The following is a 279,573-nucleotide window of genomic DNA, read 5'->3' as shown; positions in this document are numbered from 1 at the left end:
TGACTGCTCCTCCCCAGTGGGGGCGGTGGGGGTGCACTTTGGAGGATTTGGGATCCAGCAGTGGGGTTTTAGGGAGGTGGTTGGCGGTGGAGGGTCAGAGAATGATCTGGAAAGAGCCCTGAGGAGTGAGGAGCTCCCCCTCCGGGCTCAGTGGTGCGAGGGCTGCAGGATGCCTGGGGGAGCTCAGGGCAGCTAGCCCTCGAGGGAAGCAGAAAGAAGGGACTGGTAGGGCCTGGGGCCCAGGCCCCCGCTGCAGGCCGGTCCTGCTGTGTGACCTTGGCCGAGCCTCACCCCAGGAAGAGGTGCTTCTTCCCCCACATTCTCAGAGCCCCAGTGCCACAGACACCCCCTTCTCTTCCACCCCTCCCCCCACCATGTGTCTCACCTGGAGTAGCTACCGGAGGAGGGGTCAGACCTGCGGGGTTGTGGTCCCTGGTACAAGGGGAGGCCATGTCAGCAGTCTGGGGTCAAGCTTGTTTACCTGGCTGCCCAGGAGACTGAGGGAGGGGCCTCTCAGGGGAGAAAAGAACCTTGTGTTTAAAGGGGCCCCACCGGGAAGTGGGCTGGGGCTGGGCGGTGGGGGATTATGGAGGGTCCGCAGGCACAGTGGCCCCTCCCTGCACCCCTGCAGCTCACCTGACCCTTTTCTGGATCTGTCTCAACCCCACCCTGGCACTCAGAGACCTCTGCCCACCCCACCAATCCCCACGACCCTTCTTTCCCTTTGCTCAGGTCACTCTAGTGTCCACGGCCCCCATCCTGTAAGCGCTCACAGGGCGGGGCGGCCGTGGCCCAGTAGAGGCTGGCCACCCTTCCTGACCACAGCCTTCCCGTCCACGGGCACTCCAGGGTCCAGGGCCATCAGCAGCCCAATCTGAACAACTCTACAGCCCCCGTATGGGTGGGAGCCCATATCTTACCAGCAGAGCCCAGGTGGTAGGGCAGAAATACCCCCCAAAAAATGAACTGCATGACATCGTTGTGAGGGAGAGCCTTGCTTCAGGCCCACACAGAAGGGTGAACAGAACGGAACTGGGCGGTCCTAACTCGCACCAGCTCCTCCTCTTCTGTCTGCATCAGAACTCCAGGGCTGAGGGTTGGGGGCGGGGTGCAGGCCTGGTGGGGGCCTCAGCAAAGACAGGCAGGGCGGGCTCCAGCAGACAAAGATTGCGCTGTGGACGGAGCAGGGTGCAGGGGCAGGACCAGGACTCACCCCAGGGGCCAGGGACCACAGGGGCCTGTCAGGATGGTGCCCCCACTGCCCCCCCACAGGAGGCCCAGAGAGAAGAGTGACTCCCTGAGCCCGGAAGGCCTGGAGGGGGACTGGAGCTGGAGCAGGCTGCGAAGTTCTAGAGGGAGGAGTCAGAGGGGACAGCAGGGGGAGGCTGGGCTGCTGGGCCCTGAGTCAGGCCCATTCTCTTTGGGGCAGCAATAGCAGCGTCTTGTATGGTCTCCAGCTGCAGCTGGAGCCGGAGGGAACCCAGGAAGGGGAATGGACTGTGAAAGGCATGGAAGTGGGAGCAAGCTGGGGCTCTCCCATGGCTGCCGCCTCGCAGTGTCTGCACCCCCAGGGCCAGCCCTGGGCGGTGGGATGTCAGAGTCCCCTCCCCCCACACACCCTGACCTGCCGTTCTGGGCTCAGGTGGGCTGTGGTGTGGGGGAGAGCATGTCACTAAACCCCTCCTCCATCCTGCCAAAGCATCCCTGCTGGAAGTCCTGCCTGGGCCCATGGCGCCATCTGCTGGCATTGAGGGGAAGCGCTGGCGGGCACACCTGGCCCCCTGGGCTCATACCCTGGGGGCAGGGAGGCACCCTGGGGAGGAGCTGGCACTCTGGGGGTCAAATGTGAGGTAGTCCTTGGACCTCATCTTTACCCTTGACTGGTACTGGAGAGCATGAGTTTGAAACTGGCTCCACCACTGACTGCTTGCTGTGTGACCTCTGGCCAGTTCCTGACCCTCTCTGAGTGCCAAGGTTCAGAGTGGTGAGCACACCAGGCTCCCAGGCTGCTGTGAGAAGCGGCCACTAGGCTGGGAGCCCATATCCAGCACAGGTTGAACCCCTTCGTGCTGACAGTGCTTCCTAATTCCCGAGAAGTTGATGGGGAGATATGCCCGGGACCTGGGCCCTGTCACCAGACCATTTTCAAACGCAGTGAGGGGTAGGACGATGTGCACAGGGTCAGATCCCATGTGTCAGCAGGCCAAGGTGGGTTTGCCTGACAACCCCTGACAGAGAAGGGTCATCCGCTCCCAGCCACCTGATGTGAGGCTCAAATCCCCTGACATCCAGCCTCCCCCGGCCCCCGCCTCCAGAGCAGCCTGTTCGTTTGGCCGGCCAGGACTTGGGGAAAGAGGTTACAGAAAACCTGCCTCATCATAATTGAGGTATGAAGTATGTAGGATATTCCAGGAACCCACAAAGCCTAAGGAGGCCTGGAAAGTCTGGGCCAGGACCTCTGAAACCCCCAGGGCTCGTCCCCCTCAGGCCTCAGCTTCTCTGTACTCCTTCCTCTCTCACTTCCCTTCTACCTGGAGTCCTAAGGAGGGGACCCCACTCCCTACCCCGAGGCCTCACTCTTGGCCCCAATTCCAGATTTCCAAGGGAGGAGACCTGGTTGGTCCCCCTTGCCCAATCAGCCTGGCAAACATTTAGCGAGAAGCTCTCCAAAAGAAAAGGCCCTGACTCGTAGCGTTGCCTATTTCCATGGTGTAATCTCCCACCAGCGCTGATTTCCTGCTGCCGCTGTGACGGCCCCGCACGCAGAGGCCAGCAGACATGTGCAGTAGCTCACCACATATATGTATATGCCTCGTTATAAATAACCTCTAGGGCCAAGGTAACAGGAAATACAAAGAATCGCGGAGCTGTGAGTGAGTGTGCGGCATTTATTCCCTGTTTTTAACATAATCCATTTAAATAACCAGCTCTCAAAATTGCTGCAAACCTAAGGACGGGTCATGAAGCCTGTTGGGTGACGCCAGCACACCGCCGGCCGAAGCCACCAGGCAAAACGACTGGCCCGAGGGTGGGGGGGGGGGATGTTCTCAGGGGAGGGGCGCTCTCCAAACGCCTGTTCTGGCAGCTTTGCAGGCTCAGGCCTCCCAGGGACCCTCCCTCGTGAATGGATTTATGGACCCAGTTTTTGTCCAGTCCCCTCTGTGGTGAAGGGAAGATGGAAGAACTCGAGGTGGGGGTGTTCCAGGCAAACCGGATCATGTGCAGACCCTTCCATTCCAGAGTGACGAGCCTTCTGGACCCAGCTCCACTCTGCAGCCGTGCAGCTGGGCCGTGGCCAGTGTGACGGGGAGTCACACACAATCCTGACTCTGCCACCTTTCCCTGACGTGGAACATGTAGTAGTTCTCTATTACTGAGGAACACAGGACCCCAACCTTAGTGCTTAAAGCAACAGTCATTTACTATCTCACAGTTTCTTGGGTCAGGAGTCCCAGCTTAGCTGGGTCTGCTGTCCCAGGGCTTCACAGGCAGAAGTCAAGGTGGTAGGGCTGGGTTCCTGGGTCTTACGGGGACAGCTGAGAACCAGAGCTGGAAGGGGACACAAGTATGCGCATACACACTCACACACACTCACACACACGTATCACGCTGTGCCGGAAACAGTGTCTGCTTCCACAACACTGTCCTGGAAAGGTGCCATGGACACTAGAACCATTGTGACCTCAGGGGTGAGGTCAGGGCGGGGCAGGGCACGCCTAGAGACAGGGCTGCCCCATCGGGCATGAGGACAGAGTAGCGGCTGGTGCCTGTGGGTTCTCCAATCCACATCCCCACATGGACGGACAGCATTCCGAAAAGCCACGCAGCCACACCCCGGCTGATAGGGCGTCATCAGCCATGTCCCAGAACTCCAGGTCAGCCCAGTGCCAGACCAGGATGTGTGGGAACGCAGGAGGGGACCCTGAAGCCCTGCTTCTCATGGGTGCCTGGCCTCTCCCTCTTTCTGTGGGGAGCAAGGACTGACAGCCAGGCCCTGAGCCAAGGAGGGAGTGGTCCTACAGCCAGGAGCATCTGGGCGGGTGGGGGTGGGCCCCCGCCTGCAGTCCTTGGTGTGGCGGAGGGGCAGCCGGGAGGGGGGAACTTGAATTCAAAGGAAGGCTTTGCCATTGCACGGCCGGGTGGCTGCCCACTGCCTGTGAGAACCAGCGGTGTCACTAGCCACATCCACACTCGCCTGGTGTGTAAATGAGTGGACAGACCATCTGCCTGCTTCCCTGAGCCTCAGCTGCTTCTTCAAGGAAGGCTCCTCCAGGGCCTTCGGGCCCCAGTGTCCCCCGCATCCTGAGTGGGCACTAGGGGCGGCTTCACCCTCCCGGCTGGCAGGCTCTCTCCCCTGCCTCCTCGTACTGCCAGGCTGGGGGTGCCCTCCGTCGGGGCACCGAGAGGCCCGGCTCCCAGGCCGTCCCTGGGCAGTTCCAGAGCTGACCGGGTTGTGATCCCCTGCCTGCGGGCCGTTCCAGGAAACAACTTTGTGCCTGCCTGTGAATTCTGTTACTTCGGTCTACAGGCCGTTGTTTCCGTGTGTGTATCAGACCTCACTCGTCCTCGGCCATGTCTTGGATGGCTTCTAGGACAGCCCCCAGTCTGCAGCTGCTTGCCTAACTGTCCCTATCGTTTTTATGTATTTCAAAATACATTCAATTTTGGTCATGGCCGGGCTGGGACGCGGGTTGGGGGTGAGATAAGGGGTCTCAGTCATGCCTGTAGCCAACGCCGACTGGCCCAAGGCCCCTCCTGAGCACAGAGAGGGGCCAGGCTCCAACCCGCGTGAGATGCCCACAGAGGTGGCACCACCCAGGCTTCATGTGAAAAGTCAAGCTCCCCAGGATGCAGCTTCGGGGTCGGGGCCCAGGTCTGACCCAGCACCGTCCTGCAGAGGTTGTGCGACCCGGGACAGGTCAGGGGGCCTCTCTGTGTCCTGCCACCTCGTGAGGTTGGTGTGCGGACTGTGGGTGGGATCAGTCACCCAACACGTGGCCGTCCTCACTGGTGGCCGGGGACGTGAGGTGACAGGAAGGGAGGCGCCCATTGCTCTCCAGCAGGACGTTGTGCTCACCTCAGGGGAGCTGCCCTAGTCCCAGAAAGCCTTCATTCATTCATCGCGCCTTCTTTTCTTCAGTCGTCCACCACACACACCGGGCGCGTCCTCTCCACGCCTCCCTGAAGCAGGACATTCAGAATTGACCCCACAGCTGATCCACTCCTTGTCCCGCTTCATTTTCCTCCATGTCACTGTCCCCAGCTGACACGAGTACACAGCTTGTCTGTCCATCGTGTCTGTCCCCCAAGAATGTGAGCGCCACAGGGGAAGGGGTTTCTATGTGTTCTGTTCACTGACGAAGCCCGAGGGCCAGGAGCAGTGCCTGGCACACAGTAGGCATTTTATAAACACCCACTGAATGAATGACAGCAGGAAGGAATGATTCTGCCCTGGGCACTGCGTAGCTTTGGGGATCTGGTTTCTCTCACCTAGCATAACGCGTTGACGAATCACCTGTGTGGTTGCATTTACAGAAATTCATTTCTTGTCACCGAGCAGTGTTTCTATGGCTGTACCACAGCTGATGCGCTCACCAGTTGAAGGACATTTGGATGTGTTCCATTTGGGGCTATTACAAATAGAGCTGCTATAAACATTCGTGTACAGATTGCTGTGTGAACATAAGTTGTCACTGCAGTTGCGTACACGCCTAGGCATGGAAAACCAAGCTACCTTCCACTTGGGCTGTCCCAGGTTGCATTCCTACCAGCAACGTATGAGACATCCAGCTACCCTGCAACCTCAGCAGTACCTGGCGTTTTCCAGCTTCCTGATTCCCTCCTAGTCCGTGCGTAATGATGTCTCAACTGTGGCTTTAATTTGCATCCCTCATGCGGAACGATGTCAAGCACTTTTTCTGTGCTTATTTGCCATCTGTTGACCTCCTTTGGTGGAATGTCTGTTCAAATCTCTCATATTTTGTTAGGTTGTTTGTGGTTTTCCTTCATTTTGTCCTGTGTTCTTTACACGAGTATATCCTGCACATAATCCTCCATCAGATACGTGATTTGCAAGTATTTCCTCCAAGTCTGCAGCTTATCTTTTCATTTTTTACAGACGTCTTTCAAAAGCAGAAGTTCTTAACTCTGATGAAACCGAAGTTATCACTTTTTCTTTTATGAGTAGTGTTTTTGGTGTCACAGCTAAGAAAACTTTGTCTAACCCAAGGTCACCAAGATTTTCTCCTACCTTTTCTTCTAGAAGTTTTAGAATTTTAGGTTTTACTTTTAGGTCTAAGGTCTATTTTGAGTTAATTTTTGTGCATAGTTCAAGACATAAATTGGGGGGTTTTTGCACCTGTATATCCAATAATTGCGGCACCGTTAGTTGATCCTTTCTTAATTGAATTGCTTTTGCACTTTCATCAAATATCGGTTGGCCTTATATGCGTGGGTCTTTTTCTGGACTCCATGTTTTGTTCCATTACTTTATATGTCTATGCTTTCGTCAAACCACATTGTGTCGATGACTACAGCTTCATAAGAAATCTTTAAAAAGTAGTGTCACTCCTCCACCTCTGTTCTGCTTCGAAATTGTTTGGCTATCTTCGTTCCTTTACTTTTCCATATAAATTGGAAACCATTTGTTGGTTACTGCAAAAAAAAATTCTGCTGGGATTTTTATTGGAATTGTACGAAATACTTAGATAAATTTAGAGAAAAGTGGTATCTTAAGACTATTGAGTATTCCAATCCATGAACATGGTATATGTCTCCTTAATTCCGTTCATCATTATTTTGTACTTTATAGTACATACTGTGTTTCCCTGAAAATAAGACCTAGGCAGACCATCAGCTCTAATGCGTCTTTTGGAGCAAAAATTAATATAAGACCCAGTCTTATTTTAATATAAGACCGAGTCTTTAATATAATATAACATAACATAATAAATATAATATAATATAATATAATATAATATAATATAATATAATATAATATAATAAAATACTGGGTCTTATATTAATTTTTGCTCCAAAAAACGTATTAGAGCTGATCGTCTTGCTAGGTCTTATTTTGGGGGACACACTGTAGATCTTGCAATTATTTTTTAGATTTATATGTAAATATGTCATGATTTTTAGTGCTATTGTATGGGGTAACTTTTTATTTCATCTCCCATTTCTTCATTGCTAGTATCTAGAAATATGACTGGTTTTTGCATACTGACTTTATATTTGCAAATTTGCTGAACTCGCTCTTTAGTTCTAGTAGCCTTTTTTTGTGTGGGGAACCTCAAGAGGATTTTGAGTGACGTGATCTGACACATTTCGTACACGGCGGAACAGATAAATGGATAAAATATTGAGATGAACCTCCTGCTAGTATGACACACAACGTGCCTATCAGATTTGCTGTTTGTTTTTCATCTTGCTCACTGTTCTATCCCCAGAGCCTAGAGAGAGCATATCTCGCCCGTGGCAGGTAGTTGGGAAGTGGGAACTGAGTGTGAACAAGCAATGAGGTCGTGAAGCAGGTGGAGAAAAAACCCACTGCTGCCACGGAGGCTCCGCTGAAGGGAGCTGTGGGAGAGCCTGGCTTGGGCAGGACCCTGAAAATGAAGGATGCCTTCTTTTTTGGCCCATTGTGGCAATGAACACAGTCAGAGAGAATCCTGTCCCCACATTAGCAGAAGAGGAAGGCAAGAGGAAATAGGAAGGAAGGAGAGGAGGAGAGGGCACACACCAGCTTTAAGGCGCACCATAGCCCTCCTTGCTCTCGTCACCCATTTCTCCTCAATGTCTCTCACAAACAGGCATCCTGAAGCATGAGGATGGTGGGGCCTGGGGCACAGGTGGGACTGGTACAGCACACCCAGCTTCCTGGCTGCTGCCCCACCCTCTCCTGAGGCTCTCTGACCTCCCTCCAACACCCCACCAGTGATGTGTGGGTAGCCAGGGCAGTCTCGTGGGGTCTGGAAAAGACTGGCCCCTCCTCCAAGTTAGCACGAGGGCTGGAACTGGGGATGCTGTACCCTGAAACCTCCGGGCCGTACCAGCCATGCCTGTCCCACCAACACTTGCTGGGAAGTCCCACGGGCAATGCTGCCAACTCAGGAGTGTCCCTGAGGCCATGACACCCCTTTCCTCCTGCCAGGGCTCAGCCAGTCTACTGAACATAAGGGTGGGCGAAGGGAAAGATGTGGCCACACCTGACCCAGACCACGGCAGCCCCCAGCGTCTGTGGTACTTGCAGCCATGAATGCACACAAGGCGCCCAGGTGCAAACACCCAACACCCTTTTTCCATTTCAGAATCTCCTCCCACACCTCTGAATCCGTGAAGGACCTGTCTTGCAGTAAGATACCTCAGGACTCTGCCCACAGGGACAGGCTGGCACACCCCACCGCCATCCTGCTGAGCAAGTCGCATAGCAGCCAGGCTGCCCTCAGGCCCCAGGAGCACAGCATGTTCTTGAAGGAAGCCTACAACACAGGTGACCCCCCACCCTGGACCCAGGCTCCAGTACATGATGGCCCTGCATGCAAGGAAGCGCTGGGGATGAGGGCGGGGGTGTCCACCTTCCGGGACCGGGCGTGGCAGGGGTGTGGACACAGTACCGCTTGCAGCAGAGCCTCTTTATGCCTCCGAGGTGCCATCCAAAGCCCGAAAATGCCCTCTCTCACACCTCACTCTCCCCCCACACATTTCACACCTTAGAGCCTCAGCTTAGGCCTGGCCCGCTCACTGGAAGGCTTTTCCCCTTTCCAAGGGTGACTTGCCCTCATCCTTCCGGGCAAGTTTCCACCCCCTCTGAGAAGCCAGTCCCTACTGTTTCTTCGCCTTAGTCAGGATTTACTGCCCCTGCCCTCTCTGTGTGCCCAGGGCCTTTTACACAACTACCCCACAGAACCAAAGTCCACTGATACTGGGCTGGGCTGGAGGCACCGTCAGAACAGAGCTGGGCCCTGACTCCTCTTTGAGCCCCTACTCACAGCCCCAGGACCCCTCAGAGTGAACCTCATCGAACGTTGGATGACTGGAGGGAGGGTGAGGGGATGAAGGAACGAATAGATGGAGAGATAGAGGGATGTATGATCAATCCCTGACTGGACGCAGACATGGATGAACTCAGAACTAGATGAATAGTGGGTAGGCGGGTGGATAGATACATTTATGGATGAATGGGCGAGTGGATGGATGGATCTGTGAGTGTGTGGGTGGATACATTTATTAACGGCTGGGTTGGCGGGTGAGAGGAAGGATAGACAGACAAGTGGATGGATAGATGGACTGATGAACAGACATAGGTATGAATGTGCAGGTGGATGGACAGATCCATCAGTGCATAGGTGGGTGACACGTGAACGGATAAACGGATGGGTGAAAGGGCAGTTGAATCAATGATGGGTGGAAATATGCCTGGGTGAATAAAGGTGTGCAGACCTGCGTGCATTCTTGCTGCTTCTCCTTCCGTGAAGCCCAGAAGGACAGACTGGACAGTCGGGAGGCTTTCCCACTGCGCTCGGTTCTCCAGGACTCGTGTCCCTGAGCCCCACCCCTTCCTGGCCCACCAGCCTGCGGCACGAGGAGGCCTCCCCATGCCCACCCACCCTCACACCTTGCCATCTGCTTTAGCCATCTGCTTCAAGGCGCTCCGAGACCTGAATGGTTTAGACCCCCACCGCCTGAAGCACGTCATCAACAAGATCAAGGACATGGCTCATGGGGCCCCCAACCCGGTGCTGGAAACCACTTATCACTACTTTACAGACAACCCAGAGGTGGGAGCTGCTCGGGCCCTTCAGGGGAGGCATGGGGAGCAGAGCGAGGCCTGACATGGTGGCTTCTCCATACAGCAGCTACAGGACTCGGGACACGGCAAACTCCTTATACGTCCACTGAGTTGTGGGGGGGTCGGAGGAGGGCAAAGTGGACCAACGTGTACTGACCAACCTCAGAACAGTCTCACGATACAGATATTATGAGCCCCATAGGCGCAGAAACGGAGGCTTAAGGAATGGCAGTGATTTGCCCAAAATCACAGAGCCGTTAAGTGGCAGAGACGGACGGGTGGACGGGTGGATGACGGGTGGACGATTGGGGGAGATCTGTCTGAGTTTTAATGGATGAGTGAATAAGGCAATGAGTCAATGAACTGGCCTTACAGATGCAATGCTGTTCCCACAGCAGTTCCCACAGCAGTTCCATACTCATCTGTCTGCAGAACCTGGTTCAGGGCCTGCGTATAGCAGGTGTCCACTAAATGGTTATCAGAGGAGTGGCCAAACGCAGCCCCTGGGATCTTTCCCCTCGGGCCTCCTCCCCTCTCCTCACCGATGCTCCCACGGACCTCCCCAGATGACCAGGCCCTACGTGTCCCTGAGCCTCTGTCCACTTGCCACCCTCAGATCTCCAACCGCCACAAGCTCCGGCTGCTCCAAGTCCTGGAGACCGTCATTGGAGCCAGTGAGTCCCTGGAGGAGAGATGGACGGAAATCTTCATGAAGCTGGCCCTGGAGAACATGACCAAGTCCACGGTGGGCTTCCCCTCCCCCCAGGGCTCCCAGAAAGGCAGGCAGCTGCCCCAGGATCCACACATGCTGGGATTGCCCGGCCTGTGGTTAACCAAGCGATTTCTGTCCATTTTCTCATTGTCTTACCACCAGCCCCTTCAGAGAGGTTGACAACCTCATGCACCTATTTTGCAGATGAGAAAGGTGAGGCTCAGGGAGTTCATTGTTGTCTAAGACCTCAGGGCCTGTGAGCAGGTTCCCCGCAGGTCTCTGCCCTGTGGTGGGCTCAGGAATCTCCTCTCTCCACCACTTTCCTTACCATTCCCACTGCTGCTCGCCATACCCCAGCCTCTGGAAGTCTCTGCCAGTCTCACTCGTTCCCAGGCGGTAACTCAGCCCCCGGCGGCCCACCGGCAGGGCCTGCCTCACCGACAATTACAGTTCAGACCTGAACTGCCCTCCCCACCCCCCACCCTGTCCCCTCCACAGGCTGCAGTCCAGGGGCTGCCCCGAGTTGGCCAACTGTCTCGGTTGATTATGCCTCCAAGGGCATGGGGGCGCATGGGTTTTATTCAGAGCACCAGCCTAGGGCAGCCCCACAGGGAACTAGTCGGTAAACACTCGACGAGTCATGTCAGAGAGCGGGGCTGATCCACAGGCCCACCGCGGCAGGTCCACGCCGCGGCACTCCGAAGCCAGAAGGGGCATACTTGCACACCCCGACGGTGCTTGCGACCCCGTTTCCAGAAGGTGGGCCCAACCAAGGGGCCGTGTTTAGGGGCCGCGGCTGCAGTCATGGCCCAGCTGGGACACGGCAGAGTCCCACTCTCCCCGCAAAGACGTCCGTGAGTGATTCTAGTGTGATTAGCAGAGGAAAACGGAACACGGTCCACACCCTCTACATTCTTTTCTTTTTAAAAGTCTTTTTTTTTCAGTTTTTTTAAAAAATGTAGCTCATCATCGTGAAGTGTATCAGTGTATTTTAAATGTGCATCTGTGTATAGTTACATAACAAGAAAGAGCTATGGTGGAGGATGGTGTGACCCAGGGGGACGAGACTGTAGGATGGGCGGGCTCACCAGTGTCTGGGTGGTGGCCCGGCTTCAGCCCCCGAGGGTGGACAAGAGCCCTTCTGGGTCAGCCTGAGGCAGGGCCGGGCCAGGGCAGAGGGCCGTCTCCAGCGTGGGTTGGGGCAGGTATGTGTGTGGGTGCCACGAGCTGGTCCAGGACTCGCGGGGAAAGTAGGCACGTCCTCACCCAGGTCCAGACGGGTCGAGCACACCTTCCTGCGTCTCAGTGTCCAAGCCCAGGCTGGGACTCCCATTGCTCACCCCTGTCTCCTGTACCCCAAGCCTTCCACTTTTCCCATTTACTCTCTCTCTTCCTGAGAAAGTGTGCTTGGGAAGTACAACTTGGAGACCACGCTTTTCTGGAAATATCTGTTCTATTCGTTGTGGACCAAGCATGAGAGATGATAATCCCCTTGCCTTCCTGCCCACCCCCGTGCAGTTGCACAGACTCCAGAGCCATTCTGAACATGGGTCCTTTATCCACAGCCTGCCTTTCCGCTGGCAGGCTTCTGGAACCTTCTCTTTGTCCTGCACGCTCTGTGGTTCCACAGTGGTGTGCCTCGCTCTGGGTCTGTTTTTAGCCACAAGGCTTTGCAATGATGTGTCCTTGAAGTCTGGTTGCTTAGCTCCTTTCTTTCTGGAAAATGGCTTCCGTTAACTCGCTGTTGATATCCCTGTGTGACTGTTCTGGGCTCCAGGAACGCCCAACCCCCAGACGCAGCTCGTCCCACGAATCCTTACATTCTTACCTTGTCTCTCCTTCTCCATGTCTCGGCCCTTTGTTCTGCTCTTTGAAGATGAGCTGTTATCTTCTGAACCTTCTAATTCAGCTTCCCACCTGTGTCCTCGCGTCTTTAACTTTCAGGAGATCTTGATTCTGTTCTCGGAATCTTCCTCTCTTGTATCATGCCGTTCATACACTCACGGATGCAATATCTTCTCTTATCTCTCAGAGGATATTAAAGAGGGTTTTGCTTGACGTTTCCATCTCCGTCCAGCCTCTGTTTCCTCCGAGCTGCTTGGCTCTGCATTTCATCAGGTTTGCGGCTGTGGGTTTTCTTCTGTCCCACGGCCCAGGCCTTCTCCAGCATGGCTGTCTGCAGTGCTTAGGCGTTGATGGGGTGGGGTTGAGAGAATTTGGGGTCCGTTGTGGAATAATGAGGTGAGCCCACTGCCCCCTGCCTACCCTCCATGCCAGCACCTCTACGTCTTTCCTCCTGGGTCCCCTGGTTTCCGTCCAGGTTTCCCAGAGAAGACCCTGGTCTAGCGTCCGGCCTGGAGGCAGAGGCCCTGGGCAGCACTGTGGAGGGCCTGGCCTGCCCGCTGCCCTCTCCGGATATCACACCTCCAGACCGTGCTGGACGCTCCAGGTGTGCGGAGAGCGGAGGGCATCCAAGCAAATGACCACTTCTTAAGCGCTTCACTCCCATCCCCACCATCCCAGTTGCAGGGGTCTGGGAGACGCAACCCTTCTGGTTTTCCACCAAACAACGGGGAGCTTGTGTAGTGGGCGGGGCTGGTTCTCAGCTTGTCCCGCTGCTGGCCCAGCACTCAGCCCAGGGACCTCTCATCCATCTGCTTTCCAGCTTCCAGAAGTGGTGGCTGCTGTCCTTTATAAATATCTCCTCTTATACTCCACTGTCCTTTTAAAAGTTCTCCTAATGTAGTTTAGTTGGAGTCTCTTTTTGAAAGAGAGATATCAGATTCTGTCCACCATCTTAAGGAGAAACCCTGATCTCCACACTGTCGATAAATTACAAAGGACATGATGACTTCATGTGATGACTCAAACGTCACGGGGCACACAGACGCCGTCACTTTGAGATGCCACCAACTGCAGGGCAGACCCCCGGCCTTCGCCCAGCGATATTCCTGTGACACCTCCCTCATGCTAACAGCCCCAGAAATCACCCGGTGTCTCCCACCAAGAAATGGAGAAGAGAGGAACCCAAACTGGAGCAAAATCAAAAGAAATTCTGACACACTTGTTGAGAAAAGTACGGCTGTGGCGACACAGAGCCAGGGTCCAGGACACAGGCTGTTCCCTTCTGCCTGAGGTTGCCCCCTCCATGAGACAGGGGTGGGCCTGGCCAGGGTCACAGGCGGGCCAGGGGACCGGCTAGCTGGGCTTCTGTCCCGAGCAGCTGGCCCTCAGCTGACTCCTCAGGCCAGAGAACTCCGGAGAGGAGCATAGGCTGGTTCTGCATTCGTGGTGATGAAGAGCCAGAGGACGTGACATTGTCCTGAGCTGCCAGGAGCTCGGGAGGAGACGTGATGGTGGCTAGAGCCTTCAGGACGTGTCTCCTGAGTGTGGGCCATGGAGTGAGCTTTAGAAATGGACCGGGAGTTGTACAGACAGGGTGAGTGGGAACAGTGTCACAGGCAGGGGCGCAGCATGAGCCAAGCCTCCGCGGCAGGAAGAACGACGAGGGTTTCTGGAACTGTGAAAGGAGCGGGGATGTTGAGGCACATGAAGCTGTGAGCCCTGGGGCTAAGCCTGAGCTTCACCAGCCCGCTGTGCTCTTGGCTTGTTGGCCTCAGTTTTCTATCCAATGAATGGGTTGTCAATAGCTGCCCGCCCTACCGAAGCAGACCACGTGTGTGAGGAGCCAGAGCTCTGGACAAGCGCCCACTCCCATTGTTTCCCTCCCCTCCCCACAAAGGAGCTGGAAGAGGTATACCAGGACACGGCCAGCAACATGCTGGTGGCCGTCTGCAGGCACTCGTGGCACAGGGTGACCCAACACCTGGAGACCGAGGTCCTGACGGGCGTCTTCCCACACCGAAGCCTCCTCTACGTGATGGGCATCCTGACCTCTGACCGTACGTCCTGCCCTTGGGTCCCGAGGCACCCCCAGGCCACCCTCTGCCTCCAGACCAGCATGGCGGGGGTGGAGAGAGATCCAGCACGTTCATGGCAGAGGCCAACCACTGCCCACCTCCCCTCGGCCAGCCCGGGCTGTGTCGGGACCACTGTGAAAGGGTGACACTGTCCTGCTGGGCTGCCCCATTCCGACTGTAAGTTGGCGTCCTGCCAGGATGAGGGCTGAGCTAATGCAAGACAGCAAATGCTGACTAAGCCCCTGCCATGTGCCAGGCTCCCTGCCATCAGGACCTTCCCGGGAGGCATGCACCAACTCTCGTTTAGTCACCCATTCGTTCCTTCACAAGCACGAGCAGCTCACTGCTGCCCAGCTGGGGAGGTACTGGGCTGCCCTGGTGGTCGTCGGGGAAGGCTTCCCAGAGCAGGCAGCCAAGTCTCAGCTGTGTCTTGAGGGATGAGTAGGAGTTTGAGGACGGAATGGTGTGTATGCCTCAGGGCCTCAGGGAGGAATTGGTCAGCAGCGTCAGCGAGGGGTTGGGGGCAGTGGGAGGACACAAGTGTGGCAGCTTCTGCCATCTACGGGGTGGCCCACCTGGGCCGGGGAGGCCTCTAGGCCAATGGAGGAGGCCGTGTTTGGGACTTTAAACACTAAGTCCTCAGAGGAGGCCGGCCCCAGCTTGCCTAGGCTTTGCACCCCTGCCCTGGGACTGGCAGGCTGGGTGGAGACCCCTCTGTGCCTGGGGTGACCTCTGAGACCCCCGGGGCCATCTTCAAAGCAGTCCCTCCCTCTGAGGTTGGGCTTCCCATCTCACAGTGCCCTCCCTCTGACCCTTATTTTCCCATCTTGAGGGGACCCCAGCATATCCTAAAGGGCCATGCCAGAGGGAGCCCTCCGTTCCCCATTGGTGAGCCTTACATGGCCACCTGAGGTCACACAGCAAAGCCAGCAGGGCCACAACTCCAGCCCAGGTCTGGACGCCGAGCTCAAGCATGGTTCATAGTCCCCTGAGCTCACTTCCAGCCTGGAGCTGGGACAGGCAGAGGCAGGACAGGGATGCCTAGGGATGGGGAAGATGGAGCCTGAGATCCAGCCCCAGCTGTGGACATCAGCCTGGCCTCCAGTGACCGTTCTCTCCCACAGAGAAACTCTTCAACCAGGAAGAGAAGGCGTGTTGGGAAGAGCAGCTGACCCAGGTAGGGAGGGAACCCGGCCTTCTGGGCCTTTTGTGGGGACAACAGGATGGGGGAGCAGGCAGCAAACCAACATGGATGGGCACCTGCTCAGCCCTAGGAGGAGAACCCCACCTTACAGATGAGCAAACAGGCCTACAGAGGGGAGAGGACTTGACACGGTCCTGGGGCTGGTATCTGGGGGAGCTGGGATTTGAACCTTGGCCCCTAGAAGCCTGGCACAGGGCAGGTGTTCAGAACATACAAGGCCCTTTCCACCCATCCTGGGTTCATGACAGAGGAGGCCACAGAGGATCTGAAAACAGGGCAGGCAGGAAGCAGGGCGGGGTGGACTGAAACTGCCACAGCCGAGTCGTGGTGTCACGCACGTCCATCTCTGACCACCCACCATGTGAGGGTCGATGTGGCTGGGAGAAGGGACGCAGGACCCTGGCAGACCTGGGTTCAAGTCCAAATTTAACCAACCACAGCCATGTGACCTGGATGACCTACTTTGGCTCTCCATGCCTTAGTTTCCTCATCTGTCAAATGGCGATGGGAGTCCCTAGCTCAAATGTGTGCTATGACGATTATAAGAAATAATCCATATAAAGGGTTTGGTGCCGTGTGATACACGGAAGTCCTCATTAAATGATATTATCCTCATATAGCAGCAGCAGAATAGTCGTAATGAAATGATATATAGTAGAAATAAGACCAGCAGCAGCAGCAGCAATACAAGTAATTAATAGAAAAATTAGACAGAAAATCACTCAGGGTATAGACAACTTGAACAACCTAATTAACCAAATTGATCCAATCGACATTCCTTTCAAACGTAAACAGGACATTCACCAAGACACATCATTGCTGAGCCATGTGTGAAGTTTCAATAAATTTAAAAGGACTGAAATCAAACAGAGTACATTCTCTGACCAGAACATAAATTAAAAATCAATAGCAAAAATGTCTCTGGAAAAATTCCAAATATTTGGAAACTAGCACACTTCTAAGTAATCCATGGGTCAAAAAAGAAATCGCAAGGGGACTGAAGAAATATTTTTAACTGATTGAGGAGGAGAACACAGCATATGGATATGGGTGGGGTTCAACAAAAAGCAATGCGTAGAAATTTATATTTTTAAATGCCTATATTAAAAAAAAGGATAAAACCTATTATCTAAACCTTCATTTTAAGAAGCTCTCAAAAAAGAGCAAATTAAACCCAAAGTAAGTGGAAGGAAGGAAATAATAAAAACTAGAGTAGAAGTCAAAGAAAGTTTGTAAAGGGACAAACTATAGAGAAAGAATAAAATCCAAAGTGGGTTATTCAAAAAAAGATTGCCAAAGTGATACACTCCTTGATCAAGAAAATAAAAGCACCAGTATCAGAAAAGAGGAAGGAATATCACTACATATCCTTGACACACGAAATGGTAATAGTGAAATGAGATGCCAGTAAATTAGGCAATTTAGATGGAACGGACAAAAATTCCCTAAAAATGCAAATTACCAAACTGACACAAGAAGAAACAGAAAATCTGAGTAGTCCTGTGTCAAAGAAATGGGAATCATAATCCTATACCTTCCCACAAAGAAAACTCCAGGTTCAGATACTTCACTGGTTAATTCTAGCACACGGTTAGGGAAGAAAGAAACCAATTCTTACAAATTCTCAGAGGCGGGAAGGGGGCAAGAGACCAAGGCAGTCAGGGCTCTGAGTGGTAGGCCAGGGTTGCAGGGCTGGTGGAGGCCCCAGTGTCCTGGGAGAGTCCAGCCCTACCCACGCCAACCCTGCCCATCCCTTCTACTCTCAGATAGCGGTCAAGTCCGTCCAGTTCCTGAACACAGACGTATGGTCAAAGGAGCTGCTGTGGGCACTCAACAAGCCTGACCAGACACATTATGAGCAGCCCCCCGAGAAGGTGGGCCACACCCTGCCTCCCCAAAGCAGCTCCTACTGCCCGTCCCTAGGATGCACACCTGAAGCGAGGCCTGGGGCCCTAGAAAGAAACTGATGCACCTGAAAGAAACAGGGGCGGGGCCAGGGCAGCAGGATGAAAGCCGCACCCTTACAGCTCCACCACCAGGCACGAGGTTGATGGTCCCTGGGGTTGAGGTGGTGAGGGCAGCTGCAGGAGCCCTGGGGGGCCAAGGGAGCCCGGTCAGGGGAAGCGGCAGGCCATCCAGGTGGACAGGGGTGACAGAGGTGGGTCAGGCTTAGGACAGGAAGCTGAACCCTCCCCCAGGCCTTCCTGTTCCTCTACTATGGGCTGATCCTTCAAGCTGAGGAGAACAGCACCATGGTCCGGACACACCTGCGAACCCTCCTGGAGACGTCCCACCAGTGGTCCAAGCAGAGGGAGGTGAGGACTCAGCCCTGCCCATCCCAAAGCTGATTGACCCTGACCTGATCCCTGGTCACAGGCTGAGCCCCGACCCTGGTCACACACTGATCCTGGTCACACTCTGAGCCTTGCCCCGTCACAGATTGAGCCCATTCACAGCTTGCGTCCTCTTTTTTGTCACACACCTATTTTCTGAACCCTGTTCCTACCTCTGGCACAGGCCTGCTCAGAGCTGGCGAGTGGAGGGGATACCAGGCCTCTAGGGAATAGCCTCTCCCTCCTGCGCCCCCTCCTCCAGACCCTACAAGAGAAAGTCCACGGGGTTGGGCTCGGGGTTGCATGTCCTAAAGAGTGTGGGGGTGGGAGGCAGATGTCTGTGACCTCAGACAAGTCCCCTCCCTTTCTGGCCTCAGCGTCCACACCCCAGTGAGGGGCCAGGCCTGGTCCTGGGACCCCATGTGGCGACCCTGCTCCCTCACCCCTAGGGCATTGCTCTCACCGTGGGGCTGGCCGCAGCCCGCCACTTGGACCACGTGTGGGCCGTCCTGGAGCAGTTTGGCCGGAGCGCACCCATTAAGCGGAGCCTCCACAACTTCTCCCCAAAGGTAACTTGCTCTGGGGTCCTTGGGGCCTCAGGACGGGGCTGGGATATCGGGACCCCCGCCCTCCAGGCAGGTTGGAGCCTCCCAGCCGGGTCTCCTGGGGTGAGTTAGGGGCATAGGCTTTGGATCACGTGTTCTGGCCTCCAGTCCGGTCCCACCTCTGCACCCACCTGCAGAGTGACCCCCCCTGTGCCTCAATCTCCTCCTCTTGAATAAATTCTTCCTCCCTCCCCAACTGTTGGGGCAAGAATGAGCGGTGCTGGGAAGTGCTCTGCGACAGGTCCAGGTGTGGCTGTGGTGGCGCCTGCAGGTTTAGTAATAGACCTTTGACCGTGTGCGTCCTCTGAAACATGAGACAAGGGCCAGAGGTCAACTTGTGTCCCTGCACATGGACAAAGCAGCCACCCTGAGTAACTCCCGCGGGCAGAACCATTTTCCCTAGTTTCCGACGGAGGTACGTGGACGCCTGCCACCCCTCAGAACAGCCTGCCTCGAGTCTCCTGCTAGGACCTGGGGCCCCTCCCGTCTCCAGTCCCCCGGGGCTGGGGTCCGGCAGGACCCTGATGCTCCCCGCCTGCCCCTCCCGGTCAGACTTCAGAGGACCTGCAGTGGAAGTGGGCCACGAGCACCATCCTCCTCGCCTACGGTCAGATGGCGGTCAAGGCCAAAGCCCACATCCTCCCGTGGGTGGACAACATCTTGTCACGCATGATCTTCTATTTCCACGGCAGCACCTGGGTATGTCCGCCACCCGGAGCCGGGCCACCCCTGTCCCTCTCAGCAGCAGCCCTGCTGCGTGTGTGACCCAGGCTGTCGCTCTCTCCCGTCCCCTCCCGGGCCCTCACCGCTCGGCCTGACCTCACGGCAGGACGACACCCTGAAGCAGAGCTTCCTCACCGCCATCCTCATGCTGGTGGGGGCCGTGAGCCGCAACGAGGGCGCCCACAGCTACGAGTTCTCCCAGCTCCCCCAGCTCCTCGAGAGTCTGATGGTGAGCACAAGGTTCTGGGGCACAGGAAGGGGTGGGGGCGCCCCCCCCGGGACCAGCAGCGCTCACGAGAGGCCCCCGCTGGGAAGGGTGGGCCGCTGGATTTCTAGAGCACTCCAGGCTTTCACACCTGGAACCACATCCACGTACTGCACTTCACTGGAGCTGCCCAGGTACGTGGCTGAGGCCCCGAAAGGCCAAGACCGCCCATTCTGCTTATACGGACCTAGCTCAGACCACCAGTTACTAGAGATTCTGGCCCACAGAACCCACAGGTGATGGAGGAAACACGAGTGATGGACAATTACTAAAGGAATAGTAATAATAATAGCAGTTCCCACGTACTGCGCTCCTGCTGTGACTCAGACACTGTGCTTTACATGCCTTGCTTCATGCAAAACACGTGTGTGACACCATGGCGTTTGTGCATAAACGAAGCTCAGAGCACTCGGGGACTTGCCCAAGTCATGCAGCTGGTATGTGCATAACCAGGATTCAGACATGACCTGTCTGGTGCTATCGTCCACGCTCTAGTTCTCTAAGAGGGGGCCAGGTCACAGAGCCCCCCCACCCCTGGGCAGGTGAGGAGCTAGAGCGTCATGCTGGGGTCACGTGGGTGCCAGGCACTGAGGCAGAGACGAGACGTGGTGTCAGGAGTGGGACAGGCCCAGCATGCGTGACTCGGCCTTCACCCGCGCACGTGCAGGCTTTGATGGAAGAGGAGCCCCAGGACACGCTGTGCACGTCGACCCGCGAGCAGACCATCCACATCGTCTCCAGCCTCTGGTAGGCTCCCCGGCCCCACACAGGGCCTTCCTCAGCATCAGACAGCAGATTCGAAGGTCAGGAGTGGTGGTGCCAGCAAGACAGCAAGGCAGGGAGAGGCCAGAAAGCAGGGCGAAGGTGGCCATGGCGGCTGCGGGATGGGCAGCTCATAGAGGCCAGAGCATTTGGTCTGGGGGCACAGCCACTCCCCAGACTGACCTGACCCCCCTCTTACCCCCCCCCAGACACTCAAGGTCAGAGTGGCCACTCAGGGCACTCTGATCCCAGCCACAGGAGGAGTCCAGAGCAGGCTCCAGCAGTTGGGCGAGGAAGCGCAAAGGGAAACGGAGTCTGGACTCCAGCCAAATCCCATGGAAGGGAGGGGGCTGGAATCCAAAGGGCTGGGGGGGGGCCCAGTGCAGGCAGCAGGTCCTGAGTTAGCCGTCCACCTATAGGCGGGGTGAGGGGATACCTGGCCTTCCTATGTTGGCCAGGACAGGTGCTGCTGACTAGGAAGTAGAGCCCCAGGGAGTTCAGAGCTGCCTGCTCTCCGACTGCAGAGGGACCGTGCAGGCAGCAGCCATGAATCCTGTGGCCCAGCACTGCACTGGGCAAGTGGCAGGTGGCAGGTGGCAGGTGGCCGGTGGAGCTGGCCAGGCCTTCCCCAGAGCAGGCGGACCACGTTCAAATCCCAAGGTGTAACCAGGGCTGGGGCGAGAGCAGTCTGCCCAGCAAAGGGGAGCCTGGAGTGCAGGGCTTCGCGAGCCCCTGCCCCCAGCCAGGCCGGTGAGTCCCTTACAAATCCCTGTGGAAGGTGCCTGCACAGGAGGCCTGCCACAGGTCACGGAGGGGAAAGGCTGGGGAGGCAGAAACGTATATGCGAGTGTCTGGTCAAAGCAAGAAGGTGAGAGGGGAGGTGATGCCTGCGTCCCAGGAGAGACCTCTGCTCAGGGCTTGCCTGCTCTTGTCTATTCTGACATGTGGTCTCTTCTTACCCCCAGCCCCTGCGCCCCTCCCTCACTGCCCTGTGTTCCCCAAACAGTAAGCTGAGACCACCCCTGGACTCGGAGAAGAAATCACGGCTCCTGTCCATCTGCCTCCACAGCGTGCTGGCCCTGCCACTGCTGGATGTCCTGGAGAAACACACCTGCCTCTTTCTGGAGCCACCCAACGTCCAGGTGCAAGACGGGTGCCTGCACCCCTTCTCCGAGAGGGGCCCTCAGGCAGGGTATCCAGCTCTGCCTGCTGCCCGTGGCTTGAGAGGGAGCTGGTGTTCACGCAGCACCTGCTCCGTGCCCGGCCCTATATATGCGTTAGCTCACCTGCCCAGCAGCAATGTGTCCTGAGTCAGCGCAAAGAAACAAAGGGTCTGGTGGGAGAGTCAGGGCTGAACCCCAGCCCTTGCCCCCTCTTCATGCCGCACCCTAAGGCTGGGTTCAGGCTGAAACTGGAAAAATAAGCACTTTGAGTGCGGGTGAGCACACGAGGGCTCCCCTGGACCCAGGGCAACACCCCAGCAGCCAGAAGGGCGGCGTCTTCCTATACCCCAATCCCAGAGGAGTCCAGAGAGCCCCCATTAGCAGGTAACTATAGCACAAGTGCCCCGTCCAGAGAGCGTGACCCGGGGACAGGCACTGGGCTGGGGACTGCTCATTGCCGTCCAGTGTCCACCTCCACGCCAAGTTCTCAGGTGCAGCAGTGGGCTCAGAGAGGTGCAGCGAGCTCCCAGGACACCCAGGAAGATGATGGCCAGTGGCCCAGGTCTCTGCTCCAATGGGCTCTGATGGGAGGTGGGCTGGGTCCTCTCTGTGGCCCCTCCGTCCCGGAGCACACCCAGTGAGCCGAGCAGTGAAGACTGGGGGCCTTGTGTGTGAGACCCAACAATGGGAACCGCTGCATAGTTTGCCAGGACCAATGCACAATGAAATATGGGGCTCTTGTTTAAAACCTACTAAGAAGTTCAAGATGGGACAGCAGAGCCTCAGATGGAGCACAGGGCCTTTCTGACACCAGGTGCTGCGCAGGTTGCACACCCATGACCAGCCCTGCTAGAAACGAACTTGCTCGGCCACTGAGAAACCTGTTCCCTCAGGCAGGCCCAGACGGCCCTCCTGCCCAGTCTCCCCATCTGCCAAATGGGGATCTTGACAAGGCCCTTCCTGGGCACTGTGAGCTCTGCAGGAAGTGGGCACCAGCAGCACTGAGGCCAATGCACTCCGCCTGCGCAGCTCTCAGCCCTGTCCCACCCACCAGCGCTGTGGGCCCTGATCGGTGGGTTCCCCGTCCCCACACAGACCCTCTACAGCAAGACCTCGAAGGCACTGGATGAGATGCTGCAGACCTTCATCACGCAGAACCCCACGGCGGACGAGCTGCACTTCCTGCTGTCGGTGAGGGCAGGGGGGCAGCGCAGGGTGGGGCTGGTGACAACGGAGCCCAGACAGTGACAACGGAGGATCTCCCAGATGAGGCAGGGCCTGAAGTGGGGGCAGGGAGTGGCCCAGGAGGCTTGAGGGCTGACCTTCTTAGGGATCACAGTGATTTGGGACAACTGGGGGCAAAGAGAGGCCCAGGCGGCAGGTGCAGCCTGCTGGTACGTGGGCCTCAAATGCCACGCAAAAGGGAGCTGGTGACAAAACAGGCCGTGGCCCTGGCTGGGATCTGCCCTCTCACCCACCAGAGAACTTCCCCTGCAGCAGTGTCCCCAGCTGTGAGGGGGTCTCATGAGCCTGCCACCCCCACTCTCGCCTGCCCTCCAGGGGCTCTCCCTTGACAAGAAGGAGACCAGTCACCAGGTAGTGACAGCATGCAGGAGAAGGGGAGGGCCCAGACGGGAGCTGGCTGTGCTGGAAGGCTCGAAAGGAGGGCAGGGCTTCACCAAATGAAGATGAAGGAGGTCGTTGGGTAGAGAAGGGAAAGGAGGCACACAGGGGCAAAGTGAGGCAGAATGGAGAGCGGTTATGCATGGCCAGGCTCGGAGGGGGGGGCAGGGGTACCGGGTGAGGTCAGGTCAGCAGGGGCGAGACCTTGGCAGGCTGGAGATTCCTGGAGGTGAAGGGAGATGCTGAAGCAGGGAGTCCTGAGCCAGGGGCCACAGATGGAAGTCGGGGTGTGTGAGCACAGCTAGGAAGAAATGTCATCTGCACCTTCACTCACCTTGAGCTACAAAGTAGCACGTTCCTCCTCTGGGAAGGTTGGTGACAAACCACAGCAGTGCCACAGTAGCTGTCTGCCACTAACGGAAGTCACAGATGTCACAGGACATCACTGGGTCACAGAATCTCCAAATACCCTTTACCCTCCTCAGACTTCAGAATCAGTACTCTAGTCATATATCGCCATAACAAAGAGACTCCAATGTGATTGAAAACTGTCCACCCTACCTGTCTCCTGTGCCTTGGTGTTCCTTTGTCATTCTGTGCGTTTATGTTGTGCACGGAAAAGCATTGTACTGGAAGGGGCTGCGTCGTCGCATGAGACAGGTTAAGAACCAGGAGCCTCAAAGGCTTTGAGCAGCAAGGGAGGGCCAGCTACAAAGGAGAAAAAGATTCCTGTAGTGGCGGGGCTTCCGGGGTCAGAGGGATTCCCAAAGGTGCGAAGGGCCTAGAAAGGCTAACCCAGGAATAGTGGAGGTTGAGGGGGCGGAGCCTGAGCCAAGGGTGGGGCGGGGCCTGGGGCTGGGCGGAGCCGGGCCGGAGCTGGGGTCCACCCCACAGCACCTCTCCCTGCCACCGCAGCACCTGTACATCTGGCTAGTGTCCGAGAAGGCGCACGAACGGCAGCGGGCTGTGCACACCTGCACCGCCCTCCTCAAATTCCTGAGCCACAACCACTACCTGGACGTGAGTACCTGGCTCGCCGGCCCCACGCCTTATAATCCTCTGCTGTCCCAGCCCAGCCCCCCTGCTCTCAGAGCCTGCCAGGGTTCACAAGGCTCAGGCCCCTGGGCCTGCCACCAGGACAGGATGCACCCCTGAGTGCCCTGCGCCCAGCCAGGTGATCCCCTCTCTACACAGGAGGAAGCAGCCCAGGGCGCGGGATTAAGGACCTTTCAAATCCTTCCAGCTGGGCTCTCTGACCCCTGACTTAGGAGGCTGGGCTCTTGTCAACACCCTGAAGCCCCACCCTGAGCCTCAGTTTCTCACCCATGAAATGGGAAGAAATGATTCCCCTCAGAGGGTACAGTGAGGACCAGACTGGGGCTGTGAAGGGCTCGTAACATGGACGGCCCTGCCCCAGACTAGGCGAAGCCGTTCCTGCGGGGGCTCCCACCTCCCCCCCCCCCGGCCCTCGGTCCGTGCCCACCGCCCTCTGTCCACCACCACCCCGGTGGGTTCATGGTTCCCAGCTTAACCTCCGTCTGTCGCTGTCACCATGGGTTGAATGGACACCAGCACGTGTTCAGGGAGCGAGCGGTTCTGCGTTTCACAGCCAAAATCAGCCTTCAGTCCTTAGGGAGCCTCACTGATTCCATGGGGAGGTGAGGAAATTAGTTCCTCAGCCTGATGCCCCGCGAACCTGCCTTTCTAATGAAGGGGAGAGGCCGCGATATTGGGGCCAAGGGACTGCTGTGCAAGGGAAAGCTCACTGCACAGACTCCAGCTTTCCTATGACGAGGGGAACCCCTCTGGAGGGCTTCCAAGTGGCTCTCGTGGCCCCGCACAGAAGTAGGACCCGGGGCCCCCGCCTTGGGCGCAACATTTATGGGGGGGCCAAAACACTGCGCAAAAGATCAAGGAAATTTAATGTGGTGTTTTCAACAACCACCTCAGCAAGCTATGGCCCATGGCTGGCGGCCTGTTGTAAGTAAAGCTTGATTGGAACCAGGTCTGGGATAAGGGAGACGCAAGGTCATGGAAACATCGGGTGGGATGCTGTCTTTGTTTACAAGTTTGAGACTTTGTTCACCATGATTTTTTGCCATTCATTTTCTAAGTATTACATGAAAATATTATTTCTCTTGATTTCTGCATGGTTTGGCCCCCCTTAAGTTTTGCCCAAACCCGAGTCCCAGCACTCCCACACAATTTGAGGGGATCCATTGATGCTGGTCCTGCGGGGCTGGGGGCTCCGTGGGTCAGTCCTACCATCAGCGGTCCCCCCTCTTCTCTTGCCACAGCCAAAAGAGGACTTCAAACAGATGGGGCAGCTCATGGGCATGCTGGGGATTCTGTGCCAGGACCCCGACAGGGCCACCCAGCTCTGTAGCCTGCAAGGCTTGGGCCACCTCTACCAGCTCCTGCTGCGCCACAGAGGTGAGGCTCTGCGGGCCACCAGGCGGACTCACTCCTACCCCAACCACAGCCCTCGCTGAACCCACACCAGCACTCCTGGACTCAACTCCGCCCCAGTCAGCTCCCAAGCCCACCTCTAACCTCAACCGTAGCCTGCGATGGCCTCACCTGGATGCCAGAACCACTATGAGTCCCATCCCCAAACTTGGGCACCGGGCTAATCCTGATTACCAGTGACCCGTCCCGACGTAGACCCAAGCCTGTGTTTGCGCCACCCTCACCCCTGCCCAATGCCACCCCTGGCCAGCAGAAGCTTCGAAGGTGGAAGCACTGTCCCCCGAGCAGCTTTCCCAGGCTAGCAAGGATGAAGCCCCACTCTGGAGCAGCGGAGACCAGAAAGCCACTCTCCCCTCCCCCCAGAAGGTGGCGCTCTCAAAGGACAGCATCTTCCAGCGTGGCAGCTCCCAAGTCATTAAGGTCAAAGCCTTTCGATGCGTGGGCAGGTCTGGGTGGGGGAATGTGGCCATGCTCTACTCTGACCCCCACCACCGCCCCCTCTGACAGGATTCCGGCTGCTGATGTGGCCTCACTGAACCCAGGTGGTCAGCGCCACACTGAGTATTAAAACCAAGACAGATCTTGCCTGCATCTTTGGTGATTAACTGAGCGTATTTGGAGAAGCCCCTGGCGTGGGACAGGGGTGCTGGGGGAGAGGAAATTGGAGGAAAGGGCTGGGGTCAGATTCTGGGGTCAGCAGCCCAAACTGGAGTCCCTACTCTGTCCCTCACTGCTGTGTGACCTTGGAAGGCCCCTTCTCTCTGAGCCTCAGTCTTCCTCTGTAAAATGCGCAGTGATACTGCCATGAGCACACAACAAATGGCGCTCTCAGGGTGGCTGTCATGGTAGGCGTTCTCAGAGGTACCAGAGGACATCCTTCCTTTTGAGTCTGATTTTTGCAGGAGGACCACTCTGCAGAAATATCCCCACCCTCCCCATTTTCCCAGGGGCCTCTCTTAATCCTCTGAAAGCCAAACCTCCTCCTCTGAAGGCGTAGCATGACTCCCCCCTCTCCTGCTGTCATCTGGTCTACCTTGCCCAGCTCCTCAGTCAATGGCTTGGGGGAGTCCAGCGGTTCCCCAATGTTCCTTTCACTACCACAGAAATCCCGTATCTGTGACATTTAATACCTGATTTGGATTGTTTCCTTCTGAAGATGGGCGAGGCTGAGCACAGGGTGTAGGCTGGATGCCGACACATACTGGACAGGCAGTGTTGCCTGGAGCCTCCTGTTCTGAGTGGTCAGTTCTCGATGTCTCCGACATAGTGACTTCAGCTTGCCCGTTCTTGGTGTTGGACCTAAGGCGAATTCAGACCCTATACTTAGCGTGCTTGTCAGTCTCCGTTAGACCCTGAGTACTCCGGGCCACAAACTGGGTCCCTCCAGGACCCAGCACAGGGCCTGGTGGGAGAGCCAGCCTTCAGTTAACACCCATTAAGTTGAACCAAATTGAACCAAATGATGATGAATTGGCGGCATACAGCTAATAAGGGCCCAGGGGCTCTGAATCTGGTCCTGGTTGACTCCAGAAGCCGTGCTCTCTGCAGCTGCAGCAAACTGTCAGTGCTGAGGCCAATCAGACATTGAGTACAGAACATCTAAAGCCCTGAAGCCAGCATATCAATTGTCCGGGCGCACACGGGAAAACCTGGCTTGGCTTCAGTTTATGCCAAAGAACCGGGACTGGGGGCAGGGGCAGAGGCAGGGCAGGAAGAGAGGGTTCCACTGGCCACCAGCTCAGTGGGGACCAGTGGTGAAGGGACCCCAGAGCATGCAGGCCCTCAGGGGAGCTGAGTGACTGGGAGCACAGTGTCTGGGAAACGGGTCTGCCCCACCCTCTGCTGGCCCTCAACACAGAGAGTGGGTGTTCAGCACTGGCCCTCCTTGGCCAAGAGACAGTGACAGACGAGAGCACAGGGAGGGGAGAGGAAGGAAGGGTATGCTAATCAATGGATGGATCTAGGAAGGTTTGGGATGGAGAACAGACCTGGGTTCTGTTCCTAAGTTTGTCCTTCATTCCTCATGTGGTCTGGATACACTACACCTTCATCACCACTGTCCTCATCATCACCACCATAACCACCACCACCACCACCACCACCACCACCATCACCACCACCACCATCACCACCACCACCATCACCACCATCACCACCACCACCATCACCACCACCATCACCACCATCACCACCATCACCACCACCACCATCACCACCATCACCACCATCACCATCACCATCACCACCACCATCACAACCATCACCACCACACATTCTACCATCACTGCCACCTCTATCTTATATTTATTCATGCCCTGGGTTAAAGTAAGACATCTCAAAATTATTTACTAATCTTGAGATTGTAGCATTCTAGGATTCTGAGAATCTACCATTTCAAGTTGAATTTCTTCAGAAACATTCTAAATACCAGAACTTTAACCAAAATTTAACATTTTAGAAAACAATTTTAAATTTGATCTAATGAGTGTTCTAACCAGATTTGTAATAGCCTAAATTCTTTTTTACAAGTTATTATAAACTACAAATATTCCATTGAAATTATTTTAACTTTCTAACTAACAACCAACAACCTAACATTTTCACAAAAATGTTACCAAAATTTTAGAGTAAGATTCTAATAAATATTCTAACATCCATTATTTAGCACTTATTTTTATATCTAATATACGTACAAACATCCTAACAGACTTGCAAACATTTCAACAAATATGTTAACGTTTTATGATCTTGAATATCCTTGCAGACATAATTTTCTATCAGGCTTCCTAACTGTCATTCCATCACCAGCATTCTATCTTCCTCTTATTATCAGATGCTCTGCGTCATAGCCTTCCAATAGAACTTTCTGGGAGGATGGAAGTGTCTATAGCTGCACCATCCAAGGCAGCCACTGGCCACTTGTGGCTATGAGCACTTGAAATACGGCAAGTCAACTGAGGAACTAAATTTTAAATTGTACTTAATTAAGTTTAAATAGCTACGTGTAGCTAATGGCTGCCATATTGGGCAATGATGCTCGAAGCCTTTCCCGAAGGTCCTACCTGGTGGCCCCATGCTGCCCAGCCTTCCCTCTCAGACACTGTGGTCTGCGACTGTGGAGCAGGCATTCCACACATCATTTTGCATTTCCCTGAGAGCCTCTTCATTACCCCGAGTAGCTCATGGTCTGGGGTTGAAGGTGACAGCCACCTCCCTGAACCGTTAGAGCTGCTCCTGGGAGAATGTGGACAGAGAGCAGAGTCCGGCTCCTGGGGAGGCCCGACCGCGGGACAGGAGCCCTGGGTTCCAGACTCAGCCTAGCCCCTCCCAGCGCCACCCGACATGTGAGGGTGGCTCATACACCTTCAGGTCTTGGGGTTGGTCCAGGTGACCTTGAAGATCCTTCTCAGTGCTCAAGTTCAATTGCTCTTGATTAAAACGCTGTAAGGTGGGGGACTGGGGCCTGGCGTGGGGAGCACCCAGCTGGGCTCAGGCTAGAAGACGAGGAAGCCCGTGAGGTGAGGGCAGGGCAGAGGAGGGGAGGAGAGGAGGCTGGCCAGGCCAGGAGGGTCCTGGGACAAGCACTGGGGTCTGAACGAGGAAGGGAGCTGTGTCCCTTCCTTCCTGGCCCCTTGGCTTTGGTAGTCTCCGAGAAATGTGCAGGTGATTAACCTGCAAAACAGGGTATACATGGTGGGGGACCCGGAGGAGTGAGGTTCAGAAGTGAGGAAATGCTCAGAGACTGGGGCGTCTGGAGCAAAGGAGTAAGAGCAAAGGTGTGGGAGGTGGGGCCGGGGCACAGGTATCCCGAGGTGATGCCGCCTCCACTCCCGCTGCTGCAGGAGGCCATGAAGCGTCTCACGTTGGCAGAGCTGAGCCACCTCATCTGGACGACCATCGAAGGGCTGGGCTCCACGAGCACCTTCCGCGCGCAGGCAGCCGCCAACATGCTGCTCACTGTCATCCGGGAGCACGGGGCCAAGCTGGAGACCGTAAGGGGTTGGGGACCTCTGAGGGTGGCCCGGATGGGGCAAGGGTCAGAGGGGTGGTCCAGCAGGCAGCACCCAGGGCCAAGGCCATGTCCCTGAACTTGAGCCTGAGGGAGACACAGACCCCACCCGGCTGGGTTCCAGTGAATGAAGGAACGAATGAGGGGACGGCCACGCAGGGCCGTGGGGCAAACATACTGATTGAAATGGGGAAGGTGCGCTATAGCCCTGACCCTCCGGGAGCTCTCAGTCTACCAGAGGTGACAGACACCAGGCAGGTAAGGACGGGACAGCAGAGGAAACGCAGAGGCAAAGGACGATGCCCAGTGGGGCGGGTGCCCCCAGAAAGGGGGTAACTAGTACCAAGCCTGTAGACAAGGAGGCTCAGGTGGGTGACACTGGATCAGCATGAATGGATGAGTGAGAGAGACCCATGAGTGGGTGAGTGAGAGAGACCAAAAAGTGGACCAGCAGGGGCATTCCAGGCTCAGGGGACAACATGTGCCAAACGGGTGTGTGCAGGAGATGATGAGGTGGGTGTGTCTAACCCTTCCAATGACGGAAACATTTGGACAGAGTTGGAAGACCTCAAAGGCCATGTGAAAAGTAGTGGGGCTGCCTCCCTCTCAGACTGGGACTTCTGACCAGGGGTCCAGGACGGGGCTGTGTCTCCTCCCTCACACTTCCCTGGGCAGACCCGTGTCTCCCCCTTCACACGTTCCCCTCAGGAGGACCATAGCTGAAGGGGCTCCACACTCACCAGGGAAGGACCCCTCTCCCTTAAGCTCACAGAATAGGGCCTGGTCCCCCTCCTCAGACCAATCCTCTGCCCTGCACTCTTCCTGCCTCCATAGGTTGCCAAGCTAGGCCAGGCCATCCACCTGCAGCTCTGCTCTATTCGCCTCCCCCAAGCCAAGAAAATTGCCCTGCATGCCATCACCCTGCTGGCCCGGAACCACACCCCCGAGCTGGTGGCCACCTTCCTGGACTTCTCCATACCCCTGGACAGGTACCCAGCCCCACCTTCCCTCATTGCCCCCTGTCTACCCTCCATCCTCCCCCAGGCAGGGGGCAGGGCCTCCACCCTCAGCTGTGGCCTCCTGCCAGTCCCCTCCCAGCCCCCTGGGACCCCCACAGGCCTGGGTGCAGGGAGGGGGCCCACGGACCTGCTCTTTTATTGCATATGTCCTGGTTGGGCCCGGGGGAGGCACTGCTCCCCTTTCATTCTATTGTGTTCCACATAAAACACGCCTGCCCAGCCTCAACCACGTGTCACCTGATGGAGAGAGGGCCCGGGACCCTGAGCACTAATGCCACCATCTCGTCATCCTGCTCCCCAAGGAACCCCTCCACCTCCCACCTGCCCCCCAGTGGCTACCACAGCCCTCTTGGGGGCGGCTGGCTTTCTCCCACAGCCCTCACACCTGAGTTGAGAGGCAGGCTAGAGTCGTCTTCCTCCCTAAAATCTCAGCTCTGAATCCAGGTCCTCAGTCTGTACCACCTGCGACCCCGCCACTGTGCTCCTGCCCTGGGTCACCCCTCGGTCCTTCAAGATGTAGCTCCTGGTCACAGACACCCTCTCTCTTACGTCCCATTTTGATCTTGGGGATTTCACCATTTCCCTCACCCGGACATCTCGATACCTGGATCTCCTCTTCCCTGTGATCCTGTCCGCCATCCTCCCTCAGCCACCCACGCCCGCAGTCATCCCCTCAGCTCGGTCATCTCCAGTTTCAAGCATCTCTCACACTTTCAAATACCTCCCACCTTTACAGCTCACTCCCTCTGGCACCCCAACAAGCCTCTGTCCCCCAGGACCCCCAGTCCACTGCCCCACCCGTCTTCTCTCCGTCCCTTACCTGTCCTCATCCCTTACCTGTCCTTACCAGCGTAGATTCCATCTTCCAAAGTTACGGTCACTCCCTAAACACATGCCAAGTCCCTTGTTCCCTCTGTCATACTCAGCTGGCAAAACCGAGCTCTGGTACAGCCTGGCTTCACTGACTTCACACCTGCATCTGTGCAGCCTTACACAGGGAAAAGCACATCACGGTTTAAATTTCCAACCACGTACCTCCACGCCCCTCAGGGCTGCTGGCATCCAGCTGCATTTCCCCAGGCCCCCCTTCTCCCAACACCTCCGCCCACTCCCCACACTTAGCTGCCTGTCTGCTTCCATTCCACTGAAAAATGAGAGCCACGAAAAGAGACCTCCCTCAAGCCCCCCAAACCCCACCCGAGACTTGTTTCCAGAAAGACTGCTAACTTCCAAGTGGAAGGTCTCTTTTGTTTTTGTTAGTAATTTCTAGTTTTATTGAATTGTGTTCAAAGAATGTCATCTGTAACATTTCTGCTTTATGAAGTGGATTGATCTTTTAAACAATTTTTGTGAATCTTCGTTCTGTGGGCTTTGAGAAGAAGGTGTATTTTCTGTTATCAGATGTAGAGTTTTATGTATATCCACAAGAGTTACTTTATTGATCGTATTTAGGTTTTCTACATCCTTCCTTAGTTTATGTCCACTTTGATCTGTCTTGTACTGAGAGTGGTGTGTTAAAGTCTCTTATTGTTAATGTGTTTCTGTCAATGTCTCCTTCCATCTCCTGTAGTTTTTACTTCATAAAGGTGGTTGCCACGTTATTTGGTGCATAGATATTTGTAAGTGTTACACCTTCTGTATGAATTGTGACTCTTAGCATTAAAAAGTGCCCTGTCTTGTCACATTCAATGCTTTGAGGGCTGGAACTCCACTTTGTCTGTTATCAGGATCACTACCTCTGCTTTCTTCTTTTCCCCCCATTTTTACAGTATGCATTTACCCATCCTTTTATTTTAACATTGCAAAATCCATTTGTTTTAGGTGTCATCTTATATACACCATATAGTTTGGTCTTGATTTGTGATCCAAATTAAAAATCTTTTTTTTAACAGGTGAGTTAAGTCCATCCACGTTTATTAATATGACTGATATGTTGAGTCTCAGCTCTGTCATAATATTTTGCAATTGTGTGTATTTTTGCTATGTTTCTTTTTCTATGAGATGTGTAATCTATGATCTTTAGGGTTTTTTTTAATTTAGAAAAGGTTCTATTTTTGTTCTGGTTGTTACCTTTGTACTGCTCTCCTATTTGAATGCCCCAGTCGCTTGTTTTATTATTTAACGTTTTAACATCTGTTTTCTTCTACTGTTGTTGTTATTCTTTAACTCCTCCCATCACTGCCCATATAACCGTCAGTGCGATTATCTTCCTTTCTCTCTTCTCCTCCCATTTTTTCAGTTGCAAACTTCTACTTTGTAAAAGTAGTCATCCATGCTCTTCCCCACATTTGGTTTTCGTGTGTGCACACACACACTCACCCTCAGTCCCTTTGCTGAAATTATCTAGTCATCTCTGAGCCTGATGAAACTCAGCCTCCCGTTGATTCCTCAAGAAGGGCTCATGGCTTCAGAACCCCCCGCCCCCACCCAGGTTCTTTATGTTGCAAGTTGTTTACTTGGAGGACAGCTTGGCTAGATATAAAATCTTTGGTTCACATTTTCTTTAATTAAGTGTTTTTTAAATGCTACTCAATTGTAGTTTTGTTTTGACTTTGAAAAGTCTAATAACAATCATTTTTCTGCCTTTGCAAATTGTGTGATCCTTTTGCCTAAAGACCTTGGAGATTTTTTTCCTTTATCTTTGAAGTTTAACAGTTTTACTGAGAAATGTCTCAGAGTTGATCATTTATTTTCCCAGGTACCTGGTGGGTTCTCTGACTATGTACATTTAAGTATTCTGTTGTTCTTCTTTGTGTTGTTTCTGAAAAGTTCTCTTGGTTATTGTTTTAAATATTATTAGCTCTGTTCCATTGTTGTTTTTCTTCTTCAGAGACTCAAATGCTATTATTACCTGTCTTTTATTTCCACTACTTTCTCCCTGATCCTTTTTACTTCTTTCTTAAATTCACTTCCATTCTCTTGATTGTTTTACTGCTTTTCCTCAATGCCCCTTATTAAATTTTCACTTGAGTCTTATCTCTCTTGGGCACCTTGTGTTGTTTTTTTTCTGAGATAATTTTGTCATTTCTTCCATCTCTTTCCTGAATTCAATCATCTCTTTTTTTCTTTCTTATTAGAAGATTTGTGTGTATGTGTCCTTTTTGAATTTATAATTCAAGGTGGATTTTCATGTCTTTACACACTTGCTTGAGTGTATTTGACTGAATCTGGAGTTTCATCTTGCACTTTTTCTGCATCATGGTTGTTTTTCAGGGGAGAGTTCCTTCACTGATGTGTGTTGATTTTGTTGTCTAATTTTTTTGAAATTATTCTAGGGATCTGTTAATTTTGCTCCTGTTCATGTAAAACATTCTCGGAGTGTTTTATAGGATTTCAAGTTCAATGGCACCCTCTTCTGTCAGTATAGCAAAGTCTAGATAACTTAATAGATTTTTGGGTTTAGTGGTAGGTGAAAGGGTCACCACATGTTTTCCAGTGTTTTGGATTCTCTTTTCTCTTTCAGGCCCTTAAATTTTTCCCTTTTGCATCTTTCCCTTTCACCACTTAATTTCCAAAAGGACACTTCTTTTTTTCTCTTTTCTCTCCCCAAAGCTGTGCATCTTAAAGGCTGTCCCTCCCACTGGACAAGCTTTTCAGTCCCTTTCCTGCCATTATCTGCCACCACCTCATGCTGGAGCAGAGATGGGTGGAGTATAAGCGATGGCGTGCTGGGATTGGCATTTTTCTGCTTGTAGTAACGTTGAAATTTGGGTATTCTGTGAAGTCAGCTTTTTGTGTCGTTTTACTCTTCCCTTCTTCTTCCTCTATGTTGCTTTTCAAGGAAATTTGGGGAGGTGGGGACCCAGACAGCCACCGTGGTCCTCAGCTGCTTAGGAGCCTATCATTCACTTTCATCTGCATCGGAATTTACATCTGATGTCCTCCGGTCTGAGAAGCACATTTTTCACATTCCAACATCTATGAAGTGGGAGTACATGTGACATTAATGGGGGCACTAGCAGCCTGAGAACATTTCCAATTTGAACTTTCTGCTCGATGTTTCCTTGGGTCACACTGGTGGTGTGAATCAGACCCCAGAACAGATTTTGTTTCCACTTCTCAGAAGAACCATTCTCCTTCCAGCCACTGTGCTGGTTGAGGCATGCAGGTTTTCTTACTGTTTCTTTCTGCACAGCAAGCATTTTCTTTTATTTAGTTTTATCACATTTGCAATGTACAAGCAGCCCTTGGGGTCCCAGCTTTAGGATGGGGTTACACTCCCATCTTGGATAAGTAGAAGTACATGACATAACGGTGTGTGTCCTAAATAATGTGGTATAAACAGCATTGTGTAGTTTGTACCCTTCCAATATTCTTTTATTTTCTGACTTTTATTTTTCTCCACATTATGTCTTTAGCATGCACGCTAACATGTTACATACGTATAGTTGGGGGAAGGCTCTCCCCCACCCCTGGGCTGCATGGCTGTCCCCCAACAGCCTCAGGTCTGTGCCCATGCCCCTTCTTACTGAACGCTTCCCCGACGGCCTTACTTACAATTGACGACTCCCCGATTCGCCCTCTCGCTGTCCCGTCCCCCCAGCCCCCCGCTTTATATACTCAGCATCCCACACACCCTTGTGTGCTGCCCATATCAAACTCTGGGCGTCATTCCCACCTCGTCACCAGTTCTGTCACTGCTAGGTCCTCTGGAAGGTTGCCTGCGTATGACAGTGTTCAGCACACACATGCTGAGTGAGTGACAGATGCCCACGGGAGCAAAATAAAACCTTGGGCCCTCTGGGCACCTCACTCCTGGAGAATCATCTCCCTTAATCCTCTCAAGGCAGGCTTTGCCCCAGAGAGGGAAAGTGACTTGCTCAAGGGCACACAGCCAGCGCGAGGCAGAGCAGGGATTTGAGCCCAGAGCCTCTGACTCCAAAGGCCCCACTCTTTCCCGGTGGGCAGTGACCGCATTTGGGTATTTCCCACAGTCCTCTGAGCTCTTGTCCCACCCAGCCCCTGGGCAGATGGCAGTGGGGTGGCTTCCCCAGGGCTCAAGGGCGGTCTCCCTTGGGTCCATCTTAAACCTGGGGTAGGGGCTCATCCAGGCCCCCCTGTGGCCCTCCCAGCCCCCACCCAACATTCCAGAGTCCCTCCTGTCCTTCCAGCTCCTTCCGCCAGCACTCAGGCCCAAAGGCCGTCTAGCCCAGAAAACAGAGCCATCCAATGCCCCCTGCCTCCCCCAGGTGTCCCAGGGCCATAGGACCAGGCAGGCCTGGGCTCCAGTCCCAGCTCCCCAGTTACAAGGCAGAGAGAGCCCTGACAGAGCATATTCACCCTCTCTCTCTTTCCTTCTCTCTCTCCCCAGTCTTCAGTTTCCCCATCTGCAAAATGGGCACAAGGATACTACAAAGTTCTGCATGCACCAGTGATGGGCCCTAACCTGACTCAGTTTGGGCCTCGGAGAGCTGGACCCCAGCACACCCAGGAGAAAGTAGTCAGGGCAGGCTTCTAGGAGGAAGAGACTTTATGCCAGCCATAAAGGCTTACTGGAACTAGCCCAGTGAGGAGGCGTGCTCCAAACACAGTGAATAATAGTATGTGTGGAGGCCCAGAGGCAGGACAGGAGGGAGGACAGATAGGGACTAAAGGGCAGAGGTCAGAAGGTGACAGCTTTGACTGCCAGCTGGACATGTCCTGCCACTACTTGGGAGCCACTGAAGGTCAGAGTCAGAGTCTGCAGTTGAAGTGAGAGGGGCCTGAAGGAGAGACCGTGAAAGTCAGGAGACCCTGGGGCAGGGACCAGGGTCAGCTGGCCCCACCCCCTGCGTCCCCCCAGCCACACACACCTGTGCCGCTCTCACCCCCTGTGCCCCCACCTGGAGACGCCCTGATCCACCCCTAGGCCTCCCACTCTGCCAGGTGTGGCTCAGAACCCAGCCTGGCCCCCACTCCAGGCACTCGAGGCCCCGGTCATGGTGGCACACAGGCATGGCGGAGCCCTCACGGCCCCTCTCTGCCCACAGCCATGCCTTCCAGCTGTGGAAGGCCCTGGGGGCCGAGCAGCCCGTGAGCCGCTGGGTGCTGGCGGTGCTACTGGCCTTGCTACGGGAACGGCCCCTGCCAATTGAGGCTAGTGACAGCAGCCCCCAGCCCAAGGAGAAGACCTACCTGCGCTCGCTGGCTGTGAGTCTCTGCCACCACCCCCACTGCCACTGGGCTAAAGGGACTTCACATGGGCATTCAGTCAGATATCAGCGGTGTCTGGGTGCCCACGGTGTGCCAGGCCCTGGAGAGAGGGGAAGTCTATCCCTGCCCAGCCTAGCCTGGAGGAGGGGGCCTCCAAGACCACCCCGCTAGGGGCTGACCACAGAGGCCCTGGGTCCAGGCCCATCTCCCACTTCTTGGCCGAGGGTTCTGGACCACTCCAGAGCCCGTCTCCCCTCCGTGAAGTGGGACAGTGGTGATCCTGCAGAACTAGGGAGATCATTAAGGCATACAGTGTGGATCCAGGACTCGGATTGCTATGTGGACGGCCTCAGAGAGAAGGACTTGGGACAGGTTCAGGCAGAGAGGAAGGGTATGGAGACAGTACCCATATTGGGTTCTGGGGGTTGTGGATTCTGGAGGAAGCTTACATGCTGCGTCCTGTAGCCCCCACCCTCCTGGAGGATCCTACCCTGCCCCAGCTTTCCCCACAAGCTCAGGCCCTGCTTGCACAGCCCCAGAAGCCGGGAGCTCACTACCTAACACAGCCACATCTGACCTCTTTAGCTGAATGCTCACCAGGCAGCAGCTATGACCCTAGTTTTTTCCAGTCTGAGAGCCCCCTACACACACTGCTGCCTACAGCACGGGTGTGTGACAGCCAAACATGGTGGCAGACGGGAAGCCCCACGCTCTCCTCACAACTGGCCCTCAGTCCGCTCTTCTCCCTGACACCCCCCAGCCCCAGGCTGAAGCCAGCCTCCCTGTGGGAGACCACATAACAGCGTGGAGTCAGCAGATGGCCTTCCCTGCGTCCCGCCATGCCCCAAACCCCTGCCCTCCCCTTGTCATCCCTGCTCAGAATTGTCCACCCTGAGAACATTCTGAACCAAATGCCGCTACAGGCATGGAGGCACTTAGTGGTGTGAGCAGACAGAGCCAGGCGCGAGGGAGGGGGAGGGAGGGATGGAGAGAGGGAAGGAGGGAAGGAGGGAAGGGTCTTGGCCCTGGTCTGGGAGGCTGTCAGCAAGGAGCAGGAGGTGTGGCCCACATGGGGCTTGCTGGGCGGTGGGTCGGTCAGCAGGCCTGGCCCCCAGGCCGCAGGGCTTGGAGCTTCAGCATCCCCTCCTGCCCGGACAGGCCATGAACACACTGCATGAGCTACAGATCACGCGAGAGTTCAAGAAGGCCGTGCAGGAGGCCTACCCGCAGCTGCTCCTGGCCCTTCTCACCCAGATACACTACGTCCTGGAGCTGAGCCTGCCCACAGGTCCCCAGCCCGGCCAGCAGGCCCCAGAGGCAGCCGTGCCCAGTCCCCAGAGGTAAGGCCGCCCACAGGAAAGGTTTCCCAGGGCTGAGAAACAGCACCACAATTGGGCAGCTTAAAGCAACGGGCATTTATTCTCTCACAGTTCAAGACTAAAAGTCCAAACACAAGGTGTCCACAGGGCCGTGTCCTCTGAAACCTGTAGGAAACGACCCTACCTGCCCTACCGGCGTCTGGGGGCTCCCAGCCACCCTTGGTGTGCCTTGGCTTTGCCTCTGTCGCCACGTGGCCTCCCTGTGTCTCTCTGTCTCAACATCCTGCTTCTTATAATGACATCAGTAATGGTGGATCAGGGCCACCTAATGACTCATCCTAACTACATTCCATCTGCAAACACCCAATTTCCAAATGAGGTCACAATCCCAGGCGCTGGGGTTAGGACTTCAACAGAGCTTTTTGGGGGACATGACCCAACCACCCAAACCACATCTGTGGTCAGCACAGCACTCAGAGGCCTGTGTGTGTCCCAAGGGGGCTCGGCAGCACTTGTCACGGGGCAGCACTTGTCACGGGACAGCACTTGTCACAGACGCCACATCCTCCCTGAGTGTGGTCCTTGCAGGGACTCTCAGGCGAATGTCTTTCCCATTTTGCAGATGAGGAAAGTGAGGCTCAGAGAGGGTCGGAGGCTCCCCTGAGCCCCACAGACTGTCCCGCGTGGCTGAGCTAGAGCCCATAAGACAGCAGGGACAACTGCCTGGCCACCGCCAGCCCCTGGAGGCAGACGGCCTTGCAGTCCCCATGCACATTTCACTGGACACCGGTACATTTTTGTGCTGACCTCGTGGACGGTCGCTGGCCTCCAGCCCCTATCTGACAGCATGGACGAGACCTGTGTGGGAGGGTCCCATCCCCTGCACGCGGCAGTGGTTCAGGCTGGTGGCCCCCTCTTCCTTCTGTGCCAGGTTGTGTCTTGAGAAATCCAATACGCTAGTCTTTAAAACCGCAGGGGCCCAGCTCTTTTCATTTGTTTGTATTATGATGTGCTTCACGCAATTTGTCAGTTTTAACAGCTCTCCCCAAGGCGCGGCACTGAAAAAAAAATGTCACTTCTCATATTGCTTCTGAATTCGAATGTGCATAAAGTTCCGTTTTTATTCAGATCAACCGTGCAAAATGCATGAATCTTCCCTAATAAGCTAATAAAACGTCCTCCTCCCAGAACGCAGGAGAGAAGGAGAAAGCTGCCATGTGTGGCCTCAGTCCCTGTGCTTCCCCAGCCCCCATGCTCTGCCTGCCCCCACCCGCCCCTCCCAGCACGCTCACAGCACTCACCGAGTCCACAGGAGTCCCGAGAATGCCCAAGCCGCCTGACTCCTCTTTCCTGAAGCCCTGGTGTGGCTGCAGGGACAGGCAGGTGACTGTGAAACCAAGGCTTCCAAGAGTCATCACGGAGGGGACAACATGCCGCTCCGCCCCACAGTCCCCTTGTCCTCAAACCATCATCATCTGTGGCTGAGACCAGTGACCTGGAAAACGCCGCCTTAGTGGCACTGCTTGGGGCCAGATGACAAACCAGCTGGCATTTGGGTTGGTGTCATAGGAGAGGATCACAGAGCTGCGTTTTCATCCTTTAACACTTGGTTTTGCAAATGTGCGCAGAACGTGCCTGGTCCGAGATGACAGCCTCATTGAGGGGCGGGGTGCACTCGGGGTGGGGTGCACTCAGGACAGGCCACAGAGTAAGGCTGCCCTGCTTTCCGTGGGCCTGCGTCCCGGGCCCCCCACCTGTGTCCTCCTGCAGGGTCTGGGGCAGCCCTGAGCCCGTGGCCACCACATTAAAGGGCGGGTTTGGAGCCAGGGGTCTGGTTCGACTCCACTTCTGCTGCCCCTGGCCGGGCTGTGTGACCAGGACAGGGCATCAGTTCTCTGGGTTGCTTCCTCCTTCTGAGTGTGTGGCAGTAGAAAGTCACCTGAGCCGGTGCATGGGAGGCGCCTGGAGTGACGCCTGGTCCAGAGGCCAATGCCTCACGGCTGGCATTCTTTCTGTTACACACTGGCGTTCAGGGCTTCTCCTGCCTTTTCTGAGACCTCAAACAGCAAAGGAGTGTCAGGAGCTGGAGTTGCAAGTGGAGCCTTCTCTGGGCTTCCATGACGCCACCCACACGCCCTGCTCTCCTCTTCCCTCCCTGTACTCAGCCCCACACACTGTCCCCCGAGGCTCGGTGAGGACTCTCTACCCTGTGACTCGGGAAACCTGACCATTTCTGTTAACAAGGGCAGGAATTACCTGGGCAGCTGGGCACGCTCCCCGAGGCAGGACTGGCCCCTAAGCCCCTCTGCTCCCCGCAGGACATCGCTGGAGGCACTGAAGAGCCTGCTGTCCAGCACGGGGCACTGGCAGGACTTCGCCCACCTGGAGCTGCAGGGCACCTGGGAGCTCTTCAGCACCATCCCCACCTACCCGAAGGGCGTCAGCCTCCTGGCCAGGTAGCGGCGGGGTCGGGCCACCTGTCCAGAGGCTGGGGGTATGGGCTGCAGTGATCCCCGTGGCCACCCTGTGAGCACAGCCCCACGGACTCACGCGTGTCCGCACACGGCCCTCAGGCATGGAAGGTGCACGCCTCCCGCACCTGGTCACACATACACACCGGGGGCCTGTGGGTGTAGGCATCTCCCTCGGGCCACACCTGGGCCCGAGGCCTCCCGGGGGACAAGGGCCACGCCTGCTCCTCTGTCTCCCCCAGGCTTGGCACCCAGTGGGTGCAGAGGGGGCGGGAGCTCTCTCTGAGAGGTGGTACCCACCCACACTCAGTGACATCTCCAGCCACCTGGTCCCAGCTGGATGGGGTGGTGGCAGGAGGGGGGGCCCAGGACCTTCCTGTGAGCCCAGGCCCTGCCCGCCCTCCGCCCCGCCCCAGGGCCATGGTGCTGAACCGCTGCAGGCAGATCAAGGTGGTGCTCAGCCAGCTGCTGCCCACCCTGCAGAGCCAGGAGGAGCGGGAGAGGAAGGTGGCCATCCTCATCCTCACTGAGGTAGGGCCTGGCCGGGCGGGGGCCCCTCAGAGACCATCTGAACCCCTTCTCCTGCTGCCTCAGTGCCCAGTCAGGACCCACACCAGGACCACAACCTGACTTGGGGAAGGCCCGCCCAGACAGACCCCTCACATCCCCCCTCCCCACTCTGGGGCTCCTGGCCGGGTCCCCCACCTCTCGGGGTCCCCACAGCCCCGCCCTCCCTGGCCTGAGGCCTGCAGGGCCCTGAGTGCAGGTCAGCCTTTCCTCCCTCCCACCGCTGGGACTGTGAAGCTACAAGGGGATGGGTAGGTAGAAGCGCACAGGTGCTGCGCGTGACAAACTTGGCAGCTGTGAGCCAGGGGCAGGGTGGGGGACGTGTCATTTCCATCATGCATGTCAGTAGGGAAAACCCAAATCAAAGCCTGGTGCTGCCCCCCCTCCACCCCACCCCACTCTCAGGAATGTCTGGGCCACCTGCCACGGGGCTCTGTCCCAGGGGGGCTCATGAGCCGGCTATTGATGGACACTGGCCCCAGCCTTGCTGTGTGGACTCTGGCAAGGCCCTTTGCCCCCTGAGCCTCAGTTTCTCCAGCTATACATTGAAGGGTGGAACCAGCTTGGAGATGGGTTTCCAATACTCGTTAACCACGATACCCAGAGGGTGCTGGTCAACACCTCCCCCAGCCCAGAACCCCCACCAGACCCTGGTCCTGGGCTCCTGCGAGAGGGTGCCTTGCCTGACCTGCCTGCCCTTGGGGTCACCCAGTTCCTCTACAGCCCCGCCCTCCTGGAGGTGCTCTCCAAACAGGATGTCCTGAATGTGCTGGCCCAAAGCCTCAGGGACCCAAACCCCGAGGTCCGAGTGCTGAGCCTGCAGGGCCTAGGGAACGTCCTCTTCCACCCAGAGAAGGTAAGGCCGAGGACGCTGTGGCTGGCGCACACCCTTGACCTCCAGGGCAGCCGGGACACAAGTGTGGACAAGGGCCAATGCACTGGAGTCCTGGCTCTGTCCCAGCCATGTGATAGGGGACACATGACCTCCTCTCTGGGCCTCAGTTTCCTCATCTGTAGAATGGGGCTACGGGTGGCCTCTTGGCAGGGTTGTGGGAGAAGGGATGATCTCCACCCGTGTATCCTCCATTCATCGAGAAGACGAACGCTATCGCAGACCACAGGCGACTAGGTGACACCCCAAATCTGGCCCACAGAGGAGACACCTCCCCTGAGAATCATATGGATAGGTCCCCCCAGTCCCTTGTTGCTTCATCCTCTCCATTCCCTTCCAACTCCATCCTGTCACTATAACAACCCACATCCCATAGTGAGCAGCTAGAGGCATCATTGGAGGCAGGAGAGGAGGCCCCTCCAGCAGCCCCTAATTCAGGCCCAAGAATTCCTGACATCACCCCTGCTGTGGGTTTCTGGGGTCCGTGCACAGGTGCTGTACCTGTAAGCCAATCCTCACTCCAGCACTTTCCAGCTCTCTGGGCCTCAACAGCCATATCTGGCAAATGGGCATGGGGACAGTGCCTGCCTCACATGCTAGCCTGGGGAAGGAAGATGGCATCCAGTGGGGGGTGGGCTGGGAAAACAGGCAGAGCCAGCCAGGGAGGGCTGCCGCCGTGGGCACAGGACAGGCAGAACCGGAAGGCATGTAGCAGGACACGGAGCTGAGGAAGGGTCCACAGTCACTGTCCCAGACACCAGAGAGGCACCCTCTGCTGGCACCCAGGAAAACACGGCCCCCAGGACTGTTCCCCTCACTGACTGGTGCACAGCTTCAAAGCCACTTCTGTCCACCGTCAAACACACCGCACAAACTGGGTCACGCTGCGTGTATTAGGAGGCCAGAGTGCAGCTACAGGCAGAAGACCCAAACCGACCTGGGTTCAAACAAGACAGAAGTAGCTCCTCTCCCAGCTGCATGGCCGCCCTGCCCAGTGGTCTCGGGCAACGGCTCCACCTCCTTTGTTGCCCCCACCCAGCGTGCTGCCCTCACCTTCAGGGTCCACTAGCAGTCCACTCCAGCCTTCAAGGGCACCCCCACAACTTGTCCTCACTTCAGCTCCAGTGCCATTGGCCAAGGGTCCCCGGAGATGCATGGAGGCTGAGAGACCCATCTCTTTCTGGGCACCCCTGTGCCCGCTGCAGCAGGCATCGTCTTAGAAGGAACAAGGGGCAGCTGTGCACGGGCCCAACGGTGCCCAGTGTGGTCCTGCCACTCTCCTCAAGAGAAGGGGTCTGCACACCTAGTCCAAAGTCTTGGTTTCCCATTGTCATGTGAAAATCACATTGAAATTCTGGACACGATTTTCAAGAATGGCCTTGTCATACGGGAACTCAGCTCCCATTCCCCGCACCAGAACGCAGGATATGGGGAGGCCAAAAAGGAACACCAACGGAGCCATGGATGGGGGAGTCATACCACAATAGTCTCCCTGACAGCTGGGTTGGAGACACAAAAGCAAATATCCGCCAGTACCCCAACAAGGGGTCTCCCTGCACCTCAGTCTTGCTGGCAGCCGGGCAAGACACAGGAAGTAGGAGCCACATGATCCGCAATCCACCATCCACTCTTGCTAACCCCACTTGCTAGCCACAATCCGCCCTCCGCTTCTCTGCCAACCAACCAACCCCACTTGCTAACTGCAATCCGCGCTTGCTAGCTCAGCCACGGCAGTTATATCAGTGGCTACTGGCTAACAGCTGAGGGCCACCTACTACCCGAGCCAGCACCTTCCCACGTGAGGCGGAGAGCCTGGAAACTGCTCTCTGGGACTTTGTCCCCACACGCCACCCCTACAGGGTCTCGCCTCACAATCTACGTGACAAGCGTCTTCCACAAGTGGTCCTGTGTCAGGAACCCAGCTCACGAGAAAAAGTTTCAGTCCAGTTCAAGTAATGTCCCAGAAGGTGTCCCTCAATGTCCACCTACTTTCTGGGCACAGCCAGACTTCCTGGGCACAGCCAGGGTTTTCACATATTCTCGACAGCGGCCGGTCAAGACACAGGAAGCAAACATCCGCCAGTTCCACTACATGGTGGTACGTTCCCAAGCAAACAGTCAAGCGGTCCATCAAATCAGGGATGGAAGGCAATTCCCCATAGTCCACAGTCATTCGCCAGGGCTGTGCACCGGCCCCACAATGTGTGCCCTCTCTGCTGGGCAAGAGCTCCAAGTCCTCCCCAACCTGGGGGTGAGGGACGACCTTGACCTCACCCGCATCTCCCACGGAGGACTCAGCAAGCGTTTCCTCCTGGGACTACAAGTCCTGCACCTGGGCTGCCTCAGCAAGCACTTCCCAGCCCACACGGCCGCAACGACCTTCGCTTTCTCCGGCCTCTGCTGGTTGGAGAACCATCCATGTCCTCCCACGCCTCCATGGGGGTCCAACTCCCAAGAACCGCGGCCACCGAGCACCACAAACTGTGTGGGGGCCACATGTCCTCCTACCCAGAGTCAGACATCATTCCTACCTGGTCGGAATCGGTTGCCACGCCAGGTGTCCGAGTGGGTGGAGGCCTCGGTGTCAGATGTCCACAACTCTAGGAGCCCACGGCAGCAGCAGACCACCAAATGGAAGACGACACTTGCTTTGGCCAACAGGGTGGCGTGCCATCCGGAGGCTCGAGAGGACCACCAGTTCAGCACGAGGTCACCTTTCTCCCAGACAGATCGCGTCTCCTGCTCCGGGCGCCGCTCCTCGGCTCCTCACGGGCTTCCCGAGACTGAGTGTTCACACACACAACCGCTCCAGCGCCCTTCGGAGAGCTTTGGCCGGCACCGTACCCTGCTCGCTGCGCCATGGGTCATGTGGGGTGTCATGTGGGGTCACTGGTCCTGTTCCCTGCATAAGAATGCAGGATATGGTGAGGCCGAAAAGGAACACCAACAGAGCCATAGATGGGGGAGTCATACCGCTATATTCTCACTGGTGGTGGGTTTGGAGACACAGGAAGCAGGAGCCACACGATCCGCAATCCACCATCCACACTTGCTAACCCCACTTGCTAGCCACAATCTGCTTCTCTGCCAAGCAACCAAGCCCACTTGCTAACTGCAGTCTGCCCTTGCTAGCTCTGCCACGGCAGTTACCAGTGGCTAATGGCTAACAGGTTACAGCTGACGGCCAACCAGTCACAGCTGACGGCCATCTACTACGTGAGCCAGCACCTTTCCACGTGAGGCCGAGAGCCTGGAAACTGCTTTCTGGGACTCCGTCCCCGCAGGCCTCCCAGCCCTTTTTGTCCTTGCTGGAAATTGTGGGGTTTTTTTCTTGACAATGCTATCAGCGTAAGGCGTGTGTATGAATGAAATATTGAGTGGAAAATGGAGCAAATGGAGCTATCAAGTGAGGCACCCAGCCTCCCGTGAGCAGCCTCCCCCCTGCCACCGACCTGAAACCACTCTTGTCCAGCTCACCTGTGACCTCCCCCAGTGGTCACTCTGCTCATCTTACCAGACCGCCCAGCACAGGTGGCTGGGTGACCTTTCCGTCCACTTGGCCTCAGGACACCTCACCACTTGAAGGTGAGCGCCTTCTCGCCGGCACAGGTGTCCCTTCCTGTTGCTGGCCTCTGGGGCTCCATCTCCCCCTGGGCCGCTTCCCCATTGCTCTTCCCCTTGGTGGTCTCCTCCAAGCTTCAAGTGCCATCTATTGCCCGATTGCTCCCAAATCTGTATCCCCGCCCTGGTCCTGAACTCCAGCCTCGATTACCTAACTGCTGGGATCTTTGCCACATCTCAAACTGAACTCTTTGTGCCCTCAAACAGGCTTCTCCTGCAGCCCCCATCTCTGTTGATGCGACTCCCCCTCCAGCTGCTTCAGCCCCATACATGGGGTTGTCCGGTCAATCAACAAATCCCACAGGACACCCAGCACCTGACCCCTTCTCCCACTTCACGGCTGCCCCCACTGAAGACACCAGAATCTGCCCCCACCCGACCATTGCAACCCCCTCCCTGGTTCCTTTCTCCTCCTCAGTGATTCTCCCCCCACCGGAGCCAGTGGGCACCTGTGACGAGTGATCAGCCTCCTGTGCCCACAAACAGGGCAGGTGTGCTACTCCCCAGGTGTTTGTCCGCGCGGCTCCCGCTGCTGCAATGCTCTTCCAGCACCTCTTTGCAAGAGCTCGCTCAACTGTCACCTTCTCAGTGACATCTTTTCTGATCTTAAAGTTTTATAACAGCCACCCCTGCCACCTCTGCGCTCGCCTGTCCCACCCCCACCGCCCCTCCTGCTTTATCTCCCCTCTTGTCACTTGTCACCCTGGGACACACACCATGCTGTGCGTGTTTAGTTTAGTTTCTGGCCCTTCCCATTAGAATTCCATCCTGTGGCCCTGTCCACTGCTGGCTGCACCCAGTAGGTGCTCAGAAAGTGTTTGTTGTTGCTACATGATTCACTTGCTGAAAATGAATTTAACGTAAAACCAATCAGAGCTTAGGAAGCCGACAAACCTGCCTAAAACTTGTTTAAAAGTTGTAAAAAGTCACCCTGATTTGCACACCAGTCACTGAGAAGCGTCCGGACGGCAGGAACCATCCACTGGCCGACACACTGATTTCCCACAGTTCATCTAAACAATTCAGGAACGCACTGCAAGCAAGTGGAACAGACAGAATTGGCCAAAATCAATTCCGTTGTTTTTCAAGTGGGATAAAAATGGAAAATGGTCACTGCAACCCAGCAGGCCTGAAGCTACCACTGGTGCCCCCACCTCCCTGTGATGTGAGAAACCGTTGAGTTCAGCATGTGACGGCTGACCGCTCTTGTCTCATCCAGGCCCCCAGGTCCCCTCTGAGCCATGGGGGCGCCAGGAATGGGGGCAAAGGCAGGGTGGGGTGGAGGAACGGAGGGGTGGTTCCAGGCTTGTGACGGGTCCTCTGGCCACCATGGGGACAGAAGGAAGGACTCGGGAGCCAACTAGCATGGGGTTAAAACTGCCTCGACCCCCGAGGACCCAATGGGCTGTGAGGAGAGCCCTGTCCAGGGCACACAGCTCCTGGCATGCAGACCAGGGCTAGAGGCACAGGTCCCACTGTGGGGACCCCAGCGGGGTGGGGGGACAGTGCTGGGCAGGTATTCGGGGGCAGTGCAGGTGCCCAGGCCAGGACAGGGCTCTGGAGAGGGACAGTGCAGGGAGAGCCTTAGATTGTTCTTGGTCCAACAAGCAGGGTGGGAGCGAGGTCCTGGAGCCCTCGTCCCACCGCCCCTGCCACCCCCAGGGAAGCCTGCTCCACGGACAGCTGCCGCCCTTCCTCCACGGCTTCTTCCAGAACAGCGAGCCGGTGGTGGAGCGCGTCATGGGCACCGTGTCCGACGTGCTGCACCGCCTGGGCGCCTGCGGGGTGGGCGTCCAGGGCCTCAGCATCGCCATCAACGCCCGCTCCTTCTTCGATGACGTGAGTGTGCCCTGGGCCGGGCAGGGCACGCCCTACTTGTGCCCGTCCTGGGGCCCCCTTCCTCAAAGGCAGGGAGGACCCCAGCCACCCTTGTGCTAGGGTGGGAGATGGAGGTCCAGGGCGCTACCGGCGTGTGTGCCCGCGCAGGTGGACCGGGGCAGACGCGTGGACCCCAGGTGGCACTCAGCCGTTCTCCACGGGGCTGAGTCTGCACCAGCATTCAGTCTCCAGCCCTTCCTGGTGGCCTGAGTGCTTACAAGCACTGTTCTCCCTTCCCTGGAAAATCAGGGGATAAGTCCCACCCCCAACTGCACCTGTGACACTTGAGTTGTCGGGCGTGATTTTGAGTGTGAGGGAGTGATGAGTTTAGGTCCTTGAGGATGGCCTGGGACCCAGCCTGGGAGCCCTGTCTCAGGAGGGAGGCACCACGCTCCCCTGGGAGCCCTGAGCCTGGGTGGAAGGGTCCTGCTGAGGAACTGAGCCCCACCCCCACAAAGGGGCGCGGGTTCCCAAATTAGGTAGAGGTGGGGACCCCCAGGAAGGTTTGTCTGCGGTTCTGAGCCCCTGTCTTGCAGGAGCGTGACAGGATACGGGCAGCGGCCATGGCACTGTTTGGGGACCTGTTAGCAGCGATGGCAGGCAGGGAGCCAAGTAGCCTGCGAACCCAGGTGTACCAGAGCATGGTACCCCTGCTCCTGCACCTGAAGGACCACTGTCCAGCCGTCGTCACGGTCAGTGCCTGCGGATGGGCCTTTGCCTTCGTGGGGTCCCACAGGTGGCGGGGACGTCAGGAGGCTGGGGGTCTGCCGATGGCAGTAGGGCTGCCTCAGGGTGATGGGTGCCCCTAGGGCAGCGGGTTTGGCTCCTGCATTGGTTTCCCTCTCCACAGTCTGCCTCGCCATGTGCGTGTACACACACAAACACAAGCACACAATCATCTGCCCTCCCCATGCACACGCACACACACACACACACATGCACACATGCAGCTGTGCCATCTGTGCAGGCAGAACCTAGTCTGTTCTGCTCACTGCTATGGCCCCAGCACTGGCACATGGGTCTCAGGTTGTTCATTAAACCCGATGAAGTGTGGATCAAGTCCTACTGTGTGCCAGCCCTACTATGTGCCAACCCGTGAGCCATTCCCAGACCACTAAGACACAGCTCAGCCTTCCCAGGGCTCTGGCCATCGGGGAGATGGACATGAAGCGGCCAGTTCTAAAACAAATCGGAGAGTTGCCTTCAGTTCAGCCAGGGGCCCCAGTGCTGCAGCCCAGGGGCGAGGCTTCCCCAGGGGCCAATAAGTAGGAGCCGAGGGTGGGTAAGATAGAGAGCAACAGGGGAGGAGAGTCAGGCAAAAGGCGGGCAGTCCGCAGTGGGAAGGAGCTGGGTTGCCGCACCAGCCCCACGGGTGGTCCTCGGGCTCAGAGACCCCTCCCCTGCCGCCCTGCAGCAGGCCAAGTTCACCTTCTACCGCTGCGCGGTGCTGCTCCACTGGCCGCTGAGGCACACCATCTTCTGCTCGCTGGCCTGGGAGAGGGGCCTCAGTGCCCGCCACTTCCTCTGGACCTGCCTGGTGAGGGGCCTGGGGGCGTGGCCGGGACACTGGGCTGCAGCTGGGCAGGGAGGCAGGGCGGGGAGCTGGTGTGCCAGCCCCAGTGACGAGTGAGCGACGGGCGCACTATCCCCCCCCGCCCCCCCCGGCCAGATGGCCCACAGCCAGGAGAAGTTCAGCATCCACTTGGCACAGGCTCTCAGCTACCTGCAGAGCCCCCATCGCCACATCAAGACCTGGGCAGCGCTCTTCATAGGTGACCGGGGCTGGGGGGGCTCGGGGGGCCCCAGGGCTGCCCCGCCTGAGCCCCTTCCCCTCCCGGGCTCAGGCCCACCCACCTATGCCTGCCACAAGTCTGCATCTGGAGCGAAGGGCCCACTAGCAAGAGAAGGGAGGTGGGGGGAGGGGGCCTTGGAGGGGCACAGTGGGTCTGAGCCCCTCAAAGAAGACACGGCCCCATCCACAGGCCAGCGTGCTTCTCCATCCATCTGTGCCTCCTTCTGCGCAGGTTACACCATCTGCTACCACCCCCAGGCCGTGTCCCAGACAGTGAATGACGCGGACACAAAGCTGCTGTTGTGCAGTAAGCAGCCCCGCCCCCGGCCCCCCATACACACCCTCCCACCCCACTTCGGGCACCTGTGAGGGGCGCTCCCCACTCCACTTGAGGCCCTAATAAAGCCGTGAGTGGGCTGCCAAGCGTGAGGGGCCATGAGGGGGTGGGGCTGGGGCCAGGAAGCCTCCCCCACGGCCTGGAAGGGGGAGGAGGTAGGGCCTCAGCTGTCCTGCCACCCCCACCCCACCCCAGGCTGGAATGAAGGGGCTGCTCCCAGGGAGCATGCCCCCCTCTTCTGCCTGGGTTGGGCTGTGGGGTCACCTCTGACTGACTGGTCCCTCCTCTCCTGAAGCTTTCGAAGATCTCAAAAAAGACCAGGAAGCTGGCATCCGGGAATTCGCCACCAAGCAGTTCTCCTTCCTTCAGGAGGTGGCAGCCAGACCCCAGTGACCCCCAGCATCCTCTCTCACCCTCTGCTTCCCCTGTGCCCACCGCTTGGTCAGTCCTGCCCTGTCTGCATACAGCTTGATTGCATAACATTTTTCCATTTGAAAGAAAGATCTAGATTCAACAAAGAATCATCATAACTGTCGCCTCCCTGCCCACCCTCCCATGGGCCCCCAGGGAACTGAAGTCAGCCTAGGAGACACTGGTGGGACTAGGGCACAGGGCCAGGCCTGGGATATGGGACAAGTAAAATCTGTCCGAGGCCCTGCAAATGACAAACCGTCCACTCACGGAGGTCAGGTGGACTGTACTGACTGGAACCCAAGTCACCTCCTGCCACTGTCCTGGGCGCTGAGAGGGCACAGCAGGGGGGCAGCGTTTGCCCTGGAGCTCACGGTTGAATGGAGCTATTCGCCAAGGCACTCCCCCCAGTCTCCAGCTCAGAGGTCTGTAGTCGCTGAGCAGCTGACAACGAGGAAGGAATCCCTTGGCTGGTCTCCCTCAACCTGGGGTCCCCAATGTCTCCCTCCACTCTCACCTCTATCCTCCTGAGCCCAGTCAGGGCTGGCACCTGGGTTGGCAGCAGAACCAACCTGGGCCCAGAGTCAGACCTTCCCAGTGGGGCCTGGCCCACCTGGATGAGCTGTGTGGCCTCAGCTGTTCCATCTGTAAAATGGGTAGTAAGACCTTCCTCCCAAGGACTCTGAGGGCTGAGCCCAGAGTACGTCCCTTCCTGGCAGGATCCCCAATTCCCTAGCAGTCACCTGAAGACACACCTGACCTTTAGCCGGTCCTTCCTCCTCTCACCCTCAGTTTTCCCATATGTGAAATGGGCCCTTCCCTGGCCTCATCCTCAGGCTGTCTGTCTCGGGACCAGACCAGCTGGCTGCCCCTCCAACAGCGTGCTCCAGCTCAGCCTGCTCACCTGTCTTTTCTCTCCAGTGCCCACACTGACACCACCACACTTCAATCAAGCCATTCCTCCCCCTGGAGCATCTCTCCACCCTCACCCACCTCAGGACCTCCACACCACCCCATTCTTCGAGGACCAGCCTACATGTCACCCGCCCTCAGCCCCTCCTAAGGCTGGGCGTCCCCCCTTACACTAGACAAACTCTTAACCTGTCACCCCACCCCATAGACTGTGAGCCCCTCGGGGCAGGGACGCACGGGGCTGGCAGCGGGGAGCCCCACACCGGGATGGTGGGTTGAACAATACAGCGAGCTCCGTGGACCATGCACACTTACTTGCATCCTCAGACATGTTTGGGGGACGGAGGAAGTAACCACTTGGGAGAGCTGGCAGCCCCTTCTCCACCCAGGAGCCCAGAGGAGGAGGAAGTGACTGTGCCTCTTTATGGGTCCCCATCTTGTCCCCTGACCTCCATGGGCACCCACTGATCCTCTCCTCTAACCCCTGGCTGGGGGTGTGTGCTCCTTTGGGACCAAGGGGCTGGGGGGGAGGGTCCCTGTGGTCCAGCCTAGTGGGTGTGGTCTGGGTAGGAGCCATCTCCCCTTAAAGGGGGGCTTCCCTGGTCTTACCCGTCAGCTGCCCTCTGGGCAGGGGGTGGGCAGGCCACCTCCTTGTTGCCCTCCAGTCCATTCTCCCTCCAGAAAGTCTGGTTCAGTCAAAGCTTGGAGCTGGGTAGGCCTGGACCCGATGGGTTCCTGGAGCCAACAGTGACTGGACAAGACCCTCAGGGAAACTGAGACTCAGAGAAGCTGAGTCTGCCAGTGTGTTGGGGAGGGGGTAATTCCTACCTAGCAGGGTGGCTGGGTCCAGAGCCAGGCACACGGGAGCTGTCCCATTAAGGGTACCAGTGGTGACAGTTCACTGCAGGCCAGCCACAGAGAGCCAGGGACAGAGACACAGCCTGTCCCTAGTGGCCACCTACCCAGGGCCATTAGCAAGGCACAGCCCACCCAAGCCACCCAGGGCCCATCAAGTACTAGCAGAACGAGCCCAGGAGGGGGACAGCTGCCCCAGGGGACATGAGCCTCAGCAAATGCCTTAATTGTGCCTCAGGCATGAGGTTCACCCTTCTTGGACCCACCACCTCCCCTGGGAAAAGGAGGTGGGTGAGCCCCTATCCCAGAGTGGGTGTGGGTGGGTGTGAGGTGACTGGAAGGAGGGGCAGCGGCAGGCAGTGCAGGGGGGCGATGGCCTGGACACTGGGAGACGGGTCAGTAAAGGCCTCTGGGCAGTGTCCAAAGGTGAGTGCCAGGGCCTGGGAGGCGGGCCCTGGGGCAGACCCCCAGCCTCTCCACTCCCATCTGCCAGCCCAGCCCTGGAGCCCTCCTCCCAGCTGTGCCGCCACCCTCCAGGCAGCTTTTCCTCTGTCCAGGGAGGGCCAGCCCCCAGCTCTGCGAGAGCCACACACAGGAGTACTGAGTGTGGCAGTCCATGCCCTCAGGTAGGCCGGGGCTGCCTCATACACACTCAGACCTGCTCACCCTCTGGTCCCCGGAGTTACCTTCTGCCCCTCTGGCCTCCCATCCCTGCCCTGGGCTGACGGGATGGCATGTCCCAACCCAAGCTGTCAGCCAGCATCACCTGCTCCCTTCTCTGGTTCTTGAAGGCTGAGATAAGGACACCTGCGGGGGGCAGGATAGGAGGCCACCCTGCTGAACACAAGGCCCCGGGGAATCAAGGGAACCCACCCGGTCCTGCAGAGGGGCACAGCTGGTGACCCAGCGTCTCCTCCTAATGCCCCAGCTCCCAAAACACCAACATGGCAACTGGCGGAGCCCACGCCTGCTGAATTAGGGACATTCCCTGTCCTTAAGTCAGGGGGCGCAGGGACCCAGCATGGACACCAGGGGGAGCCCCGGTGCAGCCGGTGGGTCCTGAACAGTGGCCCTGCCCCCACCCCGAGGCCCTGCACCCACTGTCAGAGCACACGCAGTCAGAGTTCTGTTTTATTGCCTTTGAGTGTCCAAAACATCTGACCGCCCCCAGAAACAATCATTTAAGGAGCTGAGAACAAGTCAGGAAGAGGGGCCGCAGAGGACGAGTTGGGCCTAGTGGTTAAAAAGTACACCTGCCTCCCTCCCCCCAACAAATGGGCCAGAGAGGAGAGCTGCGGGGGTGGTACAGAGAGGGTGATGGCACAAGGCCAGGGACGGGCCCCTGACTAAGCCTCAGAGAGACACACAGAGGACACAGAGACAGAGACCCAGGGCATGGGGACAAGGGAAGGATGGGTCTGAAAAGAGGACGATGTGGGCAGACACAGGGAGACGGCGACAGCAGAGGGTCGTGGGTGGAGTGGACCCCTGGAGGCAGGTGCACGGAGGTGCTGGAGAGAAAGGCGAGATGGAGGCCCGGCGGCCCCGGCAGCTGAGGTCCTGAGCTACATGACACAGCATTTGGTCTTGTGCGTGTGTGGGTCTTTGAACCGCAGTCTCTGTTTGGGCCGGTATTTTTCCAGGTAGGTGAGCTGCTTACTGTTGATGGCTCCACGCCGCTTTCTGGGGAGATGGGACACGGTGGGGATCAGGCAGGACCCAGGCGTGGCCACCGGCCCTGCTCCAGGGCGCTAGAGGCCCGAGTCCCGTCGGGCTGAAGCGGGTCCTCGTGGTCACCAGAGCCCATCCTACCTCCAGGCCTTGCTGAGCTGTTGGCACTGCCAGACTCACCCTTCCCGGTCACCTGCTGTCATCACTGATGGCCTTCAATCCACCTGGCCATCACTTCCTCAGGCCGACTCCCTGATCTCCTTAGTCCCACGGTCCCCACCCTCCCAAGGCCGCACCCCATCCCCAGGCCGTGGGGTCCTAGAGGACCACCGAGGTACGGCTGGGTGTACCTGCTGTCTGGGAGGGAGGGAGGGCGGCGAGGGATGGGGAGGGCCTCGGGGTGAGCGGGCACCTAGGGCTGCCCACCAAGCACTGCTGGAGGGCATCCGTTCCCTGCCCACGACCTCAGGCGTGCGCATGGACTTGAAGTGTGAGCAAAACAGACAGATGTCTGCCCGGCAACGCTTCAAGAGCCATTGTGTAGCTCCACAACGGCTTTCTGGCAAAGCTGGAAATGGGGCTGCCCCCACGGACAGGTGACATGACAGGACATGCCTGTGTGGTTGTCAGTCGCTAGGGTTGGGGCCTGCTTCTTACTGCAGCACAGCACAGCCTGTCCTGAATCACACGGCCTCGGGCTGAGGGAACCAGAGGCCCTGGAGGGGGGACCAGCCCGGCCTTCACCATAGCCTCCCCTCACTATATTCCTCGCCCCTGGGAGCAGACCACACAAAGGGACCAGTCCTCACTCAGGGCCGGGAGGGCACATGGGACTGGGGGACACCTCAGAGGACACCCTAGGGCCCGCTGGCAGGATGCCAGGCTGCTGCAGGGTGGGTAGTCCCCTTAAACCCAGACCCCCAGGAGCTCATCGACTGTCCGCTCACCCCTGCCACCCACCCGCCAGCCGGCCGGCCACCCACCCACCCACCCACCCACCGGCCGGCCACTCACTGTCGGATGAACTGGATGGCGTCTTCATACTTCATCCCACTCTCGATGAGAGCCAGTGCCACAAGCACGGGAGCCCTGGGGACAGACAGCAGGGTCATCCAAGCCTCTGCACCCCCACCCGTCCCCTGACAGGCCACCTGCTGAAGACGCAGGGCCTACGCCTTCACCCGTCACCACAGGCCACTCGGACCGCCCCAGAGCCCTTCATTCCCCTGTAGAGGCCTTAGGCTCAGACCTCAGCTCCACCACCTGGGTCCAAATCTAGTTTCCTCCTAGCCCTGCTGTGTGACCTCAGATGCGCCAGGCACACTCTGCTGGGCTCAGGTCTGGCCCCAGATAAGAACTTGATACAGGGTTATCAACCCCACTTGGCCGGTCTTCCCTCTGCAACCTGGATCACTTCAGTGAAACCCAGGCTGTTTGGTGGGGGTGGGGTCTTTGTGTCTGGGGAGGGTCGGGCCTGGCAGCTCCTTCCTGCTCAAGTGCAGGGACAAAGTTGCAATCACAGCAGAAAGGAGTGGGGGTCGGACCCCAGGAAGGACTTCCTCCCTGGGAGGCGGCGGCGGCCCATGTGGGAACCCTCCGGAAGGAGGTCATGTGTGATGTGGGCTGAGCACCCACATCCGAGAGCAAGTCGGGCCACAAGATCCCCAAGCACCAGCAAGCCCCCCACCCCCACCCCGACTCACCGTCCCAGGCCTGCCACGCAGTGCACAGCCACGCAGCTGCCAGGGTCATCGCAGAACTTGGCCCTCAGCAGACTCAGCCAGTCCTCCACTACCTTGCCAGGGGGGGGCGCCCCATCGTCAAATGGCCAGTCCTGCAGAGGGAAGCCGACCGTGACGACCCCGAGCCGAAGGTGGGGGGACAGGCAGAGCCCCACAGGGCAGGACACTCTGAGAAGCACAGAGGGTGCCGAGAGCCCACCAGGGTGAGGGGTAGCAGGCACCAGGGCAGACAACTGGCTGGGCACGAGACTGGTGAGCCGCTCGTCATCCTCTCCTCTCACTTCAGCTGTCCCTTCTCCAGGACGCCTTCCTGAACACGCTGTCCTTTCTTTTGGGAGCCCTCCTCCCCATCAGCCCACTGTGACTCTGGGCTCACAGACTGACCCTCAGCAGCCTGAGAGGTCCTGGGTCAGCAGGCCCTAGGGGTCTGGTCGTAGCTGGCACAGTACCTCCCTGTGTCCCCAGCCTTCAGCAGGGCCACACAGAGCAGGCCCGGCCCAGGGACAGGGAAGGAGTGAAGAAAGTGCTGCAGGGCGAGGACCTTCGGTCTGTGACACAGTCAGTTACAGCTGGGACCTTTCCAGAGGTTCCCAGTGGTTAATTTGATTTTGAAAATCAGCTGTGATGCCCACCCCCACACCCCGCCCAGCGCCTTGCGGGGGATGAGGCGCGCCCTCAGGGAAGGGCCCAGCCCCGGGCGGGCACTGTGTGAGGACGGAGACACCTAAGCCCTGGTGAAGCAGAGTCACGCGGGCAGAAGGGACTGCTGCAGAATCCATGTCATTGGCCCCAGGGGTGAATCTGCATGGGCCGACCAGGGTCATCACATCCCATACCCCGTCTCCAGGTATGGCGACACCTGGACGAATCTGCTCTGCCGGCTGCTTTACATGTAACCCAGATCCTTCCTGCTGCTGTGGCAGGAAGGGAAGCCACTGACTCACTGTGCTAAGGGGCACTGCATATGTTTTTATCTCAAGTTCTTCCAAGCACCCACACTTTAGACGTAAGGACCTGGGCCCACAGGTGCATTCAGGCCAGGCCTGTCTGCGTCTGAAGCTCCCACTCCTCCCACCACTCCAAATGGCCGAGCAGAGGTTATCAACAGTGACACCTGCCAATGACAAGGTCCTTGCACAGAAAAGAGTGGCTAACGGTCCTCTGGCGCAGAGGTGGCTGAGGCTCAAGCAGAGCTGGATGGGGACGGCTGGGCACCCTTCGTGCCTCCAGCTGGAGTCGGGGCAGCCCTGCGCTGGGGAGGCCCCATGAGACCCTCCAACAGGGACATGCAGCACAGCCACCCACCTTCCACTTGGACACAGGTCCCCAGGGCCAGGGGCCAAGGAAACAGCCCCACAGGTTCCTCCCCACTGCCGCCCCAGGGACCCACCAGGTGCACCAGCCCCACCCTCTCCGCAGCACCTGCTGCCCAGCGACAGGGCCCCAGACACAGGCAGCAAGGGACACATGAGGCCCTGGAGACAGGCCCAGACCCAGGCCCAGACCCAGAGGAGCCAGCCTGGAGCCGCCCAGGGCCCTTCTCTGCCCCGCACTCACTCGCAGACCTTAAGTGGCCATGGAGTCTCAAGCCATCCTCAGAGCAAGGCCACGTCGCCACCAGGCAGGGCTGTTGGGGTCAGAGCCCCAGCCCCTTGACGGGGAAGCACCCCGGAGGAGGTATTATTACTGAAGGGCCACTCGTCAAGCAGTCCCAGGTCTGCGGCAGTCTGCCTGTGGCCTCAGACAGCCAAGGAGCCCAGCCTCAGTTTCCCCACAACAGAGCCACACGGGGAGACTGCACTGCAGCTGAGAAGCCGTGGTGTCTGCCAGCCCTGGCACGCGCAAGGGCCTGGCTGCGTGAGCCGGGGCTGTGCCAGTGAGCACAGCATGTGGTCCCACCTCCTGGGCCAGGCTAGCCTGGGACAAGCACACCCGCTCTAGAGGTGGAAGGAGGCCACGCAGGGAGCAGGTGACTCCCTCCAGGTAACAGGGCCCAATGCCTGGGCCTCCTCGAGATGTGTCCAAACACACACGAGACCCCGGCACAAACATGGCCACGCAGGCCTGCCGCACAGCACGCTGCAGGCCGAGAGCCCCGCCCCCCGTGGCAGCAGCGCAGCCACCAGCACCACCAGCCCTCACCACGACGGTGATGCCGTCCTTCTCCAGCGGGGCCTTGTCGTAGGTCACTTCACACACTCGCACCACAGTGGTGGCCCCGTACTTCTTCAGGTCCTGGCAGGAAGGGAGGAGGGAGAAGGCGGGGCTGGGCTGGGGCTGCAGGGCACAGGGGTGGGGACCCCGACCAGGGACCCCCGGGCAGGGCTGTGCCCCACTCAACAAGACAGAAAGACCGAGGCAGAGCGGGAACCGCCAGTGGGGGACTTTCGGGCTCCATCACTTGCCGGAGGCAAAGTCTTTCCTGATGCTTCTGGGGCAGCTATGCCTTGGCCCACCCAGCACTTCACCTCCCTCCTCTTGAGTGCTCAGGACCCAGGAAGACCCCATGTTCCAGACAGAGCTCCTGGGTCCCCAGGCAGAGACAGGACACCACCAGCCCACACATGGGCCCAGCGTGACCCCAGCTCTGAGCAGCCCTTCCAGCCAGAGCATGAATGGTCCAGCCAAGGCACATGTCTGTCCAGACCCCACACTGCGGCCTTCAGTCTGGGAGGAGCAGGTCTCAGTGGGCAGGAGGACCTCAGAGCAGGGAGAGCGGGCACGTGCTGAGGTGGCAGCAGAAGGGAGCCAGGACCTGCACACCAGCGGGAAAGCCCCAGGCTACCAGGGAAAGGTCAGGGTAGTTTGCAGCCAGGCCCAGGATATTTATACCCATGGTGGAGGGGGGTCCCCTCTTCCAGCCACGTGCAGGGGCTGCTCCCACCCCACCTGCTCCCAGCAGCTATTTTGGGAGTGGTGAGGAATCAGCTGCTGGACCTTGCTTGTCATGTGACACGGACACCGTACATAATGAGGGCAGAGCAGAGCTACTCTAAGAATTCAGGAGCAGGAGGGGGTAAAGGGTTCTGAGACGGTGGGGGCACCAAGACCCCTCAGTGCCTTCAGCAGAGGGTGCTGCCACCCAACCCACATCTGAGCCCTGACTCTAGTCATGCACTTTGCCCTGACCCTGGTCACACACTGAGCCCTGACCCTAGTCACACACTGAGCCCTGCTCCCCGTCACAGGCTGAGCCCTGATCCTGGTCACACACTGAGCCCTGATCCCCGTCACAGGCTGAGCCCTGACCCTGGTCACAGCCTGAGCCCTGATCCTGGTCACACACTGAGCCCTGATCCCCGTCACAGGCTGAGCCCTGATCCTGGTCACACACTGAGCCCTGCTCCCTGTCACAGGCTGAGCCCTGATCCTGGTCACATACTGAGCCCTGACCCTGGTCACACACTGAGCCCTGACCCTGGTCACAGCCTGAGCCCTGATCCCCGTCACAGGCTGAGCCCTGAACCTGGTCACTGGCTGAGCCCTGATCCTGCTCATATGCTGAGTCCTGACCGTGGTCACACGCTGAGTGCTGTGCTCCATCTCTTCCCAGATCCTGCTATTATCTCAAGGGTCTCAGCTGTGAGAGGGATAAACCCTCTTCTGTAGGACACCTGGCTTAGTGTCCATGATCCAGGTCCCCTGATGGCAGAGTGCCCACTGTCTCCCTCTTCAGTTTTCAAGGTCCTCTCATGGCTGAGTCCCTGTTTAATTATAACAAGCTCCCACAGGGGCTTACCGCACATTGGAGAAACAAGGGGCTGAGGTGCTGAGGCCTCAAATGGCCCTACACAGTCGCAGGCTTTGCAAGCAAGAAGCTCTGCAGAGGCCAGGCTCTCACCAAGCCATGAGGCGAGCTGCAGGCTCTGCAGACACATCTGGTCATATCTGCTGGAGCTACGAGCAGCACACATCTGCCTGCTTACTCTCCGGGATATAGTGGCCACCCTGTGCAGGGGCCAGCTCAGACCCTTTCCCAGCCCCTCCTCACACAGACATCTGTGCCCTGAAGCCTGTTCTAACCTGTGGCTTCCCCCAAGATCCCTTGGGCTTCCTGCAGGTAGAGCTGGCCATGGAGCTGGCCATGGTCCTGGCCTCCAGGCCCGCTCCCCACCTGCCTCCAGCCTGTTTCAGCAGCCATTCCTCCCCTGGGGGGGCCTCTCCCTCCTCCTTCCTGCTCAGCCTCTGCAGAGGCCAAACAGCCTGCAAAGGACTCGGGGCAATGCCCACTGCTCATCCTAGCTCCGAACCAGCCTCTACCCACGCAGCGTGGAGTCCACTTGTCCACATGTCAGCCCCCAGTGACCCCAGCTGATCCCCCAACAGTCCTCACCCCCGAGCTCCCCAGGACACTCTTACGTCCACCCTTCAGGGATCCTGTAACCAGGGTGACATTTTTGCCCACAAGTGCAGAACTTGGGATGACAGCTACAAATCTCTCTCGGGAGGCTGAGGGTCATGTGGCCAGGCTTGCTGGACTCCTGCCAGCCCACTCACCTGTATGAAGGTGCTGAGAGTGGCGTTGGTGGGGTTGTGTGTGATGAGGAAGCGCATATTCTTGTAGCTGACCTCCACGGGGGCCGGCCGGTTCATGCGTGCCATGGTTCCTCCCCACGACGGGGCTGGGGACACAGATGGGAGGAGCCCCCGAGCCCCCCAGATAAGAGGAAAATGGGATCCCTGTGCTTGTCCAAGAGAGGAAATGCTTTTAAAAAACCCGCCCCCCACACCCCGCACAAATATTGTGCAAATACTCAGGAGGGGGGAGGATGCCGCCTGGTGCTTGGATGGTTAAAAAAGAAAATCCAACTCTAATTAAAAAAGAAAAGGAAGACACAACCCCCCAGAAGTCAAACGGGCCCGTCCAAGCTCCTGCCTCTCAGAGACGAATAATTAGAAGAGGTCAAAAATAAAAATAACAACCAAAAAAGTCAACAAAGAAAACCTTAAAAAGCCCAGAATAAATCTGGCCGTCGTGGCCGCATCAAGCACTGTCAGCACAGTGTCTGTCACTGGGGACACCCTCTCTGCATCGGGGAATGGGCGGACAGCCCCCTTCACTCAAAGGCAGGCCCCAAACACCCAAAAACAAAAAAAAAGCAAAACAAAAACAAAAAAGCAAAACGAACTTGAACTGAACCAAGAGGGCCTCCTTGGAGTGGGAGGCACAGGCGGCGGCCGAGGCAGCAGGCGGGCGACTCTGGCACAAGGGCCTCTGTCACGTTACCCCATCGGGGCACGGCGAGTACTGGCAGGACGCAGGGGGCTCAGGCGGCCCCAGGCCGGGCAGCAGAGGCCATCGGCGGTTGAGGGCAATGGTGAAGGCCAGAGGCGCGGCGCCCTCCTTAGCAGCAGGCCCGGCAGCAGGCGCGGTGGCAATGCTGGGCACGGCAGCACTCCGAGCTGACCCTCCAGACCCTCTCCATGGATCCCAGGCCGGTCAGCAGCAGGCAACGTCTGGGGGCGGGGAGGAGAAGGAAATGAACAGAACAGGGCTCACCAAGAGCCCCTGCCTCCTGCAAGGGCCGTCAGCCTGCCCGACCCCCACCGTCACGGCGATGCTTTCCCGGGGCCCTGCTGCGGTAGTGTGCCGAGGGAGCAACTCTCCTTAGGCCTCAGTTTCCCCATGTGGGCACAGGAAGGACAGCTCCTGCCAAGGCTGACCCAGGGCCCTGAAGTGACCAGACAGCCACCAGGACGGAGTGGAGAGGGACAGAGGGAGGGAGGGATTTTAGGGTCTCACACACACACACACATCCTAGGATAGAGCTGAACTCCAATACACGGAAGTCCAGGCGGTCTGTGGGAACAGAGGCCTAGCACCCTGAGCCAACCCCTCCTGTGATCAGCGGATACCCCACCTGCACCCCAGAAGAGTCCCCCTGTCCTTTGCGGAACTCTGAGCCCAGGTAATTCTGGGGAGGCCTGTCCTCAGAGAAAGGGGCTCAGGCATGGAGGCCGAAGTGCCGGGCACAGTGGGTGAGGGAGGAAGGCCCCACTCACAGCCGTGAACCACGCTGAACGTCTCCCAGGAGCCCCGTGGGCACCTCTGTCTCCGGTCAGCCTCCACCCCAACCCGCTGTCTCCACCATTTGCCACAGGGCTGCCAGGCACAAGGGTAAACAAGCCGGGAGCTCAGAGAACCAGGACAGACCACAACAGCCAAAGGGCCCGCCGCCAGGCAAATGTCAAGGCAATGACAGCTCAGGTGGCCAGAAGTGGGGTCACACTGTGACAGGGCCCCTGGGAGTGACACTGCCGGGCCACTGAGGCAGCCATCAAGCACCTCCACACCTGTCTCTCCCCCTCTGGGCCTGAAAGGTCCCAGGCCAGAGGCCGCAGCAGCACCAGCCTCACTCCCACCCCCACAGGCGGCTGGGAGACCTTAGGCATGTCACTGGCCTCAGTTTCCCCATCTGCACAATGAGGGGCCAAACAAGATGCCCCCTCCAGCCACTGGACTAGACACAAGCCCCACAACCAGCACTCCTATCTGCTCACCTGGCAAGGTTCTCCACGCCCCAACCCACCACCTCTTACCTTTGCCCCCACCCCTGCACCCCGTTGTCTAGCTGCCCGCTGGGTAGGCTGTTGCCCTGGAGCCTCAGCCTGGATACAGGAAGGACCCAAGGCCTGGGACCCCCAGATACCTAGGGGCCAGCTCCACCGCCGCTCCTGGGCTCAGGGCAGGTGCCACATCTCACACCCCTCCCCTTGCCACGGTCCCAGGAGGGTTAAATGGGGGTGTGATGCCCCCGGAGGAGGATAAAGGCCAAGAGAAGGAATCCTGTCCTGGTTCGGCTGCCCAGCCTGAGCCGTCCGAAAGCCAGCTTCTGCTGGGAGCGCAGGTCGGGAAAGGCAGCTTTGGGCACCCCAACAGCCAGCACACAAACACCTGTGCCTCCTGGGACAACAGGATGTCCCCATGTGCACATGTGTGTGTTTACCAGAAAGCAAGCAGGAAAAAAGGCCCAAGGAAGCCACAGGACTCCGGGCCTCCCCCTGTGGGGCTCACCACCACCTCGCCACCCACAGCCACTGAGCACCTGGGGAGATCCCGTGGGCAACAACAGATGGCATGGCTCTGCTGCCCAGTCTCCCTGGACAGGTCCTCAGGGCAGAGGGTTGCGGGGCGGGGGGGGGGGGGGGGGGGGGGGCGGGGGGGGCGGGGGGGGGCCCAGAGCCACCCCACACTACTGTCCACTTGAGCCTAAAGTTGTCATTTGTCAGTGGGGTCAAGGGTGAGACTGGCTGCGCTCAGGGGTCAGGGCGCAGACTAGAATGGGGTCAGGGGTCTGGGCCAAGGTTGGTCCAAGGTCACTGCGCAGGCTGGGGTCTTGCCACCCATCCCGCTGTCTCTGCAGTCTAGATCTCTCAGCTTCTGGTGGGAGCCAACAGTGATCCCCACACTTCCTGACCCCCGGTGCCCCACGTGACTCAACCTGGCCTTAGGGCCCTCCCTCCTCACCACCTCCTCAGTGAGGTCACTGAGCAGGGTCTCCAGGCATGGCCCACCCAAGTCCACCAGCCACCACCCCCACGCCCAGCCCCCTTGCCAGGAGCCCAATGCCCCTCCCTCTGGCTTTCCTGCCACTGGCCTACATCCCCCCTCCTAGGACCTCAGCTGGCCCCCTCCCCTCATGGCACTGAGCCGTCTACCACGTCCAGAACAACCGTCCCTTAGAGACCCAGCAGGAGAGGCCTCCTCACCGCCCCCATCTGGACATGAGTGAACAGACCAGGAAGAGATACAGGACCTTTCTAGTGCTCCCTGCTCGGGGTTTCTCAAGCTCAAGACCGGTTTACGAGGAGGAAACTGAGGTTCAGGGAGGCTACCGCCCTCACCTCTGGTCACAGATGGCTACGGAGCTAGCAAGAGTTTAAATCCAGAGGGTTTCCGAGGGGGCCAGCCCCTCCGGACCTAGAACTCGGTGCGAATGGGGGGAGGCTAGAGAATTAGGGCTCCGTGGGGTCCCAGGAGTGGTAAGGCGGGCTCACGGGAGTATAACGGGCAGGACTGGGCCCGGGGGGGCTCAGGTGGGGGCCGCCTGGCCCCGTGATGGGTGCGCCTGGGGCGCGTGCGGGCTGATTCCGAGAGGTGCGGCCACCTCCCTGGGGCGGGGCTGGGGTCCTCCCGGCACGCCCCCCGCCCACTCTGCGTCGCCTTGCTCACCGGCGCGCGCGCACGTCCCGCCGCCGCCTCCAATCGCACGGAGCCAGACCCGACCGAGGCTGGGAGACCCAGAGCGCCGGGCGCCTGCTGTCCGCGGATGCTCTGCCGGCCCCGCGGCCCAGAGCTATTTATAGCGCCCGGGCATCACGTGGGCGGGGTGGCCGGTGACCGGCAGGCGACCCGGCTTGTTGTGGCTGCCACACCTGCCGCCTAAATATAACCGTGGGCCCGCCGCGCCCGGCAAACAAAGGGGCGGTGGAGGAACGAGCGCGGAGGAAACGCCGCGGAGGAAGGGGAAATGCAAGAGGAGGGCGGCTCGCTGGCCGCGCGGGGCGGGGCCCCTGGGGGCCGGCGCGCCGCCTCCCGCGCCCCCGTGTGCGCGCTGCCCTAGAACCTTCTGGGGCTCCCCATGGTCGCATCGCACGGGAAGGGTCCCACAGCAAGGGGGCTGCACGGGGGCTCTGGGCTGCGGGAGGAGAAACGGGCTCCCAGGTGGACCCTGAGCACAGGTCAAGGCCTGGACGGAGAGCTCCCACTGTGAACATGGAAAGGAAGGTGCCCGTGGCCCAAGTGGGTTAACGAGGCTGACAGCCCCAAGGCGAGGGTCCCCGGCCTTGCCCAGCCCTGAAGTCGGTCTGCTGACTCCGGCCTCGGTCTGAGAACCCCTCCACTTCCTCAGCACCTACTGTGTGCCACACACAGCCGTCCCTCACGAATCCTCACAGCACCCAGGGAAGGGAGCTGCCGTTACCCTCCCCCACCCCCAGTGTGCAGGTGAGGAAACCGAGGCGCCGGGACTGGGAGCCCACACGAGGTTCCGCGGGAAGGTGGGATTCACCCAGGAAGCTGTCACCACATCCGCTCAGCCTCCAGGCTCAGCCGCCAGGCTCTGCAGATGCCCCTCCCCGGCAGGCGCTCGGTGACATTCCCAAGCAAAGCCCTCCCCAAGGTCCTGGCTTTGCCTCCAGGGAGCACCGTGTCTGGAACACCAGTGCGCCCCTGACTGAGCCCCAATAGTGAACTGATATCACAGTCACGCCGTACCTGCCCTACCAGCCTGGAAACCCTCGGAAGTGGGGAAGCAGGGTCGGAAGACCCCCTCCCCCAGCACACAGGGTCCCTGGAGGCCTCTCCTCGCTGGGAACCCTGCTCTGAGCCCAGCTCCCAGACAGCCAGCCTGACCCCTGCAATCAGCGGTCAACACCCCAGGGGCAGCCAGGGGAGCTGGCCCCGGGCCTGGTAGAGAATACAGCCATCTCCAGGGCTCTCCCCACACACTCAGAGAGCCATGCCTATGGCCCTCTCACCCTTCCACCCTCGAGCGGGTGAGCAGGCAGAGGAGGTAAAGACCGGACACCTGCACAGGGTGCCCCGAAGCAGCCCTACCCACAGACACGCCCCGACCAAGCCAGGGGGCCTGCCAGTTCAAGAAGCCAGTGCCATAAGCTCCCAGGCAAGGGCTCCTGCCCTTGTGTCACCACCGAGTACCCAGGCCTCGGCCACCACTGCACTCCCACTCCAGTGCTCTTCGTTCCCCGATTCCAGCAGCATCTCCCTGAAAGAGAGTTCTAGGCACTCAGTGCCCCACAACCTCCCGTCTACTGCTCACTGCGGTTCTGTGCCCTCGGGCTCTGTGCCAGACACTGCATATCATGAACAGGACACGTCAGCCACCTTGTATGGATACAACACAGCAGCTCAGAGATGTCCAGGGACTTGACCCAGTCACACAGTCAGGAAGCAGGAGAACCACAGTTAGGGTTGAGTTTCACTGACCCGCAGGGACCCCGCTTATCCTGGCTCTGGCCCTCTGGGAGACAAGGACCTCTGGGGCAAGCAGCTTCTACCACCAGCTGGTGCTCATCCGTCCAGGTGAAAGGTCCCATCAAGCTCAATGAGCTTGCACCCAAGACCACCCTGCTGCTCGGGCTGCAGACCTGGGCCTCAGCATCCTTATGCTCCTCGCCTGGGGTATCCACTCTGGCCAGGCCTTGGCGGGGGGGGGACGGGGGGGGGCACCTGCTGCAGCTGGCACAGTGCCAAGCCCTTCAGAGAAGCCTATTTTTATCAGGGCAGGAGCTGTTCCTGGAATCCTACCAGAGCAAGCCTAAGTCCACACACTGCCGGGAGGGGAGACCCAAGCAGACCAAGCCCTCACCCACCCCCCAGGAAACCCTCCCAGAGCCCTGCCCCCCCTGCACCTGGCAGTACCGAGGGTCCAGTCCCCCTCACTGCTCAGGCGCTGCTGCCTCCCTTCCCCTATCCCTCCCCTCTCCCTTCTCCCTTCAGACACATGCCCTTCCCAAAGGGGAGTGGCCCAGCCCCAGAGAAGGCATGTCCAGAAGGAGGGACGGAGAGGTTGTCCATCCCACCCTGCCTCCCGCACAGGGCCTGGCACCAAGCTGGCCCCCCACTTGTTTGTGGAAGGAACAAATGACCCAACGTTCTGGGCAGAGGTCCAGATCTGGGCAATGTCCAGAACCCATCACGGGATCTCAGCCCCTGAGGTCCAGAGGAACCTCAAAGGTCACCTACGCCGTCTAATCCCCAGCTTGCACACCCCAGCTTGCTCACTACTCCTTGGCAGCACCTTCCGCCTTTGGGCAGCTCCCGAATTACCAGCCCCTCCCTCTACTGCCTCCTGAGTGCCCACTGCTGGGATGGGGCACAGCAGTAGGAAAGCTTCTGAATGGAATAAACCAGCTGAGCAGACACTGCAGAGTTGGGGGATCAGATGGTCAGGGAAGGCTTCCTGAAGGAGCTGGCAAGCAGGGGAGAGGCAGGCTCTGTGGCTAGAACTGCACCATCAGGGCTTCACCAGCTGCCCTGATTCCCTGTGTGATTCGGAGCCACCGCTTGCCCTCTCTGGGGCCCGTGGCCTTCTCTATAAATGGAGACACTGCCAGGGAGGGAAGCCACTTTCCAAGGCGGTGCCCGACTGTGACCTGGAAGCAGGGCTGTTGGGAGCTGGCTGCGGTTTCCACCCGGGCAGGCACCTGTTCTACCCGCCGGGATCTCGAGATGGAGAAGACACGCCCTGGAGCTCAGCTGCTGACCCTCAGCGCTGCACGGGTTTGCCCTCGCCACACGTGGCTTTAATGGTGCCCTGTGGGGCATGGTGCTGACTTGCCAACCTGTGTCCTGCCTGCCAAGGCCAGCCTGTCAGGCTGTCACCACCGAAGGCCCAAAAGCTGTAACTGCCACCTTCATGGGTGGGCAGGGGCAGTAGCATGAGCCGGGCCCTGCGACTCTTGGTTTGCACACAATTGTTACCAACCGAGAAAGATACTTCCAACCCCCTCGGGGGGTTATTAAAACCAGGATAACAGCAGATGACGATCTAAGCTGTCAGTTATTAACAATAAATGTAATAGTGGCAATTAACCGCTTCTGGAAAACCCGCTTTTTGGTAGAGCCTAAAAATGGTTGGGGTCAAACAGATCAGAAGCTCCTCCGTGGATTCTGTGGAGCGGTGGGCAGTCTGCGCCCCTGAAGCCCCACTGATTTGTTTTGTACAAGCGGGCTTAACATGGCCCCATAGGTAGCTGTAAGGTCAAAAGTCTACACTAGAGCAGGAGAGGCAGGCACCTGTTCTGCCCGCCGGATCTCAAGATGGGCAAATCAGCATCTTGACTGATGGTTGTGCCAACCATGAGTGGAGGCCGGTTCCAGCCCCAGCACCACCAAGGGCACATGGTGACAGGGTTCCCTGAGGCAGCCCATGCACACGGGTTATCCTGGAGTGATTTTCCACAGCACCTCCTTTCACTCCCACACGTGACAACCAGTGATCAGTGTGCCGTCTCTGCATTACGACCCTCATCTAACAAAGAGGCCTGGGCAGAGGGGCTCCATAACTGTCAAAGGGCAGAAGAGCCAAGCTGGTCCCCACGCTACTGTGACCCCATCCTGCCTCCTGACGGTGCAGCCGGCCGAGAAGGGGCTGTGCAGCCAGCAGTCCTGGCCACCCTCCTGTCCCACTGAGGCCTGTCCCACACCTGGGGAGGCTGGGGGCCCAGGACAAAACAGAGAGCCTAGGAACAGACGGTACATTCCCACATGGTCCGGCTGGGGCTCTGGAAGGAAACGGCTCCCTCATCCCATTTGACAGGAAAACAGTGAGGTCCCGGCTGAGCTGCCAGCATGAGCTGGAAGGCCTGGAGACCCCTGGCCCTGTGGCTCTCTTGAGGTCTGCCCCAGGGGTGGCCACACCCAGGCCTCTGGCCGGCCCCACCTTCCACACCCCGGCCCCCCCACCTCAGGGCCCGCTGAGCCCACTGGGAGCCCTCAGACACTCACCCTTATCCCAAGTGCCGGGATCCCACGGTGGCTAGGACCCCAGCCTGGCTTTATCCCTGCCCGGCTGCCCGCCCTCCCACGTCAAACGCCCCAGGGCTCCCGCCCACCCTACATTGACAGGGAGGTGGGAGAGAGGGCAGGGGCAGCCCCTGAAGGCTCCCGCCTCCGAGAGCAGCCAGCAGCTGGGCAAGGGACTGGAACATGGGTCTGAGGTCTCAGCGGGCACCCAGGCCCCGGGAGGAGGGAGGGAGAGCCCCTCCCCCACTAGGAAGGGCTCTGGGGCCTGCAGGGGGCAGGACAGTCCCTAGGGCCCTGTAACCATAGCCTGCCAGAGCTGGAGGGGACAGGAGGGGGCAGGAGATGCAGGCACAGAGCCAGCGGGGAGGGGAGTCCAGCCACCAGCGCCAGACCTTGCCGCTGATGGGGGTGCAGCCTGGGGGCTTCCCAGGTCTCTGGTCTGGGTCTCCCTGCCTGCTGCAGGCTGGAAAGGGGGTCCCAGGGCCCTTTGCTTGCTGGGGCGTGGCTCACTGTACCCCTACCACTCCCACCTGTCCACACAGAAACTGCCTGCCCCCAACCTAAGCATCAGCCCTCCCCTCCCTTGGGGGGGCCTCAGGATCTTCCTTGCAGGTAGCAGCCTGGGTTTTCCCAGAGCGCCCTGTGAGCTCCAAGGCATTCGGTTCATCCTGCTGCCGCCATTTCCTCCCCAAGGAAGAGGGAGAAGGTCAGCTAGTGGGGTAATTAGCCACCCCACCCAGGCCTGGGCTCCAGCACTAAGGAAGTGGTGCCCCCACCGGTGTGGGAGGTGCTGTTCCTGCCTTCCAGGGCCAGGGTCAGTTGGCCCTGCCCCCACCAGGATGCTGCCCCAGTCATGGTGACATCGGGAAGGGTGGAGCCCTCTTCCCCCCACCATGGGGTATCGGGCTGGGGGGTGGGTATCTCAGCCCAGCACAGCCCCAGTACTGTACTTCTTGGAGGCAGAAAAGGGAGGCCACCAAGAAGTCCATCCTTACGCCTGCAACCCCGCAGAGCCTGTTATTCTGGAGTCTGTGGTGTCGGGCTGGGAATTCCACCGCCCCACGACACTAGACAGGAGGCGCTGAGCTTCTAAAACCCGTCCTGGCCTCGGCACTAGCCCTGCACCCACCGTGCCAGGCGCTTTCCTCCTGGGCCCCATTGGACTGGCAGCGACTGCTGGCACCGTGCAGCACACCTCCCAGGCCCCTAAAGGGGGTGCCCAGAATGGGCGTGCCATCCCAGCAGGACGTGGAGTTTCAAGACCCACTTGGAGCTAATGGCCTCTGAGAGGCCCTCACACCCCCAGACCCCCAGCTCAAGTCCTTCCAGGAACTCGGAGGCCTCCAGGAGGCCCCCATCCCAGCCTCCACGAAAGTACAGGGCCCCCCCAGCTCAGCAGGCAGCGCCCCACCCCTCCCACACTGTACAGTGGGACCCTCAGCAGACCAAAGGAACACTGGGGCACAAACAGGGCCCCAGGCCGGGCCTCAGAGAACTGGGGTGGGGGCTGTGGCCCTCACAGAGGGTCCATGTGGCCCAACAGTCCCTCTCACCAGCCAGGGTGAGCTGACCCACCAAGTCCCTCCCACCAGGGGGCGCCACAGGGGCCCTCAGCAAATACAGGACGAGACCAGCGCCAAGTGCCCAGTGGGACGCCCATGGCAACGAGACAGGCCTCCTGTGGCTGCCTGGCTGTGCGCCGGGGGCTGTCTCCTCACATCTCTGGGCCTTCTGAGTCGCCAGCACAAAGTGGGAACAATGGGCCATCGCTTTATAAGGAGAAAACAGGAACTACACCCCGTAGGTACCTAGCCCGGTGGTAGCCACAGCTGTGTCATGTGGCCTGGAGGGCAGGGGATGGGAAGCACGCCTAGTGGGTGGTCTCCACTAAGCCTGCTCTGCAGCAAGGATCCCAAATTCACTGGATTCAATGCACCTGCCTGAACAGAGCTGGGCCACGGGCCCTAGCCCCCCTCCCTGGAGGAGCAGCTATGGCTCCTGCTCGGGACCACTGCACAGTTCAGTGACAGGGCCCCCTGAGTGGGGGAAGGGCCATCAGATTGCAGCCAGCACCGGGCAGGTGATGCAGCCTCTCCCTTCTGCTCGGGGCGCTCCCTAGCCCCACCTGAAGCCCAAGACCACTAAGGGTCCACGGCAGGAAGGGGGTGCGACATCACGAAGGTAGCAAGGGCCACTGGCCGAGGTCCTGGTAGACCCACGTCAGAGGGGCCGGCGGGAGCTGCGGGAAAGAGCTCTGACCTGGCCTTGGGAAGCCACGTCCAAAATAACCGGCCCCACCACCCTGTGAGGACTCAGCCAGGCGCACGTAGGCCTCTCGGTCCCGGGTGCTGCCAAGCTGGGTGCAGAAGGTCACAGCTATTTCTGGGTCGGCCTGGCAGCAAGACGCAGCCCCTCGGCGCCCCCAAAGAGCGAGTGCAAGAGGGGCAGCCGAGGCCCAGTGAAGCAGGTCACTGTCCCCAAAACACAAGGTAGAGGAGCTTGCAGTTCCCCCCAAGGTGCCGCGGTCCAGCTGGGGGACCCTGTGCTGCTGGCCTTTCCTCTCTGAGCCATCTCCCTTGGAAAAAAGTGTGTGGGGACAGCACGGGTGAGGGACACGCTGTAGCAGTGGCCAAGCACATGCCCACATCACCCCATCTGATCCCTTACGAGGAAGGGCCTGAGGTGCAGAACAAGGCGGGGCCGCGTGGCCCCACGCCGGGCAGCCCCTTCCTGGGCATGACGTGTGTGCCCGCACCCCACCACCCAGGCTCTTCGGATCTGCAGGAAGCAAACCCCCCAGGGTGGAAGGGACCGAGGACAGAGCCCCCACACATAGGAAAATGGGCCACACACATCAGGGGTGACACAGGTCACAAAGCGGGGGGGGGGGTGCGGAGGAATTTGCACGTAAACATCAGCCTGTCTTTAAGCCCCTGCTGCTTCATTCACTCAGCAAAACTCACAATGCAAGGCTCTCAGGGCTCAGGCAGGAGGAGGTTTCCCAGCTCTCCTAGAGGCCCCCCCATGTCCCAGCACCGCAGGCGTTGTCCCTGTCTAAGAGTGAATAAAGTCCCTGCATGCTGGAAACCCTGGGCAGAGTCGGGTTGATCCAATTTTGCAGACTTTAAGCGAGAACCTGCTCGAGCCAGATTGTGCAGGCGGCAAGCTGTGTTAACTTTCCTTTTTTTAACCGAGTTAAAATTCACAGAATATGACATTCGACATTTTCACTACTTTAAAGTGTACGCGTCGGTGTGTTTTAATATATTCACAGTGTTGTGTAAATCGTCACCCAGGATCTAATGCCAGAACATTTCCATCACCCCAAAAAGAAACCCCGTGTCCATTCGCGGTCACTCACTGGCAAACCACTGAACCGTTTCCTGTCTCCGCGGACTCGCCTTCTCTGCACAGGTCACGTTGATGGCATCGTGCAACATGTCGTCTTTAGCGGCTGGCTTCTTTCACTCAGCATCAAGCTTTCCGGGGCCATCCCGGCTGTCGCACCTGTCAGGGCTTCGGGCCTTTTCATGGCTAAGTAAGAGTCCACAGTGTGGAGGAGACCCCATTTTGCTACCTGCCCCTCAGCTGATGGACAGCTGGGTCATTCCAGGTCTGTTTTCATGTCTCCCACAGGGACTAAGCAGCACGGGGAGGGTGCTGGCCAGACACGGACACAGCCGTCTTTCAAGGCTGCATCCGCCCTTCACCTTCGTGTCTGGTCCGCCTAGTGGGTCTTTCCAAGGCAGTGGGGCGAGGCAGACACCACTCAGACCTGGGGTCAGCCTGGCTCTGCCTTGGTCAGGTAGCAGATCCTCTGCAAACAGGGTCCCCATGCCCCGAGGGCAGCTGTGCAACTGGGTCACAGACCAGTGGGCCTGGCACAGAGTCAGCGCCTGGGAAACAGCCAGTGGCCCTCCTGGGACATGCTCACGGCCGCCTATCCTCAGCCCCCCGATGCCCCTGGAACATTTGCTCTCGCCCAGGACTGGCCGATGGACACGCCTCCAGGCAGCGAGCACGCCCAAAGCCCTGGTTCTCACGCTCATTTCCTCCTGGGGGTGGCAGGGGAGATTTGCCCTGACCCCAAAACCCCAGCCAGCTCCAGGGATGGCTTTGCCCATGAGGACCCTGAGCCAGAGGCTTCCAAAAGGTGGGGGCGAGGGGGAGTGGGGGAGAAGGAACCGGCTGGGGCGGCTCCTTGGTGTCCCCGTGGCTGGCTGGGCAGCGCTGTCTGACCCCTGAGCCCACCAGGTCCGTCTGAAGGACAGTGCCCGGGCAGGCACGAGGCAGCCAAGAATACAGGACACAAGTCAACATCCCTCTCAGGGCCAGGCAGGCCCAGCTGGCAGTGTCCGTGGGAATGGTCACCAGGCCCAGCCAGCCACGCTTAGGCCAGTTAGTGGGCAGCTGGGCACATCCTGTGGGGCGGAAGCCCAGCCCCTGCTCCTGCTCTAGACATGTCCAGACCTGCAGGCTGATGAGGGTGTGTGTAAGAGAGGGTCTGGGGGTGGAGGGAAAGGGGTCTGCAGCCACAACCACCCCAACTGTCACCATCCGTGCCCCCTGACCTGGCCCCTGCCACCTCCACCCATATCCACAGAGGAGCAGGGCTGAGGCAGCAGTGGCCTCGTCCACATCCACAGGCTGTGGCTTCATGGGCCAGGACCCCACTGGGCCTCAGCTGGGGCCTGGGTGCTGCAGGGGTGGCTAACGGGGTGGACAAACAAATGACACTGGACCAACAGTTCGATCCATGCTCCAGCCACGTGGACCTTGGAGCGCCCAGCTCCGTCCATCTCTCTCCTCTTCGTTCCCTGCCCTGCCCCCAACACTCCGCCAGGGGACCCCCCAGTTGCTGGCTGTCCTCACAGGCCTGAGGGCCCCTTGGGGACAGCCCTTCCGGTGACTTCCTGCCAGGGAGGCCAGGGGAGGGGTAAACAAGTCCTCCAGACGGCTTCCTGCGGCTGCCCTGCCTGGGCGGCCGTGGGAACAGCCCAGCCACCACGGTCAGGGAGGGGCTGCATCAACCACCCACAGAGCACCTACTGCGTACCCGAGCCATTGCCCCCTCCAACGCCTCCCAACATTCCCAGAAAAGGGCCTCACAGAGGGGGAAACTGAGGCAGACAAGTGATTACACCAGGACCTCCTGTCCACTCCCCAGATGCCCCTTTCATTGTCAGCCTCTTGACACACCAGCAGAGGCAGTTGCTCTTGGCCCATTTCAGTGATAGGGAAAACTGAGGCCAGAGAGCAGAGGGTCTCCTGGGGCGGGAGGAGCAGTGGCTGTGCTGAGATGGGGTCCCCTCCCTGCTGCCCCACGCGCACACCTGGAGGCTCCTCTCTGGCCTGCTCTGTAAACTGGGACACGGGCGAGGACCACACAACCCAGCTGAGGCAGCACTGGCCACTGACACGCCTGCCTTCCGTCCAGCCCCACTTCCCAACCTGTCGCCTTGAGCAGGGCTCTTGACCTCAAAAACCCATCCTCACAATCTGGGAAACAGGGCCAGCAACAGGAGCTGCCACACAGCTGCCCGAGAGGATGAATGAGGATGGAGGTGCCGGGGACGAGGTCCCCACCGACTCAGTGGGCTCACGACGGTGGTGCTCGGTGGTGCTCTTAACTCATGCCCTGGGCCCCGGAGAGCCTGCCTTTACCGAGCTGCCCCTTTCTGGAGCCCCTCCATCTAGCTACTGTGATGCCTACATCCTTCAAGCTCAGGCCAGGTGCCACCTCCTCCCAGAAGCCCACCTGCCCACCATAATCTCAGTCTTGGGGACGCACACTCCAGGAAGGTGACTGCTGTCTCCTACAGCTCCTGTTCATGGGACCCTCTCAGGATCAGGACAATCTCTCCCTGCCTTCTCCCATCCCCCACAGAAGCCAGTACAGGTCTGGGCAGCCCCTCAAGAGGCACAGGCGGCAGAAGCAAGACCAAGTACTCTGCGTCCCCCACGCCTGTCCGCAGGAACCAAGATGGAGGTGATGGGGCCAGAGGGACGCAGGGTGGGGCAGGTTAACCCCCCACTGTGGCTCAAGGTTCCACCCACGGGACCAGGAGGAGCTTGCGTGGGCATCCTGTTTGTAAGAGTCCATCATGAGGGTACTGACAAACAAGCAAGGTTCCCTCCAGACCCGGGACCTGGGCCCACGGGTGGGGTCAGGAGAAGGTCCACAGAGAACGTGAAGGAAAATTTCGAGGGCGATGCAGGATGACACATGTGGGCTGCCTGCTCTCATAAAATCGAGGACACATCCAGGGCCCAAAGCGCACAGCAGTTACGGGTTTCCCGGGCTGTTTGAACTGGCAGAGCTGGGCCCATGACTCTGGACTCCCTAGGGCCATGTGGAGGGGACGGCGAGGTCATTGTGGGGAGCCCTGGGCACCCCCGGGCACCCCCTGTGTTTCACATGGCAATTCCCAGCAGATGAGCCCCGAGGCAGCGGGCCAGAGAGCAGTGAAGCCCAGAGGACACTCAGCAGCTGACCCAGCCGGGAGATGAAGGAGGAAAAATGTTTGCTTTGGCAGGACCAGGGCTGGAGAGAGGAGGGGCTGCTGTCCCAGCACCAGCAGCAGATAGGGTAGTTGGGGGCGCCAGCGCAAAGGGACTCTTCCAGGGGGTGGGGACAGAGTGGACAAGCAGGTAAAGCCCACTGCATGTAGCCACAGGGGTGGTGATGGGACATGCAGGTGGGCGAGCAGACGGGCACTCTGCGTGTGTGTCGGGGAGTCCTCTGCACCCTCCATGCCTCTTCCAGGAAGCCTGAGTCACAAGAGGGGCCCCGGGGCCAGGAGAGCAGCAGGGAGCGCGAATCCCATGGGAAGGGGACAGGGCAGGGCCGCCTGCCCGCCAGCCTGCCTCCTCCAGCTGGGCCAGCCTGGCTCCGGGGTCTCTGGCGAGCAAGGGCGTGGGAACAGTCCTTCAGCTCCCAGGAGGGGCTGGGGGGATGGAGCAGCTGGAGACAGCAGGTCCAAGGCCCCTTCTGCGGAAGGGGAAACTGAGACCCAGAGAGGAGCTTACCGGAAGCCAACCTATCATCCACTACGTGTGCTCTGGGCAGCCCAGGCCAGGACACTGGGGACACAGCAGCACCCACCCCCAGGTCCTTGGCCTGGGGTCCTGTTCCAGCACATCGGCCCCAGCCATGCACCCGAGACCCCCAGGCCCCCACGCTTGGAGCCTTCCTCCTGAGACCCCACTTCTAGGATCACACCCCAGGGAAGTCGGACCCCTACAGGACCTGCTCCATCCCACTACGCTGCTCTAGAACATTCCATGGCTCCCTGCTTAGGGACATAGACTCTCCTGGGGACGTGTGCGCACCTCAAAGAGTCCCAAGCCCCTGGTGCCTGTCCCCAGAGGACATTCCCTCATCTGATCCAGCCCCTCACTTGTGGCAAAGAGCAGAGACCCGGGTGGTGATGCCCACCCCCAGGTCACCCAGCAGGAGAGTCGGGCCCAGAGCCCACCTTCCGGGCTCGGCGCCCCCGGCCTCTCATCCAGCCAACAGCTCCTGAGCACAGGGCACAGGGGTCCTCCCCTGCCGGCCACAGCCCCACCGGGCCCTGACCAGGCCCCCACTGACCTTCCAGGGTCCTGCGTCCGGAGCTCATCCGATCCAGTACTCAGCCAAGCTTGGGCTGGGCACATAGTAGGTGCATAATAAGGGTGGTGGCAGGGCAGAGGGTAGTGACACAAGGGTCGTGGAAGGAGCAGTGCGAGGCTCGCTCTTGCTGGACAAGTTTCTCCTATACGCCCTTCCAGCCGCGGGGGCCGAGGGCAGCAGACTCTCACTCCAGCCATCCGGACAGACTGCCGTCTCTTAGGGATAAGGACGCCGGTCCCCAGAAGGTTCGAGCCGCCTCCACACCCACGGAGGCCCTCAGGCCCTGAGGCTTGGGTCCTCGTGTCCAGGGGGACATACCACCACCTGTCTTGTGAGGGCACAGGGACGTGCACCCCAGCTTCCCCTTCTTGCTCCCTGGGCCCCCAGCCGAGGCCTGGGCAGCGTCTGGCAAGGGCCCCAGGGGCAGGCAGGCAGCCAAGTGGTCTCCACAGAGGCTCCCACTCAACCCTGCCCTTTGCCTGCCTCGCAGGGTACCGATGGGAACACTGCCTGGCCTGCCCCTGGGCGCACAGGCTGGGGCCTCTTCCACCTCCACCTTCATGGCGTCAGTGTGGGGAGTGAAGGAGGGTGATCCAGCAGGTCAGGCCCAGACGTTCACTAAATGCCGGTCTCTTGCCGCCGAGTGCACTGCACCCACATTCTGCAGGTTAGGAGACTGAAGCTCAGTCAAGACAGAGCTGGGACTCGAACTCAGGTCTGGGGAGAGCAGAGCCCGCACGGAGTGGAATGGACGGGGCAGACAGGAGAGATGGGGTGAATCCTGATTTCATAACAGGAGGGGTTCGCTCAGAAGGGGTCTCCCTTGCAGAGGACAAGGAGGGCCACGGAGGTGACGGCAGAATCAGAGTCCAGGCCTGAACTCCAGTCCTCCCTGGGATGGAGGGTCCCTTCCCCGCCCCCCATCATGGGGCCTGCCCACCACCTCCAGAGGCATGGCCTAACGGACGCCCCCAGCTGGGGAGGGGCACGCTGAAGGAGGTGGGTTTGGAGGGTCCAGACACACAGCAGGATTAGTAGGCAGCAGGATTAGCAGATTAGCTCCGAGGATGGCAAAGAGGAGGTCAGTGCTAAGTGGATTTCCAGAAGGCAGCGTCCAACCCAGCAGACCTGGCCCCAGACTGGAGGGCTACAAAGGAGAGGCCCCACGGGGGTGAGAGCTAGCCACAGGCCACGGGTGGGCTAGCCACGGGCCGCGGGTGGGCTAGCCACGGGCTGCAGGTGGGCTAGCCACGGGCCACGGGTGGGCTAGCCACGGGCCACGGGTGGGCTATCCACGGGCTGCAGGTGGGCTAGCCACAGGCCGCGGGTGGGCTAGCCACGGGCCACGGGTGGGCTAGCCACGGGCCGCGGGTGGGCTAGCCACGGGCCGAGGGTGGGCTAGCCACGGGCCACGGGTGGGCTATCCATGGGCTGCAGGTGGGCTAGCCACGGGCCGAGGGTGGGCTAGCCACGGGCCGAGGGTGGGCTAGCCACGGGCCACGGGTGGGCTAGCCACGGGCCGCGGGTGGGCTAGCCACGGGCCACGGGTGGGCTATCCACGGGCCGCAGGTGGGCTAGCCACGAGCTGCGGGTAGGCTAGCCACGGGCCACGGGTGGGCTAGCCACGGGCCGCGGGTGGGCTAGCCACGGGCCGCGGGTGGGCTAGCCACGGGCCACAGGTGGGCTAGCCACGGGCCGCAGGTGGGCTAATAGCGCCAGCAGCTGCGTGTGAGCCCCCGACACTGAGCTGCATGCTTTAACCTCTCCTTGCCTCAGTTTCTTCGTCCATAAAGTGAGGTCACAGTGACAGCGGAGGGCGGTGGAGAGGGGAAAACCAGACGGTGGATTTTTAGTGCTAGACTCAATGAACATTCCAGAATTGTCGTCAAGCCCGGGTGAGCAAAGGGAAAACAGCTTGCTGTTTAAAATTAAGTCAGGTCAGAGAAGTTAAGCTGGGTTTGAGGTGAACATACGGACCAGAAGAGTGGCCTTGGGGACTGACTGGTACCCTGATGGCTGTGTCACAACCCCCATCTCAGCTGCAGCAGCAGTGGACAGTTCTCGGGCCTCCTCACCCTGACAGTGCCCCCCAGCCCCAGCACGCCGAGCCCCAAAGGTGTTAACACCCCAGCACAGCTCCCACCCGTGGATCCACAGCCCAGCCTCTGTCTGCAGACGCACCACCCTGGGGGCATCCGACACCCAGGAAGTCCTGGACACATGGAGGAACCTCCATGACACACCTGTGTGCTGGCTGTCCCACCCCCTCCTCCAGCTGGGATCACCCCAAATAGTCCCCTTCTCAGCCTCTGCTCTCAGGGAAACCAAACAAGCCACCGGGTTCCAGGGAAGGAGAGGAAACCAGACCTGGAGACGCAGGTTGGGGCGGGTGAAGGGACTGAGGCCAACTCTCCATTTCTTTCACCCCCACATTTGCAGTAAGGCAACCATGTCACGTCCGTGATGGAAACTTGTATCGTGCATCATCGGGTACGTATGCTGCGAAACAAGTCACCTCAAACTGGAAACGGCAGTCGTTCTATGTCCTCTCTGTGGGTCTGGGGTCAGGGGTGCTGAGGGCTTCTCTGGCAGTGGTGCCTCAGGCTCTCGTCAGTGCAGTCATGGCCTGGGCGAGGGGCCTGCATCATCCAATGGCCCCCCGGGGGTGGCGGGGACCTGCTTCCACACTGCAGTGTCCTAGCTGGGCCTCGTCCCTCCGCTCCGAGCAGACCTCCGCAGGGCTAAGTGACCTCAGAGCACACAGGCGGCTTCCCCAGGTCGAGGGAACGCAGAGGGCAAGGCAAAAGCTGCCATGCATTTATAATCGAGCCTCGGGGGTCACGCTTGGTCCTCTGGACAGTTTCCATGGGTCCCACGGGCCAGCCCTGAGTCAGGGTGGGGAGGGCAGGATGAGCTTCAGTGGTCAGCAAGCTGTGAGCTCGGCTTCCTGCCCAGAGGAGGGGTCTTCCCTCCAGGTGCCCCTGCCCGTCAGCCGGGCGTCTGAGACTGCCAATGGAGTGGGCTGTGGGAGGTCCCGGGCATGAAAGCAGGATCCCTGTGGGGCAGGGTCCCAGCTAAGCCTGGAACGTCCAGCTGTTTGCTGCATGCTGGCTTACACCCCTCGTGGCTCTGACAAAGATTAACTGAGCGCTTGTGCTAGGCTGTCCTGGGGGGCTGCAGACTGGCACCAGGGAGCCCACCCAGACAGCCCCCACCCCCATCAAAAGCACCAGGGAGGCCGCCAGGTCTGGGAATCGGGCATCAGCATCTGAGGTGAGGCCAGCAGACCATGCAGTCCCTAGGCAGGTGAGCTGAGAAGCGTTCTCCAGCGTATGCGACGGCCTCCCTGAGGGCAGCCACAGCCGGGTGCGTCCCCCACCCAACCCGGCTGGACCCTGGGCCCATCCGCAGTTGGGGACGTCTGGCTCTGTACCTAGAGCCGCCAGAGCACCAGAGCAAGCCTACTTCCTGGCCTTTGCACAAGCTGTGCCCTCCACCTGGACGCTGCAGCCGAGAGTCAGAGGCTGGAGGACCCCATCGCCGAGGGCCCGCCCCCCATGAGGAGACTGCAGGCCACCTGCATTCCTAACGGGACAGTTGGGGCCAAAAGGCTTGCGGTGGGCACCTCTGGGCTCAGGCCAGGGAATAGGAGTCAGACACGCTGCGTGGGCGCCCCCGTGTGGTTCCTGTAGGCAGGGCCCACTCCACAGGGCATGTCGAAGGGCCCTCCCCAGGCCCAGCTGACTCTTGGGACTCTCCTACCCCCCCAACACCTTCCTCGCCTCTCCTCCCCCCTGCACCTCTCCTTCATCCTCCCCCCTCCTCTCCGTTATCCTCCTCCCCCCCTTCTCCTTCACCGCCCCCCTCCGCTCTCCGTCTTTCATCTGGGAGGATAAGACAGGGGTGGTTTCCTGGTTTGGGTGTGGAGCCAGCTCTCAGCCCTGTGGGTCTTGCCAGGGTCTAAGAGGGTCCCCTGGAAAATGAAGGGGCCGGGGTGAAACCTGATCAGAGGTACACGAGGGCCTGCAGGAACTCAGGGAGAGTAAGTGGCAGCCAGCGAGGAGCCGTCCCCAACCCAAAGAGGGCACTTCCAAAGCTACAAGGACGTGGCGGGTAAGGTGAGGGCGGGTGGAAGGCAAACCCTCACTCCTCCCTTCCTGGCAGGTGGCGTTCCCCACCTCCGGCACCCCCACCTCCGGCACCCCCACCTCCGGCACCCCCACCTCCGGCACCGGTGCCCTGTGCGCCTGGTGGAGACTGCCACCTGCAGACTTAAGTCTACACTGGGGGTGAGCTTGCTGAGACACAGCTGGTGTTCTTCCTGCAGGACCCCCACCAGTCAGCCCAACTCCTGTCTGTGCCTGCCTTCCTCCAGGCCTTTGAACCCCCCACCCCACCCTGGACAAGCCCTAACCCCACTCACCCGTCAGGGCCCAGAGCAGATGTTTCCTCCTCCAGGAAGCCTGCTGACCCTGCCCTCCCTCCTTCCACAGGCATTGTACTCTCCTGCGCCTGCATACAAACTTTGTCTTCTCCCTCCCGTCAGGTGCAGCGACGCTTTCAATGCCCACCACAGCCCCTGACTGTGGACTGTGCCCGGGAGGGCTCTCGGCTTTGTCCACTCGGGGCCCCTGTTGCTGGGCAGACAGGGTGGGCCAAGCATTAGAACAGGCTCTCCCCAGTGTTGGGGGTGAAAGGACCCTCTTGGGCTGACATCTGGGGCTTTGTGCGGCAGGGTCGTGACACTCAGAGACCTCTCCCAGGACCACCGTCTCCATGGGTGCAGCAGGCGTTCAGGGATGGGAACCAAGTGGCCACTCAGGACATGCAGACCAAGAGAACTTTGGTACCTGCATGCAGTGGCCGCCAGGGGGCAGCACGGCCAGTCTGAGCCCCAGTTCCAGGGGCTGCTTGGATGGCCTCTGCTCAGGCTGTTCTCTCCGCTGGTGGCATGTTTCCCTCCACCGCCCATTGGTTTGCTCCTCCACAGTCTTCACAGACAACCAATTCAGACGTCACCTCCTCTGGAAAGCCGTCCTGGGCTCCTCCTTTTTGGGGCCACATCTCAGGTCTGTCTCTGGATTGCTAGGTGACCTCTGAGCCTCTGAAGACTCACCTGTGAAATGGGGACAGTGACAGGGCTGCCCAACACAGCATGTGGAAGGGCACCCTGGAACCCTCTGCAGTCCCCACCCTCTCTCCAGCCAGCCAGAACAGAGCCAGGCCGCCCTCCCATACCTGGAGTTTCCACTGGCAGCCCCAATGTAAACAGCCGAGGCGGCGGGAGAAGAAGTGTCAGCTGGCCTTAAACAAACCTGCGTGGCCGGAGATGAGGCGCAGGCGGGGGCTCTGGCTGGAAGGATTACGGTGGGATTTAAACAGGGTTTGATTTACAGAGGGGAAAAATAATTATCTACAAGGCCTTGGACAAAGCAAAGTCCCTTTGTTCTTGAAGGGGGGGATGGGAGGATGGAGGGATTTGGGGGTGGGGGATGGTGAGATAGAAGGATTGGGAGTGGGAGGAGGGAGGGAGGGAAGGATGGAAGGATGGACGGACGGACAGATGGACAGACGGATGGATGGATGGATGGATGGAAAGGGACGCTGCCTACCTGAGACTAACCTGAGGCCGGGACTAAGTGTAAGTAAGCCAGGGTCTGGGTTGGAAGCCAGGAGCTAAGCGCGCTGATAACCCAGTGTCCGCTCTGTGTGCTGACAGGAGCCAAGGTCAGTCGGGTGACAGTCAGCCTGGCTGCACATCAGGATCACTGGGGGCTTTCTGAAAATGCTGATGCCCGGCTCCTGCCCGGACCACTCAACACAGCCGCTCCAGGGTCCTGCCTGGGCATCTGGACGTGAGCAAAGCTCCCAGGTGATCCTGTTACACACCCCCACATTCAACCCCACACAGCCCTGAGTGGACCCCAGAACACATCTATTGTCTCATTTGCTCCTGACTGCAGCACCAAGCATGGTTGTCCTCGTCGTGCAGGTGGGGAAACTGAGGCACAGGGAGGCTAAATGATGTGCCTCAAGTAGGAGGCAGCAGGGCCAGGATTAGAGTCCAAATCTGTCATCCGAAATTGCTGTCATCACCTCATCTGAAGCCCCATCCCAGTCTCCCCAGCCTCCTGGGGGACCAGGCTGAGGACAGAAATCAGCCCCCAAAGTGTTTAGGGGCAGAGAGGTGCTCCCAAACCTGTCCTGGCTGTGGCCCTCCAACGCCCTGTGTGACCGCAGGGGCCCCTGCCTACCTGCACAGAGGGGGCCAGACCACACATTCTAACTTGCATGGACCTGGATCCTGGAAGATTCTGGCAGATCCTCATGACTCAAACAGACAATTTCACACACAAATTCTGGGGGTTCGTGGGTCTGCTGAGACCACCCAGGACCCTGAATCAGAGGATGTGGGACAGGCCTCGCAGCTGAATGAACAGGAGATTCTCAGAGCTTCCTCCTCTGGAGAATTTTTTTTAATTAAAGTATAGTAGTTGACATTCCATATTACACGAGTTTCAGGGTACTCAACATGTATACGCCTCACGAAGTGATCGCCATATAAAGTTATCATGACATTATTGACATGTGTCCTGTCGCCAAGGTCCTGCCTTCCCAGGGGCCCCCTGTCCCATCAGGAGAAGAGCCTGGTGGTCTAAAAGCTGCTCCTGAACCAGCCGGCTCGCGGCTCCCGCCCAGCCCTGCCCCGTGCTGTCACTCCCCCTGCTGTTTCAGCCCCCTTGGGACTTCCTCTCATTTGCAGCAGATGCGCTCCTAACTGCTGCACCATGCTGTGGATCCTTGTGGGGAGCCAGCCTGGACCCAGCAGCTGGCCTGGGCTGTCTGTGCCCAGTGAATGCCAGCCACTGCTGCTATGATCGCCATCTTACGGGCCACTCCGTGCCACCATCATCATCATCACTACCATCATCGCGTCCATTTGCATCTGTGGATCTGTTGACCCATTTCCCTGCTGGATCCAAGATTCTCACACACACACACACACCTCCCACCCCACCCCACCCCCCAGGAAGAAGGGCCTGAAGTGCACCATCTAGGACGGGCCCCCGGGATGGACAGGCTCATTGCCTGAGAGCCGGCGAGAGAGAGGCCAGAGCCCGCAGTCCAGCTCGATGGAGGGAGAGCCCGGCCGAGGCCCAGACGGCCAGCCCAGCCCTCAGTCCTTCCACGGACTTGCCCAAGGTCACCCCGGCAGGTATGGAAACCAGGTCAGGTTGCAGGCCATCAAAAAGTACCCTTGACCAAGGGCAGCCATCCTGACAGCCTAAAAGCAGGACTTGGCTCCCACCCTGGCTCTCTCACTCCTTCCCCCAGCTACAGCCCGTTCCTAACCCCTTCCGCCCATCTAAACACCTTCCAGGTCTGGCCTCTGTCCTCCTGACATGTCTCATAAGCAGGAAGTAGTCAGCAGGCCCTGCACTGGAGGATCCCAGACACCACCAGCCCCATGGGGAGAAAGAGGAGGGCTGGAAGGGGCCTCAGAAGGGATCGCTAGCACCTCCCCATTCCTCGTTGGAAAGAGAAACCTCCCTGGGGCAGGGACCGGGCAGGGCACAGAGCTCACAGGGCCACCTGTGATGTGTGAGAACCTGAACCTTTCTTAAGAGGTGCCAGGGTCAGATGGTGGAGTGGCATGTACTCAGGCAGTGCCCTGACTGCTGACTCCAGCCAGAGAATGATCCTGGTCACAGGCTGGGCCCTGATCCTGGTCCCGCTCTGAGCACTGACTCAAGCCTCACATCTGACCCCCCGTAGCCCCATGAGTTTGGCCAGGCAGCAGGATCACTGTTCCCTACTCTGCGGGGACAAGCTGAGGCTCGGGCTACAAAGCCGCAGTCCTGGTTCCCACAGCTGCTCAGGTGCTGAGCTGGGACCTGCGCCCAGGGCTTGGACTCTGGATCTGGCATGCTCTCCCTTCCACCAAAGCTTCCAAGGGCCTGGCCAGCCCTGGAGGGGCCACATGAAGGAGAGGGCTCAGGTCCTCCTGGGCACGTGCCCTGGGGTCAAGGGCAGAGAGGGTCTGTGCCCAGCAATACCTGGCAGGGGTAGTTGGCCGAGCTTCCCTGGAGGCCTCTGGGAAGACGGCTCAGTGCAGAACACACGACCCTGGGGGCAGGAACTCCCTTAGTGGGGGACGACCTCACACTGCGCCGCATCAGCAAGGCTGGGGTTTCGGGTCTGGCACAAGCAGACATCCTAGTCCCCAGGGTACACCCCCCTAACCCCATCACTCCCCAGAGCTCCACCACGTAAAATGCAGGTGACGTCAGATCCACAGCTGCTTCTGTGAAACCTATGGGCCACCTGCATTTCTGGTTCAGGTTTTAGAAAGACAGTGTAGGCACATGCCGTGTGTGATGCAGCCCCGCTCCAGCAAGCACGCTGACCATTCTCAGTACGCTGGATACGTAAAGATCCCAGGGACCTTCCAGCCAGTCCGGTCAATGGATACAGCAGAGGGGCTTGTGTCAAACTCACCTACACGCTTTCCCATCTCAGAGAAGTTTGGGCTTCAGGATCCTGGGTAGGGGGTTGTGAGGGCACATGAGACCCAGCCTGCAGCCTAGCAGTGCCCGCTCACTTCCTGATGCCATTCCCAGTGCCCTCCACCAACCCAGAGAACTGGCACCAGCTTTCCGGAAAGCCACCGTCCTGGCCAACAGAAACAAGCTCCCTCCTCCCGTTCCCACCAGCTACCCGCTCCTGAGGGTGACAGGCAATGAGGAGGCTGGTCCCCCATAGACAATGACCTGACCTCCGCCCACCATCCTGGCTGTGCTTGGCCCCCACTGCCCAAATCGACAGACCAAGGTCAGGAAGGAGACCAGCTGGGATGTGTCCAGGGCACCCCTAGGAGGGAGGGGCCAACCCAGGCTTCCCCAGGGACACCCCCATGCTTCATCAGCTGCAGGAGGGGCTCGGTGCAGAGAAATGTAGGGTCACATTCTCAAGTGCCTGGTTCAAATCCTGACTCCACCTCCCGCTTGCCCGGTGGCTCAGGTCCCTGCCCTTTCTGGGCCTTAGTCCCCTCACCCTGTACAGAAAGAGCAATATTGACAGTACATCCCACCCCCACGCCAACCCCTTCCCCAACCAAGAGGTGGACGCCTGGCTCCTCGAAGGAGAAGGTGGGGTGAATGGCCAAGAAAAAATCAAAGCCGCAGCCAGAGGGAAGGAGGTTAGACACTAGGAAGAACTTCCTGTTCATGAGAGAGGTATATAACACCTGCAGGCTCTCTGGGGAAGCCTGTAAGGCAGGAAAAGGGTCCAAGTGCTTGCAATGGGTACCATGCCAGCCTGAAGCCCTGTCCTGCCTGCCCATTTTAAAAATGAGTGGGCATTTGCATTTATTGAGTTCCTACTGTATACCCTCATGTATACTAAGCATCAGAGAGGAAGAAACAAGTAAAATCTGGCCCAGCCCAGGAGGAGCTGAACAATCAGTTAGAGACAGATTTGGCCCTAGGGAAATCCAGACAAATGATCCAGGCCCAAACTGCCTTCCAAATTCAGGGCTGAGAGAAGACAGTCAAGGCAGGCTTCGTGGAAGAGACAGCCTTGAAGCTAGGGTTGGTTTGGATCTAGAAAGAAGCAGGAGGGCATTCCAGGGGAGAGAACAGTGGAGCAAAGGTGTGGAGATGGGAACGAGCAGGGTGTCCCCAGAGACAGTGAGGAAAGGCCTCAGGGCCAAGTTTCTGCCACAGGGTGGTGAATAGAGCGTAGCAAAAGCCTGGGGAGGGTCTGTCCTGGAAACTTTGACCCCGGGCTCTTGGAAGGGACAACATCTTAGAAGTCTGGAGTCAAAACATCTTAGAATCAGTGACCATTAGAGCCTGGGTCTCTGGATCCCACTCCTCAGAGGTCATCAGTCCTCCTGCCCACCCAGGGCTGACGTCCACGCAGCAGCCCGGGGATGGCCATGTACCCACCCAGGCCGTTTTGGGTTGTGCAGAGAACATAGCTGCTGCTGCTGGGTCCCTGAGGACACTACACCCTCACTGACCCTGCTCCCCATCCAGGGCGGCGAGGCAGTGAGCTCAGCAAACCCAGGCCTGCAGGGCCGCCCCGCAAGCCTGCTGTGCAGACAGACATTGAGAGGCACGGCTGTGCCAGTCCCACGAGATGCTCTAAAATAGAAAGCAGGTCCCGAGGCCCTGTGGGGGACGTGGCCGGCTCTTGACCTGGATGGGCCGGTCTGGCTCTGCTGAAGAAACCACAGCCCAGCCTGGCCCAGGGCAGCTTTTGGTGGCTGGCCTTGGCCTGCAGGACTTGGGCGGTCAGCTGACCCAGGACAGGGGCCTGGACCTGGGAGCGACCTGGAACGTAGCACTCTCTGAAGGAGCTCCCAGGGTGTAGGGTCCTGTCTACCGTGCCTGGAAGATGGGTTCCTGAAGCTCTGGAGAGAAAGCAGGCCAGCCCGGCAAGGCAATTTCAGGGCTTTGCAGGCCAGACTGGGCTACCTGGGTCCAAACACCACTGCACCCCTTCCTAGCGGTGTGACCTCGGGCAGGTGACTCCACCTCTCTGGGCCTCCTACTCCTGTCAAACAAAGAGGAGAACAAGGGTGCCCTCACTGAGGGTTGCTTGGGGAACACCTGACGTGCTTCCCCTGGGCCTGGCACATAGTAAGTGCTCAGTCAATGGCAACTGTTACTACTTGCTGAGTGACTGACCTCTACACCAGTGTTTTCCAATCACAGGTCATGACCAAGCATGGATCCGTTTAGTGGGGTCACAACGAGCAGGGTTGTATCATTGCACCCGGGATTTACTCGGGGAGAAGCAGAGCCCACACCACCAGATCCCCAGGCCAGATGTCCCTCAGACCACTGCTTGCTCACACGGCACTTGCACCAGCCCCGCCAGAGTCCCTCCAGCCTGACCGAAGCATCCAGAAAAGACTATGGGGGGTGGGGGAGGGTGGGGGACAGACTCAGGCCCCAGAGAGGCCTCCTGTCATCCTCTCCCTGGTGACCAAGTCGCCCCAGCAGAGACCCGGAGGTTCTGTCTCCTCCTCCGCCCCCGGGTGTAGGAGGTCCAAGGTGATAGGAGCACCCAAGGCTGGGGCCCAGAACTCCCCAACCCCCATCCGGAGTCCTCAGGGGCAGAGGGGCTCACCTCCCCGCTGCGGGGATGGGAGCATGAAATGAGCTAATTCAGGTGCAGAGCTGGAGTCGGGTACACGGGAGTCCCCAGTTAAACCGTTCCATGGTCCGCTCTGCCCCAGGGGAAACCCGCCATTTCCCGGGGGTGTGGTGGGCTCAGGGGACCTGGGAGGATCAGTGTCACCCCTGCCGGCCCAGCCAATCACAGGTGAGCAGCCAGGGCCGTGAGGGGTGCCCCTGCCCAGACTATGGAGGGCCCAGAAGGGCTGAAGCAGCCGCTGAGCCTGGAGGCCTGAGCCCCACTCCGGCCTCAGTCTGCTCACCCTGCAATGGTAGGGCAACTTGGGGGCCTCCGAAGTCCAGTCGGGCAGAACCAGGAGCCCTGGGAGGGCGATCCCTCAGCCAGGACCAGCTGGGATATCCGACACGGGGAAGACTTAATGCCGCCCGCCTGAGTGAGCTCTTCCTGTCTGGGATCGCTTCCTCCTCATGCTGTCATGGCCTAGGCTGCACCAGCCGCATGGAAGGGGGCTGCAGACACACCTCCCTGGAGACCTTGACTAACCAGGAGGCTGGGAAGGGGTGTGTGTCCCACAGACACACAGGACTAGGTACTTCCTGAGAGGAGGAGAACGTGGCCCGGGGCCTTTCACAGCCTGTTGTCCCCACTTCATGCACAGAAATGAGTGGTCCAACTAAGCTCAACCCCAGGGCTGCCCAAGGGCCCCACCACTCCCACTCTCCCAGACATGCAGGCCCACCTCTCCCCAGGGGAAGAGAAAGGCCCTTCCTGCCCCAGCCCACCTAGGCCCTCCTGGGAGTCCAGAATGCAGAAGGGGGCACGTGGCCATGGCCCCCTCAGGAAGCCCCAAGGGGCCTTCTTGCCCACTCAGCCCCAGCTGCCAGCTGTCTTCTCCAGATCACCCCAGGGCTAGGGGCTCCCCATACCCCTTGCAGTGGGCTGAGTCCTTCTGAAGACCGGGCCTGCACCTCCTTGCCCCAGGAGGCCCCTTCGGCCGGCCTCACTCTGGGCACACAGCGGGACACATGGCCACGGTCCTGGCACTGTTTACACTCCCTGGTGGCACCAAGATGAGGGCCACTCAGGAGGACAAATGAGGTCTGGAGCAACAGGCACCAGGAGGGTGACAGGACCCGCCTGGCTGTCACCGAATGTCCCCTGCTTCTGCCCCCCTCCACCCTTGCCGGCCCCCACTCGGCTGCTATTTGTGGCTTAATTCTCAGAATGGCAGACTCCTGTCGTTTGTGAGTCCTGGGGACAGAATTCCACAGTTCCAGCCACGAGAGGAGGGGGCTCCTGTGGGCACAGGGAGGGCTCTTCACCAGGCTGGGCTCGGCTCCGGAGGGGCAGCCACACCCTTAACTGCTGCAATCAGACCCAGCTACCATCTGACCTCTGACCGCGCCACGGGAAGCTTGGCCCCACCCAGGCTGTGGAGGTGACAAGGGTGAAATTGTCCCTGTGTCATTGTCTCCCCTGAGGGCTCTGTGAGGGTCACCCAAGCCTTCACGCAAGCCTCCTGGGCTCCAACACCTCCCCACCCCCAACCCTAGGTCCTACAGAGAAGAGCCTCCTTAGGGGAGGGGTCCTAGAGGCCCACCCAGGCTGTCACCCAGTTCCCCAAGCAGTCTGCTGCCATCTGTTGTCTTCTGGAGAAACTCCCCGAGATTTCTTTGGGAGCCAGCCTGCGTGGGGCTCCACTGCGGCCCTCAAAGGTGGGCACAAGGCCTAGCCAGCCCTGCCTGTGACTCAGCGGCCACGTCTAGCTCGTAAAATGTGAGCTTCCGCTGGCCCAGCCCTCCTGCCCCCACCCACATCCCGGCCAATACAGAATCCACACTCCCCCAGGAAGATCCTGGGTGCCCCTGCCTTGCCAGCCAGGAGCCAGTGCCAACCTGGGGTGTGGGCCCGGGTGAGCCAGAGGCTCCTGCACCTCCCTGGGCGGGACGGGGTCCTTTCTGGGAGGAGAGTTATGACAATGTTCTAAGGAGATATTGGTAACTTCTGGTCTCAGCCCCGCATTAGCAGGGAGCCTGGGGGGCAGGGAAGCTGCTCCAAGGACCACCCTTCCCCAGAATCCTCAATGGCTCCCCACTGCCCTTGCGCCATGTCCAGCATTCTGGTACCCACAGGGCCAGCTGAGACCCAGTGTGGTGTCTCCTGCTCACTCCCAGCCTCACTGCTCCCTTCTGCCCTCCATTGCTGGGGACCCGCAGTCTGCAGTTCCTGCTGTCCAGACGGCCACTCTCTGCCTTCCGCCGCCCGTCCAGGCCGCTTTCTCGCTGTTACCCCTGCCTCTGCCTTGTGCCCAGAAGCCCTTCTGACCATGCCCCTCCCCAGCAGGCTGGGCCAGGCCTGGGCTGGGCACCCCTGCTTCCTCCTACTGGTGACACTGCAACCGTGGCCCCCATCAGACTGAGCTCCCAGAGGCCCAGGGCCTTGGCAGGGCAGCTGTGCCTATGTCCCCAGTGGTCAGGATGTCGGAGGATTAAATGTGTGAGTGAGCAGAAGCCGAGGGACAGAAGACGAGGGGGGAGGGCACTTGGGCCGAGGGCCTGACCCTGCGCCCCCACCCCGTCTCACCCCAGCCACCTTCACTGAGACCTGAAACCCTAACCCACCTGGACTGGCCACCAGCCTTCACCCTGGTCACCCTGATCAGCATGCTTATCGAGGGAGGGATGTCTCCCAGCACCACTCCTAGATCAGGCCACTGACCTGTACACCCCACTAGCCCTTGTCAGGACCAGGTCTTTCCCAGCTACCTGACCCCCACATGTCCCCCCGGAGCTGCTAGCCCTCACAGGTAAGGCATGGTCCCAGGCTGGTGCTAGCCTCACAGACACACTCAGGCTTGCATGTGCTCCTGCAAAGCCACACCCATCCTAGGGACACACACGAGTGGGCACAAACGGAGGCCCAGATACCACGTACACGGGCACACCCCAGACCAGAACCCCCAGAGCAGTGCGGGAGCCCAGACCAGAGTGGGGCAGCCCAGAGGGACAGCCGGAAGTATCTGTCCCACAGGCTGAAAACTGGACCCCTGTGTGAGCTCCCACTTCCCACAGCACACACGTGAGGGCCAGCTGTGCTCTCTTGGGCCCCTGCAGCCTCCGCAGACAGGTCACTGAGGGGACAGAGAGCCAGGGCTGGAGCCGCCTTCCCTCCCAGCTCTCCTCCTTCCCCTCCTGGGCGGTGCAGCTTTGGCCCCACCCCTCCGTGCCTCAGTTTCCTCCACTGCCAGGCGGGGCTGTGGACTCTGCAGCCCCTAAGCTCCTCCCTTTAGGGCCCTGGACACAAGCTCTTCCAGGGGGCCGTGGGGAAGGGGAGTACAGGAAAATGAGCCGCCACGCCCCTGCCACGCCCCCACCCCGCCCCCACCTCTGCTGCCTTTGCCCAAAAGGAGACCCGGGCGCCGGCCTGACGTCAGGCCCCAGGAAGGCGCTTATGGGCGGCCTGACCGAGTAGCCACAGAGCTGCCCCGGGAGGCTCAGGCAGCGCGGGCTCCGTCTCCAGCCACCGGTGGGCGAAGGTGAGGTGAGTCCTCCAGAGCTGGCCTGGCCTCCCTAGTTGGTCAGTGCCGGTGTCTTCACTCCCCATGCAGGCAGGGGGAGGGGGAGAGGGGCCGGTAACTGTGGAAGGGGCTTTGAGGTCCCGCACAGTGGGGAGCCATTGTAGAGGTAGGAAAACTGAGCCCCTAGGGAAGGGCAGTTAGAGCTGGCCAGGCTGGTTGCCGAGAGCGGGAGGGAGAGCTCCCAAGGGCTTGTGCGGTGTCCCCTCTGCCCCAGAGCCCCACCTGTGCTGCTGGACCCGCAACCCCCTTCTCTGGATGTCATTCATTCATTCATTCATTCACTCACTCATTCAGCATTAGCAGTGACCGTCCGCTGGGTGCCCAAAGCTGGGCCTTGATTTCCCCACCTGTCAAGGATGGGGGACCCCAGAGGTACCTGACGAGTTCTGGGACCTCGGTCACCACCTTCCCCCAGGCTGGGGCAGGGCTGGCAGTTGAGGGGCTCTAGGGGACAGGATCTGTGTGGGGGGGCACACCCCCTGTGGAGAGCCAGCCCTCCAATTCCACAGCTCAGGCCCTGTGCTCCAGCTCTGCCCTTCCCCCACCCTTTTAGGGGTGGGGAAACTGATACTCGGGCCCTCCGGGCGGCCCGCAACATGAACGTTGGAGCTGGCACTGCCCTTGCCTGCCTCTCGCTGGCTGTAACTGCCCTGTGAGAAGGAACACTGTCCCGAGGGGGACAGGGGGGAGGGTTGGGAACTGGCCTGTGGCCAGGGTGCGGGGTGGGATAGACAAGCAGCAGCTGTGCAGCCTTGGGCAGGACTGGGAACGGAAGGGATGGCCGCGATGGCCGGGGTGGCGGCTGCACTCACAGCACTCGGCACGCTGCCGGACCTGCCCACCGGCCCCCAAGTTCTTTTGCCAGAGGGTTGCCCAGGGCCTCCTCCCCTCCAGGGGCTTCCTGGCTCTGAGGCCTGGGCCAGCTGCTGCCCCCGGCTTCTGATCCCTTCTCTGTGCTGCAGGCCGTGGTGGGTCCACAGGGTGCAGGCCGGAGTGTCCACAAGGCAGAGCTCAAACCCCAGCTCCCACACCCAGCTGGGTGACTCAGACGCACCTCTTAACCTCCCTGTACCTCAGTTTCCTCACTGGCAAAATGGGGCTGGCAACACCCACTTGGGGGGACCTGGGGAAGGGTCAGTGAGACCCTGGGAGAGGTCATCTTGGAGACAACAATGAATTGTGGGGTTCCGGCTCTGCCTCAGGGGAAGGGTGTCCAGGGCACCAGGAGGTCAGAGGAGCTCAGGGAGGACTGTGTGTGGGGTGGTGACTGCGGGTTCAAGGGTCTTCAGCAGGTGACACGGGCAGAGACGGCATGCCAGGCAGAGGGACCAGCGTGTGCAAAGACTGAGCGTCCGGGGCTGAGGACCTGTCGGGGGAAGGACCAGGCAGAGGTCAGGCAGGTGCAGCCAGGACCCCGTCCGCTGCCCTGGGAGAGGCTGGGCTGGTGGAGCGAGGAGGCATTCCGCAGCTGCCCTGGGCAAGACGAGGTGAGGGATGAACCAGGTGGCGCAGAGGGTTGTCTGAGCACCCACAGGAACCCCAAGTACAGCGATGCCTGGGGCTGCCCCTCCCAGAGAAACTCGCGTTTCATCTGATGGTAAACTGTGAGGCAGAGTCAGCTGTGACGGAGCCCAGGTGACCCTCTGAGAGCACTGCACCCACGCCCACGAGTGCCTCCCCTCCCCAAGCTGGGTGGAGGGAGCCCTGGCAGGGATGGGGACCTAGATCTCAGCCGGCATCACCTGGGGCCTGCTGGGTGACCCCGGGCCAGCCTGGTCCCTCGTGGGGGTCTCAAAGAGCCCAGCCACCCAATCAGTAATGGCTGTTTTGGCCATTGAAGTCCATGAGGGCCACCCCGTCAGGGGCATGAGCACACACAGGTAGTCTGTGCCCTAGAATCACCTTGTGCACAAACCCCAGGTTTAGAGATGGCCATCCGCCCTGCCTGGTCCCACCCACCCCTGCCTGGGCCTGGGAACAGGTAGGCCTGGCTTTGATGCCCAGCTCCACAAATTTCATGCTGTCTGACCCAGGGCATGTCACTCACCTCTCTGGGCCTCTGCTTCCTCGTCTGTAGAGCCCAGGACTGCACAGCATCCAGCACGGGCCTGGACCCGTGGTCCGGGAAAGGCTGAGCCTGTCCTCCATGCCTGCCCCTCCTGGCCCTGGGGGGCAGCTGCAGGCAGCACATGGGATCTGGGCCAGACTCCCAGGCAGCCACCTGTTGCCCCATGGCTGAGGCCAGGCTCCCTTGCCGTCCTGTATGTGGCAGGGAAGGAGGCAGCCAGGCTGTGGGATTGGCTGGGCAGCCGCAGAGAACATGCAGAGATGGGGGAGAGGGGCTCAGAGGAGCCAAGGAGAGGTCAGGACACACCCCCACCTGCCAAGGAGGTGAGGTCAGCATGGCCCAGGTTTCCCCTCAGTCTCTGTGGGCAGGTCCCAGCACCCTGTGCTCCGGGGTCTTTGCCTTGTGTTGCTGGTCACGCAGCAGGGACCCAGCAAGCTGTGAGTGGAGGCAGCGGGGCACAACCCCCCCTAATTTGGTGTAGCCATAAGGCTGGATAGAGAGGGGGCACCAGCAGGGGACAGGGTCAAATGACGGGGAAATATGCTCATTCTTCCCCTTTGGGAAGATTCCTGGGTTTGAGAGCTTCACAAAGGCTCTGAGACGTCCTGTACTGAGCACCCTGGATGCCCGGAACTATCCCCAAAAATGGGCAGGTGGGCCCAGGCAGGACTTCTCTTCAGGTGGGGCAACCATGAGCTTCCAGCACTGTTACTGTCATTACCATGCCCCTTTTGTGGGGACATCTGATATTTCTCACATACTCCACCCAGCACCTCCAGTCACTCTGCCAGATTTCATTCACTAGTTTGCTCAGTTATTCACTCAACAAACATGATTCCCAGCAGCACAGGTGAAGGAACTAAGGCTCTGAGACTTGAATCAAATATTGTTAACGAGCACTAAAGGTGAGAGGAGGGAAATGATTGGGTGGGCTTCCTAGAGGAGGTGTCAACCCTGCCCAGCTGGGAGGACTGGTTGGTAGTGAGGATGGAGCTGAGGGTGGAAGCCAATTCCAGGCAGGCACCAGGCTCCCAGGGGGCCAGGCCAAGTGGGGAGGGCACTGAATGCCAGGGTGAGAAATGGGCCTCACCCTGCAGGCCTTGACGGGGCTCACTCACCTTCATCAGCCAAAGAGAAAGACGGTTGCCACTGTGTGCTTCACAGTCTGACGGGGAAGGCAGACTCTTGGTCGCCTGCAGTAGCACAGTGGGCAAAGCTCCAAAAAGCCTGTGATGTGTGGGGCTCCAGGTCTGCACATGGTGGGGTCAGGGCCACCCTCACCATACACCACGCCACAGCGAACAGCATCCAACCTCCACCCTTCCCCCCCCCGCCCGCCCTCCACTTCGGGCCACTCCCACACCAGGTGAGCAGCTAAATCCCAAGGCTGGTAGAGATTGGCCTTGCTGGCTGATGAAGCCACTGGTGACCAATCACTGTAGTCTGGGGAGCGGGCGGGGGTGGGGGGAGCCTGAGGCTCAGGGTAGCAGGAGCCCAAGCCCACGGCTAGCGAAGTGAGCTGGGCCAAGCCACTGCAGGACTTTATTTCACAAATGGTGGAGGGAGGCTGGGCAGTCCTGCCCTGAGGTCTGGGATGGCCTCCTCCTACCCTAAGAAGCACTGGGCCTGGCTCTTGCCCCAGCCCCGCAGCCCCCAGGATTCCAGCATTATCCCTCTGCTCTGCTCCCTGGAAGAGCCTTCTAGAACAGTCTTAAGGGTTTGTGCCTGAAGGTCCAGAGACACAGGCAGCGCTGCCAGGGATGGTCCTGAAGGTACGGGAATGTTCAGGCCTTAGAGCCCTTCAGAGCTGGAGGTGCCCTCAGCCATCTTCTTGTTGTGCAGCTGGAGAGACTGAGGCCCGGGCAGGCTGCTCTGAGACTCTTCATGTCCTCTGAGATACAAGAGGGGAAGAAAGAAAGGAGAGCAAGGCCTCCACAGAGCTAAAAACCAGTGGGGGAGTGGCAGGCAGCTGGCTGATGGGGGCTGACGGGTGCTCAGCCCTGCGCCCCTGCCTCCTCCCCCCCTGCAGCTGCACACCAGCTGTTCAGCCCCGCCCAGGACCAGGACTCACCCACTCCACGAGGTCTGGCCCAGTGAAGTCCTGCTGCCCTCCTCCAAAGGAGACCCCTTTCCTTAATCTCCTCCTTTGTTCATACTCGCCCTGTCTCCAATCCCCCCACCCACCGAAACCCTCTCAGGAGGAAGCATCCATACAGCCTCAGAGGTGGGTTCTTGCTCTGCCCACTTGACAGGTGAGGAAACCAAGGCTCAGCAACTTGAAGGTCACACAGTTCTGAGATGGAGCCAGGCTTTGGACAGGACAGTCCCGGCTGGGGCCAGGACTCTCTCTGGCTCCACCCAGTTCCCTACCCCACTGACCTGAGCCCCTAGACAGCAGACTACACCCCTCTTTTCTGCCCAAGGAAGTACCTGAGTGTGGATAGGTGGGGCAGGCTGGGGCAGTGGGCAGTGCCTGGCTGGTGAAGTGACGAGCCTCCCAGCACTGCACTAGGTACTACAAGGGCATGGCTCCTGCCCACTGGGCACCGCCAGCTGGCCCCAGCTCGAGTCTGCTCCACTTTGGCCAAACCCAGGGCACCTGCCAGGAAGGGGCGTGGACAGGGCTCAAACTGGCTCCCAGAACAATGCCATGCCACCCCCCCTCAGACTGGCTCCCAGGGCAGGCTCATGCCTCCCGCCTCAGCCTGTGGAAGGTACTAGTGACCCCATTTAGTAGATGAGAAGAACAAGGCTCACCAATCTAGCCAAGGTCCCAAGGTGAGGGAGTGGCAGAGCCAGTCTTAAACCGGGTCTCTGGGAATCTGCTTGCTCACCACTGGGGGCCCACCTGAGGGCCAGGTCCGTGGCTCCCCCCTCAGACTGGGTGGGTGGGCCTGCGCCAGGCTGGCCCCACAGAGGAGAACTTTTCTCCTTTTGCCCCTCATCCAGGCTGTATTTAGAGGCCAATTGGGAGACAGGCACGTGGAGAGTGGGCGCCCCCATGTCCTGCCGGCAAAGGGGGCTGCTTCTCTGGGTGCCCCACCTGCCTTTCAGAACCAAGGGCCTGGCCGTGGCCTGGGTCCAGAGACAGAGAGCCCCGTACTCAGCAGAGAATAGGGGAAGAGATGGGCTGTGGCAAGTCAGATGCGGGTTTGAGTCCTAGCCTGTCCCTCCCAAAGCCTCAGTCTCCTCATGTGTGAATGGAGTCGGCTTGGAGACTGGCTGGGGAGGAATTACAACTACGCAGGAGCCAACCCTGTGAGTCCTCTGGGAAACTGCAGGGAGAAGGCGCCGTCATCACGTCACTTTACAGGCAGGGAGACTGAGGCTTAGAGTGACACTTCCTCTGGTTCCTCGTATTGTTCAAACCCTCCGCACAACACCCACAGCCTGGCCATGGCCGCCTGTGACATCCCCACACCGCCCTGGGCCCCACCTTCCCATGGGGGTGTGGGCAGTGGGAGGAGAGGGACCGGGGACACGCTGGGAATGTGGAAGGTGATGGGGGCCTCTGCCCTGGGCTCAGGGCCTCCCGGAAGGGCACATTCTTGACTAAAGCAGATTTAGGGGTTCGTAGGGGGCCATTCTGTGGGGTGTGGAGGAGAAGGAGCTGAGGCAGTGGAGACCAGTGGGGAAACTGAGGCCCAGAGAAGAAATGACCTTCCGGAGGCCATGCAGGGGTAGGCAGGAGGGGGGCTGTTCAGCCCAGACACTCCCAACCTGGCTTCGTCCTGCCCCAGAGAGGGGAGCCCAGTAGGGTGGGTTTGCAGGGCTCTCAGCAGCCTGCCTGCCCGAAAGGCCCAGCCCCCTGGGCCAAGTACGGGCCTGCAGTCTCACCATTTCTGCTCCTTATCCTTCAAAACGGAAGGGCCATGAGTAGATGCCCCAGAGAAGTGTCCCTGAATAATTAAATCAGCACGAATGACTGTGAGAGATGAGGGGGTAGGTGGGTGTGGGTGGCACCACGCGGGAGGGTGGCAGTGGTCTTGTAACAGAGACAGAGCCCGGTACTCAGCAGAAAACGGGAAGAGATGGGGAAAGTCAGGTAAGGGCCCAGGCTGAGGCCAGGGTCAGGGCTTAGAATGTGACCTGGGATCAAGTTCAGAGTGTGACCGGGAACTAAGCTCACTGTGTCACTGGGATCGGGGCTCAGCCTGTGACCAGGGTCAGGGCTCACAGGTATCAAGGTGCATCATGTTACTGAGATCAGGCCTCAGCTTTGTTTGGGATCAGGGTTCAGACTCTCAGAGCTGAGAATCAGCATGTGCTTGGCTGACATCTCTCTCTTCACCTCTGAGGTGTCCTGAGCATCCTGTGTACCCCCCGCCCCCCAGCAGCCCTGGCCTGGACCCCCAGCACCGTGACTGAGTTGCAGGCCAGCATGCAAGGCTGGCCCTGGGGAGTTTTCTGGGAGGGCAGGGTCCCTGCAGCCAGCGTCATCCTGGGCCTTTCTCCCAAAGGAAACTTTCTGTGATTATTATTTGTCTCTGTGACATTGAAGCCGGCCTAGTGCAAACACATTGGAAAACTGAAAAGCATGTGGAAAGGAGTCCAAAAACTGTGTGCCATGAACTGTGTCCTGGGCTGGCTCCTGGACTCCTGTGTTTTGCCACACGTGGATTTTTCACAGTAGAGAAGGGACATGTTGGGAGGCATCCCTCTCCTTCCTGGGACCTTCTCTCCCCAAGCCTCAGGTTCCCAGCCCCCTGCCCAGCCTCGTCACCTCCCCTCAGGGCCCCTCTTGCCCCAAGGAGCCTCTCCCTGCCCCAGATGTTCCTAAGCTGCATCCGTCCACCCTGTATGTTAGGGGCTGGGATACCCAGTGCAAGGCAGCCCACCCAGAGGCCCCTGTGAGCCAAGACCTGGGCCGCGTGTGATGGGGGTGCCTGGAGGGGCTGGTCACAGGCCTGGGTGGCACCTGACCCCACCCACGGCCTCAGGGGTGCAGAGGCACAGGCTCAGCTGGGTGACCTCGGGCAGGCGCTGACCCTTCTGAGCCCAGGCCTGGAGGCAGCTGCCTGACCTGCCCACGCCTCCCTCCAAGCCAGGTTGGGACCTGAGCCTCAACTAGTGCCCAGAGCCCCAGCAGGCTGGTGCCCCCCCAGCAGGCCGGACTCAGAGTCCCTGCTCCACAGGCTGGAAGCTGCCAGAGGGAGCCTGTTGCAAAGGCCAGGCAGCGGCCCGGGGGAGTGGGCAGTGTCCTGTTCACAGCACGTGCCTCAGTGACCTCATCACCAGGAGGGGGAAGGGTCTTCCCTCTGCCCCCTGCAGGTGGGGGAGGCCACACTGCGGCCCGCCTCCCTGCTTCTTCCCAAAGCCTTCTCCTTTCTCCTGAAAAAGCCAAAAATGTCCTTATTTGGAGGATAAGCCCAGCCGGGGTGGGGCTGGGGGCCTTTAACCCTTCATTTATAAATAAAGGGATAAATCTCAGCAAGTTAAACAGCTCAGCAGGAACATAAACAGTGGGAAGCCCCCGTCCAGCCCCCAACCCACCCCCACCACAGTGTCTGGGCCACCAGGAGTGGATGGGCCGGGAGCACAGCGTTTATTTAACTCACACCCACTCAGGCCCTGCTGCCCTGGGACCTGGCTCCAGGCTCTGGCCCCCGCAAGCCGCCCTGTGCCTGCCTCCAAGATAAGGCTGCTTGTCTCTCAGGGCTAGGAGGGAGCTGGGGCGCCCAGGGAGGCTGGTTCTCAGGCCCCCATCCCTGCCCCTCGGGAAAAGTCCCTTGTGAGGACCCTCATCCAGGGTGCCAGCCTTGGAGGAGGTAAGAGCAGAGGGGTGGCCTGGAGAACATGAGCCATGACGCACAGGCCCGGGGTCAGCGGGATGGGGTGAGCGTCTGGGCAGGGTGATCATGGGCCCGGCTCTGTCTGAGCAGAACACTGGTTTGTCTGACACCATGTATGTGCTGGGTGCTGCTGTGCTCAGCGAATCCTCGCAGCTCTTCAGTCCCAACTGCCTAGGTTAGGACACGAGGCACAGAGAGGCAAAGTGATTTGCCTGAGGTTGCACAGAGTAAGGGAGGAAGTGGACTCAGAGCTGAAACACCACACACTTGGCCCTCCCCTCTTACATGGGCCATACCCATCGCCTTTGTCTTCTAAGTCCCGGTGATGGTTCCACACGGTGGCAAGGGTTTTCCTTTCCTGCTACAGGGAGGAGCATGTTTCGAGCCCTCACCTTCTGCCAAAGCACGACATGGCAAGTGCCAGGGCCCAGCCAGGCAGAGGCGCTCGGTGGGCAGACCACCCAGGTCCAGCCTGCAGGCAAAACTCAGATACCCCCAGGGTAACCCCCTCTCTTTCCTCCTAGGCCCGGGGCTTGTGCCCGCCTGCCTCCATCATGCCCTCCGAGTCTCCCACGGGGCCCCCGAGTGTGGCCTCCAACACCACAGCGGCAGTGCCGGCGTGGGCCAACCTCAGCGTGCCAGAGACGGCCCTGTTCCACCTGTTCGCCTTGCTGGACGAGGAGCTACATGCCACCTTCCCGGGCCTGTGGCTGGCGCTGATGGCCGTGCATGGCGTGATCTTCCTGGCGGGGCTGGTGCTCAACGGGCTGGCGCTCTACGTCTTCTGCTGCCGCACCCGGGCCAAGACGCCGTCGGTCATCTATACCATCAACCTGGTGGTGACCGACCTGCTGGTGGGCCTGTCCCTGCCCACGCGCTTCGCGGTCTTCTACGGCACGCGGGGCTGCCTGCGCTGTGCCTTCCCCCACGTCTTCGGCTACTTCCTCAACATGCACTGCTCCGTCCTCTTCCTCACCTGCATCTGCGTGGACCGCTACCTGGCCATCGTGCGGCCCGAGGGCTCCCGCCGCTGGCGCCAGCCCGCCTGCGCCAGAGCCACATGTGCCTTCGTGTGGCTGGCGGCCGGCGCGGTGACCCTGTCCGTGCTGGGCGTGACGGCCCGCGGCGGGCCCTGCTGCCGCATCTTCGCATTGACCGTGCTGGAGTTCCTGCTGCCACTGCTCGTCATCAGCGTGTTCACGGGCCGCATCATGTGCGCGCTGTCGCGGCCGGGCCTGCAGCAGGGCCGCCAGCGCCGCCTGCGGGCCATGCAGCTGCTGCTCACCGTGCTCGTCATCTTCCTCGTCTGCTTCACGCCCTTCCACGCCCGCCAGGTGGCCGTGGCGCTGTGGCCTGACCTGCCACGCCACTCCAGCCTTGTGGCCTATCACGTGGCTGTGACCCTCAGTAGCCTTAACAGCTGCATGGACCCCATTGTCTACTGCTTCGTCACCAGCGGCTTCCAGGCCACCGTCCGCGGCCTCTTCCGCCGGCATGAAACAGAGTGCGAGCCCGGCATTGGCGATGTGGTCAGCGTGCGCAAGAGCTCCAAGGGTGCAGGAGGCCACTGTCACATCCTTAGCACCGGCCCTCACACCCTCACACAGGCCCTGACTAACGGGCCTGAGGCGTAGTCTTGCCAGGACCTGGCAAGGGGGCCAACGGTCAGGACTGGGCCGAGCGTGCCCGGTCAGGGCCAGCTCTGCCTGGGTGGCAAATCAGTTTCGCCTTGATCAATTGGTGATGGCTAGGGAGATTCTAAGGCCACTGTGCTTTGCTTGATTAGCAATGTCTGCCACAGGCTCTAGGTGAGCCGTGGTGGTCTGAATGCTGATTATTTGCTATCCCTAGAGTACATATTGTGTCCATTGAAAACTCAGAGGGGTAACCAGGAGCTCCTTGCCTGGGCCATTCTGTCCCCAGAAAGAGGGCCTCAGAAAAAGAGACAAAGATGTGTTAGGTACCGGAGATTCCAAGGAGGGTAAAAAGTCAACTTGAAGAGGTCACCTCCCCTCCCCGTCCTCTGTTCCCCTTCCTTCATCCCTCCCCCACAAACAGAGAACAAGGACAGAAAGGAAATGTCAGGGGACACAGTGTTACATGAGTGACGTGAGGGGTTCAGTGCAGGACCCCCACTCGGGGTGTCCATGAATCACACTTACTGTATGATGCCCAGAGGCTGCCTTGCTCTGAGCCAGTAGTTGGATATTTGGGGTGACACCTGAACGTGCAACCACCCCACAAAAGTGACTGCCCACCCCTCTGCGGTGCAGGAGGGTATGTTCAGCAAGTATGGGTGCCACAGCCAGGCAATGGCTGGGTCAGAATCAGTCCCACTTCCTTCAGCACCCCCGTGCCTGTCCCACGGAAACTGCTCAGACCTTCCCAAAGCCCCCACTCCAGGAATGGTCCCAGAGGCCCTGCCTGCTGCCCCAGGAGGGTGGCAGGGCTCATGGCCTCATCCTACTGAAGAGAAAGCCAAGAACAAAGACACACAGCAGCTCAAACTCACGCCTGCCGGCCCACGTTTCCCATCCCCACACTTGGAGCCCTTTGTTCTCACCTCGGGGCAGAGGGCCTCTGGCCAGCGGCTCTCACCTAGCTCATCCTGTCTCCCACCTTTTCTGGGAGGGAGCACTGCTCTGGCTTGGCTTCTGATCACCTCCTCTGACCTGGACTCCAGGATTGCCTCTGCGTGCCTCTGGTCCCCATGTCTGCAATCCAACCATCCAACCTGGGTTCCTTGGAGACTGCAAGAACACCCAGCCCAGGGGGAGCCTTCTACCATTCAAGCTTCTGGGGCTGGGGTGGGAAATGGGGACGACCTCACACCTCTGAGAACTCAGGCTGATGGCCACCTACGCAGAACTCTCGCTAGAAGGGCCTCCGTGCCCCCCACTCCACTCCTCTCATTGACCTTGCAACTGCTGGAGACTGGGCCCCCACACTCCCAGAGATGCTTGCTTCCTCCTCCTGAGTCCCAGAGGCCAGGCCAGCACTGTCCTGGGTCCCACGGGGGCCAGGGAGTGAGGTCTCTGCATCCCCCTCCTCATGGCCTTCCCTCCGGATTTTCCAAAAGCCCGAGTGACGTGAGACGGCCTGTGTATTTATATCTGATGTAAACAGTCTAACGGAGAAGTCCTCATCCTAAATTAAACCTGTTTATTCCCTTTGTGCCCTCAACTCAGCTGGGGGCAGGGGTCACCGTGGGGCACTGAGCCAGGTGGGGGCCCGTGTGCCCCCCTCCCTCAACTGTGCTGTAGACAGGCGGGGGCTCCCCAGGAAGGGCGGGGGTGGCGGGTTCCTAGTTTCGCTACCACTAATAGGCAGATTTGATGCCTCCCAGAGGGTGGAGGGGGTGTAGGTGGCAGCCTTGTGGGCTGGGTGTGGGTGCAATCCCTGGGGGCACAGACCTGCAGAATGATGGGTCCTCACCCCGTCCTGGTCCCAACTCCACCTGCCCAGGGAGAGGATGTGGATGTGGGCAGGGCAGCCAGAATGCCCACAGTGTCCTGTCATATCACCAAAGGTATGTCCTGGAGGGAGAGGGAGGGGATGGGTCAGTTAGCCAACATGCAAAGGAGAGGGAGGACTGCAGCACTGTGACCTGTGGGCTTACAAAGCGCCACTGAGTTGTCCCTTTCTCTGCACCTCCCTATAAGCCTGGGAGGTCAGGATTGTCACCCCCATTTCACAGGTGGGGAAACTGGGTATCCAGGAGACTCTCAAACCTTGGCCTCTAGCCCCCAGTTCCTGCCTCACACACAGCTGGGTCACCGTTCTTGGCCCCGGGAAGAGCTGAGGTGGGGATGTGTTGACTGGACAGGCCCATCACTCTCGCTGTCTGGCACCCTCTGAGGCCGGAGGCGTCTGGAGGTAAATATTAGGGCCTGTTTAGATTAAGCTCCATTAATAGCAGGAAATGTCACAGTGGCGCCTGCCCCGGCTTCCTGGAGACCTCTGATGCCTGAGGGGGCGCCTTGTAGAGATGGATGTCCCACCCTGATGTCCCACACTTGTGGCCCCCCTGCCTTTTCACATTCCTCCCGTCCCCTCAGCAGGCTCTCTGGGCCCTCCCCCAGAGGGGCCAGGGGAGCCCAGGACGTGGCTGTGAGGGGGACTCTCGAGGGTGTGAAGACACTCCTGGGTCAGTGATCACCATGTCCTCACACCCTAAGGGGCAGGCCCCCCACGCCAGAGGAGTCTATGTTCCCAGTTCACAGAGGAGAAAACTGGGGCTCAGAGATGTAGTAGGACCAAGCCAAGGATACCCAACGCCGCCTGAAAAACAGCTGTAATCCCCACCCAGAACTGCCTGGCCCCAGGGCCAAGAGGAGGGCACCCCAGATGCAGGAGGGGGGAGGAGGGGGACCTGTTCATGGAGTCCTGGGACCTGTGAGGGTCGTCCTCCACCCCACCCTTCCATGGGTGCCCCCTCCTAGTGGCCTGCGGGGGGTTGAGGGTCAAGCTCTAGTGCACGTGGGTGAGGTCCAGGGGTCTGACATCCCACCTCACCCCGTCTTCTCCAGAGCAAAGCCACGGGGGGCTGCTGGGGTCAGCTCCTGGGACCCTAATGCCAGAGGCTCACGGAGAGGGTGTCACAGCCCAGCCTAGGGTGGGTGCTGCAGGCACTGAGCCGAGGCCGGGGCAGCAGCGTGTCCCACCCACACCAGGCCCCCTTGGCCACACCTGAGCGAGACATGTGCCATCCCGAGCCCCGGTTTCCTCTTCTGTCAAGGGAGGATGATTGACACCTACCTTGAAGTCCGGCTGTAAGAATGAAACACGAGTGTGTGTGTGTGTGTGTGTGTGTGTGTGCGCCGTATGTGCATCTTGTTGTGCATATATGTGTATTGTGTGTGTGGGGGGGTACACACATGGTGCTCAGTCAGCACTCTAGTGATTAAACTGAGCTAATGAGGGACACGGCTGCCCCCAGGAAGGCCCCAGCACATTCATTCATTCAACAGCGTCCTTTACCTTCCCTCTGCCAGCGATAAGCTGAGGGTCTCTCTCCCCACAGGACATCTGCCCCCTCCCCACACGGTCACAATGATTGAGACCCTCCCCCATTGTCACCCACTCCTCTAGGTTAAGCCCCATCTCTGAGCTTCCCCTGAAACCTGCACACACCCGACGAGGGACAGTGCTAGGGGGTACATCTTGGACTCGGTCCTGGGTGCAGGATTCCTGGATTCTCAGAGCGGCCAGTGGTCTTGGGAAGCCCCTCCAAGGCTGGCCCAGCCTCTCCAGCAAGCTGATCTGGGAATGCCAGTTGGGCCAGGGTGTCTGGGGGCCTGAAGCCACGAGGTGGCGCTGCTGGCCTGGGAGAGGTGGCCAAACTGTGGTGGGCAGCCAGTGACCTTCCAGTTCAGCTCTGCCCCCTGACCCTTGGAGGGGCAGCCCTAGAGCTGGCAATTCTGGAAAGCTGCTTGGAGGAGCTGAGGAGCTGGCCTGCCTGGGGAGAAGAGTGACACTGAGTCAGGTAGACGCAGGCCCCTCCCACTCTGCTGACTTCAATGCAGCTCCTCACGCCAGGACTTGGTCTCCCCACCTGCCAGAGGGGAGCTGGGTGAGGTGGCCACAGCAGGAAGGGAGGGTGGAGGGTGAGCCAGCGCCTCCTCATGGACTGTGGACTGGGCCTGACGTCACCTCATTCACCACCTCCTGAGCCCAGAGAAGGTCGGACACCTGCCTTGAGTCACAGAGCCTGGAGTTGAGCCGCTCACTGTGAGCAGGAGAGAAACACGCCCAAGGGCTGGAATGTCCTGACAAGCAGTGCCCTGGATTTCCAACAGCAGCCCTGGCACCTACCCAAACCAGGTGGTGAGGAAGCAGGAGACAGACAGTCGGACAGATGGACACCACGGAGTAGCTGGACTGGGTATGAGTCACCCAGTGGCCCCTGGCCTGTCCTACCAGGCAGAGGGGACAGGCCTTGCCTGTAGGGACAGAGGGAGACAGTTCCTAATAGTCCCTGGCCCGACACTGCCTATGTCTCCATCGGCCCACCCTCCGTCCACGAGGCAGCTCCCACCCTGGCTCACCTGAGGAGGGCGTCCTGGGTGGGGTGGGTACAAGGGCAGCTCCGTCCAGCTCAGCCCACGGCCTGGATCCCTGGAGTGGCCAGGTGAGGCTGGCCGCCCCCCACATGCTCCATGGGGCATCCCAGGAAGATCCCGTCAAGGTGCCCCAGGGAGCAGTGTGGCGGCTGTGCCCTGAGACCCTCTCAGGGGGCCCTTCCCAGAGCAGAAGCCAGGATCCACACGGCACCTTCCAGCCCCATTTCTCCCTCTGGGATGCTGTTTCCCTTGCTGCCTATCGTGTCCTTCCCGTCCCCCCCCACCCCCCCGCCACAGCCCATCCCCCACTGCAGCCCATCCCTGTCCCCAAAGCTGCTCTCCTCCTCCCCAGCCACTAGGCCTTTGTTGAACTGGGGTGGCCGCAGAGATGGCAACAACATTGGAGCCCCAGAACCTTAATTTTTTAAACCAGAACCTTGAAATCCTCTTACATCTTTCTTCACTGTGATGGCTCTAGAACCTTCCACACACTCCCTTCTTCTCTGCTGTGGCCTCTCCACTCCTCCACCCCCCCCCCCCCAGTGTCTCACAGGAGTAGCCTCAGGCCTCTGCATGCCAAGGACCCCCTCAAAGGGGACAAGAAGCGGGAGACCAGCCTGAGGGAGGCAAATGTGATTCATAGATGAGCCCAGAACCACCCCCCAAGACAGCCATCCAGGTCCCCTAAACGTGGACTTCTGGCTGGCTTCACCAAGCCCTTGTCTCCCTTTCCTGAGTCCCCCTGAGTGGCTGCAGGTAGCACTTCACAGGATCCCTGCTGAGATGTGTGCTGTGGTGCTCCTGGGAGAAAATGTCCCCCAAGCCTGGGAGGAGCCCTCGGCAGATGATGTCAGACCCCAGAGGGGGTACTGAGCATCAGGAAGCGCATTCAGATGCCACACCTGAGAGCCAGCCCAAGGGACAAGGAAGAAGGGAGTGGACAGGCTGGGCGGTCAGAAGCATTGCCCACCGAGTCTCACCTGAGCTTTGTGCCAGGCATAAGTGAGCTCTTCAGAAAGATCCATGTTTGTGGGGCTCAGTTCAAATCCCAGGTCCAGCCCTCAGCTGCTGTGTGACCTTGGGCAGGTGAGTTCCCTCTCTGAGCTCATCAGTAAAATAGCCATACTGAAGCTAACTTCTCAGGTTGTTGTGATAAAAATGCAGAGGAAGGGGCAGGGACTCAACTTACCACCACTCACGTGTTAGTGACAACAGTCCATGGATCATTCGACAAGTACTTCCTGAGCACCTACTACGCTCCTTGGCATAGAATTGGAGGATGCAGCAATGAATGAGGCAAAAATCCCATCTCAGTGAGCCCACGGCTCTAACCCAGTGTGGTGAGACCCTGGCAGGGATCCATGCTTGGGTTCAACTGGCTGCCAGAGGATTGGGGACGGCTTTCCAGGGGAAGTGACTTTTAGCTGGGTTTTGAAGGATACGTAGGAGTTTGCCTCTCAGAGTAGCAAGCGAGGGCATCTCTGGCAGCAGGCACTGTGGAGGTAGCGCCTCAGAGATGTGGAGGTACAGGCCATGTCCTGGGAAGCACGGGGATCAAAGGCTGGGCTCACTGGCACAAGGACCTTGAGCGGGTCACCTCCCCTCTCTGGGCCTCAGTTCCCGGGTTAAAACTTGAGGATAAAAATGCCACCTTCCCAACGAGACAATGGCTGTGGAAAGTGCCGGGCAAATGCTAATGTTCCCTATTTAATTTTCCATGTTCTTTTCGGAGGCCAGGGTTATTTCTGTCCACACTTGGCTATTTCTAGGCCCAGAGCTTGTCCTTTCCCACAGAGGACTCCCTGCTCCCAGGCTGAGGTGGGAGGACAGGGTTGGGGCACGAGGAGCAGAAGCAGAATCGCCTTCCAGTCAGAGCAGCACACACCCCTTCACAGAGCAGGGCGTCGACACCTGGGGGGACCTGCCACCTCTCCCTGCCCTGACATCCTTCGGGGTCTTTCCTTTGGGGTCCTCCCTACAGGCCTTCCTGGCTGTCCCCAGGCCTGCTTCAGTGTGGCGGGTACAGGATGGGGGTAGCAGGGGTGGGCAGGGGCCGCTGGGGCAGGAGGGGTAGAGAAGGGCCTGTGGGTGTGGACAGGGGTGCAGGCTGGGAGGCCAGGAGGGAGGCAGGGGTTGGCTGGGTGTGGACAGTTAGCAGGAGCAGGGGCCAGCAGACCTCACCTCAAACGGGTGATGGTGGCTGTTGCAGGGCCTTGCAGCGCGGGGGTGGGGCACGTCCCCAGCTCAGGACTCTCCATCTCCTGAAACCTTGGAAGCTCAGTGTTTGATTCTTCAGACCCCAGGGTTCTGAGACCCCAGGGTTCTGCAGGACTTACTGAATCTGCTACCGCAGGCAGGGGGTCCCTGCACAATCTCACGTGCTCATACCGTGTGAAGGAGCCTCCATGCTGGCTCACCCCTCCCCAGCCCATCCTAACACACCCTGGGGGTGCAGAAGACACCAGGTCATGGTCCCCAGTTGTGGCACCAGCCAGGCTGGAGCAGCGAGGAGTACGGGAGAGAGCACAGCCGGACCCCGCAAAGAGGAGTTCAAACCCAGGGTCCCACCCAAACAGCCCTGAGCTCCGGGCAGTTCCCCTCCTCTCTGCTTCAGGACCTGTACACGACCATTCACAGCAGCGACAGGGCAGAAGCAGCTCCAACACCCACCCGCAGATGCACAGACAACCACACACTGGAGTACCACTCAGCCATAAGAAGGAAGGAGGCGCGGACACCCTGCGACAAGGACGGACCTTGAAAACCTCAGGCTACAGCAAAGGAGCCAGACACAAAGGGCCGTGTATTGTATGGTTCTATTTCTGCAAAATGTCCAGGACAGGCAAATCCACAGGGACAGAGAGCAGACTGGTGGTTTCCAGGGGCTGGAGAGGAGATGGGGTGACCACTTACTGCGTATCGGGTGTCCTTTCAAAGTGACGGAATGTTCTGGAACTAGATAGAGGTGGTTGTTGCACAACATTGTGGCTCTACCATGTGCCACTGAACTGTTCACCTTAACACGGTTAATTTTATGTTACATGAATTTCGCCTCCATAAAAAAGCCTGTTAAAAAATTCCTTATCTGGAAAACAGGGATGACGACATTGAACAGGACTGTTGAAGAGACTGCGTAACCGTCAAGTCCGTACTACTTGTGACGCACCCAGCACTGCCTCCGGACAAGCCCGGTGCTAATGGCTGGGCTGCCTGAAAGGTGAGGCAACACCAGAAAGTGACTTCTGTGTGAGCCGCTGGGCTTAGCCATCCCTGCCGGCTGTGTTTCCAGGGGGATCCTCAAGTTCCCCAGTGACTGGCCTGCAGGCTCCAGCTACTTCCACATCACCCCTCACCTGCCACTCTAGGAGGGACCCTAGGCCACATGTGGGGCTGGGGGCCACAGGCAATCTGCCTCCAGAAGGGCCTGAGTGCAACGGCGGGTGGGGTGGGGGCAGGTACCATCCCTATGCCAGCCTGAGCCCATGTCCACCCATCTCCATGGGCCATGCCTGTGGGTGGGGCCGTCTAAGGGCTTCTAGTGACCGACACTGGGGTCCCGGATTGGCCTGACCCCTCCTGCTCCCTGATGGCTGCTGGGCAGGGGGCCCAGGAAAGCTTTCAGTCTCCTGAAACTTAGTGGCTTTAAACAGCACACATTTACTGTCACATTTCTGGAGGTCAAGAGTCCTAAGACCAAGGTGGCAGCAGGGGTGGCTCTCTCTGGAGGCCCCAAGGCAGATTCCGTGGCCTTGCCCCTTCCAGCTCCGTGCCCTGGGCCACACTGTGCCTCTGCCCCTTCCAGCGCCCCCAGGGCCCAGGCAGGGCCTGCAAATCCTGCCCACCCACCTGAGGCCCCATCATAGCGAGTCCCATTCCCTCCTGTCAGACTGGCACTCCCTGAGGGTGGGTCCATGGAGCTGGGCACAGGGCCTTGCACCCAGCAGATCTCAGGGACATCAACCAGGTGCCTACGGGCATCCTGGCGCCACCATCCTGGCGCCTGTGGCCCAACCTTGGCAAAGGCTACTGTTTTCTGAGCCCTGGGCCACGCCAGCCACTCAAATAAATGAATGTTCCCATCACCGCTGACTTACGGATGAGAGCACCACTGAGGCCCCTACCAATGGCCACCTGCCCCAGTCCCCCAGGAAGCAGCCCTTCACCCAGTGAGTGGGACGCTGCCATGAACCTGAGAAGCCGGCAGCTGCTGCATCGGAGCGCATCTGCGTCCTTTCTGGTAGAGTGTAGAGTCTCAGTGCCCTGTGCCACCTGCGATCTTGTTCAAGCCGTGAGGAGGTAGGGATCCTACACCTTGCGGTGAGGAAGCTGAGGCTGGGGAGGGGAGGATCCCGTGGGTCCAAGTTCCCTGTGTGGTCAGAGGTGGAACCGGGCCACGGACCTGGAGGCTGCTTCCTGTCCCTGGACTGATGCCTGCTCCTGCCTCTGCCCCCACCCCTCCCACCTCCATCCCATCTCCCCTTCCTTGGGAAGTAGGCTTCCGTTCAGACTTCAGGGTCTGGCAGCACCTTGAGGACCAGCTGTGGCTCCCCATCTTAGAACAGCCCCCACCTTCCAGTCAAAGGGGCCTCAGGGACCCCATGGTTCAGGAGGCTGAGGCCACACAAGGAACGAGAGAGAGAGAGAGAGAGAGAGAGAGAACAAGACTCCCCAGCCCTAGACAGCCCCTAGGCCCTTTGGTCCCTTCCTGAGGGGCCTTGCCACTGGAGGGCCTGGGTCTGCAGCCCTCCCTGGGTAGGGAAGGTACGCTACAGCGACAGAAAGCCCCACGTGGTCCACGGCATGGAGGGAGCTCAGCTTTGCTGGGCAGGGAGCAGGGGGAGGGTGGGAACACTGGGGGTCGGCCAGCCTGTTGCTCAGACACTGCTCTGGGCCTTGGTGGGGGAACCACACTGAGCCTCAGTTTCCCCCTCTATAAAATGGGAGAAATCACACTCCCATACGGGGCTCACAGGGTTAGGTGGGAGACACACCGCCCGGCCGGCTTGGCTCCACTGCAGCGGGAGCCCCCAGCTGGTCAGCTCTGAAGATGCAGGGCAGGGACTGGCACCCAGCCCTGGCTGACCGCAGAGCCCACCCTGAGTTGGAGGTGGGAGAGAGCGACACGAAGCAGGCATGGTGGAGGCCCAGGCACCTGGGTCTTTCAGGATATTGTGTAGACTGAAAAACAGATTTTAAAAAAATTCATATTCTATGAAAATCTATTTGGGGCACGCTCTCATTTTTATTAAGTATTTAAGGTCTACAATAGCATGCCACATCTATGAATGTTTGACAGGGTTATTTTTAGCAAACACTTTGTAGGGTCACCTTGTAAAGGGGTCAAGTACCACGTTTCCCCGAAAATAAGACCCAGCCGGACCATCAGCTCTAATGCATCTTTTGGAGCAAAAATTAATATGAGACCCGGTATCATATTATATATGTTATTATTTATATTATATTACATTACATTATATTAGACCTGGTCTTATAGTAAAATAAGACCTGGTCTTATATTAATTTTTGCTCCAAAAGACGCATTAGAGCTGATTGTCTGGCTGGGTCTTATTTTTGGGGAAACATGGTATATGGTGCCGGAAGGAGACCAGAATCTGGGTGGTGAGCACACAATAGAGTATACAGATGTCATATTATAAAGTTGTACACTGGAAATTTATGTTATCAACCAATGATACCCCAATAAATTTAATTTAAAAAACTTTTAAAGCTCCTGATTCAGCAGCAGAGAAGGTGGGACTTGGATGAGAGAGCGCGGCGAGCTGTGTCTCCCTCCTCATCGAGGTGTGACTGAGGTCACATGACTTACAAACAGCACAGTGGACAAACCAGACGAGGAAGAGTCTGGGAGATGCAAAGTGTTGATATCAGTGTTGCTGAAATATTAATTACAGACCTGGCCATTGTTCCCAGATCTGAGGGTGCTCCTGACCTCCAATTCTCACCTCTGCTCAGGCCAGACCAGCCTCAGCAGGGGAGCCGCGGGAGCGGGGCTGGTTTCTAGCTACGGTGAGTAAACAGGCATGAGTATCCATGGGCCTCGGGAAACGCCACCAAGGACCAGGTCAGGTGTTTGGGCCTGAGAGTACCGTTGCTTGGGTTAAGCGCTGCCCTCCATTTAAAAACTAGAAGTATTTCTCGGAGCATCACAGAAGACCCCCCCACCATCCCAGTGGTACCACGTGATACCCTAGAGGGCCAAGGCTGGCGAGACTTGAGAGTGGTGTCAGGCTGGAGCCCCGTCATAGGAGTTGCCTTAATCGCTGCAGCCATAGTGGTTTGAGGCCAGATGCAGAACGCTGCCTTTTCCCATCTCACCAAGCTTCCTCTGCTGTGTAACGCAGGGTGAGTGGGCACCCTCTCTGGTCTCAGCTTGCACCCTGCAGAATGAGAGCAGGCCTTGGGGACACGTGTTAGAATCAGGCACCTGCAGAAGGATTTGGGCCCTTCCCCATCTGACTTGGGGCCCAGGGCGGGCAGGCTGCCTGTCTAATGAATCTGGTCTCCACCCCCCGTTACACTCCAGTTACTTCCCACTTCTGCACCTGCTGTTCCCTCTGCCTCGCTTGCCTTTCCCTATGAGCACGTACTCATCCTCCCAGACACAACTTAGCTGCTATTGTGTCGCGGAAGCTTTCTCCCACTCTGGCCCTCTCTGAGCAAAGGTGGCCCCTGTGCCCCACGCTCCCATGGCACCGTGTCCTCTCCTCCATTACAACTGGGGTCGTGCTGGATGATCGTCAGCCAGGTTCACGCCCGTGACGGCCCGTGAGCTCCACTGGCAAGGGCTCCCATCTGGTGTGTCTCCCTCGCCAAACACCTGATACGGAGCACGCAGGGGAGCTTCTCGTGAAGGCTCAAGGACCTAATGCGAAGCCTGTCCTGTCCCCAGTCCCCAGCCCCCCTCGCTTCTTTCCCACGCCCCATCACGCCCATCTGGGTCCTTGGCCACTGAGCCCCTGCGTGTGAAACCAAGACCCACAACTTGAAGGCTGAGCTAGTCTGGCTCTGCAGAGTCCGCTCCAGGCAGGCAGGCAGGCAGGCAGGCAGGCAGGCAGGTGGGTGCTGTTCTGGTTACAGTAGGGAAAATGAGGCTCGGGCCACGCAGGCATAGGAGGAAAAGCCCTTGAGGTCCTCTCCTTCCCTAAACTTCCAGCCCGTTCTAGCCGTGCCCACCGCCCCGCTGCAGCTGAGCCTCTGAAGGCTTGGTCTGGGCCCCACCCCCATCTCCCCATCAAACGCTGCTTATGCAAGTCGAGCATATAAAGCTCGGGTGCATGGTGTATCCACCTCCCTTCACTTTCTTTCCCAAAAGGGCCAGTCTGGCAACAGACAGCTCAGGGTAGAGAAATGGAAATGGAATAAAATCTGATATATCTGAAACTGGAAGCAAAAATCCCAATCCCCAGGGGTTGGCTGGGAGGGTGAGGACAGCGGGGGAAGGACGGGTGTGGACACACCAGAAGGCATCAGGGATCAAATGCACAAGTCCCAACGTGTGGCGTGAATTCTGGAACTGGAGGTGGAAGAGCAAGTCCTGGAGGGGAACCCCCATCCCGCCACCCCGCTCCCCTACCGCGCATGGCCGCGCAGGTCCGTACTTAGACCTGGGCTCCTCCCCGACACTACCCACCCGTGCTGCGGGCTGGCGGGTGGGGGGGAGGTCGGGGGCGGTCAGCAAACGACGCCTCCTCCCCATCTCCTCTAATTGTCAATGAGCAGATAAAAACAGGTGTATGGAAAGGCCAATGTCACCTTTATTCCTGAGTTGGCGGGTACTGGAGCGGGTGCTCAGGTGTCCGGTACAGTGGGCTCCCGCTCCGCAGCAGGGTCGGGACCGGCGGGAGCGCGGCGACTAAGCGCCGCCAGCCCGCAGAGCCCCTCAGGCTGGGCATGCGTAGAGGGCTCCCGGGGCTGGACATGCGCAGAGGACGCACCGCCTGCAGGCGGGGCTCCTGGGCTGAGCATGCGCACGGCCGGCGGGCGGCCAGGAGCAGCACCCGGGAGAGCGACCTCCACGTGCGAGAAGTCCCCGAGAAGGGAGGAAGCTCCCCAGACCCCACACACCGGCCCCTATGGCCAACCTGTCAGAGGGCCTTGCAGTTCTTGCCCCCTGCACGCAGCCACCGACTTCTCCCCTTTCCTGCCCCGCCGGTCCTGCCCAAGCTCAGGGCCTCACCCTCGCTTCCTCCAAGCCCTCTCAGGCACCAGGCTGATCTTTTACACCACTGCCTGCTTCCCGGGCTCCCACTGCTCTTGATTGAGAAGACCAAAATTCCCAGTCTACCCCAGGAGGCCCCTGCCCCGTCCCCAGCGTCTGCTCACAGCAGCCCAGCAGTGGAGCCTCCACCACAGGACTTTTGCACGTGCTGCTCTCCCCAGCACCTCCCATCCCGCCCGCTTTCTACTCTTCTTCCAGTTCTCACAGTCACTTCCCTGGCCCCAAGCCCTCTGCTATTTGCCCTCCTGATGCCAGCCAGGTATCTCTGCAAGGGACCGAAAGTCACAGTTTTGCATTTACTGTCCACTTAAGTGATTAGAATCTGCCCCAGACTGTCTGTCAGCTGTCAGCTCCGGGAGGGCGAGGCTTTACCTCTTTTGTTCCCAGCTAAAACCCCAGTGCCCAACATAGCACCTGGCACATAATAGGTGCTCAATAAATATTTGTGAGGTGGGGGAGGAAGGAGAGAGGTAGACACCACCAGGCTGGGTGTTGTGGGCTAGTTGGAGGACACCAAGTACAAGGAGCATGAGTAGATTAACTCCCAGAGCAGGTAGAGTTTTCACTCTGGGGCAGAGTTCAGCTCAGGTAATTGGAGGTCACACCCCAGAAATGAAGAGCCAGGCCCAAAATTTGCATGACCTGGCTACAGATTGCTCTCGGTGGGGACCCATGTGCACACATGAGCTCACTGAATTCTCACCCTGACAGATGAGAGAGGTATCCCAATGTCCGCGTTTCACAGAGGAGCAAATGGAGGCTTAAGGAGGTGACACACCTCACTCAGACCACACAGCTAGGTGGGTCCCTGACCTCATTCTCTATTGCCCCAAGTCCTGGAGCAGGGGCTGGGGCTGGAGAGGGAGCTGGCCTGCTAGCCTGCTTCATGCTCCCTAAGAGTTCTGGCTCTCTGGGGGGCAAACCTGGCACACCCCTAGATCCAAGTGCTGTGAGGAGCCCCTCAAGAGCCCCAAGTGCTGGGTACTGGCCCTCCCTGCCCCCCAAGGCCCTCACCTCCTGCAGCTGCTGGGGGCTGCCCTGGCTGAGTGCCCACCAGCGTGTGAAGTGCTTCCCGAGGGAGTCCCCCCGGGGAAGCCCCCGCCAGACAGCTGCTGTGGAGTACATCAAGGAGGAGGCCTTCCTTTCCGGCTCATCCGCCAGGGCCACCAGGGTCAGGCCTTGGGTCACCCTCCAGCTGGGACAGGAAGCCTCACATTAGTCTTGAATGGGGGTGGCCAGGGGCCAGGAGGCTGACCCTGTGGGCTGGGGACACCAGCTGTCTGGGCTGACACTGACTCAGGCACTTCTGCTGCTCTGCGACCTGTCCACTGTACACTCGACAAAGCCCAGACCCGGTGCTGGCGCTGCCCTCTGTGCAATCGGGGGCTGGCCCTTCCGATCAGCCTGTGTGTCCTGCCTGGGCCCGCCACAAGTCTCCCCTGGACAGTGGCCTCCCACCAGCCTCCCTGCCCCCACGGCTGTGCTGTCCAATGCGGCAGCACTAGCGTCGTGAGTCTTCTGAGCATTTAAGCGCAGCCAGTCCAAATCGAGATCATCCAGATGTGCTGTTAAGTATGAAACGCGCACATGATTTCAAGGACCTAGTATGAGAAAAACAAGGTAAACTCTCTCCATATTTTTTTATTCATGACACGTTGACATAATATTTTGGATATATTAGGTTAAATGAAATACATTATTAAAATAAATTGCTCCAATTTCTTTTTCCTTTTTATAACATGACTACCAGGAGATTTGAAGCTTCTTATGTGGCTGGCATTTGATTTCTATTGGAAAGCACTGCCTACACGTCCTCAGAGGGAGCTTTTCAAATCTAAATCAGATCTGTCCCTTCCTTGCTTCAAGCCCTTCGGTGTCTCCCACTGTCCCTGCAGACTCCTCCGGAGTGGATTTTTCTTATGACTCAGTGTCATCTCTCGACACTAACCCCACCTTCCATCTGTCCCAACTGTGCCACATCCCTGCCCACCTCGCAGCCCTTGCATAAGCCATTCCCTCTGCTGGGAATGCTTTGCCCCCATCCTGCCTCCCCCTTTGTCTGGAGTGTCACTTGTTCCTGCTGCTCCTTTCGCTACCTCCTCCGTTCCCTCCGAAGCCCTTGCTGTGGCACTGCTGTCTTGGGTTCACACAGGTGGGTACAATGGTACCAGGGCCAAGCGGGGTCGTGCTGAGTAACTTACCTCCAAGCTTCAGTTTGCTCATCTGCAAAATGGGAGCTACACGCATGGGACCTATTTCCCAGCTGTGGTGCGGCTTGAGAGGGATATGATGTGCTAATACGCTCACACAGGGATGGGCACACAATAAGTGCTCAGGAACCTTTGGTTGGAGGCATAAAAGTGTGGGAAAAGTCACTGAGGCAGCCACTGTCCCAAACGGCCGGTGGATTTCAGAACAGTTTCTGGAGCCTGAGTCCTGTGCAGAGCCCAACAGGTATGGAGCAGCCTGCCTGGTGTCCTCCAGCTGCCAGGGGTAGTCTTCACTTAGGGCAGGGCCCACCGGCCAAACGGGTCAGCCGCCTGTTTTCGTGAAGACTGACAGCTAAGAATGGGTTACACACTTTTAAATGGGTGCAAAAAGGTCTAAAGATCATTGGCACATGACAATTCAACTTTCAGTGTCCACGAACAAAGTTTTATTGGCATACAGCCACGTTCTTTCCTTTACAAACCGTCTAGCGCTGCTTTAAAGTGCACGTGCAGAATTGAGTAGTTCAACAGATACGTATGATGCTCCAAGAAGAAAATATTTACTCTCTGGCCCGTTCCAGGGTTTGCTGACCCCTGACTTACATAATACTCACAGCCCCCTGGGAAGATGCTATTGGCCAATGGGGAAACTGAGGCACAGAGGGATTAAGTCAGTCACCTAGGCCCTCAGCCATTGCCTGTGTTCCCAGCCATTTGGGCTACACAATGCTCCCTCCCCCCTAAGAGCCCAGAGGTAAACATTAGCCCTGTTTTTCCCAGCTGCCAAATACCAGGTCTTGGCAGCTGTTTTTTGTTTTGTAGAGGGTGTGATGGACTTTTTAATATTAATGTAATCACCCACGCTTATTGGAAGCCCACATCTGTCAGGCGTTTTGTTCAGCATTTCATATGCATTCATCTAAATGATCCTAACAACTTCCCTGTATTAGTCAGCTCGGGCTGCCGTGACAGACACCACAGACGGGGCTGCTGAACCTCGGACACTGAAGGTCTCAGGCTCTGGAGGCCGGAAGTCCTGGGTGGGCTCCTTTTGAGGCCGTGCGGGAGAATCTGCTCCAGGCGCCTGTCCTTAGCCTGGAGACGTCCGCACGTTCCTACGGCGTCCGCCCTGTGGACCTGTGCCCAAGCTTCCCCTGCTCCTGAGGGCACCAGGCAGATGGGCTCAGGGCCCATCCACACGGCCGCCCTTTCACTGGATCACCTCTGTGCAGGCCGCTCTCCAAACAAGGCCGGTGCTGAGGTCCTGGGAGTTGGGACTCCAACGTACGAACTTGGGGGCACAATTCAACCCATTACACCCCAAGAAGGGAAGACTCAGCACCCCATTTCACAGATGAGGGAGGTCTCGCGATTGAGAAGTGGGCCAGGACCCCGCTAGGTGCAGACGGGCTGCAGGGTTACCGGGAGGGAGGGAGGCTCTGGAGAAGGTGGATTCCAGCCTGCAGGTGAACAAGTTCACAGGGCGGTGGCGGTTGTCAGGGTCAAATTTCAAAATCCAGGCCTTTACTACAGCCTCCTATGCCTTGACTAATCAGTCGTGGGCGCCTAGAGGTATCGCTGTTTCTTCTCTAGGTCCCAGATAATGGTTCCCACACTCGGGCGGGCACGGGGCCCGCCCTGCCCGGGGTGCAGCCTTGGCACCTTCCCTCCCGGCCACCCCACCCCAGGGCCAGGACGCTGTTTCCTCCTGGCTGTGACCCAGGCAGGCCTCTTCTCCCCTCAGTGTGCCCATCTGTAAAACGGGCTGTGATGAGGTTTGGGTTGGTGCCTGGGGAATACCTGCAACAGGAAACTCTGTAATGAGTGCCCGGGAGGTTTGTGGGGGCAAGCCACTGGGAACCCCACTGCAGACTCTTGTCTCCACCCTGCTGAGCCCCCACCAGTCTCTCTAATACTCAGAAAAATTCTGCAGGGGCTTGACTAGCTCTGTTGGAGAATAGCAAGCTCAGAGAGGGGCAGAGAGAGGCAGAGCAGGGCTGGACCTCAAGCTTCTCACTCCCTCTGCCCTTGTCCCTCCAGGCCCTTTCTTGCCTCTGAATCCTAGCTGTGGAGTCACCTCCCTAGGGAAGCCTCTCCAGTGAGCCTTCTGGGCACGTGTGTTTTGAGCTGGTCCAAGCATGGCTTTGCTCCTGCTCTCACATCTTGGTAGTGGTGAGGAAAGCCTCTGTGAGTGAGGTTGCGTGTTGCTTGGGTTTGGACGGGGTGGAGGAGAGCTCGGGCGAGGCCGCGTGGCATTCCAGCAGAAGGAACAGTATGTGCAAGCATTAGGAGTGTTGCCGACCACAGACAGCAGCCGCTCTCTGGGCCCTCATAGTGCAGATGGGGAGGTCCCATCTACACTCCCCTGTGCCCATCCCACCGCACCCACTCTGGCTCCAGCCCTCCCAGGGAGCTGCCTGGTCTTGAGCAGATCTCCAGGCCTCGGTATTTTTGTACATGCTGTTCCTTCTGCTGGAACACTTTTCCGCATCTTGCCTGTCAACAGAGACCAGCCCCTCTTCACTGCCTGACTCAAACACCACTCACCCCAGAAGGCCTCCCTGAGCTTTTGTCTTAGTAACATAAACAGCAGCAAGCTCTGCTGTGTGTTGCCCATGCCCTACAACACTGGCCCATTTCACAGATGGGGAAACCGAGGCATGGAGAGCCAAGTCACCTTCAGGTGGTGGCCAAGAGCCCATGTGAACTAAGCCAAGCCCCTGTGATCTTCTTCCTTGAGTTTTGTACCTCCTGGAGCCCGGTTTCTTCAGTCCCAGATGGGCTAGTCCTGCTTTGCCCTCCTCACCCTTGGGAAGGTGGCACGGTCAGTTGCAGCCGGTAGGAGTGGGTTTCTTGTCAATGGCAGGTCCCACACCGTCCACATGGGGCAGGCCGCAGCATGTGAGGCGCAGGGCCAGGCCCTGGTAGGCGCCAGGGCTAAGCCACAGGGCCTCAGCATCTCCTCTGGGAAGTGGGGTGGCAGCAGCTCTGTCTTGGGGATGCTACAGGGGATGACATTAGGGGACAAGTGAGACATTAGGTTGGGCTCAGGACCAGGCTGGCTTTCTTATTGGTTTCCCTCCTCTCTTCTAAGTTCAACAGTGAAGACCTGCCATGTGTTAGGTACACAAGATCCCAGAGAGCTCAGAGTCAGACAGACCATGCGCGACGGCCACACCATGGTCACGAGGGTGGCAGGCGGCAGGGGCTCCGGCAGAATGCTCAGATATCCCCATCAGCCTCAAGGAGAAGCTTTTGAGAGGAGCTTATGTCTCAGGGGTGCCTTGGCCCTGGGGCTGAAGCGTTTGCATGTCTGCCCAGCTGTCTCCACCACATTTTCCGGTCTGAAAGACATTTCATGTGAACAACCCCTTACAACCTCCCACAAGCCCTGTGGCTGGGGTGCATCCCATCTTACAGATGAGGAAGCTGAGGCTCAGCCAGGTGGAGGCCCAGGCTGCAGGTGTGGCCACTTCTCCTCCCACCCACTATTGGCAGAGTCTGGAGAAGAGGCAAGATGTCTTTGAGGGGCCTCGAGGGACAAGCAAAGGCCTCATTCAGGTGACTCCAGGACATTCGTCTGACTCCAGAGCCAGCCACGATCCCACGGGGATCAGGAAGATCTCCCTTTGCAGGCCTTCGAGGAGACTTGCTGTGTAGCTGGCACCACATCTTTTAGTCCTCCACGGCCGACAGGTGGGGACTGTCAGTGTCCCCATTATACAGGTTAGGAGACTGAGGTGGAGGGAGCCCAACATCACACAGTGGTGAGTGTCGGAGCCAGGATTCCAGGTGACAAAAGGAGAGGATGCTTGGGTGCCCCTTACCAGGGAGCAGACCAGCACCCCAAAAGAAGGAGTTCCTGAAGGTTTCCTCCAGGGCTGCTGTTGGGCCCAGATGTCTGCAGGGCTCTAGGTACAGGTAGGTGGAACATCAGCCTGCCAATAGACAGTCTGTGCTGTTCACGGGTAGAGAACGGATGGAGGGGTTTGGAGACCCCCACTGGGGCCTGGCTGGTTCCTACTTTGAAGCTGCCTAACCCCTCAGGTCCAGGGCTGACCCTCAGGAGACAGAAGCTTCAGAAGCAGGCGCTCCAAGGAAAGAGCAAAGCAGACGCCTGTGCCAGCTTTCAGGGGTGCCTGGGGACGCAGGCGTGGGAGACCCAAGAGACAGTGTATGCGTGCAAGGGAGAGGATGGGTGTGTGTGTCCGTGCGTGTGGTGGGCGGCGTGCGGGCACTCCCAGCAGGGCGTGGCTCTGGGAGCACAGACAGGTGTGTGTGGCAGCTGAGTGTGGCACGTGGGTGTGCACACGTTGGTGCATGCATGCGTGTGTGAGCGTGTTCCCCTGCAGGTTAAGTACAAAGTGTGTGTGTGGGGGCATGGATCCCCATCTTGTGCCGTGCCCTCCCCCAACTTGGCCACAAGTCTCTCTTGGTGGCATCAGAGAATCGAATGTTCCCAGCCATCTGTGCAAGTGCCACATACCATTACATTACACATGGGGAAACTGAGGCATGGAGAGGGGAGCAGGTTTTCTGACTGCACAGCTAGCAGAAGGTGGAGGGACTTGAACATCTGTCTGTGATTCCACGCCATGCCCTTTGACCCCACCCTGGAACTAGGGGGCTGAGCGTGGTTGGGGGCGGGGGCTGGGCCTCCACTCAGAGCTGTCACTCCATAGACCTTTCCCCGGGCTTCTGTGAGGGGTGTTCATTGCCTGAAGTTGCAGATGTGAAAACTGGCCCTCACCGGCAATGTTACTTCTCCACGTCACAGACGGAGCTGTCTGTGTTACGAGGGGACCACCCATAGCCCGCCTGCCTCGGAGTCTGTTCAGCTTGTGCACCTGCACGCACCCGTGAGGCTCGGGGGCTTCTTGCTTTGCCCAGCTCCTCAAACCCAGTGCTCTCTGGAGACTGGGGGCGAAGGGGTACCCCAAGGGTCTCACAGCAGACTCTAAAAGTCCCTGCTCTTCGGGAGAGCCAGTGAGGATGCAGCACAGGCGGGCTCCCCAGGCATGGGACGCTGGCGGGGCCAAACCAATCCAGCAGGTTGGGCAGGAACTGGGTGGGCCTCCTTCAGCCCAGCACCCCACCCCTACAGGACTAGGGTGACCTTATTCCTGGCCCTGAGGACAGCCTGGGTCAATGGACAGAAGGGTCAGAGCTCTGCTGTCACCTGCATGGTGCCAGGCTACCGCACGGCTCTCCACCTCAGCTCTGCACGTACCCGTGGGGACCAGAGCGTATTTCTCAGACCGCACGGTGATCTCCGAATGAGCAAAGGCTAGAAGGCCTCGGCAGAGAATAAATGCTCAGTAAACGCTAGCTGCTGTGAATTCAGGCTCACGTCTAACACTGTGTCTATGAGATGTCTGAGCAGGAGTGGGGGGCCGCAGGCAGGGTCCTCGGGGGCCTGGGAGAGTGCTGAAGCAAGACCCCCCAGTGCCCCGATGCTCAGGTGCCTCTGCATTCCGATGTGGCCCTTTGCACAGCACCATCTTCCGTTCTTGATGGTCCTGACAGCTCTTGGGGTTCAGAACTCTTGCTCTGGGTCAGCCTGTCTGGAGTCCAGCCCTGGTTCTGCCCGATGGCTGGGTGACTTTGGATCTGTCACTTAACTGCTCTGGGTTTGAGTTTCCTCCCCTGAGCAAAAGGAATAATGGCAGCACCTGGACCAATGAAATCTTTGAGGACTGAATGAGCTGTTGTTGTGCAGCACAACCTGGCCCAAAGTACCCCCAACCCTGCCTGCACCTCCAGCCACCCCTGCGGTTGGGCTTTGGAGTTCCCCCTCCTCTCTGCCTGTCTGGGAGGCCACCCCTGCCCCTCTGACGGTCCCACTAGCCCTGCCTCGGACCAGCAGCTGCCATCAGGTGGGGCGCGGGGCACATGAGACTATGGCCGAGTCCTGGACTAGCTGGTGGCCTGGTCCAGAGGCCAGGGCAGGAGAACGGCGAGGGAGTTAGCAGGGTCAGGACCCGGTCCCATTGTGCTTCAGCTCTGTGCAGGTGGGTGTGAACTGGGCCAGGCCCAAAGCCAAAGCCGAGGTCTGGGGAAGGTGTGAGGCCTGGGCCCAGCAGGCCAGGGCCCCCTGCCCAGTCCTGTACACAGATGGCCAGGAGGTCCCTGAGGCCAAGGCTTGTATGCTCAAGGTGCGGAGGAGGAGGCCGCAATGCCCCAGGGGCTGAGCCGGTCAGGCACCCGAGATGGGGCTCAGCTCGGAGGCCCCCTGCTGAGTTCCACGTGGGTCCTAGGTGCCCACTGTGTATCCCTTGCTGATTGTGGGCCTCCCAGGGCGGTCCACACCCTCCACCCTTCTGCCCCCTTCCCACCAGCCATACTTATCTGCCTCACACATGCTCATTCCTTCCCACTGTCTGCTGCATTCTGGTCCGCCCAAGGTGGGTGGCCTCTGGGAAAGGGAGTGCCCACCAAAACCATCCCACTGGCACCTGGTGGGAACTGGCTGGGGCTGCGGATGAGACCGTGACAAGCATGGCTTTCTGTCCAAAGAAGCTAGCCTGAAATGTGCTCTCTGGTGACGGAACCTACTCGTCCACAGCCAGATCCCAGCTCCTGACACTGGCCAAATGCTCACCTTGGCAACCAGATTCCCTGGCTCTGCTGACCAGCCTCTGAGTCTTTGCTCAAGCAGTACCCTCTGCCTGGAACACCCTCCTGCCCACTCCCTCAGATGAACCAGCCTTCAAAGCCTTCTCCAGGAAGCCTTGAGTCCCCAGGTGAAAAGTCATCCCCGGTCCTTTCCGGGCCTCCGATTATCTTGTACAATGGAGACTTGACTGAGCCACCCAGAGATGGGCAGTCCTTTGGGGCTGGGACTGCAGCTAAGTGACCCTGGAGTCCGAAGCACCTAGAACAGTGCCTGGCACAGGGTAGATGAAAGAGGGAAAGCTGAATGAGGCTGAACTGTGCAGAGAAAAGAGAGCAGTCAGCCCTGAGCCCACCGCAGGGCTGTCACTGCCGCGGTACCCTCGTGAGCCCTCTGCTGAGTCCTACTGCCAGCCAGTGTCCTGAGCCCACGCGTGGATTTGTCCTGATCCTGGAAACAACCTGAGCCCTGATCCACACGGACTCTGAATCCTAGTGACACACTAAACCCTGACCCCAGTCACATGCTGAACTCTGACCTTGCTCATGGAGTGAGGCTTCGCCCTGGTCACACACTGAGCCCTGGTCCTTGTTGACATTCTGAGATCTAACCTTGGTCAGACATTGAACCTCAGCCCTGGTTACACATTAAGCCCTGATCCTACCCTCAACTTTTTACCAGCCCCAGTTTTAGTGACTAAACCCTGACCCTGTTTGCTCCCTGACTGAGCCTGACCCTGTTGACTGAGTCATGACACCTTTGTGTCTGCTCTGCCCCTCCCTCACTGGGCAGCTGGAGAGAGGGGTCTCAGCCCAGGTGCGCCCCAGCTCCCAGTTCTGGGCACCCTCAGAGCTGGGCCTGGGGCTGGTTCCCAGGACGGCACATTAAGGAGGAAATGACCCGCCCAGTCCTCTCACGCCAGGCTGCCTGCAGTCCCTCCGCCCTTCCCAGCTGGCCCAGAGTGGCGTCAGCCCAGCCAGCCTGCCTCCCAGTGTGCTGTCAAGGGGATGACCCTGGGAACACGGCCCCAACACTCCAAGCTCCTTGGAGCCAGAGGAGCTCAGTCAACACCACGGAACGCAGGCCTCCTGGCACCACCAGCACCACCGCCTGGGGAAATGGGGTCAGCTTTCTGCAGCCGGCCTGTTCTTGGCTCTGGACTCCAGTTGCCCCCAGCAACTTCTCTTGGGCTGTCCCACCTCCAGGTCAGACAATATGGACTCTGCTGCAGGCAGCCACCTAACAGGGCCACCACCCTTGGTCCAGAATGACCCACCTCCACCCGTCACAGTGGGACCGCAATTCCATTAGCAGCACTTCATTGCTTTTGGGTTCAGCCCACTCCCACCTCTCTGGGTTTTTTTGTTTTTTAAAGAAACCACTATTTGTGAAGCGCCTATCGTGTTCCCTGGGCCTGGACCGGTGCCCAGCATCGATCGGGCCTCAGTCAGGCTTCACTGAATGAACGAGGGCTGCCTCCACTCCCACACTTTCCGGAGCCTGGGCTGTGAGGGCCCAGCATTCCATTTTACAGGTGAGAAAACTGAGGCTAAAGGAGGCTTAGACAAGCTTCCATGGCCAGTAATGACCCTGCTCTTGCGTCCCACAGCCCATCCAGCCGTCAATCCTGTGCCTTCAGTTTATCCAGAATCCCACCACTGCTCCTGGCCATCGTGACATCAGCTCCTCCCCGCCCCTTTGCACTGTCACAGAAGCACCCGTGGTCCCTGCTCTGCCTCTGCTCTGCGGTCATTCTCCAGACCCTTTAACACTGTAAGTTCGATGCGTCCCTCCATTGCCCAGACACTCCGGACGCCCGCCACACCCACGTGGGAGGCCTTCCTGGCCACCTCCCACGGACGGCAGCACCCCTCCTGCCCCCTGTCCTCAGTTTCCTTTTTCTCAGTGCTGTTTATAACCCTGGGCTCCTATTATTTATTTGTTGCTATTTCTCCCCACTAGAGTGTAAGCCCCTTGAGAGCAAGGACTTAGTCTGTTTGCTCGCACAGGCTCAGTGAGCCCCTGGCACCACCTAGACGATTTGTACAATTTGCTGAATGAACATGTGAATGCACAGAGAGCTGCAGAACCAGGACACAACCCCATTTTGGCTAGTAGCTAAGGGGGCGCTGTTTCTTGTGTGACCTAGGGAGGGGGAGACTTCCCCAAAGACCCCTCTAACCCCGACACCCCAGACAAAGGGCGTCTGTGAGCAGGGCCAGGACCTGCCGCCTGCTCACACATTCTTTCTCTCGCTGGTCCTTTGTGGTTCTCCAGCTGTGGACGTGTGCCAGGCACAGCCCCAGAGCCAGGGACCCAGGGACCAAGGAAACAGGAGGGGCCCACTCTGCTTACCTGAGAGGGTCGCAGGAGAGGTGCCTGGGGCTGAGGCAAGGACCAGGCAGACAGGCTGGGAGAGCTGCTGTGAGGGGCCAGGGGAACCCCCTGCACCCCAGTGGGAGACCTGACTAGCTTCTGAGGTGGACACCTTTGGGCTGCCTCTCCCTCCTTCAGGCCTTTCCTCAAAGTCCCCTTTACGAGGGATCTTGCCTGCCCCCCTGCACTTCCTCCCCATTCCTGCATCTGCACAGCACCTAACTTACCGTGTTACTTGTTCGTTGTCTGTCTCCCCACTAGGATGCAGATTCCAGAAGGAGGAGATGGTGTTGGTCTATTTTCACTGCTAGTTCCACAGCATCTATGACAGTGCCTGGCACAGAGTAGGTTGAATGAATGAAGAAATGAATGAATGAACGAATGAATGACAACCATGTAGGCCAGCCTTTGGCATCCAGGGAGGTCTCAGTAAGTGTTAACCATGGGTGCGATTATACCCCCACATGAGCTCAGGCCCTTTCCTCACCTCTCGGGTCCCCATCTGCAAAAGGAAGACAAGAACTCTTTGACCCAATAGGGTTCCTGTGAGGTTCCAATGAGACTGTGGACAAGAAAAGTGCCTTGTAAAGGAGCGCTTGCTCTGTAAATGGTGACTGCGGACATCATCGAAGCCCAGAATTATTTTTGCCACGTGCTGGGGGAGCCAGGAATTACCATGTGCTGGGTGGTCTGGAAGGGCTTCCTGGAGAAGGCACACAAGGGACAGGCAAGGTGGAGGGAGGGGACTGCTCCAGGAGGAGCCGTGTGAGCAAAGGCAGAAGGAGACAGTCGACCCAGAGGGCTCAGAGGGCTGCCGACCAGCAGGGGTGGGCCTGGGAGATGGATGTGGGTACCTGGTTGGGACCATGACCTGGCCAGAGCACCCCTGCCTTTGTTGAATTCAGCAGGTGTGGTCGGTGCCAGGGGCCCTGGGTGGGGTGGCCCCTGCACATCGCCTGCAGTCACCCTTCATTCTGAGTCCTGCCTGGTGCCTTATCCTGCCATCTGCGTGGGTGGCTGACTCCCTACCTCCTCTCCAGGTTACCCTGGTCATTTGGTTTACAGGCTGGCTGAGCTGAAGGGGCCCTGACCCTCCTTCCCTCACCATCCTGACAACTGGACTTGAGATACCAAGCGGATGCGGCAGCTCCCCAACTTGAACAGTCTGGGAGCTCCTTACGAACCCCGTGACCTTGGGCAGAGGGTGCAAGGACTCAGCCAGGCGGCCTGGGTTCAAATCCTAGCCCAGCCATGTACCCGCTGCATGACGTGGGGCCTCCCACCGAAGCTCTCTACTCCTTCATTTCTTCTGGCACACGTGGACACTCATGTGCCAAGCACAAGGCTGCTATGGACGTGAGGCGACTGGACCAGGCGGGACCCAAGTTGGTGTTCAGTTCCATGGCAATTGCCCTTTATCTTTCCCGGGCTTGTGAGTCCAAGCGACAAGCATAAGCTCTGAACCTGTGCACCCATTTTACAGATAAGAACACTAAGGTACAGAGAAGCAAAGAGACTGGTTCACAGCCAGGACTGGCTGCATCGTTTTTAACCCCAGTGTAAAATGAAGAATTGGGTCCCTTGTTCACAAGTTATTAGGAATTGTAAAATGGCAATAGCAGAGCAGGAAACCAAGCGTGGGGCCCTCCTGAGTGTGGGGGCCTGTGCACAGCTGGTACGGAAGGGGTAGAGCTGGGACTGGAACACAGGCAGTCTGGTGCCTGTGCCGTCTGCACGCCAGGACTCCTGAGTCCCTGGGCACCAGTGCTCCTTTGTGCCAGTGAGCTGGCTGACCCACATTTGGGGGTTCCTGCAGCAACAGGTCCCAGACATAGGATTCTGTTAGGAGGAAGCCCTGCCACCAGTCATTCTTCAGGTGCAGGTCAGAAAGGGGCTGAGAGGCTGGTGTTGCAGCCATGGCATGCATGAGTGCACGCCTGCTGTAGGGCATTGAGAACTCTCATAGGGCCCCACCATCCCCAAGTAAATCTCCTCCCTGTGACACTAGACCACATGAACCCTCAGCAGCAATGGATTCCTTTGGGGGTGGGCACTGCCCACTCTTTAAGAAGCAAACACTGTGAGGGATAAGGGGAGAGGGAAAGGCAGACATCTGTTCAAAGGCACCCAAAGGTCTTGGAGAGACAGGGGAGGAGAGAAGGACCGTGAGGTCTTAGGGATTGCAGGATGGCAGTAGCTGCCACCTGTGCTTCTGGCCTCAGCCCACTTCCTTCCCCATCACCAGCATGGGACAGCTGCTGCCTCATGTGGCACCCAGGCCAAAAAGCAACCCCTTCCCGGTGAAAAACTGCCCAGCTCCCTCCTGGGGAATCTACTGGGTCTGCCTAGGCTGGGAGGGTGAGTGCTGCACCCTCGGTCCCAGCTGGGCTTCCTGGCATCGCAGCTGTTTACTGAGCACCAGCTCTGTGCTGGGTGGGCCCCGTACAAGCCTTTCCTCTCGTGCTCCTCACCACAGCCCTCTGCTCTAGACACACGTGTTCTGTCCACCTCGCAGATGAGGAACTACGGCTCGGGAGGGGGTGGGGCACACCAGGACACAGAGGCAGTGGAATGGCCTAGAAGGAGCCCCCACTGCCAAGGAGACACACCTGGACCCCAGGTGTCCATATGACGTAGGTAACTGTGCCGACTCCAATGGTCATGTGACCCTGGGTCACCCGATGACCAGGTAGCCAAATGACTCCTGGCAATTGTATGACTCTAGGCAATTGGATGACTCCAGGTAGCCATGTGACCCCAAGAAGACCTATGACCTTAGAAAGCCATGTGACCCCAGATAGTCATATGACCCCTTCAAGTGGCCATAGGACTTATGACCCCAAGAAGCGGTATGACCCCAAGTGGCTGCGTGACCCTGGAATGTTACATGACCTCAGGCAGCCTGCTACTCTCGGCAATTCAAGCACCTGGAGGTCACGCTGTGGATTTGCCCCCCCTTGGGGCGGAGGCTGCTGACAGGCCCTCACTGCCCAGGACACCTGAGCAAGCCTTGTCCTTTAGGGTCTTGGGTGACACCATGGGCAATTGGGGGATTTGGACTTGCTTCGGATCTGGAACCTGTGAGCTCACAGATACTAGGTATTGCTCCTAAGGTCACCCAGTGGGAAGTGGCACAGCTGGAATTCTGCTCCTGCGCCCTCTGCTTTCTCCACCACACCTGAGATGGGCTCACAGGGAGACAGGGAGAGAGCAGTGAGGGCAGCTGTCAGGTAGACACAGCTGAAACTCAGCGCCCTGAGAACGTGAGTGTGTGTGTGTGTGTGTGTGTGTACGTGGCTCAGAGCAGGTGCTCTGACCCATCTAGTGAGAAATGAACACGCTAATGGTCAGATTGGGGTTTTGCAAAAGTTTGTTTTAAAAAGTGCTTGTTGCTTTAAAAAAAAGCACGGAGGGATTTGCAAACGAGCAGAGAAGGCGTCCACTATGGAAGTGTCCAGTTGGAACATTGTCTCAGCTTCTGGGCTCTCTTCCCTCCCACCCCACTCCTCCGGCCCCTAAAGAGATCTGGCAAAGAACGGAAAGGGCCTGGCACAAAGTAGGCCCTCAATTAATGAGCAGCTTTATTGTTTTTAATCACAGTGAGACCTGAGTCATCAAGTTGATCCAGTTCCATGCCCGTCACTTCCCTTTCCTTTCTAGCCTGGGGAAAGTCACCCCACACGTGCAGTTTTGGGTACAGGCACACTGGGCCATGCTTTTCCTAGCTTTGCTCTCTGTCCAGTCTCTTTGTCAAACTTCAGGTTATAGAAGTAAATTAATCTGATGTTTCCACACTTCAGGCTTATAAACTGCCTTCAAATTTCATTCACGTGAAAGCATATGCATACACTTTCCTGTATGCATTCATTTATTCTTCCAGAAGCGCTTATGGAGCACCTACTGTGAGTCAGATCCTATGCTGGGCACTGTGGCCAGGATGGCTAGTGAGCCTTCCCTTAGCTATGTGCATGTCCCAGTCTACTATGTATCCTTCAGGAGAGGGAATGGATCTTGTTGCCAGCTCCAGCCCTAGCACCGGGCACAGTATGTGGCACACAGTAGGCAGCCAGTAGTTGGTTGCTGAATGAATGAAAATGAAGAAGATTCAATAAATACCAGTGGTTAGTGTTTATTGAATAAAGTTATCAAGTCCTGTCTCTGTGATCCTTACTGTATCAGTCTTTTAAGAAAGCATTATTTAACCCTCAGAACCACTTGGGAGTTAGGTGTTATTAGAAGGCTCATTTTCAGATGAGAACCCAGAAGGGTCGTCAGGTGCTCAAGGTCCTGCAGTTGGCACACAGCACAGCTGGAAGGGACTGCCTCTGCTTCCATCCTCTCGCCACAGGAGCAAAACACCCAACAGGGTAGACAATCATGAGCACCCACGACGTGTCACGTGCTGCTTTGGGTTTTTAATGTACTTATACACGCATATGTACAAGTACATTTTTACCACTTTATATGCATGGAATCCTACATGCTTTGGGGTCTGGCTTTTTTTCCCCCTCAAAATCATTTATGAGAGTCATCCATATTGTTGTGTGTAGTTGTATATTATTCGTCATCCTTGCTGTCATTCTATTGCATGAATGTCACACAATTTATGTATCCATTCTATGGTTTATGGGCATTTTGGGTTGTTTCCAATTTGGGGTTATTACCAACAGTGCTGGTATGAACAGAAATGTGATCATATAAGATGAGCATCAGGGAAGGAAATTGCCAAGTCACAGGGTTTAAACAGCTTTCTAGGGTGGCTGCATCACTTCCCATGCCCACCAGCAACGTATGAGAGTTCCAGTTGCTCCACTTCTTCGCCAACACTTGATATTGTCAGATTTTCCCATTTTCAGTGCCCTGGAGGCCGTGCCATGCACCCTTTATTTCTAAATCCCTTCAACAACCCCATGAGATAATGTTACAAATGAGGACACTCAGGTTTTGAGAGGTGAAGCAATTTGTCCAAAGCCACTTAAACCCTGGCAGAGGAAAGGGTTGTCTGATCTCAGCGCATTATATCATCTATTTCTCTGTCAAGCTGCCTCCCCGCACCTTCTCCTCCTGAGTTCCCAGCAGCCCCATCCTAGGAATCATAGCCAATCTACTTGTGAGGTGACACTGGATCGGTGCCCCTGGCAGCGATGGGTCAGGCAGCCAGTGGGAGACTCTGGGTCCGGGTCCCCGCTCAGCTCTCCAGGGCGCTCACCAGCTGTTAGCGCGGGGAGGGGGGTCCGCCCGCAATGCGCGGGGGGATGGGAGGGGTGTAAGGGAGAGGGAGATGGCCCGGAGAGAGGTAGGGGGTTTGAGGAGGGAGACCAGGAGTGTTTGCGGCGGCACCTGGGGACCGGGAGTGGTGGTGATGGTGATGAGAAGAGGGTGTTCGTAGAGGGTCTCGTCCGGTGGGGTTGTCGAGGCTCTCCGGGCCCCTCAGCAAGGAGGGCATTTGGGGAGAAGGAGGGAGCGAGGTGAGCAAGGGAGGGGCGAGGGCTTCAGGGTTCTCCCTTCGGCGGCTACGAAGAGGGACTGGGCGGGATTCCGGGGTCAGGGCTCGAGGGGAGGGGCGGGGGCTCAGGCCGGGAGGAGCCTGGGCTGGGGGCGCGCGGACGCCGCTCCCGGGAGGAGGCGGGCCGCGGGCTGGGGGCGGGGCTAGCCCGGGGTGGGGCCGCGGCCGACGGGGCGGGGCGTCGCGGTGGGCGGAGTACTAAGTGACCAATGGGCACTGGCAGCCCAGGCCCCGCCTCGGCCTCCCGTGGCGGCTGCTGCATAGTCATGAGCTGCAGGCCCGCGCTGCGTCAGCGGAAGCGGCGCGCGGCGGCTGTTTCCGACCCGATAAAGCGGCGTTGTCCCAGCGCGCCGGCCGCAGCCTCGCAGCGCTCCCTTCGCGCCCGCGTCGCTCGTTGACTGACCACCCGGCCGGCAGGCCGAGGAGCAGCCGCCGCCGGGCCCCACCGCACACCCGGTCGCCGCTCCCGAGCGCCCGGGGCTCCGCGCCCCCGCCGCCCCCCGCCCGGCCCGGCCGCCCCGCCGCCCCGGCGGGAGGAGACAGGTGAGCGGCTGCCCCCCGGTTCAGGCCCGGCACCTGGGCGCCCGGCACCTGCCGCATCCCCACCCCCACCTCCGCGCGGCCGCGGCCTCGAGCTCCGGATCCCGCTCACGGCATCTCTTCCCAGGGGAGGGGACCCACAAGCCCCGGCCGGACGCCGCCTCCCGCCGGGACACCCTCCCCCATCCTTCGCCCCCCTCCTTCTCTCTCCGGGCTGCACCTGCCCCACCTTGTCCCCGTTCTCGTAGCCTCCTGAAGCATCCCGGGCCCCTGCCTCGGGGTGTACACCTTCCCGTGGACCCTGCCTCCCGTCGCACCCCTCGGCGTCCCCACCCCCAGTTTCCTCTAGTTACTCTACCCCCCAGAGAAGCCCGGAGCCTCGCTCCTGTGGCCCCGACCTTGCCCTGCCTTCTCGGCCTGACATCTCCAACTTCTGGGAGTTGAGCCTCTGCCCCTCTGCCTGGGTCTCCTCCCGACGGACGCCTTCCTCCCTTCCTCCTGCCCCAGCACCCGCGCTCTCTGCACGCCTCGCCCGTGTCCCACACCTGAGTCCTGGCTGCCCCCTGGGCTGTGCCCCTGTGTTTCTGTCTTATCTGCGCTGTTGAAGACACCTTTATTACCTGTGGCCGAACTTGTCCCAGAAGGAGAGGGGCCAGTGCATTCCCGCAGAAGTCCCTCACATTTCTCTGCATCTCTTTCCTTTTCCCGAGCTGCCTGGACCTAGAGCTCTTGGGCTTAACCCGTTCTTCCCCAAGGTGTATTGCTTTTGATTGAGTTCTCAGGGAGCACCTTCCAGTTGAGGGCGTTTCCAGGGGAGGCTTATCAAAATGCGGGGCGGGGGGGGGGGCGTGGTGGTGGTGGTGGAGGGGATTGAAAAAAGCAGAGCCTCCTGGTTAACTCCTCGTAATGTTTCTAGAAGGTGGGGGGTGGGGAGTGGTTAGGGAGGAGTTGGAAGGGGCATTTGATCTCCTAGGGAATGTGAGATTTTCTGTTTGTTTGTTTGATACTTCAGCTGACTCCAGCAACAGGGGACTTGTAGCTTCTGGTTATTGGGGCATTTCCTCGCCTGGGGCCTGGAAAGGGAGGAGGTTTTAGAGGATGAGTGATGGAAGCAATTGTGGGGTCAAATGATTGTCAGAATCGAAGCCTGTTTCTACTGGGAAAACCCAAGTCTCTCTTCCCAGCTTCATGAGTGTGACCTGCACATTCCTTCTCTGTGACTGGTGCCCCCCACCCTCCGCTCATGGGCCGACAGGTAGGGTGTGGGGGAATCTTGCATCTCTTTTTGTTTTGTGCTTGTGGGAAAAAAGGAAGAAAAAAAGCTGGAGGATTGGTGTACTGATGAAGAAGTATAGCAAACGGTTGGGCATCAGAAACAGTAGCCCGTAGCCTCCTTTAAAAATGTGAATAATTTCCTGCTAGATCTGAACTGTGTATTAAAGAGTAAGAGTTTATTTAATGCTTGGGAGAGGTTTTGTAGAATCCACTAGAAGACGGGGAGAGGCAGCGATTGTGGCCTGGAGCTATGCAGGCCCCAGGTGGAAGGACCTAGGCGTGATAAAGAACTCAAGTGTTTTCTGGGGAGAAGGTGGGGAAATACGTTGTCTGAAAAACCAAGTGTTTCAGCCCCATTCTGGCCACTCGTTTCGGTGGCAGTAGCTGTACAGGAAAGAAGTGGATCATTTGTGATGCATTTGAAATGCATATGAGGTATTTAGTGGTGGTAGGTGTGGGCGGGTGTCCCCCTGGGGAGGCTGCGCAGGGCCTGCTCCCAGGGCCAGTGCGAATTGCCTGCTCCCCTTGCTGCAGCCGCGGTCCCTGTCGCAGCGTGAAAGCTGAGCAGGGATTGGACTGGGTGAGCTCCAAGGTGGCCTGCGGCTTTTAACATCCCGGGCTCTCTCTACCCTCCAACTTTGCTCACTGGATGGGGGGGAAGTGGGGAGGGGCGGGAGGAGCCGGGGACCCGGGCCCTCCCCTCCCTCTCTGAGCCGGAGGTCCCACCCTGCAAGTCTGCGGGGGGGGGGGGGGGGGGGGCTGCGGCTGCGGCAGCGGCAGCAGTGGCGCCCGCGTCCCCAGTGGAGGAAAGCAGCCAGCGTTTAGGTTGCTTGGTGTTGGGTTGGTTTTATCTGTGTTGTCAGGGACGCTGGGGAGGAGAGCAGAGGGCACTGTTGGGGTCCGGCTCGTGGTGCCATTCTCTGACTGTGGTGCCCGATGTCCCTGTCACCCGTCTGTACCCTCTGCCCTCTCCTGCTCGTTCTGAGGCCCCGAAGCCCAGCCCTGTGCAGCCAGCAGGGGTGGTTCGTGACTCACCGCCTCGCGGGCTGGCACGGAGTGAGGGTGACTGGCGAGCGCTGTAGGTGGCAGACAACCCCAAATTGCCAGTGCCCTCCTCGGGAACACCCCTGGCAGAGCCGTGCCTGTAATTTGTGGGGCTGGAATGTGCTGGAAGCCGTGTTCCTGCGGAGGACGGGACGGGTTCCCCAGGTTTTTGTGCTCACTACATGATTGCGCTGATGAAGGTGTGCTCAGTGAAACACCGTTAGGTGGATGGCTTGACTCCAGGCCAGGAAACGTGAGAGCATTTCAGCTTTGCTGAGTGGAAATCTGACCAGAGGGAAGGAAAAGGCCGCCCAGGAGAAGGCAGCCTCATAGAAAGGAAGGGGGTGGGAGAGGACTCCTGCAGCCCTACCCCTGCTGTGCAGGGGGCTCCAGGCCCAGGCCAGCCTGCCGCCCCTCCCCCACAGTGCCCAGACAAGGTCCCCTTGTTTGGATTAGCTTAATTACCCCACCAAAATCAATGAACAAGGATCTTTTTAGACGTGGAACTTTCAAAATGTGCTTCCAGTGGCCTTTTTCATTTCGTTTCATTTCATTTTTTTTTTAAGGTATCAGATGGTAAGCCCTTGTGAAATCAGGTACTTTTGGGGAACTGAGGGATGGTGGACCTTTTTAACGTGCGGGAAGGAAGCTCTAAAAGTCAGCCTTTGCCAGTCTACACAATAGTCATTTTCAGCCCACTGCCATTTGGGTAGTGGTGGCACTGGAGAGGTATAGTGGGAGCCTAACAGTGTTATGAACTTGCTTCCCTGGCAAGTGACTTTTAGAAGAGGCATTTTAAGAAGATTAAAACATCCACAGACTTCGAGGGCGACGGTGTAATCCACTTACTGTTTTCATATCACTAATAGGGTTTTCCTTTTAAACTTGCAGTCCTGAAGGGGCCCTTCCAGTGCAGTGGTGGACCGTAGCCGCAGTGTTGTAGGTGCCCGAAGCTGGCCTGTGGGCAGGGTCCCCTGTGGAGTTAAGTGCACTACAGGCAGACCTCTGAGATACCACTGGAGATACCGCTGGTACGGTCCGAACGACCCCCACAGCGAGGGGCGTGGGGAGTCGTAACCTTGTGCTGGGGGACGGTGGTTGCCCTCAACGTCTGCGAAGCGTGATAAAACAAGGTCTGCCTGCTCTCGTTTTTTGATAGACGTTATGGAAAATGAAACAAGATGGAGAGAACGGTTCTGAATTCTATTTGGCTAGTTTGGAACCTGAGGCAGAGCCTGTGGGGACCCCCAGGTGAGGACGCACAACATGCTGGGCACTTAGCCCCACGTGCAGGAATGAGATCCCTCGTGGGGTCCTCTTGCAGCTGAAGGGGTTTGCAGAGCCTTCCACGTTCCTGAACGTTCCAGAGTGTAGCTGCCTTGCCCTCCCACCTCTGCTTGGCCCAAGTCCCAGGTGAGGGAAGTTTTGAGCAGCCCTGGGTCAGTGGTGTTTTCATCCTCCCAAACCTGTTGAAGGATTTTGCTGGCAGTGAGGGGAACTGCATTCCTGAACCCGTGCCCGAGAGGCCCTTTATTTTGCTGCATTCAGAAAGAGCCTTCCACCTGGGGTCCTGTGTGTAGCCGATTCGACCTTGTGGAGTTGGCTGGAGGGTCTCTCCTGAGGTTTACCTTTGAATTCCGGGGCAGTTGGTTTGGTTGGTGACCAGCTTCTTCCCATTTCAAAGAGGAAAGTCCTGAGTGCAGAATGCATAGCAGACCCTTAAAGCAGATGACGAAGAGGAACTGGAGCAGGGCTTGTCTGGTCCAGAGGCAGTGGTCGCTGTACTTCTGCATACAAGTTGCACAATTTTAAGCAACCGCTTGGACATAGCAAGGCCAGAAAACAATACATAAGCCCCTCGTTGCCAACATTTTAGTCATCGTTTTAGGGAAACATATTTATTCAAAAGTATGATTTTGGGTTTGGAACGATAGGAATATTTTCCCTGACTTATTTTCAGGGGAGGGGTTTGACATCGCCTTGGAGGAGACCGACTTGGGGAGCGCCCGGCTGCCTGGGTGGAAGCAGCACCCTCACCATCGCCACCATTAAATTATGCTGTTTCAGAGCCACAGCACCCGAAAGCAGCGACCTTCAGACATTTTTGCTCATCCTCGGTGCAATAACTGAAAAACTGGGGGCACATTTTTAAGTTGACATCTAAAGTTTTTTGTGCCAATTTTAAATTGCTGTGAAAGATGTAATTTCTAGAATATTGTAAATATGGACATTTAAAGTAACTTGCTCAGAGAAGTCTCCAGTGTGAAGTACTCTAATGATTTGGGGCCCCCATCACCCTTCAGAAACCATGTTGTAACACGGATGTGTTTCCTTTTTTGTGAACTTGTGTGTTTGCTCCAAATTTTCCCTCATGGAATTTTATTCTAATGTCAAGTGCTTTTACACTTGAAAGTCTTTTCTTTTTCTTTTTTTTTAAAAGATTTTATTGGGGAAGGGGAACAGGACTTTATTGGGGAACAGTGTGTACTTCCAGGACTTTTTGTTTTTTTACCAAGTCAAGTTGTTGTCCTTTCAATCTTAGTTGTGGAGGGTGCCGTTCAGCTTCAAGTTGTTTTTTCAGTCTTAGTTGTAGAGGGCGCAGCTCAGCTCCTGGTCCAGTTGCCGTTGCTAGTTGCAGGGGGTGCAGCCCACCATCCCTTGTGGGAGTCGAACCGGTAACCTTGTGGTTGAGAGGACGCACTCCAACCAACTGAGCCATCTGGGAGCTCAGTGGCAGCTCAGCTCAAGGTGCCATGTTCAATCTTAGTTGCAGGGGGCGCTGCCCACCATCCCTTGCGGGACTCGAGGAATTGAACTGGCAACCTTGTGGTTGAAATCCCAATGGCCCATGTGGGAATTGAACCGGCAGCCTTCGGAGTTAGGAGCACGGAGTTCTAACCGCCTGAGCCACCGGGCCGGCCCTGAAAGTCTTTTCTTGATCATTCTCACACTTTCTGTAACAAAAGTGTACATAAAGTGCTGTTCAAAACATTCCTGTGATTATAAGCCTGTGTTAATGCAATCCAGAAGAATTTTGTCATGGTAATTATATCAGTGCAAGCTTGATCACAGAGGCATAAATGTAGCATTGATACAGGCAGACCTCATTTTATTGGGCTTTGCTTTATTGCTCTTCACAACAGTTGTGTTATTTTTACAAATTGATGGCAAGACCCTCCACCGGCAAAAAGATGACACCTCACTTTATTGCAGTGGTTTGGAGCCAAACCCACAGTCTGTTCGAGATAGGCCTGTAATTACTAAATGTACAAAATAAAAATACATTGGAAGAGAGTGTGTCTTAAAGAGCTGGGGGCATCGATTTAAGGTGCCTCAGTTAAAGGAATCATGGAACTGCCCTTGGTGCCAGGTACGCCCTTGCTGCTGGCACATTCCAGGAAAGGAGTGCCTTCTTGTCAGGGAGGAAGGGAACGTGTGAAGGCAGCTTGGGTGAGGGGTGGTGGGGGCTGGACTCTCAGGCAGTTCCGTTTTAGCAGATAGTCTCAGTATCCAGCCCTAAAGCCCCCTGAGGAGGTCCCTGCGTTTGCACAGCCCTTTCTGTTACATTGTGTTAGGGTGTTGGGTGGGCGGGGGTAAAGCATTCACCACTTCATGAAATTATGACCTCAGTGCTGCTCCATTTGTACTTGAATATTTAATTGCACGTTTTCCCGATTTCTGCATTAAATGGCAAAAGATGATACATTTCATAAACGTGCATGTTTTGGTTAGCGGGAATGCATATTTATTTGGTTGGGTTGAAATGTAAGGCTGTGGAATTATGTCGAGTTAAAGTTGAATTTGCCAGAAGTGTTAGAAGCGGAAAAGATCGTGCGGCTGGTTTTGAAGAGGTTTTTGCCCGCAGGAACCCAGTAAGCCTGCTTTGCTGGTCTCTCTTCTTGGAGCAACAGCAAGTGTGGTCTGGGGGAGAGGGTGTTGTCTGCTGGTCTCTGGGGAGTGGGCCATTGGCTTGGCAAGAGGCAGGTCGGGGTTTGCACAGGGGGGGTCTCTCTCCCTGAGATCTCCCTCTCAGTCCAGCTTTGTGGAAGCTGCTTGCCCAACTCTTTGGATTTTGGTCATGTGGTTCAGCTGGAAATTTTACCTCCTTCTGTTCTCAGGCTGCCCATTAGGAATTCACTTACGAATGCTTCACCGTGAATTTGGACTTGTAAATGTTTGGGGACAAGGCGAGTCCTAAGACTGAGGCAGAGCCTTTGTTCCCAGGGATGAGCGAAGATAGGAGCTGGTTCCAAGATTCCGTTCTAGGGATGTGTGGATTCCCTAAGCAGTGCAGAGGAGCCCTGGGTGGGCAGGGCCACGCAGCCCATTCCCCAGCCTGGGGGAGAATGGGAGGAAATGGAGCTCTGTTGGTCTGTGAAGCACAGTCCTTATTCATACACTCTGGCATCATGGGCCTTGACTCTGAACTGGATTCAGGCTCTGAAAGCCTTAGAGGACGGCGAAGGCTGCTGAAGGAGAAACCGGGGTTCCCTTGTTGTAGGCACCCCCACCTCACCTGGGGCGTGACTCCAGTATGCACAGCTCCTCCCAGCCAGTCGTGCTGCTTGAAGGGACACGAGGATAACCAGGAGTGGCTTTTCATGTCACGTATGCAAACTTTGCATTACAAGCTGGGAGTCAGACCCTGCACACCACTACCCTCTGCTGGATGGAGCCAGGCCTCCTGGGCACTGCCAGGGCTGCTGGCTGTCCTTCTGCACCCCATTCGGAGGCAGCTGTGATTGGGTGCTGGGTGGATAGTAGAGTCGAGGCTGTCTGCTCTTCCATTTGCCAGCATGGGCTCGAGAGCCTAGTGGGACTGGCAGGCGGAAGGGAGGCCCCGGGTGTTCAAAACATGTCCAGCTCACCCTTGAATTATTTAGATGTCTAAAGTGTTTCTAATTCTTAAGAGGCTAGGGGAGGGCCCAGTGCCTTTTATTCAGCCGGAGCTGGCGTTGTGCAGAGAGCATCTACATCCTGGCTGGGCTGGCCCTGGCTTTGTGACCTTGGCCCAGAAGCCGCCCACTGCTCAGAGCTTCAACTTCTGTGTTGGAACCTGGGGAGCATAATGAGTACTTGTTCCTGGTACTTTGCAGGCCCTGGGAAATAGCATCCCGAGGGCCGTGCCCTGGGCAGAACACTCAGCCTCATTCTTTCTGTGCACAACCCGGTGAGGGCCATGCTGTAGTGTCTGCATTTTGCAGAGAGGAAAAGGAGGCACAGGGAGGTTAAGTAACTTGCACAAAGCCACACAGTGAGTGGCCAAGCCGCGGTGTGAACTCTGGAGCCCACATGTGGAGTGTCAGGTCTCCTGCGAGCCCGAGGGTGTGGGATGCCTCTACCCATAGGAAAAGCTGAGTTTTTAGGGGCGTTGAAAATACGTATTTTTGCAATATGGGATATTACGTCTTTTTTCTTCAGTACTGGGATGGCGTGTGTGAAAAATATTGGTGTGTGAAAAATATTGGTAACTTTTTATCGAAGAAGTGATGTTTAACACTAATCAAATGCAAAATAAAATTGGGACCATGTTTTCACCAAGTCACAAACCAGCCGGTGGCGTTTATACGAATCATTTAAAACTATGTGAAGAGAGATAGAAGCATTCTGCAGTGTCGGGGGATCCAGGTGAAGGGAAGCGTCCCCAGGGGCCGCTGTCAGCAGCATTGTCACCAACTGGTTATCGTCCTGCCCTTGGTCCATTTGGACAGTTTGAGCGGCTTCAGCTTCGGTGGTAAGGCTGTGTGCCCGATAAGACTCCTGCGGATGATGTCAGTTTGTGGTTGTTAAGTTCAGATAGGTTTTTGATTAAGTCCTTTGGGTCTGTGGGAGAGTCTGCAAGCCAAGTAAATTCAGGCCGTGGTTTCTGCCTGGTTGTCAGACGGTTTTGGAAAATAGTTTTTAACAATTTTCCTGTGGATTTCCTCATGAGCCCTCAGAACCTTGTCCGTCTGGGGGTTTGCTCTGCCCACACAGCCCTGCCTCGGCTTGGAACCCCTCCGACTTGGCCTGGGCTCCCAGGCCTACCTTCCCAAAACCGCCTTCTCCCGGCCACACAGCTCACGGCGAGGGCTGGGGGGAAGGAAGTGCCTGCCGCTCCGTGATGTCCTGGGTGCACGTCAGTAACACAGGTAGAGGGACAGGGGCAGCTGCAATGTTTGCCCTTTCTCAACACCAGGTGGACTGTATGGGAAGAACTCAAAGGGAACAGTTGCTGAACTTACTGAGGCCATCACTGTGAGCTGCGCACATTGCCAGCAGCGTGTGGTGAACTTGGGAGGGCTCGGATGATGGGCTCCGATGAACTGAGTCACCCTTAGAGCCTGCTGGCCTTGCGCTCTGCGTGTCGGCGTGCCCAAGCATCGTCTGTCCTCTCTGAGCGTTCCTGGGGTCCTCCCAGCCCCACAGGAGTCCCATGGGCACCTGCGTTTTTGACCCTCATGAGTACGTACTAGAGGCCAGGCTTTGCGTGAACTGCCGCCTACTGTGTTTCCCTGAAAATAAGACCTAACTGGAATCAGCTCGAATGCGTCTTTTGGAGCAAAAATTAATATAAGACCCGGTCTTCCTTTGCTATAAGACCAGGTATAATATAATGTAATGTAATATAATATAATGTAATGGAGTGTAATGTAATACCGGGTCTTATATTAATTTTTGCTCCAAAAGATGCATTAGAGCTAATTGTCCGGCTAGGTCTTATTTTCGGGGAAACACGGTAGATTCATAGCTAACAAGTGAATTTGCTGACCACTCTGCACAATTGCAGAGGTATCCCCATTTTATAGATGAGAAAACTGAGGACTGGAGACCTTAAGAAATTCATCTGGAGTTCTTTCTCCTGATTGGATGTCTGTGCTAGAAAATGTATAGGGGCAGTGGGAGAAACGAGCAGTTTTGGCCTCAGCAGAGAGCCGACAGCGGAAGAATAATACAATAATACATAACCGAGAGTGATAATGCAATGCTTGCCAAACACGCACGGTAATTATTACCACCTTCACGTGCAGCTATTCAGGGAGGACTTCTTGGAAGTGAAGGCTCTTATAACTGCCTTTGGGAGAAACAAGGCCTGATCGTCAGGGCCTGAGGACGTGGTTGCTGCTTCGGATGGCAGAGGTGCACCTTCAACTGCATTTATTTTAATAAGTGACGACTCCACCTGGGTTGCCACCTGTGGTGCGACCGGGGAAAAGGCACTGCCGAGCTTGGCGGTGGCCGTGTCAGAGGCTGGCCACCTGGACTCTCAGGAGGGGCAGGGCTTTGTGCCATAGCTTGGGAGACGGGTGGGATGGGGCTGGACCCCCAAACGCACCTCTGTCTGGTGCGCAGCCTTGAGCTGTTCCCAGAGCCTGTCAGCTTCAGAGAACGGCCCTGGGCTGTGTGGTGTGGTGTGTGTGTGGGGGGCGCAGGCATGTGACGCCGTGCGGACACAGGCTGGTCGATGGAAAAGGAGCTGCCTTCTGGGTAGGTGTGCCCTAGGCACGCTTGCAGGTGGACACGGTCCCTCCCTGGCCCGCCCAGCTGCTCTCCTGGCCTGCCTTCCCTGGCTCCCGTTCCCCAGCGTCTCTGGCTTGTCTCGTTGTGGCGGGGGAGCTTGGGGCGGCCCAGGAGCTTCGGCCTGTGAGGCTGGAGCTGCTTGCTTGGAGCCTGTTTGGCCCCCACCTGTCTGAACACCCGCCAGGTGGCACCAAGGGAAGATTGGTGCTCCAGACCAGATTCTTTGTCTCGGATTCCATTGCATGACAGTAGGGGCCTTGGGAGCGTTCCATGGGACCTGCCATGTGCCGTGTACTTTACGCACACAGCTTCTGAAAACATTTAAACTTTAAACAGCACCTGTGACACGTTCTCCCCGTATTTGAAATGAGATGTCCTTATTGGTGGGACAGGAGACTGGAGAGTGGTGACCGGGAATCCCGGCCTCGTGCCCTTGGGCTGAACCCATAGCGGATGGCAGGTGAGGCAGCTGAGGCCAGGAGCCGCCAGGGGACTGCAGGACTGGGCCCCACACCTGCCTTTGGGACTCCATGGTGTCACACTGTTGCTTACCTCTGAACCCTAGGTCCCGCCAGAAACAGGCACGATGGTCACAGGTCTGTGCTGCGGCCACTGAGAGGACCCAGGGCTCCTGTGGGCACCCCCTTAGCCCGTAGGTGACACGTTGGACTGCAGGGGAGCTCTTGTGTCACCGTGCATTTCCCACGTGGACTGGGGATGTGATAGAACTGGGTCACGTCACAGTGAATTGCTGATTTGCATCAAATAGCCCTGAATGTCTGGTTTTTGTGAAGTTGCCTTTGAGTTCCATTTTCTCTGCACTGTCCCCGAATGACTGCACATCATGGGTGTCTGCTCCCCGTGTTTGATGATTCCTATGTAGTTTGGGCCCTTAGGGCATGGCTGCCTCTTTCTGCACGTCATGGAGTCCGGAATCTGCTTACGCTCTTAACTCTATTTGCCGCTGAGAGTCCGTTTCACGGCTGAGGGTGCTAGTCTTGATTGGAGAAAAAACTGATCGAGAACAACTTGAGTCAGTCCTTCCTAATTGTTAGAGTCATGGTTTTTATCACTTTCAGCTTCAGCCCCCGTGTATCTGCCTGCTTGCCTGCGTGTCAGTGTCACGCGGGGATACTCTCCCTGTGTCTGCGGCGTCCTTCTGTTGCCAGGAAGCCGGTGGCATCTAAAAGTAGAGTGAGGAGAGTCAGAAAGTGTCACACAAAGGAGTGGGCAGGGTTAAGAGACACCAGCAAGCAGGGGTGGTCCTCCTCCCGGGCCTGGGTAGGAGCAGGTACCAGAACCACCTAGAAGGGGTGGCTGTAGGAGAGGGGTGGCCTGGGCCTCCCGCTGCCTGGCGTGGTTCCATCTGGTGGGAGCTGATGGCTTTGGGTTTCTGGGAACTTGGTCTTGATGACACGGCAGGAGGAAGGCCCCGCAGTGGCCAGTGGAGCTGATAAACGCAGGCTGAGTGGGCTTGGGGCATGCGGGCGCCTCCAGGCCCGTCCATGCTCCCGTGTGTTCAGGTCCCACATGCACGGCCACGTTCCCCTTTCGTGGGATTGCAGGTGGGCTCCTGGTCTCCTGGGCAGCCTTGGATTAACTTGAGGCTGCAGTGTGTGTGGTACGAGCACCGGGAGGGGCCTGGACTGGGAGGGCGGCCTTGGTTAGATCCCTGTCTGCCCAGCACTGGGCAGAGCGTCGGGCAGCTCTGCAGGCGGACAGCCGGGAGGCGCCCACTTCCCTGGGCCCCAGCGTGAGAGGCCCTGCCGGACCCCGTGTGTAAACGCAGTGTGTGTATCGGATTAAGGTTTTATCTGGAGTGTGGCTTGTGCTTTCGTTATGAAACGGGAGACCGGTGTGCTGCTGACCTGGTTTTTCTTGCTCAGTCTTTCTGCAGCTCAGTGTGTCCTGGGTTACTTTTAAAACGAATGAGCTAATGCTGCACAGAAGGTTCAAAACACGCTCATTATTACCCGGCCAGACAAGCAGTAACATTCACGGGACCTGGCCCTGGACACCACCCTGTGTGCCGGCCTGCCTGTATTTTCTTTGACAGAACGCCCGTCATTTTACTTGTAGTTGTTCATACTTTTGTACGTTTCTTAGGATCAGTTCTAGAAATTGTGGCTTGATCTTTAGTTTCTGACGTCACTGACTATTTGATGAGCTCCAGAAAATTCTCAGCTCTTGTAATAACCAGGGCTGGCCCTTACAGTTTTTCCTAAATTTAGAATCCATCTTTTTATTTTTTCCAACATGCCTTTTTCTTTTTTTTGTATGAACCTAAATTGCTCAACTCAATTCTAAAGGAAACTACAAAAGGAAGGACCAACTTTTAAAAATTATGAAAACATGATGTAATAATTCTCTCAAGGCAAAAATCCCATGAACCAGTTGAGCTGGCTGTGTATACGTCTCTCCTACCCATTCCCCAGCTGGGTAGTTCTTAACCTTTTTTGGGTCATGGACCCCATTTTCTGTATACTTGAGGGAGTGTTGATGGGTGTCTTAACCCCCATCCAGGGTCGGCCCTCGTTAGCTGAGGAACGCTGTTCGGGAGGGTGGGCTGCCGGGGCTGTGCCTGGGCTCTGGACGACGGCGGGGAGCTGGGCCTCGCGGTCCCCGGCAGCTGGCGGACTGGGGCTGGCGCTGGCCCTGGGCTGGACTCTCCCCCTGATGAGCGGTTGGAGAGAAACCTCAAGGGTGGTGGTTGCGGCTCCTGGTTCTGACCACGATGGGCAGCGACTACCAGTGGGACTGGGCGTCTGGCGGGCACCAGCCCGGCGGGAGGCCGCCCAGAGTGACTGTTGCAACACTGTCGTGACGGTGACATTGGGATGCCCCAGTTCACGGTGTGGGGAAATGTAGGATAGTTAAAATTAGCAGTGAGAGCCACAGACAGCCAAGGCTTCCAAAAGAATTGAGCAATGTCACATTGAGATAAGACTGGGGAGTGGCGGATGGAATGCCTTAGCCTGAGCTGGCGGAGGAGGAAGAGTCAGCTCGGAGGGCCAGCGTGTGGGAACTTGGTGCCCGCCTCCCTCCCGGAAGACGGCCGCCGAGTTAGACCCCTTCATGTGCCCCTCTAGTTAATCCCGTAGTCGTGTGTGCCAGGGCACGGACAGTGCCCAGTCTTAAAATATATCCAGTTATAGATGGCGTAATATTATACCACTACATCATAGTGTGTGTGTATTATAAGAAATTATATAACGTAACATAATGTATTTTAATGACATAGTACGGTAAATAATACATAATTATACATAGATGGTGTATTGTGTGTAACATACAGTATAAGGCAGGATCATAATATACATTTTGTTTATTTACGGTTCTCTGGGGGTGCTGCCTAGCTGTCAGCGTTGAGTTCTTCTCCGCCAGCTCACGCTCACTGATGAAGGATGGTGTGTTTTGTAGGACTGTGATCGAGGGTCTGCAGCTGCAGCCAGGAGCCTCCTGAACCCCGCCTTGTTCTGAGCCCTCCAGGCGGAGATGGCGCTTGGCTGGCTCCTGATTCAGAGGGGCTGGAGGGTCCGTGAAGGGCCTGCTTTGCCCTGAGTTTGTTTCCCTGGCAGGGCTGGAGGACCTGGGGCTGTCAGCTTTCTCCAGCATTCACTACCAGCCTCTCTGGAGGTTCCCTCTGCAGCGACCACTGCCACTAGGGACCCCACAGGTCTCTGGCACGTGGCCACTTAGTTCCTCTCAAGACAGGACGTGCAATTCTTTCCAGCTCTGCTTCTGTGGGCGTCAGCAGCCAGTTTCTTGGCAGGCCAGCCAAGCTCCCATGCTGGGGAAAACCCAGGCTCCCACCCATTTGTAAAATCCGCTCTTCACACTCTTCTAATACAGAGGACGCAGCTTTAGTCCGCTTGGTCCTGGTGGTTCTCGGGAGCCCGTTCCCCGCCTTGGCCCATGATGACAATGCTTGTCTCGAAAGGAAGGCATGAGTCCGTTGCTGTCTCTCTGCCTCTGCGCTTCACTCGAATGGTTGTTATGCATGGAAGGTGAAATAAGTACTGTTTCAAACTAAGATTTTCATCAGGCCCAGTGTGAATTTCTTCCATTAAAAAGAGCAGGCGCGGCCCTCTCGTGCTCCCTTCGGACCGCGTGTGCACTTGCCGCCTGCCCGTCACCCTGAGCTGCTCCAGGTTTCTGACTCCGGTCCCTGGCATCTTCGTCTGGACCAGGGGGAGGTCCCTGTCAGGGTGGGGTACTTCCCCTAACCCCAAACAGTTCTCTTGGCTGGTTGAGTCATTCGAACAACATACAGCACATTACCAGGAGAAAAGTCAAATTTGAATATGTGCGCGTGGGAAGTGCACATAAGCATGAGAATTCCAAAGCCAGGCAGACGTGGGCGTGTGTGTCATTCTGGACAGAGGAGAAGCGGAGGGGAACGGGGTCTTAGATTTCAAAAGTGAAAATGGGCAATTTCACAGATAGCCGAGAGATGACAAATTCCTGCCAGGGAAACCCAGAGCAGTGGTGGGGCGCCCGGCTGACAGGCCCCCGCTTGGACTCTTCCTGTCGCTGCTGATCTGCAAATGCTTCAGGTGATGGCGCTGACCCTCTCTGAAGCAGCTGTTTCTGTCTGCGTATCTTTAAGAAGGAAAGGGGGAGGTGAAAAACAAACAAACAAACAACCTCTTCCTGAGTTTGCTGGGCTTTAATTGATTTCAGCTCAAAATGATGTGCACGTCAGGCTGGCATGTTCTGGACGACCCCCCACATAACGGAAAACAAGTGTGAGACTTGGGGGGGCTCTGGCCCCCGCCTCCCATCCCTGCCCCTTTCCCAGCCCAGTGGCCTTGCGATGGCGACTGCACTGAGCGGTGCGGATTGGGAGCCCTGCTCTCAGGGCTGCTGTCTGGGTCCCGCTGAGTGCCCTGCGGTTCGCATCCCGCGTCTTGCAGGCCAGTGCCTTGGCCCTTTGTGCCTCCGGTTCCTCATCTGTCACTGGAGCCCGTATGTGATAGCATTCCCTGCACCGGCCTGTCGAGGCTTGCGTTGATGCGTAGAAAGGTCTAGAATAGTAGCTGGCTCCTAGGACGCCCTTGCAGAGCGTCAGCTGCAGTTACGCACCCTCACAGCCGCGGAAGAGTCGGGGTCTCCACGGAGACTGCAGTCCCCGTGGGGAAACGAGGACTGTGTGTGTGGACGTTGGCACGCTTGCCTTGCCTTGAGGAATGGGAGGGGCGGAGGGCTCGGTGGAGGAAGGAAGCAGCCGGCCGCGCTGGGGCCGCTCGGAGCACAGGCGTCACCACAGCCTGGCTGCGTGTCCCAGCCGATGCTGTGGAATCAGTGCTCGTGAGCTGAGCGAGCGGGTGGTTCCGGTGGGCCTCCGGGTCCCCGCACGTTGGTTCCTCGTGCGCAAGCTGGATGCTTGGGGTCGGGCCGGTGAGCGACTGGCTGGTCTGGAGGAGGGAGTCGAGATCCGGCTGGCAGTGTCGGAATTCTGGGGGCAGCCGGGTGGAGGGGTGGTGGTCAGAAAGGAGCTGTTGAAGTCACTTGGGCTTGGAGCAGCCTGGGCGGGGCCACCTGTGGGCGGGAAAGAGGAGAGAGAGAGGTGTGAGGGGAGGGGCCCTTGTGCGGGTCTCCTCGTGGACTGCCTGGGGGCCCGAGTGCCAGTCTGCTGGGCCATAGGTGCTGGGGCCGTTAGAGTCCCGCCTGCCGCCAGTCTGAGCGCCGGGGCTCCAGCTGTCCCAGCTGAGTGGCCTCGGCCCAGCTGAAGCCTGCTGCATTTGAAGAGGGTGGCATGGTGACCGGTGGCACCGTGAACCTTTATGGCCTAATGTTTTTCTTGATAGACTTACCAGATGCCCAGAAGAATACCCTCTGTAGCCAAATACATAAATAATTTTCATACTTGTACTTAACTGCCTTTAATCGGTTGTTCAACCAGCTAGGCCAGCAGGCCGGCGTCCTGGCCGTGGGACTGTTCCCTGGAAGGAATTGGGAAATCCAGACAGCACGAAGGATCAGTGGGGCCAGCCCTTGGGCTTGGAGGGCCTTGGAGGAAGGCGGCCAGGGGAGGTGGTCCTGGTCGGGGGACCGTGGGGGCCGGGCCACTGCGGGGGGACGAAGCCCGCTGTCCTTGCCCTGCGTGCAGGTTGTTCCCTCATGAAAACCCCGTTATGCGTCCAAGGGACATCACCTGTCAGGCCGTCCGGGCAGCTGAGTCACGATGCTGTAAATTATATCTGCAAGGAAGCGTTTGCTAGCTGTGCTTAGGTCTTCTCCCTGTTAAAATTACTCTTGAAGAAAGAGCGAGGTGTGTGGATTTTCTGTGTGTCCGTCACAGGCTTCCTGCGGCCCGCGGGCCTTGGTCCCGTGATCGTCATGCCCTTTGTGTGTGGTTTTCAGTGGCAGGAGCTCTGTTCATACCCTGCCGTGGGGCTCACGCCCGTGGGGTCGCGCTCTGCGCCTGCCTGATGCTCTGTCCAGGTCTGAGAGAAATACTAACTGACGCAGAGCCCTGCCAGAGTCCCAACATGGTGTCAGCACCAACTGTCACTTTAACTTGGCTGGTTTCACGGTTGGCGTGGTGGTTTGTCAAGGGCGGCTACTTCTGCTTCCCCGATAGTTGGACTTAACAGAGGGAAGTGTGGACAAGAGAAGAAGTGGGATTGAGGGGGCTGCTAGGCCTTCCCAGGGGTTTCTGGCCCCTGCAGGGGCCGAGCTGCCGTGGCTCAGGCTGCATGTGAGCGGGTGGCCGGGCGGTCAGATGCAAGCAGCCCACTGTGCCGCTACATGTGCCTCCATGGCAAACTTGCCTGGGGACTGTCACCGTGGCTCTGCGTACACTCCCTTACCCTGGAAAGGACTGCAGGTGGTGTACGTAGGGAACATGCTGAGAGGTACAAGTAGGACATTTGCAGGTCTGCGTGCTGACCTCGCTCTGGTGAGGCCGTCTCTCAGGTTAGGAGCTCCTGGGGGCACAGAGGGAGGGGCCCCTAAAGGCTGGCTGACAGCCTGTGCCCAAACCACCAGAGTTCCTCTTCTGTTCCCAAGTCCCCTGTTTCTAGCAGGGAGATGGGGGCGGGCGGGGGGAGCACAGGGATCATGTGCTCAGACCCCCTCCTCGCTGGGGGCTGGGAGGGGGCACAGATGCAGGAGCTCTCGGGCCTGTCTCTTGGGCGTTTTTTGAAGCAGAGCTCACCCAGGAGATGGGGGGCGCTCCCCCATGGGTAGAGGCTGACCCACGGCCCCTCACTGGTTCTAGAAGCACTGAGGGTGGTCCCTGCACCCACTCTCTAGCGTCTTCAGAGATTCTCCGGGAAAGAGTGAAGTGTCCTGTTTATAGACATGCTGGGCCGGGGAGCCGCTGCTCCCTGAGGGGTCGGCCGTGGGAAGTGTGTGCAGATCCTGCTGCCGCTGCTCCTCCCTCTGCCTTTTCACCATTGTGCACCACCCGCTGTCACGGGCTTCCTGCCACCGGCTTGTGTCTGCCTCTCCATCTGTCTTGTTGGGCAGTTTTCCCACCTGGGGTCTGCACATTGGGACATGTCTTAAAGTGGACCCCAGTGCGCTGACCAGAGTGCAGGTCTCCCAGGAATTCTCGGGGGGGTCTGTGTGAGACAGGCTGCCTCGGTGGGACGTGGCCCCGGGAGTGTGTGTCACGTGTTCAGTGTGGGTCCTTCTGCAGAAGAAGGGGACCCGCTGTGGCCTGGGCCGAGCTCGTCACCCTGTACTGGGATTTAGGGATGGTTTGGTGAAGGTTAAGCGGATGCGTGTCGCTGGAGGAAAAATGGGGAGCTGCTAGTATTCCCACGCAGGCAAGGGTCAGTACGGTGCGAGGCTGTGGGCTCGGTTCAGGTATCGTCGAGTGTGGTCATTGTTTCGTGGCTGCTGGAGGACCACGTAGTGGAGGCAAGAACAGGCGCTGCCGTCGCACTCACTGGGCCACTGTGGGGTGCTGCAGGGGGATCTGCCCCGGGGTGCTGGGAGCCCCACTTGGGGGCCAGGAGGACCCTGAGCCCCACTCTCAGCCCATTTCTGGTTCTCACAGGCCTTTGCAGGATGTCTGTTCTCTGGGAGTCGGCCTCGCTGGGGGCTTGGGGCACTGGTAGACAGACGCTTGAGACCCCACAGCTCAGTGGGCAGCTGTTGTCTCTGGGGTGAGGAGGGGCTGGCACCCAGGAGGACCCACCGAGGGAGTGAGAAGCTTTCTGCACCCCGGCCTCTTCACTGGGCTTAGACAGTCATGACCAGTGTGCTATTGGATTAGGTTTTTTTATCCCCCAGGAGAGCTCTGCTATAATCAAATAAACAGACTCGAGTTACTTTGGGCCACTGGCCAAACGAGAAATATTTTGGATCTGGTGACCTTTTTCTTTGGGTCACCATTCACAGTAGAAGGTTTTGACCCGTATTCCATTTCAGAAGAGGAGAAACAGCTTATTTTTCAGAGGCGCAAATAAGGAAAAGAATGAAGCATCTTGGAGCCTGTCTCCAGAGGCTCCCCCGGGAGGAACATTTTTACAGACACCAGCCGTCCTCCCAGCTCCAGCCAACTTTCCGTCCCGAGTGGCAGGGTGTGCCTGCCTGGCCCCTCTGCTCACTGCCTGGGGTCAGGCCTCTGCCCGCTGGTGCAGCACACCTGCCCTGCCCCCCCCCGCCCCCCCACCGTTTTGAGCCAGAGGTGTCCTCGGGGCTTGCAGGCTGTGTGGGACCGAGCTCCCAAACCTCACGTTTCTCGATAGATTGCAGAAGGGCACCAGCATCATTGAATTTCAGGGCAAAGTGCTCATAGGTGCCATTCAAAGCGGAAGTGAAAAATGTTACTCAGCCCTTTGTAAAGCAAGTCCATGTGTGCAGATCAACATCAAGATGGCCTGACTTTTCAGTCCTGTTAAATGACCTGTGCCTTCAAAGAGCATATTTGTGATTTTACAGCTGAAAGCACTGCTTAGAACCCCATGCCTCGGCTCTGGTTTACTGAAGTGCTTGTATAACCCTGGTGCGGGGAGCTGACTTCTCCGGCATCCACCGGACCCCGCCATCGTGCCGTGGCTCAGGGCCCTCTAGACTGGAGCGCCAGCAGGGCCTGGCTGTGCCTGCGCTGCCACCTTCACGCTGCAGGGCAGTGGCTGCGAGAAAACCCCGGAAGCTTTGCCCTTGGGGAGCCGAAAGCCGACCAAACTCAGTCCCTTTGGTGCCCTTGGCCTGGTGCGCCCCCTGGGACAGCCCTAAAAGTGGAGGCAGAGTTGGATCTGGCGCTGACGCTGGAATTTCTGGAGAGGTTGGGACATTCAAGGCTGCAGTGTCAGGGGCTGTCTCATTTCATTTGTCTTCCTTCTGCCTCCCGTTTCCGCGTGTCCAGGGCGCTGGACTGGAAGCTGTAGACCGGCTGAGAGGGAGTCTTCCCTGGACACGGGCTAGCTTAGGGGCAGCTGCCGCTGGCTTCCCCACCCAGAGGAGCACGAAGTGCCCTCCGCTTTCCCTGCACAGAGCCTCTCGGTGTCTCTGGGGCGCCTTAGCCTCGCTCCCCTTGAAAGGCTTGGCACCAGCTCAGAATGGGGGTGTCGTTTGATGGTGAGGGTGTGGGGTCCAGTAGCGTGCCTTATGACAAGTTGTGGATGCAGCAAAGTGTAAGACAGCAGACATTCCAGGGGTGGTTGGGCACTGTGGGGTGGTTTTATGAAGCCTCTCTACCTGCGGCCTTGGCCAGAACACCTGCTGGCCACCTGGCACTGGGCCTACGGCGTTGGCCGGCTGGCAGATCTACTTGGTCTCTCTGTGCCAGGCCCCACCCTGCTGGACTGTGCAGACCCTGCTCTGCCACCTCGAATTCTGGTCTCATCCAGCTCCTTCCACTTCTAGGCGCCCAGAGAAGACTTGGCAATCGGATCCGTTTCTCTGCAAGGTTTTCTGTAGGCAGCTTAGGGACCTTGTTTCAAGTGTATTACAAAGTAACTAAGAGAATGTTGAGCACGGTACTTTGTTTCAAAAGGCCAGTGTGAAGGAGAACAGAAGGGCACGTGGTATGGGAAGAACAGGAGCAGGAGGGCCGGAGGAGTTGAGGTCCCTGAGCCCCGTCTCGTCTCGAGGGACCCTGCCTGAGCCTGACTTCCCCACTTGTGACTGGAGGCTGCACTGGCAATCTCGTGAGCCCTTCATCTGTTGGCTCAGAAAAGCCTGAGCTGGTCACTTGCTGGGGAAGCCTTCCATGTCACCTGTGCTGTGGCTGGCTTTGTTCAGTTTGCTTCCAGTTCCTGTGGAGTTGCAAGCCATTGTATTAAATGTAAAAAGATCCCCCAGGTGATGTTAAGGGCAAGTGACATCTGGAGTGGTCGTGAGAATCGGCAACACAGACCGGCTGCTCGCCCACTCAGCCTGGCCCTTTGGGGGTGGCTGCCGATGGCAGGTCCCTGGATGTGGGCAGTTGGCTGGCTCTCGCTCACTGTTCTGCAGTGGTCACCCAGGCTCCCTTTCAAGAAGTTAAGTTTAAATCAAATTTAAGCTGCAGTGCTTCTTGTTCTTGTTCGTCCCAACGATTATCTTAAGATCTCTCCTTTTAATTAAGTCCATTTTCCAGTTGTTTTTGTCTGCCGGGCTGGGTTGTTTGTTGATTGCCTGGCACTGTGCCCCCATCAGGAGGCAGAGCTGCAGCCCTGCCCTCTAGGCTGGGAGGCCCGGGTGGGTAGAGGGCTGGTGGGGCCCGGCCCAGGGCACGGGCTCCAGGAACAGGACAGGGTCAGCAGGGAGCAGCTGCAGCCCAGCCAGCCCTCTGCCTACCCTCCGGTGGCCGCTGCTCTTTCTCTTTTTCTTTTGGAAACTGCTTCCTTGGCAGCTTTCACTTCTCCTGTAGGCAAGTCCCGAGCTAATATTTATCCTGCAAAGTATCTTAAAAATGCTGGAGGGCAAGTATTTGTGGAGAACTTTGTCAATCTTTGAAAAAGAGTTATTGTTACATTGATAAACTGAGGCACTGTTTACAATAGGCAGATTGTGTTTGAACTTGCAACCTTTAGCTCAACAGTTAGTTTTTGTTAACAGGTGGACTTGTTTCTGCTGTTCTTGTAAAGAGGTCTTTATCCATGTGGTATTTGTTTGTTAGTGGCTATTGTTTGGCATGAACCGGGGGAGGGGAGAGATGGCCACTGGGCTGGTCTTGTACTAGACTTTCGGGTGTTCCTCGTTTTGTGATTGGCAGGCTTTCAGGAATGTGGACTTTTGTGCTCGGAGCCCTACCTTTCTATGAATCTCCCTTTAAAACTGGAGATACCTCCTTCCTGAGGGAAAACTGGCCGCACTATGAAAGGAAACGGAATATGAATAACAACAAGAGTGTGGGGTAGGTCGGGGATGTTGTCTGTGTGTGGTTAGGAGATTTCAGGTCTAAAGGAGAGCGACACTGACTCCTTTAAAAAAAAAAGAAAAAGTGAAAACCTTTCCTGCGAACGTTACTTTTCAGTAAGAGGAGCTACTTCCTGGATCTTTTCCAGAACCCGTTCCCTCTAACTGGCAGCCCCCCTTGCAGACCTTACCGGGTGGGGTGGGCTGGGGGCAGAGCTAGTGGCCTGGCCGGAAGTGCTCCCACGTTCATTAGTACTTAGCAAATGGTAAGGCCAGCAGGTGTGGCCCCGGTGCCAGCAAAGTCAGGGCCCTGCAGGACGTCTCCAGGGACAGGTGCGGGGAGGACCAGAGAGGGAGGTTGGAAGCACGTTCAACTTGACCAGGGCGGAGGAAGTCCTGGTAAGGGTGCTAGACCGGGCCGGGCTCCTGGGCATGTCCTGGGGTGGGGAGGGCGGCAGAGGGGACGAGGAGGGCTGCCCTGGGGGCGGTAAATGTTCTCGGACCCTGATGCAACAGGTCAGAGTGGCCCCTGCCTGAGTACCGGCACCCAGCAGCCAGCAGCGCCCGCACCCAGTTCTGGGTGCCTGTGGAGTCCTGTTTGTGTTCTGTTGAGACCGTAGTCAGGGGCCCCGCACTTCCTCCTGGGTCACCTGACTGTTCTGCTGACTTCGCTGTTGCTCTGCTCTCTCGGCCTGCCCGCCTGCCCGCCCGCCCGCCCGCCCCCCTCCTGACGAATGCCCTGAGCTGGGCGTGTGGTCAGTGCTCTGAGCGGCCGGTGGTCCCAGTGGGGCCAGGAGGCAGTGTGTGCCGTGTCTTCCTGCTGTCCCTTGGTGCTTGGCCGAATCGTTTTGGAGATGTATTGGGTTCCTGAGGGGAAAAACCCTACTTTCTTGCTAATATGACTTTCCAGGTCATTTTCTAGATATGTCCCTCGTGTTACATTTATTTACTTTTTATCATGGTGAAATAAACCTAACATAAAATTTCCCATTTTAACCATTTCTGAGGGCACAATGCAGGGGCATTAAACACATTCACACTATTGTGCAATTATCACCATTATCTCCAGGACCTTTTTATCTCCCAAATGGAAACTCTGTCCCCCTTGCCTTTGTTTTTTTTTTTTTTTAAGGAGGGCACAGCTCACAGGGGCCCATGCGGGGATCAAACCAGCAACCTTGGTGCTACCAGCACCGCGCTCTAACCAACTGAGCTCTAACCAACTGAGCTACCCGGCCACCCCTTCCCTTTGTTTTCAAGCATCTGAAAACTCATCATAACTGGTTGGCACTGTGTGTTCAGATGTTTTGTGCCAGTTGCCCAGACGTTGAAAGCACGTGCTGTCTGGTATCAGGACTGTGGGAACGTGAGGACCTGTGCGTGCCCACCTGAGATGCCAAGGTGTGTGCAGGGATGGAGTGTGGCTGGTTCTTGGATGGAAAGTGCAGTGACTTCCAAGTCAATTGCCATTTGTTTCCAGTGGAAGTAAAATCTAACCTATTTTAATGCCATTCGTTTTAGCACATGGGGGTCTGATAGCACATTCAGGTCACACTGTCATGTCACGTGTTTGTAGGTTACTGTGTATGTGTGTGTTTGAGAACTCTGCTGGGCCAGAGTAGCTTGGCTTTAATTACTTTCCTAGGTTTTAAAGACTTGTGCTTCGCGTCGTGAACTTTTGTCCAGCTTAATGGCAAGGTGTCATTCTTGGGGGGAAGTCAGTGGTCATTCTGAGTGTTTGTGGTCTTACCTGCGGCTTCCTGATCACATCCACCTCCAGCCATTGACTTGCCCCGGTGGTCGGCCCCCAGGTGAGCAGCTGGAGGCAGCTTGCTGGCTCCTGGAATGGTGCCAGGAGAGAGATGTGGCCGCACTAGGCCGGCTGTGTGTGGATCTGCACGGCCTGCTGTGGGGCGTCGTCGTGCAGAGAGCGGCGTGTGCTCTTCTGACCTGTTGGAACTGTCTAACCCTTCCGGAGCTCACGTGGATTACAGGTGCCGGGGAATTCTGGCTCCTTCTCTGGCTCGGGCTCATTTTCTCTGGCTGGTGCTGTGTTCTCAGCGCTGGCTGGAAGCAGCATGCTTCTGCTGGCTCACAGCCGGGAATCTGATCCTGGAGGCCAGTGCATACGCCTGGGGCATCAGCACCCATGGATTAATGAGTTGGAAAGGCGCCTGTTGGTGTTTTCAGCTGAGAAACCCAAAGTGAGGCTTTTGGCCTTGGGAGTCCACGTCACCGGCTGAGTTGGGCGTCTTAACTCCTCACGATGCTGACCTTGGTGCAGGGCTTCTGTCTGTCTTGTCTCTGGGCCGGGAGGAAGAGAAGAATGTGGTTACTCCTCTTCCTCCTGGATGGGCTCCGTGCCTGGCAGTTGAGGCCGACCCTGAGTTACCCCTGTGTGCCCAGCACTGTGGGAGAGTCCGGGGTGGACAGAGAGAGTGGCGGGGCAGCCGAGGGCGACGTTTGGCTCCGTCCAGTGGGGAGAAGGCTAAATAAAGCAGAGCGAAATCTGAGCTACAGGAGGGGCGGTAGGCACCTGTGAATGGAAACTCCTTCACTGCGTGGAGCCGGAGTAGACGCCAGTGAAGCACCACACAGTGGGGGCGGGGCGCAGGGAGAGAAGGGGTCGGGAGGGGTGAACAGAACACAGAACACGGGGAGGGGTGTAGAGCCGTCCCTGCCAGTTGAATGCTGAGGTCGGATTGGGGAAGGCTTTGATGGTTCTCGGTTACCAGCTTCGAGTCTGTCCCAACTACGTGGATCTGCCAGTAGCCCAGTGAATGCCCAGGTGGCTTTCAGACCTGCCACCCCACCCCCACCCGCATTCACCCCTCTCAGGGGCTGCCTGGCTTGGAAAGCCTCTGTTGGCACCGTCTAGGCTAATGAGATTCAACCTCCTTACTGGAAAACACTCCTGAGTGTCATACCACATCGCAAGGACTTATGTGATGTTTGGGACACCCGAAAATCTATTTTTAAAGGTAATTTACTGTTTAACTAAAAACAAATGTTAGGTCATATAGAAGCAGAAAATATAATTATAGATCACCCGGCGATAACACCATTTTCTCTGCATCCATATTTTAAAAACAACGCAAAACTTAATATCCTAACGTGTGCCTGATTTATAATCTGCCTTTTGCACTTAATACCAGGTATATTTCCACGTCCACCTTGCATGGTTTCACGTGTGGATTTGCCGCACTTTATTTAACAGGCATCCTTAGGATGCCCCAGGCCCCTTAGTGGTACTTTCCAGAAGTTAACTCCCTGATACAGAGCATCCCTGTGTCTTTGTTTTCTTCCAGAAGGTTCCAGAGAGTGGAACTGCAGGATGAAAGGTGCCACGTGGGTGGGTTATGTTGGTCTCCTCCACAGTTCCTGCCCCCGCTCCCAAAACCCTTGGAATGTCCTAAGTGTTGAGAGTGATAAAGGTGTCCTTTGTTACGCTAATGAGGTGATGTTTGGAAAGCACCCAAAGGTGGGGGCTGGTTGCCAGGGAACCACCCTGTGGTCGGAGAGTTGGAAGTGTGGTCCTCCTCTGCCCCCAGCTCCAGCGAGGGGAGAGGGGCTGGAGAAGGAGGAGTTCAGCTGGTAATGGCCAACGACTTAGTCCTGACTTGCCTCCATGACAACCCAGGAGAGCAGCTCCTTGGTCCTTGGAACCAGACCGCTTCCATGTCTCTGTGCCACCGTGTGGGTCCCCGAGCTCCTCGAGGACAGAGGCTCCTTTGTTAGGGACCTCGCCCTGTGTATCTCTCCATCTGGCTGCTGATTTGTATCCTTTAATATCCTTCGTAATAAGTCAGTAATCTACTGAGAAAATGGGTTTTCCTGAATTCTGTGAGCTGTTCTAGCAAATGACTTGAGCCCGAGGAGGGGTCCTAAGAACCTCTCTGATCCACAGACAGTGGGGCAGAGGCACAGGTAGGAAGCTGGGCTTGCAGGGGCCTCTGAAGTGGAGAGTGGCCTTGTGGCTGGGCCTTTTACCTCTGGAACCTGATTATCTCCGGGATGGATGTGTCAGAATTGAGTTGAAGTCTTGGCTACCCTGCTGATGTCCGAGACAGGAAACCTCCACACACGATGGAATTGGGCCTGGGAACCTCTTTTTAACAGGGAATGCAGATTTTCAGGCCTTTCATACATGTTGAAAGGATCCCAGTTTTAAGAAGTCACTTTTGACAGCACGAGGACTGTCACAATTCAGTCCATGGAATGATAATAATCCTTCTATCGAACACTGAAGTCACTTCATTACCAAACTCCATGTATTCACAGAAAATCGGGGGACCTCCAGGTTAAGGGCTTACTCCTCTCTGTAGAGGTGGAGGAGAGATTCTGTGGGTTTAGTCTCACAGCTCCCCAACACGCTTCTGGAAGAGTTGTCCTCTCCTGCTCCCAGCCGCTTGCCTGACGTGACAGGAAGGGGGCCTGAGGAGGACCACAGCTCCTCCATGGGGACCGTCCTGGGACCGCTGTTTCCTTGTGGTGAAACTTCCTGTGAGTGACAGAAGGGGTCCGTGGGACAGGAGGGGCCTCGGAAGCGCACACAGACTTCACCGGCCACTGCCCTGGGGCCTGAGAGCCCGTTTTTGTGCTCAGCGAGGCCGCACTGCACGTGTGACTCATCCCACCCGCATGGCTGACCTGCCACCTGAGCTTCAGGGGTGTGACGAGGTGAATGAACACTGGCTTTTGTTGTTGTTTTTGTGGTCTTAGAAAGAATAGATTTAACCCCAGGCCAAAGCCACATGTGAGTTCTCTTCGTTCACCAAAAGAAAAAAAAATTTTTAAACTTTAAGTGTGTTTGTCCAGGACCCATCAGCTCCAACTCAAGTAGTTGTTTCAACCTAGTTGTGGAGGGCGCGGCTCACAATGGCCCATGTGGGGATCGAACCAGCAACCTTGTTGTTAAGAGCACCGCGCTCTAACCAACTGAGCTAACCGGCTGCCCCTCACCAAAATTTTATTAAAAACAGTTTTTATTTTGTCATTTCTCAAATGTATTTCATATTTCTCCTCTTTAAAAACATCGATGTTTTGTTTACCTGACACATGACCATACTTCGGACAATTCCATATCGTTAGGCAGTAGTTTCCAGTTTTCCTTTTGCACTGTATCCTTTTTTGCCTTAGGATAAATTCAGAATCTGGAACGTGCTTCGCTTTGATTTTACACATAAATACATCGAAAGGTGTCATTACGTCTTGGCAGTCTTGAGTGGCATTCCTTAAGCATTCCCCTGTCTTTCTTGATTGTATTTAAGTAGCATAGCATGAGGAATTTTCATTTTTTAGTGCGATTTGGTTGTGACGAGTATCTTTAGGCAGCTTACGACCTGCCTCTTTCTCTCCTATATCATGGGTGACAGACTGCGTTTATTGGTACCTGGCCTTGTGCCTAGATGGAGTAATTAGACGTTCCGAGAAGCGCGAGTTTAGCCTGGAACGTTGGCAGGGGTCGCTCCTTTGGCTTTCCAGGTCTGTCCTGAAGCCTGATTCCCCCGGCGGCCGGCGTTCAGGAGCCGCGCAGTGTGCAGTGTACATGCGTGCTGCTGGTTTCCATGGCAGCCCCAGCTTCGTTCGGCCTCGAGTGGCTTCAGCTAGCAATCAGCGCTGGAACATTTAGAAGGAGGGGAGGAAAAAAATAAGCCTCATTGCTTTTTAATTAAAAAACAAAACCGCCTTCCTGCTCAACTGATTATGCGAATCAAGGAAAACCACACAAAGGTCAGAGGTAAAAAGTGAAGTGAGCAAGTTTTTCTGTGTTTGAACAGAACGCAGGTAGCAGAGGATATTTCCTTCGGGGGCAGTTTGTCCTGTTTCAGCGTCATTTCCTCCTAAATGAGCTCCTGTTAGGTGCTTTCTGAGTGTTAGTTCTCTGCTGTTCTCCTTCCTATTTTGGTAACTGTTTTAGGAGAAGATGAAGGAGGACTCTGTTTAAAAAGGAGCGTGACTTCAGTCCAAATGCCTTGCCCCCCACGTTTTAGGAAGTACTTTCTATGATCCAGTGTTAAAAATATTTACTGTTGTACCAACTGTCACTAGAGTTTGCCGATTTAGCCTCAATATGCCACTCTACTTATTTTGATCTGGCGTCGTGCGTTTTAGACGGTGCAGAGTGGCCGCGGCCCCCGGGGAAGAGGGCAGGTGTTGGTGTGGCATGCGACACTGTCTGTCGGTGTTGGTGTCTGTGTGAGAGGGGTAGGAACAGTGCTGGGGGCTGTGGGCTCACACACAGCCCCAGCGGTTCTTGCGGGGAAGCTGGAAGAGGGTGCTGTCTGTGGAGAGGAGCCGGGCCTCCCATTTAAGTCACCCCACTGTCCCGCTGTATGTTACCGTTCTACGAGATGAAGTTCTCGGAGGTCTGGGCAGGTCTGTGACCATGGGAGCCTGCGGCCGAGCCCTGTCCTGATGGCTCAAGGGATTCCTGGTTAGATCCCGTGGCTGTGTTGGCAATTTGGGTGTTTTCCTTTGCAGATGGAAAGGTGGCTTCTGGAATTGGGAGAGCTAGCCAAGACAGACTAGGCCCTGTGAGTGGGTAGCGTTCATCTTGTACTTGGCCGGTTGCCTCAGCAACTGGAGGGGCGGTGTCCCCGGATGCCTCTTGGTACTGCTCCAGGGGGCTGTGCTGCCCGAGGCGTCTCCTGCCCGGTGTGCATGGCTAGTGCAGTGTGCTGGGCACAGCCCGAGTGGGCGCCTGGATTTGTCCTGCCAGGTAGACCCTTTGCGGGGCCTCCAGCTGAGTGAGCGCAGCACCGGAGATGACTTCGCCCGACCCTCTAGGTGCATCCCAGCATGCTCTCTGCCTGCCTAGGGGTCATGGTCTTGCAGGGCCAGGGAGGACAAATGCAGCCATGGTGGCCTCTTGTGGGGCAGTGGGAACCAGAGGTGGTCCTCCCCTGCTGTGGGGGTAAGGGGACAGGAAGCCCCTGGGCTGGCGGAGGGCTTTGGGATCTCCGATTCACCACCTCCAAGGTCTCCCAGCTGCCAGGACAAGTTCACTGGACTGTGCTGGTGTCAGCCCCAGGCAGCGAGACCCTGGCAGGCAGGCAGGCAGGCAGGCAGGCAGGTGATGGTTTGGAGCGAAGCACCTGGAAGCCTGGCTGGGCAGTGTGTCGTGCCGCAGGAGCCCAGGTCATACCCTGAGAGTCACTGGACTTCAGACTCAGTTTCTATTAAAGTGTAGTAATTCCTAAAAAATTCCACGTGGGTATGAAATTGTGAGCTGCTGGAGGGTGTGGTGACGTTAAAAGTAGTTCTTAAGTAACATCATCTCCACTGTTCACTAGTATTGACACTCTGGTGTCGGCCTCCTCCTCAGAAGAAGGAAAGGGGATTTTCTTTGAGCTGCGTGATTACCTTGCTCCTCTCTCTCAATGGGAGGCAGCTCTAAAAGCTGGCTTTCCGTTTTGAATGCAGTGATTATGGGTTAGCGCGGTCCTCTTCACCGCTCATTCAGTCATTTGTTTAAAGCCATCTGGGCGCCTGCATTGGCTACGTGCTGGACACGCCTGGTGGTCCGAGCACCTCCGGCCCTCGGCACGTGGTCAGCGAGTGGAGTGGACAGGACGAGCAGCTGTTGTGTGCCTCCTGTGGGAAGCACCTCCTCCCTTTGCCAGGGTGAGAAAAAGGTAGAGACACGTGTTGGCTGATGGGACCTGAAAGACAGTACAGAGCCTGGGTCACCTTGGAGAACACCAGGCTCCCAGGGTCTTGAGAACCGGGCTCTGAGTTTCTCTGGTGGACGGGGGCGTAACTAGGACGGGAGCAGCCGCATGTACGTGAGGGGCTGAGTGGGAGGGGCTGAGTGGGGGGCTGAGCCGCACGGCGGGTGTGGGGCGCCCTGCTGTGAGTGCTGTGACCAGGGCCTCTGACCAGCCGCAGCCTGGGAGGCCCAGGAGGAGGCTCCCCAGCCCACCGGAGGTCTTTCCCGGGGGAGGCCCGGGGCGCAGGGCTGGGCTGTGCGGAGAACAGGGGAGAAGTCAGGAGAAGGAGCCGCTCCTGCTTGTTACCCTGATAGGAATCCAGGGAGAAACACTTTAGTTAGGCTGACTCGTTACAGTGTAGCAGTATTTTCATCCCCGCACCGCCTGGGGCCCCTTTCCATGTCCCCTGATTCAGTATGTTAATGCTCAGAGTAGTTGATACACACGTGCGTACACACGTACACACAATCACAGGCACGTCCCTCCCCCACCCCCCAACGCCAAGTTCGCAGCAAACTGATCAAAAGGAGTGCAAATCAAGAGGACGGCGTCTGACAGATGCCCTGTTTGCTTTCTGAAGTGTCCTTGACTGTGTCTTGTGACACAGAACACACCAAGGCTGGGTTAGTAAAGACCTGAGTTAGCGTTGAGCTCTGGCTCCTTTTATCTAGAGCAGCGGCATCCCAGCCAGACGGGGACACTTGAGGAAAAACGGCAGCAGGTTAACAGTCACGCCAGGGGAACCCTTGCAGTCAGGACTCGGACGTGGAACCAGCACATGTGTCATTGTGTCTGCAGTGAGTGGGAGCGAGTTGCAGGGCAGCCTCCCGGCCCCTCCCCACGGGTCTGGCTCAGTGGACCGAGTTGGAGCCCAGGAACATGCGTTTTTAAACGTTCCCATGGCTGTCCTGCTTCAGACTGATTCACACCCAGTCCACTCGGCTACCATAGCAGAACGCCACCGACTTACAAACAGCAGGCATTACTTCTCACACTTCTGGAGGTTCGCAAGTCCAAGATGAAGGGGCCGGCAGATTCACCAGTTTTCAATCTTGGGAGGCCCGCTTCTTACCTTCCAGCTCTCTCCTTGCTGTGTCCTCACATGGCAGAAGGAGCCAGAAAGCTCTGGGGTCTTTTCATAAGGGCACGAATCCCATTCACGAGGGCCCGCACAGGGCCTAATCACCCCAGGGGCCCAGCTCCTGCTACCATCACATTGGGGGTAAGATTCCAGATGCATTTGGGGGACCCTCCGGCCACAGCACACACGAACCCACACGGAGGATGAGCTGTGCGTTTTGGGGGGACCACAAAGTCACACACCTACTTACATTGATGTTAATTTTGTATTTCCTTAGCTCACGTGTCCTAGACTAGAGGCACATTGAGTGATTAGAGGAAACCAGCCTGGGTTTCTGTAGGTGACGCGATACCTGGAGGCAGGTGGATTCGTGACTCGATAATTTCAGGTGTGAGACGTACGTAACATTCAAGTATGACAGCCTCTTAATTGCTTTTTGTCGGATGTTTTTGATCGTGTCTTATTTTTTTAATATAAGAACACAACTTTTTTTAAATTAATAAACTTTAATTTTTAGAATAGCTTTAGGTTCCCAGCAAAATTGAGAAGATAGAGAATTCCCATATACGCCCCCACCCCCGAAGTGCCTACCCCGTTATCAACATGCCCCACCAGAGTGATACGTGAGCTGCGCCGACACATCGCAACCACCCCAAGTCCATGGTCCACATTAGGGTTCACTCTTGGTGTTGGACATTCTGTGGATTTGGACACGTGTATGATGACGTGTACCCACCATTATAATTTCATGCCAGAGGATTTTCACTGCCCTGGAAACCCTCTGTGCTCCAGCTGTTTATCTCTCTCCCCCCGGACCCTCCTGGCAACGACCGATCTCGTTACTGTCTGTCGTGTTGCCTCTTCCGGAATGGGTACCGTTGGAACCATAGACTGTGTGGCCTTTTCACGTGGGCTTCTTGCACTCAGTCATGTGCTTTTCAGGTTCCTCCACGTCTGTCGTTTCACGGCCTGACAGCGCATTTCTTTTTAGTGCTGAATACTATTCCAGTGTGTGGACGGATGGACCACAATTTATCCACTCACCTCCTGAAGGACATCTTGGTGGCTTCAAGTTTCCTCAGTTAGGAGTAAAGCTGCTTAAGCGTCCATGTGCAGGTTTTCTGTGACCACACGTTTTCACTCCTTTGGGTAAACACCAAGGAGCACGACTGCTGATCGGATGGTGAGACCATGTTTAGTTTTGCAAGGAACCGCCAAGCTGCCTTCCAAGGTGGGGGCCCCATTTGCGTTCCCACCAGCAGTGAATGGGGGTTCCTGGGGCTCCACGTCCTCGCCAGCAGTGTCGGTGTTCAGATTTTGGCTGTTCTAACAGGTGTGTCGTGGCTCATTGTTTTAATTTGTGTTTGCCTTTACATCATTTCATATGCTGTCTACCATCTGTTTATCTTTGGTGAGGTGTCCAAGTTTTTTGCCCATTTTTAAATCGAGCCGTTTATTTTTTTATTGTTTGTTTAAATTTTATTTGGGTAATAGTCCTTTATCAGGTGTGTCTTTTTCACATATTTCTCCCAGTGTGTGGCTCATCCTGTCATTTTCTTGACACATGATTTTAGGTGGGTCAGCAGTGGAATGTCTGACGTGATTTCAGGAAATAACCTTGTAAACAGATTTGCCTAAATGGTGTTTTCATTCTTATCAAGGGTACTTTGAACTTGCTTGATTCTCTGTTCCGCCTTTTTACAGTCTTGGTCCAGAGGCTGACCTTGTGTATTACCTGGTGCCCTGGCTTCTGTGTCATCTGCCATGGTCACTTGAGAACAGCATGTCGCTGGTAATGGAGAGGTCTGTGCTAGTAAATGTTAGAAAGGTTTAGCAGTGAATATTAGCAACTAATAGTTGATGATGTTTTAGAAAAATGTTAGTAGTTGTAGTGGATTTTTCGAGGGTGGGGTGCCTGCTTGAAATGGTAGGGGTGCAGAATAAAATAAACCTCCGTTGCCACAAACCAGTCACCGTAAGCATTTCCCACACATCGGCGGTGCCCGGACTCCGCTGGTGTGCATGTGGGCGTACACGCGGCGGGGGGTGAAAGGCGTGGACCATGCATACGTCAGAATGCCGCCAACCACCTTCCAGGAGGCACTGATCGCAGAATGTTGTCATCGGATTATCATCGAATATTGTGACTCGGGTAGAATCTCAGATTTGCCCTGAAGCTTGGGGCGCATGGCACACATGACTCTGCAGTCACCTTTTTGATGACATTCCATTTACAGCCTGCTTTTCCACATAGCGAATTGTAGGAAGTCACGTGTTTTGGCATCCGTTACCCTGAAATTAGAAACAGGACAATAGAGGAAGTTGTTGATTGGAACAATTGTCGTTTCACTTGTCTAAGAGCATCTGCAAATCGTAAGCAAATTGTTGTCGCTGAGTTGTCACTTGTCAGTCGCTGGGGCAGGCTGCAGAGGGAAGCCCCTGCCCTGCGGAAGCCTGTCCTAAACGTTTCCCTGGTCTTTTGACCAGAAGATACTGGAATAGGTCACAACTTCAACTTCTGCACACTTTTCCACACCAGCTCGAGAGGAGGCTCCTGGGAACACAACATGGCCTGAGCTTCCGGGAGAAGCGGTCTGATCTTTCTTAAGTTGCTTCAGTGTGTGGTCATCCTTGAGCGCGGGCATTTTCAATCTGGCACTTGAGAAGAAAACATTTTAATGTTTCCAGGTAGTACGGTTAACGCTCTAGCTTTTATATAACATGATTTCCTTACAGAAAACCATTTGCATGCTATAAGAAGATTACTTCCTGGATATCATTTTATGGGCAGTGAACTTGGTTTTCTGGTGTCCGATTGTTCATCTAAATGTGATGACGTGGCCTGCAGCCGGGCCCGTGGCCAATGGGAGAGCAGCCCTGCGCCCCTCCCCTGGGCCCTGCTTCCTTTCCTTCTCAAGGCCTCTGCCCCTCCCTCCTCCCTTCCCCTCCTTCTCCCTTCTCTTCCCAAATGGGAAGGGGACCTAGAAATAGAGAAAGTGGGGGGTGGGCTATAAAGGGAAGGATTTCAAACTCTTTTTCAGAGTCTTTGTGCCCAGGAAAGGTGCAGCCATGGGTCGTCGTGTGTCTCTGAACAAACACTGTGGTTTAGTTTAAATTCAGACTGAGAGGGACCCCAAGATCAGTCTCTGGCGCGGTGAATGGTCCAGTTCCAAACCGTGTACCTGTGGGCCGGGGGACATAATCCTCCGGAAGCTCGATGAGGGACTAGTCATGTTTTGGTAATGGTGAGTAGAGCTGGTGTTCTGTTGATTATAGTCTTTTGTCCATTCTCAGACAATTAGGACTTAGGTTATCAAATTAAATTAGAAAGATCTGTAGCCTTAACTGGGTGGGAAGGGACACATGGGGACTTTCCAGGGTATTAGAAATGCTGTCTTAATATACATTTGTGAAAACTGATTGAATGACATGTTCTCACTGCATGTAAATTATATCTGAGTAAGTAAACACTTACTAACCTTCGTGTTGGAAGATACAAGGGAAGAGATCTTTTCATCCGCAGTGGCGCCCGAAAAGATAAAATAATTCGGGAGAAGCTTAAGAAATGAGCAAAACCTGTAGAAGGACTTTGACGGTCACCGGGAGGGTGCTGGGTGGGGTCCGACACATGGAGAGACGGCCCCCCAGGAGAGGGGGAGCCCACAGCCCACGGCGGTTCCCGCTCAGCTGATTTATAAAGTCAGTGGAATCTCAGTAAAAAGACCAGCAAAGCTTTTCACCCCACACCCCGGAGCTAGTCAAGCTCTTCAAGTTTATATGCTCATAAAGTTCTTACAAATGAACACGCAAGAAGAAGTCGGAAAGGCTGGGAAAGGGAGCTGTGGGACGATCTGCTGGACACAGACGCCAGCACACTGACCGCCGTTTTCCTCCCGGCGGCGTGGTGTGGCACCCGGGCTGGCAGCACACTAGCAGAACAACAGGAAATTGGGGAACAGACCCCAGGACAGATGGAAGTTTGATCTATGATGGTGGAGAATCTCAAAGTGCTGGGGATGGACTTATAAAGAAATCACACTGAGAGCGGGCTGGCCAAGGGGAAAAGAGGCCAGTGGCTCCTGGCCTCACACCACACACGAGAGTCTGAAATGTATTCACTAGAGTTTTGCTGGGAATGAAGGGCCAGCGTGAACGTCCTGCAGCCCGTGTGCATGGCCCAACCAGCATCTGTATGGACCGCACTTCTGTTCTCAAACGTCAGAACTGCTGGTCTGTTTCCCCTGGGATATGGACCCAGGACCTGGCGTTCGGCTGTGGCTTTCTAACAGAAATGGCTGCGCTGGCTCTCCTGGCGCTGACCCTTAAGTGCTCCAGCTCTCCTTTCAGGATGGCCAGTGCGTGGGCCAGATGACTGTGGCCCTCTCCTCTCTTCCTTCCCAGCACGCATACTCATTCCTCTATGCTGCTGTGACCCTTATTTCTAAGTGTCTGATGCTTAAACTAGGTTTTTTAATGCTTTTGTGGCATCCCTAAAATGTGTATGAAATCCCCAGGGCTTTGCAGAAAAGGAGCGTGTCGTCACAGTGGCTTTGCCAGACGGTGCCCGCTGGCAAGCAGGGGGGTGTGATGTGCCAGGTGCCCGCCTATCTGTCAGGAAACCCCATGTTTGCCAATCAGTCAGCCTTATTTAAAAGTACTGTTCGGAAAGTCGCCTCAGCGCTTTCAAACAGCTCAGCTTGCTCTCGGAAATCTGCTACCTTGTGTGGTGTTCCCACCCTAGCTTGCAAGTACTATAGGAATAAGTGGTAAACTTTGACCCCACTCACTGCCGCGTAAAACCAGCGTGAGCGGAGATGCTAACGTCGTCTGTCGTTTCCATCAATATAGATGACAGTGGAGTCCCGTGTAAAACCTGCCCACTGTGCCTCTGCCTTTGCACTGCTTGACGGAGGGAAGCCAGCTGTGTTAATGCCTAGACTTCTTGACTAACAGGTAAACCCCACACTCCACTCACGCCATTTCATGACAACTGGGGCAGGCCCAACCCTGCTGTCAGCATTCATTGGTTCATTCATTCAGTCACCTTCCTGGGCTCCTGCCGTGTGGCCAGGCTCAGTGGGGGTGTGAGAACAGAAGATGGCTGGGGGATGATGGGGTCTCCCACGGAGCTTCCCCCTGGTCTGGGCAGGGCTGTGTGACCTTAGGACGGGGCTGTGAGAGCCTTTGACAAGGGGGAGTCGGTCCAACAGGGAGGGCTCAGCCTTGAGAAGTGTCTTTTGGGACTCAGTGTGGTTGCAGTGAAGGTGGGAGAGGCAACGGTTGGCAGGGAGGAGAGTTTGAAGAACTTAGTGATGGATAGCAGGCCTCCTGCCCTCAAGGGTGAGTCCTGCTCTCTGCCAACCAGAAACAGTGTCAGGACAGGAACGAGCCCTTAGACTGAGTCCCCAGCACACCACAGCCCTGTCGCAGCCCCTGGCAGACGCCCCTCTTTGAGAGGACTCTCTTTGAGAGCACCTGCTCAGAGCTGCACTGCCCCCCCCACAGACCCCCGACCGTGCAGGAGGCAACATGATCCGAGACTTCTGGTCCTCGAGAAGTCCACTGCTCGTCTCCTTCCTCTTCACCTTGTGTTTTGACAGCCAATCTTGGAGCATTTTCAGACATTTGATAGGGAACCCCAAACACTGAAGCATCGCTGTCCATTTTGGAGGGGGTCTGATAGTTCTGTCAACATGTGGCTTCCCTCCCTACATGTCCAGTTCTGTAGTCTCCTCGGCTTTTCCAGGAAAGACAGTGATGTCCTGCTCACGGCTCGGGCTGACTGCTCAGACCTGCCACTGGATAGAACCGAGCCTGAGTCTGAGAGATGTGGGCGGCCATGCTGCTTTGGGGGCCTTCTCAGCGGTTCTCTCTCTTTGGAAATAAGCCACCAAAAATGCCACTATGTGGACCCCTTTTCCTCTCATCAACCCGGCCTTGGAGACCACGTCCTCATTCTCGGGGAGCGTGTGGCTTGAGCTCACCTGCGCTTTCCTGTTCTGCTTTGACCAAAGACTGAGTTAGTAGAACAAAGTGGTAGTGAAGTTGAGATTGCAACATCTGGTCTAGTTGATTCAAAGTGTAATAGTCGAGGGTTTCAGCACTTTTAAAGAAAACTTTCTCGTTAATAGTAACCTAGAACAGCTTCCCAATTTCGGCACAGTGACATTTGGGCTGGGTTGTCCTCTGCTGTGGGGCGTCCCGTGCACTTAGGACGCTGAGCACTGTCCCTGGCCTCCACCCGCGGGGTGCAGTAGCACCCCCCACCCGAGAGTGACAACCACAGAGGTCCCCAGACATTGCTCTGTGTCCCGGGGGTGCAGAACTGCCTCTGCAGGAGAACCATTGCCTGGCACAACGCGAGCATACTCACTACAGAATGTTATTGCCTAGTGCTTCGCTGCTGCCGAAACGACGGCTTTATTTCAGGTCTGAGTCTCAGATGGATACAGCCGCCGGTCGGGCGGTGGGACAGACCTGCAGCGGCTGATGGTTATAATTAAGTCATTAGAATTCCTTAGAAAACTAATTACTAGCGTTCCTGCCAAAAGCCAACTTAGGCTTTTAAAAACCTGTCTGGATATACTTTCTTCCCATAAAAATGATCCATCTTGTCTGGTGGCAAAAGGCATTTCAAATCATTGACCCAGTTTTGGTGTGAGATTGACAGAAAGGGAGGTGGTGTTATTGTGTCCCAGGGTAGGAATCCCCTTGAAGGGTGGGGATGGAGGAGAGACATTAACTCCGGCTGATTATTTAGTATATGTTAGAAATCGTTTCACAGTAACGTTTTTTAAAAAGATTGCAGGAGGGTGACTGTTTGGAAGCACTGGTTTAAGCTGAGGTGGTAATGACGTGGTAAAGGACATGGGGAATTTGAGGGCAGTCCCAAGTAAGGGCTGTGCTGGGGACTGGTGGGAACGTTGAGGGGGTTTCCAAACACCCAGGTGGGACGGCTTGGACCCGTGATTCCCAGGGAAGTGTCAGTGCAAGAGAGGAGCCCCAGGTGGGGAGCAGGTGCCCCGAGCACAGAGCAGCTCTGGCTTCACCCCCAGCAGCCAAGCTGGGCTCCTGCCATCGCCTCAGGGCTCCCCAGGTGGACTGGGTGAAGGCCGGCTCGGGCTCCTTCTGGGGAGAAGGAGCTGATTAAGGTCGTCTTGGGTTGAGTGAATATTAACTAGAAGTAGTTTCTTTCTAAACCAGTTGAACATTTTTGGTAAAAACCCACCTTAGTGGTCTTAGGACGCAAACACCATTTTGTGCGACTTGACGGTCACCTGTTTTAATGCACTTAAGACGTGTCTGGTGGCCCATCCGGAAGGTCCCTGTCTTGCCTGGCATGGGACAGATGGACCTCATTTTCCTCAAACCTCTCCAAGGGGACAATTCTAGTTAGATCCCAGGCAGCTGACGCTTTATTGTGGTGTGTCCGTCCAGAACGGTGGACACGTAGGACTGGGGACAGATTCCCCCCAAGCCCCAGGCATGTTGTGTGCAGTCTGGGAGTCTGAGCCCCTAGACCCGATATTCAGTGCTTGGCACAGGTGCACGTGTTTTTCCAGGATGGGGCTATAACTTTCATGATTATCGGAAGGCTGTGTAACCCAGAAGGCTGGGGACCACGCTAGAGCCAGGCCACGCCACGTCCCCAGTCAGGTGCTGAGCGCCCCACGCTGGCTCCGCCCACCCCGCTGGCTCCTCCCCCCCACCCCGGCAGCATCTCCTTTGGTTTTTCAGTGTCTCTGCGTCCCCCAGCCCCTCCACCTTGGTCCCCAACATGTCATCCATGGCCTCGCGCCTTCCCTGCTTGGGGCTCCCACACCCCAGGTCCCCGGTCCCCTGAGCTGGGTGGGGACTGTTCCTGTGAAGATGGAACTCCAAGCTCTTCCTCTGCCCAGCTGCTTCCTCTGATCCGGCTTCCCCGTCGTCCCCATCGCAGTCCTACCCCAAGGCTGAAATTCCATGTAAGAAAAGGTGGTTTTCTCTAGACGTTAGGGCATTTTTGTTTTTTTCCCACAGAGTGCCCAGAGGACTGAGTGGTCAGAGGTCTGTGGGTGGCAGCCACAGGGGCCCCCGCTGACTGCAGGGTGGTTTTCCTCTTTTGCAGATCAGCCAGTCGCTCGATGGGGAGCAACGGTGGACCACCCTTTTGTGTCATCGTCCCACCTCTCTGTAGCAAGAGAAATAACTTCAGCACCTCTTCAGTCATAATGATGAAACTGGTATTAACTGAATGGCAATTATGGATTTTTAACTCTAATTCACAGTAAACCAGCAAGCCATATGTTTAAAATCCAACCAAAAATCGTTGTTTTGCTGCAAGTCGCATGCGATTGTGAGAAGTCGCGAGCCACCTGTTTGTACAAAGAGGAATATAAGTATTACTTGCCACGGAACGCAGCGGAAGCAGAGAGAGAAGACGTCTTAATTTATCCTTAAAGATATATGATAGTATTATTTATATAGTTAGAGTAAATATATATACACACACACACATATATTTTTGGTGGTGATGAGAATGGCTCCGCAGAATGCCGACTCGGAATCTATGCAAGTTCAGGAGCTGCCCGTACCCCTGCCGGACCTGCAGAAGCCCGGGAGCTCGGAGCCGGAGCCGCGCGACGAGACTGTCAGCGAGGGCTCCATCGACCGGATCCCCGTGCGCCTCTGGGTCATGCACGGGGCCGTGATGTTTGGCCGTGAGTTCTGTTACGCCATGGAGACGGCCCTGGTCACGCCAATCCTGCTGCAGATCGGTGAGTGCGGCCGCCCCGCTCTGAGCAAGCCCGGCGCGCAGGGTGTGTCCGTCACATGGGCGCAAGTGTCCTCGGGCGCCTGGGGACGCGCGTCCTGGGCTTTCCTCCCTTCATCCTGCTCCGACTGCTTCCCCTCCTGTCTTAAACTGGGCCAGTGGCGGGGGGTGGTCCTTGGGTATTGATGCAGAATTAGGGGTTTGGGTGAGTGCAGTGGACACAGGTCAGTTCCCACCGGGCGGCGCCATCTCCTGAGGTACCCAACGCCCTGCCCCAGCCCTCCTGGACGCGGCCACCAGTGGTGACATCCTGGACGAGCCAGGGACCCTCCTTGCGTGTGGCTCCAGTCCCTGCTCTGGAAGGTGTGTCGACACAGACCAGCCCGTCAGGCAGAGGCCAGCCCTGGGAGCAGTGCCCGGCGGTAGCAAGCCATGAATCGTGCTGTTGTTACCTTTTTCCTGTCGTGGTCACTGCCGACCCACGTCTGAGTTCACGGTGGCCCTTAGGTGGCGGGCTGATGGGCATTGCCAGAGATGCTGGAGTCAGTCACACCGAGGGCAGCAGCACAAGTGTCGTGCGGAAGAGCTGCTGCCGTTCCTCCCAGACTGCGGGCGCCTCCGGCCTGGAGCATTTTGTCAGTGTTTTGTTTCTTGTCTAAAGGAGTTTCAAAACCTGTAATTTGCCAACTTCTTGGAGACTTGGGGAAGGGGCCAAGCTATTTAAAAGCTTAGTTTCATTCTAGAGTTTCACAGGGTGCTTGGTAAAGTATTTTAAAAACCTGCTTATTTTGTTGGTGGTAGACACGTTTTTCTCCAATCTTTGTGAACTAGTCCATGATCCCTACCTCAGCCCCCTGTGCGGCTCAGCTAGGTAAGTGTAAGGGTCTGCAACCTGGAGTGTTGTGCGTGGGCAGTGGCCCCGGGCCGTCAGCGCACAGACTGACCTCCGTTACCGTGATTGCCCGTGTGTAGAAATACCGCTTGTACCGCGATTATTTTAATTGCATACTTACTGTACCCGCCGTGCGTCTCGTCAGCTAACACTTTAGTAAAGCGGCACGCATAGCGCTCTCAGTGTTTACGTTGCTGTGTGTAAACGTGCTTTTCCCTCTGTAATCCATCCCACGTGTTTTATTTTTCACCTTTAAAAGTGTTGTCCTGAGGACGGTCAGGACCTTTTCTGAGAGTCGGGGAGGTACAGGTCTCCCTCCCGTCCTTTCAGCTCTGCCTCTATCCTCCAGGTTTATTCTCACGTTCATGAGTGCCCACTGTATGCCAGCGCTCCGGGGCGACTGTTACTCCCGAATTTGGTGATGGGTTGCGTGCACTATGGCTTAAAACCCCCGCACTCCCACCGCTCCGTGGAAGTTGACACTTCAGGGGTTATGCGTCTCAGTTTCCACACAGCACAGTACATTTCATTGTTTGGTCTTGAGCATTTAATGTATTACTTGCGACTTCCATAGCTTTTCCATAATCTGGGATAACATATATTATGTATTTTACTGTATAATACATATGCTACAGATTAAAGGTAGCTTTTGAAAGTTGTGGGATGTCTGTTCCATGTAAACTTCCAGAAATGACTCAAAATGGGAGCGTTGTAATAAATAGGTGTGGCTGTGGTCGCCTCACCTGACAGGGATGAAGGGAACTATTGTTGACCCTAAACATTTCACAGGTCATGTTCAGGCTGAGAGCAGGACTTCTGAATAGAGGGTGTTTTTTGTAGGTTCATGGAATGGCACTTAATGAAAATTGTTCTTAGATGTGCTTCGATAGAGTCCAGACAATAGCCCAATTTATTTTTCAGGGTTGGTCTTTAATTACACTCAAAAGGGCAACATAGTGATCAAAATTTTGTCTGATTGAGTTGGAGATTCTTTAAGAAGCTGTCTGCCCAACCCCGAGGTGCAGTGTCTGCTGTTGGATTTGGTATATTAATAATTATTGAAGCTGAAACAGTAACATTTCCCACTCTCAGTGGACAGTTTGAGCCGCTTGGTAGATGTCCACAGATGTGTCCACAGTCGAGACCAGGTACATTTTCATCACCCCAGAAGGCTCCCTAGTGGCCTCTCACATCAGTCTACCACCCCCGCCCCACCAGCAGCCATCACCGACCTGCTCCTGTCACAGTGGCCTTTCTCGGAGTTTGTATCAGCGGAATCCCCAGTCTGTGGTCTGGTCCCTGACCTGGCGTGGCGCTTTCCTGATGGAGCCGCCTGCCCGCGCACTGCAGGAGCCAGTCCACTCGGCTTTAATGCTGACTCGGCGTCCTCTGAACGGACACGCCCCCTTGGTCTACCCGGTCCTCAGCTGATGGGCCTCTGGGGGCTGCTGTAAATAAAGCTGCTGGGAGCAGTCACCCACAGGTCTCTGTGTGGACAAGTTCTGTTTCTCGTGTTAGAGGCCTGGCGGTGGGACTGCTGGGGCGCGTGCCGAGTGAGGTTTCCTTTCCTAACAAGAGGCCGTTCGTTTCCTCCAGGAGTTTGTGAGCCCGTGTCTTCGTATCCTCGGCACACTCGCGTGTCCCTAATGAATACAGTGGGCCCTCCGTGTCCCCGAGGACCCACTAAGGGACTTGAAAGGCGTCCTGGGAGTTTGGTAACCGGCGGGGGTGGGGAGGGCCCTGGAACCACTCCCCATGGGGACCACGGGACACCTGTACTGGTGTTAACATCTCTTCGTGTGCTTTCTGGGCATCAGGTATCTTCTTAGGGGAAGCGTGTTTCGGATTTTTTGCTGGTATTTTGATTAGGTGGTTTTTCTTACCGTTGCAAGATTTCTTTGTATATTCTTGAGAAGTCCTTTATCAGATACATGTTTGCAAGTGTTTTACCTCAGTCTGTGATTTCTCTTTCATTATCTTAGTGGTATGTTACAATCAAAAGTTTTAAATGTAGAGGAAATCTAGCATGTCATTTTTTTTCGTTTATTCTTTTTTGTTTTAACTAAGAAAGCTTTGCCTGACCCAGGGTCATAATAATTTCTCTTAATGTTTTCTTCTACGTGTTTTATAGTTGTAGCTGTCCCATTTCGGTCTGTACACATTGTGAATTTTTGTGTGCAGTAAGAGTTGAAGGTTCCCCCCTCCCTGTGGCATATAGAAATCCAGTTGTTCCAGTGCCGCTTGTAAAAAGACCGTCCTTTCCCATTGAGTTCCATGGCACCTTTGTTGATGATTAACTGGCCACCTATATGTGAGTCTGTTTCTGGACTGTTCTAGTCATCCTGTCCTCAACACCTCAATGGCTTAATTACTGTAGTATTTTTTTTTAAGGAGGGCGCAGCTCACAGTGGCCCATGTGGGGATCGAACCGGCAACCTTGGTGTTATCTGCACCAAACTCTAACCAACCGAGCTAACCGGCCACCCAAATTACTGTAGTTTTATTTTTCATCTTAAAATTAGGAAATGTAGGGTCTCTGACTTTATTGGACTTTTTAAAACTTGTTTTGGCTATTTTAGGTCCTTCACATTTTCATAGAAAGCTTATATTTAGTGTATCAATTTCTACCAAAAAAGCCTGCTAGATTTTTATTGGGATTGCATTGCATCTATGGATTAATTTTGAGAGAATTGACATTTTAATACTGAATTCTCCAGTTGGTAAACATGGTATGTTTTCTCCGTACATTTAGATCTTTAATTTCTCCTAGGAATGTTTTGTGAGTTTCAGTATACAGGTCTCACACAGATTTTAAGTTTATCTCTAAGTGTTTAATTGTATTATGCTATCATACTGTTTTAACTTTAATTTCTGATTGTAAATCACTATATATGGAAATACAAAAATATTTGTATATATTGACGTAGTAATCTTGCTAAACTTGCTTATTATTTCTAGTAGCTTTCGATGTCTATAAGATTTGTGTATAAGATCTTTTCTGATACTGGTCATTTGCATCATCTCTTTATTCCTTTATCAGCCTGGGTGAACATTTATCAATTTTATTCATCTTTTCCAAGACTCATTTTTTATTTCATTGATTTCTCTATTGTTTGTCCATTTCCTGTTTCATTAATTTATGCTCTTCATATTTTTCTTCTGCCTACTTTGATTTTAATTTACTCTTTTTCTAGTTTCTTATAGTCCAGCTTAGAACACTGTTTTTTAGATTTCTCATTTCTAATAAATAAAATTGCTGTTACATGGAGGGGTCAGGGAGGAGGATAAGTGGAATCCCAGAGACCGTGGGGACCTGCTGTGGCCAGCGGCCTTTGAGATGGTCCCCAGTGTTCCCACCACCTGGTTTTCATGGCCTGTGAGATCCCCTCTTCTTGAGAATTTTCTTTGAACCAACAGACTGTCACCAGTGAGAGGATGTCACTTCATAACTAGGTTACAAAAGCACAGCTTCAGCTGGTCCGAAGGCTCTCTTTTGCCCTCTTGGCTTATACACTTTGAATAATCAAGCTGCCACCTTGGAGAGACCCATGGGGCTAGAAATTGAGGGGGCCTCCAGCCAGCAGCCGTGGGGACCTGAGGCTCTCCGTCTGGAAGTCTGCGAGAAACCGAGTCCTTCATCCCTCAGGTGGACGAGTGCGGCAGCAGGCTTCCCTGGCTGAGCCCCGGGAGAGACCCGAGCCAGACCACCTCACACAACTGGGCCCGCAGCCTACGCCACCACCACGGGGCGCCACCACCACGGGGCACGTGATTTGTCACACAGCAGTAGGTAGCTGTTTCCTCCTTTGTAGTTGGAGCGTCTCTATTTCCCCATCACCTACGTAGTCATCATGTTAGGAGACGGTGGGGAAGTGCTTTAGAAGAAACTGCTCTAACCACCTGACATTGCAGTTTGTGTCCTCAAACAATAACAAGTCTGCCCTTTCTCTTCAGGAAGGTTGATGCCCCAGAGAAACATTTCCCACTGAAAATCAGCTGAAAACGGATGTTATTAGAAAATCAGCTGAAAATCAGCTGAGAAAAGCTGAAAACTGGGGGAAGTAAGTTCGAACTCTGCAGTCACAGACATTAGTACAAAAGTTTTTAAGCCAGGAGCAGCCAACTCAGAGAATTTGCACGTGACAGTTCGTCTTGGCCAGTTTACTGAAGTGGTAAACTGGCACCATTGATTGTGAGTGTGCTGACTGATATGAGTCAGTATGTCGGCTTCTGTTGTCAACATGCAGCGAGTGGCCCCCGACTGGCCCCCAACCCCCAGCGTGTCCCCAGATGTGGTGCAGTGCCCCTTGTGGCCCATCACTCGGGCCGTGCTCCTGGGAGAGGCTCACTGTGTGTGTGCAGAAGCGATGAATGAATGGCTGACTTGTTGAAGGGGAGGTTGACACGTCTTAGACACCCGATACGTCCACGTGCTCTTGTCACAGCCCAGAGATCTGATTTCTTCTTGGGTGCCGCCTCGGCCCTGGGCGTGGCACGTCCTCGGCTCGGCCCGCTTGTAGGAGGCGCAGTGACACTGCATTTGGTCAGGAAAGATGCCTTCAAAAGCCTGTGCTGCTCACCAGCTCCTTGTCCAAGAGTGGACGCCCTCGTGGCCGCGGATGCGCGGGGCCCCCACCTCCTGGAGCCCCCCGAGTGGAGCTGCTGGGGCAGGGGATGCGTGTGTCGCTCTCGGGAAGTGTCTGGCAGTGTGTGGATCTCCGCGTACTTGGTGGTAAGCTGTTGTGTTTCCTGACAGTGGAAGCAAGCAGTAGGTTTTGCTGTTACCATGCTCTGGCTTTGTAGTCCTAAAGCCGTCCGTTTATTTGCATAGAGCCCGTCTGTCCTCTGTTGGCTGTGGCCGGTGGGCTGTGTGCTGTGCAGAGCCCTCCACAGGGGTCTCTAACCTGAGGTCGGCCCCTCCCTCCAGCTGGCATCCTAGGTCAACTGCGTTGGGGGACCTAGTGATACAAGGCTGGCGTTTGGGGACACAGAACAGGGAGACGTACCTGCCACCCCATAGCCGCCCAGCAGGGAGGATGGAAGGGGAAAAGGTCACTAGGAGGTGGCTAAGTGTGGGGGCCCCGGGGGCGATAAGCTCGATTCCTGTAGCAGCTTTTATTGTGGTCCCCACAACCCAGTTAGGAGGGAGAGCTTGTCGCACCCCCCCGCCCCCGCTGGTTCTCCACCGACAGTGTCTGGTGAACCGCAGCGTCGGTGAACATGAGGGGAGCTCTGCAACCTCCCCAGGAGGTGAAACACTGGCCAGAGTCAGAAGTGAAGGACACGTGGTCTTGGATCGGAGACGGTGAGGAGTGAGCCATGGAGTTCCCAGCAAAGGGACAGCAGAGCTGCCCACCGGCCAGTGTCGCCTGTCTGCTGAGCCTCACCTTCACCGTGGGAGGTGGCCCCCACCCCCTGTAGCTGTCCCCAGCCGTGGGCACACCCAGCGCAGCTCACACTGTCGCCAGCACCCCGGACCCGGGCTCTGAGGGCTGACATGGTAATTCTGTGGCATACTGAAGAGTAGTGACCCTTTCTTCATCTGTATTTTCTACTTGGTTGGAATAATTCTTTTCGTAATTGAACGTGTCACTAGGCGCTAAGCGGCTTCTTCTGAAAGCTGGCCGGAAGTGTTAGCAGGTGTTTGGTGCTTCCGGAGCCTCTCACAGTGGACTCGCTTGGCTTTGAACTTTCATCATGTCACATAGCCTGGCCTGGGACCCTGGCAGCCTTCTGTGTCCGCTCCAACTTTGTGGCAGTGTTTACAGTGCATGAAGTGATGACAACTGGGGTCCATATTTTAGTGAAGATTCAGCTTTCTGCTGGTGTCCGTCTGTGTGAACTCAGCCCAGGGGAAATGGGTGGGGACACAGGGCACAGCCCCGCAGAGGCCCTCGGGAGGCCACCTCATGTGTTCTGTCCCCAGCTGTCCCGGGAGCCGGGGGGCAGTGACTAAACTCACCAGCGAGTGAGGGAACCTGTACTGAGCCTAGTGCCTGTTACCTGGGGCACTCATCGTGTGCTGTGGAGCTCCGGCTGGTGACAAACCAGGTCAGTGGCGTCCTCGTGAGGGTCTAAGTTCTTTGCCGGGTATAGGGCAGTGTGGTGTTCTCAGTGCCCGGTCCTACATTGTTATTTGCAACTGTGTTTTTCTTGGTCTAAGCGTCATTTTTAGGGAGATCATGTGGACACACAAGCAGGAGCCGAGCCCATTCCTCGTGCTGTGTGGAAGCGACTGGGCCAGCCAGAAAAGCGAGCGCGCGGAAACACGAGACCTGAATTCGAGTTCCAACCTGGCCAGGGAAAGGGAGACACCTTTCCAGTGGCAGAATAATAATAACTCCAGTATTTATTTTGTTCTATTCGTTAATTCTGTTTGTCACATTAATAATAGCTGCATTATTTAGAAGAATCTGGGTTTTTCGATCGTCTTCTAACTTGTCATTGCTAGTTGTGCCGGTTTATGTTTCTTTCACAGTCAACGTGAGTTTGGGGTTTTTAGTTTTGCTTGCAAGTTGTCTCCTGCAATCCCCGCTAACTACACATGTGGTGACAGACTTGGCAAGATTTGTCTGTTTCTGTGCCCTGGGGAAGAGGAGGCCGGACCGTTTGCACAGCATCTGTGAAGGAGTAAAAGATGGGGTCTGGGCTTCTCCCTCAGACCCTGGAGCTGAGGGGCTCTCCCACAAGGAGTTCAGTCGTCACCCTTTTCCTAAAGAGGTGGAAACATTTTGTGTCAGTTTAAATCGAGACCTTCTGAACCAGGCAGTGTTTGCGTTTCTGTCCCATGGAGTCTACGCTCCTGATACTCAAGGACGCTGCAGGGCTCTCCTGCCCCCAGGGAAGCGCTGCCACTGGAAAGGTGTCTCCCTTTCCCTGGCCAGGTTGGAACTCGAATTCAGGTCTCGTGGTTCCGCACGCTCTCCTCTTTTCTGGAAGGAGCCTTGAGGCTACAAGCCAGTGGGGTTCTTGCTGCTGGAAAGTCTGAGGAGGAAGGAGGGCTGTCAGGTGGCAGAGGAGGAAGTGGGTGTGACTGAATACAGCGTGGCCGTCGGGTGTGTGAGCATGTGTGTGCCCGCGGGACAGCGAGCAGCTGATGAATCGGGTGTCTCAGAGTGAGAACCAGGTGGGAACGTGGGGTCCGTCTTGAATGTCTGGCAGCAGCCTATCCCAGCCCCTGGAGCAGACCTGCCTGGACTTGTGGCCTGGCCTGGTGGCGAGGTCTGTTTCCATGTAGGCTTTCCCCTGGACAGGGAGAAGCCTGGGCTCCCTGGCCACACACACTTGGTGTTTTCCTCTTGGTTCCGGAAGTAACCATGGGGGAAAGGGAACGTCACTTGAAGAAGAAAGGATGTCCTCCTGCCTCTCGGTCTGCCTAATGAGCTGGGCTAACCTGAGGACCCCAATTCCTCTCCTGCTTGCCGCCAGTCGTGACCGCTGAGGCATCCGAGAGTGAAGAGCGAGGAGGGTTTATTTGTAGGAAAAGCCAGGTTTAATGTGGTCTGTCTCATTCAGGAGGTAGGGGAAACTCTTGTTCGTCGTGTATATGTCTATTTAATAAAAGCAGCCGACTTTTCCATTTTCCACATAGCTTAACGAGAATCAGGCTCCTAGGACGTAATTTGGTGGGACCTGAAGATCACTTCTTGTTCTGTGGGAAAAGCCTGCCCTTTAAAAGCCTGCATTAAGGAGAACTTTAGAAGTTTAAAAGCCTTAAGTGCTGGCAATTTCCCTCCGTTCCCTGGATTATGCAGGCACACTGGCGGCAGAGCCTGATGCAGCAGGAGCAGCAGTGGGACGTGACCCGGCCAGCAGCCTGGCACCAAGTCGTCTGCACCCCCCTGAAATCCAGGCTCAGCCCTGGGCCGGCCTAGGAGTTCAGGGCGACAGCCCAGCCCTCGTAGGAACTCAGGGCCCCAACTCTAAGCCGTCTGCCTTCTCGTGCAGCTGACTCCTCGTGGAGTGTTTGAAACCCGCAGGGCAGCGCCTGTGAACACAGCTCGTTGGCGAGAGTTGAGAAATAGCCAGCTGCATCCCAAATGAAGATGAGTCTCCTTACTCCACGGTGGGTGTGGAGACGTGTGCTTAAAGGGACTCTCGAGGTGTCCTCACTGAGCACGTGTACGTCTGCGCCCTCCTGAGTTTGCACAGATGTTGCCAAATAGTGACCTGTTGAGAGGTTGGGTTACCTTTCGTTCTGCACGATGCATCCAACGTGGAACTTCCAACAGGTGTGTTTACAACTCGGCAGCAGCGGTTGGGAGATGTTATTTAAGTCCCCCTGCCTGGGAGGTAGCCGGTTGTTTTATTTTCCGAGTTTCCTTCTGCACTTCAAGTCCCCCTGCGGTCTTTGCAGGAACTCCCCTTGTGTGTAACGATGCATTGAAAGGGTCCAGTGAAATCTGTTCTGTGTGGTCTGAAGGGTCTGGCAACCCAAGAACCTTGTGCCGGTAGCACTCTCGGTTGGTTTTCCTGCTTTGAAAAAGCAGGCCCAGCAGATAGCTGCTCCGTTTCCTTTGTGCAGGAAGAATTCCAAAGGCATGCCTGCCGTTTCGCGTGGCCACATTGTCACAGCAAACATTTGTAGTGCTGCATGGGCCTGGCGTCCCCTTTGCCCCATGGCCCCGGCAGCTGAGCCCAGGGACGTGGGGTGAGTCACCCCAGGTCCCCTAGTGCTGGTGGCAGGGATCGTGCTGGCCTGGACTCTGCTTCGGCTCAGCTGTGGGCGCCCTGGTTTGTGGTTTGCACATGGCGGCTGGGGTGGGACGGAAGCTGCGTTGTTTAGGGATGTTTCAAAGAACCAGGTGGCCCTGCTGGCCTGAAGTGACAGCTCAGTGAGGCTGGAGGCCGCGTGCCCAACACCTGGAAAATGGCACGTGGCAGAAGCGTGAGTGGTGACTCTGCACCAGAGCCCAGGCATAGGCGACAGATGGCTTGGCTGATAAGTGACTTTACAGCCATTACCCAAGCTGAGGTGAAGCCTGCTGGCCGTCCAGCCCCATAGCAGGAGGCTTTAAGGAACACGGCCCACCCCTGGGACAGCATGAGGACCCCGGTGTCACAGTGGGCAGGGGAGTCCCAGGGTGTCCAATTCTGTGCCCTTCTGCAGTGCCACCCGGGCAGTAGTGGGGTACCCTTCACTTCATGGAGGGCCATTTCCTTGGCGAGAACAGGTTGTAATGTGTGGGTTTTAATTCTGTCTCCGGCTCTTCCATTTTCTCCAGCTGAAAACCAGAGCAGGCGTGGCCTCTCTCCTTTGCCGTGCCCCTTACCTGACGCTTCTTCTCAGATGGCTGGAAACTGGCGCGGTACTAGCCTGGAGGATTGTAGCAGAAGGCTCTCTGGGGATGGTTTTCCCTTCCTAGCACTTGGCTCAGCCCGTGGCTTCTCTTAGGCAGTGGGTCTCAGCCCCCGAGGGCAGGTGCAGGTCTCCTCTGCTCCCCACAGCGCCCTGGGTACTGTGCCTGCTGTGGATGCCCCGCAGAGAGCCTCCTGCCTGGTGTAGGGCTGCGGTGCACAGGCTGTCCCCAGGTGGGACATAGGGGGCGATTGTCCAGCGGTCAGTCCTTCCCTGTGTAGAGAGAATGCTGAGCTCAGTGCCACTGCCCCCTAGAGCGAGGGGGGGGGCGGCTGCACCCAGTGTCATCTGCTCGGTGGGGCCAGGGGCTGGGGTGTGGGACTGAGTGTTTCGTGGGGTAGTGTCCGTTTGGGAAGGTGACCGAGTTCTGTGGGTGGATGAGGGTGACAGCTGCACCCCGACGTGAATGTGCTTAGTTCACGGAACCGTGCACTTAAACATGCTGACAACGGTCAGTGTCCCTCCCGTTAGGTACATTTTACCACAATTTTTAAAATGTAAAAAAAATATTTGGGCCCTACATAATATCCAACTAAACACTGCGTTTCCTGCTGCTTAGAGACTAAGGAAACCTGAAGAGTGACACATGGCCCAGGCAGGGAGATGGCAGGCTGCCCGCCCTTGTCCAGTGGGAGAGAATTCAGGACACATGTCGTCCTGCCTGGGGGCCTGCAGTGCCCCCCAAACACAGTCAAAACCAACTGTGGGAGCGAGCAGCCACCCGAGGGGCAGCCACGACTCAGGGAGGACGTGGTCATGGCCTCCTGAGTTTCGACCAGAGTAACTGGAAAACTTCTGTGCAGGGCTGTTTTGTTTGGCTTGGGAAGTCTGAATTTCCTTGCGTTTCAGATCATTGTATTTTAGAAACAATGAAATGTCAACTGTAGTCATTTTTCCCAAGGAGTTATGTGACTGTATTCTTTCATCGAACTCTGAGCGCTACCTGCATGGCGCCAGGTGCCATGCCAGGCGCTGGAGGCGAGCTGGAGCAGCCAAGGGCCAGAAGGGGACGCAGACTCGGGGCCAAAGGGTGGGTGTGCGTGCGTGCACGAGGGCGAGTGTGCGACTCATGGAGCCCTGGGCCCAGGGAGCCAGGGCTCTCGGTCGGGAGGCCTGGGGGGCGGCTGTCTGTCTGGGCAGTGGCGTCGGGGGCGTGCCTGTGCGGGGCCTCCTTCTGGCCTGCGGTGAAGGTTGTGGTTTGTGGTCTGGAAAAGGAACGGTAGAATACCAGGCGTTGCTTGCTCTGGTGAAGGCAAGCATGGGGCTCAGCGGCCAAGGACAGAGGCTACCCAACTGAAAAGGGGGGCAAGACGTGGGGAGGCTGCATTGAGCAGGTGGTGCTGGGCCGAATAGGTACAGAGAGTAAGTGGGAGTCAGTGCGTGAAGCGTGGGGCGTAGAGGAGGGGTGGTGTGTTAGGGAAGCCGTGACTGGTGCAGCAGGGCAGACGTGCGCGAGCCCCGTGCAGAGGCCACTGAGAGATCTGGCCCTGGCAGGCGGGGGTCCGATCACGGGAGGTCTATGTGCTACTCCAAGGAGGTGACTCACAGAGAAACGGGAGACAGTCCTCCCTTTTTCAACATTGCGTAGACCACTGGTAAAGCATCAGCAATTAATAGTTAATAGTAAGCAAGCGCTATATCACATCATAGCCATTTCGAAACTTACTAGATCATCACAATTTTCAGAATTATAGTGACAGAGCATGAACCGTGTACACATATGGATTAGAGAAGACAGAACAACTTGTGTCTGTGGAAACAGGGTAGATTGTGTCCACAACAGAACATGCCCCAGGAGGTGAAAACATCAGTTGTTTAAGTCTTACACAGACACAAGTGCATTTAAGTGTAAATAGGATTCATCTTAGTGTCAGGACAGGTCGTTTGCCCCCTTTTAAATGAAGAGTGGCTATGGGCGTATCTTACAGCTCGTAAACTGTTTTGAGACCATCACAGAAAGGAACTTGAAGAAACCTCAACGTAATGGAAGTAACTTTGTTAGAAATACTTTATCTACAAGTTTGATGGAGCCGAATCACAAAATGGGAACTGGCGTTTTGAACAAACTCCAACTTGGCGTTTCCCTTTGAGGTGGTCAGGGCTGGACGGGAGGAAAGGCCCAGGGCTACTCGCCGGACGCCTGTGTGTTGGGTGGACCGTGGCCGGAGAGACAGAGGCGAAAAGTCCCAGAGCCACCCAGGGTGGCCGGCTCTGCTCAGGCGTGCAGTGTGGGGGAAGCAGCACGGAGTCTGGGGAGGGGTTACATTGTTTCGTCAGTCCCAAGCAAGGCCTGTTTTTCTTTGGATTCCTTGTAGACTCCCGCCCTGCCCCGCGTCCATTTCTCTGTCACTGTAAATCCTGCTGGTGAGCCTGGCTGCCTGTGGGATGAGTGTTCTGGCCCAGGGCCCCGGGGCCTCACTGGGAGCACTTCCTGTCCTCTGCCACCCGAGGCAGGGCTGCAGCCCTGCTGTCCTTGCAGGGTAACGGAGGCGTTGGCTCCCTCCCCACAGTCGCCACGGTGAATCCATCCTCCTTTTCTTCACGGTTATCCTGCTAGATGGTGACTGAGCCACAGCCAAACCGGAAGCAGCCCATGTAGACACAGCGCACAGGGTTTGAGGTGCTTGTCAGGCGCCCTGTAACTGACACTCAGGATTTAGAACTGGGCCCACAGGCCTCTGCCTCTTACTCGGTTCAGCTAAGTGGAGAAGCGTGAGGTGTGTGAGCACAGGAGGCGGCTCTCACTGCTGGTTTCCTGTTCCTGTCGGTTGGGGTTCAGCAGGTTCCTGGGTGTGAGGCCGGGGACACGCCCAGCCCGTGCCTCCTCGGTGGCTCTGGTGCATCTCCAGGCCCGAGAGTTTCACCTTCCGTGGGAGGTGGGCGTCCTGCATCGGGGCACCACAGACAATGACAGCTTCTGTCCTCGGGGAGGGCTGGCCAGCACTGAGAGGAGGGACATACACTGAGCCAGCTCCACGGTCACCAGGCAGGATAACTGCTCTCGGCTGCCGGGAGGGGGCCAGAGCTAGACCTGGTCCAGTGCCGCGGGCCGGGACGTGGCCTTCCTGTGTCATCGGGCCTGGGGCATTGGGGGCCCTGCCTGCTGGCTGTGCAGGTGGGCGGGGCAGCCTGTCCTGACCACGCCCCCTTATTGTGTGACCTTGGAGAGTGTCACGGGTCCTCAGTCCAGAAGTCAGCACAATCCGCTCTGCACTTGGACTTGGCCCCCTCCCCCCACCCCACTCCCGGCTGAGACCTCTGGGCCTTTCCCAGCCGAGGCCACGCCTGCCCTGTGTCCACTGCTCCTGTTTGGTAGTGTCCTTGGCACTTCTTTGGCCACCTCTCACGGTTTGTCCCCCACCCCCAGCAAGGCTCTGTGCTAGAACACGTCTTCCATCTGTCCTCTTACTGTTCCACGTGAGTCTAGGGGGGCCTCTTCCAGGCAGCCTTCAGCCTAGAATGGTGGAAGTGAGGGGTGTTCTTCAGGAAAGCAGGAAGGTGTGTCTGCAGAGTGAAGGTGGAGGCTGAGAACACTAGCTCAGACTTTAAGTAGAGGTAGGAATTGCCCCTTTTCCTCCTGAGGTCATGGGTCGTGCAGGTCACTCGGAGTGTGGCACACGCTGCCCGCTCTCCCCTCCCCCACAGGGGAGCTGTGGCCACTGAGAGACGTCCAGGCGGGAAGTCCCTTGGACTTGGTGTGGGTCCCACACAGCATTGCAGGAGGACGTCCACGGGAGTCCGTCCCCGAGGCGGCCCCTTGCTGTACCCCGGGCCGCGGGAAGTGGCTGCAGGCGAGGAAGCAGGGGTTCCTCACTTGTGTGTCTACAGTGGGGTGTGTAGACGGCGACAGTGTTTGGCTCTGGTGGGCAGTGGCGTGGGAAGTGACTCCTGGGCTCCTGCCAGCATGATTGGGTGCAGGCTTAGGGGACCCCAAAGCAGGTCTAGACCTGGAGTGGCAGATCGGGAAGTCGGTGCTGCAAGTGGTGAACTTGAAGAACTGTTCTCCTCCAGGGCCTGGGCCTCAGGAAAACCGTCCACCTCCTGGGTGGCTGTTGGCTTCTGGAAGTAACTGAGCTGTGTAGCTGTGAGAAGCAGCGGGGACTTGCAACCGACTTTGACCTGTGGGTTTAGGAGCAGCTGGACAGGCCACATGTTTTCTGCTCTTCAGGAAGCTTCTGGAATCTCAAGCCAAGAGCCATGCAATTGCTTATACATCTTAGGTAGTAACCCTGCTGCGTTATCATTAAGATGTTTGCTTCCTGCAGCCTTCATTTCAAAGAGCTGTGGGATGGGTGGCTATCTTGGTGGTTGGGGTGGGGAGCAGCCGTGCTGGGGGGGGGGGGTTGCAGGCGCCCCAGGAAGGAAAGGCGCCCCCAGCTGGGCACCCGAGGAGCAGGAGGCTGCTTTCCAGCCGGCCAGTGGGAAGTGCACCGCACTGGCCTTTTGAGGCTCCCCCTTGTGTAAAGGACCAGGACCCCATGACCAAGTTGTTGGGGAGGCTGCGTGGGGTGCAGGGCTGGCAGTGGCTGCAGAATGCTCATTTTACCAGAAGAAAGACCACCCGAATCTGCTGGAATTTGCTGAATGAGCCTTTGTCGGTCTGATGGCGCCGTTTCTAAGCGTTGCGTCCACCGGCCATGAGCCGTTCTGCGACAGCACAGTAATCCATAAGGGACCTTTGGGCTCCCTTCGCGGTGGTCCACTCACAGAACACGTATGAGTGAACTCGGCTGTTGGGTGACATCTGTGTCACATGGTTTTCCACTCAGCACTGTCGTCACTGTGTCCCTGCCACCAAGAGGACCTGCCCCTGCCAGGCTGAGGTTCTGGGGACCGGGAATGTGCCCTGGTCTGCATCACTGATGAACACCAGTTTCCGGGGAGCACAGCCGGGTGTGGGGACACCTGTGTGTCATTCCTCTGCTCCTAGGCCCGCCCAGGCCCCTGGAGAGTTCTGGCCCACACACCGGGGCCATTCCTTCTCACGTAAAATGGCCAGGTATTGCCGTTCCAAGTTGAGCCCCAAGAAAGCACCTGAGCTCACCTCCCTTTCTCTTCATCCCTCCTCCCTACTTCCTGTGGCTCGGGGATTCTGGAATGTTCCTTGCAGCGCTGTGGCCCTCTCTGCAGCTGGAGGAGGTGTCTGCCCCCGCTTGGCCCTGTACAGACCCTCCCTGCTGGGGGAGGGTTCCCTGGGGGCCCTCGCACTTGAGCTGGGGACTGTGCCTACCTTGAGGGCAGGGGCGGCTGCTCCTCAACGGGACCTCCTTGTGATGGGTTCCCCATGCCGTTCATTGACGAAAATGCACCAGGGTTACTCAAGGCTCTGGAGCATTTCCCACCAAGAGCCAGCTCTCAGAGTTGAATGTCACTGTGAAATTCGCAGCTAAGCATATAAGCACGTGTTGCTGTGGAGGCTTTGCTGAGGAAAGGAGTGTGAGTTCCTATGTCCATTGCAGGCCTTTTGTTAAACATTTACAGCAACCTTTGCCGTCCCCTACCCCCCACCCCCAGAAGTACAGTTTATCAGAAAAGACGCCGTGAATGGAAGCCATCGCAAGTGCCCAAGCGTGGCCGCCGTCACCCGTGACCTCACAGTCTTCGGACAAGCGGTGACACTCTAAGCATTTCCTGTGAACAGGGAGCCTTCCTGGTCCCACCATTGTTGTTCAGACTTTGCCTGGAAGAAAACAAAAATTATTTACTACGGACCGTGCTGTGTTTGTTTCGAGCCTGGCTGGGAAATGCCACGTTCTCGGTGTCCCAGCGGCAGCAATGCCGGGAGTGGGGACTGTTCTCACTGTCACAGGGGCGCCAGGATGGGCCTCGCTCACGCCTCCTGGGCGGCTTTGGGGACGTGATGGGAAATGGTTATTTTTCTTGCCAACGGGCTTAAACAAAGGAAGCCATCACCCAGTGTCCCTGTGCCGTTCCCAGCTCCAGGTGCCCTTGTGGGGCCGGGGTTGTTACCCCCGCTCGTCCCGTAGCTGTGACCACGGAGCTCAAGTGCAGACAACTTCCTGGTGGGCATGCAGTTTCTGTGCAGCCTAGAATTTGCTTTCAGAAGAACTGGGGAGAAAAAAAGGAATCTATAAGCTACCTACCGTTGGTCCTGTTCGCTCCTCCTGGCTCTCTCACCTTTCTCGGCCTGACCTGCTCCAGTCTTCTGGTCTCTGTGGCCCCCTCTGCAGGAGTCCTTCCCTGCATCCGGTGGGGGGGGGGCAACAGTGCATGCTGAACGGGAGGAGGGCCAGGCTGGGTGGTCCTAGGGGAGTGGGGGGCTCGGGCACCACTGGCCCCGATGTCTTCATGCAGCACGATGTCTCGCTGCAGGCCAGGCACTGTGCCACATGAGCTGTGCTTGTGCCAGCACGCTCTGCCCTCATGGGGCTTTCGGCCGTCTCACTGACGAAGACGACCAGCTTGACAGGTAGGCCGCACTGGTGACCTCCGCCCAAGAGGGCAGGTCAGGGGAGCTGCGGGGCAGCCAGACTGCTGTAGGTGGAGGAGTGAACAGGAGGCGACGACCAGAGAGGTTTGTACGGGGAGCGGAGGGGGCACCAAGACTGCAGGAAAGGCACAAGCGTGGCTGCCATCAGTCCAGGCTGGAGCGAGACGGTCCCAGCGGGCAGGGGGAGGAGAGGCAGGTGGGCCGAGGGCACTGAGCCCTGGGCGGCTGGCACCGTCTCCCTCTGTCCCTCGGGGTTAGAGCATTGCTGAGCTGGTGACGGCTGCCCAGCTTCCCGGGGAACCTCCGAAGCAGGCTGACTGAGGGCCCCTGCGTGCAGCCCCTCCACTTCCTCCTGGGGCCAGTCTGCTAACGGTGGGTTTTCCAGGTGAGCGGGACACGGGTTTGGGGTGAACCGCTGACCAGCACCCAGCTTGACCAATTTCCTAATGAGTTGCTAAGGTTTGGGTTTAAATAGTGTGACCATTGTTATTTCGGTTACATACCGGTGTTCGGAAAGAAGTGACAACTTCACAGTTAATTCATGTCTGTGAAGCCTGTGCCTGGAAGTCACGCGCTCACACTATCAGGGCCGGCCAGGTGAGTTCTCTGCGGCTCAGGGGACCGTTCACAGAGCACAGGCTCCCCCGCGGCCCCCATGCGTACCCCCACCCCCACATTTCTGCTCAGAGAGGCCGCCTTCAGCAGACTTAGGAGAGGGGACAGCTCCCTGGAGAGAAGCTGTTGGGCAGCAGGCGTTTCCAGTGTGGCGAGGTGAGGGGTGGACGTAAAGCAGGATCGCTGGCTCCGGGCTGCCGCCCTGGAACTTCAGACCCCGGCGTGTTGGTGGCGTGTGCGCTGAGCCAGGCTTTTACCTGTGCTCCCCACGCGTCGCAACCTTGCAAGAGCAGCAGCAGCTCTTTGGGTGAAGTGTATGATCCCAGGAATAGAAATGCCACTTCACGAAGCGGAATTGTCACGTCAGCCTGTCAGGTGCTGTCAGGGCCGAGCTGGCCACAATGTGGGCTGCGATGTGAAAGCCCCTGTGGGCCCGCTGCCACCACGTGTGTCCTGGGTGTGTGCTGCACAGGGCGCTGTTCCAGGGCAGGGCCTGGCTTCTGCTCAGACTGTGGTCCTTTCGTGTGGGGTGGGAAGCCATGTGTCCCAGGGGTGCTTTCCGTGGAGATGGCTTTCTTCTCGTCACCTTGCACACCCAGCGGGTCCATGTGCATCCGTGTTGCATTGTGTCCTGGGGAAGAGCACGGGCTTGGCGTTGGCCAGACCCTGGTGTGTCCCATGTTTGGTCAGCAGGAGGGGGTGCGCAGTGGGCATTAGCTGGCAGAGAGCAGGCAGCCAGGGACAGCGGGTGACACTTGCCGTGTGTGGTCATTCTTCAGTTATTCCTTGTGACGCAGAACCTCGTGCCTCCTCCATGCGTACGGGATGTTGGTGAGGTAGGCAGTGATTTTGGACAAACAGTCCCTTGTGACCAGGCGCCGTGGCCTCTCAAAGCTTGGTCGTAACTGCAGTAATGACTGCTCGTGGCCAGGAGGAAGTGCGTTGCCACTATTGATGCCATTCCCGGTGAGGCCACATCTTCAAGGAACAATTTTGGCCGAGCAGTTTCCTCTCTGCCTATTCACAAGGCGGAAGTGGGGCTGGAGCTGACGCCAGTGAGTGCAGTAAATCTGTCCGTAAGGAGCCTTCAGGGGGCAGGTGGCCTGTGCCTGTCATAGCCCTTGTGTGCCAGCACTCTGCGCCGTCCTGACTCCAGCCGGCCCTCCATCTGCCCCCCCCCACCCTGCCTTCTTCATCTGAGTGCCCCCTACCCTGCAGGGGGCAGCTGGTTGCCTGTCTTCAGCCCCAGCCCTGCGGCGGCTGCTGGCCCTCGGCTTGGCCATGGCCCCGGGGGCAGAGTCAGCACGTGGCCCAGGGCAGGAGGGTGGGCTCTGGGAACAGATGCCAGGTTCAAGCCCGTGGGGTGTCACTCACCATCTGAATGAGCAGGTCTGTCTCAGCCTCCGTTTCCTCAGTAATGTAACTGTGGTGCACGCCGATGAGGGTCAGTGCAGTGCTGTCACAGGATGGTCACTGGCAGTGGGCCATTGAGGAGCTGGAAAGTGGGGTGGCCTGGTGAGCTCAGGACATCGGGAGCCGTCCCGTCCTCCAGCCTCCCCATCTGGACTCGCCCGCCGTCCGTCACTTACCACATGGGATGGGTCATGTGTCTTCCTGCATAGTTAGCCGCGTGACACGTGTCGCCTCTGTGGGTTTGCTCGTGCCCATTCTCCCCAGGACTGGAAGCCCCACGAAGCCGGGGACCAGGTCTGGGTCTGGCCACCACAGCCCCAGCGCAAGTGCCACAGGTCAGAGGTGTGCTGTGTGCTAATCCCCCTGCGCTTGGCTGCGTGGTGAGAGCGTAGCTGTACGCAGGAGCCAAAGTGACGTGCTGCCAGGAGGTGTGTGCGTGTGTGTGGCCGGTGGCAGAGGAGGGCGGGAGCTGCTTGCTCGGTTCAATGGGGACTTTTCATCTCACTGGAGAGGGTAGGTTTGTTGGGGTCCTGGTGTCTTGGAAGCTTTGGTAACACGGGACAGACTGCAGGCCTGGGGGACAAGGGAGCTCCCGAGACGAGGTGGGTCAGTCACAGCCCAGGACGGGACTGAGGCCAGTTAGGTCAAGTCTTGGCCTCTCCAGCCGAGATGGGATAGCTGAGGTTTGGCAATCGGTGGGTCCCGTTCCAAGCGACGAACAAACCCGTCCTGCCCTCAGGGACGCAGTGTTCCCAGGTGGTTCAGAAGGTGCAGAAATGCAGCAGCAGTGTGCACGGGTTGGGTGGGTGACACCTTTGGGGCGTCATCAGGGGCTTTGCAGGGAAACGCAGAGCATTCTGTGTGCCTGAAGTGGAAAGGCCGGGACCCCAGGAGAGAAGACAGGTGTGGCAGGGAGGCATTGCGTGTGTGTGCGTGTGTGTGTGCGCACACACATTGCAACTCTGCAAGGAGCCACCGTCACCAGCCTGCTTATCATTTATCAGTGAAGTTGTGACATGTTTAAAAAGCCCAACAAAGGTAAGAGTCCACGTATATTGGGGTAAGAATGCTTTCCATCCCTTCTGAAATTCTGACTGCGCTGCACACACGAAATCGTTTTGTTAGGGAGTCATTTCTGAAAACGCGGTGCTGTGTCTTGGAGTGTGGGCAGTGTTGGTGTGACCAGTGCAGATGTCGCTGTCCCCTATGTCTAACTGATGATGGGAGGTGAGGAACGTGGCTGGCGGATAAGCCACAGCTCATCAGTACTTCTCATTTCCTGCAGCACCCGTCGTCCATTCTGCTGGCTTGAAATAGAACATAACCCACGTCCTAAAGCCCTGTGCCCCGTGCATCTGGCCCGAGCACACAGACGTCCTAGTGGGCACGTTAGTGCCTTTGAAAGGTGCTTCCCTCCTCCTCTGCACTGAGTTCCTCCGCCAACACAAGTTTATTTTTCTTAGTAGTTTAGCATAATAATATTCTGTTTCTCAGTGCCTTTGGCGGTATAAAATGTCAGCCAAATGAATCGCCAGCATGCCAAAGCACCTTCTATTTTTTAAGTCAACTTTTCACTGAAGTAGAACATGCAGGGAGGTTCAGGATCGACGTGTTCAGCAGGCTGGATTGTCACCAGTGACCCCCACCCAGGTCAGGAACAGAGCAGAGCAGCCCAAAGGCTCCTGGCTTCTGCCAGCAGAGACCCCTTTCGCCACTTTGCACGTCATAGAAACGGAACCTGCGGTGTGTGTTCTTCTGCGGCCAGCGTGTGTGAGATTCAGCTGTACTGTTGTGTGAGGCTTGTTCCTTTAGGCAAATGTGTGAGACTTGTTTCTCTGGTCCCCAGTTTCAGCACTGGGTTTGTGATAGGCGCCAGCGTGGGGGATTGGTGGCGCGTAGACTTTGGAATCAGGCAGCCCTGGGTATAAGTCCCGGGGCTCCCAGTTTGTCACTGTGTAATGCAGGGCAGATTGCCTAACCACTCTGAGCCTCAGATTCCCCATCTGTAAAATGGGTACAAGGGCTTTGGTTGACTTCACATATCCCGGTCTCGCAGAGGAGAGCTGCGACCCTGACGAGCCTCTGGCGGTGGTGGGGGTGGCGGTGGCGGGGGGGGGTTTGCCCAGCGGCACCCTGTCCCCACGCTTCTGGAGCAGACGGCAGCAGAATCGGCCTTGGCTCTGCACGCCGCGTGTCTGACGGCCACATGTCTGTTGCAGGCCTTCCCGAGCAGTACTACAGCCTCACCTGGTTCCTGAGCCCTGTCCTCGGTCTCATCTTCACGCCCCTCATCGGCTCGGCCAGCGACCGCTGCACCCTGAGCTGGGGCCGGCGGCGGCCTTTCATCCTCGCCCTCTGCGTGGGTGTGCTCTTCGGTGTGGCCCTTTTCCTGAATGGCTCTGCCATTGGTGAGTGTTCCTCTGCCACGCTGGGCACCCTACCACAGTGGCCGAGTCCTGACTGGGGATAGCCTTTCACTCAATAAAATATGTTCAGTGTTAAATAATTGAGAGTGGCTGGCTGTGGGACAGGGAGCGTCCCGGGCCAGCCCAGCCCCTTGGGCCCGGAGCAGGGCAGCCGAGCCGAACCCTTGGCCGCCCGGGCGGCGGCCTGGCAGTGGGCACACTTGGCAGCGCTGGAGCCGGGCCCCACGTGGGAAAGCCTTAGGAACCTGTTCACAGGGAAGCGTTTCCTGTTGTGACCCATTTGTTTTTCATGCGTATCTGACACCACGTCCTGTTTCCAGCATTATTTCAGAAATTATCTTTTCCTTTTTTTTTTTCTCTCTCCTTAGACTTGGTATTGAAAATGTCCAGACCTAGTTTGATACTTGTTTTTTTGTTTCATGTATTCATGGTTGGTTCTTTTTGTTTTGTTTTGTTTTTAATTAGAGCAACTATGGGAAAATAGTTTTTGCCCAGAGGGCACTCATTAAAAATGCTGAGAACAAAACCTTGCTTTCTGGCAGCGCCTTTTAAGAGGAGGCGCAGTCTGTGTCCTGACACACGTGAGCTTGCCCCAGGTCTGCCTCCATTCCGATGCAGGCACTGATGCCGGCAGGCTCCGGGAGAGGCCCCAGAAAAACCTTTCTGCATAGCGAGGGCCCCACTTCTCAGGGCGTGGGAACAGAGGCTTCGTGGGGACGTGCTGGGTGCAGGAAGGTGCTGTCACCACACCACGACCTCCCTCCCTGAACTTCACCCCTCATGCGGGGCGGTCCCCCTCCCCCGGCCTGATGTCCCCTGATCAGAAGGCCAGGGTGCCGCTCTCCTGTCACCTGTGCGTTCAGTGAACACTGACCAGCAGACGTCCCTGGAGGCCCTGGGCCAGCGGGCGCACGCACTCACTTCCTTGCGAGAACTTGCCCGGGGAGCTGACATGAACCCCACCCCCAGTGGTGCTTGGCTGGTGTGTCACAGGTCCTCCTTTCTCGCTGATGTGCCCTTAGGGCTCCCAACACAGACTCCCCAGGGAAGGTTGTGTAGGAAGGACCCTTTTCCCCCTTTTTAGTTACAAAGTAAAAAGGTAAGTAAGCTCTTTGAGGTTCGCTGAACAGCTAACGTGAATGGGGAGGAAAACACTCCTGCGGGCAACCCCCCTCCTGGCTGCGGGCGCCCGTCCGCACGCGGGCGCCAAGGTCTGACGGTCCGTGTGCCCCACCAGGTCTGTCCCTGGGCGATGTCCCCAACCGGCAGCCCATTGGCATTGTCCTCACGGTGCTGGGGGTGGTGGTCCTGGATTTCAGTGCTGACGCCACGGAGGGGCCCATCCGAGCCTACCTGCTGGACGTCGTGGACAGTGAGGAGCAGGACATGGCCCTCAATATCCACGCCTTCTCTGCCGGTGAGAGTGCCCCCCCCACCCCGACAGGGCTGGCGAGGCTGCGCGCAGGGCCAGCGCCCCAAGTCGGGCTGGGCATCCACACCCTGCCTGCCGCTCCACCTCAGGTGCCCGCAGCTGGGACCCGGTGCCTGTGGGCAGCGCTGCGGGTGCCGGGCTGGCCACCTGGCCTCTGTGCTGCTCACTCCCTACAGGCGGGCAGCTCTCGCATCTGAAGGCAATGCCCCCTTCCTGAGCCTTGGTCGGTTAGTGCTGGGGGAGTCACGTGGGGCCACCTGTTTCCTAGCCTGGCAGTCGTCTGCTCCAACCTTTCTTGCAAAGCAGGAATCTGTTAGGTCACAATTCCAAACCCACGGTCAGCTGGAGTTTCTCATTGGGCCTTTCCTACCGTTTTCTTGGTCTCCCTTCCAAAAATGAGTGTCCTAACTCATGTAACTGGGGGGTGGGCATGGCCCCCGACGGCGGCCGAAAGCCCTTCCAGGCCTGTCCTGCCCCCCTGCCTCTGGAGTGGCTCACTGGCCGCGTCTGTCCCCCCTTCCTCCCGCCCACAGGCCTCGGCGGGGCCATCGGCTACGTGCTGGGCGGGCTGGACTGGACACAGACCTTCTTGGGCACCTGGTTCCGGACCCAGAACCAGGTGCTCTTCTTCTTCGCGGCCATCGTGTTCACGGTGTCGGTGACCCTGCACCTGCTGAGCATTGACGAGGAGCAGTATAGCCCCCAGCAGGAGCGCAGCGCGGAGGCCCCCCCGCACCCCACCACCCTGGCCACCGGCGGCTCCCTGTTTCCCGACGAGGTGCAGTCGGAGCACGAGCTGGTCCTGGACTTCCTGGGAGTGGACCTGGTCCGCAGCAAGAGCGACTCCGTGCTGCACGTGCCGGACTCCGCACTGGGCCTGGAGCCCGAGCTGCTTTTCCTGCACGACATCGAGCCCTCCATCTTCCACGACGCCTCCCACCCCGGCACCCCCCGCAGCACCAGCCAGGACCTTGCCAAGGCCACGCCGCCCAGCCTGTCCTCACTGCTCAGGGAAACCGCCAAAGAGGACGCCACGCTGCTCGATAATCACTTGAACGAAGCCAAAGTCCCCAACGGCAGTGGCTCCCCGCCAAGAGCCAGCCCCAGCGGCTGCCCCAGGGTGGACGGCAGGCCCCCGGCTGCAGCCGGTGCCCTGCGTCGGCGCCGGCACGTGTTCCGCCGGCAGGCGTCCAGCACCTTCTCCTACTACGGCAAGGTCGGCTCGCACCGCTACCGCTGCCGGCGCGCCAACGCCGTGGTGCTCATCAAGCCCTCACGCAGCATGAGCGACCTGTATGACCTGCAGGCACGGCAGCGGCAGCGCGCCCGGCACCGCAACCAGAGCGGGGCCACCAACTCGAGCGGAGACACGGAGAGCGAGGAGGGCGAGGGCGAGACCACGGTGCGGCTGCTGTGGCTGTCCATGCTCAAGATGCCCCGGGAGCTGATGCGGCTGTGCGTCTGCCACCTGCTCACCTGGTTCTCCGTCATCGCCGAGGCCGTCTTCTACACCGACTTCATGGGCCAGGTCATCTTTGAAGGGGACCCCAAGGTGAGCGCTGCGGCCCCCACTCGTGGCACCGGCAGGCGTGGCACTCACGGCCGGTCATGAGGGTGGAACAACAGGGGCTGGGGAGCGCTGGGCAGTGGTGACAGCCCACGCACGAGCGCCACGCGGCCTCGACGTCCAGGCCATTCCCAAGGCCCTCGTGGAGCCCGGCACCACATGACGCAGACGGGCGGCTCCCGGCAGGCAGCTGGCCTGTGTGCACCCCTTACATGGTCGGGGCCGTCGTGGGAGCCCAGGAGGTGAGGCACACCCGGTCCACGGGCAGCAGTCAGATGCCACGGGCTTTCACAGGGCAGGAGCACTTCAGAAGCCTGAAGTGACCTGTAGCCTTGGCTCTCCACTGCCGTGGACCAGACTGCCCCACACTCAGTGCTTAAGTAGCGATCTGTTCTTACTTGTGGCCAGGCTCAGCTGGGAGCTGCTTCTGTCCCCGTGGCGTGAGCTGGCTCACACCTGCGGCTGGGTCACCTTGGCTGGGGCCGGGGTGGCCTCAGCACAGGCTCTCGCCTTCCCCTCCATGCCATGTAGCTGCTGGGCTCTCAGAGGGCAGAGGTGGGAGCTGCCAGGTAGCTGCAGCCGGATCCAGGGAGGAGGGAGGCTGGGGTGCCAGCGTCTCTGATGCTGACCTGGCTAGTGGCTGATTCTCCTTTCAGTGCCATGTTTTACCACCTTTTTTAAAGCAAACAGCTTGCCTGCAATTGAGATGTAAAATAACTTCCTGTGCCTGGAGGATGTGGCAAGAGGTCCCTGTCCCCTGATCCCTGTCCCCTGCACCCGTCTCATTTCTGCAACAGGCTCCCTCCAACTCCACCACCTGGCAGGCGTACAACGACGGCGTGAAGATGGGCTGCTGGGGCCTGGTCATTTATGCAGCCACCGGTGCCATTTGTTCAGGTACGCGATCCCTGAGTCACCCCAAAAGTGCTGGCGGACTGCAGCTGTGGCCGAGGCAGCCTCCCCACAGGAGGGAGTCCTGCCTCTGACTGAACAGGCCTGCTGTCCCTCGGGAACAGACACACGGAAACTCGTGTGTCCTGATCTCGGGGAAAAGACACTGCAGCCCGACGCCAGGACCTGGGTGCCCTGAGTCCTCTGTGCGCTGGCCCACGAGGAGGCCTCAGACAGGAGTCCCAGCCAGGCATGGGCTCAGGTGATGCCAAGACTGCAGGCGCGGTGCCCCTGTGCCCGTCTGGGCGGGGGCCTGGGCGCCTTAGCCAGGAGGACAGGGAGAGCTAGTGTGGGGCCAGGACCCAGGGTATCCTATCCCCGTCCTGCAGGAGGGCGCACGGTGTGTTTGGGGCCTGCCAGCAGTCAGGGTGGCTGCAGGGGCAGGCTGCTGTGGAGAAGGGGCCTTTCCCCGGAGACGGGGGGTCGGGTGACAGGCGTCAGTTCATCCAGGCACGCTTTCAGGAAATGGTACACAATCGTAGTCAGGGGCCGCCCTGCCCATTTTCTGCGGGAACCTGGGGGAAGTGGCTGGCTGCCTGGCAGCCTGACCTGGACTTGAGGATGGCTGAGATAAAATGGCACAAAGCAGCTGAAAGCCAGGGTGACCGTCACAAGGCTTTCGGTGTTTTGACAGAAGTTCTCAGGACAGCATCAGTGACCCTTCCTGGCGGAGGTGACATTTAAGCTGCTAGGTCAGGAAGGGTGAGCAGGGGTCTGTCTCCAGATCCAGAGGGGTACCCATGAGGAAACCAGCAGCAACTTGAGTTCCCGAAGCAGGACTGGGTGTGGGGCTGGCGAGCTGGGGAGGAGCTGGCCAGGCTGGAGGCCCCGGGGAGCGGCAGCAAATTGCTGGGCCTGGGACCCAGAGGGCCAGCTTCTTTCTGAGGGGCTGGAGCTGCTGGACCTCGAGTGGGCACAGGGAACTCCAGGCACGGTCAGAGGCGAGTGTGCAGCCAGGGCAGCGGGGTGGTGAGAGGGCAGGCCCCCCGGAGGGATGCTGGCCGGTTCCTGCGCCAGGCTGAGTGCCGGAGCCGGCGGGGGAGCCCCTGGAGGGAAGCGGCACGCCCGCCCTCACCGTGTGCTGTGGCCGCGCTCTCTCCGCAGCCCTGTTGCAGAAGTACTTGGACAACTACGACCTGAGCATCAGGGTCATCTATGTGCTGGGGACGCTGGGCTTCTCCATCGGCACGGCCGTGATGGCCATGTTTGCCAACGTGTACATCGCCATGGTGATGATCAGCACCATGGGCGTCGTGTCCATGAGCATCTCCTACTGCCCCTACGCGCTGCTCGGGCAGTACCACGACATCAAGGAGGTGCGTCCGCGGCCGTGGGCTCGGCGGGCGGGGCCCGGGCACAAGGCCGCCGGCCGGACACCACGTCAGGGCGCATCGTCAGCTTGTCTGGCTCCGAAGCTGGGCTCCTCCTCCACTCGTTTCTAGGTAGAGCTCTGCGCCTTACTTGAGGGGGACGTTCAGGGCACAGGTGGTCCCCCCAGGTCTTTGGTTCTGAAACGTCCCCTGAAGGGGCCAGCAGAGCTGCTTTCTGCCGGGGTCAGTGTCTAAAGCACAGGTCTGTTTCTTCAGCCACCTGGCTGCTGGCCCCCTGCCCCACCTGGCACCTACCTGGAAGCTTCAGGTGTGTTCCCTGGGATTGCTATTGGGGGAGCGGGGGCTGCCTATCCCCAGGTCCCCTCACACACAGGCCACTGAGGAAGGAGGGGAAGCCGTGGGCCAGTACTGTTCCATTGAATAGAATGCAAGCCACCCACCGTGTGTCCCCGAAAATGAGACCTAGCTGGGCAATCAATAATATAAGACCTGGTCTTACGTTATGCTCTGTTATATTACAGTCTTATAGTAAAATAAAACTAGATCTTATATTAATTTTTGCTCTAAAAGACACATTAGAGTTGATGGTCCAGCTAGGTCTTATTTTGGGGGAAATACGGTAGGTAGGTTACACCTCCAGTAGCCACATCTAGCAAGTGAAAAGACAGGTAAAATCAGTTGTCATTTTATTTAACCCAGTACATGCCAGACATGATTTCAACATACACTCAATGTAAAACACTGAGGTATTTTGCGTTGTCACCAAGTCCGTGAAAGTCACTGTTTATTGCACACGTGCGGCACCTCTCAATCCAGATGACCCCCTTCCCGGTGCCCAGCAGCCACAGTGCAGGTGTAGACGTGCAGATGGTACACACAGACGATGGTTCAGACTTAACACACCGACCCTTCACAGGGAAAGGAAAAGACACAGTAAGCTCACATCTTGCTCTTCCTAAACCTAAGCTATGTTTAATCTTCTAGTCTCTTAGTTAATAAAGCAAAATAAATTCACTGATTGGGTGCCTACCAAATAGCAAACTAATGAAAATCTAAATAGCATTATTTTTAAATAAACCTTTTAGGTGAAGTACAACGTGGCTGTAGAAAAGTGCACAAATGGTAGGTGAGCAGCTTAGTGTATGTGCGGGAGGGGAGACAGACTTGTAACCCAGTACAGACGGTCATTGTCCCAGCCCGACGCCGTGGGCCAGTCATGCTGGTGTTTGAACGCAACGTCGGCTTCTCCTCCTTCCCGCGTGTCTGTGATTCCTGGATTCCTGCGGGCTTCCCCAGCGCCTTGTTCCTGGTTGTCGTCCAGCGTGCAGCCGGCTTACCCACCCATCCTGTGTTGGTGGCCTGGGGGCTCTTCCCTGCCCCTCCCCGTCCTGTGCACATACACCGGCCTGGGATGCGTGGCCCATGCGTGTGTGAGGCAGAGGGGCGGGACTGTGGCTTTCCCACCCCTTGATGGCCACCTGACCGGGCGCTACTCAGCGGGAGTGCCATCTTGGTCACAGCCTGGCTGTCCCGTGGGGGTGTTGCCAGTCTCTTCTCTGCGTTGGGCTGTCTGCCCTTAGGCGGATGTCACACTGTCCTGAGTGTCTTTGTAATAAGACCTCAACCCTGGTCGTGTAAGTTCTTCAACTTGATGCTTTGAGATTATCTAGGCTGGGCTTGGCCACTTACTTTTCACCTAAATGTTAGAATCAGATTCTGGGCTTTTGTTGGAAACACATTATTATATAGATCGATTTGGAGAAAGTTAAAACTTACAGATTGAGCCCTTCTGTCCATAGCTGTGCTATATTCTAGATTCATAGGGTCTGTCAAGGTTCTTTTGAACTTGACAGAATCACCACATCGTCTGTGTATAATGAGTTTTATTTCTTCCTTTCTAACCCCTGATACATTTTATTTATCTCCTCGTCTTATTGCCATGGCCAGAACGTCCAGTACAATGTCGACTAGAAGTGGGAGGGGGTGGGAAGACGGGCTGAGTGGTTGCCCGTCAGGGGAGAGGAAGGTGAGTTTTGGTTTGCAGACATCCGAGCTCACGTGCAAACCATGGGCATGGTGGCCGCTGGCGGAGCCCCCACGGCCCTCACCCACGCTCCCTTCTCTTGCAGTACATACATCACAGCCCCGGGAGCTCCAAGCGTGGCTTCGGCATAGACTGCGCCATCCTGTCCTGCCAGGTCTACATCTCCCAGATCCTGGTGGCGTCTGCCCTCGGGGGCGTGGTCGACGCCGTGGGGAGTGTCCGCGTCATCCCCATGGTGGCCTCCGTGGGCTCCTTCCTGGGCTTCCTGACTGCCACGTTCCTGGTGATCTACCCCGAGGTGTCAGAAGAAGCAAAGGAAGAGCAGAAAGGCCTGTCTTCCCAGCCCTTGGGCGAAGGCAGCAGTGAGAAACCCACGGTCCTGAGGCTTTCCCGGAAGGGAGGCCCGAAGGGAGCCGTGGAGACGGAGTCCATGGTCTGAGCCGCTGCTGTGTGCACATTCCGGCAGGGGCGGGGTGGCCGGCGGGGGCGGGGTGGCCGGCGGGGCAGGCGCTGGCCGGCCGGCTGGCTGCTGCTGCGTCGGTGGCAACGCAAACCCGAGTTCCTTCGCCACACGGAGGGGGCACTCAATAGTTGTAGGATAGGTTTGAGCCACTAGGCAGAAATACCACACTAATTATTTTCCACAATTAAAAGAATCATTTGAAATTTTTTTTTTTAATTGAAAAGGATCTTTTAATTTCAACTTTATCTTTTATTCTGCAGGTATATTATTCTGCATGTTTTTAAATTGTAAACCAGATTTACAATATAGACCATAAGTAATTTAGAAAAAAATAAGATTTTGCATTTCTGAAGTTAAAATTGAAATCAAAAACTATCCGATGTTCTTTGCTGCATCTTATCTGAACACTTCAGATGACGGTCGTGTAGTCAATGACTAAAACATTTTTACCAAATTGTTTCTCTGTGGACGCCGACAGGTATTTATTTGGACGTTCTGACAGATCTCACCACATTCTGTTGGTGCTGCAGCTGCTGGAGAGTATTTTTCTTTATGATTCTTTTAGAAGAAAACATTCTATTTTCCAAACTGGATTTTTCTTTTTCTTTTTTTTTTTTTTTAGAACAGCATTTCCTCTTCTCTGAGTTTCACTGGTGGTGCCCGTCCCTGGGCCGTGGGCAGTGGTGGCGACTGCACACCAAAGATGGGAGGAGTCCAGGGGGGCTTCTTGGGGCAGAAAAGGGTGATTCGCAGGGGCTGCCCGGGTCCCCGCCAGGGCACAGTTTGAACTAGCAGATTTCCTCCCTGCCAGCGTGGCGTGTGCGTGTGTGCCTGGCCCCGGCACCTTTGTCCGAGGCTCCTGGGCGAGGTCGTGGAGTCTTTCATTGCACTTTGATGTGTCTTTCAACATGTGCTGGGGAAATCACAAGGGCTGAGCTGCAGGCGGGGCCACCACGTGTGTGGGACAGCGGCCCCGGCACATGCGACATGCTGGACACTGCTGACCTCTGGGGACCTCATGGCCTGCTCCCCGCTGGGCGCTGGGATGGGAACGGTGCACAGTGAAGGAAGGAAGTGTCTGGGGCAGGAGGAAGGGCCCTCTGCCGGACCTCTCGGCGCGGTTTTTGCTTCCCTCAGAGGCGCGGTCTTGGACATGGGGAAGAACAGGGTCACATGCTGCAGCGATTCGCACGTGGTTTTCAGACCACTCTCCGTGCAACGGGCAGTTTCGGCGTGCTTTTTTGGAACGGTCCATCTCAGGAGAGAGGGAGGCCTCTCCGCGTCACCGGATAAAGTGACAGTCGCAATACTTTGCTGCCTCAAGTTGACGTTCTCTTTATTTTTAAAATAAAGGACTTTAAAGTGCATGAGAATCATGCTGCAATATGGTCATTCTAAAGCAAATATATATATTTCAAGATGAAACTAAGCAGTTTTGAAATAAATTACTTGAATTTTCTGTGTACTTAAAGGAATGACTGTGTTTAATGTACTCAGCCGGCCTCTGTTTTGCTGCGTTTCTGCTGCCAGTGGCACTTGGTGGCTTGTGTTTTGGGTGCCTGTCCCCATCGGACGCACTCGGAGGCCAGGCGTCCTCCCTCGGAAGGCCAGGATCGCAGAGAACCGACCGCAAGACGCGAGCGTTTTCCGTGTGTTAACCTTGCAAACAGCCCTGTGACTTGTGCATGGACAGGAAGTGGCACTCCCGCGACCCCACCGCCGAGCTGGCCCCGGGCGACCGCCTCTCCTCTCACTGCAGCAGGCTCCAGGCGGGTCACTTAGGTGCACTTGGAGCCCCGCGGCAGCTTCAAGGTCACAGGGCTGCTCTGCGTTGGTTCTCAGGAGCGCACCCATCATCCAGGTCGCACAGCCTGGGAGCTGGTTTCTCCTGACAGAGAAAACGGGGAGGCAGAGAGTGGAGGACATGGGTCGGGTGAAAGGGACCCAAATCAAGATCCGAAATGAATCAAACGCCTGCGCCCACGCCCCTTGGGCTCCACAGCCCGCACAGGCTGGATGAAGCACCCACAGCCACCGTGCAGGGGCTCAGGAGCACGAGGGGCTTATGGCGGGACGACCACCCAAAAAGGGCGTTGAGCCTTGAGATCCCAGCCTTCACCTTGACCGTGACCTGGACTAACGACATCAAAGGACAATTTGTTGAAATCACTGTTCGAGGAATAACAACACTGAAAAGCAACGTGCTCACGTGCCACTCACAGGCAGCGCACACTCCTCGGCTGGCGCGCACGTGAGTGGGTGCATTTGGGTAGGTTGGTAAAGATTTTGGAGCCTTTGGGGTGTTTGTGACCAAAGTCTGTCTTACTGTGTGGGTCTGCCCAGCGTGCAGACCCAAAGGACGGAGATGCCTGGGTGGGGTCGAGGGGTAGGTGGAGCTGCCCCCCGGGCCCCTCGCTCCAGCTGTGAGCAGGGGAGGACCAGGAGCAGAATCCTTTGCCCTCAAGGCAGATTATTTCAAGATTGCACTAACTTGAAACTCTCAGAGTGTTGTCACCTTGTGTCTTAAGGAAAGCAGAGAGGAAGGGCTGGCTGTGTGTGTGGTGTGATTGCAGACTGGCGTGGGTGTGTGTGTTTCTAACGCTGTACCTCAGATGGATATGGGGGAACGCAGTTCCTCTGTAGCCTGGTCACTTGAAAGGCTCTCCATCTGGTGCCCTGGCTGGAGGGAATGGTCGGGTTAGGCCCTGTGCGCGTGCGTTGGGTCGGCTGGCTGGGCGGCTGGTGCTGGGACAGCCTGGAGGCCCCAGGTCAGTGGGCTGGTGCCAGAGCAGGACTCGGGAGTGTGTCTGGCAGGGGTTTGGTTGGTGGCTGTGTAGAATAAATAGGCTTATTACCAACACTGGCAACATTGGTCTGATTTACGTCCTTGTTCCAGCTAAAAGTCAACTAAGTAAAAAATCTCTTAAAGAGACGGCCCAAACCTGAGGCAGAAGTCTGGGCCACGTGGGAGCCTGCACGGTGGGAAGCGGCACCAGAGGCCGGTGGGGTTAAGCCAGCCAGCCTCTGCACCCACCCTTTGTCCCCTGCTGTCAGCAGAGGGGCACTGCCATGTTCCCAGGTGGCTGAAGAGCCGGCGGTAGGGGCGGGTGTCCAGCTATAAGTAGCCCCCCACCCTGAGCATACTAGCTACTGTCCACTGCCTCTCGGGGCCCCTGCAAGGGTCAAGGGTCCACAGTCCTCGGGGGTGTTTCTTAAAGGCCCCCGTGTGTGAAGAAGTCGGTCTGGCCCCCCAGGCCCCCAAGGTGGAGCCTCTGAGGGGCTGCAGGAGGCGGGAGTGGTCAGTGGAGTAGGATGTGCGAAAGGGCAGTGTGTTTCTCTCCAGCTGTGGGGGGGGGGGGCCACAGGCCTCTGCAGCCTGGGATGTTTGTGGCGTGTGGGGAATAGAGAAAGTGCCAGCTGTTCCTCTGTGGCTGACGGTTCATGCAGCAGTGTGACGGGGACACCTGCCCCAGACCAGGTTGGCAAAACACCAAATTCACATGAGCCACGACCCAACTTTGGAAGATACACCGGAACGTGGCTTTTCCCGAGCTGTTTGGGTCCTATCCCCCCGTTGCCACCAGAACTGGGAGTGCAAGTGCAGCTGCTGTGGGTCCTGGGAAGGTCACTGCCTGTCTTTCTCGTGTTCCCTCTGCATGCGTCTGCTTTACAGACATGCCCTCCATCTTCCTGCTGCTCCTGGGCCTGGGGCAGCTGTGAGGACCCTGTCCTGAGCGCCCCTGGGGGGCCTCTGGCCGTGGGTCAGATGAGCAGGGCCCTGGGACAGGTGGCATGTCTGGGACCCAGCTGAAAGCCAGCTGTTGTCATTACCTCCTGTGGGAAGCCAGCCACCGCCGCCCTGGCCGGACCCCACCTCAGGACCTCCGGGACCCAGGGCCACACCTCCACGTGCCGCAGACCGAGACACTTGGTGGCAGAAGTACTGTTTGTTGGAAATGCCTCTTGTTACCAGAGAAACTCCCCAGGCGTCTCGGAACAAAACTATTTAGTTCCATTGTGAACTGGCCGCAGGACAACTTTTTATCAACTTATTAAGTTGGAGCAGTCTCATAGCTCTTGCTGATTTTAGCAATGATACCAGTGTGTGTTAAACACATGACGTTTTACGAGGAAAAGGGATTATAAAGAAGAGTAATCTCGCACATTACTTGATTTTTTATTAGGTGGGCCAGGCGGCCTGGTGTGTGTGTGTGTCGACGCAGAGCCCTGGGTGTTGTTCCCTCTCAGGGAGACGTCGGTCTTGTGACACGCTGCTGCTTCAACACTGTTGTGCACACGGCTGTCCGTGTGACACTGTCATCACCCCCTCCGTGCATGGGCCAGCCTGGACGTGGACCAGGCCTCCTGCGTCTGTTTCCCTCTGTTGTTACTCTGCGGTTGAATCTTAATAAACCTTTCCCTGCCAGGTGACCATGTGGGTGTGTCTGTCACTTCCTCACAGCCCCTCCCTCTGCCCTCTGGAGCCTGGGTGGGTCCCTTGGGGGTAGACAGAGCACGCTGTGTGGCCAGGGTCTCTAGGTGGGAGAGGACTAAGTATGGGCTCGGTGTTCCCCCAGAAGCCCCCCAGCTCACAGCCAGGGGGGGCCATGCCTGAACCCCCAGCACAGGCCAGCGTTAGCCCCAGCCCCTCCAGGGCAGCACATCTGCCAGAGGTGAGGGGCATCTCAACTCTGCCCACCTCACGTGGCTCAGGCTGGGCCAGCTGGGAATGACACCCACCCCCCAGCACACTGGTTGTGCTGGTTACCATCACAGGCCCTGTCAGGTCCCAGGTCAGGTGTGGCCACAGGCCTGGCAGCCCTGGGGTGGGCGCTGCGGTCCTGGTACCGTTAGCGTTGGAGGAAAGGTGGGCTCAGAAACCAGGCCCTGGTGACTGCCAGCCAACACACTGGCCAAGCTGCCACCAGGCGTGGGCGTGTGGGTGTGTGCGCCACAGCAACCAGGCCGGCTGGGAGTACACACACACCACACACACACACATACATACCACACACTCATACACACCACACACACACACACACACACACACACACACCCTGCCCCGCATTTGGCAGCTAACTGCTGAGGAAATGAAGGGGGTTGGGGCTTGCCGGAGGTCACACAGCTGATTTGTTCAAAGGCTCTGCTCACTCGGGGTGGGAGTGGAGGTGCCAAATCAGGGTGCTGGGGGGCATGGAGGCGGGAAGAAGGGGGGCGGGGAGGTGTCAGGCTCACTCCATAGTCCCAGGTCCAGCCTGAGCCTGGGGGTGGAGGCCAGAACACCCCACCACATACACAACCTCCAGCTTGGGTCCTGCACTTGTGACCTGGGTGCCCCGTGGGCAGAACTTGGCTACGCTGCCCTGTTGTGGGGCCTGGGGGTCCAGGCACTCCTCCTCCCACTGTGGTACTGACCACCTGTGCCTGCTGGACCAGTGCAGGCGTGGGAAGGGAAGCAAGGACCCCACCAATATCCCCACCTGGCTAACACTAGCATGCAGCGCCCCCTGCTGTCTGCCCAGCCCGAGCCCCACCTGGCATAGGTGCCCCTCCTGCCCAGGGAGGGCCCCCCTGAGAGGCTGGTCCAAGGTGCTGGTCCATGCCTTTTGCTGGGGTGGCCCTCTCGGGGCTTGGACAGTAGATAACAAAATCAGTGCCCCAAGCCACACTCCCTTATGTCCGTCCCCACATAGGCTAAGGCAGAAACAATCTTTTTAAACAAAATTGACCGAATAAAAATTGACCATACTACGTAGAGTTTACAATCTACATTTTTTGTTCAGCAAAATATTTGATCACCTCTCCTTATTTGCACATGAAGATCTATTCTTGTAAAAGTATGATCAAAAATGTTTTGTTTTTTAGAAAGTAAACATTTATCATCTGTCTCTGTACCTTTCTGCCATTCTAAAAATTCACTAATTTGTCTTTCTAGGTAAAACCCTGTAGGATTTTTCTAGGAAGAATGGGAGGCCTCAAGTAGGAGACAGAAAAACTTGTTAGTGAAAAGAGTCAAATGCTTAATCAGAAATTGCACGTTTGGCTTTTAACTCAGTCTACAGGACTCCCTGGCTTTAATTCTAAGCCTCTTATTTGCTGCCTGACTTCTGTTGTTAAGTCTTTAGGTTCTTCCAATAATATGGGGAGAGGACTGTGATTTTTAGATCAGGAAACAGCTCTGAGAGGTCCCAGAAGGTGGACAGACACATGGTGTTCTATTCCAGGCCCTTAGAAATGATAGAAAACACATACTCAAAGGTGAGAGTAGCTGTCTCCCAGGGAGCACGCACAAGAACCTTGGCAGGCTGGAGGGCAGACGCAGGGAGACCGGTCTGAAATGCGCAGAGGACTGGCGAGGCGCCAAGTGCAGGCCGCGGAGGCAGCTGACACCACGTGCCACCTGGCTGCGGACTGAAACGTGCCCAGCGCCTGGACAGGCCCGGGAGACATCGGACCCGGCTGCGTCCACACAGCACAGTGAGTAGAGATGGCGTCTTGTGAATTTCAGCACTGTGCATCAGTCAAGTGTAGAATTCCGGATTAATCATGATTTGGGTCTTTTTCTGATTTCAACTTTGTTTTGCTTTAAAAATGAACTTTACAGAGGTATAATTTACATGCACTAGAACTGACGAATTTGAAGTATCAAGTTCTGACCAATGAGCTCAGTGTGTAACCACCACCGCAACCACCATACAGAATTACTCCAAAAGTGCACATATGTCCCCCCTCCAAGGGTCAGACCCGAGAGGATAGAAAGCACATGTCCACAGCAGCACATTTGTCACCCAGAAAAAGTTCCCTTGTGCCACCTCTTACCCGTGACAGCCACTGATTTGCTTTTTGTCACTATAGTTTTTGCCTTTTCTTGAGTTTCAGATCAACAGAATCACAGAGTAGAGTCTTTTGTGACTCGTTTCTCATTAAGCATAAATTTTTCTGATCTACCCACATTATTGCAGGTTTCACACGTTCCTGTGTTTGGTGACTAGTAGCCCATTCGGTGAATATTCTGCAAGCTGTTTGTCCACCCAACAATTGATGGACATTTCGACTTTTCCTGGTTTTCAGTTGTTATGAACAAAACTGCTATGAGCATTTGAATATGAAACTTGATATAAATGTGTATTTTCATTTCTCTTCAATAAATACCTGAGAGGGATTGCTGAGTCACATGGTATGTCTATTTTTAACTTTATCAAAAGCTCCAAACTATCTCCCAGTGGGGCTCTACCCTTTTGCCTTCCCACAGCAGGGAGTGAGGGTCCTCGGTGGTCCACAGCCTCGTCCCCCAAGTTGTAAGCATTGCAGCCATTCTCTGGGTCTGTAATGGGACCTCGTGGTGGTTTTAAGGTGCATTTCCTTAGATGATGAACATATTTTCCAGTGATTATTTGCCATCTGTGTATCTTCTGTAGGGAAATGTCTAACCTAGTTTTTGTCTTGTTTCTTAATTGGTGTGTTTTTCTTATTATTGTTGAGTTTTAAAAATACAAGTCCTTTATCTGATACATGTTTTGTGACTGTTTTCTCCCAGGCTGGGAAAGAGATGTCTGCCTTGTTCCTGATTTTAGAGTAAAAGCATTTAGTCTTTCACCATTGAGTGTAATATTTGCTGTGGGGTTTTCATGGCAACCCTTTATCTAGTTGAGGAAATTTCTTTCTATTCCGAGTTTGCTGGGCACTTTTATCATGAATGGATGTTGAATTATGTCAAATGCTTTTCTGAATCTATTGAGATGAACTTGAGATTTCGTTTTGAGCTTGTGAAGATGGTGAATTCCATCAGTTGGTCTTGAGTATTATACCAACCTTGTATTCCCGGGATGAATTCCACTTGGTCACAAGGTATTAACCTTTGGATGTATTGCTGGATCTGATTTGGTCTGGATTTTTTAATTTTCTTCGTAATATCTTGTCTGGTTTTGGTAGCAAGGTAGTGTTGGTCCAAAAATAGGACATGATGTAGTCACTCTTATTATATATTTGAAAAACTTCATTGTGAATTCTTTATATCATTTTCTTCATGGGAAGGTTTAAACTATGGGTTAAACTTCATTATTATAAATAAGGCTATTTGGTTTGTCTCTTTTTGAATTGAGCTTTAGTTGTTTGTGTCTTTCAAATAATTTTTGCATTCCATCGAAGTTGTCAAATTTATTGGCATCAAATTAAAAACATTCCATTATAAACCTTTTTCGACAGTTGTAGGTTCTATATAGTGCATGGCTTTGTGTTTTTTGGGTTGTTTTAGTATTTAATTGAGGTGAGTTTACATACAGTGACATGCAAAGGTGTAAGTGTGCAATTTCTAAAGTTTTACCATGTGCATACATCTGAGTTACTGACACGTAGGTGGGCCTCTCCCCCCATGTGTGTCTGTCTCTGTGTTCCCTCTTCTAAAACACTTGTCATTGGATTTAGGGCCCACCCTAATCCAGAAAGACCTCATCTTGAGATCTTTAACTTAATTATATATGCAAGGATCCTTTTTCTGAATAAATTCATTCACAGACTTCAGGGGTTAGGACATGGACACATCTGTCTGAGAGCCACTCCAGTAGCTATCACATTTTCATTTGCTCTTAAGATTTTCACAAGAGCCCAGCAAGGAGCCTGGGATGGAATGTTCTCTGAGCTGTTCCCAGGCCCAGCAGTGGCGTACCCTTCTGGGTCTTCAAACCCGCCCTGTAAGAAGGAACCGTCTCCCTTTTACAGGGGTCGGGTCACATGGCCAGAGCCCCAGGCTGCCTGTCTGTTCCAAGGCACAGAAACCCAGAGCTTCCCAGAGTCTCTGCCTTGCCTCCTGGGGGGTCCCATGGCATCACTGCAAGAAGTGCAAACGTGCGTAGGCAGCAGAGGTCATGCAGCGTCTCTGCCTGGCTTTCCATCTTGCTAAGGCATCTAGAAACGGACAAAAGTCTTACACTTTTAATCCAGTCCCCAGGTTGTCATTTGAGATCAGCCGATGCGTTCATGTCTTCTGAGAACAATCCTAAAGCATCACTGTGTGATCAGCTTTACAACGTGCGCAGCTGTCCCAGGGGGTGGAGGGGTGGGCAGGCTTTTCACTGGGGCGGTGGAGCCATGCTCACGCCCAAAACGAGCTTTCTTTTTTGTCGTCTGAAATATGGCTGCAGAGCTGGACTTATATTAAAGCAGACTGGCTTCTAGGTCAAGGGAAGTACTTTTTAGTACCAGTTTAATTCAGGTTTCTCAAGCCAAGGCACGGAAGGCACTGCCTCTGTTTACTAAGTGGCTCATGTAGGTCCCTCGCGACAAATCAGGCAAGAGGGAATCTTTCCAAAGGCACAAAACAGTGCCCTTTGCATTTCAGCAAGGCCCATCCCCAGGAGCCTGTCTGCATAACACAGACCCTACACCTGCTGCAGCCCACTTAGTCCCATTACTCCACCGGTCACCTTGTTTTCTCTTTTACATAAACGACTGCTTCCTAAAAGCCTTTCTGTCTACCAGCTGTGTCAAATGCAGTGACTGGCAAATAAGATGTTGGAAGTTATCAACAAGAGGGAGGAAATGAAGAGTCTGCATTGAAATCACTCGATGGATACTTATGACGAATTAAGAGCAAATCTAAAATGGCCCTGCGGTATTTTAAAGCTCTCTCCTGCCAGTTAATGTTGGATAAAGTAAGGAAACTGGACATTCAGTGTTTAGTAAATGAAAGTTTATTATTGACAAGGTGAAAATACCTGGTTTACATGTGGCATTAGATCATTTAGTTCTGACAGGCTTTTACTGGAATTTTTCATGTGTTTCCAAAAGCAGAATTCAGCCCTCTGCCCTCTGCCGCTGGCCGAGCGGTCCTTCTGGAAGTGGGGAGTGCACCCTCTCGGTAAGCAGACTCTGGGAGTGGGCCGCCTGGCTGTATTCAGCACCACATCCCCAGACGGCCCCAAAATGTCGGTCAGTGGTCTGGACCTTGGTCCATGCCAGGTCCTGTAGACCAAGCCAGAGGCCTAGGCCGAGCTCATTGTGGAGAAACGGCAGACGCTTCTGACACGTGGCCATTCGGGGGGCCTGAAGTGCACCCTCCGAGACCTCTCGGGGAGCGAGGTCTAGTGTGGAGACTGAGGGTCCAGCAGCCTGAGACAGAGCTCATGGGGAGCCTGGGGGACAGGCTGCGGGCACCTGCACACGGTGCCCCCGCCATGTCCAGTAACCATGCCGAAACCCTCCTGATGCTATAGTACAAGTGTGCACAGGTCTTTTTTTGGCAAATATTTAGTTACAGCTAATAAGATCATCTTTAGTTAAATAACAAAGCACCATCTCCATATACACATACGGTGTTTACACCAGACGTCGATGGAGGGAAATGTACAGCAGCATCCAGTGAGGGAGTTTGCATGGCAGCCACTTGACTGGGGAACCAGATTACACGTCTTGTTTTACTTTTTATTATTATTTTAAAAAAAATGTTATACGTCCTTGTTTAGAAGGAGTTTTTCATCTGTGCTCTTTGGTGCAAAAGACTCTCTGGGTTTCATTAGAAAAATTTTGCTTTAGTTAAAAAGGAAAAAAAAACTACAGAGCTTGCCTCATCCGACCACCCCCTCCCGGGCAGCCTTACCAGGGTTGTCCCCTCTCTGGGCAGCTTTGGTCACCTCTGATGGGGGACAGCAAGGCAGGCACAAAGTGGTCATTTAAAGTCACCCCTTCTCATAAGCTGTGCTGGAAACGGAGTCCGTGTAAGGCTGGAGCCCCCCAGACGCTGGTGCGGAGTCAGTGTTTGTTGAATGAATGAATGAAATAGAGGAAAGGCAGAACCAGAGCTGGGAGGTCTGCAGGTCAGGTGTGATTTGACTTAAATTGCTTCCCGTTGGCTCCAGTGCTGGCTCCTGGTTGTGGATTCTGGAACTTTCTAGCTAACTTACAGGATAACTTCTCAGCAGAGTTTCTCACACAGTCCAGTTGCCTGTCTGAGAAGCACCCCAGCACCCCTGAAATGCTGTTGGTGCAGTTTAATCAGGAAAGTCCGAGAGAGTCCTCAGGGGTCTCAGAACAGGCTGGAGAGCCCACAGCCTCCTGCCGTGGACACCCCCACCCAGAAGTCTGGCTCTGGACCCGCCTTCTCTGGGAAAGCTCTGGAAAGCAGGCGAACGGCACAGGGCCTCGCTCACAGAGCCCAGCTCTGACCGGCTCATTTACCTGTTTACTCGACGTTCCAGATGGCGATCTTCCCTTCCTCCCTGCCTGACCCACTCAGCACGTATCTGTCCTCGGCAGAGCACAAGGTCTTCACAGTGTCGGTGTGGGCCACCAGCTCCTTTTCCACTTCCTTCCTCTCGGCGTTGATCACGTAGATTTTCCCTTTGGACTTCCCCTGCGACAGCCCTGTGCCGCCCACCCAGATCTGCCAGGAGAAACCGAGGGGCATCAGCCACACACAGCCCGGCCTCGTGGGTGTGCTGGGTGGGATGGTGTACCCCAATCCATATGCTTCCCGGACATGCCCAGAGGACTGAGCCTCGAGTGGATGAGGCCAGGCAATGCACAGAGCCCCGCGGGACAACCCTAGGGGGCACGGCCCATGCCTTACCTGCCTCTTCACCCTGAGCATGCAGTTGACCTTGCAGCAGTCCGGCAGGTGAATCCTCTGAGGGGGCCGGGCCAGGTCCTCAAGACTCCAGATGTAGATGTCGTTGTATCCTGCGCACGCCACCCAAAGCTGCTCCTGCTGAAACAGAAGTCACGATGCGGGTGGCGGCAGCCCAGGGCTGTGTGGGCGGCAGGGACAGGGGCTGCCGGGTACCTCAGGGACGAGCTGGAAGCCGAGGAAGGAGATGCTTTGCTCCTGGAAGAACTTTTTGGTGTTCAGTTCTTGACAGGGAGAGCCATTCGTTGTCACAACTGTAATACTGTTGCCTGTACCTGCAGGAGGACAGAGCCAGGGTGAGGGGCAGGCAAAGTGTGTGCGAAGCCTCAGGATGCAGCCAGTGGGCGAGCGCGTGGGCCTGGGGGGCCCTGGTCCCTTTCTCAGGCCGACAGCAGCCAGCGTCTGTGACCATAACTGCCACGTGGCGCAGGTTCTGGCTCCAGCCCAGGCAAGGCGCTTTCATGTTCTCACCCACCTTACTCCCCACCGGCCCCTTTCGACCGGCAGCCCTTTTCACTGATGAGGAAGCTGCTGGAACCCAGCGCCCCTTCTGAGGCTTTGGGAAACATGGCAGAGACGCAGCAGCTTTTGGAGTCTCCCTGCCATGGTTATTGTGGATTCCCCGCCACTGGAAGCCACAGCCAGTCCTACCCCAGCCGGCGATTGTTAGAATGAAAGAGGACAGCGCTTGCCTCCGTGCAGTACGTCTCTAAGGGCTCCTCTGTCTGTTTCTCTGAACCACTCAAGCAAAGTGTCTTCTGCAAACCAAGTTTCCACATCGTGAGAGCTGCAGGTCATCAAAACCAGGCCCTCAGTGGAGGTAAATCATGTCTTGGGGAGGTAGAGCGGGACATGCTGGACGGCTGTCCTTTCGTATGTGTTACTGCAGGTGCCCCGTCCCCACGTGCTGAAGCCATTGTGTCAGCATCACAGACACGGAGACACAGCCCTGCCCTTGGGTATGGGAGGAAGACGCCCCAGGAACACCAGCTTGGGAGGCACAAGGTGCCCCCACGCCAGCATGCTCTGACTTCCGACAGTGAGTCGGCTGCAGGTCCCCTGGCACGCGGCCTTGCCAAGAAGTGACCCTCTGTCCCTGGGTTTTCAGTCACTGAAAGTGAGAGCCCACCACATCTGTCCTCCTGCTTCTACGCTCGGCTAAAGGTGGCGTTTCCTGAGGCCTGATAAGCAAAAGCGAGCCTCCTACAGGAAGCCTCTTATCCAGGTGGGCCGTTCTCCACCTGGCTGATGGAGAGGCCCCAGGATACTGCTGCTCGTTAGTAAGGCCAAGCCGCAGGAAGCCACGTGGAGAAGGCTTCTGTCTCCCTGGACACGCAGGGACCTCTGGCCTCCTCCTCGGTGCTGACTGGCGGCTCCGGGCTCTCCCTAAGTGCATGCAGCCTGTGCTACTGCCGCGGGGCCCCGGCTGGCAGGGGCAGCTGGCAGCAGTCATGCAGCGGCTCTGGCTGTGAGCATATAAGGACGCCTGCTGTGTGGAGCGGGCCCGGGGTGACAGAGGGGACAGGACCGATGGCTGCCCCCCAGTGGGCCAGGCACACGGGGAAGGGTACTGAGGGGCCTGGGCGGCTTCATCGAGGAGAGGAGCTGTGGGCACGGCCCCCCTCTGCGGCCCCCTTTCCAAGTCCATACCCCTCCTATCCAAGCTGGCTGAGTACTGGGTGCAGCACCCATCCTGTCAGGGCCACTTTTGGGGTGACTCTCACCTCTCCACTCGGCGGCACTGAGGCCGAGGGTGCTTTTGCCTCTAGTATCTCAGCCCTCACGGTGGCATTTCACTCTGATGACACGCAGACACCAAGACTTTGAGGGACCTGCCCAGTGACCCTCAATCCAGGGACAAAGCCTGGCTTGGAACCCGAATGCACACGAAGGCCGCAGCCTGAAGCACAGGGCCGCTGGCCGCAGGCCTGACGCAGGCCTCTGACCACAAGGTACTTAAGCAAAAGTTTAAAAAAATGCATTATGAGGTTTATCACACGATTGTCGAGATAAAATACTGCATTGAACAACAACAGCACCAGAGACAGGAGGCCGCAAATAGAATTTTACTGTTGTGAGCAGCTCACGTCACACGTGAAACAGTATGACAGTGAAGGTCACACATTGCAATCCTTAGAGTAGCCCTACAAAGTCCAAGTAAAGCTGAAAAGACAATAAAGAAAACTATACTGAGTACAAAAGATACTTAGTCTGAAAGAAGAAACATACAGATGGGGAAAATGGAAAAGAAATAAGGCAACAGTCGACTCCAGTTAAAAGCAAGCAGAGTGATGGGCAAAGGACCTGGACAGACAGCTCCCCAAAGAAGACCCATGGATGGCGGGACTGCACCTCATGAGCCACCAAACCCACAGAGATGCCACCTCACACCCACGAGGGCGGTTCCAGTAAAAACACTAGTTGTGGGTGTGATTACGACCAAGCTGGGACTCGCGCCTGCTGCCGCAGCTCCGGGGAGGCACCTGGCAGCCTCTCAGACGCGCAGACGCAGTTCGGCTGAGTCCTCCTACCCAGGAGAACGGAACACAGGGACACTACTCAGCAGTAAAACGCGGGCTGCGGATACTCACCACGTCACAGATGAACCCTAAACACGTCTGAACAGAGCCAGATACAAAGGGCACATGCTGTAGAGCCCATTTATAGAAAGTTCGAGAGCAGGCAAAACAGAACCTGAGTGACAGTTCAGAACACTGTACCCTTTGAGTGGGGCTGCCCAGAAGGGGCTCGGAGGAACTTTTAGGTGGGATGGAAGTGCTCTATGTCTTGATTGCTGGATAGTTATGTGGCAGCTACTTTGTGCATTTGACACAAAATATGCTTCAGTTAAAAACACACATCTTGGCGACCATGACCCACGTTACCCAGCAAACTCCAGGAGGGACGTCAACATGCAGACAGCGATTGTTCTCTCAGGTGCTCAGAGACGCAGACCGTAAAGCACACCCACTACGTCTGAGCCTCCCTGTCACGCCCCCAGCAAAATGCCCAGCTCAGCCGTGCAGACGTCCGCCCCGGGTCTGTGCTGTGAGAGGAGGCGAGTGCACAGCGAGGCCTGTCTGGCTCGCCCTCCGGCTGCCCACACGATAGGGCCGCAGAACGCTCCCAGAAGGGGCATCAGTGACTCCTGGAGGCATTTGGGGCGTTCACGCTGTGAGCAGGAGAGAGGCCAGCAAGCGTCCTGTTGGCTGTGGGGGGAGACGTGCCCAGGGAGCTGTGGGCGCCTGGGGACGCAGCAGACTCGGAGGGAGTGCAGAGGGGGGCCAGAGCTTTCAAAGACTGAACTTTTAAACTAAAAGGTGGAAGTGCCTAAAGCAAAAGAAGCAGGCTTTTAGTGCTCAGCTGTTTTCTCTTCCTAGAGCAGGGGTGGGTTCCCGCTTTGACGGGGACGGGGACAGAAGACTTACAGCACCACAGGCAGCCGCGGTGTAGTCTGATGGACGACAGCCCGCCATTGAGCGGCTGGAACCTGCGGATCACCTGCAGCGAGCTCACATCCCACGCCAGGACAGTCCCATCCACGCTGCACGAGTACACCTGGCTGCAGGTATGAGCACATACACTCATCTCATTTGGGCCCCTGAAAACACTGTGTACATTTTAATTAATTAGAAAGAACAACGTTCCCACTAGATAAAGCACCTGCAACATGGATAGTAAGTGATAGGCAAACGCACTATCTTAATGTGGTGAGAATAAGTCTTAGTTAAAATGGAACTGATTCAGCAGGAAAAGGCAGCGTTCTGAGGACGCAGGGCGCTCCGCCGGGGGTTGGTGAGCAGAACGGCAACAGGGCTGTGAACTAAAATCTAAGCCCTTACACGAGGGGCCAGCGGGGACATACGCACTCCCCAAGTTCAAGTTCAGGAGCCAGCTTGGTGTTGGTGATTGGCAGCAGCAGGGAGGATGGATGCTCCCCAGCGCAGTGCAGGGCCCATTATACCCACCTGAACTGGGCCTGAGGACAGGTGGCTCCTCCGAAAGCCAGTTAGGGGACGGGGTTGGGGGGTTGGCACAGAGAGAAGAGCAGAAAAGCTTCACTCACGGCCGCTGCACCAAGTGGGTGACCCCAGCACGTCCATGCTCACTGAGCTCCCACTTCTTCCACAGAGGGAAGCGGGGACACCACTTGGTTCTCATGTCTGCCCGGGGCACCTGCTGTGTGCCAGGTCCTGTGTTAATAAGCAGGGGACCCGCAGCAGAGAGCAGAACGGATGCGGTGCCTGCCTTCGGGGAGCTGACGTTAATGCTGTCACACCGCGGGTTGAGTTGTGTCCCCGGAAAGAGATGAGCTGGAGCCCTGACCCCAGGACCTCAGGACGCGACCTTGTTTGGAAAAGGGGCTTTCACAGAAGTGTTCAAGTTAAAATGGTATCAACAGGGTGGACCCCGATCCGGTAGGACTGGCATCCTGATAAGAAGGGGACATTTGGACAGACGGGCTGACAGGGAGCACGCCACGTGAAGATGGGACACTGCGTGCAGCGTCTGTACGCCAGGACCACGGCCAGACGACCCGAAGCCAAGAGAGGCCACGTGCCAGCTGCCACTGACCGTGCTTCTCTGCCCCCAAGACCGAAACAGACAAGAAGGCCACCTGACCTCCTCCCAGACGCGCTTCCCTCAACAGGCCCAGCCTGGCCCCACAGCCAATCGCCCGCAGCCATCCTGAGCCCTTCCCTCTGGGCACCATGGCCTGCCTGCCCGAGGCCCCGTGGTACCTGGGAGCCGCCGTGCCACCCTGCACCACCAGGCCTGTGACGCTGGTGCGGTGGTCACTGAGCTGCTTGTTGCAGGACATGCTGTGGATGTTGATGATATAGATGACGGAGTCCTCCGAGCCGACCCACACCTGGTTCTGCTCCACCATTGCCATGCAGTTCTGCGGGTGCGGGAAATCAGAACTCAGACATTCTCCTTACTCACGCTGTCGCCTCAGGTCGCCACTCCGAGTGGACATAGTCATGTTCCCACGAGCCTCTGGTCCCATTTTCATCAGCCGATCGACACACAACTCGTTTTATGTGTTTCTGTTTAAAAACGTCGTGTTTTATCGAAACTGTTGATTCATGAATTAACACGGACCTCGTGACCATTAGAGCTGTAACTCAGGCCTGAACGAAGCTTTCCTACCATGTGTGTTCTCGAAGGCACGTCACAGCCTCCTGCATTTACGGACACTAGACAGCATGTCAGCTCTGCACTGGGGACCATTTTAAACAGCAAAATCACCAATCAAAGGCACAAAAATGGGAAAAACCAAACATGGCACCAAATAGGCAGTGAGAAGGCTCCTTGTCTGCAGTAGGAGCTGAACCAAGACGGCGGTGTCACCCTGTCACCTCAGTTGAGGACGTCGGGAAACTCGCCTCATCCCTGCTCCGTGCACAGCATGTCGTGGACGACCGTGAAGGCGCCCCGAGTGTGTGTTTGAGGTTACCAATACGTTTCAGCGAGTCTGGAACCTGCAAATGAGGATGGCCGCACCCTCACAACAAACAACTGCCAGGCAGGCCGCGGCCGGAGACAGTGGCAGGGTCTCTGGCTTCACAGTCGACAGCCAGTTATCCTGACGTTGCAGAGTTTGGTCATAAAAGCCACGTAAACGTGAAACAGCCTGCCTGCCCCTCTCCACCACTCCCACCACGCCACCCAGAAGCCTCTCCCTCCCACGTCCAAACCTTGAACTCCCTGCGCTGCTGCCGGACAGACTGGCCAGCGGCTTCGTTTTCTGTCATGATTGCCTTCCCTGTTTCATCCATGACACGTGGAACGTTTTACTGGTAACTACATGTCCCACATTTCCAATACGAGCACATTTCAAAGAGTAAGTTGTATCATGTTGGAAGGGTTGAGGCCAGATCTCATGCCAGACAAATCAGTATCCATGGTTGGTGGTAACGTGGTATTTAGCTTTACGTCAGAAGCAGGATCTTATAAAAATGGACCGTTTTAATTTTACCAGTAAACATGAAAGTTAGAAAAAGATGTGAACTTGCTAATTTCAGAATTAACCACTTAAAAACGGCCTTTCTTTTGAGGCATCTTTTGCGAATTGGTATAATTTTAGTAAAACGTCTTTCTTTACTAGCCCAAAGGTATCTTAGTTCAACTATGTTGAACTTTAAATTTCAGAGGCGGCAGCATTTTCTTGAAATAATGATCCAACTTTCTTTCTTGGTGAATGGTACAAAACACCTCTGAAACGAGTAGGAAGATATTTTCACATAGGTGGGATAACTGTCTGTTTAATTAAATGCTCCCTGACCTAATTGGGGTGGGAGGAGAGTGGGCAGTGCTACAAAATGCAGCCTTTTGATTTTCTTTTAATTAGGATTTTAAAAGTTATTCTACTATTAAAAAGTCTGAAATGCTTGTAACTGAGAATCAACAGAAAAAATTAAATTTAGAACTAGAATGATTTCCTTAATGTCCCCTTGCTTTTTCGTTTGGTCTGAAGCATTATTAGACTTGTGTAAGTATTCCGATTGAATGTATCTTGGCTCCTGTACTTTCTCAGAGGAGCCTCTTTAGTTGATACAGGGGGAGCTAATCCAGCAACTTCCTGTTGTCTTGCTAACATGTAACGTTTGCCATCCAGTCACTGAAGGACGGTCCCCACCTCTGGTCACCAGAACATTCCTTTCAATGAAACCTGTAAAGGAAGTTGCGTGGTAAAGGAGAGGTCCCGAGTGTGTCCCCGACAGAGCCCTTGGGACAGTGGCTGCTTTTGTACCCTCAGAAGACCTTGAACGGGGGCAACGACAGACAAGAGGTGTGAGCGTCTTCGAGGAGCAGTTGGGCTCTCGCTTCCCAACAATGTTAGTTAGGCTCAAAAATGATCTTGGTTTTTTCGTTTGTTTGTTTTTTTCCTGTGAAGTAGGATGGTGCTGCATCAGACGCCCTGGAGTCGCTGAGTTACAAGGTGGCCCCACCTGGGCAGCTCCACTGGTGAAGGCGCCCCTTCTCCTCTGGCCCAGGGGACACACCGATCGCCCTCCTCACCTGCCGACACCAGGCTCCTCCTAAAACGGTCCCGCTGGGGCTTGGTTTCAAGGTCGGGCCCAGGTGGGGAACTTACCACGTAGTGTGGTAAGAAATGATCTTCAGAGGCCTTGAGAAGTCTCCAGAAAGCAATGGGCTGATTCCTGCAGCACTGAGGACTACGTGTCTGAAAGCAGCCCTTGGATATGTGTGTATGGGGGGGTGAACGGGGGAAGGGGCTGTAGGAATTACTCTACTTCAATTTTAGAGTAATCAGTCTAAAAACTCAAAGAATTACAGTTTCTCAACCCGGAGATGATTATAATATGCAAATTTGATTTAAACTGTTCTTAGTTTTCATCCCCAAATATGCTGAAACAATTCCAAGTCCTCTTTAGATTACTGGAAATGTAAGTGGGAGAATACAAACTGCACTTTACGTGACTGAAATCCATGTTTAGATTTCGGAGTGGGGTGTTTACAGCCATCACCTGCTCCCTTAAATAAGAACAGTTAAGTAAAAGGTGGAACAAGCTTACACTTCATTTAAAAACACAAGATGAAAAGGAATAACCTCCTGCTTGCAGACTAGAGCACTGTAGCTGGCTGCCTGCCACACACAGGTTGACACGTCCATTTTTCCAAAATCTCAGCTCACTCTGGAACCTTGCTTGAAACCGTCCGCATTTAACCTGCTGGGCTCACTCACCAATCTGGACGTGCCCACTCGGAAGCAGTGCTGGTGAATGGTCCAAGACGAAGCGTCGAACACGATCACTTTGCCTTCGCTGAGTGCGCACCATAACTTGGGGTGAGCGTCTCCCACTTTTTCTGCTGGGTCAAGATGCCCTAAAGAGAAAAGCACCCCAGAAATGTTTCAGGGAAAATCCTTGGCCACGTCAGCACGTGACTTGTGCCACTGCTCAGGTACGGCCTGGGTGCCTGCCAAGCGCCAGGTGCATGCTGGGTGCCCAGGACACAGACGTGAGCACCACCGGCACCACCGCTCCCTCCCGGGAGCGAGCCGGCTGCGGTCAGAGCAGCACATACAGCGTCGGGGTGCACAGCCAGGGCGACTTGGCGGAGCCGGGATCTGAGGGGGACAGAATTCATTAGAGAACAGGCAGAGGAGCAGAGGAAAGCCAGTACCAGGCCCCTGGCGGAAGGAGCTGTGTGGGCAGGAGCCCGGGGCAGGAGCAAGCCCTATGCCTGCCCCGTGCCTGCTACACGCCACCCAGAGTGAGCAGTCCCAAGGCTCCACATCGACTCCAACACTGGGTGGTGCCATTCTTTTCCAGTTTGGCCATTCTAATGGTGTTTGAAGAGTTTGGTTTTTCACTTGTGGCTTATTTGCGTTTCCCTAATTGCTAACAAGGCTGACGGCTCTGATTGGCCATTTGGATATCCTTTGTGTGAGGCATTTATGTGTCTTGCCCAGTTTTGAGCTGGAGTGTCTTACTCTCCGGGATTTGCAGCTGTTCTTCCTGTATCCTTGGTGTAAGGCCCTTGCTGTCCTACGGTGTTGCTAACATGCTCTCCTCGTGTGTGACTACCATGTTCACTCTCTTGAAACTATCTTTTTAAAATCCTTCATCTGAGTGGAGTCAAATTCACCGTCTTCAGGGCTAGTATATTTTATGCCATTTATGAAGTCTTCCCTTACCGTGAGGTCATGAGTGTGTTCTCCTGTCTTCTGGAAGTTTGTGGGCTTTGTCTGTTTCTGCCTTTTGCATTTAGATTTCAGTCCACTTGGAACTGAAGACTCTGTGATCCGCAATGCGGTTGAGCTTCATTTTTTCATGTGGCTGCGCGATGTCCCCACACCAGGTCCGGTGAGGACGTCCTTCCCCAACCCCTGCTGTGGCACCACCTTTCTCATCAGTCCAGGGAGTATCAACGTGCCAGTCCTTCTGGGGTTCGTTCTGCCGGCCCTTGGGGGAGACACGGCCCACGGAGCCGCCTGAGGGCTCACGCCCTGTCCTCCTGAGTTCTTGAAGACGGGTCTGGACTCCAGTGTGTGTCCCTGTAGCCCCACAGGACTAGAAGGCTCTGCTCAGCTCTTAGCTTCTACCTCTTCCGGGACTGGCAGCCGCTCCACGGGGAAAGGAGCCCCACTCTGCTTCACGCTTGTTGTTACACCTTGTGCGATTTTTCTAGATGTTCCAGAGGGACAGCTGCTCTGAATCACCTGGCCCATCACAACGGGACGCCCAGAGTCTAGTCAGTTTCAAGGTAAGGGAAACTGACTTAGCTCTAAAAATACTCGTTGATTCAGATGCCACGAGGAAAAGTGTCTTGGTCTGTGACGTTACCATCGTGCATGGTCAGCAGAGAGCCCGGACTTGGGAAATCGGGTAAGTGTCCGGTGGGACGAGGTCGGACTGGGCTGTACTCTCTTCCATGTTTGATCTGTTGCTTTACCAGGTCTTCTGGATGGTGAGTGAAGAGAGAAAACTGCCCCTGGACACTGCTTTGCCACAGAGCCTCCGTTTACCCGTCTGACACCATCTGAAACGTAAGCTCCGTGGTTGTGAACCATTAGCTCCAGGAGTCACAGATCAGGAAGCATTAAGGAGAGGTGCCAGTTGTTAATTCAGATACGAATGAACTGAAAACACAGCAGCTGGATTTTAAGGTTCTTTTTTGCCCAGTTCTTTCTTTTGTTTCCAACACTCTAAATTACTCTCAGAGGAATACCCCTCTGCTGCAACTCTTTGCAAGTCAGGATTAAACAAAAGCGTTTTGGGGCCGGCCCGGGGGCGCAGGTGGTTGGAGCACTGTGCTCCTAACACTGAGGTCGCCGGTTCGATTCCCACATGGGCCAGTGAGCTGCGCCCTCTACAGCTAAGAGTGTGAACAGCAGCTCTACCTGGAGCTGGGCTGCCGTGAGTAGCTGCCGTGAGCTGCCGTGTGCCGGACGAGAGGGGCTGTGAGCTGGCGACTGACTGCCTCCAACACAACTAGATTGAGAAACAATGGCTTGAACGGGGGGAAGCGTTTTGACTGTTTTAAACCTGTAACACAATGGCGATCTTTATTTTCACTTAGACCAGGCAGCACCCATTTCTTTCCTGTCATCATTCTAACGTCACCTATAGGGTCTGCACATAGAAGGAAGAATCCAAACACTCCAAGTGTAAGAGGACCGTATTGTCACTCCCAGATCAGCAAAGGACATGTGTCTGCAATTTCTGAGACGCCGTCATTTTGTCACAATGACAACAGACCAGATTAACTGCAAGGGGCAAGATGATCGCGAGTGCTCTGTGAGCTGAGCCGCTGCCTACGTGTGGAGACGGTCACTCTGGAACAGGGCTTACGTGAGGTGCCTGCCCCATTTCTGACCCTTCTGGGCTTCCCGTGGCTCTGGCCTCCACGAGGCCACGTGCACAGAGCGGCCGCCCTCATCACCCAGGGTGTCCCCTCAGAGTAGAAAACCACCTGGTCCTCATTCAATCCACGTCGTGCCGTCGGCCCTTTCAGTTCAGGGCTGACCTCGAACACAAGTCTGAACCTATCAGATTGTTCAAAAGCCAACAGCAACAAACAAGGAAAAGCTGTCTGTACCTGGCGTGTACAGCAAGACGTCGACGTCTTGAGGGAAAGTCTCTCCCGCTGAAGGGTTGATTTTGTGCTTCAGTGTCTCCGCCGTTGTCTTGGGAACAGCCATGGGCACTGAAATGCAAACACTGCGTTTTAGTTTATTAGACTTGACAAAACTGATGTTATTCCACAGCCTCAGACACTCTGCTTCCTTTAAAGCTTCATCGTTTGGGAGACAAAGCTCTGAAAGCAGACATGAAAGTAAAACCATGCACATCCAAGGGGCCTTTCTCCCACTGTCGTCATCTGTCATCTGTCATGTGACTCACTGGCCAGAGGTGAGCGCTTATCAGGTGACTTCACTTTTGTTTGAACCCAGCTCTCTCCTCACTAGTAAGCTCCACAAGCTGAGCTCCGTCTGCACACAGCCGTTACACAGTACATGGTAAAGGGATGATCCAGAATGTTTCTCGGTGACTTAATATGCCCACGACAAAACCACCAGCACTAACCGAGCCCGAGCAGAGCTTCTGAGCCCTCATGTGGCTGCCAGTGGCCGTCCCGGGCACTGTAGGACATTTAGCAACATCCCTGCCTCACCCAGTAGACACCAGTAACCCCCCGTGCGCGCGCACACACACACACACACACACACGGCCACAACTATCTCCAGGCATTGCAAACGCCAGGCATGGGGTGCAAAACTTCAGAAAATTTCATTTTCTGAATTTCTATCACAAGCTACTAACTAACGTAAGCCCAGGAGCACCGCGCCTCGTTCAACTTCACACACAGGATAAGAGTTCTCGATTTGTAACAAGGGATCAGGGACAGCTCAGATGGCTCCCCCTCTGCCGTGGAACGAGGCGGACGACAGGTAAGAGCTGTCGTTTCCTGGATGCCACCGTGGAGACCGGATGCTGTTTATAGGACAGAGAAGGTGCTTCTGTAGACTCTTGGAGGAGAAGGCATGAGTGTGGAGGGATCTGAACAGCTGAAGTGTAGTGTTTGATTTTATTCCTAAGAAAAGAAACGCAGTCCACCTCTGGTTCTAGGACGCTGCTGACGAGGCCCCCAGGCCAGTCTAGCAGATCTCGTGACAACTGGAGCACCCTACCTGCTCCCAGGAGAGGGGGATTCTGGGGCCAGGAAGGAAGACATGGCAAAGAGCGAAACGCACCAAGGGGAACAAACACATGCCGGGTGTGTCCTCATCTGGACATGAGAAAGCAGAGCCGTCCAGCTACACACCAGACAAATGAACACATGTCCGCACAGAAACTCGCTCACGCATGTTCCCAACAGCCAGACAGTGCAAACCGCCCACAGGCTCATCAACCGCTGAGGGGTACGTGCACGCTCTGCCCCGTCCCACAATGGAGTACGTTCAGCCGTGAAAGCAGCCAAGTGCTCATTACACACGGGAACTCGGAAGCAGGTTCAAAAGGACAAACATTGCGTGGAAAGGTACAGAACAACGTGTGATAGTCAAAATCGAGACATGAAAAAAAAAGGAGAAATTGTGAATCTCATGGATAATTGTCACCCGGGTAAAAATCAAGACGCATTCAAGAACCACTTGCGACGTCAGACACATGCTTATCTTACTTTCATTCTTCATCTTATCGAAATACGATAATTTGGAGGCAGCGTAAATGGCGCTGGTCGACTGCAGGGTGCTCACGACGGCGTCCATCAGCAAGACGTGTGTCAGCGCCTGCTGGATGTACTGAGGATCCTGCAGGGGGACAGGACAGGACACTGCTCGAGTCCATGGACCATGCTTTGCAAGGTGGCTGCTTTTTCCAAAGCAACACGGGGAGCTTAAATTTGGCTGTGATGTCATGTAGACACTGTTTTCTAGTGAAGGCAAACATTGATCGAGAGCTCATACTGGGGTCGGCAAACCTTTTCTGTAAAGGACTAGGTAGTAAATGTCCAGGCTAGTGGGCCACACACTCGCGTCACCGCCACTCAGCCCCACCCTGCAGGGCGGAAGCAGCCAGGGACGCGTGGGCTCTTAGAAGTGGTCTGTCAGCCACAGGCTTTAGCGTGACTGCTGGTTTCTGCCACATAACCCCGTGGGCATGAAATCCAATGGCCAGTCCAAATGTCACAGCATATTGGAATCTTGGAAAGGAGCAGGTCCCCTTCCCACTCCAAACGCATGCCTGCTCAGTGTTTGTGGCCTGAGCCCCCGTGACGGGGACTTCCCATCCAAATGCCGGCTCTCCTGCCACTGGTCGTGGCCTTGCTCATTTGCCACGGCGGACGTGGCCTTCACCCGCATCTCTGATACCCCGCGGGCACCTGACAGACTGTTCCCTGTTCATACACCGCCCATTTTGTGGTGGGTTTGCCCGTCTCATCTGCCATTTAGACAGTACACATATCTTCTCTACACGTCCTCCGTCTTTTAGCTCTGTCCATGGCACCCTCTGTGACCGTGAAGTCTTAATTTGGTGTAATCAAAGCCATCAGTCTGGCCCAAAGTAAATGAAGGCACAAAGGTCCCTGGCACATAGCCTAACCCTGGGGGAGGGGTCCAGCGTACCCCCTGCCCAAACCCTAATCCTGGCTGGTGTGGCCAGAACACCCATCTCAGACCTGCCCGCGTCCAAGCCCCGCCCTCTGCTCTCTGATGTCCAGCGCGGGGGAAATGAAGGCAGTGGCCGCCCCCATGGGCTACACCGCCCGGCCAGCCCCTGTGCTCACCATGTGTCCCCAGGCCTACAACGCCTTCTACTGGGTCACACAGACCATGGCACCTTTAGTGCCTGCTATCGAGACCTCATCTAATTCAGCTTGTCTGCCGAGTCCCCTGAGGCTTAATGGCTGCACGTTACTCTAGGGATGAGGGCATGACGAGACAGCCTGGAGCTAGAACAGCGTCCACCCCCCCACCCATCCCCTTCCCCTTCCCCCATCCCCCCCAGACCTTGTGCACGTCGGCCAGCTTCTTTCCAGCCCACATTTCCTTCACCATGAGGTGCCACAGGTCACACTCCGTTTTAAGGTTAGCTTCGAAGACTTCTTTCTTGGACACCATTTTAATTTTTAAAGTAGGTATTCTGAGAAACAGAATCGCTACTGTGGTACTTCTGACTTCCTGTGGATGCAGAGAAAGAAGAAGGTAAGTATAGGGACACCCTCAGAGAGCACTGGGAATAAAGGCGGCGATGGAACATGGGAAATGAAGGAGCAGTGGCAGTCTGAGACCCCTGCTGTCCTCCCACACGCGCTCGGGACCTGCTGGGGCACTCGGCTGCTGTCCTGACGGGAAGCAGGCCAGGAGGTTGAGGGCTGCCCAGGACAGAGCCCCTGGGGCCTGGCCAGAGCTGGGCTGGTGGGGGGCGGGAGGGGTGGCCCCAGCAGGACAGAGAATGCCCTGCAATGACCCTGGTCCGGGGGTGGGGGGGTGTGAAGAGAGGAGCCTCCATGTGACCCTGTTCTCAGAAATGTGTAAAATCCCGTTGGCCACAGCCATGTGTGAGGGCTCAGTGTCATCTTGATAGATCGTCAGTGTGGTCTGTTAGCAGCTCACCAACACCCACACATGTGGGCTCGTCCAGTGTTTGAAGGTGGTTTATTCTTTCACCTGAAATATTTCTTTCCTTGGAATTCTAGGAGGAAGTTTGGCAAAGCTGGTGTGGGGGAAAACTGAGGGAGCACGGGGGTCACCTCGGGGGTGACAGTTTTACTGCCTTTCCCGTCTCCCGAGAGGAAACATGCCTCTTGTAAATGTGGAAACTATCAGGCCTCAGACGAGTCCCGATGTCAGCTCCGATTTCCTCCACGGGGAAAATGACTATGAAGCAGAAGAAGCAGCATGAGCGCAGCCGTGACGGGGCTGGCTGTGTCCCCCACCTCTATGTTCCTGAAGGTGCAGATCTCCACGTAGCCTGGCGTGCCTTCGGTCAAGAGTAACAGGCGCTTCTGGGTCATGGCCAGCTTGCCCACACCGCGGCTTGTCTTGACCGAGCTGGACAGCTTGTAAACACACTCGTTTTTATCTAGGCACTCCATCACCGCCGCCGGCAGACTGACCTCTTGGGCCTCTGCTTCTATCTTCTTCCAGCAGGTGTACAGATCTTTGAATGTTTCTGGGTCAATCAGTTTCTGGCGCCCTGAGTTTTATTTAAAAAAAGAGGTTTGTTACAGCCACCTCCAAGGCGTCCACAATACATTGCCTAAAGAAGTGGCGCATTACCCAAACAAGGCAGCAGGTGGCGCCAGTCCACCCTGATGGAAGGCATGGGGCGGGAGTTCTGCCCGCCCTTCCCAGACAGCCCGAGTCCCCAGGGTGGGGCACTGGACCGAGACCCACCTAACTGCCCTCTGCAGCCCGTGACCCAGGGATGGGGATCGATGTGTGACCTAAGCCAGAGACTCACAGTAACTCTTAGGAACATTGGAGGGTAGGGGGGGAACACTGACACAGGACACTCTTATGGTTGCAAAGACCCACGTCACCCGTAGAACTTGTGGCAGCCACCTTGGGGCCATGAGAGGAGCTAGTCCTCGAGTGAAACTAACACACAGGAGACCACAGCCTTGGTGACAGTCGGTGCTGCTGGATCAAGGCTTGTCTGAAACTAGACAATCTCAGTATTGGGTGATGTGAGTAAATGGATTACTTTTATTATTTGTAACCAAGATGATCTTCATTGATGCAGGAACCTTTCCAATGTCCAATATTCGTGAGCTCTGGAGTCAGACCCACGTTGAAGCCCAGCTTCCCACTGTTTAGCAGCAGGTGAGCTTTGAAAGGGACCTGCTTCCTTTCCTATAAAATGGAGAGGGAACTACCCCCCACACACCCACCAAGAAGTCCGGCCGTTGCAATCCCGTACCTGCTCCTGCCTTGGCTCACTTCCGCCTGCATTCCCCGTCTCTCCCACTCTGTGCCCTGTCACACAGCAGGTGCTCCTCATCCTGCATAGGAGGCAGCTTCTAAAAGGCCTTCAGAGCCGCGGCCAGAATAACCTTTCTGAGATGGTAGGAGGAGCTGTTCTCTCTTGTTCAAACACTAGGACTCCTCATCTAGGCCAGGTCCCAAGGGTTCCTCCAGGATCAGGCCCTCCTCCCCTCCACACCCCATGTTCCGGTCACACAAGTACTTGCCTCTGTACATGCTGGTGTGGAGTGCTTGGACCAGAAAACTACCCATCCTTCAAGACCCAGAGAAAACATGTCATGTGCAGCCTTCCCTGACCATCAGTCATCCTGGCCTGGCACTTCCCTGAGGGCACCCCTGCCTGTACCACCACCTGCTGTGCTCCACACCCTGCACATGTCTGTGTAATCCTCCCAACAGCAGGTTCCTTCCCCAATCAGGAAACTGAGGCATGAAGAGGAAGGCCCTTGCCAGCAGGCGGGTAAGTGCAGAGCTGGGCCCCGAGACCAGGCCGACTCCCTCCCTGCTCTGTGTTTGTGGGTCTGCCTCCCCGGCTGGTGCCGTGGTCGAGAGGGCAGGAACCCTGTCCTCCCTGTCCCCACCTGGGCTGCATGGCCACGCCCCTGCTCTGGTTCCATTTCAGTGTCTGGGGTGACAGTTACCTGGGGATTGGATGCCGTAGCCACAGCTGTCATGGCAGCCATCTCTGGGACAGCCAGTGACAGTGCTGTGACAGACAGGTCAGGAGAGGAGGTGTTCAATAGGAACAAAGACCGAGACTGTCAGAATTAAGAACCGGAAGCCAGACCTCATCATCCCACAAGTTGCAGGTGCTGGACAGTTTAGGAGAGTGTCCACCAGGTGGCGCTCACCTGACCCCAGCGGTTTACAGGCAACTAGTTGTATAATTTCAGTCACTGGATCCAAACAGAAGAGAAACACACAAATGCCACACCCTGCTGGGTCCCCCGAGGCCACAGACGGGAAGCTAAACGGAAGCTGTGTGGTAAGCAGGGGGGACGTCACCAGCCTGCCTAATAGCAAAGGACGACCGTCCCAGGGTGCACAGGAGCTCCTATCCTCACGTAAAAATGGCCAAAGATGACACAAAGGCAGCTCAGAGGAAAGAAACCAGACTGGATCCCAGCTCCAAGCAGATATTCACTTAGAACCACAGTGAGATGTCATCTCACACTTGTCACTCACTGGCAACACCACGCGCTGCCCAGGAGCAGGAGACGCGCCCCTCACAGGTGCTGCTCCCACCCGGGGAGCGAGGCAACCTGCCGTCAGGACAGGTACCCGCTCCCCAAGCTGGAGAAAGCAGCCCACACGCACCCCTGGGAACAGGTACAGCCTTCTCCCCGTGTCGGTATTTGAAAAGGCAAAGTCGCTGGCCACTGCCTGACAGTGAAGAGAAAACTATCACTACCCTCACCCGCAGCCACACTACGATCTATGCGGATATATCATGAAAATGGCATTGAGTAAGGAGCACGTGCAGATGGATACGCATGGTATGACCATCCATGTATACTGAAAAACACAAACCTATGTCCTGTTGGACACATACATCCATTTGTAGTAAATGCGGACACAGACCGTCCAAAGGAAAGCCTGGAGTTGGGGACAGTGCTCCCTTTGGGAGGAAGGGGTGGAAAGGGTGCTAAACCAGACACGTGCAGTAAAAGTGGGAAACGCAGCACTGGGGAGATGGGGGCCCGGCAGCTGTCGCGCTGTCCCTGTGACCTTCAAGTATTCCAGCTGAAGCCATAGTTCCTCAGACACGAGAAAGGGACCATCACACAGTGAGTAGACTCCACGGGACAGGATTGAACCTGCAGGGGCTTCCTGGTCCCCCATCAAACTTACTGAGACTCTTCCCACCTGTCAAAGAGCTCAGGTCAGTGACCAGCCAAGCAGCGTTGGCCCGAAACGGCGGCGACAGGACTATCTCTGTCCTGTCACGGAAGGCGCAGCCAGTGCTCCTGTTCCTCTAAGTGCCCAGGAAGCTGGCGAAGCCCTCGCACCACAGAGTCGCCTCACTGCGCTGTCAGCTGACGTGTCCCCACCATCCCAGCGTCCGTCCTCGTACCTACAGTCAGGGCGTCAAACAAGCGGCTTATGATGCTGGCGTCCTTGACGATGCCAGACTCCTGGACCCTCTGCACGAAATCGTCCAGCTGCATGTGCTTCCTCGGCAGCTCAAAGTTCTTCACATGGTCGTCGGCCTTGGGGGCCTCCCCGGGCTGGTCCAGGAACTCGCTGATGAGCCTTCTCAGCTCGGGCGTCCGCTCGGCCTGGGCGCACTCAGGCCCCGACATGGACTCCACCATCCTCTTCACCAGGTCGGCAGGAAAGATCCTGAGGTCCGTCTTGTACAGACTCTGGAAGTCCAGCAGGGCGTCCAGCAGCTGCCCTTGCATCAGGTGAACGAGCCCCCGCAGGTAGAGGTACCTGGCCAGCAGCACGGAGTTGTCGGGGGCCAGGCAGTTCATAGCTTTGCTCAGAAGGTTGACAAAGTCGCTGTAATACGCCTGGACACACTGAGCCACCAGGGGGAAGTGGATTTCCGGGATCTTGAACGTATACGTCGCCTGAGGGGTCACATTCAGAACTAATAAGAGTTAAGGGGGAAGTAAACAGGTAATTAGAAAAGACCTGAAAAATAAGCACGTGTTCCCGTCCCGTCCCGTCCCGTCCCGTCCCGTCGTCCAGATCAACCGTTTCCTTGCCTTGGGTGCAGTGTAAAGCAAGAGCCTGTGTGTCGCTTCTGGAAGGCTCCACATAGCCCCAAGCTGAACGATGGGCCCCTCATGTTGTTTCCATGGCACCCCGAGAATACGGAATAATTTTATTCGCTAAAACTATTAATGCTAAATGGAAACATCTGGCCGTGAGTCTGCATGGGAGGATGAAGCTGATAACCTCGCCCAGACGTCCTTGTAAGGCAGGGCTGCGCCATTTCCTTAATGGCAGCGCTGTGACGTGGCTGTTGTTGTCATTCCCATCTTGCAGGTGTGGACACTGAGGCTCCCACTTGCCCCGGTACATCGTGACAAAGTACGAGAGCCAACCCTTCACCGGCTATGTCTCCCACCAACTCCTTCCGTGGATTCCACCTAAGGGCCTCCCAGGTAGCCAGCATCCCCCTGCCCCCAGGAGCTCCATGGACAGGACAAGGCCAGCCCTGCAGGTGGGCAGCTCACCCCAGAAAGATGTGTGTGAGCCATGACGGCCTGAGGAGGTGGGGAGCCTGGGAGGAGCAGGTGAGCGTTCAGGGGGCAGACGGGCATGATTCCATCCCAGAGCTGCACAGAAAGGGGCCCTGAGTCCACTCACCTCTGTCACCCGTGCTGTGACATGCTTGGCTGCAGCTTACACAGACATAAGACGGGCGTACACACGTCCAGTCATGTTTTATAGCAATTTAAGTGCCAAGGAAACACCACGCTGACATTCAGAGACATAGCTGCTGCATGTCACAACGCTACGACGGGCGCCGGCTGGCCCTGTGCTTGCTCTGTACCTCCCCCTGCGACCGGCATGGCACAGCCTCTCCACTCACTCGCGTCCCTGCTGCAGTGCCCCTTCCACACTCAGCCCCCGTCACCATCCCTGACCTGCTGCTTTTGTGCCGTGACACTGAATACCCCCGTCTTATGTATTTATCTGTTTACCATCTGCCTTCACCCCACGAATGTCAGCTCCGTGAGGGCTGGGGCCTGGTTCCTTCGTACCCCCAGGATCTACAAAGGGTTTGGCACTCACTAATGGTCATTCCATCCCATTAGACACTGATATATGGAAACATGTAACGTACATGTGTCATGCACACACACACAGACATGTGCATACATATGCAAAAGACAAAAACCGCGCATAGCTGTTATCTTAGCAGTGAGACCAAGTGACGGAAAATACATGTTTCCCCAAAAATAAGACCTGGCCAGACCATCAGCTCTAATGCATCTTTTGGAGCAAAAATTAATATAAGACCCAGTATTATATTTATGTTATATTAATATGTTATTAACATTAATATAATTATTATATTACTACATTATATTATTATTATATATTATATATAATATATATTCTATTCTGTTTATTATATTAAAACCTGGTCTTATATTAAAATAAGACCAGGTCTTATATTAATTTTTGCTCCAAAAGATGCATGAGAACCGATGGCCTGGCCAGGTCTTGTTTTCGGGGACACACAGAACAGACAAGAAATAATTTTCTATAGTGAACATTGTTTGCCAGATGAACATCCTAAAAATATTTCAAATGATTAAACTGCTACAAACACCCAAACAAAAGCCATCCCCTTCCACTGACACGAGCTCTGGTTTCTCTCAATGACTTGAAGGGTCAGAAGGACACGCCTGGGAGTGACGAGGGAGTGACGACGTCACCTGTGCTGCCACTCTGACGGTCGGCGGTGTCCATTTTCCGGAGCGACGAGTTCCTGGGCGGCAGCTCGGGAATGGCGATGTCCTGCAGGTTGGGCAGGCTGACGACCAGGCGCCTGCGGGCGGCGTGCAGGGACGAAGCTTTGCGTGAGGCCATCTTCTCAACCGTTGGTCTCCTTGGACTAAGAAACAGTCCATTTGTCCTGGGGTAGAAGAAAGCAACGCTTTATCGACACAATAGTGGTTGACACGATTAGGCCTCCACACAGCGCCTCCAACGTCGTGGCCGGGATCCGATCTCCTCACACAAAGTAAGTGGGAGACCCCGGGAACAGCGTGACTGCATCGCCCAGAAGGGACCACAACATACAGAACTAGCGTCCACAGTGGGGGCGCATGTAACCGTTTCAGGAAACTCATCACAGAAGAGGTGGGAAACAGGCTTTGGGGACAGTGACAATGTCGGAAGAGAAAGAAGATGGGGAGGGAACAGCATGAGCAGTCCCAGAAGTGCAGACGCAGGGACATGCTGCGGTCAGGCATGTTCAGAGCCCCTCCGCCCCCAAAATAGAAATGTGCGGAGAGGAGCCTGTGTGACCCAACTCATGAATCGCTAAATGTGAGACTTTTCCGATGGAATCGATTGTGTATCTGCCCAAATAACACTTCACTCCGTGAGCATCTGGACCCCCAAAGAGTCGTGACGACAAGAGTACCTGTCCTCTTCCGACTGCGTGTTAAGGTCCATCTGAGCAAACGCATCCATGCTCCTGTTGAGCCGGGCTTTAAGAAAAGAATGAAACATGTAGGTTTCCAAAACCTGAAAGAGAGCACAGCAGTGGCTTATTGGGACATACACTCGCACGGAACTGGAGCTGGGAGGTGAGCAGCCCCAGGGAAAGCCAGGACAGAACACTCAGGACCGGTCACAGAGCCGACCCACAAAGGAGGGGGACACGCCGGGGCTTGGCACAGCGCCGCCGGACCCCTGGGCACAATCATAAAACAAGTGGTGCACTAGTCTGGGCTTTCCTCCGACCCCAGTTCCAGCCCGATTTCTCCTGGCTCCTCTGTGGTGACTCTGGTCCAGCAGGCCTGTGTCAGCAATGCCTGTGGTCCTCGCCCACTCATGGGGAGGGCCCATCCACTGGGAGGAACAGAAATTTGGGGTGGGGACAGAGTCCCAGAGGGGACAGGAGCACCAGCCTTCGCCAAGCACCGAGGGGTACATACAGCAGGAAATCCGTGTGCCTGACTTGGTGGGAGAGCTGCTCTCGCACCCCTAAATGTGCCCCGAAAGGGTCAGAAGGCCTGCCAGAGAAAGCCCCGAAATGTTCCTTTTCATAATAGACAAGAACTGAAACAACCCAAGTGCTCATTGCCTGGGGACAGAAAACCAAAGGGTGCCACATCGGAACAGCAGACACTGCGAGGGGAAGACAGAAGAGGCAGAGCGTACAGGCCCCCACGCCAGCACGAAACATCTATGGTGACACGCAGCCCGAGGGGGCCTGCTGGGGGTGACTGGAGGGCACGAGGGTCATTCGGGGTGACAGATCCAGACGGGGGAGCTGGTTACCCAGCCGGGCAGCACATTTTTCAAACTTCATCACACTCGACACTTAAAATGGGCACATTTTGTTCTACGTAAATTACACTCTAAAAAGCCCATTAAAAATAAGAGATGGCCAATGGATCCAAAGGAACCGAGCTAAAATAAACCTTTCAAAACACTAACACCCTTAATAAAATAAGAACAGATGTGGAAAACACTTATTTTGGAAAGTTTTAAATATGGAAAACTGTAAAGAATGAACACACACATGCGCACGAGCCCCACACAGCTCCTACCTGTTTATAGAACTGCTGGTCCCCTGGAGCTCGTGTTTTGAGAAATTCTTCACTATTAAATACTCTGTGTTCATAATTCAAGTGATTCTTCACTTCCCTGACAAAGAGAAAGAGCCTAAGTGTCGAAGTGTGTATTTCTAAATACACACAAAAATATTGCTATTAGAAGCCAAAGAATGGCGACCAGATATACACGCTTTGAAAAGCCCCATTCTTTAGAGAGATTATTCTGACCCCAGAAGGACACAATTTGGGTGTATTTTGTGGTCCAGCTGTTTCGTTACTTCAAGCACAGCTTTTCCCTCCAACTGGAATGACACGCCAGAAGGCGGTGTCACCATCGTCTTCAAGCCCCCTCATTCCTTACGCAAATGAAGATGCAACAATCAATTGTTCATACAAATATGACTGAGTTCAGGGGTGTTGACCCGGGAAGGGCAGCCAGACGCTGAGTGTTAACCCAGGTCGGCCGCCAGTGTGACCCCCACAAGCCACCTCACCTCTTTGCACCATTTCCTCATCTATAAATCTGTGGGCACTTGAGCACACGGTCTCCCAGATCTGAAGTCTACAAATAGAATCAGTAATCTTACAGTGATATTCAGTACGCGGATTGGTCAATGTCTCTTTCCGTTGTGAAGGACAAAGTTATTTCGAGGGGGAGTAAAGTTTTATAATCTGTCGTCATATTTTCTGCTTTTTATGAACTCATCAAGTTATAAAGTATTTAAAAACAAAAAACAAAAAACCGAACCTTGTTCATGAAGGATTTCATCTTAAAAGAACAAAAGGAAAACATAGCGATGACCACACAAATTATGCCACTTGGATCAGAGATGATACAACTGTCTGTGATATAACTCCCATTTCCTCCCAGCAAACAATTTGCTTTATGTAAATATATACATCAAAAGAGTTTGGCCACTAAAATGTCACTTTTGAAATAATCCCCCAGCGTGCTGGCAAGTGGGCAAACTCCGGTCTGACACCTCCCCAGGTGGGGAGGTACTTCCAGCTGCCTCCTGTCTTGCAGGGCTCGGGGGGTTTCAGTCGCCTACGCGCTGGGGGCCGCTGCCATCAGGGACCTGCGAGTGGGCTCTGTGCCCTCTGACAGACACTGGCAATGTTTAAAATACCTGAAGATGCTGACGAGCAGGTGCAGGGAAAGCTGCTGTATCTCGGCGTTCAGCCTCTGCTGCCAGGCACGCCTGCAGGCTCGCCCGTCATTTAGGTCAGTGCTGGCCCGGAGGCGAGTGAGGTCCAGCTCGTGGTGCAGCTGGAGGCCCTGGACTCTGCAGGGAGCAGACGGAAGCGGTTCTGTGACACTGGTGGCTGGCCGCAGAGAACTCCCAGGGAGAGGGCGAGTTCTGGCAGGTGCCTTAGCGCATTTAGGAGGCTGAGAATATCCATCAGTAACTTGGGGGGCATTAAAAAGACATCCCTGGAGTTGATTCACTTCCCAACCTAGTTTATTAGTGCAGACCTCACAGAGGCCTTCAGTTTGCCCACATTTTCATCCAAGATGAATCATTCTGTTCCCCATGCTCTGTCCAGTGAGGGCACACTCCCCTCCCAGCATGGCCAAAGGGTTTCCAGCTCAGGCCTCTTGACTAGCAGGTCAGAGCTGCTTGCGTGGGACACCCCATGCCCTGCCCGGGCCCACTCGCATGGACCAAACATCCTGGCCTGCCAGGGGATGGTCACTTACTCATCTGGGTGTCCCCAGGGACAGGACTAGGATCTGTCTCTGTAACCCATGAGCCAGCAGCAGACATGTCCCAGCCTCCCCAGCGCCACCCACGGCTGCACTCTTAGATGATGCATCTAGGGAAACCAACAGCATTCCCAGGTTTTAAATATGCAAAATAGACGACCCGACACGTGTCTGTGCCATCAATATCTCCTGAGCACCGACTATAGGCCAGGCTGAGTGTGGGACGGCGCAGATGGCAGCAAAGCCTAGCTGTGTGGGGCTGACAGGCGACTGAGAAGAGAGGGAAACAGATGAATGCATCAGAAAATCTGAGGACAGGGGAGGCCAGCCCAGGAGTCCGTGGGGCAATGGCTAGAAATCGGCCAGGCTGGGTGCTGGACAAGAGCTCATCTAGAACCTCGGACCTGGGAGGTAAAAGGTAAGACACTCGTGGCCGTGAACAAATGGGGGCACCCAGCTGCCAAAGGCCCCACATGGGGGTGGGGGGGTGGTGAGATCAGGTCCCAGTGATCAGCAAGGGCCGGTGCAGGACAGGGGTGTACTCTGGACCCCCACATGTGGCGAGAAGCTGCTGCTGGGGCCGGTGCCCCAACCACAGCCAGGAAGGGGTGTGAGCAACTGTGAGGAGGCAGCAGGCTGCTTGGGTACCACAGAGGCAGAAACCGCACTGACGTTCTGCATGAAGACGCACATGGCTGCCTGCAGCAATATCTCTTCCCGTCTCTGTGCAGGACAGTCCTTGCAAAAAGAGGCTGTCCACCCCCCGCCAGCCCTCCTTCCCCCTCCCAGACCCTGGGCCAGCGTGGCCCTGAGCCAAAGCCCGCCCGTGAGGAGTGGGGTGGGGCAGGGAGGACACACTTCTGATCACAGAAAGGCAGAGGGACAGAGAGCATGGCTAGGCGGCCTGTTGTCCCTCCCGGCTCAAGACTGCATGTGGACACACATACTCCAGAACCCTGTGGGGAGACTGGCCGCCATTGCCCAGGCCGCGGCCTCAGAGCCTTTGCAGATGTGCCACCGACCACACAGAGGTCAGTTCACATTTATAAACGAGCTCATCCCACCATTGCTTTGGCGGGGAGAGGGGTCCAGGAATCTGACCCTCTGTGTACATTCTAGAACTCGAACAATTACACATGGACCGAGGCGAGAATCCCATCTTACTGGGGATGCTTGACCAAAGCCACACCTGAGAATCTGCACCAAACACCAGCAAACCTCAGTCCTTGAATGTCACACTCTAGAAGTCAGGTCAGGGGAAAGTGGCTTTTGCTTATCAGGAAGTACACAGACGACGAGGAATGCAGGTTTTGCAAAAGCATTCTCCCCAGGACTCCTGGCTCAGGCTCCTGGCGGGGCACAAAAGAAAAGCCTGTGGACTCCACACCCACAGCCCAGGGAGGACACACATTCCGCCTGTGGGCCTTCGAAATTTTTTAAGATGAAGGAACAATAATAAGGGCGGCACTCCTACATATTTTGCAGAAACTATCCAGGTAGAAGGAACAATTGGCTGAATTGTGTTCCTATGTTGAAGTGCTAACTCCCAGGGCCTCAGAAGGTGACTGTATCAGGAGATAAGGTCTAGAAAGAGGTAAAAGGAGGGTGTTAGAGCAGGCCCTGATCCAGTCTGACTGGTGTCCTTACAGGAGGAGATGGGGACACAGACGTGCACAGAGGGACGACCACATGAGGACACGGGGAGGAGACGGCCGTCTGCACGCCGAGGAGAGACGCCTCAGGAGAGACCAGCCCTGCCCACACCTGGGTCCCCAACTTCCGGCCTCCAGGACTGTCTGACAAGAAATGTGTGTTGCTTCAGTGGTATCTGTTACAGCCCGAGCTGACTGACACACAGAGAAGGGTCAGAAATCAGAAAAGACAAGCCAGGGAGCAGACACAGACACCTCCTTCTTCTCCCGCGGCTCGCAGGCCTCCGTTCTGCCTTCATCGGATCTCCCAGCAGACAGAATACAGGGAGGCGTGGTCCCCACTGGCTTCCCCACAAACCACACGGCCTGGCTCCTTGCGGCGCTCATCCTGCCCCACACGTCCACGGATTCCTTCTGGAGTCTCCCTGACCGCGGTCCACCCCACGGGCTGGGAGGACTAAACGCAGAATCTCCCGCTACCATTTCATTAGATTCCAAAGGACACAACGTGCTCAGTGGAACGACCTGTGGGAGCCCTGGCACTGCCCCATGCTCTCCGCACGTCCCTCCCGGGGTGCCAGACGCACCTTGGTCCCACACAGCAGTCACCACACCCCTTTCCCCCAGCCCAGAAGCAACACGTGTAAGGGTCCCCACCAAGCTTCTCCCCACGACAGGGGCCGCAGGGCCCACAAAACCTAAAATATTTATTATCTGGCCCTTTTGGGAAGAAGGTTGCTGATGCCTGATTAGGCCAATGAATCTTAGCAGAAGTGATGCAAACAACCGTTAACAGCTGCGAGGCAAAGCATGCAGAAAGGACAGCACTGAGAGGGTGCCAAGGAGCAAAAAGAGAAAGACAGCATCTTCCTCCAGGATGATGGGTCACATCTGTCAGGGTCCCCAGGACTGACAGGGTCACGGGCAGGGGCCAGGTCTCTTCTGCTCGTTATTCCACACACGCTGCCCTGTGTGAGGCACACAGTGGGTGTTGGAGACATGTCTGGGGTGTGAATAAACGAAGGAGAAGGAACTTCACGGACACTGGGCCACAACAGCAGGAGGCTTCCCGGGGGGGACGTGACCCCACCTGACTGACGCAAATGGGGCCACGATTAGTATTTAAACCAGATCAGAATGAAGACAAATGACTTTTGCTTTTGAAAAATCACAAATAATTCCCAAGTGCTAACTACATAAAACATGCATCCATAACAGAAGGCTGGCAAAGGTAGTCAGAACCGGCAAGTACAGCACTTGAACCGAGATCTTTCCAAACACGTACAGTTCCTCACTTTACCTCTGAATGAACGTCTGCGCGGCCAGGAGAGGGATGTCGGGGACGTCCATGTGGTCACTTGAGTAGGTGATGCTCCCGATGTCAATATTTATCAGAATTAAACCATCAGCTTCCTATGAATTAAGTGTAAAGACTGACGTGAGAATTTCAATTTACACACATCTTTGGAAACTCCAAAATACATTTTGCGTTCACCGAGACAGTGTCATTGTTAATTAAATCACCCTTCCTAATATGTACACAGAGCCTTTATAATATCTCTACCACAAGAAGGCAGCAACTGCCATGAGTTATGTTACGGAGCTAAATGCCTGTGTCTGAGTCAAGATTCTAATACATGTCAGGATTTCACCTACCCTGGTACAAACACTGTTGGTACTACTTCAGGGAGCCTGGAGAGAACATTCCAGAACTGCAATGAGAGCAACACCAACATTCAACACCTAATGCGTTGGTTCAGCCTCCCTGCCAACTCTGCCCTCCAAGAACCAGAGTGTGGGCAGGACCCTGGGCTCACTAACCACACACACACACACACACTCAGCATTTTTGAAATATGTACATGGATTACTTATAAAGTCTTATCTGTGACAAAATACACAAATAATGAGTTATGCACTAGAGTCCTGCAATTCAACAGTCCCCTGGAATGTGTCGTTGGAATCTCTCTGAAGGTCGCCCCTCCCAGCTGGGAGTGGAAAAGTGCACAGACGACGTCCGCCCTGGGAACACACACAGGCTCTAAGACAGCGGGTGAACAGCGGTGCCCTTCGCGGACATCAGTGCCGAATGTTCGCAGGTCACCGCACAGAGGTGCCGCAGTGTGGCCTCCAGACTCCCAGCACCACAGACAGAAACACCCAAACCCCAAAGGCTTTCAGTTAAAACCTGCTGCTCGTCCTGAAACCCTCCAGAAGAGGTAAATCATTACAAGGGATCCCTTCATGACTGCTGACCGGAGCTGTTAAGTAAACACCACAAAATGTTTCCCTTCTGAAGGGTCTGATGCAAGACGGTTTTTTCCCCCAAATGACTAAAAAAGAAACACAGTATTAAACTTCAGAGCATAGCCTATTTTGTTCTCATTTGCAAGGCGGACCGGGTGACGCTTTTCCGTTCCCTCCATGAAGGTCTGAATGGCCTTTTCTTAAAGTGTGTTTGTCCCCTGGTGAGTCACTCACTTTGGCAAGCACAGGAAGACACGCAGCTCCTTCCTAGGAAGGGCGGGCCAGCACCACACTTACTGCCTTTCTGGGGATTTACTCTAAAAGCAAACGCAGGGCATGGGGGCCACGCGTGAGGACTATTGGGGACAGGTAGGAGTGCACGGTAGGAAATGAAAACCTGCCTGTTGGTGAGCGCCTGCAAAGGTATGGCGCTCACCACCAGCAGTGGCTGGGGATACGCACATCAAACCCACCGTGTGGTCCCACGTCCCACCCACCAGGATGGCTAGGCTCAAAGACTGACAATAACAAGTGTTGGGGAGGACGTGGACAGCAGAACCCTCCTCCATGGCTGGTGGGAATGGAAAACAGGGCGGCTGCTTCGGGAAACAGTCTGACCGTGTCTCAAACACAGAGTAACCATCAGACCCAGCCAGTCCACTCCTCGGTGAGCGGAAACACAGGTCCACACAAAAACCTGCCCATGGAGCTCACAGAGGTGCATTCTTCACAACAGGCAAAAGGGAAAAACACCTCAAATGTCCATCGACTGATGAATGGGCAGACTGTGGAATAGTCCGCCATACGCTGAAACCCCATTCGGCACTAAAAACCAAGTCATGCTACCTGCTACAACGTGGGAGAACCTCACAAAACAGACTGAGCGAAAGCGGCCGGACCCCCGAGGCCATGTAGTGAGTGGCTGCACCCCTGACAATCCACAGGTGTGGAACAGGCAAATCCAGAGAGACGAAGGAGATCGTCGTTGCCGGGGTCTGGCGGGGACAGAAAGGGGGTGACTGCTGATGCACAGAGGCTTTCTTTGTGGGGTCATGAAGCCGTCCAAAATTAGGTGACGCAACTCTCCAAAGTTACTGAAAGTCACTGGACGGTACATTTTGGTCAGGTAAACTTTGTGGCATATAAATTATATCTGAATGCAGCTGTTTTAAAGAACCCAACCTGATCTGCCTGCTGGCAGTGTCACAGCCTGTGTCACAAGCCCATGACATCAGCTCACCATCTAAATGTATGCCATCTGCAGTCAGCATAACAGCAAAAACAGCTACCACGTACTAAGCCCCTACCGTGTGCCAGCCGCTGTCCTGGCGACTCCTTGGGTCCTCACCATAACAATGAGGTGAGCACGGTTATTGGTCTTTTATAACCAGGACGCTGAGGAGCTCACCACGCTGTCACAGGCCAGTCACACAGTGAGAAAACGGCCAAAGAACTCAGCAAGGCCCACGAACCCCACTGACACTGACCAGCGAGCTGCATGCACGTCTATTTCCTAGGAAGACGGTCCACAGGGCAACAGAAGCTTTAATAAAAGAAAAGAACGAAAATAGCACTAACAATGGCAGGAACTGTCCACCAAGCCGCAGTCACACACCGGGCGCTGGGTGGGGGTGCCGGGCAGTCTTCAGCTCAGAGCCCTGCCCGTGACAATGCGTCCTTGCCCCACTTCACAGACGAAGAAACTGAGACTTAGCAAAGTAACTCACTCAAGGTCGAGAAACTAGTAAGCAGCAGAGGCCACACTTGAAACCGCAGTGGGGTGGTGTGAGGACATGAGGCCGTACACCGTGTGTGTGGGGGGAGGGGGGCGCCTGGCGCACATGTGCTCAGGGACGGAAGTGACACGTGCTCAGTGACCCTGTGACCTCAGGCCTCAGTTCAGGCACTTCCAGAGCAGCTTCCCATGAGTCCCCGCCATGGGCTCCCAAGAACTCAACGTTCTAGCTCACGTGGTCGACACCTAACCTTGCTGACTTCTTCAAAGTGGTCGAGGTGGCAGCCCATGAGGAAGGACGTGGGCGCCATGACAAAGTCCAGCATCTGCCCCGACAGGATGGGCACGAACGTGTGCTTCCACTGCAGGGGGTGCAGGTAGACCAGGAAGCACTCGGTGACCAGCGTCAGCAGGGCCCAGTTGGAGGAGAAGAACACGATACGTTGCTCCGTCAGGAGGCATGTCAGGATCTGGGGGGGCCAACAAACCATGTGCACGCTGACGGCGGGCCCGGTCAACGCCAAACGCTCATAAACACGCCGCCACCCAGCAAACCCAGACGGGGACAGCTTCCACCCGGGGGTTGAGGGGGCCCCTGCTCCAGCTGCCCAAACGAAAGCCACTCGGACCCCCCACTAAAAGTGCTATCTGGAGACAGCGGAGTGAAGGTCAGCTTGAAGCAGGAAACATGAACGCTTCGAGGCCGCGGGTCCCCAGCACTGGGAGACGCTTGTGTTTGAATCGTCTCTGACACAACCGCAGTTCTGATGCCCATTTTAGCCAATGGGCATGAGACTCTCAGGTGTGGGAGGGGACGCACCTGCAGCACCTTCTCAGGTCTGAAGCACAGCAAGGGGAGGTGAAGGTCCAGGTCGATGACTGGGCTTTCGGGGTCCGCTCGTGAGGGAAACACGACCTGGAGTGGTTTCATGTTATATGTCTGCAAAGACCAATTTCCGTAATTAGTTCAGAGAGCTGCTCCCAGCGAAGGCTGAACTGCATGAAAATTCACTATTTGAGCTCAGAAAGCATCTGAGTGAGAAAACCCTTTTGAAGACTCATGCTGTCACTGTGCATGTCACAGAACAATAAAACAGTCTAGTGATATACAGGGCTGCCAATAATGGTCCATACGTAACCTGAGTACTTCACGTCCTTCGCAGCCAAACTTCCTTAAACTCTAATTAATCAGCGACCTGCTCATGGGCGAAACAAAGATAAACTGCCACCCAGCCACAAATTTTAAATCAAGCATGCTCGAATCAATTGTAGCTGGTCCGCATTATTCTTAGTTACTGCATAGTGTGTATTCTCTGAGTATGTTCAATTTAATAGTCAAAGCTCCTTAAAGACATATAATTCAAAAAATTTTAAGAAAGACACTTTATTTTTCTAAATATTATTTTAAAATAACACCTCGGGGGCAGCCAGTTAGCTCAGTTGGTCAGAGCGTGGTGCTCTTAACAATAAAGTTGCCGGTTCGATCCCCACATGGGCCACTGTGAGCTGTGCCCTCCACAACTAGATTGAAACAACCACTTGACTTGGAGCTGAGGGGTCCTGGAAAAACACACTTAAAATAAAAATTAAAAACAAAAAGTTTAAAAAAGAAAAAACACCTCAAATTCCATATTTACAGAACACCTCGTATGTGTCAAAGGACTTGGGGGACACGAAGGCGGAAGCTATGGTCCCCTCCACTTAGGGCGTTCAGGCATGCCAAGGAGACAGGCCGTGAAGTGTCGGTTTCTACCTCCCGTGGTATCAGCCACACAGGGGGTGCTCAGGAAACGCTGGGTCCCTGCCCCGCCCCCTTGAAGCGCCCCGATTCAGCAGAATAGAATGATCCATGTGTGAGCAAAGCACTGGGGCAAAGCATGGGGAGAAGCAGTCAGATCTGATGGATGGAGAGGCTTCCTCCAGGAGAAGCCTGGGAGGACGAGAACCTGAGAGAAGCAGAGGGAAGCAGAGAGAAGCAGAGTACCACAGGGCCCCCAGAAATGTGTGCAGTCAGTGTCATTTTGTTCTAACAGTGATGTGATGCCATTGAACTTAACTCCTGTTTATGTCAGTCAGCCTAGGGGACCACTGGTCTCCTTAAAAGTCATTTTACTGAAAGTCACAGAACCTGCTGGTGACATTAAATGAGGACTTACTGTATTGGGTGGAGAAAACAGGTCACAGAAAAAAATATTCACAATTCATACTTCTAGACATCTCAGTCACTTGTCTAAGTGTATTTTCATGCAAAAAAAAAAAAAAAATCCACCCTGAAAACAAGACTAATTTCTGACGGTGAGGACACTTACAAGTGCCTCCTAGCAATACTTGGGGCTGCCCCTGCTTTCTTGTACCCGTTTGTCCATAGAAACAAGACTCATTAAAAATTCAGCAGATTCACCTAGTTGAACAATAACATCCTTTTTATTTAAAACAAAACAGAGTAAAGCAGTTAAATCCTCCAAGTGGCGACAAATTATTAATGACTGTAAAGTGTGTACAAAAGATTCCCCTCAGTGTTTCAAAAGAGAAAGGTCAACCAGCTACCTAAGGAAAGATGAAAACCAAACAGCAATGGAAGTCACTCTGCGGGGATACTGCTCAGTCCCTGGGACACCCAAGGCTTGTGCTGGCGGCTTGATGGTACTTAAGACTCACGCCCTCTGAGGCGGGTTCTGTTGTTCTGCCCACTTTACAGATGAAGAAACTGAGGAGGGAGAGCTATTTTAGGTAACTACTTTCCAAATTCCAGCTTGACTGGCACACCAGAAAAAGAATACACTTCACATTCAAAGCAACACAGAAAGTGTCTCGGGTACAGTAAGAACAAAAATATGTTTCCCTGTGTACACCCAGTAATACCCATGATGTGAAAAGCAAGTGAAATCAGACCCACTCATGGGCAGAGAGAAACCAGAGTGGGTCAAGGTCGCGGGTGCTCCCAGTGTCTGCTCTCCTCGGGCTGCTGGTCAGAGAAGGGACACGGACCTGGGGCCAGAGGCTGGGCGCTGCCTCCCTGCAGTCTGCTGTGGGGTCTCACGCCGCGTCCCACCCGCACAGACCACAGATGACCCGACGCAGGGGTGACAGGACATACACTGCAGAGCAGAAGAACCACATGTCGCTACCACATCCACAACACCCTCTAAACCGACATTTCTTGGCAGGGGGTTCCAGAAAATACTGCTCAATCAGCTCCTGTGTCACATGAGAACCTTGACCTCAACTGACCTCTCGGGTTTCCTCAACACAGTTAACAGCCGCTGTTCCACGACATTCCCCAAAACAGATTATGGCCCTTCTATCGACTCGGACCCAATAGCTAAGGACACTTGCTAAGGGGGGATCACAGTGACAAGCTGGACCCAAACTAACCCAGCACACGCAGACAAGCGCACGAGACCCACGGGGAGGCGCCCATTCAGTGAGCACTGCCAGCTAATACGAAACACAAGTCCTTCTATCATTCGTTCGTGAACAGCCATCTGCAGAGCAGCGATGTGCCAGGCATTAAGGTAAGCCCTGGGTACGCAGTCCTGAACGTGGCCTCTGTCCTATGCTCAGAGTCTGACGGAGAAAATGGACGTTAAACAAAAAGCACACACACACCCACAATCCCTAACTGCAGACTAGGAGCCTAACCGACATCTGAGCCATGACCTCCGAGGAGCTGGCCACGAGAAAATGGAGAGGGTGGGACTCCTGGGAACAGCATGTGCAAGAGCCCTGTGGCAGCACCTGTGAGGGCGGAGTCCAGTGTAGCTGAAGAACAGTGAGCAAGGGGGGTCAGTGACACAAGACAGAGCTGGACAGTGACACGGGGCAGGGATGCAGGACTGGGTGAAGGCAGACCGCGAGAAACCATTGCAGGGTTTTAAGCACAAAAGGAGAGACTACTTTATAGATTTCAACCATCTTTCCAGCCACTACACAAAGGATGAACTCAATGAAGGGTCAAGAATGGAAGCGGAGAGATGAGTGGTTCCCGAAGTCATGCAGGTGGGAGAAGCTGGGGCCCAGAATGGGGTGGTGGCAGTGGATGAGGGCAAAGTGGAAACAGACGCTGCAGGTAGACTGGTCAGGTGTGACAGACAGAGCAAATGTGGGGTGAAGAGAAGGTGTCAATAATGACCCCCCAACATACGCTTTCGCACTGAGGGTGAGAAATGAAGAACCAAATACTAATTAATTCAAGAGCCTAAGACACAGACAATCGGTGTAAGTACTACTGATGCACTGCGTAGGTTCAAAGGCAGAATAGGAAAAGTGAGAGTTAACCCTGCAACTGTTGTGAACGCAGGGATTCTGTTCCCTGCTGTAGCAGGTCCCCAGGGAATACTTGCTGAGTTTATAGAACCAGAACGTGAAGTTGATGATTTCACTGCATGATAAAAAAAATACCAGTTACCCAGGTAATAAAGATGAGTGTCTCTGCACAGAACAAGCACTCAGTAAATTTGCCTACAAACATTTCTGGAAGCAGGAAGAAGGCAGAGAGGCAAGCTGCTCTGACTCTGGGTCTGGCGTGAGGCTGGCAGGGTTTTGTCCCCGGCAGACTGCTGCGTGGAGGGTCCTGTTACAAACACACGTTTTCAGTCACATGTCTCCTGAGAAATGAATGCTTTCAACTGTCCATAATAATCAAAATGTAAACAACCAAGGTTACTGTATATCATCTTCCACGAGGGACCAATAGAGTGAAACTGATTCACTACTTACTATACATTTCAAGATGTTTATTTAACAGGTGTCTTTTAAAAAAACACAGAAGAAGAAGCATCCTATCATTAAACTAGTTTGGAAAATGCTGCCTCAAACAGGTTTTATCACAGAGCGTAACAGTGTGACCTGCTACTCAAGAAAAGGGGACCGTGGCTGCATTTCTCCAACGTCTTTAACCCTGGAACCCTCGTGTCACGAAACAGCCAATAACAGCTCAGAACTGGGGTTCCACGGCACCCAGTTTGGGAAATGCCTGTCTATTGACTAATATAATGGCCCTGTGAATAACAAGATATATATACGTATATATACCAGTTACTTTTCATTAATCACATTGGACAGGAGAAAACATTAAGCAACTAAATACAATACCCAATATTCCAGCCAAAATGGAAATTTGTAACAAGTAAATTCTGTGTTTTCTGCACAGCAAACTAAAGGGGCCTATTACTAGCTCAGAACCTATTTATCATGAGCCACTCAGCAGAAGTCAAGCCTCCACATTTGACTTTAGAACAAAATTTCATTTCTAAATTTCTAGGAAATAAATTTCTAATTTATATTTAGTTTTTTGACCTTTAGAAATGGAGTAAAAATAAAAAAAAAACACTTCTGTAAGGAACTCGAAAAGCATAATTTAAACACAGCTAGCACTTAAGAAATCATTTAAAACATTTAAACCATCTTCATCCTGTTACTTGTACTATTTGCAAAGGAAAAACGTAAGGTAATTACCAAGTGGAGTGGCCCAGGCGGCGGGCTAGGGATTAAAGATAGTTTGGCAGCAAAATCTTTTATATGATTCTCCACTTCAAAATCTTTACAGGACTTCAGATGAGTCAATAAACTGAAATCAAAAACAAAAGTCAAATCACAAAATACATATGAGAATCCAGTTGTTCCCTTTAGCATTTGTAATCAAAGCGGAACTCTCTGCAAGGGCCTTGTCAGCAATTCCAGGACTTTCGTCCACAGGAGGGTGGCTACCCAGAGTGGGGGGAGCGCCTGGAAGAGGTACCAGGGGAGTTTGGGGTTTTTTTTAGGGGGCTGGAGGGTGCTGGCTGCCTTCTGTTTCTTGATCTGGGGCTGGTTACACGAGTGTGTTCCCTTTGTGAAAAATTACTGGACTGTTTGCAGGTCTCTGTATGTGTTATACTTCAGTAAGGAATAAACAACCTCGGACAGGAAAGTTTTTGAGAGTTTGTTTCCAAAATGCGTCCTGACGTTTGAAGTATATGATATAAAAATATAATAGAAAAGTGGGTGCCTGGGGCAGAGGGGCTGGGAAAGGACTGCAAGGGGCACGAGGGAACTTTCGGGGTGATGAAAATGACCTGTTTCCCTGTGCTGGTGGTTACACAGGTGTACACATTTGGCAAAACTCAGCCAACTGTACACTCAAAATGGGTGGGCTTTAGTGCCTGTCAATTGTACCCCATAAATGTTAAACTGTTCACGTCCATAAAATGGATAAACTCTAGGGACACTGCTTTTCTAAAAACGACAAAAATGGGCAGTGCAATGCATGTTGTACTAGACACACTCATTTGTTCATTCACTTGACTCTTTCCCTCAGATGCTTTGGGCGATGCACCACGTGACACGCCCTGGGCTGGCTCCAGGGTCAGTGACCATGAAAGCCAAAGAGACACAGCTTAGCTCTCCGGAGGGGCAGGCTTTCAACTCAGTGTCGGCGTTCAGACAGTTAAAGATTCTACCAGAAAAGGTAATTTTTAAAATGTGAATACAACGCATCAGCACTAACAGCAGCCTGCTGGTTTTCTCAGGTAGCCAGGAGAAGTTTTTCCTGATTTGTGCCTCTTTTTTAAACACCCAAGGAAAACCACATCCTGCACATTAACTTTGGTCTTGTCTTTCCTGCATCCCATCCCCGTGTTATCATTTCCAGAAGGAGCGAGGTGGCCAAACCTGAGCCTGCCCCTGATGGCCCATGTGCGGTGGTGGCCATGTGGTCCGGAGCACCCAGCGCAGCACTCACCAGGAAAGGCAGTCCCTGAAAGCGTTGTAATAGGGGAACCTGGAGACCACGCACACCGCGTAGGGCACGAAGCCGCCAGCCATGCTCCCGCTCAGCCGGGATGGCTCCCAGTGTGCCTGGCCGTTGTAGAAACAGTGTTCATCCTAGAGAAACAGCAACAGAGACCTGTCACCTCCCGACCCACCTGGAAGATCACCCTACCTGTCTTCAAAAGCATCAGCATTTCCAGACGGAAACGGGGCTTCAGAGGCGGGACAGAGTCGACCCTCTCCAAGACAGGGGCCGTGCTAGGCTTTCACTGCCAAGTCGGAATGAGCACTGGCCTTTCAACCCATTTTGCCGGCCCCACTGGGTGCCTGCTCCATAGAGGAGCAGAGGTTACAAAGAGGGTTAAGGTGCGCCCCTGCCCTGGAGAAGCTGGCAGGTTTGAGCGAGAAGGAATGCAGTTACAACACAGCGGGACACAGAAGGGGCCACAGGGCTCGGATTAAAAAGGAAGAAATGCAGCAGTATTCGTGGGTGCCTGGGAACGAGGTGGGTGTCTCGGGCAGGAAGAGGGAGCCGAGGGACCTCGTTCATGACAAGGGATCTCCACTAGAGAAACAGCACAGCCCCCGGTTCCATAAGGCACAGCTCACTGGGGAGCTTCCAAGTGGCATAATATTTGGGGCCTAAATCCTGGGCCCGGGGGTTGGGGCTGTTTGGGTAGGGCTGGAGGGGCATGATCTCTTCAGTTTGGGACTTTTTGGACTTGAGGTACTAGTAAGATAGGCAGGTAAAGGCAGAAGCCCAGGAGACAGTCAGCTATGCCATCTGTCTACCCACCAATATTGAATGAACACGCACCACTCTGGAGTCAGTCTGCTTCAGTTCAAATCCTCATTGCTGTGTGACCTCAAGCAAGTCACTTAACCTCTCTGTGCCCCCACTGTCTCATCTGGAAAATGGGGATGGCACTTTCGTTCATCGTGGTAAGGATTAGATGACTCGCTATGCATTTGGGTCATGCTGGTGCTGAGCTGCTATACGCATGGGCTGCTGGTGGTGGTGACTGTCAAAGTCAGAGTAGAACCCGGGGGACAGCCTTGGTTAGGATGTGACACGTCCAGAACGGGCAAATCCACAGAGGCAGGAAGTACATGAACGACGAGTGGGGACTGTTATGTTCTGTGTATTTCCCCACAATAGACATCCAGCTCAACCCCCCCTGGGGGGTCACCTACGTGCAGCGGCCGGTAGAACTGGGCAACCACGCCATGCGTTCTGGTCCCACAGACGTCGGTCAGCACCAGGAAATGGACACCATCCTCCTTGGGTTCAGAGGCCACACACACGCCTCCTGTCCATGGAGAGAGATCAGTTTGTGAAGCCTGGGAGACGGCTGCTTCCTGAGCACAGCAGGGGCGGGGGTGTCCCAGCTGGTCCCTGGTTTTTAATCCCTGAAACCAAGGAACGGCCTCAGTTTCTCGTGGAAACGACCAGATAGGTGCTTATGTCAAGTCCTCCGTCTGAGCTGCCTATCCCGGCCACTGTAACGTTTCTCTAAGACCAGTGAAAAGATGAAGCCCCTCACACAAGCCTGATGCTTCCAGGAGTGGGCCAGTTTGGCTGGCCCCAAACACAACCTGTGCTCCTGGTCCTAGGGACTCAGAAAACGGGGTAGGAGGGGGTGGCACTGGCTAACTAGACGTCATTTAACCTACCTGCCAGGCCTGGAAGCGCCGTACACAAACCGTGCGCACCGGCAATGCTACAGCTCATCTCCTAGGACTCAGTGTTCCAAGAAATGGGGGCTGTGCTAAAACGATCTAAGCGGCCTTTGAGCTGCGAAACACCAAAGACCAAGACAGCTCAGTCCCGCGACAGGATGCAGGGGGCCTGAGGGGCTGGGGCCTCCAGTCCTGCTTTCCTGAGTGTGCTGGCTTCCATACCAGGTCACTGGTGTGGCCCTGAGGCCCGGGTTCCCGGGCACAAGGTACCTGGGAAGCACAGCTGAGGCAGGGCGAGCAGGTCCACACCGTTGGGGATACAAACGTCCTCAGAGTCCGGCCCGCGAGGACCCTCCAGGAGGCCGTTCCCAGGCTCTGCTTTGGGCTTCTCTCTCTTCTTCCTGAAGGAGCGCCTCTTGCTTTTGTTCGGAGTCACACAGTTCGCACCAGCCGTCTGGCTGTCCTCTTTGCTGACAAAGGGAGGGACAAACACAGACAGAACCTCCGGATCGAGAGAAGGAAGATGTGTGCCTCCCCTTTTCTGAGCAACCTAAAACGGGCGGAAATAAGAGTTAGCGCACGGCGTCAGGCCTTGCCCTGCTGTTCCTTCCATCGAAGCAGCCACTGTTTTCTTTGTCTCCCCTCGTACCCACAAATGCAACACGAGCATTGTCCAGTGCATGGCTTCTCCCACCAGTGGCCCAACAGGAAGGGCAGCCTTGGAAGTTGCTTTTAGGAACTTCTCAGGCCCAATGTTCAGGCAAGTCGCATGCCCGCTGGGAGTCTGGTTCTGCGCCGTTAACTGGGACAGCGGCACCATGTCCCTTCTGAACAAAGCCCCGTAGCAAAATGGGCAGACCTGAGTTCAGATCTGGGCTCTGTCTCCAACTACGGCAGGAAATCACTTCCTCCGAGGCCTTGAGCTTCCCTTGCAAGGGGCAAGTGCAGGAAATAAAGGGGACGCCGCGGAGCCTAGCCCCTTTGGGTCCCCAGGAAGTCCCCACTTTCCCTCCAGGCTGGTGGGGAGGGCAGTGAAAGGCTCTGTATATTGTCAGACCCCATGCGAACATGTTTCTGACACTACGCCCTACATGCCAGCGGGGTTGTCACATACATTAGTTCTGTCACCACTGACCTGGGAAGGTGTAGAGAGGAGGGGGGACACAGAGAAGACACATGTCCTTCCTTGATTGACCAAATGGTCCCTTGAGATTGACAAAAGGGGGCCGTTTACCTGAATTCTTCTACACTTTAACTTGGTACAAGATTTTTTTTTAAGCCTCTTCTTTGCATTCTTACCCCAAATAACATAAGGAACATGGGCTCTATGTTCTCTCTCTTTTCTAACTACTGTGTCTGGTGGGGTTTTTACTATAGTTAGGACAAAACCCACTTTGCTGCCAGAGACCTTTTTGATCTTTCAACGTGTAGGAAATGCAGGCTGGGAGAGACAAGGAAGTGACCCAGGTGCCAAATCAGCTGAAAATAGAAAAGTCTAGAGCAGGACGCTCACGGTATAGAGATACAGGAAGGGAAGAGGCCCCTGGGACAGGGTGGGGACTAGGGAGTGAGGGTCTCTGAGGGACTCTGGAAGGCGCATCAGGAAGGACATCCAGTCCCCAGGAGAAATGTGACCTTGACCCGCAGAAAAGGAACAGCCAACGCCAACATTTCAGTTAGAAATAGCAGCGCCACCAGGGGCCTTGTACATTTAAAAGGATTTATACAATGACAGCATTTTCAGTCACTAAATACACTCCAAAGCCAGCACACTTATTTTTATGCTACATAATTTCAATTCAGCCAATAATTTCTTTACATTTGGAAAAAATTTTAATACCAGTAGGGCCCAAGACCAACGATGGGAAATCCAGATTACTGTATAACTTACGGACCTCTTGTGTATCACGCATGAAAGGAACCCACGTCTTCGGTTACAGGAAACCGTTTCTAACACTTTCCTTTCAAAAGCCGGCAGCTCGGACCTAATTAGCTGTGCACCTATACGTTCTATTTCTTCCTCACACAAGAAGCCATATCCATAGAGACTGGGCAGCACACCAGCCTGTGAACACTCTCGTTGGAAACTGTAGTCAGAGAAGCAAATGAGCAGCACACCAGACGTCCGAGCCCGCCGGCCCCTTTTCCTGAACCTTCCCCACGCTGCCTCCCTTTGCTCTTCTTCCCCTGCCCTCCTCAGCAGCCCCCTGCAGATCCCTTCTTTCCCCAGGGCTCAGCCCCCCCAGGGCTGAGCCCTTGGCCCCAGTCCCTCCTCAGGCCTCTTTCCAGCCTGACTATACCCAGCTGCCTCCCACATAGCCGGGTGAGTCCCCAAAACTTTCATTTTCAAAAATTAAGCTCCTGCTGGGTTCCCAGCTCTCCACGCCTCAGCCATGAAGACGGCACCCACAGGGTCTTCAGCGCTGGGACTCCAAGGCTGTGGGCTCTGTCCTCTCACCCCCATCTGCAAACCCACACCCAGGACCAGGGGCCTCAGAAAGGTCTCTAAACACAGCCCGCTGTCCCATGTGTGCACACCGGGCACCGCAAGGCCCGTGGCCCACCAGGAACCAGTCCTTCGAGCTCTCTGCCGAGGGAGTGCCATGGCCTCCTGCACCTATCCCAGGGCTCCCCACCTGCCTCTGTGCCCACTCTCCCAAAGGGGACGCCCTGTCTGAAGAGCACACAGGGATCACTCACCTGCCCCAACTGGCCCTGGCTCCCACCACCTGGGGCTGGCCTCTTCCCTGCTGGTCACCCCGCAGACCAGCCTTTCCGTGGGCCCAAAATAGCCCTGTAGAGCCATGTCTGTCCTTCCACCAGACTGAAAACTGTTTCTCTACATTGCTACCATTACTATACATCCCATGTATGTATCATGTGTGTGCCTGTGTCACAGGGCAGGCTGACCACCTGGGCTGGCTATGCACTAAGCAGCAGGTCAGCCTGCTTCCGAGACCCGGGTGCCCTCAAAGCCACGCACCACTGAACCCGTCAGTCATTCTCCAAACACATGGGCCTGTCACAAGCTGTGCTTCTTCCTGCTCACACCTCTGTCTGGCACGGGCCCAACCCACACCCACTTCCTCCTCGTTACCAGCAGCCCTCCCCCCTTCACACGCACTGGAGTGGGCCTTTGTCACCCTACAGACAGGACACAGACCTCTCCCAGACTCCCCCGCCCCCATCCCCTCCTAGAGCAGGCTGCCCTGTGCAGTGGCACCATAGCACCTTTGGAGCTGTGGGTGAGGTAAGCAGGTACCATACTGTTTTCCTGTCTGTGTCCCCACATCTAGCACAGAAGACGGCTGAGTGGCTGTCATCCATCCATTCATACTCCAGCACTTGGTGATCCCTTAGAGGCAGGCTCGTTTGATTTGAAGCCTCGTCATCACACTGAAGCCAATAAAACGCTGTCACTCCCTCTTTTTATCTCCAGGCCCTATTGGTTTCAGCAAGTCATCACACATCTGTTTTTTTCCATAATGGAAGTCTTTTCCGTTGTTGCCTTTTCTGATTAGATAAGCACTCTAGATAGATTTGAAAAAAATAATGACACAGAAATAATAAAAGAACAATAGAAAAGGAAGGCCTCCCCATGGTCCCATGAGTCAAAGGTAGCACACATTCTTCCCACTTTTTATGTATACGTAAGCATCCTTTTTTTCGTAAATACAATCATCCCAATTAGATGGTTCCAGTGGCGGTGGGGTTTTTCCCACGTAACGACACACGGTGGCTGATTCCCTGTTCCCACTGTGCGTTGGCCCTGTCCCCTCCCGAGGGCCAGCTGGGCGGCTCGCAGGTCTTCAGGCTGAACAGTGACTCTCACCCATACATACTTGCGCATGTGCGACTCTTTAACTAGAAACCATTCCTGAACGTGCTATCCTGGATTTGTTCCAATGTGACTTTGTGACACATGTGTGGCTGCCAGCTCACCCTGAGGAGACCAGTTCCGTTTCCACAGACTCTGCCCAAGTGACTTCCTGCTCTTCTCGTCCAGATGTGGGTATATGAAGCCCCTCCCCAAAAACATCATTTTAGTTTAAAAAAAGAAAAAAGCTAAGTAAAAAGTAAAAACCATAACGCCCCAGTCACTGGAGTCACAGATTTTCCGTTAGACTACACAGTGGCACTGCTCTCCACTATGGGCTTGGCCTCCTTTGGGAAACAGAACAGAAATGAATAGATTTTTTTTTTTTAATGCTCTACAACTGTGCACAGTTGTCGGGAGCCACATGTAGCTATTTCACTTTAAGTAAATGTAATGAAGTGTAAAATCCAGTTCCTCCGTGGCACTAAGCACAAGCACCCAGTGGCCATATGTGGCCAGTAGCTGCCATACTGGCGACCACAGATAAAAAGCACTGGTTGTTGTCATCCAGAGAGTGCTGTTGGGTAGTACTGGTCGAGCAATTGAAAGCCAGGACACTCTCCAGTGAAAATCATAAACATGTGCCTTCACACACAAGAATTGAGCCGGTGACCGACAAACGAGTATGAGAGGTGCTCGGAGCACTTTTACACCACTGGGTGATGGATCCGATGCCTAGTCTTTATAGCAACCAAGGAATGGAGGGAAAAGTCACTAACCACATAACTCACATGGGGATTGAACTGTATTCTCGAATTCTTTGTCACGATCCTCAACAAAACAAACACCACTTCATCTAAGAAATAAATAAAACACCGAAATAGGACACTACACTGTCCTAAGATGAAGCTGGATAGTTCTCATACCTCTGGGCTCAATTTTTATGTCTCACCAAATAGGAATGCCGGACTCACAGAGAAATGGTGATTTAAAAGAGCAAAATTAAGAGTTATTCAAAAGCCTAGGGCATTCAAAATATTCAGAACTGCTATAAAAATAAAACTAACTAAATAAAATCATGTTTGGCTAATTGTACCATTAAAGTAGGCCTTCCACGTAGGACCACTCCAGGAAGCTTACCTCATGTCTTAACACGCCTTCCCTCCCGCCCCACTCCTTCAGCTACTTTTTTTCTCTGCCCTTTGCCAAACCCCTAACAGAATTGGATTATAGAATAAAGAGGATACAAGTTAAAAGGCAGCGTAGCAAACTGCCCACTTGACCTGGGAAAACAGCGCAGTCTGTTTGGTTCAGGGAAGTACCCCTGGAAACACTCCGGTTGATTCATCCTGCTCTCCAAAGACATGTCTCATACAGAGGCAACTGAGAGGCGTGTTGTAATCGCCCAAGAAGCAAAGACGCCTGACTGCAGAGAAGACCTGCGAACTGACCTGCTGAAACCAGGTTGTTTCCTAGTATGAGAAGGAAAAGGAGGAAATGCCGTGTGAAAAGGTAGAGGCAGGGAGACAACGCAAGTAAACTGACGAGGGTGAGAGGAGGCAGAGATCAAAAAGGGGACACAGATATTACAGGGGTTCAGGAAGTAAGAAAGGGGAAGGGAAATGCAGAAATAGAAATTGGCCAAGGAGTAGAGACCAGCAAAGCATAAGCAGACATTTATCTGGTTAATTTTAGCAACACTTAGCTTCTCTTGGTGACATCCATTCAACCCGCAATCTTATATATGCAAACGCCTTTCTCTGCCCTTCATTGACTTGCTCAGAAAACTGGGCAGTCGAGTTGGGGAGTCTCTGAACACACTGGGCATCACCCCTAAGCAGAGGGAAATGACAGCATCACGGAAATGTGGCCAAGAGTAAAAGAGGGCCTCAGACCCACTCAAAAGAAAGCCAGCTTCCAGAGCTAAGAAAAAGTGAGAACACAGGAAAGAAACAGGAGGATGAGAATGTCCAAAACTGATGCTTTCCCAGACAAAAGGACATGAGTTTGTCACTTTGGCTGCTTAGGAGTAGAGACAGAGAAAAGGGGGCGGGGTGAGAAGCAGGCTCTACTTCCAGTGAGAAAAACAGCTAGGTTTCATCGCAAAACGACCACAGGCAGGCTGTGGAGAGGCGGCCCTTACATCGAAAACCTCCCATCTCCTTACGCTGCGCCCAGAAGCTCACCCGCCTGCCAGGAGACCGGGGACCTGTGCAATGAATTAAATTACTCCACCGGTAGCGAGCAGGGCTCGGTGCAGGAGGCCGCGTTTGTCGCGCCCACAGGTCTTGACGTCGTCCAGATGGGAGTGCTCAAGGCAATACGAGCAGCCAAGGAGGGGAGGCCTGGGAGAAACACCCGAGGGATGCGGGCGCCCTCGCTCCCGGTGATCGCCGGCAGGGCTCCGGCGGGCCCCCACCCCAGGGAGTGCACCAGTGGCAGCCACTCCCGACTACACTGCCGGGACGAACACCCGCTGGTCTCGGCCCCGGGCAGGCTCGAGGCCGCCGGGCCGGCCCGACCTCGGGGACCCTGTCTGCACCGGGAGCAGCCGCGCGGGGAGACGCCCCGGGTAAGGGTAGAGGGTGCGGGGGTCCTTCTAGAACCGACTCGGGGTGCGCCAGATCCTGACCCCGCTCACCGATCGTCGCCCGCCTCAGTTTCCCCGTGGGGTCCTTACCTGGTCGGGGCCGCGAAGGCTGTCCCGTGGGGCCCCCAGCAGCGCGCAGAGCTCCAACAGCCCTGAGGGCAGCGCCAGGTGCTGCGGCGCGGCCTCCGCCATGGCTGCTCGGCGGCCGCGGCCCGCTGGGCTCACCCAGCTCGGGCTTCTCCGGCCGCCCGGCCCCGCGCTCCCGAGGAGCAGCGGGTTGAGTTTGCCAAGGTTGCGGTCCGTGGTGGGGCGGGGCCTGAGAAGAGGCGGGGCCTGAGAAGAGGCGGGGCCTGAGGGGCGGGGCCTGAAGAGCCGGAGTGGGGCCCGTCGAAGGGGGCGGGGCCTTCCTTGGGGGCGGAGCCGGCGGGGGCGGGCGCAGGGTCCAGCGCTAGGATGTCATTTCCGAACCCGCCTGGCGGGTCCCGGTGTGTGCGTTGCGTCTATGCGGGCAACCCCCTTCCCGGAGAATCAAGGAAGGAATGGGCGCGGTTCCCAGGTGGCCGGTGACTATACCCAGTCCCCGGAGTCGAGGGCGAATGCGTCCCGTGCTTCAACAAGTCCTCGGGCCCACCTTGGAGGACGTGGAGGGACTAAGTCCCGGCGCGCCCCCCGCGGTCGCCGCCTCCAGGAAGCCCTCTGGCGCTCAGGGCCTGGGACTTGGCTGGGCGTGGCCAGCAGGAAGGGCCAGCGGGAAGCGGGTGGAAAGATCCCTTCCTGGTTAATAACTCTGCTCGGTTAACCGAAGGCTGGCGAAGTTCACTAAACGGTGGAGTAAAATTCAGCAGGAAAAGGGGCGGGGTGGGCGCCCCTGGAATGGAGCTTGGGCAGCACAGGACTGATGAGTGTCTGAAGTTGGCCAGGGCCCTTCCCCAGCCAGTTGCAGGCCTGGCCTGGTGCCTCTCGACGGTGGCCCCAGCCCCAGGCTGAGCCCAGTGAAGGGGAGCTGTCTGCTACCTAGGAGGCTGGCTTTGGAGCCTGGCCAGTGAACACAGGACAGGGAGGGGACCCAGGTCCCAGCTGACCTTGGGCAGATCCCTTCCCTATCTGGACCCTGGCATATGCATCTATAAAACCAAAAGGGAAATGCCAGAGGAATTTTTTTGGTTCTAATCTGATTTTTTTAACCAGCAGTGCTTAATAATAATGTCAACTATCCTCCAGCCCCTAAGAAAAGGAAAAAAATAACCCCAAGGAAGTTTGGAAAGCACAAGGGGGCGGAGCCGGCCTGGATCTGGAGGGCAAGGATTCCTTCATCCTTTCCCTCGGGTGAGGCTAGCAGCCTGACTCTCGGGATTTGTGTTTCACTTATGAAGTCACCTAACGATCATGAGTCACTGCTGGTTCCTACTCAGATCTGGAGGCGGCCAGGCATCCATGGCTCTCATGGCTCAGCTGATGAGTAGCTGCAGCCACTGACTTCAAAAGGAGAATGGATTTTGCTCATACTCGTCCGGCTCTCTCCACGGTGTCCTCGTTGGTGGTGCCTCAGCAGAGGACAGGGCAGAGTCTGGCACCTGGGAATCCCCAGTGCCCAGGAGAGAGGCTGGAAGTTACCAGCTGGAGGCATGAGCCTTTCCCAGGGAGGCCGCACAGCCTGGGTCTTGCAGGGACCTAGCCGGGACTCCGGCTCCCATGTGCGCTGTGTGACAGCCAGGCTGCTCAACAGCCTTAAGCCTCAGCTTCCGGGGTCAGGATTCTGGAGGTAAACATTTGGCAGCTATTGAGCTGGGGACCCCGTCAGGCTCAAGCAGGAACAAGTGTCCCTTTTCCTCTGAGGGGTGGAAAGCTTTAAGGAAGGGAGTTCCAGTTGGAGTGGCCAGTCTGTGCTGGTTCCAGCTGTGTGCGGGGCTGCATGATTCTGTTTTCCTAGGCCTTCCTTTCTCATCCTTCACACCAGACAGGGGCCAGGTGACCTCCACGGGGCTCCCAGCTCCTCTCTCCATGCTGTTTACTAAGTCCCCGGCACTCATGCGCAAGGACTTCCAAAGTGCCCACAGAAAGCATGGCCCCATCCTTGAGAAAGTGCTGGTGAGATATGAGACAGAAATGGAGGTAACCAGTGTTGGAGATGGAAACATTTCCCTTCTAGCTCCTTTGGCTGGTCTACTAATTAAACTGCCAAGACAGATTAACAGGAAAAACATTTAATTACATATAGGAGCCCCCTAAGAATATGAGACCCCAAGGGCAAGTCAGGCAGTTGAGGCTTGTATGCCATCCTGGGGGGCTTGAAAGGGGAGGACGGTGACTCACAGGATAAGAAGAGCAGGTGTTGGGTCACTAGATGTTTGTCCTGTCACCCAGGTAGGTCATTCAGGTAAAAGTTCTCTCTGGTAATAGCTCTCTCGCTCAGCCAGGCCCCCTATCTAAATTCTTTTAGGAAGTTAAGGGAGAGGTAAACAGAGTCTTGCCTTTAGTGCAAAATGATCCACATGCCCAAGTGGCAGGTATTGGGGTCACGTATTCTGCTCCCCGCGTTACTCACAATATCCAAAAGATGGAAACGACCCAACAAATGAGTGGATGAATGGCTATTACCTTACTTTCAGTAAAAACCACCCCACAACCCGGTTTCACACATCTCCCCTAACCGGATCAGAGCATGGCTTCCTCACCTCTGCCCTGTGCTGCTTCAGATCCCCGTGTGACGTGACATGACGTGACGTGATGTGACGTGACGTGATGTGACGTGCTATCTATGTATGGAGATAAACAGACAAATGTCTAAATGAAATGTAACCAGTTCATGGAGGACTTGATGGGCCATGTGAAAGTGAAAAGGTCTTATTTCTCCAATTAAAAAACCTCACAGCAACAACAACAAAAATAGGGGATGAAGGTGGGGGACGTTCAGTGTTCTGCTCTAGAGAAAGGGCTGGTAATGAGTTTATCTAACAGCGTGTGGCACATGGCAGCCCAGAGCCCACGCCAGCCTGCCTAGTTGCCTCTATCGGGCGTATGCCGGAGCGGAAGTACCAGGCTTAGAACCAGAGGGCGTACTGCTGGGCCACTCACCACACCTCCCTGAGCCTCAGTTTCCTTATCTGTAAAGCAGGGCAATGCCCACCTCACAAGCTGCTGGAAAAATCAGATATGCCAATGGGTGGGGACCAAGCGCGTGCAGAGAGCGGACATGGGCCAGTGTAAGTACTTTACCTGTCCGGACAGACCAGCTGTCTTTCATCCTGAGCCTCGGTTCCCTCATCTCGGTTGGGTGTTTATTGAGCTCCTGCTGGATTCCCGGTCCTGTGATAACAGTCAGGGACAGGAAAATAAAACACAAATACCGGACTCTCCTGCCCCCTCCCCAGGAGCTCCCACTAAATGTGTATTCAGTGGAGAGAAGGAAGACGAGGGTGCTGTGGAATCAGAGAAGTGACCCAGCACGAGATTCGGGAAAGAGGAGAACCCCCTGAAACCAGCCACAAAGCATGAAGAGGGATTTTTCAGGAGACAAGGCCCAGAGGGCACAGCGGGCTAGGCAGAGGGAACAGCCTGGTGAGTGCAGAGACCCAGGAGTAAGCGCTCGGGTCCTGAGCTGTGGGAGATGTGTCTCATGCCCACTGCTGTGCCCCGGCACCTGGAACAGCGCCCAGTGCATGGTGGGGCTCCATGCACCCTTGGGGAGGAATGAAGACACCTGGAGAGGGGGTAGGGGCCAGACGGGGAAGGTGCGGGCCCCACGCTCGGAAGCTGGCATCTGTCCTGGGGATCATGGCAAATGGCTGAGGACTTCGACTAGGAAAGAAAGGGGGCCAGTTTGGTATTTGAGAAAGTTGATTGAGGCTGTAGCACAGAGGCAGGAGAGCAAATGTGAGTTCTGCAGTCATCAGGCGGGAGAGGGAGAGGGATGAGGGGGCGGCGGGTGCAGAGCAGGCAGTGCAGAGTGACAAACACCCAGGAGGCAGGGTCACCAAGACTGGTTGGGGAGGGGCAAGCGGGACCCTAGGTTTCTCCTCCCTGGCCCCACGGACAAGACCGGGCCCCTATACCACCTGCCCAGAGTGGATGACGCCACACTCTAGAGGCTTATTGGCCTGTATTCCTGGCCCTGGCACAGCCCAGCACAGAGCCGACACTCACTCGTGTAGAAAGATCCCATGAGGACCGGGCGGGGGATGGGAAGAGGAGCTTCAGAAAGACAGATGCCCTTGACAGGTCTGTGGACACCTAAGTGGGACAGGCTGTGTGTGTGTGCACGGGTGTGTGTTTACCAACTTTCCTACTGTCACGTTTAGGTCCGGGCTTCTTTCTTCCCTCTCCTGTAGTGGGAAAGGAAGGGAGAATCGTCATAATATGAGGTTGGCGCAAAGGTAATTGCGGTTTAAAAGGTTAAAAAATAATTGCAAAAACCGCAGTTACTTTTGCACCAACCTAATAGGATGAGCCATAAGCTCTGGGTGTGGCATAGAAATGACGGTGTCACAGCAAACGGTGCCGCTGGACACCCAGTAACCATGCTGCGAAAAGGGGCCACCTTGCCAAATGCCCCTGGCTCGCCCAGACAGCCTGCCCCTGCCCTAACCAGCTGTAACCCCATTGAGAAAAGTTGTTCTCTCTTTTAAAAATGAATAAATAAGAGGATGTCGTGTGTTGGTGAATGCCACCCGCCCAGGCTCACGTGGAAACTGCAACCTCTGAGCTCAGTACCCCACAGCACCGTGAAGCGTGCAAACAGTGGCTCATAACCCCTTGCCACAAGTAAGAATCCCCTGGGACGGTGCAAGAAACCCCTGAGGCGGATCTGCCCTGAGCCGTGCAGGACCTGTGCTGGGCTGGCCCGAAAGCTGTCCTCCTACAGGCACCGCAGGGCATTCGAAGGGGCAGCCAGGCTTCAAAGCCACTGGGCTCAAGCTGTATTTAGTCAGTTGTAAAACGGAAGTAATGGTACTTCCCTCCCCCAACTTAAACATTCAGTTCTGCCCAGCAAACCCTGAGTGCCTACTGTGTGCCGGCCACTGTTGCGCCTGACAGTTGTGGCCCATAGTGGGGTGAATTAGAATCTGCCCCACATGGACCCAGCCCAGCGCCAACAGGCTCGGTGACCCGCTCTGTGCACGCCAGTTCCCAGCACCCAGCCCTACACCTGGCACAAAGCACTAGGTTCACAAAAAATATTTGATGAATAAACGAATAAAGTCCCACTGCCCACTGATTAGGGCCCGTCTGTGCAGTGCGGTGCCATTCAACAGTCATGCACCAAACTAATACTGAGTAAAAGACTGAAATCACAGGAAACACACACACTGGCACGTGATTTAACCGAGTCCAAGCACGGACAAAACACACGTACCTAGGAAACTATGAAGGAGACAAAGGGGTGGTAAGCAGGTGCAGGACGGGAGTGGTCTCAGTGGCCTTCCGGTGCTTCAGCAGGTGGGGTGGGGGTGTCTATGTTGTCATGGTTAGACATGTGCTTTGTAAATGTGAAGAACTTTATCAGAAAAAAAAAGAGAACATCCACGTCTGGTCCACTCCTGGAATCCTATTGTGTTCAAAACAAGGCGCTTGCAGGGGGCTGCCTCCAGGCCCCCACAGCGGGCGGCCCAGGAGGTGCCTGGGACCAGCGCTGTGTCCCACTCTCAGTACATGCCTGCTCTGAAACTGGACTGCCCCTACGAAGGGTCTCGCTTAAAGAAAATTCTAGGAAGAGAAGGGTGATCGAAGAGAACGAGGGAGACCCGGGAACCTTTGGTTCCTGGCAGCCCGGGCTGCAGGAGCCTGTGACCTGTGGGGCTGCAGCCGCAGGGCCCGGCTCAGCCCGCACGGAGGGACAGCTGTATGAAAAAAGACAGGAAGCTGCGGTTCAGCTGCTGCTGTGTGCCTGGTGGGGGGGAAGCAGACAGATATGAGAACCATCTTAACCCATCCGGATTGGGAATCAAGACAAAAATAGATGACTGACAGTAAATGGGTGGGAAAGGGGAAGTCAGGTACCAACCTGCCTTGAGAGGGGGGGCCCAAGAGGGAAGCCCAAGGTTATTGAAGGTCATTTGCCTTTGCACCTGTTGTTCCCACTGCCCTGGCCTGCCCTTTTCCCTTTCTTGCCTGGATAACTGACTTACCTTTCATTGGCTCAGATGCCACCTCCTCCAGGAAGCCCTCCCTTACCTGCCTCCCTGTTTTTTCCCCACCCAAGCTAGGGTGGCCAGCCCTGCCCACCCCATCACGCCTCTTAGGCCCTCATCATGCCTCTTTATTCATGAATGCTTCATGAGGAGGCTCGTGTCCTCTGTGCCTGCCCTTGGGTCCCAACCTGATAGCTGGCCTGACCCCTCACTTGTTCCTGGTTCCAAAGCCTCAGCCTAGCCCCATCTCACACAGACACTTCCCAGGAGACAGAGTCCTGCCCTGCACCCCACCCAGTGGAAAGGGCACCAGCGTTGGAGGCAGAAAGACCCACAACGTGCCCAAGCCCCACACTTCACCAGCTGCGAAGGGGGTTAGGTAGCCATGCAGACCTGAGAGGCTGGCATGAGGATAAAGGTGGGCCCTCAAAGGAGCCGGGAGAGGCCAGTCCTGAGCAGCCCAGGAGGGTGGTCTTGTACCCACCTGTGAAGAAGTGCACAGCCTCACAGAGGTGCCCGCTTGCCCGGCTCCAGCGGAGAAGAGTGTCTGGGAGGCCAGCCTGGCCAGTTCTGGCCTCGACCACAAACGACTTAGTCCCTTAAGCCAGCTCAGGTCAGCGCGGCGGCTGGGCTGTCTGGTCCCATCTCTGTCCCTTTTTACCTCCAAACCCAGTGCCTGGCTGACTCCAGGGTTACGGACGGCAGAGGTCTGGAGGCCCAGCTGCTGCTCAGCCCCATTGCTGCTTGTCTAACTGCCACTAATGGAGCCACTGATACCCATTTGCAGGTGCGTGCGTGCGTGTACGTGTGCACACGTGTCCGTGTGTGTGCCTGTGCATGTGAGTGAGCGTGAGCATGGGGGTGGGGGCGATTGAGAGCATTCCGATGGAGGGTGGGCCTGGATGAGGGTGGTCCCTGGGATGTGGGTTCCCCGGGGCCCCCCTTCACCCTTAACACTCTGAGATTCCTTTTCAAGTACTGGAGTCCTTCCAAGAACTACTTGCAGATCATGGAAGGAAGAGCCGCTCCCACTTCCCCCATGTCTCTAGGAACTCTCCCTCGAGGGTGGAGGCTGCAGGCCCTGAGCAGGGGGGCGGGTGGGCGAGTCCAGTCACACACCGGCAGAACTGGGGACAGTGACATCAGCCTCAGAGGAGTTCAATCAAATGAACTCCTTTTGATTGAAGGGAAGGGCCTGGTGGAGAGTCAGCCAAGGGTGGATTTGTTTAAAAACAACACAGGCTTTGGGCCCCAGACATTTTCACTACCTGAAACATAGCCCTTGCCCCGCCACTGGGTTTCTGTTTCGGGAGATCCTTGCCACACACACTGGGATCGACCCTGGAGAACGGAGGGGTGCTGCGGCCACTGCTCCCTGTGTGCCACGCTCCTCGCCCGCCACAGACCCAGGCTGGGGCCCCGCTGCCCTGCAGGCAGGGGTGCTGTGGGCAGGGCAGAGTCTGTCTGCCCCTCTCAACGTCTTTCACTGGCCCAACCTTGTCCCAGGATAAGGGTCACAGGAACCTACGATGGCCTTGCCGCTCTCCCCCTAAAACCGGCCCCCAGCCTTCACCTCTGGTCACCCCGCACTGGCCCTCACCCTTCTCTGCTGCTCTCCTGCCCGCAGCCCCCACCGGACTGGCCATTCCTGGTTCTGACCTGGACCTCGGCCCTGACCTAGCCTTCGATTGGCAACTGGGAGCATGGACATGAATCAGCTCCTGCCCTCCCAGGCACTTCCTACAAGCGGGGGCCGTCACTGTGTGTCTTCAGAGCCCCCTCTGCCTCATGCTGTCCCCATCCTGGTACTAGATTGGGGACCAAGGAGGTTGGGGCCAGCCCAGCCTCCCACAGTGCCCCCCGAGTCCTAGGACGTCTCCTTGTGCACACTCAGCACTGGAAGCCTGGACACAGCCCCTCCCTCCAGACCCGCCCCCACAAGATCCCACGTCACAAGCAGACACCTGGGCTCCGCCTGGCACCTCTCACCTGCTCACTGACTCAGTCACCAGTCTTGGCCCTGCACGTTCCCTTCCGGACACTGCTGGACTATCCGTCTTCCCATCCCCATCTCGCCCGAGGTCCCCCCAAACTTGAACACCAGACAGATTCAAGCAGAACAGGCTGGAAATGTACTGGGGAAGACTGTGAGATAATAGGGGGAAGTAGGGATCTGGGGGACCTGTGGAGGAGTGAACAGGGTCCCCCAAATTCATGTCCCCCAGAACCTCAGCATGTGACCTTATTTGGAAATAACGTGTTTGCCAATGTAATCAGCTAAGATGAGGCCGTCAGGTTTAGGATGGGCCTGAGTTCTAATGACTCCTCATACAAAGAGGAGAGACGCAGGGGAGAGGCCAAGTGAAGATGGCGCAGAGATGGGGTACTGCAGCCCTAAGCCGGGGAGCACCAGGGACTGGCATGAGCCAGCAGAAACCAGAAGAGGCAGAAGGAATGACCTGGAGCCTTGGAGCGAGTGTGGCCCTGCCTACACCTTGGGTTTGGACTTGTTCCCTTGGGGTGCCCAGGCTGCAAGGGGGTCTTGGCACCTGGTCTGTGCTCAATAGTATTGCTTCAGGGGTGGGAAGAGGGGGGAGGGAGGGGAGAGGGAGAGAGAGAAGGGGGAGGGAAGGCAGGAGGGGAGAGGGAGGGAAGGAGGGAGGGAAAGAGGGAAGCAAACGAAGAAAGGAAGCAGTTCTGTTATTGCCACATAAATCTCAGTGGGGTCCCAGCTGCTGGGACCCCTCAGGCCAGGCGCTGTGCCAGGCTCCGGGCACAGAGACGAGCATCACCGAGCACTGAGGGCCCAGTGACAGTGGCGTGACCAGAACACTGGGCGGTCAGGGTGCTGGGTGTGGCTGCAGGTGTGAGGTGCTCCTGGGGCTCCCACAGCCTCCATGCTCCTCTGTCACCTCATGTCCCTCACTCATCAGTCTGTCTGTCCTGAGAGCTGGTGGCCCCGGTCCCGATGCCGTGCCCATACAGGGGCCTCTAGGCTCCACCTGTGAGTGGGCAGAGGGTCTCCTCCTCCTTCCTATTCTCCCCTGGGGTCAGATCTCCACCTTCCCTCTGCCAGGCACCTTTCACACAGCAGGAGACACTGGTGCCATCGCCCCCAGGCACCGGGGCCACACCCCACACACAGCGCCTCAGCCTCACCTTGCTGAGTGTCCACTGGGCACTGGCTCTGGGTCATTCCACTCCCGTGCTGGACAACCAGCCACACGTGGGTGCCAGCATGTGGCACGGCCATTCCGAGTGGAACCACTCTGGGTTTCTAGGACGTAGCGCAGGAGAATGTAACTATCTCGTGACTAATTGTACAACGATTACATGTTGGAATGATAATATCTTAGATAGACTGAGTGAAATCAAATGTATTACGAAAATCAGTTTCACCCGTTTCCTTTCACTTTTTTTAAAACCATGGCCCCTCAGGGTACTCTGCGGCTGGCGTTCGAGCTCCACTGTGCAGCGCTAGTCCGTGTGTAATGGGTCTCCGGAAAGGGAAGTCTGGAAGACAAATTCATGGACGCACCTAAACCGACAGTAATTGAACATCTGCTATGTGCCAGGGATGTGGACACAGGTCAGCCGGGTTGCTGGCCTCCAGGACCTCCCAGAGGGTCAGGTACCCTGCTCCAGGCCACGCTTCAAGGCTGGGGGCACAGGACTCGGTCATGGGTCTGGGGAGCCGCCCCCGTGCCCCTGTGCGCGTGGTGGGCTTGCTAAGTGTGGGTGTTGGTCTTTCCTTCTCAGGGACATCCGTTTCAATGGTGACCAGTAGACTGAAGCACACGCTTGGTCCCAGTGGCACCTCTCTCTGCCTCAGTGACTGTCTCATGCCACTGCGTTTCTCTAAGTCCAGTGGGTGTGGTCATCCCCAGGGTGACCAAGGGGAACACTGAGCTGCGGTGGGTGACACACCCACCCAGTGCCGGCACCCGGCACCCTCTTGGGTCAAGGATTCCAACTCTATCCCACTGAACACAGAAATGGGAGGAGGCTGTATAAAGAAGAAGTCTATGGCTTGGTACTCTGCAGGGTTTTCCTTACAATCATTGTGAACCTATTTTTATTAACCCCCTTTATAAAGAAACATAAATGAGAGGAGTGCCAAGTCAACCTGTTATTCTGCTCTCTGCCTTGCCGTGAACTGTTTCTTTCAATTTACATTCATTTCTGTAGAATGAGCTGTCTTTGAACAGACCAAGTTCATCTGATGCCTGGATCTCACCTCAAGTCTTGTTAAGCCCCAGACTGTTCAGAAAGGCTGTGCTGTCATCTCACAGCAATCTGGTGAGAAGTATTGTGTTCTGAGGTTTAGGCTTCCCGAAAGCTTGTCATTCTCACCCTGATTTTTGCCACATTATCACGACAGCTGCACACCTGCTCTCACTGCACCAATGTTCTGGTCTAAACCCCTGGCTCATCCACACTTGACGTATTTGACAAAAGCTCCATTGCTGATTCTAACTGGAAACAAACAAACAAACAAACCCAGAAACATATAAACAAGATATGCTGGGAAGCAGTTGGCTTCTTCACAACTTACAAAACTTAGCAGAGCTGGTTTTTAGAATACTGGTATTTGAAGAGATATTTGCAGAGTGACAAGTATCTGTTATCTAATCCTCACCTCACTTCGTAAGAACCAGTATCCATTTTACACCAGAGAAAATTTGGGCGCAGGGCTGGTCAGCGTCTTGAAGCTGCTGATTATGGCAGCGAAGTTTTACTGGGTGCCCACTTCATTCGAGCATCCGCGGCCATGCTTGTCCCATTGTCCCCACACACACGCTCTGAGCTGGACTCCGTTAGTCCTGCCTCACAATGCTCAGGCCTGCAGGGGTCCCGTGGCAGGTCTGGAGCTGGGAGTCAAGCCCACGTGTCCACTTGTCCCAAGAGGCCCAGTGAGCTATCTGAGTGTAGCAGAATGAAGCATTGATCCTCTGCCACCAAAACCTGGTCCCCACCAGTCACCGCTGCCTTAGCTCAGAGTATCTCTGTTACACTGGCCTCTGGCAGATCCCCCGACTGCCTCCTGTTTATGGCTACTGGTGACCACCCCCTGGCTGCCTTCCACACCCTCCTGACACCCATGTCCCAAGCCTGGCCTGGTGGAGCCTCCTTTCCACTCAGCTGGGGCATTGGCCTACCCTCCCATTGTAGCCACAGGGAGCTGGCCCGGTCCCCTAGTAGCTGGACAGCCATATGCTGTCAGAGGGGCACATGGGTGGCCATCAGAAGTTTCTGCCAACATCGTGGTCCCCACAGAACAGACGGGACTGTGAGAGGTGACAGCCTGGCACTAAGACTACCCTCTATCCCTCGCTTTGCCAGACGCTGGGCCACCCACAAACTGTCGGCTTAGGGTCATTGCTTCAAGGTGCACAGATATGTATTTAGAATCAGCAGCTGGACTCGGTGGATGATCCCAACTTTGTTGGCAGCAGTCAAACCTCACAGTCAGGGCCTGTGCCTTCTGTCCCGTCAGCGTGTTGGGCTTGGCCATGCGATGGCACACAGTGCCTTCCCGGCCTGTGACCTGGCGTCGGTGGCCTGCTGTGAACACATGTGTCTTCCTCACGGCTGACTCCGTGGCAGGGGACAATGAGGCCCTCGTGCTCCCGCTTGTTCCTGTGGGTGCGCTCTAGGGGACATTACGGCCACCAAAGGTGGGTGACATGTGGGTCTTTCTCTCCTTTGTGGCTCTGTCGCCTCCTTAACCTTCAATGACCTTGCTTCGTTTGGGGGCAAGGCTTCCTTCTTTTCTTTCCGTAGCATCTTCATATAAAAGGGGGTCATTTAAAAACCCTATTTTAATTGTATTTTTTTCCAATATTCAGATAACAGTTTTTTAATATTTGATGAATGATCAAAACCATGATATTCTCGATTTTCAGAACCGCTCTGAGGAGGGCATGTAAAACACTGTTGGTCTCCTGTCTGACATCCACGTTGCCCTCTTTTCTCATTAACAGGTTCATGTTACTGGGGATGACAATGTGCCCAGCTAAAAAACATGACATTTCCCAGTCTTCCTTGAAAATAGGAGGGAGTGAGGAGCGGCTGCACGAGACTTCTAGGAAAGTTCTCATGCAGGACTCTGTCTTCTTCCTCCTTCCTGTTCCCCGAAACTAGGATGTGATGGCTGGATCTCAGGTAGCCATTTTGTACCACAAGGTGATAAGAATGGCAGAGCAGACAGGTCTCTGAGGAGTGTGGTGCCCCAGCCCTGGACTGGGCAGTTCCAGATTTTTAAAAGAGAAACAAACGTTTCCCTTGCTTCAGCCACTGTTATTGGCAGTTTCCTGCTGTATGTTGCCTAATCTAATCCGAATGGCTGCAGAAGGTACACGCCTTACCTCCATGTTATAGGAACACTGCAAAGCCCCTGTGCTGGATGAGTTTCCAGGCTGGGGGCTCCACACACGTGGGCTCCGTCATTCTCACAGGAGCTTTGTGAGGTGGGGATAATTACCCATTTTACAGGGAGGAGAGAGCCAACGACTTGCCGGAGTACACAGTCCAGGCAGAGCTGAAGCTCTCCTGACATGGGTGTCCTTCCTGCCCCAGCCCACGTGCCCCAAGGAGAAGACATTTAACGGTGGGCACGTAGGCGTCTGCGGCAGAACAGCGAGGAAACAATTTGGGAGCGAGTGGAGTTTTCTAACTCCCTCTGAAGCCACAGCACTGAGAACTTGACTATTTACAGTGGTGACACGTGGTCTGGGCAGAAGTCACGCCCACTCTCCAGGACTCAGTTTCCTCATCCGTAAAGTGGGGTTGGGTGAGGAAGGGCTGGTGTCAGCCGTGGGGACTCCTCTGGGCTCTCACGTCCGGGATTCTAGCACTGTCCACTCTAGGATTTCTCACCAGTGCTGTTGGTTTTGTCACCCTCTCCTCACCACAAAGGGGCAACCCCAGAAGTGCTACCTGAGCCCCCGTGCAGGCTAGAAGAGAAACTTTTGTATAGTGTGAGAACCTTCTGAACCAGGCGGGAGCCCTGTGGGAGGGAAGAGAAAGAGGAAGCATCCTTCTGTTTACCTACCTCTGGTGATATCATGCTTCCTTGCTTTGTGCAGAACCTGCCACCAGCGGCCCGCCCTTCCCCCCTGCCCCCCCCAGCAGCACTTCCATAGCCCTGGGCCAGCTCCCCCGGAAATAGGAAATGCTGTGTGGGGCCCATGGTCCTCTCAGAGGCCTTTCTTCTTTCTTTAGCTGACCTGGCTGCTCGTGGGGATGGCTCCTTGAGGTCAGGCCCCAGTAACCAGCACACCCCACAGGGTGGCCCTCAGTGCAGTGGAAGGGGACAGGGCTGGAGGGTACTGCAGGGGGCCTCGGGGCCTCGGGGGAGCCCAGAAGGGGAGGGTCCAGCCCCAGTTTGCACTTATGAGTCGAGAGACCCTGGGCAAGTCTCTTGCTTCTTGGGAACTGTGTTTCCCATCAAGAAGGTGGGAAAAGGACAAAGGTGTGAATCAGACGGCCTTGCTGCCCATGTGCCACCACTTGCCGGCCACCTCGGGCAGGTCACAGTTTCTCCATCTGTCACATGAACAGGTTGAAGCAGCTTAGACTAGAGTGAAAAGTGGACAGGGTGAACTTCAATTTCCCTGCAGCTCTAAAACTGTGCACGTTCTAGCAGAGTCCGATAATAAACAAGGAGGAATCACTCTAGACCCCACGTACCGTGCGTGTTTCCCCGACAATAAGACCTCACCGGAACATAAGCCCTGGCAGGATTTTTCAGGATGACATTCCCTGAACATAAGCCCTAATGCATCTTTTGGAGCAAAAATTAATATAAGACCTGGTCTTATTTTCAGGGAAACACGGTGGTAGGCACACAATGAAGGGAGGCTTGCAGGGCAAAAATGCAGAATTATACCATGGTAGAGGGGCCGGGGGCCGAGTCAGGCATTCACACACTCACTCAGTCACTCAACAGTATTTACTGGGCACCTAGTACATGCCAGTCCCGGGCTAGGTTCTGAAGGTACCTACAGGAACGAGGACACAATCTCCTCTCTCGGATCTCACATTCCAGCAGGTGGCAGCCAACAATAAGACAAATACGTCATGAAATGATTTCAGTTTGCGTTGAGGGCTGGGATGTCATGGAGAGTGGCCAAGGAAGGGGACACTGGAGCTGAAACCTAAATGAATGAGGAGAAGGGAGCAGACAAGCAAAGATCTGGGAAGAGGATTGTAGGAGGAGGCAACCACTGGTGCAAAGACCCTGAGCGGGGCCAGTTTGTTGTGTCCAGCGTGGCTGGAGAATGTGCCGAGCAGAAAGAACGGGACAGGGTGATGAGGCAGGGCCAGGTGGCGCAAGGCCTCAGCAGTCAGGGTGGGGAGGCTGAGTTTATACTAAGTTCATTGGCAAAAATAGTTGGTTTTCAACCAGCAGCGTGACATGGGCCTGGACATGGCCTCTTCCACCTGCTACCTGTGTACATGTCATGTAGTGTCTGAAAAGGCTCGCACTTCCTACGCTGTTCCCCTCCCCACCTCTTCCTGGACCTCTCTTTCTTGTCTCCATTACTCCCACCCTGCACAATTTTGACTTTATGCCACAGCTTCTTATCTCTGTGGACCTCGTTCTAGAGGGTGCCCTGGAAGGTTCTTTGTTTGTTGGTTTGTTCTTTGTTGGTTGGTTTGTTGTTGCTGTTATAAAATCAGTTTAATTCTGTTCTGTCCACGTTAGAAGCTGTCGGGCGGGCAGTGAAAGGTGCCATGCCCCATGTTACAATACTGAGCCTGCAACGGCTGGTATCAGAATATACATTTGTGTCACCGCTAAAAACCAACATGCTTGCTGCCCCTCGTGTCTTACACTGAGTATAAAAAATTATAAATATTTACACCCCTGTCCCACCCCAACATGGGAACTTGGGGGTCCAAGCCAGCATGGGATCTGGCACAGAGGATCCCTGTGGGTGCAGAACAACACGAGGGAACGGAGACAGTTGAGGCTCGAGGGCCACCGTCCCACCTTCTGCAGTCCCAGCATCAGAGGCAGACAAAAAGCAGAAACAAAACTTTGGTCCAAAATTTGCAGGAAAGCAAAAACCTGGAAAGTTCAAGAGTGCCTGTCCTCCCGGACAGAGGACAGGTTAGGTGTAAGGCGCCTGGATGTCACAGAGGGAGGTGGCCCAGCCCTCAGAAGCCAGTTCTGAGAAGGCTGCCCCCACTGGGTCTGCCCTGGAAGTAACCCTGCCCTGAACTCCACTGCAAGGAAGAAAATTACAAGTATGGTATGCAAGGTCATACGAGGAGGAAATTTAGATTACACTCCTACCGTTTTCATGATCTTGCTGTATAAAAGGTTACCTAAGAGTATTTCTTTTGCATGTAAATGAAGAAAGATTAAAACATTTGGCCAACTGGAAATATTGCTCCGCTCAGAGGTCTGCAACTATACCAAAGCACAACCGGATTGTGATGAAAACAAAGCTCCATAGCTAGAGTAGCGACAGGTGGGGTCCAGGGTTGGGGAGAATCACACTCCATTAACCGGACTGGGCTATCAGCCCACTCTGCTGCTCGCAGTCTCCCGCCTCTCCAGGCACATGACCCACAGGGCACCCTGGCAGTTTTGAGGGTTCATGGGGGCCCAGCCCTCCCACCTCCCTGCAGGCCTTTTGCACTCGCCCGCATTTGGATGGTGAGACCCTCGCAGCGCTGGCTGCCGTCCTCAGGTGCCTGCTTGGTAAATCGCCCGACCCCTTGGGGCTCCCTTGGACTCAGGTCCTCCAGCTGCCCTCGTGCGCCCTTCTTTTTCTCCCCTCTAGATGGAGCTTCCCAACATGCAGGTCTGGTGTCCTTTGGAAAGGCCTGTCCTCCTGACCCCCAGGCTGAGTCCTGCAGTGAAGGTGGGTGGGTGATGGAACTCCAGGTGATTTAGGTAAATTGAGGTCAGAGGGACCAGAGCCCCCTTAGAACCTGGAAACCCTCGGTTCATCCCCACCTGCGTATATTTGGGGGTACATGGAGCCATGTTTAGCTGAGTGTTGTCGTAAGTGCTATTCTTTCTCGCCATCTAGTTGTGTGTGTTTTCTATGGGGATTTAGGGATATTTAAAACTCCTCCTTGTCTTCCTCCCAGTAGCCCCTCAAGGCGGGAAGCCTCGAACTGTGACGGCTCAGAGCTGAAGCAATTTGCTCAAGGGCCCTCAGCTGGCATGTGGCCAGGTGGGGTTTGTCTCCTGAGATGACGTCATGGGCGAGAACGCACACAAGAGGCCCACCTCATTTCGCAGCACTTCACAGGTGTTGCTTTTTTTACAAACGGAAGGGAAGACCCTCCACCAGCCAGAAGCGTACAGCTCCTGTTATTGAGAGTCTCCCTTTGTTGTGGTAGACTGCCACCGAGCCCGAGGCATCTCCGAGGTACGTGCCAGGCACAGCGCCAGGGTGGGGGTAGGGTAGGCACCTTATTGTCCTTACAGCACAGTAGTCCCAGCACGCGCTGATTCTGACACCTCGGTGGCCAGCCACTGCCCTGGTTCTGGTCTGCCCACTCTCCCTGGACCTCTAAATCACCCTGGTGTCCACCTCAACCCTCCCTATCCAAAGTCCATATGGCGGGGGCAGCCCTGGGGGGCTCCCCACTCCCGACAGGAGCTGGACCAGGACTAGACCCCTGGTGGGGAGGGGCGTTCGGCCGCTTGGGAGAGAGCAGTGCCTGAGCCACCTCGTGTCGTCCTGTCTCTCTGGCTGCATCAGACTTGCTGCTGTGAGTGGGCTGATATTCTCGAGCTATTAACCACTGTGGGTTTCCCCCAGACTTCCTGCCACAACGGTTCCTGGATCTGGCCACAGCTGGGGTGAGTGTTGAGCTCCTGGCCGGGGGAGCTAGCAAGTGGTTCACAGAGAACAAAGAGCTGCTTTACACCTCCAGGCTCTGGCAGGGACACACCAATGAGAGGTGTCTGCCTGCTTTTCTCCAAGCCTGCTCCACCCAGGGGCTTGATAGGGGGAGGGCCAGCCCCGCCCCTGCTCCCATCCGAGTCCCCAGTGACAGTAGGGTGGGGAAGATGGAACCCCAGATAATTTGGGGAGACTAAGGGCAGACGAGGGGACTGTGCCTTCACTCCAGGCATGAGGCAACCTCGTGAACATCTCTACATCTCAGAGTGTGAGAGAACGCAGTTCCCCATGGGCCCGAGAGGGGCACAGCGCTGGGCAAACCCGCGAGACCTGGCTTTCAGGCACACAGCACATGGCTGTTCCCTGCAGGCCCATCACAAAGGTGACAGGGACCATCTCAGCAGATGTCCTCGTGGACTTGGTGACTCGGAGGGGAGGTCAGGGACCCCAGCTGCATGCCAACCTCACAGCCTGGCCCTGGAACAGAGCCCAGAATAGAGGGGTGGCCCCAGAGGGACAGACAACAAGCGGCAGTTAGGGACAATCCAGGTCCGGGAAGGCTCGGCCCTGGAGCCGTGGCCAGCTCTTGGCATGTGACAGGAGCTGAGAAACATCTGGAGCCCTGGAAACCCCATGTGTACATAGAAGGATGGGCTGGCTCTGTTTGATATATCCAGAAGCCCAGTAACTTGCCAGGGTCACCCAGCAAGAATGTGGGGCAATGGGGTCTGACCTGGGGATCCTCTGAGCAGGGAGCTGCCACACCCTCCTCACGTGTCCCAATCCTGGCTCCTAGCTGGTCCGGATGTGGCAATACAGTCCGGACAGGGCACAGGGGCCCGAAAGCCAAGAGAAGGTGCCACTACTACCAAGGAGGGCACCTGCCAGGGCCAGCTTGGGCCCTCTCTGGAGCAGGGGCAGGAATCGAGGACTGTGTGGCTCAGCTTCCCAGAGCTTTGGGGGGAGACCCTCCCGCCGGCCCATCTACTCCACTACCCGGAAGACAAAGAACCTCTCAAACCAGTTCCCCATGCTCTGGCCCAGCCCTGGGCCCCAGCTGTTCACCCGCCTGGCCTGAGCCAGGTTTGATTTCCTATTGGACGTAGGGAGCCTGGGGTGACCGAGGCCCCCACACTTTATAGTCAAGCCCAAGCAGGCTGCCACGGGTCACTCTTTCATTCAGCAGATTCTGAGTGTCACCAGCCATGTGCTGGGCACTGTTCTGCGTGAGCAGGCTGAGGGCACCCTGCCCTCCTGGGGCTGACACCCTAGAGGAGACAGACAGCAGCGGACATGGTGTTAACAGTATCAGCTAAGATGATGGGGGCCCAGGTGCTTTCTTCATAAGTCATGGTATTGTCACAGCACTCAGAGTGTAGATTTGTTATTGCCCCCACTTTACAGGTGGGAAACTGAGGCACAATGTAGTGGGGTAGCTGCCCAGGTCACACAGCCAATACTGTGGCTGTTATGGATTACATGTTTGTGTCCCCCCCAAATTCATGTTGAAACCCTAGCCCCCACGGGGATGGTTTTAAGAAGTGGGGCTTTAGAGGTCATTAGGTCATGATGGGGAGAGGAAGAAGAGCTGGCTGTCTCTGTCCCCCAGGTGAGGACAGCGTGAACCCAGAAGCAGGTCTTCATCAGAACCCCCGCTGGCACCCCCGTCTCGGACTTCCAGCCTCCTGACTGTGAGACATCTATGTGTGCCGAAGCCGCCCGTCTCTGGCACTCCGTTTCAGCAGCCTGAGCTGGTGGGACATGGCCCAGCCCGGCGACCAACCCAGGAAGCCTGACCCGAGTCCATGGATGATACATAAAGTAAGTAGATGGTGAGAAGTGCAGCGCAGAAAGGTAAAGCAACAGGAGAGTGTGTGTGTGGGCACATGCGTGTGTGTGCAGAGTTGTATCTGTGTGTCTCTGTGTGTACATGTGTCTGTCTCTGTGTGTACACACGTGTCTCTTGTGTGTGTATGTGTGTGTGTAGTCTATGTACATGTGTCTGTTCATGCATGTGCATTTGTGCATGCGTGTCTACGAGTGTGTTCGTGTGTGCATGTGTGTAGTCTTTGCACGTGTGTCCGAGTGTGTGCATGTGTATGTATGAGGGAGTGTGGGGGAAGTTGATTGACAGTTTCAGGAACTTTGGTCTTGGGGCTGGAATTGAGCCTCCAGTGGAAACTGCCAGCTGACTTTGCTCGTGCCCAGGTCCCTTAGGGCACCTGAAGCAGGCTCTGGGTGCGCTGCGTCTTTATTCCCCTGCTACCCCAGGGCCTGGCTCAGGCTGCCCCCCACCCCTGGGCTGCACGACGCCTGGTCAAACAGCAAACATGTGTGTGCTCCTACTGCATACCAGACTCTGTGTCAGACATTGAGTCAGAACAGAGGTCTCTCACTCAGTCGTCCTGGAGCCCAGGAAATGTCGTCATGCCCACGTGACAGATGAGGACTCTGACACTAGTACAGTCATGTGACCAGGTTCACAGAGAACAGACTTCCGCACCAGGGGCCCAGCTCCACAGGTGGCTTGCCCGAAGGACACAGATCTGGAAGCCAGTGTGCTCAGCTCAGGCAGATGGGCCCAGAGGTGGCCCACTCTTTCCTCCCTCCCTCCCTCCCTCCCACCCTCCCTCCTTCTCTCCCTTCCTTCCTCCCTTCTTTCCTCCTCCTTTCCTTCCTTCTTTCCTTCCTCCCTCCCTTCCTCCCTGCCTCCCTCCCTCCCTCCCACACCCCACCTCTCTCTCTCTCTCTCCCTCCCCCTCCCTCCCTCCCTCCTAGACAATATGGCAGGTGGTACACCTTGAACCCCCAGGAGTACCTAGCCCAGAGGGAGGAGACTGCATGGCTAGGGGCACATTTGGACCTTAGCCCCGCTTTTGCACCTGTGAAGTGAAGAGTCAAATTGCCTGCTCAGAAAGCTGCCATGGGATGAGGAACTGCATCCGTTCCACCTCCTTCCTCACATAACCGCCTTGCCTTCCACCCCTGCCTGGGTGAAAGCCTTCACCCTTCCCCTCCCACCCTCCCATAGCTGCAGGGGAGCCTTGGGCCACAGGCCTTGGTCCTCTCCACACCTACCCTGCCGGGCTGGGCCGGGGGCTGCGTGCAAAGTCGAGGGGCTTGGACAAGCAAGGACAGGCATGACATGCAGTGCTGCTGGGACAGGTGGGTTGGGAAGGCCCCGGGGTGGGGAATTGGGGCCCAGAGGGGTGCAGCCTGGCCTGTCACCTACACACTACAGACTCACCCTGGCAGCTGGGCCTTTGCTCCAGGCCAGATATGGGGGTGTCGCTGGTTGGCCTCGGCAGAGACACTTGCCATGTGGGACACGCCTGCTCCCAGACCGGTCATTTGGAGAGCAATGTAGACAACCACACCATGACGTGTCATTGGTCGGGGTGAAGAAGTGATAGGTCCTGAGTCATTCCACCTCTGTAAACGCATGTTTGTTTTATTCATTTTCGTAGCCCAGGGCCCAATAATGCCTGGCACATAGTAGGTGCTCAGTAAATGTGTGCTGAATGACTAGATAAATGAAGACAGGACTTCTACTGCCAGCTGGCAGTGGGATTAAAGGTCATGTTTTTCTCTTTTTGCTTATTTTTAAATTTGTTTACAATAATAGTATAGAATTTCTAATGTGAGAAAAAAGCAGTAATTTCAAAAGCTTGTCACTGCACAGCTGGTGTGGCCGCAGGGAAACGAAGGGGCTTTTGGCTAAGACCAGTCCTGCAACTCCCTTGAGGTCACAAAGACCAACGTGACATCTACCCGTGGCCAAGATATGAACAGAGCCTGGAAAGAACCAAGTGGTGGGGTGCCGGGGAGGGGGGGGGCTTTCCTTCTGTCTCTTGTTTCCTCTCTGGTTGTCACATTGCTGAGGCAGTCAGTTCAATCCAGGAAGGAAGATGGTGGCGGTGGGGCTGGTCACGGAGCTGTGGCGCTGTGGGGTGTGTGAGAGGTCCAGAGCAGCTCACTTCACCTCCAGGAGCCTCGGTTTTTCCCATCTGTAAAATGGGGTGGTGGCTGTTGTGAGAAATGACTGCTACCATCCCAGGCTTGGCACCACCGTGTCCTTGGCAGGCTCATTTCCTTCCCTTTTTCATGCCCTGCTGCTCACTGGGTTAAGCAAGATGTGGTTGGCACCTGTTTACTGCCTGCAAGGTCAGAACCTGCAGCCGCTGGGGCCCAACAAGGGCTAGTTCCGCCATCACGGAAGCTAGCCTGACGAGGGGCAAGAGAGGAGCAGCCGAGAGAGCCAGGGTCCTCGGCCCCGGGCCGGGTCTCAGCTCTGCCACTTAGCAGTGGGCACCGCATCCCTCGGTAAAGTGGGCACAGCAGATCCCACCTCTCAGAGCTGTTGAGAGGGCTCACTCTTCCGATGGGTGGCTGTGCCCAGACGACCCTCTGTGCCCTGCCCTGCCCTTCCCCACCGTCTTCTGCAGACCTGAGCTGGCGCTGCATGAAGCTGGGCCTCCAGTGCCTTTTTGACTCCTTAGCGGTTCAGGAGAAAAAGGGAAACAACATGAGGCAGAACTTCGGAGAGTTAGGGCCCATCTATGCATTAAACTCCTACTCTGCGCCTGCTCTGACCCAGACAGCTTACAAATGTGGTCGTGGCATAACATCCGCACAAGGAAGTCGCCCTCATTTACAGAAGGGACCAAGTTCACCGTACAGGCACCAGGGTCTGACTCCTAGTAGACTTCAGAAAATACCTGTTGGATGGAGAGATTGGTGGACTGATTATAGATGGACAGAAGGGTGGACGGCGGATAGGTGGGTGGTGGATGGACGGACAGCTGGATGGGGGGGGTGGATGGATGGGTGGGGACAGGGGAATTAGTGGGTGGAGGGGTAGCTGGGGCGGTGAGAGCTTAAGGTGCCTGCTCAGAGCAAGGGTCCGACTTCCAGCCCAGACTCTTCCTGCGTCATGTCTGCGCTCTGCCTTCCTTCACTACATCCGACACATCTCCATTCGCTGAACCTCCGCAGTTCCCACGTTTATATCCCTACCCTGGCCCTTCCCCTGAACCCCACTAAATTGTTTTCTTCACTTAGAATGACATTAAATAGCAAATGAAAGACACCCTGAGGCATCAGGAGGATGGGCCAAGGCCCCAGTGCGTCCTCCAGACCTGAAGTTCAGGGACTCCCAGGGTTCTTGACCACCGTGTCGTGTCACTCACAGCAGACTGCTGAAGGCATCTGTGGTTATTCCTTTGTTCATTCATTCATTCATTCATTTGTTCATTTGTTCACTCAGCGGCGTGCACTGTCCCCCTTCAGCAGCCCGGAGACAGGACACAGCAGACTGAAGTCAAGGCCACAGAGGGCACTGCAGGAGAGATGACAGCTTGGATTGTGTGTGGCATTACAAGAGCTTCACGTCACTGTCACGCGTGGACAGTGCAAGGTAAACAGCACGAGCAGAAAGTCCCTTCTCCTCCCTGTGCCTCAGTTTCCCTCATGTGAAAACAAAGTGCATCCTTCCAGCTCTGACAATCTGGCTCTGGGCCTCACCTTCTCCACCACAGGAACCCTGGAGACCTGCCCTTCCATGCAGGAGGGTGTGTGCGCCCCCTGGAGGAAACAAGGGGAAAAGGGCTGGGCCTGCACTGCCCTTGAACAAAAACCTTTCAACATCTCTGGGGCGTTAACTATTGCAACCTCTATGGAGGGTAACACAGCAACATTTTTAGTTATGAATGCACGTACCCTTTGACCCTGCCATTCTACGTCTAGGAATTTATTCTAAACACATCCATGCACATACGTGCGAGGTGGTAGAATTAATGTTTGCACAAGGTCATCCACTGAATAAACAAGGTCGGATCGACACAGTGGGACTAAGGAGACGCTGAACAGTCATAGGAAGCACGTTCTCTAGGAACTGAGCGGAGTGGACTGGGCCGAGCTGCTGTCCTTGCTGGGTGTCCAGCAGCAGCCATGAGGTTTAGGGTAAGTGGGGGCCGGGGTGCAGGGCCGGGGTGGGGAGGGCCCCTTGCAGGCGGTGAAGCTGCAGGAAGGGCCCAGCCTGACCCTGTAGGGGGCTCTGCAGGGTCAATTGTGCTCTTACCAGGCAAGGGACCCGATACGGGTGCTCCAGGAAAATGAGAATGTCCAGCCACTTCTGACTTTCCGTGTGTGTCGACAAAGCAAACTCTGGTGGCCCAAATAGTTCTGCAAATAAGAGCTTCAGGTGCTGGCCCTTGGGAGGGAAAGCACCCCAAACCAGGAGAGGGGTGCATGCACACACGTACTCTCAGGGGACCCAGGCGGAGCGCCAATACCATCTAGTACAGCCGATAAGGGGAAAAGCAGAAGAAGAACAGCATACAGAGGCCACAGTCTGGGCTGCGTGAAGGTCGGAGAATACATATTGCATTTGCTGGTCGCTGGACAGCACGTTGAGTCTGGAATTGGAAGTCCCAGGCAGGGGGCTGGGGGAAGTCAAGTGACTTATTTATTCTTTGTCACCCTTCTGTACTTAAATTTTTTTTTCACCATGTACAGTTTTTACCTCCTTGAAAAATAAGATCACATGAAAAGCTCATCTTGCCATGTTCGTGGATTGGAAGTCTTAACACTGTTAAGACGAAGGGAGTCTCCCACGGTTGACATACAGACTGTATACAATCCCTATCCGAATCCCAGCCACCTTCCCTGCAGAAACTGACAAGCTGATCCTAAAACTCACATGGAAATTGAAGAGACCCAGAAGGGCTGGAACAATCTGGAAAAAAAGAACAAAATTGGAGAACTCACATTTCTTCATTTGAAAAGTTACTATGACGTGTGGTAACCAAGGCTGTGTGGTGCTATCACGAGAATAGATGAGTAGTAGATCAATGAAATAGAATTTAGGGTCCGGAAATAAGCCCTGACACTTACGGTGAATTGATGTTTGACAAAGAAGCCAAAACAATTGAATGGGGGAAAGAATAGCCTTTTCAACAGGCTGGTACCCTCACAGCTGGACGTTCACATGCAAATGGTTGAACTTGGACCCCTACCTCATACCATGTGCAAAAATTAGCTCCAAACTGATCAAAGATCTAAATTTAGGAGCTAAAACTATAAAACTCTTAGCAGAAAACGTAGGTAACTCTTCCTGATCTTGGATTAGGCAATGGTTTCTTAGATATGTCACCAAAGCACAGCCAACATAAGAAAAGAATAGGTCTTCATCAAAGAATCGGACTGCATCAGAAGTAGAAGCTTTTGTTCTTCAGAGAACACCATCAAGAAAGTGAAAAGACAGCCCACAGAATGGGGAAGAATAGTTGCAACTGGTATGTCTCATAAAGGACTTGTATCCAGAACAGGCAGGGCAGCTCTCCGCAGAGACTTACAGGCAGGGAAGAGGCAGGCCTCTGCCCAGCTGGCTGTAGCTGGTCACAGACCACATGTAGAGATAAGGACCCGTCAAGCAGACCCTGAGACATATCCCTCCCTGCCACTTGGTCCCGGGAGCCCTGTGGGCCTTGGCAGGTTTTAATGAGCCGGTGTGTGTGGAAGGCCCAGCCAGGCCGGCTCCCTCCCCACCTCGCCCAGTTTGTTGAATGCCCTTCAAAATTCAGCCAGCAAGATAAAGCCAATGCCCCCCAAGACCGACAGTTTAAAAATAATCTGCCCACATGTGACAGCTCCAGGGAATGTAAACAAAGTAGCAGATAACTAGAGGAGGCCACGTTTCCAGCTGTCCTCTCCCGGTGTGGAGCCAAGATTGTGCAAGTGTGTGGGTCCGTGAATCACACACAAGCACGTGAACACCTATAGGCGACTGTACAGCAGTCACACTGGCTCGGCTGAGACGACGGCCTGGCCTGGGTTCAAGCCTCAGCTCAGAGTTTACCAGCTTTGGGCCCTCGAGCCACCAGCACTGCCTTAAGGAACCCAGTTTCCTCACCTGTAAAGCGAAGCTGATGACAGCACCCACCCAGGTAGGTGGGTGTCGTGGAGTTAAATGGGGTGATGCCAGCAACTGCTAAGTGCGACGCCTGTGCCTGAGTCAGGGCTCAGCCCCTGGGCTGTAACGATCTGTGTGACTTCTCCAGCCACCTTGCTGACCACCCCCCACCCATGCCTCTGGCCTCAGCACATTCAAGCCCCTCTGTGGTCACCCCACACATCTCCGGCATTTCCACTCGGCTCCTCCCTCTCCTTGCGCTCTTCCCAAATGGAACCCTTCTCTCCCCACTTCTCAAATGTGAACAAGTCACCTTCACTCATTATTGTGGGTTGTGTCCCCCCAAAGTATGTTCCGGTCCTAAGCCCGGTACCTGGGAATGGGACCTTGTTTGGAAATAAGCCCTTTGTAGATGGAATCCAGTTAAGATGCGGTCTCCCTGGGATAGGGTAGGTCCTAATCCGAGGACTGCTGGCCTTCTGAGAGGGGGATTTGGGCACAGACACAGGAGAAGGATGTGTGAAGATGGAGGCTGAGACTGTAGTGATGTCTGCAAGGAGCGCTGGCAGCTACCAGAAGCTGGATGAGGCAGGAAGGGTCCTCTCCTGGAGCCTGAGGGACCACAGTGCTACCCACAGCTTTGTTTCCAGAACCGTGAGACAATGCTTCTGTTGTTCGGAGCCACCTGGCCTGTGGTACTTCGTGGCCCAGCCCTAGGAGACACACTTACCCTGATCCCTCCACAGCCTCACTTCCTGGTACCACTCCACCCTTCCAGGTTAGTTTCAGACACTGCCTTGCCCTCCAGGAAGCCCTCCCTGAGCACCTTGCCCCCTCCTCCCTCCCACTGCCACTTCTGCACGTGTCGGCCCCTTTCCCCAGCATTCCATAGCTCTTTTTTGGTGCCTGACTATAACGCATATCCCATTCTGCCCTAAAGTAAAATGTGCTAGCGGACCCCCTTGAACGGTTTCAGAAGATGCTTCCTTCCTAGAAGAGGTGATCCAGGACAGGGTTTTGAAGGATGAGTAAGAGTTCAACAATTGGCCTAGGATTTGACAACTTTGGCACTGAGTGCGTTTATTTAGTCATGTATTCATTCAGTAAGTATTTACTGAGTGACTTTTGCAGTGACTTGTTCACCAGAATGTGGCCCCCGGGGGCAGGACAACACCTCACTTATCTCCAGTCAGGCCCTTTTCCTCCCCAGGAGCTCCTAGCAGCCCTGGCCCAGGCTCAGCTTGCGTTCATGCCCAGTCAAGGTTTATGACTCAGGGGCATTTTTCCCTTGCCCTTGGAAATGGGGCCTTGGGGACAGGAGCCTTTGGCAGGAGGGAGGGAGGGAGAACAGAGGGACTCGGAGCCTCCTGGGTTAATGAAAACGGGGAGCATGCCCATAGGCTGGGGAGACAGTCCTGAATCCAAATCCAGCTCTGCTGCTTTCAGACAGAGCGAGCGTGTTCCTGGTGGGCTCCTGCTGCTGGGTGCTTGACTCTACCTTCTGCAGTAATGGGATGAGGCCAGCAGAGGGCGCAAGCCCCCGCCGCCTCCAGAGAGACCCAAGGTAAGTGGGCTGCTCTGGGCACACCTGGTTATCCTTCCCAGGGGTGAGTGGGAGGCTGAAAGGTGGCTTTGGGGCCCGGTGGCCACGGAGCTGCCCTGGGAGGCCTGTTTCACCTTGTCACCCTGCGGACAGGTCCCCAGCAGAGCTCCGGGACCCGGTGTGCTGATCAGGCCTGGGGACAGTGCTGGGTGAGACAGGTGTCTGCCCTGGGGGAGCGGGTGGGGTGTTACCATCCAGGGTCTCACAGGACCATCGGCAATGCCAGCTGGGCTTTGCGGCTCTGTTGGAAACCAGACTTGGTGCTTTGCAGAGATTCCTATCCAGGCACACCCTTAACTCGTTTAATCCTCCTGGCAGCCCTACGGGGCAGACAAGACAATCATCATCCCATGTTACACATGAGAAAACAGACACAGAGAGGTTTAGGAGCTTGCCTGAGGTCACACAGCTAGTAAGTGGCAAAGCTGGAGGAGACGGCCCAGCCAGCTGGATGGGTCAGCCCTAGGCACACATCTACCAGTGTTAGCTTACT

The 279,573-nt window shown here is 56.2% G+C and overlaps 5 protein-coding genes and 3 long non-coding RNA genes across 20 annotated transcripts; 5 read left to right on the top strand and 3 right to left on the bottom strand.

The window, feature by feature from the left end:
• The first annotated feature begins 3,795 nt into the window (after positions 1-3,795).
• LOC117033754 (maestro heat-like repeat family member 5) lies at positions 3,796-50,002 on the top strand. Its single transcript, XM_033126017.1, has 31 exons — positions 3,796-3,875; positions 8,313-8,494; positions 9,637-9,782; positions 10,410-10,538; positions 14,248-14,407; positions 15,550-15,602; positions 17,396-17,503; positions 17,828-17,944; positions 18,412-18,531; positions 19,120-19,266; positions 19,397-19,519; positions 20,223-20,302; positions 21,324-21,459; positions 22,576-22,671; positions 24,019-24,123; positions 25,401-25,550; positions 25,837-25,992; positions 29,415-29,564; positions 30,416-30,570; positions 36,570-36,729; positions 37,891-38,072; positions 40,141-40,146; positions 40,370-40,507; positions 40,939-41,053; positions 41,802-41,945; positions 47,265-47,441; positions 48,017-48,172; positions 48,895-49,017; positions 49,150-49,252; positions 49,505-49,579; positions 49,905-50,002. Exons 1-31 carry the CDS (start codon positions 3,796-3,798, stop codon positions 50,000-50,002), a joined length of 3,870 nt encoding a protein of 1,289 aa, XP_032981908.1.
• A 2,908-nt stretch (positions 50,003-52,910) lies between these two features.
• On the bottom strand, positions 52,911-65,156 carry PTP4A3 (protein tyrosine phosphatase 4A3). Of its 3 annotated transcripts, none has more exons than XM_033126058.1 (6): positions 64,983-65,156; positions 59,698-60,657; positions 57,343-57,435; positions 55,162-55,292; positions 54,473-54,547; positions 52,911-53,470 (listed from the first exon to the last, which is right to left on the bottom strand). In XM_033126058.1, the coding sequence occupies exons 2-6, from the start codon at positions 59,800-59,802 to the stop codon at positions 53,353-53,355; spliced, it is 522 nt and encodes a 173-aa protein (XP_032981949.1). In that variant the 5' UTR covers positions 59,803-60,657; positions 64,983-65,156; the 3' UTR covers positions 52,911-53,352. The 3 variants fall into 3 exon arrangements, with proteins under 3 accessions (XP_032981949.1, XP_032981948.1, XP_032981950.1); XM_033126057.1 differs by lacking the exon at positions 64,983-65,156 and adding an exon at positions 63,374-63,655; XM_033126059.1 differs by lacking the exons at positions 57,343-57,435; positions 64,983-65,156 and adding an exon at positions 63,374-63,655.
• A 24,732-nt stretch (positions 65,157-89,888) lies between these two features.
• On the top strand, positions 89,889-100,984 carry GPR20 (G protein-coupled receptor 20). Of its 2 annotated transcripts, none has more exons than XM_033126040.1 (2): positions 89,889-89,993; positions 98,415-100,984. In XM_033126040.1, the coding sequence occupies exon 2, from the start codon at positions 98,445-98,447 to the stop codon at positions 99,522-99,524; it is 1,080 nt and encodes a 359-aa protein (XP_032981931.1). In that variant the 5' UTR covers positions 89,889-89,993; positions 98,415-98,444; the 3' UTR covers positions 99,525-100,984. The 2 variants fall into 2 exon arrangements, with proteins under 2 accessions (XP_032981931.1, XP_032981932.1); XM_033126041.1 differs by having other exon boundaries at positions 89,961-89,988.
• An 8,519-nt stretch (positions 100,985-109,503) lies between these two features.
• On the bottom strand, positions 109,504-111,867 carry LOC117033774 (uncharacterized). 3 transcript variants are annotated; one of them, XR_004424944.1, is made up of 4 exons: positions 111,726-111,867; positions 110,160-110,350; positions 109,903-110,049; positions 109,504-109,814 (listed from the first exon to the last, which is right to left on the bottom strand). It is a non-coding gene; the product is annotated as an uncharacterized LOC117033774 (long non-coding RNA). The 3 variants fall into 3 exon arrangements; XR_004424943.1 differs by having other exon boundaries at positions 109,903-110,369; XR_004424942.1 differs by having other exon boundaries at positions 109,903-110,350.
• Positions 111,868-122,085: 10,218 nt separating this feature from the next.
• Positions 122,086-122,776, top strand: LOC117033775 (uncharacterized). The gene is made up of 3 exons (XR_004424945.1): positions 122,086-122,219; positions 122,390-122,548; positions 122,624-122,776. It is a non-coding gene; the product is annotated as an uncharacterized LOC117033775 (long non-coding RNA).
• Positions 122,777-129,420: 6,644 nt separating this feature from the next.
• SLC45A4 (solute carrier family 45 member 4) lies at positions 129,421-198,744 on the top strand. 6 transcript variants are annotated; one of them, XM_033126027.1, is made up of 9 exons: positions 129,421-129,439; positions 164,198-164,302; positions 167,457-168,105; positions 189,050-189,238; positions 190,494-190,673; positions 191,222-192,240; positions 193,053-193,152; positions 194,311-194,522; positions 196,667-197,020. In XM_033126027.1, the coding sequence occupies exons 3-9, from the start codon at positions 167,862-167,864 to the stop codon at positions 197,018-197,020; spliced, it is 2,298 nt and encodes a 765-aa protein (XP_032981918.1). In that variant the 5' UTR covers positions 129,421-129,439; positions 164,198-164,302; positions 167,457-167,861. The 6 variants fall into 6 exon arrangements, with proteins under 6 accessions (XP_032981918.1, XP_032981919.1, XP_032981920.1 ...); XM_033126026.1 differs by lacking the exon at positions 129,421-129,439 and adding an exon at positions 150,506-150,554; XM_033126028.1 differs by lacking the exons at positions 129,421-129,439; positions 164,198-164,302 and adding an exon at positions 144,240-144,655.
• Positions 198,745-206,727: 7,983 nt separating this feature from the next.
• Positions 206,728-252,865, bottom strand: DENND3 (DENN domain containing 3). 3 transcript variants are annotated; one of them, XM_033125882.1, is made up of 24 exons: positions 252,654-252,865; positions 246,427-246,706; positions 245,671-245,786; positions 244,448-244,590; positions 243,184-243,295; positions 242,135-242,299; positions 238,547-238,666; positions 237,978-238,196; positions 235,045-235,157; positions 231,515-231,670; positions 230,379-230,475; positions 229,244-229,347; positions 228,531-228,730; positions 226,205-226,726; positions 223,080-223,339; positions 222,151-222,321; positions 220,821-220,950; positions 219,237-219,344; positions 216,379-216,518; positions 213,407-213,567; positions 212,093-212,226; positions 208,821-208,939; positions 208,608-208,742; positions 206,728-208,421 (listed from the first exon to the last, which is right to left on the bottom strand). In XM_033125882.1, the coding sequence occupies exons 1-24, from the start codon at positions 252,753-252,755 to the stop codon at positions 208,221-208,223; spliced, it is 4,008 nt and encodes a 1,335-aa protein (XP_032981773.1). In that variant the 5' UTR covers positions 252,756-252,865; the 3' UTR covers positions 206,728-208,220. The 3 variants fall into 3 exon arrangements, with proteins under 3 accessions (XP_032981773.1, XP_032981772.1, XP_032981774.1); XM_033125881.1 differs by having other exon boundaries at positions 206,729-208,421; positions 208,608-208,745; XM_033125883.1 differs by lacking the exon at positions 242,135-242,299 and having other exon boundaries at positions 206,729-208,421; positions 208,608-208,745.
• LOC117033676 (uncharacterized) lies at positions 239,266-244,494 on the top strand. The gene is made up of 3 exons (XR_004424939.1): positions 239,266-241,241; positions 244,025-244,174; positions 244,358-244,494. It is a non-coding gene; the product is annotated as an uncharacterized LOC117033676 (long non-coding RNA).
• Positions 252,866-279,573: the final 26,708 nt, after the last annotated feature.

The sequence above is a fragment of the Rhinolophus ferrumequinum genome, chromosome 14 (genome assembly GCF_004115265.2).
Source record: "Rhinolophus ferrumequinum isolate MPI-CBG mRhiFer1 chromosome 14, mRhiFer1_v1.p, whole genome shotgun sequence".
In the NCBI taxonomy this organism is placed as follows: domain Eukaryota; kingdom Metazoa; phylum Chordata; class Mammalia; order Chiroptera; family Rhinolophidae; genus Rhinolophus; species Rhinolophus ferrumequinum.
Note: the sequence above shows the minus strand (reverse complement) of the source record. Positions and strands in the feature narration are given on the sequence as shown.

Bases quoted from the DNA above. Each gene is read 5' to 3' on its own strand.
- LOC117033754 (XM_033126017.1), top strand. From the start codon at position 3,796: ATGGACGGACAGCATTCCGAAAAGCCACGCAGCCACACCCCGGCTGAT. The intron at 36,730-37,890 runs GTGAGTCTCTGC...CTGCCCGGACAG, and splicing joins CCTACCTGCGCTCGCTGGCT to GCCATGAACACACTGCATGA. The intron at 41,946-47,264 runs GTAAGGCCGAGG...TGCCACCCCCAG, and splicing joins TCCTCTTCCACCCAGAGAAG to GGAAGCCTGCTCCACGGACA.
- PTP4A3 (XM_033126058.1), bottom strand. From the start codon at position 59,802: ATGGCACGCATGAACCGGCCGGCCCCCGTGGAGGTCAGCTACAAGAAT. The intron at 57,436-59,697 runs GTGAGTGGGCTG...CCTTCCTGCCAG, and splicing joins CTCTCAGCACCTTCATACAG to GACCTGAAGAAGTACGGGGC. The intron at 53,471-54,472 runs GTGAGTGGCCGG...CCATCTCCCCAG, and splicing joins GCCATCCAGTTCATCCGACA to AAAGCGGCGTGGAGCCATCA.
- GPR20 (XM_033126040.1), top strand. From the start codon at position 98,445: ATGCCCTCCGAGTCTCCCACGGGGCCCCCGAGTGTGGCCTCCAACACC.
- SLC45A4 (XM_033126031.1), top strand. From the start codon at position 167,862: ATGAGAATGGCTCCGCAGAATGCCGACTCGGAATCTATGCAAGTTCAG. The intron at 192,241-193,052 runs GTGAGCGCTGCG...TTTCTGCAACAG, and splicing joins TCTTTGAAGGGGACCCCAAG to GCTCCCTCCAACTCCACCAC. The intron at 193,153-194,310 runs GTACGCGATCCC...CTCTCTCCGCAG, and splicing joins CACCGGTGCCATTTGTTCAG to CCCTGTTGCAGAAGTACTTG.
- DENND3 (XM_033125881.1), bottom strand. From the start codon at position 252,755: ATGGCGGAGGCCGCGCCGCAGCACCTGGCGCTGCCCTCAGGGCTGTTG. The intron at 231,671-235,044 runs GTAAAGTGAGGA...TGCTCCCTGCAG, and splicing joins GCGCAGACGTTCATTCAGAG to AGTCCAGGGCCTCCAGCTGC. The intron at 208,940-212,092 runs GTAAGTCTTCTG...GTCCTCCTGCAG, and splicing joins CCGCGGCTGCCTGTGGTGCT to GTACAGGCAACAGTATTACA.